Here is a 288,358-nt window from a genome sequence, read left to right as displayed (position 1 = left end):
CTCTCCATCTACCAGCTGGTCTACTGTCTCTGTTCCTGGGCGCTCTATACAGTCTACACATAGCAGCCAGACCCTCTGCTCTTTGCTGAACTTGGAAAAAGAAAAAGACATGGTATTCCACATGGAGAATGGAGACAGGACCACTTTCTGCAATGAGAGATCTTGATTGTCAGCTTCAACTGTGGGATCCCAGAAGACTGACAGAGCAGACCTGAGGGAGTCTGTGCGGATCTCTGGCTCACAGGGGCTCTGACCTAATTAGTGTTATAATTTATTACTGTGTTCAAGATTTCAATGGACTCTTAGGAAGCTGTGAGATTGTAGGAGGTGGGACCCACTTAAGGGGAAACAGATCCATGTGGGAAAGGGGGTATGTAAAGAGGTTAACTTGGTCCTGGTCTCTTCCTGCGACTCTTCCCTGGTTCCTGGCTAATGTACTGTGAACCAACTGCTTTCTCACACACACACTAGACTACAGAGGTTTCAGTAATAGAATTGATCTCATGAACTGTTTGCCTCTTCATGGGCCCCAAAACAATAAAGCCATCCAGGCATGGGCGGAAGCCTTTGAAACTGTCAACTAGAATAACTCTTCCCTTTTTATTGTTCCAGGTGTTGAGTCATGGTAGTAGCCTGTCTAACACTCCTTTGGTAAGAGTCAGCAGCATTGCAGAATACTGGCCATGAGCACGGTGGGACTGTTAGAGACAGATACTTCTGGATCTCTCTCTTATCCACTCCCATCTCAGCTGACTCTGAGCATACGATTCCCCTCTTTCTCAGCACAAATCATCCTGGCTTGGTCATCTTCTGATCATCAGTCTCTCCCACCAGACTTAAAGCTTCCTGGGAGCAGAGGGCATGCTTTGTCTCTCTTTATCAGTCTTACACATCCTATTATACGAATCAGGGCATAGTGGATGTTCCTAAGTGTTCACCGCATGAATAAACAAAAGTTCTAGTTCCGGCATTAGTTTATTGGGTGGCCATAACAGAGTATGTCAGGATAGGTAGCTTAACTGATGGGCACTTCTGTTCTTCTTACCACTCTGAAGGCTGAAAAGCCTAAGATCAGGGTATCTGCAGGGCTGGGTTCCTGCACCTCTGCACATGCCCAACCCACTGTTGCTGCTTCATGTGGTATATTTTTCTGGATATATCCACTTTCATTACCTCTCTTTTTACACTAGAAACAATCTGGGTGTATTAAGGACCATCTTAACAAGTTTCTTTTAGCTTCACCCCCTCTTCCAAAATCTTTCTAAATACAGTCCATGTTCCGAGGTGCTGAGACCCAGGGATGGAAACTGAGTTTCATAAGAACACAGTTCAGTCCGTGGCAGTTCCCTATCCTTCGCTGGCTCACAACTGAACAAGGATGTACACATAAAATATAATGGAAGTACAAAGCCTTGTAAAGCACAGATGATGAACTGTGACCCAATCAGGCTCTCTCAAGACTCTCTGTGTGCCTCCTACTGCTTTAGACACAGAATGCACTACACAGTACAGCAGTGCCTGCGACATCAATCTCTATGCTAGAAGCTAGAGGCCCAAGACTACAGAGGTTCTCTCTCTCTCTCTCTCTCTCTCTCTCTCTCTCTCTCTCTCTCTCTCTCTCTCTCTCCCTCTCTCATAGGAAATTGCACAACCCAGCAACTTATTTTGAGAACCAGGAATACAGCTTCCAGGTACTTCGGCCTAAGAAACTGGACAGACTATTTCTCCCACTTCTTCCTTTACTTGCTGCTCTTTGGTTTTAGTTATCCGTGACTAAACATGGCCAAAAAATATTAAATGAAAAATTCCAAAAAAAATACATGTGCAGCATGATGACCTCTTATTGTATCCTTCTCCACCCCACTTAGAACTTTGTCCAGAGTATCCACCCTATATATCCAACCCTCACTCTGCTAAGTACATATTGGCCCACTCAGTTATTTATAGGGTTCAGCACTACCCTCTGCCTCAGGTGCCCACTTGGAAGGCTTGGAACATAGGTGTCATGGATAAAGTAAGGGAAATCCCAGATGCAAAATCAAATGCATGTGCGACCAAAAAATGAAGAAGCTAAATAGGAGCTGGGCACCACTCAGATTAACATCAGGGAGATGTTCTTGCTCTTGAACCTGGAGGAATATAGAAAATGGTATTATCAGATCCTGGAAAGGAAGACATTTGACAGGACCTAGAGGCACCCAGCATGCAAAGCCGCTGCCGGGTTTGCCAATAGACGCAGAAAGTACAGAAGAAACATCCGGCCTCTCCCATTCTCATGCCCAGCATCCAGTCATTGACTCCCATTAGCCAACCTGCCTTGAAGCAACAGGATAGGGTACCTAGAGTATGCAGGTCCCTGGGGTGTTGAGCTAGAAGAAATTTGTAGGAAAGGAGCTGAGAATGTAAGTCTGCTGACTGGCATGACAGGTGACTTTGGGGCGGTCACTTATTCCTAGAAAGTCTTGTTTTCCTTGCTAGTAATTTGAGGACATCATCTCTTAGGCTTTTTTTTTTTTGAGACTTGTACATAATGGTATTTTTGTAATCTTCAAAATCATGTATATAGATGTAAAGACTTTTACGCTCAGTTCTAATTGAACATGTTTGGATATAGGGGTCTAAGCAAAGAAGTGGTGTGGTGTTCAGGGGTCCTCAGGAACTTCCTTAAGTGCCTAAGGAGAGGAATCGCCTTCTAAGTTTGCTGCTGTTGTCTCGGTCTGCCATGGGAAGGCAGGGAAAGTGTTAGGCCATGCCTTCATTTCAAGTCAGGAGTCAGCTTGTAGGTTTGAGACAAAATGACAAGTATACAAAACTGTGAGAATCTGTGTTCATTCGATCTAGTCTTTCATTGTATGTAAGACTGGACGGGGAGGCCACTTGTATGGTGTCACCTGCCAAATTCTTAGCAGAGGGAGACAAAACCACAGAAGCCCCTCACTCCTACCTTTACCAGTCCTCTTTGCCTTGAACTTTGAGGTTTCTGATTAGTCTCAGTCACAGTTTGTACTTGCAGGGCACCTATCCTTTCTTATTATCCTTCGGTCTCCTTTTTTTTTTTCCTTTTAGCTTTTCATCTCTCCTTTCTAATAACATTTAACGACTCAGTTTCAAGGGCTATTCCCTCTACTCTGTGCTGATGGATCGTGAAAGCTTACTCACCAGTAAGCCATCTCTAATTTAGCTTAAGAGAGTATAATATTCCCCTGAATAATGCAATTCTCCTTTGAAAATAGATAGGAGGAAGTATCACAGACTCTGGACACTAAAATTTCTGCTAACCCTGTGTGCTTTTGATGAAAATCAAGTCTCCGTCTCCCTACAACATCCAAATCATGGCTAGAGCTTTGGACTAAGCACCAGAGCAGGCAAGTCTGGCCCACAAGAACACCAGGCTTTTCACCAGTGGCTCAAGGTGGCTTGGCCTGCTTATCAAGAATGCAGAAATCTATTCTCTCTCTCTCCCTCCCTCCCCCCCATCTCTCTCTCTCTCTCTCTCTCTGTGTGTGTGTGTGTGTGTGTGTGTGTGTGTGTGTGTGTGTGTGTAGCACTTGTAGCATGCATGGGACTACAGGAAAACTCTGTGTATCTTCCCTACACTCTGTCCTGTGAGCCCCAAGAATCTATCTGTCTCTACTTCCAAAGCCCTGGTATTGTGCGCATATCACCACATCCAGATTTTTTTTTTAATGTAAATTCTGAGACTCAAGTTAAGGTCATCAAGCTTTTACTGCAAACATTTTACTGACTGAATTATCATCTCTGCCTAATTTACCTGTTAATATGATGCATAGCACTTGGAGATCAAAACACAATGTTAATTGGTGTGTTCCCCAGCTCATCAAGTGAAGGGACTATGGTCTGAATGACTATAGGTTTCCATCTCCCTAAGGTGTTAAGAAATACAACCAAAAGCCTATTATGGTCACAGAGACACAACAATAGTAATAGTCCTTGAGTGACTGTGGAATTCCTAGTGGCCTGCTGCAGATTGACAGTTCGCTGATTTGGAGCCTGTAGGGCAACATGAAATGTCACTCTGTCAAGAACATCAGTCAATATTTGCCATGTAAGCACTGAAGAGCCTAAGGCCTGAAACATAGCACTCTGTAGCCGTCCATCCCTTCCAGGGAATTACTGTGCTCATAGCATGTGCAAGGCCCTGTGCTAGGTCCCAGCAAGAGGAAAGCACAAGGTTTTGATACCAAACATGCTCATGGACTAAAACCCACAATAACAAGAACATGGAAAGATGAGTGTGGTAATTTTAGTTTGTAATAATTTGCTTAAAAGATATTTTGTGATGCATTCATTCACCTTATCTTATGAACATTTAATAACTTGGGACTTGGGAGGTAAAAAAAGTACTCAACCTAAAATCAAAAGCTGGAGATGAAACCAACTGTAAAGTCTAAGATCTTAAAAAGGAAGAGGAGGAAGAGGGGGAGGGGGAGGAGGATGGGGAGGAGGAAGAGGAGGAGGAGGAGGAGGAGGAGGAAGAAAGGCAGAGAGAATGGACAAGGAGTGGAAGGCAGCCAATATGGCTGGCATGAAATAAAGAAGATATTATCAGGGAATTGCTGAGAGAGTTTTTTGGGGCCATCTCAGCTTCATGGGCCTTAGTAAGGACTACAGAGTTTACCCTAAGTAGGGGAAGTGTTTGAAGGCTCTTACATAAATGGCACAATCTGGCTTACAGTTCTTAAAGGCTCCTGGGTACAGTGAGAAGTATGGATTATAACTGGAAGAATGAAACCATTGCAGCCGTCCTCATCAAAGGTGGGAAGGAGAGGCAAGATAGGCACACATGGTGATGGGAGGGAGGAGAGGGAGAGGCTCTAGACGTTTCATGTGGTAAGATGTGGTAATGTCTCAACTGAGACAACCAGGGGAATCAAAGGATGCCGGAAAGCATGCTGTATTTATCGAGTGACTAGTCCCCGCCTCTTGCCATGGCAACCAACTGAATATAAGAAATATTCAGATCACAAATATTCAGGAAAAAGGACATCCATGCTGAATATGAACAGTCTTTTCCCTTGTCCTTATTCCCCAAACAATTCAACTCTTTATGGTAACTTGACAAGGTATTATATAGAATAAGTAAGCAAAAGAGGACCTTATCTGTATAAAGAGAAGAGAGAAGGCTGTATTCAAACACTTTGCCCATTTACAGAAGGGACTTGAGCACCATGATTTTGATATCTGCAGGTGGAACCAACCCACATGCAGATCCTGAGGCAGGACCATAAAGGGAAAGAGGGATGCCAGAAGTCCAGGAGGAGTCATGGCCGAGACCTGGATATAGTCATGGCATAGATCCTGCATAGTCATGGATAGTCATGCATATCCACACATTTCATCCCTGCCCTAATGCCAGCAGTGGCATTCAATGGATCTGTCCTGAAGGTACCTAGGACAGGTGTTGCTGAGTGCCTGCTGATGCACACTACCCAAAGCAGGGCTTCTGCCTTGGAATTTCAAAGGTTCTCCCTGATATTCTAGATTGCAAAGCAGTGGTCTCATCCCAGCATTCCCTGCAGATGCCCAGGGAATGCAAGCACAGGGAGGAGGGCACAGGGAGCTTTTCCTAAGAGGGCAACCTCAATCATCCAGCAGCCGCCCAATCACCCTTGTGGAGATCTGGAGCCCGTGTTGCCAGGCCTTTTTGTTCCCTTGTTTTGAATATCAATTTCCTCCCAAAGCTAGAAAATCTGGATTTTTTTTTTTGACATTAGCCCCAACTATCTCAAAAATCCCATGCCAAACAAAACATGTCTGCAAAGTGCTCTGGACTCAGAGGCTGTCATTTAGCAGTGGCTTCACACTTTTTTATTTTAGCCACAGGAGGCTTTGACCAAGCAAGGTCTTTTATACATTGCCATGGGTTGAATAAACCTAAACCCAAACAGTGCAGGTCCCCAACAGGTCAGGGGTGTGCTCAGCCTCCCCTTGAAGCTGTTCCGAAGTTCTGGTTAGCTGGGGTATTGGGAATACAGACCCAAGGAACACTCAGCTAATGTGGCCTCCTACATATGTGTGGGGGTGTTTGGAGTTGTCACCATGACGAAGCTGGTTTAATGGCATTTTGTGGCTAGGGGCCAAGAATTCGGAACTTCCTGCAAGACAATAAAGTATCTTCCCATACAAAATGCCAATAGATGTCTACTGGCAAACACCAACGGAGGAAGCAGAAACCCAGACAGGTATTATCTGTCAAGATCACGGTAACTGCCGCTGTCATGCTTGCTTCTGTCCTACAGACTGAAGGACTTGTATCTCTGCCCAAAGGAGACTTTGCTGGATAGGCTTGGGTTGGCCATAGCCCTAACACAGAGGAGAAAGGGATGTTTTGAAATTAAAGCCAAGTAACTCCTTGATTGGGATTATCACGGCATAAAAAGCTAACCTGGGGTTTGCTGCGGAAACTGGAAAAGAGCTGAGATAGCCTTATCTTGCCAGCCAGCTCAGTCAGTGGTCAGTGTTGGGGAGTAGCCATGGCAAGGAGCAGAGACTTCCAGAAAACACATGGGTCAGGGCAGTGGCACAGGTTTATTGGTTCCATTAGTCATTTAATCTCCAGACCAAAGCATGCCACAGTCAAAAACCAGATACAGGATCAGAGAGTGCAAAAAAGCCTTTCCCCTCCAGCCCTCCAAGTGGTGGAGCCAAGGCAAGCTTCTTGTTTAACCACGCCCAACGGTTCGACAGACAAGGCAAAAACTACCCTGATTATAGCAATGGAAGTGAAATTCAGCCCCATGCTTGCTGCTCCAGCCTTCTAGAGATCTGACTTTGTGCTTACTCTCGCCATCCTCTTGCCAAAGCCCAAGGGAGACGTTTAAGCGTCGCCTGGGCAACAGTTTAAGTGAGAGGTTCTCAGGCTACGGTTACCAAAATTACACGGAGGACCTCCTGAAACCACAGGAGATTCTACTCAGCTGGACAGAGCAGGGCTGTCATTGCTCCAAGTTATAACACCCCTGATGGTCTATGCCAGACCAGCGAGATACTAGCTGCTCTCCCATTTCCAAGCAATGTCAGGTCACCATCTGCTTATAAGTGTGTATTCTCTCAGCTCATGGGAAAGAAGAAACGGCATGGAGTACCACGTCATAAAGTCAGCCTCCCATGATTTGGGAACCGTGTCCCTCATTAGCAATGTTTGTCTGTTTCTATGACATAAAGTGACATGCCATGACCCATTTCAAGGCGCCAATGTGATAACATCAGGGACTGTAGAATTCAGCAAGGAGAATGGATCAGCCTGTCCCACTTCCAAAATCAGAGCTCTTTCCTCTAAAATATCCAAAGCTGGGCCATGAGACAGACTGAGTTATATTGATTCCTTTCTCATTGCTGTAATAACAATACCTGACAAAAGGCAACTTCAGGGAGGTAGGGTTTATTTGGGTGTACAGTTTGAGGGGACATAGCCTGTCACAGCAGGCAAAGGCGTGGCTGCAAGTGTACAGGGTAGCTGATCTCATTGCACTGGTCCAGAAGTAGAACACAGACAGAAAGTGAGGCTGGACTATATCCCATCAAAACCCACCCCAGTGACCCACAGCCCCCAGCAAGGCTCTAGCTCCTAGGATCCCAGAATAGCATCACCAACTGGGGTCCCGAATGTTCCAACACATGGGCCTATGGGGGCCATTTCATAATCAAAGGACTGCATAAAGGAAACAATACATTCTGAATATACTCTTTTATCGATGGCATTTGCAGAGCGCAAACATACCTATTGCTACAATTCTATTGTGATCTTTGAAGAGCAGTAGATACAACTTTAAATCTCAACTTTGTGTAACCTTGGCTATGTCTCAAACCTCTGAGGGCCTCATATTCCTCACAGCTAAGCCAGAATGAGTGCCTTCTTTAAAGGGAAGCCATGAGGACTCAGAGATGTGCTATGCATAAATATGTAAAGTACTTGGCAACCAGTTCTACTTAAGAAATGTTTGTGCTCTCTCTTCCTCCCCCACACCCCACATATTTTTAAACCTAGAAAAGACTCCATAATGTCCCATTTAGATGCCTTGTTAAGGAATCAGAGTCCCAAAAGAGGTCAATAGCTGTGCTCAACAAACCACAGGCAGCTCGCTGGCAGAAAAGACGCCATGCCCAAAAAGTTTGTCCTCTCTGCAGACGAACCTAGAGGCCAACCTGTGCAAGCTCTACCATCGGAGTGATGGTTTGTTGAGGTTTAGTCACTGTGTGACAGAAAGGCCCAGAGATGTCTTCCTGCAGGAACGTAAGGTTTGGGTCTGAGCCTGCCCTGCAGAGTTTCTGGCTCTTTTTACCTTTCTGCCGTGGATGACGGAAACATTTAAAGCTATGAATCGGACCGCAGCTCTGCACCCTCGTCTTCCCTTCACACCAGCTAATGTGTTTTTCATTTCTCTTGGCTGGCTTGGTTTCCCACATGTCCTCCCAAGCTCTTCCTCTCAGTTCCCCGAGGGCTTCCCACAACAAACCTGCTTTGGCGTCCTCTCCAAGGAGGGGCTGCTGAAATACATACCGGATATGTCTCTGGCTCTGTTTATCAGCCCCAGCCCAGACTCCTGGGGCTGAAGATGCCGAAACAAAGAGCCTGAACTGGTCAGGTGGCCCAGTTGTGCCTTCATTCCAACAGCTCAGGGATCATTCAACTTTGTTATCATTTCTCCAAAGACCCTGGCAAAGACTTTCCTTTCTTTGCTTGCTTTCTGATTTTTTGAAAGCATCGACAGTAGCAGCTATTATTATGGAACACTGTATTTTGCAATAGGCCCTTTCTTTACCTGTGTTTTCCTGTTTAATCCCATTACAACCTATAAAGTAAAAGATACCAAAATAGGTTCATTGCAAAACTAGAATAGCCCAAGTCCGTTCGTGCCAAGTATTGGCAGGACCTTCCACCTTACCCTCAGTGCCTCGTGTAACTGAGAAGGCACCAGCCTTAACAGCGAGCCTGTAGCCTTTGTGGGCCCTGCCTCTGTTCCAATGTCTGCTCCTGCTCCTCACTCAGGTCTTACATACCTCCTATGCAAGCAGCCTTGCTTTGGGCAAGCCCTTGGAGAGGGTAAGCTTACACATCTTGTGGGTGAGCCTTGTACAGCAAGCAGGGGTGACTAGAAGACCTTTACTCCTTAGGATCCCTATTTGAGTTACTAGTTAGAAAGATACTCAACAGGCACTCTTGCTCTTCTTTGTCTCTCCTCTCCTTATCTGTGCCATGATATGCTATTATCAAGTATCCCTTTTAGATAGATACAGAATATGGATGGTCTTCGGGCAGGACTCTTGCTGTCAGGTAGGACATTAGGTACTCTGTGGGATCTATCGGCTTGCTTGTGCTATTGAACTGTTTCTTAGAGAAGCTAGGGTTGTTTCCCAACATATGCTGGGATGCCACCGTCCCACGCCTCATTTTTTCCACCCAGCAAAGCCTCCTCTGGTCTCCAGTTGAAACCATCTTCTTTCTAAACACAGCCACGTCTGCGTCTCAGTGGGCATTATGCTGTCCAGCATTTGACCACACTCTCTGTCTCTTACCACTTACCCTGGCAGATTGGTAAGTTCCTCTCTTTTAAAGAACACTTCTGATTCATTTTAATTCACTACTGCAGACCCTACCATCCTACCCAATAACAACAGTTTCCATTTAGTGACGCACTTACTCTGTGTTTGAGAGTCTTCAATACCTTATGTAATCTATCATTAACCTACTGAGATGACTACTGCTGTTTCCATTCAATTAACTATCCACAAAGCATATAGAAGTAATGAAAAGACACACTTCCAACATGGGTCTGTAGACGTCTCTAATTCTCAATCAGAGGAGTCTCAAAGTCTACACTCTTCTGCCTAGCCCAGTCGCCAGGAGAATAGGTCTTCCACAGCGAATGTCAATCTTACCTTCCTACGAGTCATCATGACTTTAGCACAAAGAGTAATTGCAAAGTCGCCAATCCCACCCCTGCGTCTCACTGACGAAGACACGGGGACCAAAGAAAGGAAAGTGCGTCAACCAAAGTGGCAGAGACAGTAGCTAACGCGACCTATGCACACCATTTCCCCTTGTCGCCTGCCACCTCTACACCTCTAATTTTCCTAAACACTTTCCATGGGACAGGAATTGCTCGGTATTGGAAAGCATAGGAAGGAAGAGGGTGTGGCTGCAGATGTATTTAATGTTGCTTAGTCGCTCTGTATAGGACACTCAACTTCCCTGAAGCTGGGCTTTCCTGAGGACTTGTGCATAGATCAAATGCTGGCTTCTCTTTTCCCGTAAGTCAGCCTCCGGTAAGTGAGTCAGCTTGGCTCGTGCCTGGGAGTCCGTGCCATGCCTTTGTCTTTCTTGTGCTGGTTGCTGGTTTGTCGGGTTGCTTGCATGTGTACAGGCCCTAGGATGAACGAGATAGCACAGACTTACTATCGGCTGCTGTTTTAACCTGCTATTGACAATTTCTACTAGCCTGCTTTCTACCGTGTAGGCTGTTGAGCAGCCTTCCCTGGCTTACACATACTGGATTTCATTAGAATTTCCTTTCCTTGAGTGAGGACAACTGAACATGTTTCTTGATTGTCCACAGGAAGCAAGTCATCTCTGGTTGATTTATTCTTTAGTCCCATTTCTTCTTGAGTCCTTTTGGAGTTAAGAGGGAAACTCCAGCTCAAAGCTATGTTCCTAAGGATGCACCAATCTGACATTTCTAAATATTTTTATGGCTTCCATGTATTTCATGCTTGCAATGTGCCAACAAGCCACTAAATGATTTAATATACTTATTTCTTAATGAAAATCCTGTGGGAAATAAATTCTTCTATGAATATTAGAATTCTCTAGAGAAAGAATCAACGCGCATGCGTGCGTGCATGCGTGTGTGTGTGTGTGTGTGTGTGTGTGTGTGTGTGTGTGTGGTGTGTGTGTGTGGTATCTTTACAGAGAGACCTATGGATATATATCGGAGAGAGATGTGTAGCTCAGAGCTAAAATATCAGGGTTATAAGGAGAAATGAGTAGCTGTGGGGACAGAAGACCATAAGCTCTCGAAGTTTAGGGTGAGGGAGGAGGTTAGAAAAGCTAGGTAACTGTGATGCTGAGGGAGCCTGGAGGCCAGCATGCACTTTGCTATGGTAAGAGGCATCACAGGTAGCCATCTGTCCCTTCTGCCAGTGACAAGTGAAAAGGCTCCTCTGGTAGAGATGAACCAGCTTCACAAGTTCCCGAGGAGTTGGCCTAACTGCCAGAATTTACAGAAGTGGAATTTCCCTCAACTCCTGGTGCTTCAATGTTCTGGCTTGCTCCTGACAGTCATACTTCTTCCCTTAAAGTGTTCACAGGGAGACCCTCAATTCTTTATATACATGGAAGCTGGATACTGCAGAGTCGTGCTTCAGGAGTTGCCACACAAGAAAGAGGAATCATGGAGCCTGTACCCCACATGATGGACCCACAGGTTGTACTCTGACCTTCACGAATGCACCATGATATGCTCACCCCAACCACATCCCGCTCCACCCTGCCTATGTACATGTGTGTGTGCACACATAACAATAAATCAATTTAGAAGGAAGAAAGAAGAGAGGAGAACTCAGGTAGGGGATGTAGCTCAGTTGTGCTTGCTGACAAGCACAAGGCCCCGTGTTCACTCCCCATCGTTGTGTAGGCGTGGTGTTATGGCGTTTGTAATACCAACAGTTGAGGGGTGGAGCCAGACGACCAGAAGTTCGAAATCATCCTGGGCTACAAAGGGGATTTGAAGCAGCCTGGTTTATATGAGATCCTTAGAGAGAGAGAGAGAGAGAGAGAGAGAGAGAGAGAGAGAAGAAAGAAGAAGGAGAAGGGAGGAGACAGGGGAGAAAGAGGAGGGGGAGGAGGAAGAAGGAGAGGAAAGAAAAAAGAGAGGAAATAACATCAGGCTCACATGTTCTCATATTCATCATTAACCAGGAAAATTAAAACAACTCAGGCCCGCTAAGGACAGATGGTCATTCACAGGTCAGCGCTAAGGACAGATGTGCTTTGCTGGACCACACAATATCTCTGAATGTTTCTGAAATTTACTGCTACTGCTTAAGAGCCATGTTTATACGTAATAAATTCCCTAGAGCTACTACTCTCGGCCTACCTGCTCACCCTGCCTGATTCCTGAAGTGACAGGTGGTATTTGCAGCCCAGGGTCCTGCAGACTGGCAGCATGTGTGCCTGGCCCTGCCTTGCCCCACAATAGCCTCAAACAACAACAACAACAACAACAACAACAACAACAACAACAAACAGTTACTGGATTCTTCTGTCTGCATGACAGAACCAGGTCCTGTAGTTGCTCCTGTAGATTGTAGCCTCCTCCCTTTCCTGTCACCCTCTTTCTGGACACAATTCTCTATGCCTACCTCCCTTTGAAATCTGTACATTCAGAGTCAAGCCTAGTGCTCCCCAGATATACTTCTCAATATAGAAGATTTGAAGATAGGTACCTTTCATATTTATGTACCATTATTTTCTTCTTGGCACCTAAACCCCTAAGCACGATGACAATCCAAATTGAAAGAAGATTTGTAGCATAACGAAATGGATTCTTTGCCTTGAAAACAGCAAAACAGAATGGACTCCAGAGAAAACAGACCATTATTTCCTGAGACTATGCAGAGGCACATTGCTAACAATGTGAGAGGAATGACAAGCATCTTGAATTTGTTTTCTGTTTATAAATGTAAGCAGGGAGAAGCGTCTAAGGAATCTACTTATAAAATCTTATAAAATGTTGCCAACATAACAGTTGAAGCCTGTTTTATCTGCTTCCAGAGTTAATCCAGGTGTGTGTGTGTGTGTGAGTGGTATGTGTGGTATGTGCTATGTGTGTGTGTGGTATTGGTGTGTAGTTGTGGGTATTGTGTGGGTGTGCTGTGTGTGGTATATATGTCTGTGTGGTGTGTGTGTGTTTGTGGGGGGGGAGGTTGTGTGTGGGGAGGTTTGGGGTGTGGTATGTGTTTGTGTGCTGTGCATATGTGCATGTTGTCAGTGTGTGTGTTGTGTGTGAGTGAGTATATGTGGTATGTATGTGGTATGTGTATGTAAGTGTAGTATATAGGGGTATGTTTGTAATGTGTGGTGTGTGTATGTGTGTGTTTATGTGTGTATGGTGTGTGTATGTGTGTGTAGTGTGTGTAACTGTGTGTGTGTGTGTGAGAGAGAGAGAGAGAGAGAGAGAGAGAGTGTATGTGTTTCTCCTATGAGATTGAAACCTCATAAGTAGAAAGCAAGACTAACAAGAGAACCTTAGAAAAAATGCTCTGGCTATAAAACTTGGATGTCCTGGGGACTTTCTCCATCTGCCTTTGGCTATTGGGACCTCTTGGGGAAATTGAGAACCACCCTGGTCGTTAAGGTTCTTATTGTGCAATGGAATCGTTTAATTAGTTTCCACTAACTAGGGCAGTGCATCCAAAACAAATGGTCTTTATGTGCTGCCTCAAAATGATCCTCTGAACTATTGATAGTTCAGTGTTCCTCTTAAACTGACTGAAGCAGTTTCCCAGTTAACCTTGGGCCAACAGAAACATTTACAACATTGTAGGTGTGGTGCATTAATTATAACTTCAAAATGCATGGAAATAAATGCTGAGAAATTAAAATCAAAACTATTTTTGTCACGTGCTTCTTAAAGTCATTTTTATAGAGCTTTGCATTGACACATATCTCCTTGGAAATACTACACTTTGGGTTCACTGATGGACTCGAAGAAGCCCCTAAAATTGCATTCAAATTATATGTATGTCCCAAGGAGGTCAGGACAATTCTGTGTGTTTCTCAGTGGTCTGCAAAATCCATGAAGAACCAGAGTCTTTAGTTCTAGGGGGATCCCAGAGAGACCATCAGGACCTTTTAGGGAAGCAACTGAGTTAAAAGGACCACAGCTACTAAACACCATGCCTTCGGCCCTTTTTTTAGCAAATATTCTCCCATATCCCCTTTTAAACGTGGCTAAGGACATACTGTTCATTTAGTTGGTGGGTGAGAATGGAGAGTGGTTCTCCTGGACCGAGCCTGGGAATTCAACGGGGCACAGCCTAATCTTGGCTCCATCTTTGTCCCAGACAAGATTGTCTTTGACGCATTGGAATGGCAGTGCCCTGGGGAAAGAAGAGAGATTTTTTACTTCAAGTGACCTCTAGAATACTTGGCAAACAACCCCAGCACCACGCTCCTACAGAGAACAGCTTGGGCAGGTCCACTCTTTTCTTTTTCTGGGGATTCAGATGTTCAGCTCCACAGGACGACTGCAGAGAGATTTGTAACATACATCTCCATCCGGAACTTCTTGCCTGGTAGACCTTCCTGCTGTGTCTCCACCTGCCTGCTTGGCAGCTTCCTGAATTTCTGTGAGTCCAGCCTGAATTGTTAATAATGGATTCATTGGCATACCTATAAAAACCAGGCCTTCTCTGGTCTTGGAAGGAATACAAGCACATATCAATAAGAATGCAACAGACTCTGTATTAACCTTGCTCTTGCCCTACAATTACCAAGTTTCCTTAGAATGGTCAGAGATATGCACAGAGCCTAGTCCAGAGAGGGGTTCAAATAGTAATTGGTAAATATGTTGAATATAGTCAAGTACAGTCATACAAGCCATTAGGGTGTGGTGGTCAAGAAAAGCTTCCTAGCTCAGATAACAGTGAGTGGAAACCATGGTTGGGTATAGTTTTTGCAACATAGGAAGCTATGCTATCATGTGATGGAACACAGGGTTCTGGAGTCTGGCACCAGATGGTGTGTGAATTCCGACACTGTCATGTGCTAGGTTTCCCTCTGCAGACCTTTCTTAACTCCTCCAAGCCTGAGCTGCTTTGCCTACAAAATAAAAATTATACTAGGACGTACGTGTGAGCAGTAAATGAAACACACACAAACATACACACGCACGCACAGACACAGCATAAGTCTCAAAGGTTCTGTACTTGTTCTTCAGGGTCACTGTCTCCAGCATCTAGGAAAATAGGAACGACAAGCAGAAAGTTGAGGAAGCAACACCCCAAGGGAGAACCAGCAGGCCTCTGGTTCTACAGTGAGCAGCTCAGCTCAGTGCCTGCCAGGGAGAAGTTGCACTCTACCTGGCAGACTACAGAGTGTCCCTGCAAACAGAGCACCAACCACAGCCTCTTAGCAGCCTCGATCCTAATCAGCCGGGTTTGCTCTGTCTCACCTGTGGTCTGGTTCAGTGTCTCCGTCCAGGACGGGGCAGAGCCTGCAGATCTGAGTGTCCCAGCATCGGCAGGGCCTGGACATAGCCTCTTGTGGGTACATTTCCTTCAGGGAGAGTTAGGCAAGGAGTTGGTATAGCTACAGTGTCTAATCAGGGTGCAAAGGAGGACACAGGAGGACCTGCCAGAGCTGATTGTGAACTTTTGCTTCTAGGTGAGGCCCACCAGGTCTGAACATCTCTAGAGTTGGCGTCTCCTGGTTGCAGGCTCAGATGGGTACATATATTCTTTATGTGTTTATTATCTCCATGCCAATCTGAATCTGCTACTCTGCCTTTTCTTCCTCACATGTATCACACGACCTGATGTCACCAAGGCAACATTTGTCACCCTGTAAACACTTACTATTTGCCAGATGTTGGGAAAAGTGCGTGATGATAAAAATCTGGTGTGTAGGTTCAAATGGTGAAAGTTTGCGTCTCTGGCTAGGGATGCAGACGAAGGTGAGAAGGCAGTGCTTGTACTTCACCTCAAAAATTTGAGTGAAATTTCCCAAGAAAGTCTGAGCAACATGAGCATTGCGAAGCACAAAAGACTGACGATGTCCAGATGTGGATCACTGAGAACATCTGAGAACTGGAAAATGAAGTTCTGACTGGCTGGGGGTCTGGAAATGTAAAGGGGAATTACAGGTTACTACGTCGGGAGAGGCTTCTCAATTGTCACAGAGTTTTGAAAGCAATGCTCAAGAGCACTGGCTGCCTGCATTTAGGTCTGCATTCAGTCAGTGAAGCTCTCTGGACAGTGATGAGATCTAACAAGTGCTTTCAGAGGAACACTGCCACGACCTGATGTGCAGAGGGTAGGAGGCTGAGATCTGATGCCAGGATCATGGAGCAAGTAGAAACACAGCTCAAAGCATCCTTAGATGTTACCTTAAATCCACAGGCAGGCAAGAGCCAGAGATGAGGTCATTATGGCCACATAGTTGAATGAAAGCATGAAAGAGGGAGGTAATGCCACCGCCTGCAGCAGGAGCAGAGAGGTCAGGAGGGGGAGGGGCAGGAGAATCTAGGTGCACAAGGAGAGTTACATAAGCCTGACCTTGTCAGGACTCAGATTTCTCACTGGGTGAACGTTTATGGACACAAAAGAGGCAAAGTCCTGAGGACACCGGGAAACATAAACTTCAACTCCAAGTATGAGTAACTGCTGGAAACATTTTAAGAGTCACTTTCAGGGATGCCAACTGCATGGTAGGAGTCTACACAGGCCTGAAAATCATGTGGTCTCCACAGTTGAGTCAGCTGCCTTTTAGTGTGTGTGTGTGTGTGTGTGTGTGTGTGTGTGTGTGTGTGTGTGTGTGAGACTGGGTAACTCTTACCTCTGTTTTGTCATGTGCAAATAGGAATGATAGTTTATCTACCTCATGATGCCTTTGTGACACATAGTATATGTATGTGAAGCCATCAACTTGCTATCTACCACGCAGAGAACTCAATATATACTAATAATTATTAGCAATATGTTTTTACTTTAATGTAAGACTGAGAGTAAAATTATGAATACTTATAGAGTCCAAGTAGAAAGAGAAATAGCAGGACCATTCTCCACCCAGGAGCAACAACAGATATTCACATTCTACAAATTACTGGCCCAAAGGAGTGACCACACCTTGCAATTTTTCAAATGAAAACAGGAATCTAGAACTTTTTTTTCTTTTTTGAGGATGAAAGTCCAATTCTGTAAGTGTTAACTCTAGATTTAAATTACAAAGAAATGTGGGCCAAACAGAACATCACTGGGGGATGGTGCCTAAGTCTATGTGGAATCCAGTTTAAGGAAGGCTTCCAGCAAGAGGAGAATCCAAGAAGAGAAGCAGCCTTAGTCAGGTCTTAGGTGACTTTGAAAGGTAAAGCTGCCTGTGTCTGGACTTAGGAAGTCTGGCCTTGGTGGTGTTGGGGAGATGATGTTTTCAAGGGGTCCAAAGCTGGATGAATTGAACATCAGGGAGAAGTTTGAAATGCCCATATGCAGAAAAACAAGAGAAGTGGGAAAGCTAGGAGAGACAGAGACCAGTTATCTGACCTGTTAATCCACTGGCTCATTAATTCACTTCACTAACATGGAGTTTTAACCAGAACACGTTGTGAGGTTGGGGAACAAAGTCAGAACTGACCTGAGTATGTGTCTGACATCCTAGCCTCTAACTTCTTTTGCCCCAAAACCATGGGTCAGAAGCTGAAGGCAGATCTCTAAATTATAGAGAAGGACACAAGCCAGCCAGAATATTAATCAGGACAGCCAGCAGGTGCAGAGCACACTGCCAAGGGGTAGCTAGGCATTCCAGGGCTTATGTCTCAAAGACAAGAAGGTCAGCACATGTCTAGCAAGGACTGAGAAATCCTGCTGCTACTGGGAAGCAGGAAAGAGAGCGTTTGTTTTCCTTCACTTTGCTGGGGAATAAGACCTTCTGATTGCTCTCTCTCTTTCTGCATACATATACACTGTGGCTTCGTGATGCATAGCATTTCAGAAAAAGACATTCCTCAATATTTTCTCAACAGCATTCTCTTTTCCTTTAAAATGCCATCTTGCCCTAAACCCCAACATATGGAATATAGTTCATAAATGAGTGACTTGCATGTTCTTTAGCCAGTTGAATCTTTGCTTTTGACGGCACACACACACACACACACACACACACACACACACACATATATATATAATTGTAAAGTCCTCAGACATGCCTAATAGAAAACTAGGATCCTTTGAAGCATGCTATGGAAACCATTGGTGTAGTTCACTCTTTCTGGGGTGCTGAGATTCTCTGTGAGGAGAGGAAACACTGCCCACTCCCCAATCCCCCCCACCCAGTGTGAGAAACATACAACCGAATCATCTCTTAGCATTTTATCGACAGCTGTGAATAGGTGGTACCTTGCATATTAGAAGAGGAAACGTGGTGTATGAAATATGAATGCCTTGTGTTCGCCTGGGCTCTAGCGACATTAGCCCAGTCACATGAGCCAGCATTCCCCGTGTGACATCGGAGCAGATCCTTCTTATCTGCAAGCCCATAGGGTCTGATCGTGGCTGATGCTTCCCTTTAAGATCTTTAGGGGGAAATGTGCTGCTTCCAAAGAGTAGGGGGTCTTTATGTGTTGCTCTAAAAGGAGAAGGAGAGAAGGCTGAGCCGTTATGGGCCATGCTCCATTCCCTGCAGGGATTCTGGAAGGGTCCTTCATCTTCCAAGGCTGCAGACTCTCAAACCATGCTGGAGAGATGCTGCACCCCACAACCAAAGCCTAACCCTGTCTGTATAGCATATGACCAGATACTGAAAGTACATTGTCAAAATTCATGGCGAAGGGAGGCTAAGAAACAATCCAACTGCAGAACCAAATGCCATTCAGACCTAGGTCAGCCACCAGAATTGTTCTAGTCCTAGCAGCTGGATCAGCCCACCAGCCTTCAGCATCTGTTGCTGCCACCTCTGACCATGCGATCCTAGCCTAGCCTTCTCTTACTGCTTCCCAAACTGAAAGGCTTCATTGGTGCAGGCAGCCGCCATCCACAGCACTGTGTTACTGCAGGACAAAGCATTCACACCTCACAGGCTGCCTGTCAGCCCCTAGCTAGCGGTCTCTGGGTCCAGCCATTACTCAGTACCACCAAGATGCAAGGTTAGACCATGCCAAGAGTGCAGATGTCAGCACCGTCCACAGATAGGGAGCAAGACAGTAAGCTCTTTGCGGGACTTACTTGCTATAACTCCAGGGATGAGAAAACCAAATGCCCAATGAGATAGAGGCTCCATGAGTTTGAAGGGAGACGAACATTCTTTCTCCTCTCCAATTGATGACAGATGTTAGCCAGGGGGCCTGTAGGTTATCCCAGCTCTACCCTTCTGTGCGACATTTCTGCCTTTCAGTAAGAATGACTGTGACAATAATGCTTTCCGAAGGGGGATGTGAGGGTTAAGTGAAATTCCAAGTATAAAGCCTTTAGCACATGGCCTGGCATGAGCAAAAGATAATATTTAGTTTAAAGGGAAGAAAAGAAACCTACAGAGAGTTCTCCTTCTCAGAAAATGTCCTCAGAGAAGAACACAACAACATTGCAAAAGGAAATCCAAGTGCTGGGGAAACATGAGATGTTAATGTTGCCTTCTTAAGTGTGTGAACTGAGATGTGGATCAAAGGTGGCATGTGGCGTGGTGAGGAGCAGGAGCAGCTCCGGTCACCAGGGTAACGGGTCCCACTCTGCTGCTCCTGTGGCTGATGTTGTAGCTGCAAGCCAGGGAGCAGAAGTCAGTCAACTGACCCAGATGCAAGAGCTCCTGGAGATTTTGTTCTCTCTTTCTTCTTAAGTACATTTCCTTAGGTAGGTTACCATTCGGCAGCAGTATCTATCAGTGAGGCCAGCTAGCATAAGCTGCTCTCAGGCCTATGCAGTCTGTGGAAGAGACCATCAGTTACAAACAAGCAGAAGACGGTCCTAGCACTTCCCCTGTTCTTGAGGGTGCTAATTCTGATAAATGTCTCCCCTAAGCAGTACATTGTTAGCTCTTCCCATCCCCCACTATTTAATATTTAAATATTGTTTACCATCTCACCTGGCCAACTCTGAGCCCCTTTCCACCTAGTCTGACTGATCACTGCATCCAATCTGAGCTGTCACCTTTCTCATGCAGACTGCCACCCCATCATCTGACCCCCAAAGACCTGGTCAGCTTCAACAAAGCCGAAGAAAACTTGTTTGCTTTACTCGATGCCAAACCCCACAGCTAGTTAGTTGGTTTATTTGCTGGTTTGTTTGGTGAGAGTGACTCTCCCATCGCTGAGGCTGGCCTTGAACTTGCTTTGTAGCCAAGGATAACCTTGGACTTCTGATCTTCCTGTCTCTACCTTCCCAGAGCTGAGGACTCTGGTGTAGACTCCCACACCCAGCTTATGCACTGCTGGTAATTAAATCCAAGACCCTTCCTGTGCTAAGCAAGCAGTCCACCAGCTCACCCTGTGCCCAGCACTAAACCCCAGCTTTCAAGACAGAACCTCAAACATAGCAGGCTCTTGGCAAGTGTTTCTGGACAGGGGAGGAAGAGGAATTTTATTGGAATACAGTTTTCCTTTGTCCTGATTAGCAAAACCTATAGTCAAAATAAAAAAAGTTATCTACTAATGATTAAACTCCAGAAGCTAGCCTGCTGTGGAGGAAAAGAATTAAAGAGTGAGATACCTTCTCTATTGCTGCTAAGGTCCCCTATGCTGTAAGTATTCCCTGACCAGGAACACTGGGGTTCCTCCCTGGACAAGCGAATACTGAAGAACTTGGAGTTGAGCGTACAGCTTCGTTCTGTGGTGGTTTCTGTCACAGAATTTCCCCTATATTCTGAGCCTTATATGCTCCCCTTGCATGGCTCTTTGCTGCTCTGGATATTGAGGAGTTCTCCTGAAACATCCCCTCCCCCACATCTGTACCCAGGAAGTGTGTGACTTTCAGGAACTGTCAGTTGTCCAAGAAATATAAACAAAGAACAAAAGCACACTTGGCTCTTTGAGAGGGGAGGAATCTCAATACAACTGATCTGGGGACAGAAGACCTACTTGGAATCGAAGCAGAGGGACCACCACCACAAATGTTAAGGAAGGGTCCTGAGAAAGGGAGGAGATTGCCTGCAGCTCCTCCGACTCAAAGTCAGCTCAAGGCATGACCGGTGTCTCCAGAGGCCGAAGCTCTTGAAAAACAGCTCTGGCTGCCAGCTGTGCCTTGGGGTATTCTGACTGATCCAATGAAAAACTCTAGAGTGGGAGTCATAGGTGTCTTTTCTGAGTGCTGTAAATGAAACATCTGGGGGCCTGGGCCAACAGGGCGTGACTTGCAAGTCCCTTCCTCTCTGCAGGGTTCAGTGTCTCCTTCCACACACAAGGGCTATATTTGAGCTGTTGTTGGGTTTATTTTTCCCTCTTTATTCCTTTAATCTCAGTGTTCTACACACACACACACACACGCGCACACACAGACACACACACACCCTGCACAAATGCCCCATTTCTGATAGAACAATGTCCTCCTGACTATAGAACTCCACTCCTACATGGGGACCGGGGGTGTCAATCTCAGACAAGAGCTGGAGGCGAGGGGTGGGTCTTAGACAATATAGCACATGGACACACACAAGCATGCAAACACACATGCACCCCATGATTCTACTACCTGTTCTGCCAGGTGCCACCCCATGTGTCATGCTGTAACAACATGACACAATGGGGTAAGCTGCCAAGAAGGGCTCTAAGCCCTCAGTATGGGACAAAACCGGGAGTTCTCCCAATATGTGACTCCAAGGCACTAGGGGGAATGCTTGTCTGCTGAGTAGCACCTCTCTCATTACCCATGAATGGAAATAGGAACTTTGGAGGCCACCTCAAGGGACTTTCAGGAGAACCAGATTAGATGGAAGAAAAGATTTGATCCTGACCCGTGGCTTTGTCACTCAAACCCTTAACTTCAAGACTCTGCCTGTTGTTGAATTCAGGGCAAACATAAAATAATGTTGTCTACTTCAATGTCTCCATCTGGAAAATATTTTCATAACAATATGTTAATGATGTCAACACTATTGGCTTATTTTTGTTGTTTTCAAGTGAATTTACAACATAGTTATTAAATGTTTGTTTTGTTCTCTTGGGTGACATCACTAGGTATAACCAACAAAACCTGTTTAGAGCCCTCAGTTTTTCTTAAAGAGGGGGGAAATCCACGATCAAACCAGCATTGTAAATGTTTAAGAGATAGGGAGTGAAAAAGTAAAGAGCCCATATGCCAGTCTGGGAAGTCGCCATTCCACTGCTGGTCCGTGGAAAGTGGCTGCCCCATTGCTGGTTTTGTTCAGCAGCTATGCCCAGAGCTGCCGGGATGCCACATCAAGTCAGGAGCGTTACTTGGTGAAACTGACAAATGGAGCCTGTCCCAGAAATGGTAACTGGCCTATTGCTGAGTATGACAATTGTACCCCCTGCGGAGCAATGCAAATAATCAGGGAGAAATATCCTGAAGAGAAGCAAAAATAAAAATAAAACTTAAAAATTATGATAGCCACTTTAAATCTCTGAAAGGTTATCAGATAAAATTCTAGACAAAAAAGATGTAATTAAATGGTCCCAAATCTATGCTTTTATACACAGAGAGTTTTTACTTCTGCTGTTGCTTTCTTCTGATAATCTGATTGTTCTTCCTTCTTAAAAATGTTGGTTTTGGTCTCTTTTTGCTGCCTTGAAAAGACTAAAGGTTTTTTTAGTTTCTGCTTTTATGTTTCTTCCTTCTTTCTCCTTTTCCCTTCCATCCTTCACTTTTCTCTGTTCATTACACACAATACATAAAACATATATTTTGTTAATTTAGGCATTTTCTCTTCCTTTCTTTTCTTAAAAAGGTGAATGTAAGAAGGAAGAAGAGAACAAGAAGGGAATATGGGGTGAGGAACTGTGGGAAGGCACTGGAAGGAGAGGGTGGTTGATTTTGGGATGTAAGTGAATGAATAAATGAATGAATGAATGAATGAATGAATACATACATACATACATACATACATAAACAAACAAAAATTTCTAGGAACAATGTTATCCACTATTATATTTTCTAAATTTTATGTTCATTTATTAATTGCCTTATGAAGTGGTAGGTTTCTGTACAGCCTCTTCATAATCCTCTACTTACCTTCCTTCCCATACTTACACCTTCCTAGCTCCAGTTTCCCCCTCTCTGCTGACCTCCACATGTACCCCAAGTTAAATATATAAAGGTTCAAAGCAAGAACCCACCTATGAGAGAGAACACTCAACATTCATCTTTCTGAGTCTAGGTAACCTTATTCAAAGTTATCCCCCCCCCCAGTTATATCTATTTAGCTGTAAATTTTATCATTTAATCCTCCTTTACAGTTGAATATAATTCTATTGTATGTATGTACTACATTTTCATTTTCCATTCACCTGTTAGTGGAAATCTAGATTGAGTCCATTTCCAAGTACCTCCTTATGAATGGTTGGTCAGGAAAGACCAAAATGCCTCCCAAATACCACGTGCTCTGACCATTCCTCTTGGCTGCCTACTAGAAGTTAAGATTCTGTCCCTGAAGATACCACAAATACTAGTTATAAGATACAGAGAAATCAGGTTGCAATTGAGCTAGAAGCTTCCTCCCTGCTCACTGGCTTTCACAGTACTAAAATGTATTATGTTGGTAGCTGAGAGAAAAGAAATCAATAGTCCTCACCAGCTGTGAACTCTACAAGATACAATGCCAATCTGCCATCAAGATATGTCCACCAGTGCAATAGAAGCACAACAGCTATGAGAGTAACCTGCTGTTCTAAAATTTTATTTGTGGACCTCTCCACAAAAGAGAATACATAATTGGCTGGTACTCTAAACCTGATCAAAAACCAATGGCTATGGAGGTCCTAGGAGGAAGAGATCTTATGACTATTGTTTCGTTAGATTGACATGACACCAAATAATCTCTTAAATATTTTTCTTTATAAACATAAGCAAGTGCTTCTTTAAACTTTAATAACATAACATTCTCTTTTCAGTAGATAGTGCAAATACAGAAATTTATGGTTTCACTAGAGGCTGGTAAGAATAAGTGGTATGAGGTGGAATCTCAGGGTTGTTTTGATATACATTTCCCTGATGACTAAGGATGTTGAACATTTCTTTAGGTGCTCCTCAGCCATTCAGTATTCCTCAGTCGAGAATTCTTTGTTTAGCTCTGGACTCCATTTTTAATAGGGTTATTTGGTTCTCTGGCATCTAACTTCTTGAGTTCTTTGTATATATTGGATATTAGCCCTCTAGGGTTAGTAGGGTTGGAAAAGGTTTTTCCCAATCTGTTGGTTGCCATTTTGTCCTATTGACAGTGTCCTTTGTCTTACAGAAGCTTTGTAATTTTATGAGGTCCCATTTGTCAATTCTTTATCTTAGAGCATGAGCTATTGGTGTTCTGTTCAGAAAAATTTCCCCTTGATGTCAGGGATGAGGATTCCCCCAGAAGTTCTTTTATTGTTGAGATTTTTTTTTGTTATTCCAGATGAATTTGGAAATTGCTCTTTCTAACACTATGAAGAATTGATTTGGAATTTTGATGGGGATTGCACTGAATCTGTAGATTGCTTTCTGCAAATGGCCATTTTTACTATATTAATCCTACCAATCCATGAGCATGGGAGATCTTTCCATCTTCTGAGATCTTCCATTTCTTTCTTCAGAGACTTGAAGTTCTTGTCATACAGATCTTTCACTTGCTTAGTTAGAGTCACACCAAGGAGTTTGCAGCCCCACAGGAGGAACAACAATATGAACCAACCAGTACGCCCCAGAGCTCCCAGGGACGAAACCACCAACCATAGAGAATACAAGGAGGGCCTCAACGTTTCAGCCGCATTTGTAGCAGAGGATGGCCTTGTGGGACATCAATGAGAGGAGAGGCCCTTGGTCTTGTGAGGGCTTGATGCCCCAGTGTAGGGTAATGCCAGAACAGGGAAGCAGGGGTGGGTGGGTTAGTGAGCAGGGGGTGGGGGATGGGATAGGGTGGTTTTCAGAGGGGAAATGAGAAAAGGGGATGAAATTTGAAATGTAAATAAAGAAAATATCTAATAAAAAAGAACATAAAAGAATAAGTGGTAGTTAAGCATCCATCCATTAAAAGGATATTTATACCATCTCTTCTAAGGCTCAGTAAACATAACAGAAGTTCTGGGAAGAACTCTATGAGCCAGAACACAGGAAGGAGAAGGGCTGTGAAATGCTATCTTCAGGGCATAACACAGCCATTGCCAACATGATCTCACACCAGCTAAGTTTGCCTCCACTGAGTCTGCACAAGACTGAACCTGTCAATCAGGGATCAGGGAGAGGCTCCTGGGGCCCTACCACTCCCTGCTGAAATATTGGCTACTGATGGATTCTGGATTCTGGGGCAGGAACAGCCATTGTCTTCAGTTATTACCAAATGATGAGCCTACCAAGCACAGATGGCTGCTTCAAACTGCAATAACACAACGGCCCTGGTTAAAACCAGTGATACAAACACACACACACACACACACACACACACACACACAGAGAGAGAGAGAGAGAGAGAGAGAGAGAGAGAGAGAGACATGCTGAATGTGGATGTGGGAAAGGGGCTTGTAGAGAGAAGTAGGGAATGACAGGGTGGAAAGGAAGTAAGAGAATGTAGCAGATGATAAGAGGAATCAGAATACTTTATGTACATGTATGAAGTTGTCAAAAAATAAGATAGTAAAAAATAAACCACTGCTTTTGTTCCACCTGTTGACTGATGCATTGTTTCCTCAAGGTTGTCAGTGTCTCTTCATGTGTGGGAAATAGCGTCTCCTTCCTGCATAGGGACCAGGAAAGCCACTCTGGGTTTTGGACACAATCAGAAGGAAAGAAGTCACAAACCATGAATGGTGGTTTTACAGGCAATGGATTAAAAATCAAACAGAAGATTGTGGAACATTTTCAAAAGGAGACTTGTAAGAAGAAGGTTCTTTGATTAGGACAAGAACTTAAGAAAATTGCCTATATAGTGACATCATTTTAAGCAGGATAGTTTCCCTGTATTAATTAGAATAGGGGAGAATTGATGCAGCCTAAATGAATGATGTAATGACTTACGGGATGCTTATGCAATAAACTATCAAGCAACTGATGAGAAGAACAGAGAAATAATGGCAAGAAGAAATGCTAAGAGGAAGGCAGTATTATTTTTTAAATAGCCCATAATGCCAAAATCTATGTTGTGATTTAATAAATATCTTTTTTTTACTAAATAGCTTCATACAATAAAGCAAACACTAGGCATTCAGTGCTATAGGCATGGTCTCACTTCTACTGAGCCTAAATTCAAGTGGGGAAAATAAATTCTAACCAATTTATTTACAAAAAACCTGATTGCCTGTCATTCCATTTCTACCATAGTTAAAGAAATAAATTTGTTTTTTAAAAATTTATAAGATATAAAATATTAATGACAGGGATTTTAGATGATAAAACTATAATTAAAATGATCTTCATTGTTGGTTTTATATTTTTCAAATTTCCTTGATTTATGCTACTTTTAAAATAATTGTAGTGAGTAGTTGAGGGGGAAATATCTAAGGGAGGTACTCTTTTGCTTAATTTCTCTCTGCTTCCGTTCTATTTTCCATTAAAAAAAAGATACCTTCTGTCTCATGACCTACACAGAAACAAACAAAGGAAGAGATCCTTGAATTTTCTTTATGAAGAACTAGATATGGTAGAAGATATCAGATCAAAGAATTGACACAAACTGTAGGTCTGAGAATAGACAGATAAACTGTGAAAATACAGACATTAATTCATTTATGTTTTCTTATTTATTCCTCATTTCCAACTGTAAGATCAATTTTATTTATTGAGTCCGTTTTACAGGTGAACAAACTGAGACTCATGGAGGTTAAATAGCATCACAAAGGAGGCAGAATTCAAATCCCCATGGCCTGACTCCAAAGCCCACACTGGGAATAAATCATCAGAAAGGAGACAGGGTTTATGAAAGGAGCTATCTAAGATCCCTCCATGGAAGTGGACTGTCCTGATTTGCTTTCTATTGCTGTGATAAACACTTTTTACCTAAAGCAACATGCAGAGGGGAAAATGGGTTTATTTCCCTTTACAACTTATAGTCTATCATGAAATGGACTTAGGGAGGGAACTCAGAGCAGGAACCTAGAGGCAGAAAGTGAAGCAGAAGCCATGGACATATGCGCTTACTAGTACACCCAGGGCACTTTTTTATTCAACCCAGGATCACCTTCCTAGGGGTAGCACCAACCACAGTGGGATGGACCCTCCCAAATCAACTTTAATCCAGAAAAATCCTCACCCCTCAAACTTGTTTACAGGTCAGTGTGACGGTGGTATCTTTTCAGTGGAGGGTCCCTCTTCCCAGATGACTCTGGCTTGTATCAAGTTGGCAAAAACAGCTAACAAGTGCTATCCTAGACCTAGTATGAAAAAAACCTTTCAGGAAGAGACAACCTTGTCCTGGGGCCTAAACCTGTAGTTACTCAAGAAGGCTCTATGAAAGGGCCTAGAGATGCCCTACGGAAATGGAAGACCAGTGGGGACAACTTGTGGATTTGAGCAAAGTGGAAATGTGGCCAGAGAGCAAGTAAGACACAAATCACACAAAGCCTGAAAGTTCAGCTAGGGCATTTGAACTTCATCTTGAGATTTCTACAAGTTGCTGAACCTTTCAAGTAGTAGCACCTTTCCCTTTATGGAATAAAATCCAAGCATCTCAGTGGAGAACAACTGGGAAGAAGTGTGACTGAAAGCCAGGAGGCCAATGAGGAGGCCATTGAAAGACATCAGCAGAAAGACGAGGAGAGGGTCCTAACAAGGAGAGAGGAAAGACAACTGATCCCAGAGACATTTTAGAAACTGACAGTAGTGATTGAGAATGAGAGATGTGAAGGAGACAGGAGTTAGATGCTCACGTGATGCTCAAATAGTCTGCCAATTAAGGTACCATGAATTAACAGAGGGAGTCACAGGACGAGTCCCATTTTGGGGAGATAGTTATTCCCCTTAGAACAAACAGTGTTTGAAATATCTTTGACACCTGCAGCAACAGTAAGAAGGTAGATAGGACAGTACAGAGTATAAGCAAGGGAACTGGGCTGCCTCCGTATATCCATATCTGACTCATAGATATGGATGAATCCCCTTGGGCAAGACACGAAGCAAGAAGACAAGAATTCTTAGGACAGGATCTAATGCCCAGACAGACTAGAACAAGAGTAAAATAAATGAAAAGATTAGAAAATGAACAGCAGCTAGAAGGGTAGAAAGTAAAATCTCTGTAGAGGGAGAGTGTGGTGCCGTCAGGGAAGCCTAACAAGGTGGTGGTGGGAGTGGTCACTCTTGGAAAGCCAGCTTCCATGACAAGGTTAGAACAGACTTCAGACTGTAGGCCAATGGTAGGAATAAGTCAGAGTCAGCACATTCAGATGCACAGAAGTTCAGCTGTATAGACAAGAAGAGAGACAGAGTGGGGGCTGCTGGGAAACCTGGGCTGGATATTGACTCCTTTCCACCATAACTATGATGTTAAACGAACTTGACTGCTTCTCCTTGTACTAGAATGGATGCAAATATGGGCAATCTATCTCATCGCTCTGAGTCATAGATTCTGCCTGGAGCTGGAGTTAGAGGCAATTATGAGATGCCCAGCATGGTTGCTGGGAACTGAACTGCAGTCCTCTGGAAGAGCATCAAGCACTCTTAACCATGTCTCTAGCCCTCACTACATTATAGATGCCATGAGGGCTGCCAACAGCCTACTAATCCTATACAATAATAAAAACCACTGTTCTTATGATGTAATAATGTCTAACATTTGCTGATGATTATGTATCACACCTATAGCAACTCTACGAGGTAAATTTTCCTCATCTTACATAAGCAGAATCTATGACTCAGAGAGATGAGATAGCTTGACCATATTTGGATGCAAGTAATTATGACACCAGGTTGTTTCATGCTCACTTGTCTCAAGAATAGACAAGAAAAAAAAATGAAAGTGTCTGGGGAGGAGAATATGGAGCAACTCCATTATTGTGGCTGTTCTATTCCAGAATGTTCTATTCCAGAATATTCTACTCCAGAACATTTCTGACATCAAACAAGAAGAAACTGCTGCTATATGGGTTCTCTCAATGCCTTTTCCCCAGGGCTCAGGAGTAAGCCACGTTCCCTAAGCCAATTACTTTAGGTCTTATGGACGCCAACTACTTCAGTATATTTCTTGAAATTCTAGTTTTCTGAAGGTTGAGTCATGGAGAAGAGTAAAGTTTTCCAGAGGACCGCTGGAGAGCTACCAGTGCAAAGTCTGTCCTACAAATGCCTTGCAATTAGCGTTCATGTCCGCAAAGGTTTGGACAACTTGATGAAGTTCCTCGGGCGCATTATCTCTTCATCTCCATGCATGCTCACAGTAGACAAGATGATCATGGCCCCGGGATCTTTGCACACACTGTTCTTTCCTGTTGGAACATTCTGTCTCCTTCTTTTTCTATGTTATTACATTGTAATCCAACTTATCATTTCCTATGTTTTGATCTTCTTGGCTGGAAGGAAGGAGAATAGTCAAGAGTCTTAAACAAATAACCTTTATTTGGTTCTGGATTAAATGAGTTGATGACCTGTGTCCCTCCTTAGGGCAAAGAAACAGAAATATTAGCCCTTCCCTGGCTTCCTAGGCATACCAGAAATACTCAAGGATACACTACTTGGAGGTTTAAAAAGCTGATAACAGTCAGCTTCAGTTAGGGGGAAGATTCACTGGGATTGTAATGGAACAAAAGAGTTAGCTGTTACCCAACCTGGGGAGGACACTGGGAAAGGAGACTTCTGGAAGGATCAGAAAAGGAGTCATGGTAATAAGAAAAGTCAGTGGGCTCACAAAAGAGAAGTAGGGGAGGAAGAGATGGTCTGTTAAAGGCTTCCTCTCAGGGTTCCACAAACAAGTTATGAGGCCTGGAGTTGCCTGTTATCAAGAGGAAAAAGGCTCTGTTCTACCAGATAGCACTGTGCCTATCTGCCATTGCATCGCACCCCAGTGACCTGCACAGGATAACCAAGGCCACTTCTCATGTCTGCCCTCCAAATCTATGCAAGGTCCTCCCTCACACCAGCCTGGGGCATAAAATCAAACACACATAGTTCCCAACCAAGCTAAGTTGGTGTAGCAAAAAAACCCAAGAACTACCCATGAGAAACAGAAGGCACTGTAAGGGTTACCCGGCATGGGAGGGATGTTAAGCAGAGTGGCCATGGTCACTCATACCTCCTGTCTGCCCAGTTTTCATCATGCTCCACAGCCTTGCCATCTTAGAAGAGGGCTACTTCGTCTCCTCTTGTCCACTTCTCCAGTCACTTCTCTCGTCTTGATGCCTGAATGATACTCAAGCCCCACTTGCACCTACTCTCTTGGGCCCATTTATCCCTTGCTCTTGGCAATTCTTCTGCTAGAGTGAGCCTTTTATTTGAGTATAAATGTCACTTTCTTCTGAAGGCCTTTTCTGGAATAAGCAAAAAATCAAGCTAGAGACCTTACTGCCGTGTTTCTCTATTCTAGTACTTATGGCACTTTGGATTTTTTTTAAATCTCTTTTCCTCTTCGTCTTCAACAATAGCATCTGGTACATAGGGACTCAATAAATTTTGAATAACTTATACATATATTAGTGAGAGACTGTCTCTCCACATTCAGTCTTCCCCTGATATCGTCATATGATACAGTCAAAGTGTATATTTGGAAATCTCATCTTCAGGCAATGGAAAGAATCTGAAGTTCTTGTCTCATCTTTCAAGGACCATGGCATGTGGTCCCAGTCTAACTCCCACTAAGCATCTAGCACTCTTTGTCTATGTGAATCCCATGTTTCTTCTTACCAAGAGCAATTGTTTGCAAAAATAATTTCCATAATGCAAACTTAAGAGGTTGGGCTTTGGACCCCCAAACTATATCTATCACTACAGACTAAATATACTGAACTTTTATTTACTTTTTGAACATATATGTTAGGCACTGTTGAGCATGTTTTAAGTATTTTGGTCTTACTGAATTAGCCTAACAATATCATTTTCATCTCTTTCTTGAAAACATGAAAAAAAAATCAAAGTTCAGAAAGTCACTTGCTGCAGTCACACAGTTCATAGATAATGTCTTTAAACATGTGTACTATCTGATTCCAAATCAAGACTCTAGCCGGCCCAATGCACCACATCCTCCTGTAAGAGCTCCTCAGTTACTGTAGAATTATGTAATCACATGCTGACTAAAAACCTAACTGTTTAGGTTAACATGCATGAATCCTCAAAACAGCTTTATAGAGCTGGGTGTGATAACTCTCGTCTGTAGTCCCTGCACTCAGGAACTTGCGCTAAGAAGATGACGGATTCCAGCCCAATATAGGCTTTGAGGGAGTTCAAAGCCAGTTTGGGATGAATAATGAAATCCTCTCCTAAAGCAAGCAAGCAAGCAAACGAAAACAACAGAAACAAGATTCAGAAAGACAAAATTTCCTGTTGTGAGTCTCACAGTCAAAGACGACAAACCCAAAAGCTGGCACCTGGTCGGAATTCAGAGCTGGAACAGCTCACTGTACCTCTCCATGGCTCCTTGTCCAAGTCACCAATTGGTGGAACTGGGATGGGGGCACCTTGACTGAGAGTCCTTAGCCTCAAGAACAGTTCCCAGGGAAACCGAGAGCCCCCAGTTGGTAGAACCAACTCTAGCCTGCTGACCTGCACATCCCCATTACAAAATCTGTTTGTCTCCTTCTCTGCATAGAAACTGTCCTAGGCCATAGCGTGATAAGAGCAAATTTTTACTCATTGGACAGCAGGGAGTACATCCAGCTCCTGCCTTCCTCATGCTGTGCTTTCTGCCCATTAAAATCCAGCTGTGTTCTACTGGCCCTGAGGACATCTGTTTCCTGTTTTCTAAGAATATAAAGAATTGTGACTCAGAGAAATATCATGCCTACCTTCCAGGAGCTTCGAAACAAATAGTGACATTGCTGATAGGAACACTGCAAGCATTAGACAAAGATTCCATGAAAACAAGCTCTCACGATTTTTCATTTATTGAACATGCTGCAGCCAGTGTGGTCCTGGATGCTAGATTGTTAACTCACATAGATGCTAGGAAAAAACTGACACCTCACCTTCTTAAAGAAGACAGGATCTTAGGACAGGATGAATGGTTGCAAGAGCTACAGCCTAACTACCTGGAAATGAGGGGTTGAATAGGCCAGGAATACAACACAAAAAAAAAACTTGGAGGCAAATAGGAAGCTTCGGGTAGAAGGATGGAATAGTCTCCTTTATTTAATCATTTGTTTTGTTCGAACATATGTCTGATGCTGCACTATGAGCCACATTGTGTATAAGAACTTAACCTAGACTGCCATTAGCAACGGCTTTTTCCACTAAGATTCAGAGGTAGGGTGTCGGGTAAAGATGGGGAAGGTGAGTGCCATGGCCCTGAGGTGAGGGAGAATATAGTGCACCGAAGCAACCCAAGGAAGGCTATTGTGCATTGAAGTACCGAGAAATGGGAATATGAACTGGTTAGCACTTTCCAAATCATGGAAAGCCTTTTAGTGTGTTTTAGAGATTCTTGTTGTCTAGTATGTGGCAATTTTAAGATTTAATCCAGAAACCTTTGCCATTCCACATATCTAAAGGCACTTTCTGTCCCTCCCTTGGAATCTAGGCTCATCAATACTCTAAGTATAGATTTTTAACTTGAAACCTCTACCTGCTTCTCTGTTGGGAGTCTTGGCACATAGTTGCTATCAAGTAAGAAAACACACAGAATCAACAGAGGAACAACATGGACGGAACCAGCAGTCCCTGATCTCCTAAAGGAATAGCTCACACCAGCCTTTCTACCTCTTGAATGATCAAGCTTGAAAGCCACTCTTTATCTTCTCTAATGCTACAAGGATCAGGGCTGAGCCTTCCCTGCTGACACTTGCCTACACTGTAGACTGATGATACAAATAAATAGTTGCTATTATTTTCAATACAGTAAAGTTGGGAGTCGTTTATATATAGTAATGGAGAACAAGAGCACCAGAAAATAACCAACCACCAAAGCCCTTTGAGTGTTAAGGAGTGTGTCTTATCTCAGCTTGCTCTGCTTTCCTACAGAACCAAACAGTAGCTTTTACTTGACTAAGATGCTCTGAGAACTGAATGAGATACTGAAAGAAAAGTATTGTGCACAGTGTTGAATACTTAGTAAGCCATCAAAGACTGCCATGTTGGTGCTAGGAAGATGGCTCAGTTGGCAAGGTGTCTGTTTCACAGGCACAAACAGTGGAGAGAGCCTGCAAGCCCAGTTCTGGCTAGGGGCAAAGACAGGAGGATTCCCTGAAATTCATTGGCCAGCCATTCTGGCTTGAGCTTCATTTTCAGTAAGAGAGGGTCTTTTAAAAAATGTGTGGAGGAAAGATGTCAAATATCAACAGCTAGCTTCTACATCCAAGTACACACGCATACACCCAACCATAAGCACACATATGTATACACACACTTACACCAAAAACTACATACATCACTCACACACATATAAATACACATACACACACACACATACACACACACATATGTTATGTAACATTGGCACTGTTTTTAGTTTAAGAAAGTATGAAGAACTTTATTTCAAAAGCCCAGAGATAATCTCCTGGCCTCCATGGGCATGAAGAACAGATGAACATGTAAGCAAAACACCCATACCAATAAAATAAAAATAACAAAAACTTTACAAAAAGAAAAAAAATAATTTTTTAAAAGGAAAACTTATTCTTACCTAAAGCTTAAACTACTTCATCCATCATATATGAAATAGAGCCAACACAGCAGTCAGAGAAAGGAAACCCAGAAAGTAATGGCATTGTTTAAGCTCTGGATCAAGACGTGCCTGGGGGCAGTAGTGCAAACCTGTCCAGTCATTAAGTTTAACAATTAATTTTCCTCCTCTGTTTTTGTGACATAAACCAGTTTTATTTAGCTTTATGGACCTCTGCATTTGAAAGACCCTGAGTATATTAGCCAAGGAAAACTGTAAAAGAGCAGGCATTGTGGAGCAGATGACAGGGAGACGGGTGATTTAGGTTAACATCCATGGAGGAGATGAGATTGAGTATAAATTGGAGCAATGTGGAAAGGGGGGAAGTGCAGAGGATCAACCCCCGAAAGAGAAAAGCAGAGTCATTACCTGTCTCATTAGTCATCAGAGGAACCCAAATCAGTCATAAAGTAATATCACCACGCATCAACCAAAGTGAGTAAGAATTTAAAGTCAATTCCAAGTATGGCAATGATGTGACTATGTTAGAACTCTACACGGTGCTTCCGAAAAATGAAAGACATCATCATTTTACTACTAAGGCTGAACAAAGACACACCTATGATGCTAGACATATGACTAATATAATACAAGGCTAGAAACACATGCACATCACACCGTGGGGAGCGAGGGGGAGGGGCATGTACAGGAATGTCAGCAGCACCTCTTCAAGTAATAGCTTTAAACTGGAAAATATTTAGATTACCTTTTAACTACTGGGAGGGAATTGCAGCATCTTCCCTCAATGTCCTGCTGTTTCATGAACACACTGCATACAATTAGTGCTAGTGCGATGCAGAGAGCACAAAGTGAGCAAAGCTTTAAGTCACAGTCTTGGTTAGCCTTAGGGAGAAGAACTACTGGAAAGAACAATGGAAGGAGGTGCTTTGGGGATGTGGGGGCAGTTCCTGTTTCTAAATCTGAGATTTGGTTATGCAAGTGTGAGCACAGCCTAATGCGGTGGCTCACTTCTGTGATCTCAGTGCTTAGGAAGCTAAGGCAGGAGGATTGCAGTTAGTTCAAGCCAGCCTAGGTTACATAATGATTCCCAGACTAGACCTGGAAGTACAAAGTAAGTGTGTGTGCTGAATCTCCCCACAGTCCAAATTTCACTTGCAATTTGTCTGCCATTCTCTCTATTTTCTATAATTTAGTAAATGTTCAAGAAATAAACATAAAGAAATGGATAAGACTTTAAAAGGAGGCTGGAGACTGGGAAATACACAAAATGAGTTGACTAGGGTCTAATATTTGCAAATCTTGGAATTGTATAAACAACCTAGGAACACATGGTATTCTCTTACGAAGAGATGTCAGATACCTGTGCAAGGTTTCTGTGGGTTGAATCTTTCCTGATAAACAAAGCGAGACAAATACAATGGAGCCACTTTCCTAAGAGAAGAAACCTTAGGCACCATAGGGTGGCACTTTGGCCCTGTGATCTCATGTGCAAAGATCCCTGATGGAATTAAATTTTTCTTTCGGAAATGGTTTCAGTGACTTTAGAAAAATGTTAGAAGACACAGAAGCATAAATGCCTGTAGACCATTGGCTTGAAAGAATTCCTATCACGTCTTAGGCGCAAAGAACTTCATAGAATTCACAGATCAAGCAACCAGGTGTTGCACACTCCAAGATGGGCTTCTAAGTTCTAGTTTCTTTGCATAGTCTTTAACATCATTATCCTTATATGAAGTCCATTCAGTCTCTCATCTCTTCTGGAACTCCAGGAGGCTCTAGCCTCCCAACTTTAAGTCTTCTTAGACAGAGTAGACACAAATGGCCTTTTACATGCAAATCTGACTGAGCCACTTCTACATCCCTAACCCTTAACAGACCTTCCATTTTATGTTCTAGTCCAAATTTGATCCCGAAGCCTAGGGTGCAGAGACCTGGTCACCTGACCATCCTATCTGGTATCACCCTGGCCTGCTTGCTTGCCTCACCATCCACACATCTGTCTTGCCAAGCACCTCAGACAGCACACAGATTGCTGGGTGTGGAGGGACACCTACGCTGTGCCTTTATCTCAAGCGTTCCTCTGCTTTGTCTAATCTGTTGGATAGTTTCATCTAGAGCCCTTCTCTAGGAAGCCTTCCCCAAAAGGTGCCCACTCCTTCCTCTTGCTTTGATTTTGTTCCACGTACTTCATGGTACTTCACCATTCACTTTGTGTATATCTTCCTTTGTGAAGGCCCAGATATTCTGTAGCTGGGATTGTATTCTACGCATCCCATTCTTAATTCATTCAGTGGCATTGGGAAGAAGTAGAGCCCCAATATGATATTTGGTTTGTTGGTTGGTTGGTGGTTGGTTGGTTGTTGTTTGTTGTTTTGTTTTGTTGTTTGTTTGTTTGTTTGTTTGTTTATCTGTCTGTTTGAAACAAAGTCTTGTTATATAATTTAGGCTGATGTAGAAGCCTCCCCAAACCCCCCTGCCTCTGCCTCTAATGTGTCAGGATAGGTTTTGATAAACAAGTCCTTTGAAGTTGTCATTGGGTTTTCATTTTCTAACTTTCAGAAACCATTTTTGTGTTTGTCTATGCACAAGTTTGACCAACCAGAATATTAAGCATAACTAAAAGTCTGGAACTGTTTAGAAGGTGCGGTGGCTTGAATATGCAGGGAGTGGCACTATTAGGAGTTGTGGCCTCAGAGTAAATGTGGCCTTGTCAGAGGAAGTGTGCCAATGTGAGGATGAGCTTTGAATCCCTCCTCCTACCTGCCTGGGAGACAGACTGTCTTCTCCCAGTTCCCTTTGGAACAAGATGTAGAACTCTCAGCTTCTTGTTCAGTGCATTGCTTGCCTGCATGCTGCCATACTTCCAGTCTTGATGATAATGGACTGAACCTCTGAGCCTGTGAGCCAGCCCCAACTAAATGTTGTCTTTGTAAAAGTTGCCTTGGGCATGGTGTCTCTTCACAGCAGTGGAAACCCTAACTAAGACAGAAAGATATCACTAATTTTCCCTTCACAGCATGGCCTCTGACAGAAGAGCTCTCTCAAGGCTTCAGCCTCCTTAAAGATAAGCACAGATATCTCCACAAACATGGGGAAATGTTAGAGAGTCTCCTGATAGGTCTATGTATCTTAGTTTCTGTGAAATTGCATGTTTTATCCTTATATGTAATAGTGTATTGTACATCTTAGAGATACTAGAACATATAGCATGGGAAAGTGCTGAGAACACTCACTGCTCAGAGATGGTAGGACTGAGGATGCAGAGCTCCAGGTCCCAGCAGAGGAAGGTGGCATAGTGAGCCACCACATCTCAGGCAGTATATTTTAGTCTCATAACCTATCTCTGGTTGACTCCACTCAGTCTTCATCTCCCCTGCTTTCTCTTTTCAGTGACCACTAGCAATGGCAGTATTCATCATACACTGAGTACTCGACTGTGCCTGAAACTATGCTGTGTATATCTATAAATTGTCGCATTGAAAACTCAGAACAAGCCTATAAGGTAGGTTCTTGTTTTAGTTAGGGTTTTACTGGTGTGAACAGACATCATGACCAAGACAATTCTTATAAGGACAACATTTAATGGGACCTGGCTTTACAGGTTCAGAGATTCAGTCCATTATCATCAAGGTGGAAACATGGCAGCCTCTAGGAAGGCATAGTTCAAGAGGAGCTGAAAGTTCTGCATCTTTATCTGAAGGATACTAGCAGAATACTGACTTCCAGGCAGCTAGGATGAGGGTCTTAAAGCCCACACCCATAGTGACGCACCTACTCCAAAAAGAGAACGCCGACTCCAGCAGGGCCACACCTTCTTATAGTGTCACTACCCTGGGCCAAGCATGTACAAACCATCATAGTTCTTTGGTTTATAACTAAGAACACTAAAAAGCTTACCCACGCTCCTAGAGTAGTTACAGTGCTAGATCCCAGATCCTAATCAGTGTGCGTGTTCCTTGAATAAACAGAGTATCCTTGAAGATGAGAATTTAAAAAGAAGCTCGGTCATTTTTTAGAATGGATATACTATAGTACTATCTCTACATAGCAACAACTGACGTGTTGTTTTTAATATCAAGTCTACACTCTTACAGGGCACCCTGCTAGACACAAATAGAACTTGATGTCTCTAAGCTAGCACATTTCTAATGAATGGTGGATGCCTTCCAGCACCAGAGAGAAACTGCTTTTATAAACAGGGTAATTCTTCACCACCGCTCTTCCTGATGCCACTCCCATCATAGGAAGGGACCCGAAGTCACCAGGCAGTAAGTACATCAGTGTTCAAACTAAATATCCGACGACAAGTACAGCAACCCAGTGTGCCTTGACTGCCCATGGCAGGACATCACCCAGTCATTTACTTGACGCCAGCAACTGAAAACCTTCAGAGAAGACTAAGCCATCTTCCAAGGCAGGCAGTGGAACAAACCTCAGGGCAGCTGAGAATGCCTCTTCCTGCTATTTCTCTGGTGGCTCCGGAACAGGTCCCGTGATACTGTGTGTCATGCTCTTACATGCTTCTTTTATGCCCCAAGACTTGCCCTCGTTGATCCCAGTCTTCAGAACACACCAAACATGGGTCACTCTCCAGCTCAAAATCAGTTATCTTTCACATTGTTACCCAGTGGCCTAATTGTAAATGCACCCCTCACAATTCCACCCAAATATCTGATCTCAGAGAATCCAGAGACCTTGCGTGGACGAAACGACTTGGCCAAGATCACCAAGTAATACCATTAACAATAAAACTAAAGCCTGAGGCATCTTCTTGATTAACCATTGATGTGCAGGGAGCTCGGCCCACCGTGGGTAGTGCCAACACTGGGTGCTTATGCTTTGTATAAAAGGCTGGTTGAACAAGCCATGGGGAGTGAGCCACACTAAGCAGCACTCCTCCATGGCCTTTGCTTCAGTTCCTGCCTCCAGGGTCCTGCTCAACTTCCTGCTGTGACTTCCTTCATAATTGACTATAAACTATAAACCGAAAAAAGAAAATCCTTCCCCAAATGACTTTGCTCATGTTGTCACAGCAATAGACACAAAACTATGACATGGGGTCTTGGGCCACACAGCAGAGTCACTGTAATGAGAATTCTAATGCCAACCCTTTGCATGCTGGCTATTTTACTGTGTTCCTTCACCGCTCCCTGAATTGAGCCTCCACACAAAGCTGCAAGATCAATTAGAGAACACATAAAATGAACTACTTAATTTATGTTTCTCAGAGGGATATAAAACATTTGGCTCACAGGCTTTTAAGACGGGTCACAGAACATAAAACTATATTTAATAAGTACAATGTACTAAAAATATCCTTTAGTGAGACAGACTGATGCGATTAAAGGGCACTGGCTTCAGGAGAAATGGGGAAGTCAGATGCTGAACCCTCTCAGCCCCTCAACCATGCAGGCTTAACCGGACAACTGTCCTGTCCTCTGTATAATGAGGTTTGTAACTTCAACATCCTGCCTTCTTTTTCCAACTGATGGCCAATTTCGTCTCCCCAGGCAGAGAAAGATTCCACAGATAATCTGAGATCTAATGCTATACCCTCAACATACATAACAAGCAAGCCACCATTTATTCGTCCTAAGCCTAGGAGTGAAAAATAAGAGCCATAGCTGTATATGTTTTTGTGAAACTGGGGATGCCAGATTCCAAGATCCACATCTCAGATGCAGGTTAATGACAAATGAGGCTACATGTTGACACTTACGCGCTTCGCTGTGCAAATGAGATTTCCACAGCGTCATAACTTACAAGGGAAATTTTTTATTTAATTTTATATTTATCCATTTATTTATTTTGGTTTTAGAGACAAGGTCTCTCTATAGCTCAGGCTGTCCTGGAACTTGCTCTGAAGACCAAGCTGGCCTGGAACTCAAAGAGATCTGCCTGCTTCTGCCTCCAGTATCCTGGGATTAAAGGAGTGTGCACCATCACTACTAGGCTGCAAAGAGATTTTTTTTTAAGAGGGGTGGATAATTGGAAGAAAGGCCAGATGAAGTAAAGAGATAGGAAATAAAATAAGGAAAGACTGTGAGGAAAGAGTATTGACCAAGGAACTTGTACATTATTGAAATGAAATCTCAAGTTTGGACAATGCTAACTGCTTTACTCTTAATAATTTATAGTCTGTCAGAATGTTGAAGAAAAAAAAAACCTGTATAAGTTTAATGATTAAAGACACTTTTAACCAAAAGTTTACACAGACTGTATTTTTAATGTGTGTGTATAATGTGTGCATATAATGTCTGTGTGGGTTCATGTATATGTGTGAGTACAGGAGTGTGTGTACCTGCCATGCACACATGTAGAGGTCAGATTTCAGTCTCTACCTGCCTCCTCAGGCTGGCTGACTCACAGACATCTGAGATTGTCCTGTCCTTGTTTCCCAGCTCCAAATAGCTGTGCTGGTGTCACAGAAAAATGCCTCAGTGCTCAGTTAAGGGCACTCGCTCTTGCAGAGGACCTGGGTTGGGTTCCCAATACCCACATGGTGGCTCACGAACATTCACATAACTCCAGTGCCAGGGTATCTGACTCCATCCACTGGCATGGAAATACACAAGGTGTACAGACACACATGCAGAAAAAAAATCTAAACAAACCATATACATAAATTTATTGTGTTATTGATATTTATTTATTTATTTTTATGTTGTTGTGGTTGTTGTTGTTGTTTTAAACTATAAAAGAATAAAGATCTTCACTGCCATCACCTTATCCACTGAGCCATTTCTCAAGACCCTGGACAAACTTTTTAATCACAAAATCAAATTTTCTTTTAACAATTACTGGAATAAATTCATGTAGTCAGTATGTAATGCTCTGAAAGTAACCAGGGCTCTGATGTGGAAAAGTGAGCATAGAATACTGGTCCCTGCTTTAGTTTTCAAATACCATTTATTCTTAGAAATTTTCATGTATACATACATATATACATATATATGAATATATATGTATGTGTATATGTATACATATATTAATATATTTTATTGACTATAAGCACCCCACTCTCTCCTTCATCTTCTCCTCTATCCCCAACAGCTTCATGCTCTTTGTCTCTCTCTTTTTTAATGACCCACTGAGTGAAATTAGTGCTGCCCATATAACCTGGTGTGGGATTATCCACTGAAGCATGGGCAGCCTACCAGAGCCCGTACACCCAAATAAAAGTGACTCTCCCTCCTTCAGAAGTCATCAGCTGCCTGTAACCTCCCAGCGAAGGAGTGGGGTCAGGAATCCTCACCCTACCTGGGCTAGAATGTTAACTGGCTTGATCTTGTTCTGGTCTTGTGTGCTAGATAACCACGGTCACTGTGACTTCATGCATGCAACAGCCATAATGTGTCCGGAAGACATCTCATGGTTCCTAGCATTACTCCCCGTGTGCTAACTCTTACATCCTTTTCACCTTCTCTTCTTCAGTACTCCCCGTGCCTTGGGATGGAGATGGGGCTTAGGCCAAGCAGCTGGAGTCATTCTCAGCACTTTGCTCATCCTTATCAAACAAAAAAAAACAAAACAAACAAAAACAAAACAAAAAACTTCTGTAAAGGACGGGATTAGACAGCTAGATGCTAAACTCTGTGACTAAAATAAAATATCTGGCAATCGTGGGAGAAGGTCACTGGTCTCCAGGTAAGTTGTACAGATGAAAGACTTGGGTACCCATCATTTTATCAACACGTTCCTCCAGTACCTCCTACAAACAGATGTTGTGCTGGGCCCTGGATACATACTGACAAGACAGACAGGCCTTTGTAGTTTGATTTCTAGTGAAAAGAAAAAGAGAAGGAAGTGTTTGGGGGAAGCAAATGTAGTTTTAAAGGATGTGGAGGGTATTAAGAGGGAAGCCAGAAATGTTTTCTGAGAAAGTAATAAGGACACCTGATTGCTCATGAACAACCAAAATGGCGTCTCCAAGGAAGTAGCCTTGAAGTTCCGTGGAGCTGGTGGGAGCAAAGATGAGGACACATTTCCTAGAGTCAGTTGGAGAATGTAGGCAGGCCTTACATCATGTGTGGTTCTAGAAATGGAGAAAGTGGTACTTGGTTAGTTCTTCATCTGTGAGTGATCTGTATCCCTGGAATGAAACCTTCTTGGTCAGGATGGATGATTGTTTTGATGTGTTCTTGGGTTCAGTTAGCGGGAATTTTATTGAGCATTTTTGCATTGATGTTCATATGTCAGAACTTTGACAGGAGCCATGAGGCAAAGGCCATGTCTGCAGCACTAGCCATAGAGTAGCCCAGATGTAAAAACGGGCAGAGAATTCCCTGTGTGATCCCATAAATCAAGTCCCTGGAGCGATGGTTCTCAATCTGTGGGTCCCGACCCCTTTAAAGGTCGGGGGCACTTTTGCAGAGGATGCCTAAGACTATCAGAAAAACACATATGTACGCGTCATAACCATAGTAAAACTAAAGTTATAAAGTAGCAAGGAAATAATTTTATGGTTGAGGGGAATCACTACAACATGAAGAACTGTATTAAAGGGTTAGAATTAGAATGGTTGAGAACCACTGCCCTCGAGTCAAGGAATGAGGTCACTTCAGATAGGAACAGTGCCATGACAAAGTGCAATTCAGCCCAGAGCATTGGACCTAGGATCTAATCAGAACTCATGTGATTCTGCCAAAGTAACATGACCTGGGGATTAATGTTGATTCCTAAATGAAGTTAATCATAATCTTCCCCAGATGACCTAGCAATTCTACTACTAGGCATTTACCCAAGGGAAATGAACACAGTTGTCAAAACAAAGATTTGTACGTGAGTGTTCAGAGAACTTTATTCCAGCAGCCGAAAGCTGGAGCTAGCCCGGCAGATGTCTGTCAGCAAGAGGACGAGTAAACAAAATGTGCTATATGAAGTGGAATGCCTCTCAGAAATTGAAAGGATTGAACCCCTAATAAAGCCAAATTGTGGGGACTCTGAAAACTACCCCACTAGGCAAAGCAGCCGACAGCCAGTAGCCAGCAGCCAGAAGAGCTTGCATAGTAGCCATTTCCACAGAATATTCTAGAAGCAGCCAGAATTTCACAGCAGAGCCCACATCAGTTGCTGCCTTTAGCTGCAGCGGAAGTGGGATTGGCAATTGAACACCTAGAGGAATTTCCAATGGGAGCAGACGTTGCTCCATCTCAAACTAGGATGGGGATCTGTCATGTGTATGCTTGGGTCAAAATCCATCAAATTGTACAATAAAAGTAAATTCACTTGGACTGGCTCAGTCAGTAAGGACCTGGACATGCGTTCAGGAGGACCTGCCTTTGGATCCTAAGCACTCACGGATAAAAAGCTACTTGTCCCATCATGTGCCTTTAATCCCAGCACAGCCATGCGGGGGCAGAGAGACAGGAGGCCCTTGGAACTTCCTGGCCACTTTATCTAGCCAAATCTTTAAACTCCAAATAGAATGAGAGACCTTGTCTACAAAGAGCAATGTAGAGTGCAATTGACAAAGATGCCGAGTGGTGACCTCTGCCCTCCAAATACAGGTGCACAGACATACACTCCTGTGCATGTATGCCTGCTTACACAAGTGTGTAAGTAACACACACACACACACACACAAACAAACAAACCAGTGCACTTTATTGTTTATAGTTTACATTTAAGTAGTTGATTTTGAAACTCTTTAGAGAAAACTCACTGTGTTAAACGGGAAGAAAAATTGTTTTAGAGGGGAAAAAGTAAATGGCGCTTTAAAATTTGAATCCAAATTTAGCACCAGAGAGCAGATGTTCTCAGTAGCAGGTGTATTTTCTAAAGCCAGCTGCTCCCCACATGTTTTGGAGAGCACTACTCCAGGAAGAAGCAACAGTGGGAGCTGATTTCCCAATACAAAAAATAATAAGACAGCTTCGTGGAGCCAACAGGGTAACAGGGAGCAGAGGAGACCGCGCACGGAGAGACCAAGCTTGATCATGAGATAACCTAACGTGGTGTTTCCAGGTGTCCTGTGGAGGACACTGTGCTGCTCTGTTGTTGTACTGGTGTATAATTTGTTTTCACGTCACTCCAGCTAAGGACCACAGAATGGCACATGGCGCTATGGAAGTTCAGTTTTTCCTTAATGTGGATGCTGTTCTCATTGAAGACCACTGACAAGAATGCACAGACTGATGCCCATAAGTACAGCACACTTTCAGTGGCACTGCCCTAGGGGACCCCAAGTGAGCCTTTGGGGTACACTTCGGAAGAGGTCCTGCGTGAGTAGACAGGCAAGAAAGAAAGATAACTAAGTCCTGACTATGGCTGCAGCCCTTGTCTGTACACAGTGGTGAGTAGAATCTGAAGGATTATGCTTAGAAAGACTTGAATGGTTGCATGAAACAAGAAAACACTTGCAGGAAGAGTCCTTGGAAGCACACAGCCCATAAGGCGTACTAAAAGGACTGAATCCCAAAGACTGATGGGACTGGTGTTGCAATAGCCGGATAATGAAAGAATGGGAATCAAAAGCTGTGGCCCTGGAAAAGAGCATGGGATGCAGAGGAGGGGGAAAAAAGATAGGCTGGAGGTAGAGTTGGGGCCAGAGCTGAGCCTTTGACAGTAAAGAGGCAGGCACACTGAGGAGCCAGGAGGAAAGGAAACGGAGGGGTGTGGGTCTGTGGCCTGCTAGACCCTGGGAAATAGGAAATAGGCTTTTGAGTGTGCCAATACTCTAGCTCTGCCTGTCTTGGCCTCCTGCCCAGCAATCTCTGACCCATTGCCACCCACTCTGTCATTCACGGTGGGTGACACAGAGAGACAAAGAGAGGAGTTACCTTTGTATGCCATTTCCCTTGCCTGGCAAGCTGGCTTCCTCCCACCCATGTTCTTCTACCTGTGACTTGTCCACATTCCAAGGGCCACCCAAGTGTCGCCCCAGGCAGAAGGGGCTCAGCTTTCCTTGAGTTGCAGGTATTGGAGCATAAGTCACACTGCAGGCAGGTGTCTATCAGTCAGTCTGCTCCCACCATGTGGCCAGATTGCTTGAGGAGTCAAAGCCAGTTTCTGATGCAAGTCTTTGTGCTCAGGAAGAAACATAAACAAAGAGAGCACACAATGAAGGTGGGGGCAAGGACAGGTGGCAAATCGGTAGGATGGCCCAACAGGTATTCGGCCTCTGATTTGTCACTTTGTCTGCCACTCAATTAGAGATCATTTTTCTAATGATAGTCCTTCTACAAACTAAGTTTACCTTCATTGTTTGGGATTAAAGGTGTATACTAAAGGTGTGTTCATATTTCAGCCAGAGGGATTAAAAGTGTGTACTAAGGACTGAGCCACACCACAACTAGAGAGATGGTTCTCAAATATCCTGTAACAGTAGCTCACAGGTTCTCAGTAGTGTCAGGGATGCTCTTAAAGCAGTGGTTCTCCACCCATGGGTCATGATTCCTTTGAGGTACAAATGACCCTTTAGGGGTTGCATATCAGATATCCTTCATATTATATATTTATATTATGGCTCAAAACAGTAGCAAAATTGCAGCTATGAAGTAGCAACAAAATAATTTTATGGTTTGGGTTCATCATAAAATGAGGAACTGGATTAAAGGGTGGCAGCATTAAGAAGGTTGAGAATCGTGGCTTAAAGGAATGCCTAGCCAGCTGGATCCATCATCGGGATGTTTTGAGAGGACAAGATTGCACTGACTGTGAAACTAATAGAAAGAGAATGTTCGTGTCATGCTTGATGGAAGGTGTTGTACATCTACTTCCAAGAATACAGTTCCTGAATCAACAATTGCTAGCTATGGCCGTTCAAGGATTAGACAATTAGACACCTTTGCCAATACAATTTAGAAAGCTAACTAATTAAAAACAAAAGTGAAACTAGGGCCAATAAGAGTAAAAGAATAAGAGGAAGAGACTGTAAGAAACAAATTGTTACAGTCCAAATTCAGTCTGAGGTTCAGTATTAAGTTTATCAGAGGTACAGATAAGCAAGCGGCACGAGGCCCCTCTCTCACCACAGAGGGTGGCTGGTGCTGGCTTATCTCAGAGAGCTCAGAGATCTGGAAGTAAAGGTAGCCTGTCGTGTGACTGAGACCATAATCAGAAAGCAGGCAGCCTCAAGCTTCAAAATATTCATTGCATAATATTGTGTTTCTTAAATCGAAAGGGTGTGGAGTTCAGGAAAGTGGCAAGTTCTAGCATATGGAAAGATAGGACAGGAGTTTCTAGTGATCAGGGGACTTGGAAAACCATTGACTTGTACCCAATCAGTGTGTCAGATATATTTTTTTCCTTTTCTCTGTGCTAATATCCCTTTCTGCAGAATTGTAGGTCAGAAACCTCTTCATTTCCACTAGACTTGAATTGTTATGTCATTTCCAACAGTGGTGATGACTCCTTAGTTAATTGTTCAGTTCCAGTTTGGGTCCAGTTCCTTGTGGCTATGAAGAGTGAGGCTGTTCTCGTCCAGGCTGCCTAAATCCAGAGAATGACCAGCTGCCCATTGATTTTCTTTCTCAGAGGGACCTCTAATATGCTTAGGACTGATAAAGATCAAAGTTACAAATCATGGTCTGCACACAAGGGTAACAGGGCAGAGGGAAGCAAATCCGAGTGACCTCTGATTCCTGTTCATCTCCGCATAGGATACACCCAACTCTCACAGAAAGAGAAAGGAAAGGGAAGCTACTCAAGAGAGAGTAGCACAAATTAAAAAATAAAGAGGGGGCAATTTTACTGGGACAGTTGTACAGAGACAGGCTGCAGAGAGAGAACAAGCCAGACACAGATGACGATAGAATGAGCCAAAGAATGAGAAAGAGCCAGAAGATTAAAACATATTGCCCAAGTTAGTACGAGGCCAATTCAGGAGAAACTGAGAAGCCAGTTGAATCATTCAGCTTACAGAGGAGTTTGATCCAGAACAGCTAGTTGAACCAGCCAGCCAGATCTCAGAAAGAACCAGGCAAGGGTGAACTTTTTCAGCAGTAAGTCTCAGAGGCTGAAAACATTCTAGGCCTAGATTAGATTGTACAGAGGCTAGAAACTTCCAGGACTAGGCCTAGGTTAGCGGATGAAGGAGGTAAGTCATGGAGATGGCAATTACATCAGACAAATAAAAGTGACAATCACAAGTTAGAACATTGAGAGTTAATCTCTACATTACTGTTTACTGTTGGGGATAGCCAATTTGAGTCCTGAAGCTATTTGGTTTTTAGTGTTACATTTGTCTAGAACTCTCCTGAGGACTTCTATAGAGACAACAGAGATATCAAAAGATCCAGGTATTGGCCTTTCAGATCTGAGACTAGTTTCACTAAGAGAGGAGAAGGAAGGCTACTGGAAGTGTATAGCCAAGTGAACCAGTGCACAGACCCCATAGAGTTGAACGGTAGCCTTGAATACCGTTTCCCTGTCTCAGTACCATCAGAAGTCAGCTCGGGAGACATGGAGTACTGAGTAATGGCTATTTGTCCTTTTGTTTTGAGACATTCAGGGCATAGGTATAGGTTCCAAAATCCCTCACTAGGGGAGGAAATCCATTTCCCTTCTCATTGATACATGAAGAGTTATTACTATGGAAAAAGAAGCAAATTTTGATGGGCCATTTTTTACAGTCTGAATAGAAGCACAAGAGAAACAGACTCTGGGGAGTCTTATTCTCCAAATAGCTTTATCCTGAAACTAGGCTACAATATTCCAGAGGGGTCTGTGTCTCATTCTAGGGGAAAGGGTCTACTTAAGCCTCGGGATGCCCTGCTGTGTAAACACAGCAGTCACTCTTGCTAAGTGCACCTGCATTGTAAATTTGACCCAATTTATCCAAACATTCAATTCTTTCTTTAAGCTTTGTTCTTTTTATCTATCCTGAAATCTATTTTCTGAATAATAGTAATTTTCCCTACATAGCTTTGACTCTAGAAGTTGTACTAACCAGGAACCCCAATCAAGAAATGGGGAATTTTATTTTTATTTTTTATTAGGTATTTTCCTCATTTACATTTCCAATGCTATCCCAAAGGTCCCCCATACCCACCCACCCACTCCCCTACCCACACACTCCCCCTTTTTGGCCCTGGCATTCCCCTGTACTGGGGCATATAAATTTTGCAAGTCCAATGGGCCTCTCTTTCCAGTGATGGCTGACTAGGCCATCTTTTGATTACATATGCAGCTAGAGTCAAGAGCTCTGGGGTACTGGTTAGTTCATAATGTTGTTCCACCTATAGAGTTGCAGATCCCTTTAGCTCCTTGGGTACTTTCTCTAGCTCCTCCATTGGCAGCCCTGTGATCCATCCAATAGCTGACTGTGAGCATCCACTTCTGTGTTTGCTAGGCCCCAGCATAGTCTCACAAGAGACAGATATATCTGGGTCCTTTTAGCAAAATCTTGCTAGTGTATGCAATGGTGTCAGTGTTTGGAAGCTGATTATGGGATGGATCCCCGGATATGGTAATCACTAGATGGCCCATCATTTCATCACAGCTCCAAATTTTGTCTCTGTAACTTCTTCCATGGGTGTTTTGTTCCCAGTTCTAAGAAGGGTCAAAGTGTCCACACTTTGGTCTTCATTCTTCTTGAGTTTCATGCGTTTAGCAAATTATATCTTATATCTTCGGTATCCTAAGTTTCTGGGCTAATATCCACTTATCAGTGAGTACATATTGTGTGAGTTCCTTTGTGATTGGGTTACCTCACTCAGGATGATGCCCTCCAGGTCCAACCATTTGCCTAGAAATTTCATAAATTCATTCTTTTTAATAGCTGAGTAGTACTCCATTGTGTAAATGTACCACATTTTCTGTATCCATTCCTCTGTTGAGGGGCATCTGGGTTCTTTCCAGCTTCTGGCTATTATAAATAAGGCTGCTATGAACATAGTGGAGCATGTGTCCTTCTTACCGGTTGGGACATCCTCTGGATATATGCCCAGGAGAGGTATTGGGGGATCCTCCGGTAGTACTATGTCCAATTTTCTGAGGAACCGCCAGACTGATTTCCAGAGTGGTTGTATAAGCTTGCAATCCCACCAACAATGGAGGAGTGTTCCTCTTTCTGCACATCCTCGCCAGCATCTGCTGTCACCTGAATTTTTGATCTTAGCCATTCTGACTGGTGTGAGGTGGAATCTCAGAGTTGTTTTGATTTGCATTTCCCTGATGATTAAGGATGTTGAACATTTTTTCAGGTGCTTCTCTGTCATTCAGTATTCCTCAGGTGAGAATTCTTTGTTCAGCTCTGAGCCCCATTTTTTAATGGGGTTATTTGATTTTCTGGAGTCCACCCTCTTGACTTCTTTATATATATTGAATATTAGTCCCCTATCCGATCTGGGATAGGTAAAGATCCTTTCCCAATCTGTTGGTGGTCTTTTTGTCTTATTGACAGTTTCTTTTGCCTTGCAGAAGCTTTGCAACTTTATGAGGTCCCATTTATCGATTCTTGATCTTACAGCACAAGCCATTGCTGTTCTATTCAGGAATTTTTTCCCCTGTACCCATATTTTCGAGGCTTTTCCCTACTTTCTCCTCTATAAGTTTCAGTGTCTCTGGTTTTATGTGGAATTCCTTAATCCACTTAGATTTGACCTTAGTACAAGGAGATAGAAATGGATCAATTCGCATTCTTCTACATCATAACCGCCAGTTGTGCCAGCACCATTTGTTGAAAATGCTATCTTTTTTCCCACTGGATGGTTTTAGCTCCCTTGTCGAAGATCAAGTGACCATAGGTGTGTGGGTTCATCTCTAGGTCTTCAATTCTGTTCCATTGGTCTACTTGTCTGTCGCTATACCAGTACCATGCAGTTTTTATCACAATTGCTCTGTAGTACAGCTTTAGGTCAGGCATGGTGATTCCACCAGAGGTTCTTTTATCCTTGAGAAGAGTTTTTGCTATCTTAGGTTTTTTGTTATTGCAGATGAATCTGCCGATTGCCTTTTCTAATTCGTTGAAGAATTGAGTTGGAATTTTGATGGGGATTGCATTGAATCTGTAGATTGCTTTTGGCAAGACGGCCATTTTTACTATATTGGTCCTGCCAATCCATGAGCATGGAAGATACAAGGATGGAAACCACGCCCTAGAAAAAGCAAGAAGGTAATCCCTCAACAAAACTAAAATAAGACAGCCATAAGAACAGAATGCCAACTTTAACAACAGAATTTTAAAGCTGAATTAGTTTAATAGTTTTTCTATCTGAAGTGCAGACCAGAAATATTCTTTCCTCCATAATGACGCAAGCAATTCATAAGCAGCATATTTAGTAAAAGTAGAAACGAGTGAACTCTGCCAACCTAATCTCCCTTACGTAGATATCACCAGGTAGAATTTAGAATTAACTAAAAGTTAATTCTCTTTAGAATTAACTAAAAGGCCCCAATGAGCCATCTGCTTCTCTTTGATCGCCCCCTTTGGGTGTTAGACCCTCAGTTGGCTCCTTGACTCAGGAACAGTGACCACTTCTTTCAGCTGTCTATACCACTGTGTGGTCAGGTGTATTTATTAAGACCCCCACTGTGGGAAAATTCTGCTAATTAAGGTCAAAGTCTACCATTAACTGGATAGCCTTTTGGGGCTCAGCATGTAATGGGACTCTCCTTACTCCTTTCGTTAAGAGGTTTTCTCCTGACCTAGTCTGGGGACTTCTAAGCCCCTCATTCCCCTCTACCTGAGGAAGTCCCATAGCCTCAACCGGTTTATGGGGTCAATTTCCTCTCTCCTGACCAAACCTGTTCAATCAGCACCTGAGATGCCAAACCACTTCTCCGTGTCAATGAGGTATGCTGGGTACCCTAAAGTCCCCAGGGTACCTTTGTCCATCTGATGTCTCTGATCTTAGTTCCCCAAAACTTTATAAGCCTTTAATTGCCCTATGTAGAGTTGATCTGTCTACCGACAAATGATACTGGTGTGCTCATTCACTGTAGGTACTCAAAAGGCTTCCAAAGCCCCCCACTTGATATCTCTGCTCCCAGTGCCCTCGTGGACTGTATCAGCCACACTGGGGGGACCCACACCCCACAACCATAGATAGGAGCTTGTCTTCTTTCAGGGTTTTTATCAGCACCAGGTGCTGACATCAAAGGACCAGTTTTGTAGATCTCCGGCTCTCACACATAGGTGTCACCTGTTGCTATGACTACCACATACCTTCCCAGAGCCCACTTCCCACACTCACCTGGAACAGATTATGTCACAGCATATATAAAAGAGACACCTCCCCACTTTCGCCTCCTTTTTTCTTTTCCCCTTTGTCTTTCTCTCTCTCCCCTCGTTGTCCCCAGTAAAACCTCTGACATCTAAAACTGCTTTGGCCTGGTGCGCTGCTCAGATGAGAGCTACCATTCTAACACATCACCAGGTTATCAGCCTGGATCTGATAAACTACAAACTCCAAAGGAGGGGATTGGGCAAGTAGTCCCTTGGTCCTGAGGAATGATAAGATAGAAGAGGTAACCAGTATACAACTTTTCAAAAATTAGTCTTCAGTTTCCATGGTCAGAACATCAGAGGCACAGTTAAGAAAGGGTACGTCTTTTTTTGTCATCTTTATGGTTCATAAAAATACACAGTCATATAGTCGGAAAGAAACACACTTTATGAAATTTAAAGTAAACACAATGTTTGCCAAACTCACAAAGTCTATTTTCATAATTATAGTCATAGTATAAAAAGGGGTCTTTAGACTACTAAGGACTTAATATTGAAACAACTTGCTGTTCTTACAATTAACCAAGTTTTTCCAGTCTAAGGAGGGGTTAAGACACAAGCTGTCTTTTTAATGAAAGAAAGAGAGAGAGAGAGAGAGAGAGAGAGAGAGAGAGAGAGAGAGAGAGAGAGAAAGAAAGAGGAAGGAAGGAAGGAAGGAAGGAAGGAAGGAAGGAAGGAAGGAAGGAAGGAAGGAAGGAAGGGAGAGTCCGAAAATACACAGCTCCAGAGTTTACCCAAACCATCCACAGCTCTGTGATGCTAGGCACTGACTCACAGTAGGACTGCAATGTCGATCAGAAGTCTAAAGTGCTGGCTTTCAATAGCAAGCAAACAATAAGAAATTATCAAATGCGAAGCCTTCCAAGTCTTACCAAGTCTTGGAAACAAGCAAATTCTATTTCTCCTGATAATAAGCCAAGTTATTCATCTTCCCCACTTACACAAACCCCACTATCACCAGAGCTAACAGGATGTGACTATCAAGAGAGTATCTTGCAGAAGTCTATGGTAACTCTGGTGTGAGTTACGAGAATAAACTCATAGTCAACTGAGGTCTTTCTTAGATGGTAAAAGCAGAGGAAGCCAAAGGACACACAGAAAGAGCGCTGCCCACTGAATATGTTTAACGAAGTGTTTATCTATTTGTTACTAAGTAACCATGCCTCCTTTAATATGAACACTGGCTTGAGCCTACCCTCTGGAGACTGTGACCTCTCTATAAGGGGACAGATGAGGTCCCATCTTCCTCTGGGTCACATCTTCCCTAGAGGGCAGAGGTTGACTACTCCCTTTGTGTAGTCCTCTAAGCCTGGGTTGTTGAACACACAGAAAGGCAGATTTACCAATCTTGTAATCAATCCTTTGTGGAACGAATAAAACTTGGGTGTTTTTAAAAGTCAGTTTAAGTAAACTCTTTTGTAATGATTCAATTTCCCCAAGTTACTAAAGTCTAACAAAGTTAACAGAAGTACAACCTAGACACATCCCCCTTTTTTTTTTTTTTTTTTTTTTTTTTTTTTTTTTTTTGCCAATCCTTTCTAATGTCACCATGAGTGGCACTCAAGTTCAGGAATGGAGATCATTAGACATATATTACCTTAAGTCTCATTTTCCAGAAACTTCATGTCAAAACTTCTGTGACTTGGCTTTTACGTTTTCTTCCTTTCATTCTCACCTTTCAATCTTATTTGTAGGACAAAAAAAAAAAATCTTATCTCCTTTTATCACACAAAATCCAACTCTAGCCCTGCAAGGCCCTCATTGGTGGAGACGACTCTGCATCCCCCTGAAAGTTGACTTCTTCCTTTGCGTGACAATGATACTTTTTTGGTACCATCTCAAGCAGGGAACTGCAGCTAATTGTTAGAAAGAGGTGTCAACGTCTTCACAGTCCTATTCTCCTCGACTGGAGAGGTTCAAATGAGGAAATCCCCAAGGGAGTCTTCATTTGAGCAGCAGTCCCTTCTTTCCCCACTGAGACATACAGTAGCTCCGAACTCTTCCAGTCTCTCTCCCATAGCCTATTGGCTGAAGGGAGGAGGAGACACTCTTGCTCCAAGCTAAAATTATGGGGCTGCTTCTTCCTCATAGGCTCCAAATAGTCTCAAAGAAAATCCCAAAGGGGATAAAATTTCATCTCCTTCCACCTTAGGACCATGAGGTCAAAGTGGGAAAATGAGTCCGTGAGGAAGAACTTGCACTAAATCCCGCAGAGCTGGCTGATACTGTCCTCAGAATTCCGCTACTCTCATCCCTTGGATGACCTGGTGCTTAAATGTTCGTGGGACTCTCTATCAAGCCCCTGCTAGAATAAGTAGGCTGAGAAGCACGAGGCTCTGGGGTGAGGGAATCCAAAGGTGTGTGGACATGTGTGCTTCCCAAAAGGTGATAAGAGCAGAGAAATGGACACCTAGCTACACCCCCGGAGCCTTTCATAACAAGAATGTTAAAAAGAAAAATTAAAGCAATCTCTTGCCTCTCCTAAGCCCTGGGCCATCTGTTTATAACTTGTTCTTTCTCTCCTCGTGCCTGAATCTGTTCAGGAATGTCCTATTCCAGTCTGTCTGGGAAGGACTATGTGTCACAGTGGCAGCCATTGTCATGCCTCACATCCTAGGTGTAACATCTCTTAATGAGTCAGGCAGGAGCACCAGCTATAAACGCTACCTCATGCTACTCGACACGGGACCGCAGGCTCTGAGGACGATGAGACAGCCAGTCTCAAGAATCTTCAAAGAGATGCAGTTTAATGCCCGATTTGGTGAAAGATAAGAGCAGACATGTAGAATGTCTGTAACGACGATTCTGTTTGCATACTTTCTCACTTAAAAAGTCTTTTCATAGCTATCTCTCCATTGACTCTTAAAAGAAATATCCCCATGAGGAAAGTTAAGACCAGTTGAACTAAGAGGCAGGGTGTGCCTAAGGTCTTGAACTGTGCATTACAATTCAAGCAGACCAAGAGCTATACAAGGTCATCCACACTTTAGAGTTTTCCTCACAGCACCGTACAGTGTCTCTCTCTGCTCCATCCCTCCTTCCAAAGTGGACACGCTGGCCAATCTACAACAACGTGTACTGTCAAACTCACTGGGGCTTTTTGTAAAAAGCTAAAGTCTAAGTATGGCCCAGAGAAATCCAGTTGAGAAGTCCATGGTTGGGTCTTAGCTGTACCATCAGAAATCTTCACCACGTAAGCAAGTTAACCCTCAGACCCTCGTGCTCTCGTTGTAAAATGGGAACTGTAACACTTCTTTGTAGATTTCTGAATGGAAATTAAATAAAATAACATCTGGAAGGTAGGGGCCTGGAAAGATGGCTCAGTGTTTAAGAGCACTGACTGCTCTTCCAAAGGTCCTGAGTTCAATTCCCAGCAACCACATGGTGGCTCACAACCATCTGCAATGTGATCTGATGCCCTCTTCTGGTGTGTCTGAAGACAGCTACAGTGTACTCATATACATAAAATAAATAAATCTTTTTTAAAAAGGAGATTTTTAAAAAAAAGATCTGGAAGGTAACTGAGCCACAGCTTTGTACTGAAATGTACCAGTATTCAAGACCCCAAATGCCATTTGCAGCTACTTGACCTTGAGCAAGTCACATGACCCTTCTACATTTTTTTAGTCTCCTCATTTGAAGGAGGCAGATCCAATTCACACCTGCTTTATAGGCCTCTGAGGATGGGTGTGGTAATAAAGGCAGAACGGCTCAAGGAAAGGCTTGGCACAGAGTAAGCACTTGATACTTAGCGTGAGAAACTCTGCAGTGGTTACAGTTGGTGTGGTCAGGATGTATAATGAACACAGCCTCTCTCTCTCTCTCTCTCTCTCTCTCTCTCTCTCTCTCTAGCACCCAGGCTCTTCAGAATCAGAAAATGCTGGTTCCCACACACTGCAAGCATTCTGAACTAGTGCCTGAGTCAGCGAGCAGTGTTCTTGAAATAACTAAGTGATTTCTTGCCAAAGTCCCTTTCAGCTTTCAAGCATCTGTGCCACTCACCCACCTTCTTGGCCGTATCCCAAAGATCTTCAGGTGGAGAGTATGGGAAGGGAATGTGACTTTTCTACCAGAGGCACACCTCCACATAAGAGGAGAAGTAAGCTGACAAAAAAAAATTAAAATTAAAATTAAAATAAAAAATTAAAAAATAAAGAAAACCCGAGGTGTCTCTGTCCAGCTCTTTTTGTTTTGTTGGGTTGTTTTGTTTTGTTTTGTTTTGTTTTTTAAAAAGCAAGGTGGTTTCTATCTTCAGAGCTCAAAATGGAAGTGTGCCAGGGCAGGAAGAGACTAAGAGGGAACAACACTAAGGCCCAGACTGATGAAGCAACTTGCCCAAGGCTGCTCAGCCAGGTAGTGGCAGAGCCAGAACTGGAGCCCAAAGTGTCCGGATTTCCAACCCCAGGCTCCTGCCGCCACCTCTCTAATTAGATACTTTTCAAAATCATTAGGCACAGGAGTGACTTCACGAAGCTTTCAGTGTCCCCAAGGGCCCTCCCTCAGTTGCTCTTGAGGACAAACCACTCGGGAGAACAACTTAGTCAGTGTTCTGAAGCATCGACAGAACTTAGTCTTTCCGAGCAGAACTGTCAAAACAGCAGCAGGGTGGAAACGCTGATCTGGCGGCCCAGCCCCTGGGCTCCACCTCCTGCCAGCTCTGATCTCTCTTGGTATTTGGACGGTGGAAGTGTCAGACTAAGGAGTCCGATGCACTCTGATAAGCACATTCCAGATGTTTCTGGGACACGGCCAAAGGTGTGGCCCAGTCAACTCTCACCAGAGCTTTGGAGAAACAGCCTGCTCCAATCCGTGGGCAAGTTTATTGGGAGGGCCCATCCACTGGACCCTCAGGAGAAGTCCAAGCCGTGGCTTGCTCTCACTGGCTTGGTTGGACAATACACTCCAGAATGTCAGAACGTTGATGGTGGTGGCACCTCAGACATGCTCCGATGAAAGGAGCCCCTTACATCCCATGGAAGGAACCAGAGTCTCACAAAGGGTAGAGGCTTGTCGAAGGTCACACTCAAGGCTCAAGGTGAGCTTTCTGCCTTTTCGTTCCCAGTCTTCCCTTTGACCTTAGAGCAGTAGCCTGAACAATCGTATCACACAACAGAGAATGTGACAAAAAAGCCAGATGGGGGAGATGGGAAGAAGGGGAGGGGGGGAGCACGTGACCACATCACCCAACCCTCGGTGACTGACTTACAGAGTGCTTGTTACGCTGGAGGTTCTTTCCCTCGGTACAGCAGGGCTGAGTTTATTTACCCAGCACAGGGCTTCCTATCTCAAAGATACACAGTTAGAGAGAAGAAATGGAGCCTTGCTTCCCTTTATATATCCAGCTCCTGACTTCCGGCGGGACTTCCGGTCAGTTGTGTCAGCTGGAAGACAGCCTCACTTGCATCAGGAAGCACGTAGGTTAGAAGCAAGCATGATGAATGGCTTTACTAAGGAATTCTTTCTTCCGTTGGGGATAATTTTAACTAAAATGTTCGATGTAGTTCTCTGGAATGTATAGTTCTGGACATGGACAACCTATAGATGAAGTTTAAAAAGTTTGTTGCAAGAGATTTGAGTTTGGGGAATTTTCTTGGTTTGGTTTGGTTTTGATTCGTTTTGTTTACTGGGTTGTTTTTTGTTTCCATTTGAGGGTGGGGTCCTCCATGAATACAACCTCCAACCCACCCCCACAAAGGTGGCGGGAAGCACAAACAAAACAACCATCAGCCACAGCCAGCTAAAACTCAGGTGGATGTGAACAGAAGCACTCACACAAACAGACACATGACGTTTCCTAAGCTATCCTTAGCGCCTGCCGTGGGGAAGCTTTCCATCCTAAAGTGGAGGTAGCAAGGCCCAGGTCCAATAACCAGAAACCAGAAGCTACCAAGAGGCCAGACTGAGAGGATGCTATTTTGCAATGAAACCTTCAAGTGTGAAAAGAGGCATGCTAGTCAGAGATTTCCCTCAATATTCCAAACTACAAAAATAGTCAAGGAAGGCCACCCTTCCCTGCCTCCTCAGCTCTAACCACACATACTCTCCTCCCCTCCAGTAGATGACTCTGCATCCTTAAGGACCATTCCATTACAGGTGCTGCCAAGAGGAATCTGAAAGGCAGTAGGGCCTCAACAAGTGTTTGCTTTATAAACAGGAGGCAAGAAAGAAATCCCACTTGTGTGAAAACTTAAACTGACAAGTTATCCCAGCCAGCGCTTTCCACGGTGTCAGGGAAAATAAAATGTCCGATGAAAAATGAAAGTGGAGGTCATCCATGACAGCTGACCAATGTCATGTGTCTCTATGTGTCAGGCGCTGTGCAGTGTTCTAACCTGGATATGTCGTTAAATCATCTGCTTACCTCCTTAACTCTAACCCTATCCCACATGCATGGCTCTGCATGGTGATGGCCTTCAGTAACCCAGAACATCTAACTCCAGCAATACATGTGAACTGGTGTGGATGTGGAAGCCAGAGGAAGGCAGTCCTCCCATCCCTGGACTCCCCACGCTAGGTCTCCACTGCCAACCAACCACCTTTGGCGATCTTGAACCACAACAAACTCTTTGTTTTCTATGGAATTCCTGGGGATGTAGAGGTGAAGAAGAACCAAGGCTGCAGGCTACTAACAATGCTGCTTCCAGGCATGGTGTGCCCGGTGGGATGAGACCAGTTTGGTTGAAGTTATAGAGACATCTGAAAGTCCTTAATCCCCTTTCCACACCTGCTGGTCATCAGCTGAAGGTTAACAGGCCTTTGGGTCTGGATTGCTATATTTCAGTATGAACATAATCAGCAGTTTATTGCTATTGGTGATTTCATTTCTGCTGAACATCTTCTGCCAATGGCACTTGGGAGTAGAACAAGAGGAAGAGAAAAGACTGAGAAAAATCAGAATGGGGAAAGCAAGTCTCCAAGTCTCGGAAAGGATGAGTGTGGTTGTCAGGAATCCCCACACTTTAGAGGTGGAGGCAGGAAGATGGAGAGTTCAAGGGCATCCTTAGTTAAATACTAAGGAATTTAAGGGTAGCCTGGGCTACACAAAGCTTGGGCCCAAATATGATAAAATAAGTAAAATATTGTAGTAAGAAGTTTGACATGTGATAACGCAGAAGGAAACCTCTGGAACCAAAGTTTTGAATGAAGAACTTAACTTAGTTAATTTTGCTTTAGTCATTGAGAGATGTAGGAACCCAGGGTTTTCACCAGTAGTGATCCATTTTTTTTCCCCTCTAATACTTGGAGACTAGTACAGGAGAATGACTGACATGCATGCAGTTCTACACCAAACCCAAATCTTCCAAGGCAGACTTGTGTTCAGGAGAAATACTACCTCCCCATAAGAGACGGGACAGAGAAGCCCTGCTGGACTCCACTAGGTCTCCACAAGATGAAATCCTGTCAAGAGGGAGGACCAGCTGACAGTCTGGCACTGATGACAGTGATACTGAGAGTTTCCTAATGTTGTTTTGCAGACCAGAAGTCACAGGGCCAACTGCAACAGGAAGAATCTAAAGGCTTAATACCACCCAGATCACCAGAGCTTGAAGGAATCTTCAAGATCTTTGAGGCAAAATCCACAATTTCCTCCGCTGTCTCTATAGCAACCTCGGCAGATAACGTTCTGTTGTCATGCATCTAGACAAATAAGATACTTTATCCACTGTTTTGTTTTTAAAGCATGACATCTAGTGTGAGGAGGTTTATGAATGTGCTGGTTTGAATGAAAATGGGCCCCATAGGCTCATAAGGAGTGGCACTATTAGGAGATGTGGCCTTACTGGAGTAGGTGTGGCCTTATTGATGGAAGTGTGTCACTAGGGATGGGCTTTCAGGTCTCAGATGCTCAAGTCAGGTCCAGTGTCTCACTCCCTTTCTGCAGCCGGCTGATCTGGATGTACAACTCTCAGCTCCTTCTCCTGCACCATGTCTGCCTGCATGCTGCCATACTTCCTGCTATGATGATAATGACTAAATCTCTGAACTATAAGCTAGCCCCAATTAAAACCTTTCCTTAGATCAGCAGAGTCAACTAACCTGGATCCTTGGGGCTCTTAGAGTCTGAACCACCAACCAAAGAAACCTAGGCCTCCCTGCACACATGTAACAGATGTGCAGCTTGGTCTCCATGTGTGTCCTGAACAACTGGAATGGGAGCTGTCCCAAAAGCTGTTGCCTGTATGTGGGATCTGTTCTTCTAGCTGGGCGGCCTTGTCTGGCCTCAGTGAGAGAGGAAGTGCCTAGGCTCAAAGAGTCCTGGTGTGCCTGGGTTGAGGGGATACCCAAGGGGGCTTGGGGAAGAGCTACCCACTCAGAGGAGGAGAGGGAGGATGGGGGAAGGATTGTGGGAAGGGGCGATGACCAGGAAGGGGCAGTGAGAGGAATGTAAATGAATAAGTAAACCATCCCATATACAGTCATCAAACGCAGACACTATTGTGGATGCCAAGAAGTGCATGCTGACAGGAGTCTGATAGAGCTGTCTCCTGAGAGGCTCTGTCAGAGACTGACAAATACAGGGGGGGATTCTCATAGACAACCATTGGACTGAGCATGGGGTCCCCAATAAAGGAGTTAGAGAAAGGACTGAAGGAGCTGAAGGGGTTTGCAACCCCATAGGAAGAACAACAATATCAACCAACCAGACTTCCTCAGAGCTCCCAGGGACTAAACCACCAACCAAGGAGTATACATGGAGGGACCCATGGCTCCAGCCGCATATGTAGCAGAGGATGGCTGTGTCAGGCATCAATGGGAAGAAGGGCCTTTGGTTCTGTGAAGGCTCGATGCCCCAGTATAGGGGAATGCCAGGGCGGAGAGGCAGGTGTGGGTGGGTAGGTGGGGGAGCACCCTCGTAGAAGCAAGGGGAGGAGGGATGGGATAGGGGATTTTGGGGGGTACCGGGAAAGGGAATAACATTTGAAATGTAAATAAAGAAAATATCTCATTTAAAAGGCTAATACTGGGGGGAAATAAATAATTGATTAATTAATTAATTAACTTTCCATTAGAAGAGTTGCCGTAGTCATGACAACACAAGATAGAAACCTTAAGACAGTGCATACTTGTGTTAGGTGCACTCCATCTTAACCTTTCCACATTTTACCAATGGGAAGTTGGGGGAGGGAGAAATAAAAAATACGCCAGGCAGTTAACGTGCTCAGGCTAATGGTATGCTGGCTACAGGACTAGCTTAGCCTGCAGAGTTCATATGAAAACACGAAGGCTTTCCCATAGCCCCCACCTAGCTGAAGGGAGATCAGGTTTAACACATTATAATGTGTCCTATGCAGGGCCACTCCAGAAGCTGCATTTTGGAAACAAGCTCAAAAGCAAAAGGAATTTCAGGGAGTATGTATCTAAGAAGGCCAAGTCCCTCCAAGATGCTCTAAGCCCAAAGTAGAGTACATAGGTTTCTGCTTTTCCCTCTGTGCCTTAAGAAGTGCTTCTAAAGTCTCCCTAAGGACAGTAACAGAATCTTGGAACTTTCTCGCCTTAACAAAGGCTAGATGCTAGGTGAGTAACTGACTTATATATTACAGTCTAGGGAGAGAGAACCTTTGTATTAATCTCTCATGTAACAGTCTAACCTTTGCTCAGAAACAAAAGACATGATGAAATACCAGTTTTTGTCAACATGGTTTCTCAAACCACTAGTACCTCCATGTGTTCTTGTGAAAAACCAAATGGTTCTTTAGCCAAAAATGAAAAAAAAAAATGGTGGGGGGTTGGGGGTGGGAGAAGATGCATTCTAATGATAGCCCTCCATAAGCAAGAGGTCAATGTCAATGAATAACAGATCAAAGCCATTTTTTAAACTTTATATGTTCTGGACATATATTGATTTGTTTATCTTCTCATGATCCTCTAGACAACATAGTAGAACCACCATTTATATCATATTATCATTTATATTATTGGACATTGTATTAATCTCAAGGTCATACACAAGAGGCATTTGCATATCTGTAGATTTTGTATCCATGGAAGATCCTGAGAGCATTCTCCTGTAGATACTGGGGAAGAACTACATTATTAGCATGCTAAGGGTACTGAGTTTCCCCAAGTAGGAAACTAGCTGAACTTTGCCCAACCCAGTATTGCACAAAATTACGTTACCAAGGGACAGTTTGTTCCTTGTCACACTTAGGACAATGGCTCTCAGACTACGTGTTCACAGGACACTTTCACATTGTGGAATGTGTGTAGAGGTTCGCTGTGTGTGAGCTCAGCAGCACGGTCAGAACTGTGTGTTTACTCAGTGTCCTCCAGTACTAGTTGAAAGTTGACGAGATTTTGACTTTGTCCTCAACCGTACTTTTCTTTTTATAAATCCCCAAAGCCAAGTTGCGCTTATTCTAGAAAAATCTCTTCCTTGGAACATGCTGGCAGGACATAACGCACAGCTGCCAACTGATGGTGCTGTGTGACGTCACACCTGTCACTCGGCTGTCCTCCCCGCAGCAGACATCAATGCAGCGATACAGTCTGACAGCTGAAACAAAGCTACACTGTGCACACTTAGAATGCATCTGTCATTGCATCTGGAAATTATTGCAACCACACATGCTGAAAGCCGGGATCTGGAACACAGGTTCCAAGAGGTGGGCTAGAAAGAATGGCATTCACTCAAGGTTGTCTCAGAGCTGTCACCTACTTCTCTATAGGGGACCAGGTTCAGAGGCAATGCAGGGCTGCTGGACCCTTGGAAGCCAATACAAATTTCATTCATTCACACAGGAAAATATCATAAATGCCGCCTTCTTTTTAATTATTTAATGTATTCACCATTGCTCTCTTCAAACACACCAGAAGAGGACATCAGACCCCATTGCAGATGGTTGTGAGCCACCATGTGGTTGCTGGGAATTGATCACAGGACCTTTAGAAGGGCAGATGGTCCTCTTTAACCACTGAGCTATCTCTCCAGCCCTTCAATTATTTAAACAACAACTTTCCTAGAAGGATAAGGTATTGGTTAGCCTGCCCCATTGTTTTTTAAGCCCTTTTATTGGGTCACATACTAAAAGCTGCACAGGTATAATATATCAAACTGGTTACGTCTGGAAATGAGCATATATACCCGTGAAACATCAGCCCTACCTGTGCATCCAGCTATTTGCAATAGCCCTACCCGCAGCTGCAAAGCCTCCTCTTGTTTGGTGATTTACCTTTGTGAAGGAGAAAAACAACTGACATAACAAGCTATACCATTTGCAAATTTGTTTAGCTGAAATGCAGTACTTTTTATGCTAGTCACTCTACTCGCCCGTAGGATCATTCATTATCAGTCTCCAACCTGCTGTATGCCCCCCCCCAACTCCTGTTGAGAACTGTATCACTCCCCTCCATAGGTTTTTCCTTTGTTTCAATTTATTTTCTCCTCTGGGGCTGGGTGTTATGGTATATCCTTCCTTCCCCAAGCTCGCAAACATGCAGAGAAGAGGTGTTTGTAAAACCTTAAAGAGCTATACAAATGCAGCTACTGCTTTGGTCATGGTTTAGGAATCATTGGCCAAACCTCACGGAGCAGGAAGGGTTACTACTGTGCTCTCTGCTTCTGTGTGCTCAACTATTCTGTGTGCATCGGATTGGTGGTATCATGTAGTATTTGTCTTTCCATTGCTAGCATATTCCACTTTTGCCATCATAGAATCTTCTAGGTTCACCCGTGGTGTCTCAAATGAAAAACAGCCTTTTGTTAAAGGTTGACTAAGACTGGTGATTGTGAGAGAAAGACAGACAGACAGACAGAGATAATTACAGTCATCAGGGGTGGACACTATTGTAAATAGTGCTGCAATGACCATAAGAGAGTACCTGTCTTAGTCAGGGTTTCTGTTCCTGCATGAAACATCATGACCAAGAAGCAAGTTGGGGAGGGACTGGTTTAATCAGCTTACACTTCTACATTGCTGTTCATCACCAAAGGAAGTCAGGACAGGAACTCGCACAGGGTAGGAACTTGGAGGCAGAAGTGGATGCAAAAGCCGTGGAGGGGTGCTGCCTTCTGGCTTGCTTCCCCTGGCTTGCTCACCTTGCTTTCTTATAGAACCCAGGACTACCAGCCTAGGGATGGCACCACCCACAATGGGCCCTCCCACCCTTGATCACTAATTGAGAAAATGCCTTACAGCTGGATCTCATGGAGGCATTTTCTCAAGGGAGGCTCCTTTCTCTGTGATAACTCCAGTTTGTGTCAAGTTGACACCCAAGACCAGCCAGTACAGTACCCATTGAGATCTCTTTGAGATCTCAATTTTAATTCTTTTGTCGAGCGTGAAGGTTGGTTTTAGCAGCAGCTTGCCACACACTAGAATCCCCGGAGGATACAGCCTCACTTGAAGAATTTAGTGCCTTCATTGATATGGAAGGACACAGCCCAGTGTCTGCTTCATCTCTGGGCAGTAGCCCAGATGAAAAGGGCGTGGCAGAAGGAAGAACACTCACCTTTTGTTCAGTTGGCCTTCCCTCACCCTGTTGCTGCGGCTGCTGATTTCTTTGCTGATATTAGAACATCACGTCCAGGTTCCCATCGCTGACTGAGGATCAGAGGCTTTCCAGGAACCTCCCGTTTCCACCACCGGGTTGAAACTGCTGAGGCCTCAGCCTTGTGGACTGAGGGGCTCCCAGGTTCTCAGCCTCTCAGATGTGACTCAACCCGAACTAACTCTCTCTCTCTCTCCCTCCCTCCTCTCTCTCTCCCTTACTCTCTCTCTCCCTCCCTCCCTTTCCCCCTCTTTCTTCCTCTCTCTCTCCCTCCTTTCCTCCTTTCCCCCCTCCTTCCCCTCCTCTCCCTCCCTCCCCTCCCCCTCCCTCCTTCCCCTTCTCTCTCTTTATCTCTCTTTATCTCTCTTTATCTGTCTCTGTCTCTGTCTCTGTCTCTGTCTCTCTGTCTCTCTCTCTCTCTCTCTCTCTCTCTCTCACACACACACACACACACACACACACACACACACACATTCTTGAGCACCCTCAAGATAGTTCCATTTTCCTCCTACTGTTCTCTCTATGGACTGAAGCGATCTACTCCATCAACAGTATACAAGGTTGCTATTACACTGTTACACTGTGGGGTTTTTTTCTTGTTGTTGCGGAGATTTCGGTTTTGTTTGGGCTCTGTTTGCTTTGGTTTTCAGAGACAGGATCTTCCCCTACATGCATCCCAAGCTGACCTCAAACTTGTAGCTATCTTCCTTCCTCAGCCCTGAAAGTGCTAAGACAGCCATAAGCCTCCAGACCAGAACTCAGTATAGTTTCAGTATAAGTTTCTTTAATGATCTATAGTATTGAGCACGTTGCATGTATCTGCTGACAAATAGATTTTTCCTTTGGAGAAATGCCTTTTGCCCATGCTTTAGTTGGGCTCTTTGGGGTTCTGTTATTGAACTGAAAGTGCTTGTTATATATTTGATATTATCCCTTTATCCTATATACAGTTTGAATATACATTTTTATTTTTTTGAATGAGATGCTGTCTCATGCAATCCAGGATGGCCTCCAACTGTACCCAGGTCTGGACCTGAACTCCTGATCTTTCTGCTCCACATTCAGTGTTGTAAGACTACAAGGGTACATCACCAAGCCCTTTCATTCTGCAGGCTCTTTCTCACTCGGTGGCTGTTTAATTGGGTGAAACTATTTGAGACAAATGGTTTTCTTAACTTGTTTTGTTTTGGTTGTCTGTGCTTTTGATTCTGTATCTAATGATTTATTGCCAAAGCTTTGTTATGTGGTGTTATTCTTCCAGGAAAACAAGATAATTTAATCAATGTTCAACATAGAAATTATGACGAATTGAGGCATACATACAAGACAAGAGCAAAGATCTCTGGATTCTCTTCCCAGCTCCCATTAGATGAGGCTCAGTGTTCTCAGTTTTAAACACCAATTTGGGGTGCTAACCTCAAGTGACAATATTATTCTAATTTCTAAACTACACAAGAAGTACTTCAAAATCAACTCACTAGTTGCTAAATGAAAGAACTGCTGTGTGACAAAGCTTTTCCTGGGAAGATGCAGCACACATCTACTCACCCCAAATAGGGAACCCATGACCAACCAAAGTACAGATACCATCAAAGTTCAACTTGGTGATCCAGTGAGTTTTATTGGGGTTACTCACAGGGGAGTATGGGTGAGAAATTACTTACAAGAGTAGAAATTACTCAAAGACAGCACTACCAAAGCCCACATTAGCATGAATGACTGCTCACAGAATCTGGGAAACCTAGAGTACACTGCACAGCCTGCAGGCAGCTCAGCAGATTAGAATGTCCTTTCCAAGTAACTGGTCTAAACCTCTTCCAGGAAGCTGGGATGTTTTCTGTGTCTTTCCAGCTAGCTACTCAGTCTTTGTAGCTTGGCTTGTCTGTGGGTCTTCTTTGCAGACATTTAGACACATCTCTAATCTGGCTTGTCTAAGAGTAACTGTCAGCTTCTTTTTTGCCTATTCTGGGAAGGAGGGGCCTAGTGAATCTCGTCAGTTTCAGGGAATTCCTGAATTATTTTGAGTTGTTTACCTCCCTGCTCAAATAGCTTCCCTGCAAGATGGATTATTTCAATCTTGGAGGCAACTGTTACACAACACAAACAACTAAATTATCCAATAATAACTTACCTTTGATATTAATTGGAAATAAATAATCCTATGCCAGACCTCAGTTTATACACTTTATATATGTTGTTTGTTTAGACCAAGAGCAGACGAAATGTTGTCACCTTGTTTAGTAGTAAAATTACTGAGGCCTAACAAAGTTAAAATAGTTAGAATGGACTGGATCTTCACTCATGCATGCCCCAGCAGCAGATGGCTTAAGTCTCAGGACTAGTAAATTGGTGCAGCAAGGACCCAGAGCTGTATTCCAGAACTTCTGAGGCTAAGTTGCAGGGTCAGCATCAGAGAGAGATCAGAGGAGCAAGAAAATAGAAACCCTGGATCTTTGTACCTCAGATTACTGGGGAACCTAGAGACCACCCACCAACCTCCGACCCACAACAGGGACTCCCTCTATAGGAATGCTCTCAATGTTTGTGAGTGCTTACCCAGCCTATGCCTGGGCATTCCCAGAGACTGAGTATGCTTGCTGTTAGACAGCTTGTTCTACTGCTATATACCCAAAAACAGCATGTAGCTTTACTCCTTTCAAGGAGACAAAATGTGCCTGATAGTGGTTGCTATAATTAGTGAGTACTGGTTCTGTCTACAAGGAACCCAAAAACATTTGCCCCCTTTTCCTATGACAGGTCTTCAGACATTGGACAGTGTACTGAGTCTTTCTCCAGTAAAACAAAGACTCTGGTGCCTATAATTTCCTTCATGGGACAGTATTGCTCTATTACCATTTCTGTTGCTGGTCACCCTGTTAACATTATTCAACTGGCTAAGGCCAAAAACTTACTAATATCGATGTCTTTTAAAAGTCGTAGCTCATAGCCTGCCACCCAGAAGTAGGAACAAGGTGATTGCTTAAATTAAACTGAATGAGGAAACTGCAGAAGGAAATCATGGCTAATCTGAGAGTCTTAGCAGTTGATAGCATAGCTTAGATAGCGTTTAGATCCATCCCTGACACAGAGCCTTTGATCCAGACCTCCTTAATATCAGTTTCCTTCACTGAGACCTTCCCCAGACTTCATGGAGAAGGAGGGAGGCAGCATCATGATCTGAATACCTAGCCGTGCCCACAACAGTACCAGAGAAACTGAAAAAAAAAAAAAAAGAATGCGCAAAGGAGCTCATTGTGTAGTTTCTGTGTGCCAAGTTTAGAAGTGTTCCACACGTTCCCTTATTTAGACCTTTCAAAAACCACAATGAAAATAACAATATATCCATTTTACAGATAAGGCTATTGAGAAACAGAGATGCTAAGATACTTGCTCAGCGTTTCCTGTGTGGAAGGGTTGATCCGTACCTGGTGGAGATGGTATCTTAAGGATGCTAACCTCACCAATGGGTTAACCCATTGATAAGTTGGCCACTGAATGGACTTTTAAGGACATGGAACCTGGCTGGAGGAAGTAGGTTACCAAGAGCATATCTTTGAAGGGTATAACTGTGCCTACACCCTTCTCACTTACTGTCAAGTCACCAGGAGGTAAGCAACTTAACTCAACTTCATCCTCTCCAGCATGATGTTCAAACTCAACACAGCCTAAAAGCAAATGGACCACAGTCAAGCACTGGATGAAACCACTGCAATGGAGATATTAAAGGCATCTTGTCACAGCACCAGACACTTAACTAACACAGCTAATAGGTGTGAAAGTCATCACCAATCAAACCTAGATTGGCTGTTTCAAAGCCAATACTTTTGACTTCATTGTGTTACTTTCTGCAGTGGGTGGGGGGAAGGGATAGAAAGAGAGACCATCAGCACTTGGAAAGACAAGCAGGGTAGCAAGGGGACAGCTTTTGTGAGCTGTAAAACTCGCTGCTAAAGGGGCCTATGAGAGAGAAGGAACCATTTTAGACCAGCTCTGTCCCAGGACACTACTGCTTGGTGCTCTCTTTTCCATCCTAGACTTCTAAGATCTGGCACCTTTTCCTGTGACAGGTTTCAAAACTGGAAAATGTATTTCAAACACTAAGAAATACACTGTCGGGCTTTGGTCCCAAATCAGACCAAGGGGTCTTGAGGGGCATGTGCCCTGGACTTAGCTTTGTGTTTAACACCTGACTTCAAAGAAATCTCAGCTGGAATACAGCATCCCCCACCTTGGGACCCTGAACCCCTTTGGGTAGAGTAAGGAGCCAGTGTCTGTAACAAACCTGTTCTTTCCAGCACGTTCTTTTCCACACAGTGAAAGCAACCTTCCTGAAAGGGCAACCAAACCTTATCACTTCATCTGCTCATCTGTGAAACTCTCCTACTTTGCACTTGGTCTGTAATTCAATCTAATTCTTTCCATGCACCTCCTCACGTCTTACCTCCCTTGGGCTACTCCCCTCCTCTGGGATCCTCACTGCTCAGTACTGCAATCCCTCACTCCTGCCTGCTTGCCTCAAATTCTACCCAGAACCCTGCTCCCTGGACAAACTCTCCCTCTTATGTCTCCATCTAGAGCCACCATCAGCTCCAAGTCAGGGCATGCAGCCTTGGTTTCAATCCCCAAATCCCCTCTCCTCCTATACAATACAATATTACTCATTTATTTAAAGCCCAAAGGTGCCTAGGTTCAACAAAAACAATAGCTGCATTTGCGTGCTTGCCCCAGGACAGCAGTTAGCCTCGAGAAATATCTGAGGGTTCTGTAGGCCAATCTTTGCAGCCAGCCACTCTCCCGTAAGCTTTCGCTGGGCCTCCATTCTGCAAACTCTAAAATGAGGGAATAGGGCTAGGTAATCTCCAATGATTCTCATGCTTCTAATGTTCTAGGCTTACCTACTTAAGAGCACAGACAATGTAACTTCCTCCTTCTGCAGAAAGGCTACTTTAAAAGCAATACCACTGCTAAGGAAGACCCTGGGAATATAACTGCCTCCCATGGTGTGGGCTGTGTTTACAAAACAAACCAAAGAAATCATCATAAATCATTCCAAGTGGAGCTGCCTGGGCTGAGACAACAAGACAAAAATACCTCTGGGCACAGCTCCTCTCGGCCCCCACCCAACTTAGGAGGAACAAGGCCAGCCAGCCAGCACCATGCAGCTAGAATCTGTCCCCAACATGTCTCGGCTTTGCTGGGACCCTCAATGCAGACAGATTTCTAGCCCTCAGACTTTTAATTCCTCCTTGGGTCTTCCTTCCTCTTTGCTGGTATCGTGGAAAGAGGAAATGACCCACACAGACATGGAGTAAGTCCCCTGTTGGCTGCTTCCTGAGATGCATATACATCTCAGTTAATGATTCCTTTGTTCTGATTTGTATTCTTGCCTCCCCACTATAGGAGTAGAGCATATACTCCAAAGCTCTGAAAAAGAAACACACACACACACACACACACACACACACACACACACACACACACACCACACGGACACACTTTGAAACTTGAAGCGGCCCTACAGTTGCAAGAATTACTTCAGGTCGTTGTTTTCAACTTGCTCACTGGCCAGCCCTTACTCCCTAAGGGTTTGGGATGGACAGCCTAAAGCCTCGGTGTTCTTACTACATTTATATTTATTTAATTTCTATGCATTGTGTGTGTGTGTGTGTGTGTGTGTGTGTGTGTGTGTGTGTGTGTGTTAACTTGACACAAGTCTGGGCTATCTGGGAAGAGGGAACTTCAACTGAGAAATGCCTCCATTAGATTGGCCTGTAGGCAAGCCTGTGGGGCATTTTCTTGACTAAAGATTGATTATGGAAGGACCCAGATGATTATAGACTGTGCCATCACCCCTGTGAAGGCAGTCCTTGGGCGTATAGAAAGCAAGCTGAGCAATCCATAGACAGCAAACCAGTACTCTTCCCTCCGCATCCATGCCTGACATGAAGATTCTGCCTTGACGTCCTTCATTAAAGCACTGTGCTATGAAACTAACCCAAAAAAAACTCTTCCCTCCTCTAGTTGCTTTTGGACATGGTGTTTATCACATCAATAGAAACCAAACTAGGAGTGTGTGTGTGTGTGTGTGTGTGTGTGTGTGTGTGTGTGTGTGTGTGTGTGTGTTTAGAACAGAAGATAACTTGAGAGAGTCAATAATCTTTCTCCACCATGTAGAGCCCAGGGATCAGCCTCAGGTCATCAGGTTTGGTGGCACATACCTGATCCATCTTATCAGCCTGAGCCTCAGTATTCTGTTTCCTACTTGGGACTAGAACGCTTGGCACCCGAGCCATAGAATCTCAGACATTTGAGTATGTGGTAATTGAATCAGCCTAGATTGGCTTTGCTCGCCTTCAAATAGATTAATTCATCCCCTATATCATCCTCGAGACAGAACCCAGGGCCTTCACTCTAGAGTAGATCCAAGAGTTGCTAAAGAACAAGAAATCTATGACCTTGTGGCCCTATGATACAGGACTCAGATTTTGTGTTTTGTTGCTACATCAGTGTTGGTTTAGATTCTCTTACCAGCAGGAAATTTCTTTCTCCTCTTGGAGTTGGCCAACTACAATATTAAAGATAATAATGATAGGATATAAAGCACTTATCTGTGTGGATATCATGTTAAGCACTGTATTAATTATCTTTCTGCTGCTGTGATAAAACACCATAGCCAAGGCACTATAGAAGAAAGTGTTTTACTTGGGCTTATGGTTCCCGTGAGGTAAGTGTCCATGATGGCAGAGCAGAACGTGCAAGCTGCAAGTTGAAAGTGTACATCTTTAACTGCAAGCAGCAAGACAGAGAGAAGGAATCAGAAATGGTGTGGGTCTTCTAAACTCTCAAAGCCTGCCTCCAGTGACACACTTCCTCCAACAGGGCCACGTCTCCTGGTCCTTTATATATAGCACCAACAACTGGGGACCAAGTATTCAAACATCTGAATCTATGGGAGACACTTTCATTTAAACCACCATAGGCATTCGAAAACCTTGATGCTGCCATTGTTACTACTTTCTGTTGTGGTTTCATTCCAGGGCTGGCACACACCCACCGCCATTCTCTAGCCTGAGACAATCCAATGAGTTTCTTTGCACACCCTCTTCTGTATGGCCTTTACCTGCTTTTCATGTTTCTCTTTCTTGAGCAACTCCAAGACAAAGACTTTCAAATTCAGCTTCAGTTTGTTTTACTTTACTCAGCATTAATTGAGATCACACCTCGGAAACAAAAGTTCTGTACAAAAAGAAAGCCTCTCAATTCAAAAGTGTTAGAAGTTCAAGACCCCTGGATATGCAGGCCATGTGGAGCAGAAAATAAATTCCTGGGCTATTTTAAATGGAAATATTTAGCCTTGGCTTTGATTCTTATATGAAATTGACATTGCAGTGTTTAACATTTTCCAGATTTTGAGTACTTGTAGCCTTAGAGCAAAAACATTAGTTTTTATTTGTAATCCCAGAAAGAAAACAAACAAACAAACAAACAAACAACCTTCCTTCTACTAATTTCTGCAGCAGCCCAATGTATGCACCATTTAATCAGGTGCTAATACAGATACAGAAATGCTAGGGCAGGCTCTTGCCCGATGTTCTTTCTTGACTTCAAGAGATCTTTCCCTGACCTCCGTCCGTGGGGCAGCCTAGAAGCTCCTATCCATATGCATCCACATGACTTTCTGTGCACCAAATTCATCTGCAGAAAGGAGTAATAGCTAGTTCTACCTCGTGGGGTAGTTATAATAATTAACTGAGTTAGCATGGGTAAATCCCTTAGCACAGTGCTTTGTACCTGTGAGGCCTGCTATTATTACTTGCAGCCCTTGGTGGTAAGGTGTCTTCTAGACAGGACTATAATCACACAGAAGCACCACGAAATGCTCATATGTGGAGACCGCACGTTACCTTTATCACCCACTGCCCCAGCCCTGCCAGATGTGATGTTTTCTCAACAGACAGGCAAATTCTTTCTATTGAAAGTGTATGTCTTAGACAGCAGCACCTCTGCTACTCCTTGAGTCTATTCAGACAGACCTTCCTGGCTTCCATTCTCTGGGGCTGGGAATGCAAACGGATTGCATCAACAAGGCTAGCCTATCTGCCTTTCATCACTGGTGAGCCCATGCACTCATTTTTCCAACTAATATTTATTAAGGGCCTAATGTGATTCAGGTGACATGCTAAGGACATAGTAACAACCAAGAAACACCAGGCTCAGCCCCGGGGGCTTGTCCTCTAGGAGTGTGGATAGAGTCCAATAGAAAAGAAAGACCCACAGGAGCTAATGTTGGAAGATGGGATGGCAACCAAGACACAGAAAGTGAGATGCAATTTCTTCAGGGTTGGCTTTCAAAGACAAGCAAGGTTGTCACCCCAGGCATGGTGGGGATTGATATGTACGTATGTATTTAAGAGAGTCCAGGGACATTACTGTTTGCTTCTATGAATTTACTCCTGCGAGGACATACACTACTCTTCTGGGAACCAACCTTTTCTTAAATAAGCTCTTTTACAAACAGTTATTATAGGAACATTTGGCATAAACACATGACTGATGTTAGCATTAATCTCCTCCTGATGATTAATAGGCCAGAGTCTTGTTATGCAGGACTTTTCATTCTGGGAAGTGAATTTGAAAGAAACAATAATTTCATTTAGAAAACATCGGCCTTGACTTTCAATCCTCGGGAAAGACTAACAACTGAAGAAGTCCTAAGGCATAACCTTAGGTCTTTACTGATTTAGCTTCTCCTTCCAAAGCACTTTCCTTCTGCCTGAAGTAGAAGCTCTGGGAGCCACAACCATCTGCATAGGACAGAAATACAATGTGAGATGTGACCTGCAGACTTAAACATGTACAGGAAGCACTTCTATTTATATGAATAACTTCCTCACTTTGTTTCTTTCTTTTCCTCACCCTTGCCTACTGAAATAAGAGTTGTTGGATCATCTCCATGGTTCCTGTCTGTTTCGTTTGAAGATGGAAAGACAAATATCTAGCGGTGGCTTTACAATACTCTTGGGACCACACTGTCACAATCTCTGCAAAGTCCATTCAGATAAGCAGCCTTCCCAGGCTGCCCTAAAAACCCCCAAGTGAGTCACTTGTCACTCCTGTCTCCTTCCAGACATCTTGCTCTACCCCAGGGCATGCAAGAACTTGGAGTGTATTCTGATAGACCCCCAGGCCACCCAACTCCACCCTTCTTCCCATTCCCCTACCTCTTTCCACTCCACCTATCCAAGCAACAGTTCCCACCCCTGCTGTTTTCTCATATCTGAATCATTCACATGTTGCATGTGTGGCTTTAGATTGGTTAAAATCTATATGCATTGGGTAATCCTGTACCTATGAAAAAGGCCATAAGAGGGGTTGGAGAGCAAGTTGCTGCTCTCATAGAGAACCTGAGCTCAGTTCAACATCTATGTCGGGGAGCTCACAACTGACTGTAACTCCAGCTCTAAGCTGGGCATCAGCCTCTTCTGGATCCCATGGTCACCTGCGTTCACATGAGCACAAACCCATACATAAACACACACATGCACACATAATTAAAAATAAATTAAAAAATTTTAAAAAGACCATGAGAATATAAATGCCCCACAAGAGGTAGCCTGACCCATGGGGATATTTTCAGTATTAAAACTAAATTTAATATTGTATGTAATATTTCATTAAAAAAAAAACTTCTGTAGTGATAAATGCCCAAAAATACTTTCTATTTTTACTATTACCCTCGTTTTCTTTCCTTCCTCTGTCTTATCCTCTCCTCTTTCCCTTCATCTCTTCCTCATCCTTTCTTTTGCCTCATTCCTCCCAGATCCTTTACTCACTCACATCTCTCTCTCTGCCCTTATCTAGACCTTCCTCCCTCCCCTCCCTCTCCTCCCTTCCCTCTCTTCCTGCCCTGCCCTCCTGCAGCTGCCCCAGCCTTGAGCGCATGGGAGTTTGCCCCCACATTCGGTCACTGTTCCTACTAGAGCCAGCATCAGACAGATGGAGCCAATGCCAACCAGGTACTTGACTTTAGGGTACTTCTAGATCTTGAATTTACATTTGTCCAGCCACTAGCCAACATTTTTGAAGACTGTAAGAGATCCGAAGTCCCTAAGGACTAGGAAAAGATAAATGTCCTACTGACCATCTTTGCTAAAAGAAGAGAAAGATTGACTGGAGACATGTTAAGCTGTTCTTTTAATATCTGGGCAACTCTCCACCACATTCTCTCATGGTCTCCATGTACAGCCCAAGTTCCTCCCATCCTTTTTCTGCTCCTCATTTGTCTCCCAGTCTGAATTTGGCACCATGTCCTGATACTCACTGACTTTCTCTCCCCCGTGCTGGGCTCTTGAGCTCATGGTACAGATTGGATCTCAGTCCCATACCTCATGACAACTCCATGACACAGGGCCAAGAACAGGGGATTTGGATTCAAACAGAAGCAGGACTCACTTCTCTGCTGGCGGCCACTTGGCTTTTGCGATTTTATTGGGTTTGTACTTTCTCCGGGTCCACTTGCCAGTTCGCCAGTTTAACAAATATCCATTGAACACTCACTGTGTTCCAGGTACCGAGGAGGAGTGGGGGATGGAGAGGTGAAACCTTTACCCACGAACAGCTTAGAATATGAGTGACGGCTAACAACTAAAAGCAAAAGAAAACAAATGAAACCCAAGAGACAGTGAGTCCCGTGAATACAACACTCGGGAGCTCAGGTGAGTGACAGCAACCTGAAGAAGTCAGAGCAACCATCCATGTCCACACAGAGAGGACTTCAACAGTATTTCTCACCCTCAGCACCACCGCCATGTTAAGACAAGTATTACTCGGTGTTGGGAAGGGCAGCCCTGGGCATTTGTACGTTCAACAGCATCCCTGGTCTCTATCCCCACATCCCCCTACTGTGACAACCCAAGCATACACAAATATTGTTAATGTTCTCTAGAAGAGTGGGTAAGGGAGCAGGATCACCCCAGATGAGAACTGTTGCCTTAGACTTGCCGTGCCTGAGGCTGTGTCCCTGCTCTGCCACTTTACTTCGGGTGGTGGTTACGATTAGGGGACCACAGTTCCTGAGCTTCTGCTTCCTCCTGGGTACAGAGGGTGACACCAGCAACATCTTATGGTGACTTCACAGGGAACAGATAAGAAAATAACCAGACTATAGTAAGTATAGTCTCCATAGTGCAGCCATTGTCACCGATCCGTCTTGCCAAAAGGCTACTACTGGCCCATTGGGGACAGGAAAGACCTGTCACATAGAGACCTCTTGCTGCCCTCACAAAAGACTCCTTCAAAATTGTTTATCCTCTGAAGTTAAAGAAATAAAAAAAAAGTCAAAGAAATCTCTATCACATATTAACCAAAGAGCTACCAAATGAATGGCTGTGTCTCTGACTTGGTCCCAAAGAATCCTAGTCCCGTCAAAGTTACCATCTGATTACAAGCTCTTAACAGAGAAAGAAGCAGCCTTTCACTGCAAGCTCAGAGACGCATAGGAAAGAGTGTACTCCCACCACCACCACCACCACCACACACACACACACACACACACACACACACACACAGGGAGTGGTTGATGAAAGATGATATTGCCTTCTTCTTCCTCTTTAGCTCTGAACAATTGAAGGGGCCTTTCCTTTTCCTGTTTGGCTTGTTTGAAGCCCCCAATTCTCTTCGGCACATCAGATCTTACCTCCCTGCTGCCTTTGAGGCCCAGCCAATGACTGAAGGACATTCGTTTTCAATCGTCCATGTTGATCTGGGAGAAGGAGGCTGGTACCCTTTGCCTCCTTGGTGCTTCCTAAGCATCATATAGGAATAGCTTTTAGGCCTGCACCTGAATGGCAGTGTCATCAGGCCCCTCATTTGTCTTTATCCCTGCCCATCTCTACCTCATCCCTCCTAAGGTTTTAAAGATCTGATAGTCAGAGCTCTGAGTAATTCCCCCCTGGAACAGACTTTTTAAAACAATTCCAGAAGGGTATCTACCATGTTAGTTTCCTTTCCTAAAAAATCATTTCCAGTACCTTTGGAGACCTTATTGGCCCCTGTGCCTGGAATACTTGCTTGATTTTCCCCTCTGCTTCCAGATCCTGTGTTGAGTATTTTTTGGCCAGAGAAGATAAGCTTTGATTTAATACAAAAAAATTTTTAAAAGCTAGTATTTCCTGAGAAAGTGCGTGCAAGTATAAGATTCTATTCTGGGTACCCTGAAGGATATGACACAGAATAAGGTACCCATGATTGGGAGTGCCTGTATCACTTACACATAAGCACCCATTAAATGTGTATTGGAGGTGGGCATGTAGCAGACATACAGGTGCTAGGACAGCCACCTGCCAATCACCTGCCACATACCAGGCTCTTACTAGATACTATAGGTGCAATAGTGAACAAGCCATAATCCTGTGGATGTGTTGAGGCCAAGTGCAGGCAGGAGAATTGTGTCAACAGAAGACTCCATGTCATTTGAAAGTGTTCTTGCTGATGCAGTGGGGAATATCTGCCCAGCCTGGAGCAGCTGGCATGGCTAACATGTTAAGAAGGTAGCCAGTGGTGGAGGAACACATGTGTGAGTGCTGAGAGTGAAGAGCCTGCACGGTGGGCACAGAGGACCTGCCCAGCTGCTGCCTCCACCACGTCTATGCAGCTGTAGAGAATCCCTGCAGTGCGTGGGGCATATGACATTAATTAGGACTGGCTGGGCCACAGTGACAGTAAGGTCCCACCAGGTTGTCTGAGAGCCCATCAGGCCTGCTTTGTCTTCTTACTCCTTTCTCTCCTGCTTCCTTCCTTTTCCTTTCATAGGTATTGAGCACCAGAACCATCGTACAGCCATGTTTGCTTCTAATCCTGCCTACGCCAGCATCAGAGACCAACTTTCGGGCTAGACTGTGTTCTACCTCCAATGTGTTTCAATCATTTCCCTCCACAGCAGAGCCATTCCTGAGGTATTGTGTTCAGACTCTGGTTGTCTCCAGTACTATCCAGGCTGCCCACATGATGGACTGAACAGTCTGGAGAGAACTGGATAAAACCAATTCTGTTTTTCATCTCTCCCTCTCTCCCTGGGTCAATGTGGCACTGCAGGCACTGCAGGGATTCAGGGACGAGTCAGGCAGATCTCTGCAGCTGTGTAAACAAGTTTCCACCATGCAGGCTCTTCAGAGAGAGCCTTTCTACAGCTGGCAGATGTTTTTGCATGGAAGAAACTCACCAGGATGCATTAGGAAAGCACTTGATATCTTTCTCTCAATAGTCTTCCTCAGAGGAGAAAGAGGCTTTATCTGATTGGTCAATGTAGGAGAGGACTTCCAGCCTTACCTTCTCTTCTCTAAGGATGGGCTCCCAGAACAAAGGAGGCCACTTCCTGGCTTATGCTCAGAGCTGTGCTGACCAGTTCTGACCTCCTCTGATGTTTCTGCCTTCCAGAAGTGGATTAGAAGCATTTGCAAGCCATTTGGCTCCACACTAGGCAGCTTTAATCGGTAATTATTCAGACATGTTGACCTTCAACTGACTCCTCTCTCTCCTGTTTGTGCTAAATTTGGACAAGAAGAAGGGATGTTACATCTCAGATCCTCTGAAATACTTTAATAGCTTTAAAAGTCCTTAACATACCAACTTCTCTACTGAAAACATTAGTAATTACTGTTAAGTAAATAAATAGTCAAGTAAAGGCATATTGCTTTGCCTAAAAGATATAACCCCACTAACAGGAATTATATCTATACAATTTTATATAGTAATTTTTTTAACTCAAAATGCACACTCAGACAATATACAGAAGCCTTAGTAGGCATGAGTATGTGGACAGAATTATTGAATGACTGCGTTAAATCTTAGGAGACAATACGGCCACAGTGATGAGCCGCAATGTTTTTATGCAAGGGAGAAACTGGTGAATTTAACCTCAGAACGTCTTACATCAGGAACTTAGCCGAACATTTAGAGCGTGAGGGTTGTAAGACTTCTACAAACATTATCAAGACTCTTTCTTATGTTGGTTAAATTGAAAGTTAGCGAAGTGCTGGGACACTGTAGCTTAAGGAATCCCAGAGCTTGTCACCAGCCTGATGTACCAATAAGCTGCCTCAATGACCCCAATTTCAGCCACTTTAACTCTGAGTTTCAGTATCCCCATCTATCAAATGGCTCTAGCAGCAGGCCTACTATCCACAGAAGTCTGAGGAGGCCTGGTGCAGTTGCTTTCTATTGGTGTGATAAAGACTGTGACCAAAACTGACGTGAGAGGGGGAAAAAGAGTTTATTATACCTTACAGTTTAGAGTCCAGCTTAAGAGAAGGGAAGGTGGGAACTCGCGATAGAAACATGGAGGTAGGAACTGAAGCTGAGTGCTGCCTACTGACTTCCGCCCCATGCCTTGTTCAGCTCGCTTTTCTTTATACCACACAGGACCACCTGCCACGGGTGGCACTGCTCACAATGGCCTGGGTCTTCCCACATCAATCATTAGCCAAGAAAACATCCCCACAGACTTGCTTACAAGCACCTGGTAGAAGCAATTCCTCAGTTAATGTTTTCTCTTCCCGCTTGATTATAGCTTGCGTCAAGTTGACAAAAACAAAAAACAAAACAAAACAAACTAACCAGCACACGGACTCAGCATGTTGTTTCCCATATCATTTACAGGGGTCGTGCCCCAAAAGTGGGCTAAGCATTTTTCATGTTTTCATACTTCATCTATGCTACTGAGTATCCACATTTAAGGTGCTACTGAGTATCCACATTTAAGGGTCAGGACCCTGAGATTCACATAGCTTAAGTAATTTCCCCAGGTTTCTACAGCTGGTAAAGGTGAGATTGAGCCTGAGTACAGATGTTCAACCCAACCCTCCTGACCCATGGTTTAACTATTTCTGTGTCTTAAAGCGATGCACTAAATAGGAAAGGATACTGAACATTAAATGCATTCCAAGCTCTGCTCTCAAATAAGCTATGAACACTCTCTGGGGTCTTGCGTGCAGAAGATCAAACACCACCCAAAAATATCTATGAACTATGACTACAATGTCATACATGTTGAAGGAGAATTGAGTTGTCAGTTAACTGACCCTAAGATTAAAAAAAAAAAAAAGTAGCTTGGATTATTTGTGTGGCTTTATATAATCACAAGAAGCCTCCAAATTGGAAGAAGAAACAATAAGAGGAGGGATGTGACACAAGGATTCTGCCATACTGCTGGCTTCAAGGATGGAAATGCAGCCTTGAATTTGGAATACTGTAGCCTTAATTTAGAAATAAATTAAGGGCCGACATCTTGAGGTTAGTCCATGGCGATCTATGGCTTACAGAGATGCAGCATGTTCAGGCCTTTGCAAGCCATTCGTTGGCACTAATGTTACAGCAGCAACAGCAGACTAATCACCAGGCACATGGGCTAAAAGTTTACTCCTGTGGCTTTTTTAACTTCTATAATAATATATAATTCCTCCTAACGCATTGGATGGTGCAGAGAACTAAATGACAAATTATTTGCCCTGAAATATAACTAGGCACTCAGCCAGCTTCTCCGTGCATGCCCTATCTTGAGCAAAGCTGTTTCCATTGCCCTCAGCTCCAGGCAACAGTCCCTTCTTCCCATCTCCTCTTCCCAGTGGGTTGAAGCCAAAAGTAGACTGTAGAGCTTTGAGCCCAACAACTCAATCTCTGTAAAGCTGCCTTTCGATGTTGCTTGGCAGACATTGCTCCAAAGCACTTGTTTATTTTAAAACAAAAAGAAATTGAAAGAAATAGGAAGCACGGATAGCAAGCTTTAGAGTTTCACCTTCTTCTCCTTCTTCTTCTCCCTTCCTCCTCATCAGATAGCAAGTGTTAGGGCTTCTCCTCCTCCTCCTCCTCCTTCTCCTCCTCCTCCTCTTCCTTCCTCTCCTCCTCCACCTCCTCCTCCTTCTTCTCCTCCTTCTTCTTCTTCCTCCTTCTTCACCTTCTTCTCCTCCTTCCTCACCGCCTTCTTCTCTTTCCTCCCCTTCTTCTCCTTCTCGCTTCCTCCTCCTCATCCACTACTGCTACCTCACATGTTCCCACTGTGTTATAAAACTTCTTGAATCAGAACTGTCCCCAAATAACACAAAAAACCTCTACTGTCTAAATAGCGGCCACATATCACACTTGGGGAGTCATGGAGCCTTAAAGGGCTATGAAGGATGCTGGGGATCAGCAAGAAACCATGACCTGGGATCAAGCTCTTTGGGTATTTTCTAAAGGGGCCAAAGCATTATATAATCCTTTGTTTTTCTTTTTCCCCAACTAAGTCTTAAGATGGACACCTAGGGCTCCATGGTGTATGTGGAGTTTCTGAGCAGAGCAGCACAGGAGATACGAGACCAACTCCGACAGGAAAGAAATGGGCTTGAAGGTCTGTGCAGTATGGTTGCTACAGTCTTTGGCACCAGTATGACAGCTAATTAGTACTCCTCTACTTTTACCATAAATACAGCACTCTTTGTCACTTCCTACTTTGAATTTGCTCCATATGACTTTTTGCTTCAGGAGATTTTTAAAATGAATTTTTCAATGGCTAAGAGGATTTAAATATCTGAATGTAGATTAGACTTCTAGGCTGGATGCCTGGTACTTATTCTCCTCCCTCCTTTCTGTCTGGGTACAGGAGAGGATCACACATCCCTGGGTCTTCTACTCCACACACTGCCTTGAGTCAGGTGGCTTCCTGTAATGGTTCTGGTGGGTACATTGCAAGGAGAGCTAATGTGTGTCACTTCTGCAGGCAGAGCACCAGCGCATCTTCCAATAAGGAGGCAATCCATGTGATGATGCTCAGGAAGTCCACTTGAGCCTGCATCACTGAGCCATGAGAAGAGCTACCCACGAGCTGTTTCCTGACATAGCAATTTCCAGACCAGCAGCAGGAGCATCACCAGAGAATCAGTCTCTGCCTTCCCCCCAGACCCACAGAGTCAGAAGCTGTAGAGATAAGGTCCATCACCTTCTGTATGAAGGAGACCTCCAGGGGATTCAAATGAAAGGGAAGTTTGGCAAGCAATGTCTTAGACTTTCTAAAGCCTATGGGCGTAGTTTGACTTCAGCACACTTTGTATGAACAAGCAAAAAGTAGGCGGGGGTTATTGAGCTGCTGAAATCACAGCTTCTCTGAGGTATTGCATCACTGCAAATGTAAGTTGAGTGTAGCTTGTCAGAACTGGAAGGTAACTATAGGTATAAAATACAGTATAAAAGCAATCACATTGAATTTGCCTAAGCATTATCACCTGCTGGAAGCTTCCAGTGTAGGGTCTGCTCCAATTTTAACAAAAGAGAAGATGGCCATGTTTTAAAGAATGATTAAAAGTATTAGCATCAAACAGATTATTTTTTTTCTTGATGAAGAACTGACTTAAAATTGTGGCTGCAACAGAAGACTTACCATGTCGCTCCCTGAAGCCACCTCATGCACCTTTGTGGGAAACACTGATCTTATAGACCCTTTTCTTATGTAATAGTGGAAACCTTTGGTCCTAAAATGTGTGTGCCTTTGCCTAAGACCTCTCACTGTCCACTTCATACTCCTATCACTGAATAACACAGAGTGAGTAATTTATAAAGGATAGAGGCTGGTGTTTATTTATTTTGAGATTTGTTTTTGGTTTAGCTCATAGTTCTGGAGGTTTAGAGTCTAAAAGCACAAGGCCAACATCTGCTCAGCATCTTCTCAGGGCTTCCTTCTGAGTCCCAGCACGGCACACATCATCACAGAGCTTCACAGAGCAAACACGCTACCCCCAGTCTCTCCTCTCCCTCCAAAGCCGTGGATGCAACCCAGACTTAACACCTTCATGAGTTCATCTGATCCCAATCCCTCCCAGAGCCACCATTTCTAAATACCACGCTCATGCTGATTTGGACATCAAGTTTACACAGGCATTGCAAATACATTGCTTTTAAGTAAATTGAGTTGAGGCCCAAGCCCAGGTCCCCGCCCCCTACATCATCTAGTTCTAGGTATTTTGCTTTATGCTCCCGAGAAGTCTTCAATTTTTCAGTAACCATATAGCATATATCTACAACTCAGCTCATGGTCTTCCTAACCAATAAATCCTCCCCAGATAGCCTGATATGGAAGGGGCTAAAGAGAGGCCAAGCCTGCTAGAGTTGGGGTTTTTTTTTTTTTTTTGCTTGCAATATTCTTTTAATTTAATGCATTCGAGTATGAATAGTTTAGCCATGTATCCTTTCTGGTTATACTTTTCCTTTTTGCTTTTTTTTTTTTTTTTTGAGGATTTCATACACTGAGTTCTCATCCCTGCTCCTAACTCCTCCCAGACTCACCTTCCTCCCTCCTTCCTCCACTTTGTGTCCTCTTTTCTTTCTTTCCACCCATCAAGTTCATTTGTGCTCCTTGATATTCTAGGATTTGTGGCCTTACAATGCCACAGGGTTGACTGACAAGTGCCAGCACTCTTCAAGAAAACTGCCCTCGCCCCCAGCTATCAGTTGCCAATAGCTCCTCTACTAGGGGTGGGACTTCCTGTTCACCTTCTCTCTCCATCCTGGGCTTTGGTTTGGCTTGAGCTTGCCTGAGACTTGTGCATGCTATTATAACTACTGTGAGTTTATAAGTGCGGACACAAAGCATCAATGAAATGAAGAATTGGTTCTTTGAAAAGATTAACAGGACCAGCAAATCTCTAGCCAAATCAACCAGAGAAAGAGAGAAAAGCAATGTTAATAAAATCAGAGATGAGAAGGGAGACATTAAAGTAGATGCTGAAGAAATTCAGAGAATTTTAAGGACATCTTTTAAAACCTCTATTACACTACACTGGAAAAATCTAAAGTAAATAGATAAATTTCTAGATGCTTATGCCTTAGCAAAGCTAAATCATGATGAAATGAATATTCTAAATATATCCATATCATCTAACAAGTTGAAAAAGAGACATTTTAAATCCCCCAATTTAAAAAAGCCCAGGGCTAGATGAATTAATTGCAGAGTTAGACCAGACCTTCCAAAAAGAACTAACACCAATATCCATGTAAGTATTCACTAAAATGGAAGAGGAAGGAACACTGCCACATCTGAGGTTCTATGAGCCAAAGCACTGCAGAGGACAGGAAAGGAGAACCGAGAAATCACTCTCCTTTTCTTCCAGACCTTCCTTCTGTGGTCCCAGCTCCCGATGCAGACCCCTTCCTTCTGGGCTCTGTTCACACAGGTTTGTCCTGGGTCCTCCAGCTGTTCAGGTACCCCCACCCCCACCCCATGTCAGAGTCTATGGATTGCATCACTCTCCTGCAGGACTTCAACCTCTCTGTGAACACACGGGTAATTGGCTTGGCTGTTGGAAGTAGACTGGACCCTGACTGGTAACAATGTATATTGCTGAGTTACTTCTCATAGCAAACAAAAGTATCCTAGGTAGCAGTTCAGCTTTTTGTCACCATGACAAAACATCTGACACAATCTACTTAAAAAGAGGAAAGGTTGTGGGAACTCATGGTTTCAGAGGCTTCCACCCATCATTGCTTAGCCCTGCTACTTTGGGTCAGTGGGGGCACAGGATGTCATGGTGAGGACGCTTGTTCACATCATGGAGGCTGGAAAGCAAAAGGAGAGTTGACAACCATGCAGGCTCTCCCCCTAATGGCATACTACTTGTGACTCGAGTTCCTCTTACTAGGCAATGCTCTAGGGTTCCCACTGCCCTCAGAAGGAACAACCCTGCAAAGCACAGATTCTTTGAGAACATTCAGGAACCAAACTACAGCAATTGCTTAGCACTAAAGAAACTAATCAGAAAACTATGTAACAATTTTAAAAATTAATGCAAGTCCTTATATGCTAACATGGAAGCTACTTGGTAGAAAGAAAGAAGTCACCAAACAAATACTACTAAAAAGTTTAACTTGTATTTTTTAACAAAGTCTATGTATTTTCTGAGTTATATACATTACCTATGTTTATATAAACCAGGCATTGGAGCATACACCTATCATTCCAGGACTGTGGACGTAGAGGCAGGAGGATCAGAATTTCAAGTCCAGGGTTCATCACTCAGTGAGTTAAGGTTAACCTGGGCTACATAAGAATTTAATGTATGAATATGTAATTCACAAAAAGATTTCTAGTAAGTCATATCATTATTAACTTGGAGAAGCAAAATTAGAAATGGAATCGGGAGACAACGGTGAATGGAAACTTTAAATTTCCCATATTATTCCAAGGAAAACGTATATGGCTCGTAGAATAAAAATTACTTCCATCACACAGTCAAGTAACAACTAAAGAAAGTAAACCTTGAGGGTCTAGTGAGACTGTCTCCTAAAGCATCGAAAAACTCCAGGTTGAGAGTTTGTGCTTAAGAAAGAAGAAATGTGGGCTGTGTGCACGATCTAATCTAGGCTGCACTGTCTTCCTGCGGCTGCTGGGATGATCAGATAAGGAGCCTTAGAAACCAGTCAGGGAGGCTCACGGTCTGCAGGATCTGCAGCGGGCACTGTGTGAGAGCTGCTGGCTGATGAAGGTCCCCCACTGCTCCAGCCACGCTGACCTATCCCCTCCTTGTGACTGACTGTTCCATGTTCTTTGTGCTTCAAAGATCTCATACATACAGTTCCTTATCTTCTCTGTTACTGCTTTTGCACCCCTCCTGCCTTCACATTCGGCACGACTATCCCTGCTCACCCTGACCTTCTCTCAGATCTCTGTGCCCTACACACCCTTGGCTTTTTGTCGTTTATTGTCAGAGAGTATGTCATCAAGTCTGTGGGTCTCTAAACTTTTTCATGTGCTTATTGGTTTCCTTCCATGCTCAAAACTATACAGACTTCACAAAACCAGGGACTAGGTTTATGCAGTTCAATGTTCTTTCCTTTAAAACCAGTAGAATATCTGGCACGTGGTAGAGGGAAAAGTAGCCATAGATATAACAATCATAACAGGAGCAGATATAGTTACTGCTTACTCCATACATCTTATGCCCAAACATGTTTTCATGAACTTTACATGTGTTAACATGCCTAGCCATGCTAAGAACCCTTTAAGTGGGTGTAATATTACCCACACTACAGATGAAGAGGCTAGGTCGTGAGAGGGATGGAAAAAGTTGACCAAGGACACACCATTGGTAAGCGTCAAAGCTGAGCTTCTACGATCAACACAACATCAACCCTCGCTGAAAGATGAATGAGCTATTAATGCCTTCTAGTATCCCTGCTGTCCTTGTGCTCAGATTAATCCCATCAATGGTGCCATTTGTTTTAGGAGAACATGGAATGATTAGCCTAATTGATGGTGCCCCTGGGGAGGTACTGGTTTAGGAGAAGGCAGCTATTCTCTTCTGAGAGGCAGTGAGTGGACTCTAGCAGAGCTGCTGGCAGAGCATGCTAGCACAGAGGTAGGGAACTCACTCGGCTCCAGACCACATTACCTGGTTCTTCAGAGACGTCTCTGTGCCAAGACTCATTATAGCCAGGGCTCCAAGTACACATTCGGGGAGCCACAGAGAACTGGCTGCCCCAGGATGCTGCTAAGAAGTAAGGGAAAAAAAAAACAGGCCCTGAATCAGGCCTGGAAGACGGCTATCCACAGCTTCCTGGGAGCCACACTGTAGCCTGGTTCCCTGTGAGGTGAGTCCCAGAGCAGCTGTGCATGGCTCTGTGGCTACAGGGTTCAGGAGGAAAGTAGACCAGTGCACCAGCCAGATTCACAATGTTCCCTCACTGATCAGGTACCATGTGAGGGGCTTTCGGCAGACGGTCTCCTGTCATTCTGATGACAGCCCTGGTGATCTCTTCCACATTGATTCAGTTGACAAATATTTGTTAAGCACTCTGGAATGAAGCAAGCACTATTTTTAACTCTGTATTACACATGAGGAAAAAAAGAAACTCGGAGATTAAATAATTGTCCAACTGTTTTTCTGATCCTTCCTGCCTGAGTTACTTACACTGCAGTCTGCCCGGTGCTCACACACCTATATCTTTGTTCACAATTGCCTTCTATGTTGGAAACCACTTCTTTTTGTTGACTGGTGGGTTCTGTACTGCAATCACAGCTAGAAATTATTCAATAAGAGAATAGTGCCTGGCCCACAGTAAATGCCCAGTATAGTGTGTGCTATTCTGTATGTTATATGTTTACTCTATATTTATACACCCCAGTCATTAATTTGTACCTACTGGTCAGGCTGCAATACCCAATACCCAGATATTTAGTTAAATGTTTGTGGATGAGGTTATGAAGGCATTCTTTCTTAGATAAAATTAAAGTTGAAATTAATGGGTTTCTAATTAAAGTATATTACTATCTCTGTGGGCAGATTACTATCTATTTAATATGGTCAGGCCTCATCTAATCAGTTGGAGGTGTTAAAAGATAGATGATAGGTAAAATGATGGATAGGAAAGAAAGAAAGAAAGAAAGAAAGAAAGAAAGAAAGAAAGAAAGAAAGAAGGAAGGAAGGAAGAAAGGAAGGAAGGAAGGAAGGAAGGAAGGAAGGAAGGAAGGAAGGAAGGAAGGACTCAGATACCTTAAAGAAAGAAATTCACCAGCAGATTGTTTTCTGGCCCAAATGGTAAGATTAACCTTTCCCTAGATCTCTGGCCTCTTACACTTTATAGTTTGAATTTGCCAGTTCTACAATAGTGTTAGTCAAGTCATTAAAATTGTGTGTGTGTGTGTGTGTGTCTGTTTGTGTGTCTATGTGTGTCTGTGTGTATATGTGTATGTCTATGTATGTGTGTCTCTATAGGTATATGTGTTTCTGTATGTCTGTGCATATATGTGTGTATATATGGGTGTCTCTGTGCACATGTTTCTGTGTGTACGTGTGTATGTCTGTATATGTCTCTGTATGTCTTGTGTATTTGTCTCTGGTTGGTTCTGTACTGCAATCACAGCTAGAAATTATTCAATAAGAGCATAGTGCTCTTATTGAATACATCTGTGTGTATGACAGTGTATATGTGTATCTTTGTGTGTGTGACTATGTGTACATATATGTATGTGCATCTGTGTGTATGGGACTGCCTCTGTGTGTCTGTGTGACTGTGTATATGTGTGTGTTGGATAATAGTAGCTTTCTCTTTATTGGGGTTTTGGTCTATAGGAGATTTCCTTTCCTGGCTGTAACTCAGGATCGTTCTATAAATTCCTAAGGAACTTGGTTTACTTCTGTCATAAACACATCCACTTTCCTAATTGGGTTAAAAGACTTGGGTTTCTATTTGTTTGGTATTTGGCTTTTGGCTTTTTGAGAGAGAATCTCAATCAGACCCAGGCTAATCTGGAACTTGCGTCTATCCTCCTGCCTCATCCTCCCAAGTAGTGGCTCATTAAAAGTATGAACCACATTGGCAGCCATGTTGTCTTTTGTTGTTTGTTGCTGATGACAAATTCTTACTATGTAGCCAACACTTACCGTAAACTCCCAATTCTCCTTCCCCATCCTTCATGGTTCTGGGATCTTAGGTGTGGCTCATAACATCTTAAAAAGCTTCACCTGCTAACCCCGGTGCTGCCCTTTCTCCTACCCCCACACATCTCTTCCCGAGGCAAAATCTAAAGATGCAGTAACGTCTCAACGGAGCCCATTATTTCGTACAATTAACACAGACTAATAAAACACTGACATACAGAGACTGCGGACGTGTCTGACATGTGCAGGGTGGATGTAGATTGGATGGGGAGGCCATGGATGGCCAGAGTCTTCCAGGTCTGTCCCTTCTCATGGAGCACTCTATGACCCTGGAACACTGAGGACAGCGTACCTGTCTGAGCCAGTCCCAGGCACCATTCAGCAGCCTAGGACAGGCCTCAGTCTCATGTCTAGGCTTCGGTTATATCCTAACAGACTGAGAAGGCTGTTTAAAAAGAAAGCCAAAGTGAAGCCCAGCACACACAATAATGTTTTTTGGTGTTTGTTTTGCTTTGAGTCCAGGCTGTTGGGTAAACAGAAGCATTTTCTGGGCTCAGAGTCAGAGCAGGGTCAGCTTTTGGAGCCAGCATGGCTTCAGGTCAGCACTTATGCACCTCCTGGCTACTGAAAGGGAGCCTGTGGATGTGATAGTCAGTCCAAGTCTGCGTCTCCTGCGCTTTTAAAATGCTTCTAAAATCTCCTTTGCTTTCTATAACAGTCCTGCAAGGCTGGCAGGCTGGGGATGGTACTGATGCGTGCACGTGTGCACACACACACACACACATCAGCATCACCCCTGGTGCAGGAGTTAAGGCAGAACCCATTCCAGCTAAAAATCATGTCTTCACCCTAGTAAGGTCACAGGCAACCACAGCTTAGCCTTGCGATCCAGAGCCAAGAGAGCAGAATGATACGGGCTTCCTCGGAAGCCGTCTCTCTCACCACAGTGGGGCCACAGGAGACACAGAAGACAGAAAGGAGAAACTAAGGGAGAAAACAGGAAGTCACAGAGATTGCAACCCTTGCTGTGTCTGCGGCAGGATGGGGAGCCTTTGTCAGCCATCTCCTGGATCCCAAGTGCCATGTGTCACTTTTCCCATTATCCTGGGGTTTGGGGGGACAATGAACTAAATTTTCTATGACTAAATTCAGCCACTAACTTACTTTGTGACTGCCAGCCAGGCACTGAGAGTTTCTGAGTCTCCATTTTTTAAATTCCACACCACATTGCAGAGCACAGGAGTTCCCCAACTCCTCTCTTAAGCTTCCAGGCTGGTGATTCTGCCATTCTGTGAGTCACCAGCTGCTGTTGTTGGACTAAATGCACTTCTTTGAATATATTTATTTCAAAACTAAATCCCCTACTACCTCCTTAATGTAATCAAACAAAAACCTAGCCTTTTGGATTATTGTTATTCATAGTTACTATATATTTAAAGTTGGAAAAACTCACAGCCTACAAATTTCCCTCATCATGTGTTCTGGAAACAGTGGCCTAGATGATACTTAAAGATTCTCCTTTTTGTTGACCTACTGTGAGCACCCTGGTTTCCGGTAGCAGGGCTCACTTCTGAAGAACACTTCCAGTCTCCTGCACTAGACCAGTTCCTTCTACACAATCTCTGTGTAGTCTGCCTTCCCTGCTGAAGGCAGTGGCTAGGTGTATTGTCCGTTGATAAATTCAAAGATGCTATTATTTCTGTTAGGATTGCACTTGGCCATGTCTCCGGACAGAACCACATCTGTTGTGGACGGGTCCGGTGCTGTTCTTGTGAACCAATCCCTTAATGAAAAAAGGAGCCAATCACTGGGTAAGTAGGAGGGGTCAGGGAGGGGAAGAGAGGAAGCAGGAGGAAATGAGCTCCTTTGGGGCGGGGATAGCATGAGGACAAGATGTAGCTACGAGTGTCTCTCAGTTTCAATGGCAGATCCGTCCATCAGGATTCGCCACTGGAGGATTTAGATTTAATAAGGCTTACAAGATTAGGATTTTAGTTGCTGTGCCCAACGATTGAGTTACCATTGTTTCTGAACTAAGTTTGTGTCATGTTTTCCTTCATGTGGCTCATCTAGGTTTAAGAGAGAAAGGTACGGCAGGAAAGCACCGTATGGCAAAGCATGGGTTTGCCTGATGTGCACCACAAAGGCCGTGGGGGTTTTGAATCATGGGGCTGGGGTGGTAACGACCCACCAGTGGGAACCTAGTGAGCTGGGTGGAGAGAATTTTGGAACTCTGAGTCAGAGTCTCCACAAAATAAAAACAGGTCGGCCATTGCCAGCCAGGCCGCCAGGGCAGAGAGTTGCCGACTCAAGTGCGGGAATGAGTCCATTCTTTTCTAATATTTCCTGTAACACACATCACCTCCTGTGGGGGTTTGAATATGCTTGGCCCAGGGAGTGGCACTATTAGGAGGTATAACCTTGTTGTGGTAGTGTGGCCTTGTTGGAAGAAGTATATGACTGTGGGCATGGGCTTTAAAACCCTCATCCTAGCTATCTGGAAGCCAGTCTTCTCCTGTTTGTCTTTAGAACCACGTGTTGAACTCTTAGCTCCTCCTGTGCCATGCCTGCCTGGGCACTACCAGGCTTGCTGCCTTAATGATAATGGACTGAGCCTCTGAACATGTAGGCCAGCCCCAATTAAATGTCATTTTTATAAGAGTTTCCTTGGTCATAGGTCATGGTGTCTGTTCACAGCAGTAAAACCCTAACTAAGACATCTCCCAAGACTCAGATCCTTTTTGTACATGGAAGGGGATAAATCTTTCTCCAGTAAGGAAAAAAAAAAAACTGACCCAAAAAAAAAGTCAAAAAGATGTTGAGTGAGAAAGAAACGGACAGAGCATGGCATGTCTGAAAGGTTGCTGCGGAAGAGTGGGTCAACAAGAAGAAAGGAAAGAAGCCGCCCAAGATGGTTTTCCACGTGCTTGTAGTAACAACTGACAGTTATTTAGAGCTTGGGAATCCAGTGAGTGCCTTTAAGCTTGATGATGTTTAATCCTTACAATCATTGTCACCCCCCACTTTGCTTGTGAAGGAACTAAACGTCACAACCTTGTCTCTGCACACACAACTAGTATGTGCAGCACAGGGCCTGGAACTGAAGTCTGTCTGGCTCCAAAGCCCATTCTCATTCCAGATACATGAGGTGCCATGGGGACTTCTCTATAGACCCAGAACTGTCCACTGCCCTCCCCATGCTCTGTGGCTTGTCCTGTGACCAGGGACACCGGACTCTTGATAAGAGTTTTTTTTTATATATATAACCCAGACCTTATCACCTTTGCATCTGTCAACTCCCTTGAGTTTCCCTTTCTGTATCTTTCCAGGGTTGACCCTTTCTGTGTGTGTCACCAGATTAATGACCTCTGAGCCAAGCCTTCATCGGACAGTATCTCTTCTCCTGCCAAGGAGTCAATAGCTTTGGGTGGCTTGTACCTCAGGTCATCAGCAAACTTGGTGCCCTCCAATTGGGGTTCATGGTTGAGTCAAAGAGAGAGAGACTTACCTTCCTCTTCTGCTCCTCATATAAAAAGTCACTTGAACAGAGCTGAAGATAGGAAGCTTACTAACTCAACAGCATTAGGTACAGAGAGTGCAGACCCGAGCTTTTTCATGGCCAGGTCACTAACGTCTCTCCAGGCCTCAGTCTCCAGACTAAGATGGAACAACCAGCCTGCCTTGCAGCTCTAATGGGGATCAACCGAGTGAGAGTGGGCACAGAGTACACGTGTCAACACAGTCAAGAGCATCGGGGAGCTGTATTCAAAGCAACATGTTTCTCTAGCATGTGTTTGTACATATGCTTATTTTTGGAGACTAGGTCTCCTGTAGCTCAAGTTGGCCTTGAACTCTGCATGTAGTGAAGGATGGCTTGAATGTCTGGTCTTCCTGCCTCCAGCTCCCAGGTACAGGGATCACAAAGACAAGCTGCTATGCTCAGTTCTCTCGAGCGTTTGTAGCTTCTTTTCCTTTTCTTCCATGGCTGACTTTCACTGATGTCCTGTCCCTGTTAATTTCATTGTATCTTTCTGGTCCCTCTAGACACCACCTCCTCCCTCTCCACTGATGTGAATTACACAGAGACTTTAGGCCCTAAATCCGGTTGATTATCCTCTCTAAACCAGCGGCCTCAGCCACTGATTTGGCATGACTGGAGACATCTGTCACTTGTTTACCTGGCCTGGTCCTTATTATCCCACCTTCCAGAGTTCTGGCTGGCCTAGAATGGTGAAAGCTGTCTGGAGCATCTCCATTGTTAACCCCTCTGATCCTAAATTTTGAGTGCTGTACATGGCTGCAGCTCCAAGAGCCTCTACTGTTGGTCCTGCTCTGATTCAGTCTGCCTTATACATGGAAAAATGATGTGCAAGTTAGAAGACTGGAAATGAGAGTTCTGAAGGAAGTGATTCCTGATACAACCCAAGTCACTTCATGATGCAAGATTGGAAAGCATCCCGACCCCACAGATTACTCCCAAACAGAAGCAACAACACAACCTCAAATTCAAGGGCATCAAGCTTTGAGCTGCCTTGAGGGAACACCTGGCTGGTCTCACCTGTCAGGTGATCAGTGACTATAAACCCAACAACAAATAATGTTTCAGTCTGGAGGAGCTGAGTGCTTGGCTTTGGGATTTAATTTGTTTTATCTCCTGCCACAGATCTTCCCCCATCTCCCTATTCTGTAGAGATAAAGACTCTGAGTCTAACACAAAGTTGAGTTCTATGCACCTTTAAATTCATTTTTGGATTAAGTTGTCTGCCAGGCATAGAGGTGAGCACTCATTTAGGAAAACTAACACACAAGAGAAATTGCCTTAGACACCAGGAATTGTACCTCTTTAAAGTGAGCTCTCAAGGGGCATTTGGGATATGATTTGAATGACAAGATATTCGGCGTAACCTCGAGTTTTCTGTAATATACAAAGAACATGGGACAAGGGCAATCTGAAGCCTAGGTATTGTAAGTCCTTTGCACAGAGGGATGCAAGGCAATGATTGTGTTCTTCATAAATTACTGGGTCATTAATATGCAGGCTTCAGGTCTTCCTTCCTCCAGGGCTGCTACTTGACTATTAGAAGTGGATAATACTCCACAATCTGCATTCTTAATTACTTAATTATCTCCCCAGATGTTCTCTCACTCACTCTCTCTCTCTCTCTCTCTCTATCTATCTCTCTGTGTGTGTGTGTGTGTGTGTATGTGTGTGTGTGTGTGTGTGTGTGTGTGTATGCATTTTGTTTTTGTCAGTTTAATCTAGGAAGAGGGCACCTCAGTTGAGAAAAATACTTCCATCAGAATATCCTGTAGGCAAGTCTGTGGGACATTTTCTCAACTGATGAATGATATGAGAAAGCCCAGGCCCCTAGAGGCAGTGCCATCCCTGAGCTGCTGGTCCTGGGTTGCATAATAAAGCCAGTAAACAGCTTTCCTCCATGGTCTCTGTTTCAGTTCCTGCCTCCAGTTTCCTGTCCTGCTTGAGTTCCTGCCTTGCCTTCCGTCAGTGATATAGAGCTTTCAGGATATGTAAGCCAAATAAGCCCTTTACTCCCCTGTTGCTTTATGTCACAGTGTCTATCACAGCAGTAGAAAGCAAACTAGGACACCAAGTGACTGGGCGTACCAGCACCTACACCATACTTTGGAAAGTCCTCTCTCTATTAGGTCTTAAAGCTCAAGTATTCTTGATAACGCCTAGCACAGAGTTACCCTGGAATTCTGCAAAGCTTGCAGGTTCAATCCTCGTCCCATTGCTCTTCTATCTGAAAGGCCTTTTCCCAGCTTGTACTGAGACTCAGACTTCAGTGATGACAAACCGGAAGACCTGAAACCCCAGTTAGCTAAGATCTATATCTTCTAATCACAGGCTCAGGGTGGAGATGCATATGCGATTACAAAGATGGAGGAACAGGAGGCATGGGAGGGGAAGGACTTACCCTCAGCATTAAGTACGCCAGCTGGGCTTGGGGAGCAACCCACTGCTTGTTGCAAAATGGCTTTCTCCAAGAAAGAGGTTAACAATAAAGCAAGTGCCTCTAAGAGGGCCTGGCCCAGGCTCTGCCTTTTGCCCTCATGTTAGTTCTAGAGCTTAACTACTAAAGCATACTTTCTATTATTGTCTTCCTCTCAAGAGAATATGCCATATACAACAGGTACCTACCTGTCCTATGGACCAGAAATTCTAACATCCAGTGTGTAGGATATTGGATGGAGGCTCAGGCAGCCGTCATGATGATCTCTTCTGTGTGACAGAAAATAAGACTATTGAACAGACTACCAAGGGGATGGGGAGGACTACGGAACACTCTCATCAGGGCCTCAATGTCAGGGATAAGCTAAACAGACCTGGGCAAGCTCTCCAACTTTTAACAGTCTACACATTTTAAGGTTTTATACAGCCTGCCCAAAGAAACATCATCTTCCAAATATAATGAGACTGATGTACCTATGAATTCATAGAGACTGTGACAGTGTGTTCAAGGCCTGTACAGATACAAACCAGACAGAACTCCAGCCCTGGGGAGGGAAGTGGACCAAGAGTCCCACCCCTAACCAAGAGGCTGTTTGTAATTGATATTTGCTGGACAGTCAGTTTTCTGCAATAGAGCACCACTAGACCTTCTAACCCCACTCCAAGGCAGGCCCCCATGCCCAGAGCAGTTGGCCAACACAGAACAGACTCCCTGCTTGTTGTGTGCTTTTTCTTTTATTATTGTTTTGTCTTGGTTTTCTGCATCTTACTTGTTTATCTGTTTTGATTTTTGTTTTTGTCTTCTGAGGCGTTTGGGTGGACAGGGAGGTGGGGAGGGTCTGGAAGAGTTGGTAGGTAGCGAGAAAAAATGGTTAAAATATTATTTTATAAAAATGAATCCGTGTTATACAGTCTAGATGTGGGTAGTAGAAAACTAAAGAGACTAGATGCTAGACTTTCACCTCTCCCTAAGGGCTTGGTTGGGGGTCCCTGTTAGCCACCCAGCTTTATGGCTCCACGCTGCCCTCTAGTGACCAGGCTATGTCACTACAATTTTGTGATGCTTCTTGAAAATTGGAGCTTCTTAAGTTTACAGGTCAGGCTTGCATGTAATTAATAACCACCGCAGATGTCTATTGCCATGCTAAACCCAAAGATGTCATGTATCACATTGACACCCAACAACCTCATAGATAACATATGTCCAAGACAGTACCAGGTAAGAGGATATAGCCATGAGCAGGTCACATATACCCCCTGCCTGTAGTGCTTTCATCTTTAGGAGGGGATAGGATACTTGGTAAACACACACGCACACACACAAACACACGGTGAAGTCTAACACCACAGTGAGGAATATGGGGAGGAAAACACACACAGCTAATGTGGAATGTAAGAAATGGTGGCTCCTACTCAGGGAAACGTCTCTCTAGAGATGTCCCTGGGCAAGCTTAAGCTCTGTGTGCTTGAGGTATTGAGGGCACGTCAGGGATCCCTGGAATAGAGGAAGGTATAGAAAAAGCTAAAGAGGCTGTCTTAGTTAGGGTTTTATTGCTGTGAACAGACACCGTGACCAAAGCAACTCTTAGAAGGACAATATTAAATTGGGACTGGCTTATAGGTTCACAGGTTCAGTCCATTATCATCAAGGCAGGAGCATAGCAGCATCCAGGCAGGCAGGCATGGTGCAGAAGGAGCTGAGAGTTCTACATCTTCATCTGAAGGCTGCTAGTGGAAGACTGACTTCCAGGTAGCTAGGATGAGAGTCTGAAAGCCCACACCCACAGTGACACACCTACTCCAACAAGGCCACACCTACTCCAACAGGGCCACACCTTCTAATAGTGCCACTCCCTGGGCTGAGCCTATACAAACCATCACAGAGGCAGATACAACATTAATTGTGCCCCTTTCCCATTCACGTGGAAACAGAGGCCAAGAGAAGAATTGAGTGCATTACAGTAGCACAGGCTCTGTGATAGTGGAGATGAGAGTCCAGGTGCCCATGGTAGACCCTGTAGGACATAAAGAGCTACGGGATGGGAGAGGCTAGGACACAGGGTGGGGACTGATCTAGACTGATACAGGGACAGCAGCAGCTGTGAGATGCTTGACAGACTGCCTGGGCCTCCCTATTCATTTGGGAAGACGATATAGTCCAGAGAATGGCCCGTTTCATAGGCAGTGATTGCTATACCCCCTTCTCCCACATCCCCAGTATCCCCAGCACCCTAGCTCCTAGGAAGTGCCTCCCACTTGCCCTGGGTTCTCTTAGTCTGTGATGCTTCAGTCCCAGGTCCACGTCATCACCCTGGAGCTCCAGGAGCCACATGGACAAGTTATGCATTCCTGCCCTGTACCTGTCCCTGCCCCCATAGCTGCCATATTAAGATTCTACGGACAGTGCCCTCTCTCCCTGCGGAGCCTCACCACTAACAGCTCTCTTGCCTCCTGACTAGGTGCAGCTCATCTCCCCACCTCAGCGTGAACACCTTCTCTTTCAAAAGCTTTCCTTGTCTTTGCCGGGATCACTGAGACTACTGAATGCTGGCAGTCTGTCTCTCTCAGCGCTAGACTCGAGCACCCAGGAGCTAAGGACTCTCCACCTCACTTTCTCCCAGACAGCATACACAGTACCCATGGCTTAGAAGGTACCCGAACTATCTAATCAATGAAAAGTGAATGAATGACGGCAAATGGCACTAGCCTAGCTGCCTGCTTTTTAGCATCATGCCCGTGTTTATCATTTGTATGCCCCACCCCGTCCTGCCTCCTGGCCTCTTGATGTCTAACAGGGGCCTGATTACTGTTGTAATCTGGCTCAAGAGAAAGAAAACAGTCTGCTCCAGCCCAGACAGGGACGTGTCAAGCTTATTACTTGTGGCAGCCCCTGGTATCTCCCTCAACTCTTCGGGGTCATGGGGGGTGGGCCCAGTAAAGATCTGCCCACATTTAAGAGTGAGAAATTCTCCTCTCTGGAATTTATTTTCTTCCTGAATAGGAATATATCTGAAAGTTGGTGGGTTGTTTTTTTTTTTTTTACATAAATTTTTGTAGGGTTCTAAGGCTTGGCTCTCTGAGAAAGTGTACAAAGTCACCATAGACCCCACAAAGGCAAAATTCTCTACAAGTATCTTATATAAAGGAGCTGCAGTGCGAAGCAACATATTCCCCATCCCAACCCAAGAGGGATCCTGGTGATGCTCACTGGTGATACACATGGATCCTGGTGATGCTCACTAGTGATACACATGGATCCTGGTGATGCTCACTGGTGATACACATGGATCCTGGTGATGCTCACTGGTGATACACATGGATCCTGGTGATGCTCACTGGTGATACACATGGATCCTGGTGATGCTCACTAGTGATACACATGGATCCTGGTGATGCTCACTGGTGATACACATGGATCCTGGTGATGCTCACTAGTGATACACATGGATCCTGGTGATGCTCACTGGTGATACACATGGATCCTGGTGATGCTCACTGGTGATACACATGGATCCTGGTGATGCTCACTGGTGATACACATGGATCCTGGTGAAGCTCACTGGTGATACACATGGATCCTGGTGATGCTCACTAGTGATACACATGGATCCTGGTGATGCTCACTAGTGATACACATGGATCCTGGTGATGCTCACTGATGTATCTATTGAAAAGTTACTATGTCTCAGGCCTGTCCCTGTCCTCTACAGAATTAATATTCTAGTATAAATGCATAACTGTGACGTTTATTCAAATTATTCAATGACAACTGAAATCAAACCAAAGTGTGGAAAGTCAGAGGCAAGGAGAGCATAGCATGAGCTGCCTGGCTACACCCAGCTTCTCTGAATCAAGAACCTCAAGACCAAGAGCTGAAGAGTGAGCAATGTTAGCCAAAGTGTGCCCACGTGTGCACTTATATGCGTATTTTGGAGTATCCATCTGCCACAACTATATTCTGTATGAACACACAGTTTGTGTGTGTGTGTGTGTGTGTGTGTGTGTGTGTGTGTGTGTGCGCGCGCGCGTGTATACAGCACAAGTGCTATGTGTATTTTTGCATGTGTATGCAACGTACATGTTTTTCGAGGACTCTACATGCTGCAAGATTATCATGCATAAATACATGTGTCTATCCACAAGACTATGTATAGGCACGTGTGTACCTAAGCATGCAGTTTGCAAGTGCATGTGGATGTGAAGTGTCCCCGCACATGAATGTCTCATGTAGGCAGCCTGAGATCAGCACCCTCAGCCTTCCAACCTCAGCCACTGCAAGAAGTCAGCCATAAAACGGATCTCAGGGTTTCTCTGCTGGGAGCAGTATTATCAAACCGCTCTGGCCCATAGATCATTTCAGCAGGAACAGAGATAACTATGCTCCCCTGGGCTACCTGTGTGATAGTTGTCCTGCCAGATGTGATGAAGGGTCCCCACTTTCTTCTCCTCCAAACCAGGGAGTGTCTTTGTTTATTGTCCCATTTTGCAGAAGAAACAGAGGACAGGGTGGGGAGAGACTCTTTGAGGGTTGCAGCTGTAGCTTGAACAGGTCTGTATGTTCCCCAAGTATGTGCCCCGATTCACTGAATTATTTCCTGTTACTAGTGCAAGGGACAGGGCAGGGACCGCTCCAGACTAACTACTCCAGCAACACCCATAGAACAGCACTCACTAAAAAGACTCCTGTGAAGGGCAGCCCAGGTCAGCTGTGGGCTCACTGTGTGGTGCTGGGAAAGTCCCCAGTGGTTTTGTTGCTCTGGAAAGTTTCCCAGCCTCTGCCATTCTGCATGGACAGGCTAAGCTCCACCACCCATTCACTGCAGGCCGCTTACATAATCATGCAAACTCGGTCTCTTCCTCTCTAAAATGAGAGTGCGCACAGTGGCACACTCCCAGCCACTGCAGAGGGATTAACTGAGCTGGTGACCTCCTGGTGCACGCTCCCATACACATGGCTATCACTGAGGCAGAGAACCAACTGCTACTGAAAGAGTCAGCTGGGAGAACATCCCTGCCTGCCTGCCTGCCTGCCTGCCTGCCTGCCTGCCTGCCTGCCTGCCTGCCTGCCTGCCTGCTTGCCTGCCTGCCTGTCTGCCTGCCTGCCTGCCTGCCTGCCTGCCTGTCTGCCTGCCTGCCTGCCTGCCTGCCTGTCTGCCTGCCTGCCTGCCTGCCTGCCTGCCTGTCTGCCTGTCTGCCTTCAACAGCAGGGTGACCTTGGCTGAGGCTCGCTTAGCTGACAAACCCTACTCCCTTTTAAAATGGGAATTAAAAACATGCCTACTTTTTAGGTTTGTTTGAAGAATAAGTGAGAAAGTATCCTAAGATCTCTACCGCTATTTCTATAGAGTGAGCAAAATTATAAACTAAGATTGGCATATAGTGTTGGGGTGTCTGGGGAAACCATGTCAGAGTATCTAGGGAAAACATGAAACATCTAGTCTGATCAAGTTTACTAGATATAGAATTACTTGTAAGTTTTTATTTTTTAAAGAGAGAGAGAAAAAAAAACTACCAGACCTAGCTCCTGGTCAGTGGACAGTCAGCCCCTTTGGTTCTGAGGCCATAAGTTGAGCAAGTTTATTCAGGTATTGGCTTGCAGTTTGACTAGGTTCATGGCCATTACCATAAATAAGTGGTTCACTCTTACAAAAAGAAACTATAATCATGGTCATATTCTAAATATTTGTATTACAGGAAATCAAACCCGCCTGACCTTAAGAGGTCACAAGTATCATTTCCTCTCTGTAAGTAGCTTGTTCGTTCCTCTACCTTGCAATTCTTGACCATCTACCACCCGCTAGATAACTGGCACCGGCCAGGCTGGTGCTGAGGGACGGGATGTGCTTGTGAGCAACAACAACTCATTGGGAAGACACACCAATCAACACCTTGGGGCGGCAGGTACTCTTTCTCTGTGCAGAGTCCCGAAGAGAAGGCAAGAAACACTCTTGGTGTATCTTCCACGGTGCTGTGTCCTCACTAAGAGAGACCCTGGGTGACATCTCAGGCAGAATACATTTTATAGTTGGGGCACAGGAGCCACTGAGGTCACAAAACCCACTCAGCTATCACTGTCTTGACTCAAAAGTCAATGTGTCTCCTGCTAAGCCCATTCTCATTTCCTCCACGACACAGGATTCCATCCTCTCCATTCTAGCCCACGGGTAACAGGAGGACCAAGAGGGCAGGCTCACCAACAGCTTATTCCTATTGTCCCTCAGGGGAATGATGTCTGGATCCTGTAAGACGGTTCTCTTCCATTGTACTTCTTCAGTCCCCTCTCATTCTCTCCTCAGCATGATCCTGCAGCCAGGAGCTGCCCACCCATCAACTCCTTTTCCTCTGCCCTCCCAGGAGTCCAACCTGGGATGTCCAGGATGTCCAGGAGTTCAGACTGTGATGGAAAATGCCAGAACCCCACTTGTCTAGTCTTCCCTTCCATGGTAACTGGAGGTGGTCCCATGAGCCTGCTCTGGTGACTGACAGAAAAGGAGTTTTCTCAGAGGCTTCTGGGGAGATATTTTCTTCCTTTATAAGACAGTAATTTAGGTGTAAGAAAGATTTCTCTGTTTTCCCCTTTCTGGTTCTGGGTGCAACTTTGTGAGGACGTGGTGTGTGGAACAGTGGCAGCCATCTTGGGATACAGGAGAAACATCGGTAATATGTAAAACGGTGGGAGAGGGAAAGAAAGACCCCTGGGGATAGGCTCCAGCCTCGAATTATTTCCATTCGCATGGTAGAAACTAATACAGTTTATTAACGTTACTTTGGGACTGGGAATGGTGGCATAGACCTGTAACTCCAGTATTGTGGAGGCTGAGGCAGGAGCTTTATGAAATCAAGGCTAATCTGTGATTATACATACATACATACATACATACATACATACACACACATACACACACGCACGCACACACACACACACATCAAGAAGCTTGTCTGAACAAAATAAGATAAAACAGAACAAATGCCACTTTATGTTAGGTATTGTGTTTTAATTCTAATGTTCAGCTTCTTTTACCTGTAGTTTCTATAATTAAAAAAAAAAAGTGTGTATAGCCAGGTGGTGGTGGTGTACGCCTTTAGTCCCACAATCAGGAGGGAGAGGCAGGCAGATCTCTGAGTTTAAGGCTAGCCTGGTCTAGAGTGAGTTCCAGGATAGCCAGGGCTACACAGATAAACATTGTCTTACACACACACACACACACACACACACACACACACACACACACCTCACTGAAGTGTTGTTTTGAGAGTCTTTCCTGTATTAATTCAGTTTCTGTGGTGACACAAGGAAATGGGCACAATTTTGCTCATTCTCTGTAGGAGGAAACTGATGCTCTTTCTGTCTAGTTGCCATGAAAAATCATTCTGTCACGACGCAGAGTCACGATGTAATCCTGGGATTGCTGGATTCCCAGGCCCTGGGCCCCATAGCAACTTGGTGTTCACCAACAGAGAGAGAATGGTTTGTTCCATGTCACGTGGCACTGTGCTGGCACAGACTCTGGGCTGACACTGGGAGCTCACCTCCTCTGTCCCCTTCTCTCCCTTGAGCTTGCCTTACTGGGTACCCATTCCAGCACTAGGTTCCAAGGCTCCTGACGGCACCCACCGGCTTGCTCCCTCTAGGGTTCAGGTATCAGATCCCAGCCATTCTGAGTGAACTCGGGAACACTAACCTCAGTGTCCTCTATCCTAATGTAAGGAAATGGCCTGGAGAATGCATGGCCTGGGCTTGAGATCAGGCAGAGTTAGATTCAGTCATGGCTTGTTGCTTCTAGCTGTATTACCTTAGGAAAATTCCTTTCCCTCTCTGAGCATTGCTATGCTCTTCTGTTACACGAGATAATGAAGACCTATATGCTAAGGTTGCTTTAGAATACTAAGTGGGATGTTGACACTAAACATTCCTGACATAAATAATCACTTGAACACAGCTCCCATGGAAGGGAAGACTAGAAAAGCAGGGTTCTGGCACTTTCCATTGCAATCTAAGGTTGGACTCCTGGGCAGGGGAGGCAGAGGAAAAGGAGTGGGTGGATGGGCAGTCCCTGGCTGCAGGATCATGCTGAGGAGAAAATGAGAGGAGAGTGAAGAAGTACAATGGATAAGAGAGAACCCTCTCACAGGTTCCAGACGGCATTCCCCTGAGGGACGACAGGAACAAGCCAGTGCCTGCAGGTCAGGCCTAGAGTCAGAAAAGCAGAAGAGAACAGTCTCAAGGGGCCCAGGTCTTACCCATGGCTATGGCTTGCAGGCTAGAGGACAAGGTACAGTAGCTCATGGCCCTGACCAGGACATTGTGTGACCCGCTGACAACTCAAAGTCTAGAGAGCCAGGACTGCCAACTTTCCCCTCTCATTTTGAAGCTATTTTCATGGATTACAGAGGTAGAGGAAAATGTTTGTTTAGAAAATTCCTTAATGTGGCTGGGTCTGGTAGCACAAACCTATAATCCCAGCACTTGGGAGGCAGAGGCAAGAGGATCATGAATTTGAGACCTTAACAGAAAAGTAAGGGAAAAAGAAAGGTCCCGGGGGGAGAGGATTGGACGAGAACGCCTAGTCTGACTGCATGGCAGAGAAGGGTTAGCTCTCTAGTCGTGCTAAATCAAGAGTGGGAGTGTGTGTGTGTGACAGAGTGTGAGTGTGTGTGAGTTTATGAGAGAGTTAGTATGTGAGTGTGTTGAGAGTGTGTGAATGTATATGTGTTAGTGTGTATACTTGAGTGTGTGTGTATGTGTGTGTGCCCATGAGTGTGTGTGTGAGAGAGAGTGACTGTGTCTGAGTGTGTACATGGGTGTGTGAGAGAGTACGTGTGCATGAGTGTGTTGTAAGTGTGTGAATGTGTGTGTTAGTATGTGTACATGAGTGTGCACGTGAGTGTGAGTCTGTGAGAGTGTGTGTATGTATTTGATTATGTGAATATTAGTGTGTGAACCTGTGTGTATGTGCATGAGTATGCATGAGTGTGTATGAGTGTGAGTATGTGTGTGAATGCATGTGAGTGTATGTGTGAGAGCATGTGTGTAAGTCTGAGTGTATGAGTGTGTGTATGAGTGTTTGAGACTGTGTACACGTGAGTGTGTGTATATATTCTCCAGTGCACATATATGTGCATGTATATATACATGTATGCACATGGGTGTGGAGCTTAGAAGAGCATCTCAAGTGTCGTCCCCTAGTAGAATCTGTGTGTGAGGGTGTGTGAGCTCACTGTCCAACACCTTATTTTTGAGATAGACTTTCTCACTAGCCTGGAACTTGCCAATAAGGCTAGGCAGCAGGCCAGTAGACCCCATAGATTTCCCTGTATCACCCATTCCCCCAGTACACAGGATTACAAGCATACACCACCACATACCCAGCTTTTTTATGTGTTTCTAAAAAAAAGAAAATCACACTTGGGTCCCTCTGCTTGCATGGCAAGCATATTACTGCAAAGAAGGTAGAGAAAAGGGGTGGGTGAATGGGCAGCCCCTGCCTTCTAACCCAATAAAATCAATACTATCTTTCCATAACGATGGTAAATATTTTAGAGCAATGGAGTAATATGGCCTCTACCCTACTTACTCCTAGTAGACAGTGGCAGGTGAGTGGGCTGGCCTCAGTTCAGTTTTCTGCAAGCAGGTAGGAACCTGGTTAATAACCCTGGATGGTGTTACAGCCCTTGTTCTATACAGCAGGTTGCATGAGATAACAGCCAAGGCCAAAGCATTTATATTCCATTCTATGGCTATTGACTGGGACTGTTAAGTGCAGTGAGCTGGGGGAGGAGGCTGTGGCATGTGAGGAACTCATGACTCACGGAAAGGAGTCAGTGATAAACGCCAGGGTTAGATCCTACCGCGTTTCACATACAGATGGAATCTTCTGCTTATTAAGTGATTGGCATTTAAGATTGTAAACCTGGGGGCTTGCAGAAATAGCTCGGAGATTAAGAGCGCTCTCTTCTTCCAGAGAACCCATCAAAGTCCAATTCCTAGCATCCACATGATGGCTCACAGCCCTCTAGAACACCAGTTCCAGGGGATCCAGCATCTTCTTCTAGCCTTCATGGGCACTGCATGCACATGGTACTCAGACACTGATGAAGACAAAGCTACCGTACACAGAAAATACAATTAAAGTGTTTTTAAAAATAGTCTATAACTCTGGTATAGATCAACTCATCTGATGGCCAGGGCAACTTGGAGGCAGCCAGTCTGTGACCTCTGGCCTAGAAGATCGTTCTTCCTGAGTGACATTCTAGGGCAACCAAGTACACATGATACATCTGAGGGGCAAGATACAGGAATCCTAGCCCGCCGCTGGTCTGAGCCTCTGCTAATGGGATGCCTAACTGCCACCAAGCTGCTTCCAATCCAGGCATAGGAGAGGGGCCATCCGGCTGTGCCTAGGGTGTTCTCCTGCCTCATTAACTCTGCTTTTCCACAAGCAGTGGTGCCGTTACCTCACATGCTGGGCAGCCGCCATAGCACCGACCTTCACCTCAGAGAAGCGATGAGATCACTTCATCAGCAACCCATAATACCACAGAGACAACAACTTAACCAGTTTCTGGCTTCCTCAGCCCCAAACACTAATTCAAAGGCTCCAATACTGGGTACAGTCATCCTGTGGGTTGTTGGTTCCAGAGCCCATGACATATAATAAAATGTGCTGATGCTCAAGTCTCTTATATAAAATGTAGTATTTGCATGTTAAGCTAGATTCATTCTTTGACATACCTCACATCATCAAAGATGAACTCTAATCCCTAATGCACTGCAAATGCTTTGTGGCTCCATCCTTCAGGGAATGACAGGATACAGGTGTTGGTTCATGCTTATAATAGACCCTACACCATTTCACGTTTTCAAACTGTGCTTGAATCCACAGATGCAGAGCCCATGTGTGCTGACTAGTTTTGTCAGCTTGACCAAGATAAGACATCTGAGAGGAGGGAAACTTAATTAAGAAATGTAAGCCTGCAGAGTACTTTCTTAATTAGTGATCAATGAGGGAGGGCCTAGTCCATTGTGGGTGGGGCCATCCCTGAGCTGGTGGTGGTCCTGGTCCTATAAGAAAGCAGACTGAGCAAGCCATGAACAGCAAGCCAGTAAGCAGCACCCTTCCATGGCCTCTGCATCAGCTCCTGCCTCCAGGTTCCTGCCCAGTTTGAGCTCCTGTCCTGACATCCTTCAATGTGGATGAATAAGCCAAAGAAATCCTTTCCTCCCCCCAAGATGCTTTGTTCAGGGTGTTTCATCACAGCAATAATAACTCTGACTAAGACATCATCATATAGAGACGGACCCTGTCCCTACAGAGAGACCAATATTCCCAGCAGCAGGAAAGGCAGAGCAGATACAAAGCAAAAGGACTCTGGTCAGACATCTTCTGGGAGCAAAGACTTGTAAGCTGTGTCCATCAGCAGACACACCTCCAAGCTGCAAACAGCTCAACCTGGCCTGTCTCTCAGCTGATATCTTCACCTGCTGGCTGAATTCTTCAACCATCCAATGCATTCTGATAACTGACAATGCCCTGAGTTACTAAGAGTGACTATATCTCCTGCCTGGGCTCTCTGTGGTCCTACTTCTGCCCTGCTGGTTGTCTAGCTCCTTAGTTATAAAAATGAGCTGATAAATATGTCTACCCTCTGAACTCTTCTCCCCCTCTCCCTATCTTGTGTTTTGAGGCAGAGTCCAGCTATGTAGCCCAGGCTGGACTTGAGCTCTGATTCTCCTCCTTCAGTAACCAGAGTGTTGGGATCTATAGGTGTGTGCCCATATGGGTATAGGACAATATCTAATCTTTCACTCTGAAATTAGGCAGTGAAATACTTCCCAAAGCTGTCATGGAGTCTTGCTTGGTACATAGACCTTTGGAGCTGCCTCCAAAAACTCCCCAAATGTACAAAGACATAGCCTCTGCTCCTTCACAGAGAAAGATCCCTTCGAGAACACGCCTGCAGAAGCAATTGCCTCTGAGACGGTTTCCTGTGGAATCAATGCCTAGAATGAGGACAACATCTGCTGGGAGATTCGGGGAGTTTTACTAGTCCTCTGTGAAGCTCTGCCACCAGGAGTCCAGCAGCAAATACCTGGAGCTGATTCCACAAATATTGCACAAAATATTGCACAAAATCTATTCACTTCTCTCTACCAGGAGAGGTAATCTCTTGCGCACTCGGTGGAAAGCATTCGCCTGTCCTTAAAAAGTTATTCGCCAATGAGCTTGAGGAAGGATTAGAAGGCAGGACATCCTGCAGAAAGAGAGAGGGTTTGGGTCAGGCAAGGGGAGATTCATCCAGACATAGAGGAAGAAGGTCGAATAAAACTGAGAACCAGGTAACCAGCCACGTGGCATGAGGTAGACTATTTAAAACAGGATAATTGAGTTACGAGCTAGCTTGGAAACAAGCCAAAGCTATTGGCCAAGGCATATGTTCATATAGAAGTCTCAGAGATGTTGTGTCAGGGAACTTATGTGTATGTTGAAAAACCCGCAGCCACCTGTACCAACCTCTTCAGTGCTGTCCTTTCTAACCCCAGCAGACTGAGTAATTTTAGGCCCGGTCACTTGCACTCGCTCACACACTTTGGTCAGGAGAGGAATGGGAGTGCCTCAGTCTCAGATGCTTCATCTCCTCTTCATACTCTACTCCAGATCAGTGTCCTTAAACCCTCAGGACAAACTCCAGACCACATCCCAAAGAGGGCACAGAGAGCGATGTACACTTCACCACCACCACCACCCCCAGTTGGTAGCATCTTCGCTGCTCTGAAAAGTCAGGGTCTAAAGGCACATGTGCTTCACTTGAGGCACATTTGAACTTCTGAAACAATGATGCAGAGAGGCCCTTGGAAAGCTGATCAACAACTGTCTCCCCAGTCGACTCTGCCATGCCTTAAAGAACATCCCTAGATTGATGGAGAACAAGTCGAACATGAGGTCTCCGCACTCTTTTTGACCTCCATTTTGCTATCATAGCTTAAGAGCACATGTCTTCTGCTTGGACACTTCTAGCCCCTCCCTATAAACTGGTTGCTTTGGTCACCCATATACTGAGACCCACTGTGAGCCAGTCTCCAGCTTAAATAATAGAAGGGCTGCTTTCAAAGGTGCATGTTAACTCGATTCGTCACCACAGTGGATCTGTCACATGTCTCTTTATAATAACCCAGCATGCTGCCAAGTCACTAGATATTGGAAAGCCTGTCTCTGTGTTACACAGGGTTCTGTTTCCAATTCACATTTCCTGGGATTATTGCTTTGTCCTCAGAAAGGTTAACTAGTTGTTCTAAAGTGTCCCCAGCGTGTGTGGTGTTTATTTGTAGAGATGCTATAAGCATGTGTAAAGTCAAGTGAAGTATTTAAATTCTGGTTCTATGTCTCAGATTTTAATAATTTCCTCTTTGTTTTCAGCATTTGGGCAAGCAGCTAAATGTGCTGTTCTTTCCTCCTGTGGAAATACAGAGTTAGCTCTTCTTACCCACTGCTTCCATAACCCCACCCCACCCCCAAAAGAAAGATTAACAATGACCCAACAGCTGGGATAGTAAAAGAGGCAGATGCCTTACATGAAAAAAAAAATGCTCGTAAGGCATTTCTTACCCATATCCAAAGGCAAGGCTGGTCCTGAAACATGAGAAACCCAATTTCTACCTCTCCAACCCCCAACTCCGGTCAGTGGGGAGAAGAAAGAGAACACAGACACATTTCACTGCGGGTCAGTGATGCTCCAACCTGAGGAGACCATGGGGCCCTCACAGGCTCCCAAGCCAAGAAAGCTCAACAAACCATTGTTCCTGGGAAATCTTTCCATCAAGGAGGCTCCCAGCAGGACCAGCTGTTTGGCTGTGCTTAGACTGTCACTCAGCCAAGGCAGCTTGGTGGCACACCCAAACCCTGTAGCCCGCGCCAAAATTGGTTTAAAACATTTGAACCCAACAGCCAGTCAGTTTAAAAATACTCCAAACGCAAAGCCAATGAGATTTGAAAAACAAAGAGAAACTGACAATCAAACGGCGAACACGGTTGGTGATTGGCTCATCTGCCTGTAATTCAAAGCATGCCTTTTTCCCGGAGAGTGAAAGTCACTGAATTTTAAAGAAAAAAATATGTATATGTTTTCCAAATTTCTGTATCAGGAAAATTCTGTATAGGGAGGTTTTTCCAAACAACACGCGTGTCTGTGTGAGCCGTGGGTGCAGCCAAATAACTAAGGAAGCTGAGGCTTGCAGAGCTAAGGTAGCTGCCAGGGTCACACAACAGTAAACGGCAGCACAGGACTGCCGGTGAGGTCTCTAATTTGTGCATGTGCGAATGCGTATGCAAGTGTGTGGCATGTGTGAGTGTGTATAGTATGTGTGTATGAGTGTGTATAGTGTGAGTGTGTGTGTGTGTGAGCATGTGGTGTGTGTGCAAGTGAGTGTGTATGTGTGTGTGTGTGTTATGTACATGTGAGTGTGTGTATGGTGTGAGTGTAGTGTGTAGTGTGAGTGTGTGAGTGTGTGTGTGTGTGTGTGTGTGTGTCTGTCTGTCTGTGTGTGTGTGGTTTCCTTGTTCACCTGAGCGCAGGAACATCAGCTTTCCTTTGACTCTCCATGAAAAAAGAAGCAGTTAAATATCACAGTCTGTTCTTCTGAGTCACACATTGATACCATCAGAATCATGGGGTTGAGCTCCAGGTAGGCCACCCACGACACCAGACATTTCAGATGTCCACGTTTGCGTTGCAGACAACTTGGTGACAACCAGTGAGTGCTATGGATTCAGATAAGGACACTTGTCCTTTCAAGTGCTCACAGCTGGAAGGAAGGTGCCCAGAGGTCACTTGACCCTGCTTTTCTGAAAGCCCTTCTGTCCCTGGATACTACCCCCACTATTTCTGTCACATGTTGATAGCAGATTCATGTATGTTCTCGTCCATATAAACACATTTGTTATATGAGAAAACTTTACATGACTCCCAGAACTAGAATCACTCATAATTAAAAGGCAACCTATAAGGAGAAACAAAGCAAGTCCCATTTTCCCTTAGCTAGATGCCCACAGCTCCAGGAGACCCTGAAACCAAAGATCATTGTTACTTTGTAACAAGAGTGGTAGGTCATAGCTCAATAAAGTGCTTGCTAAGCACAAGTATGAGGAACTAAATTTGAATCCCTAGCCAAGTGCGATCATACACACCTCTAATACTAGTATTGAGGAAGAGGAGACAGGAGGATCCTTATAGTTTGATAGCCATACAGTCTAATAGGCAAGCCCCAGGTCTAATAAAAGGCCTTGTCTTAAAAAGAGGGTAGGGGTGACCAAGAAAGACATCTGACATCAAGCTGTGGCCTCCACTCACAAAAAACAACCTTGCAAATGTAAGGTGGTAACTCTGCATCAGCTCACATGCTGTCTCCTGAATTGGGAGCCTCGAAGAAATCAGCCAACAGGTATAACCTACAGCATGATTGAGTGTTTTCAAAACATGCCGAACATCATGGGACTGAAGCCAATGTGCTCTTGTTCAAACCCCCTCATTATACAAAAGTTGCTGGAGCCCAGAGGCACATAGCACTGGACCAAGGCCATGTGCCAATGTGAACAGTAGAAAAAAAAAAAAAAAAGCAGGTTTTGGTGTTTCTAGACCAACACATCCTGCTACACTTGGCTGCAGATCCACTGAAATAACATGTAAATAATTATTTTGCTTGCCCTTTTCTTTACCATGATAAAAGACAAGTCTTTACTCGTTCTATTTTTCAATAGGAGCCATAATCCAAACTGGCAGAGGTAAGGGTACTTCTGGGTAATAAAGAAGAGGAATGTCCATACATTCCTGCTATCTACTCACATGCCCTGTGCCATAGTCCTCGCAACAGAAACAGCCACTGAGATCCTAAGCAAAGCACAGCTCGTAGAGACTTAACCCATGCTGCAAGCAGAATGCCCAGATAACTGGTTACAGTAGAGTGGGGTCTGGGACTTGTGGTCCCCTGGAATCCCTCATGTGTGTGGTAGGCTCAGCATCTTCACCATCAGTCATCTCTGTCTCTAAACCAAGCATGATGGATAAAGGAGGGACATCCTCTCCTACCTAACAGGGTGCTCCATCATTTGCCTACCCTAGAGCATCTCAGCCATGGTTTCCAGGGAAACAAATGGATGCCGGGCTGTATACAGCCCCCAGCCTGAAAAGGTAGCCATGCCCTGGTGACCTGTTCAACTCTCCCCAGAAACAACTGAATCAGGTTTTCTGTGCACCTCTCCCAGGTTAAGTGAAGGGAACAGATGAAGCCATAAGTGAAACCTGACCACTAGAGAGATGGCTCAGTGGTGAAGAGCACTGCTCTTCCAGAGGTCCTGAGTTCAATTCCCAGCAACGTGGTAGCTCACAACCATCTGTAATGGGATCTGATGTCCTCTTCTGGTGTGACTAAAGATAGCAACAGTGTATTCATACATAAAAATAAATAAATAGATCTTTAAAAAAGAAAGAAAAAGAAACCTGGCCACTCTGTCTCTTTCCTTTGGAGGAGGTACAGCAGACTTGCAGGGCTCTTTAGAGAGACTAAAATCCATACTTCATAGGGGTGACTCCAGTTCAACTTTTCCCAACCTCCAAGTAGCATACTTGGCCTCCCAGGCTAGACTGCACTGCACTAACTTATTTGAGGAGCAGGACAGCCCTGCACACTCCGGGGCTGGTGCCCACAAACACCCATGAGCAAAGAGAAGGGACTCTTGTTCCCAATGTGGAACAAGCAGTACTTCCTCCCATGCAGCTGGTGTTTCCTCAAATAGAACAGGATTTGAGCAAACGGCTTTCACTGGACCTGAGCTGGCAGGAAAAGCTGAGTGTGGCTCAAGGTTCCATTAGAGTTGATGACTCAGACCCTCACTCTCGCTTCCCCATCCTTTGTGGCTCCAACTCTCTCGTTGTTGTCATGGTCAACTGTCAGATTCCCTCTGCCAGGACCTGTTTGGCTGATGCCGGATGTCCTAACTGCTCAGCCTCGCTTTGGAAAGGCCACACCCCTGTCTTCCTTTCCTCTTAGGTCACCTACTCCCTGCTCCAGATTCTATTTTGAAATCGATTAGGTCTTGATCAACAAGGCAGGCTCATTTCCACAATACCTCTTGTCTGCTTCTGCCTTCATTTGGGAGAGATGGAGACTGATGTTGACCTGACCCAGAGGCAGGGCATCTTCTGACACTGTTTGCAGCTTTGGGGCTGATGCTAAGTTACTCTCAGAATCAGCTGGAGGAGAGTACATTCTGGGTGCTGCTGGTTCAGCACGGATTCCCAAGCCACGCTGCATTCAACAGGCTCCACTCTCCCAAATCTCCATCTCCACCACCAGCAACTCTTTGAAAACATTTATTTAATTATTTGTCTGGGTGCATACACATACACGCAAGCCATAGGACTTATGTTGAGGTCAAAAAACAAGCTGGGGAAGTCCATTTCCTCTTTCCACCATTTGAGTCCCAGGGACCAATTCAGGTCACTCCTCTTGGCAGCCAGCACTTTGCATACTGAGACATCTTGCCAGCGTCCTCTGGTCATCATTGAGGAAGCCAGAAACTGTACTTGGGCTGCAGATACAGAAAGCTCAATTCACCCCCGGGGTGGAAAGGACCACAACAGAGTTGTTTTTAGAGCACCCATGGAATCTCAGAGAGAGGCAAGCCCTTGATTCAGCTCCTGCCCCACCCCCAGAGTCCTTTACAACACTCTCCTCTATTCTGTATTAGCTTCCCTGCTTCTGCTCGCCCTTCTCTTTGTTTTCTGCCTCACCTGTCTCTTCACTGGACTAGATAGCACCGCCCATCAACTTCTAGGGGTCTTCCCCAATCACCTAGCCTCTCTCATAGACTCTCCATCTTTTTCCCAGCAGGCCTTATTACATAGCCTTCTCCTCAAGAAGCAGAACCTCACCATCTGGCATGTCTTCACTATCTGTGTACTACGTGTTGCCTGGTTCACCAAAACAAAATGAAATCTGTACATGTAAGGGTAAGAGCTTTGGATCTGTGTCCACCACTGTAGCCTCAGTATGTAAACGGGGCGAGAGGGGGAATGGATAGCATTCATGGAGAAATGACAAAGGCTTCAGAAGGATTAGCTTTAGGGAGCACGGAGGTAAACAATTAACAGGTGAGCGTTGTTCATACAAAAGCCGAAAGTATTAAGGAGCAGCTGGAGAGTGAATTGCAGGGTCCAGAGAGACAGTGGAAGCTGAGCAAGCCCTCCTAGAGATTTTTGGACACTTAACTTCCCGTTTCTTCTTCCCTACATAACTCTTATTGAAACTTAATCCCTAAATTTGCATACTGATGGTATTTGGAGGTGGTGCCCTCAGGAGGCAATTAGGATTAGACATGGTTGTGTGGGTGGGGCTCTTTGTGACGGGCCTGGCGATGTTGTAAGAAGAAGAAGGTCTTGGGCTGGCACCTCCCTTGCTGCTTTGCCATGTGATACCTTCTATCACACTGTGGTCAAGGCCAAGGTCTTTACTAGATGTTAAGCAGACTCTGGCTTAGACCTCCTAGCCTCCAGAACTACGAGGTAAATCAATTCTTAGCAAATTGCCTAGTCTTCTGTAGTTAATTATGGCCACAAAAAAAGAAAGAAAGAAAGAAAGAAAGAAAGAAAGAAAGAAAGAAAGAAAGAAAGAAAGAAAGAAAGAAAGAAAGAAAGAAAGAAATCAGACTAAGATTAGCAGTGACAAGATCATCAGTTAAATCCAAAGGAGATCGCAATCTTGTTTCACAAGAGGTCCTCTGCCTACATAATGAGGGAACAGGGGAACTGCTGGGCTACCGCCTGGGCTCAAGGGCAACACCCTTATTAATACCATCTCGACTGCTAACTGCTCATCCCGGGGCAAGCATTTCACAAGTATCATCCTGTTTGACCTTCACATTTTTAGGAGGTCTCTTGTCTCCCTTGATTGGCAGATGAAGCCGTGCAGACATAAAGAAGCAGATGACTTGTTTGGAATCTGCTAAGTGGAACTTGAACTTCAAAGACCCAACTTTACAGCCTCCGCGTCCAAGACTGAAGAGAGTTTCCTGATGGTTCATGAAAAGATACCCAAGATAGAATGTTCTGGATACTTTGCTAGGCCTTATCATCAGACATGAGCCCGGAGGCCCACTACACAATATCATCCATCCTGCCTGGATAAGATGTGGTTGGTGTTTTGCTTTCTATCCTCTGATACCTCCATTCTGGGGACATTCCTTACAGAGGGGTATGTGGCCATCCCCAGTTAACTTCCTTGGGGTCTCAATTAAATGTCTTGCGTTTTACTTTATCCAATGACTGATCTTTGCCTTCGAGGTTGTTCCAGAGAAGTAAGGAAATGATGAAAGGACCAAAAGGCAGACTGGAATCTGTGCTAAGGACTTTCCATATAAAACATCTGCCAGTCCCTCAGTGTTCTTAGAGCACAGACAGGGGTCCTTGTCAGGGTGCTCCCAGATCATCCTTCATATCCCCTCTGAGAGGCTTCAGAGAAGTTTTCTCTTTTATGTCAAATTCCTCTCCATTGGACTCCCAAAGCAGCCCTTCTCTCTCTCTCTCTCTCTCTCTCTCTCTCTCTCTCTCTCTCTCTCTCTGTGTGTGTGTGTGTGTGTGTGTGTGTGTGTGTCCCTCTCTCTTGGCTCTCACCCCAGCAGCACTTCCCTATTTATCTGGGTGATTATCTGCTTAACATCTGTCTTCCCCCGATAGAAAGCAGGCTCCTTGAAGAGTGGACACGTCTGCTTTTCCTCACCACTGCAGTCTGAAGGCTCAGCCCAGGGCCTGCTCAGACCAGCTGTCTGGCAAACAGAGGCTGAGTGCAAAAACACTGAGGTAGAGTCAGAAGGCAGTTCCCGAGGAGGAACAGGGGGACAGCTATTTAATCCCTTTAATATCCTCGTGTACAATGTGTGTGACATCTGTTTTATGTCCTTCGCAAGACCACGAAATAAAACTAAGTGCGTTGTAAATCATTAAAGTCCATACCGATTGTTTCTAACAAGGACCCAGAGGCTGACTGAGTCTGTCCCTGGGGTTTCTAGCACTTTCCAGAAAGCCAATATCCAGATCTGAAGCTGAAGTGATCAAGAGGTATTTTATGTGCTCTCCATGTTTGAATTCGGTGGCCATAGAAAACTGAGAATTTGGTCACTTCCATGCCACCAAGGCCAACCACGGACCTAGGCACCTCCTGGAGAAGCCATGACTAAACTGGAATGTTCACTGTGGTCTTTGCAATTTAACCTAAGGACTCATGATCGTTGACAGAACAGATACAAGCTTATAATCTGGAAAGGAAAGAGACACCAAAAGGCATGTCTGAGTCTCAGCCTCTGAGGAAGGAGATGTTCTGATGAGTAACCAGCTCCAGATATAGAGATGTGGCTGCCAGAGTAGTTATCAACTTCCGAGGGAACTCCATCAACCAATTCCACCCATATTCAATTAGTGTCAAGCAGTGTAATTACCAGCCTTCTCTACTGACTGGGCCAACTCCTGATTTCCATAGGCTTGGTAGAAAGAACCCCAAATTTTAAGAATGAAAACTGGATGCAAATTCGGAAAACAAGTTACCAAGTGTTAAGTACCCATGTGTGCCAAGTAGATGACACCACATTGTCCTACACTGCCTGAGCAATCTTTGAAGAGAAGCCACTCCCATTTTATAGATAAGGATGGAAGTCGACATGCCCACCTAGAGTGACACAACTCAAATGTAAGCTAAGTCCTGTTCTCAACGTGTAGATAAACCACTAACAGCAGAGTAGCCATGGTGATCAAATCTGCACATGGGTCAATGCCACGCAAGGTTCAGCTCCTTAGACCAGCAGTGTTCATGGCACCTGAAAGCTTGTTAGGCATGCAGAGTTTAGAGTCCCGTTCCAAAGAACGGAATCAGAATCTGTGTTTATTCCCAGATGATGTGAATTCATATTAAACTGCTGAGATCATCAAGTGTAAGAGTTGATTAGTATGGAGCTATTGGTTACTGATGGGCACCTGCCTCATTATGGTCTTCTTCATTAGATTAGCAAGAGTCCATTACTCTAATCACGTTGAGGCCAGTCCTCAACATTAAATAAACACAGATCAACTGAGAGTTTTAATAGAGTGCGGATTCTTCATGGTGGGTTCTGAGTAGCCTCCAGAATCTGTACTCTTGATACATTTCCAGATGCTGAAATGGGGGGGCTTGGATCCTGTTCTCTGTGTCAGACTGAACGAGATGATATGCAAAGTGAAAATGAGATTGCCTTAGTCAGTGTTCCGTTGCTATGAAGAGACACCATGACTAAGGCAACTCTTATAAAGGCAAACATTTAGTTGGGGCTGGCTTACAGGTTCAGTAAGTTCAGTCCATTATCATCATGGCAGGAAGCATGGCAGTGTGCAGGCAGACATGGGGCTGGGGGAGCTGAAAGTTCTACATTTGATCTAAAGGTAGCAACGGGAGATTGGCTGTTGCAGGCAACCAGCAGAAGGATCTCTTCCACACTGGACAGAGATTAAGCATGGGACCTCAAAGCCCACCCTCACAGTGATGCCCTTCCTCCAACAAAACCATGCTCACTCCATCAAGAGCACACCTCTTAATAGTGCCATTACCCAGGGGCCAAGCGTATTCAAACCACCACATAGACCTTGTAATTAGGCTGCTCACTTAGGGGACTAACACTTCTAACAGGCCACATCTGGGAATCAGTGGCTGCAATAAGGGACAGCACCTCTATGAGGGCACACATAGGTCCAGAGGCATGGCTGACCTCTTTTGGTCTCAGCACCTTGCTGTCAATCCTAGTTGAATGAGTTAATTCCAGTCAGGGCTCACTTTCCCCTGCATAACAGTGGCTGGTCCAGTGGCTTCTAGACACAAAACCCCCTACACTGCACACAAGACACTCAGAGTCCTACTGACCTGGCTCTTTCCCACCCATCGTTCCTACTCCGTTCTCAGCACCTTTCCCATTTCTCAAACACTAAGCCTGCTTGGTACCTGCTCTCCTCCCAGCTTGGAACGCCCTTTCTCTTGCTTATACACAGCTGGGTTCACCTTGAAATTCATAGCTTATCTCAGATTTCACCTCCTCAGCTGGCTGCCCCTGACTGACCTATCTAACCTGGTACATCTATACCCCACTCCGAAACTACCATGCGACCCTTTCTTTCTTAGTCATAGCCATTATTAATTTTAAAATATTTTTAATCGTGTGCTATTCCAACAGTCCACCCTTCTGATTCTTTATGGAAGCATTGACATCATCAACTAACCCTGGTACATCGTAGGTGCTCAGTAAATAGCTATGGAGGAATGAGTGGTTTAGCATATTTGCATCTGGTGCAGAAACTAGGTGAGGAAGAGAAACTGAGTACCATGGAAAGGAAGAAGAGAGAGCCACAGATGCAGAAGGAAATGGTGTTAAGTTCACTCTCAAGAGTGGAGAGGATTTTCCACCAGTGGTAGTCAGGCAACTGCCTGGAACAGAAAGGGCAGAGTGAGCAGGCCTAAAGGCTCATGAACAGTACTCACAGATACTCTGTGAAGACTGTCTCCATGGTTCCTGCCTCGCCCTTGCCTCTGGGTAGGACAGCCCATTTTAGGTGTAGCAGGCTGGCAGGAGGGCTCCTGTGGCTCAGTAGGATGAAGTCATTGCCTTTCTCAGGCAGATTTTTGTCACACTTTATCACCCCAGAGGTGACCAGCCTTCTGAGGTCCAATGAGAGACACCAGGAGGGGACCTGCAGATCTAGAACCTTCCACCAATGTTTTTCCAAAATCATACAACCAACCAGAGCCACTCACAAACACAGTCCCACAGACTTTCTAAGCATGGTTACTTCCACCCCCCAACCCAGGCAAGCAACATAAAGCAGTCAGAGTCCAAATCAAAGGGACGCACTGAGGTAGACAATGAGTTGTTTACCACGTGCTCAGTGAAAGAAGTCATTTACCTTACCCCAGGCCTGGATCCTGTCCTCGGGTATTAGGCTGACATATATGTGTTTTGGGCACCAGCGTGTTAAGGGAACTGGATGGCTCTGTGTGCTTCTAGGGCTCCCTGGAACCATGCTAATAGTGATTTCAAAGTTCTATCTACATAAGCCAAAGCTCCAAGTCAACTCAGGCCAAAGTTATAATAGCAATGAGTAAATCAGTAGTAATAATAATTAATAATATTTGTTAACTATGTAATGGGCAATAGTTAATGAAGTGTCCGTTCGAGAGAGCACACTGCTTACTTTGTCCATGGTCCTGTTGGCTCCTGAGGATCCCAGCCAGGAGGAAGCGGGTGGAGTAGGCCCTTCCTCCTCCTCACACTCCTCTACTACATCACCTTGGAAAACTTTGCAGCTATAAAAATTAATTAGTGGGCCCGGCAAAATGGCTCACTGAGTAAAGGACTTGCCACGAAAACTGACAATCTGAGTTCAATTTTCAGGACCCACATGGTGGAAGTAAAGAACCAACTCCTACAGGTTGTCCTTAGATGTCCATACACACACCATTGGCATGCAAGTACTCTCTCTCTCTCTCTCTCTCTCTCTCTCTCTCTCTCTCTCTCTCCACACACACACACACACACACACACACACACACACACACATACACATACACAATAAAATAATTTATAAAGTTTTTTTTTCTTTTAAAGTATGTTTTACTCAACAGAGATGAACCAAGGGTTACAAAGAAGATGAAGAGCTGACAGGATGGTACAATGGGTACAGGCACTCCTTGCCAAGCCTGAGGAACTGGGTGTCATCCAGAAATGACTAAAGTGGAACTGACTCCTAGAGCAAGTTGTCTTCAGACCTCCATCTAAGCACAGTGATGTGTGCACCCACTCACACACATACAAATAAATAAATGTTAAAAAAAGATTAAAAGCAGAATATACAGAATTCTGCACGTTCAGAACAGTGGGCAAGTATGTCATATGTAGTTTGTATATGTAGAAATTTCCCTGGGAGAATGCACACACACACACAAAATTTAAAAAATGCTGCCTATGTATGGGGTGGTGGGCTGTGCAAAGAAGCCTGATCCCAGGTCGAGCAAATGTCTGGAACCCTGGTAACCCTCTGGGCGCTGACTTCCACCTGCCTGGAATGGCAGGTGCCATGCCTGATGGGTCCCTGGCTCCTGTCAAGTAGCTACAGCCCCCCCATAGAGAGGTGTGTGGCTATCAGTCACTTAGGAGCAGCACCAAGCCCTTCCACATGCAAATAAGGTTTCACCAAAGCTCTGAAGCCTCCTGGCCAGAGCTACTCTCTGGTGTTGGCCGAAGGTCCCTCTGACCTCTGTCTAAGTCCCGACAGCCCACGATGGATGTTGGCAAAGACTAACTTCTCCTTAAAACAAAAAGAAAGCCTGGTAATGCTGCAGCCACTTAAAAGCCACAGGGCCGCTGCCAGTTCTTAAATCTGAGGGAAGGCTTAGCGTTTTGGACCTCTGTAGAATCCCCGGAAGCCAAATAGGCCAAGGGAACGTTCCCATTGGACAAGCGCTTCTCCTCTTTTCTATCATGGGCAACTCACTATCACATAAAACATCACCCCAGGCCACAGAAATATGTAACCTACTAAAACACCACGGTATAAAGATATAAAGCCAAAAAACAAGCCTCCTTGTTTTGGGAGGAAGTTCTTCAGATAGCGCCATGGATGGCCAATGATAATATTTATAGCCAGGACTCATGGATCCAAGTAGCTTCTCTCATCAAAAACAGATACCTGAGAAGGAAAAATACCCTCCCGTGATTTTTTTTGCCGATCTTAGCTGCCATTCAGCAATGCATAGGGCCATCTAAAATAGAATGTACTGTTAGCAACACAGCTCCTGACCGCCCCCCCAGTCAGATGAACCCAAAGATCAAGGTCCTAAAACCCACTCCATTTCAGATCTCACAGCCCTTACCCGATTAATAAAAGAAATAAAATCCATATACCCACCCCTGCCTCCTTTGCCTGGGAGGAAACACTAAATAAACCATTTGCTCCTCCTGCCCCTCCCTCTTCCACTCAAGAGCAAGGCTCCATTAAAAAAAACAAAGGATTGCCAGGCATAGTGGCCCACGCTTTTAATCCCAGCACTCGGGAGGCAGAGGCAGGTGGATTTCTGAGTTCGAGGCCAGCCTGGTCTACAAAGTGAGTTCCAGGACAGCCAGGGCTAAACAGAGAAACCCTGTCTCAACCTCCTTCCCCCAAAAAGGATCTACCACCTGCCCTTTTCCTCACTTCACCTCCTCCCATCCAACCAGAGAGAGGTATCTCCCCCCACCCTGGCTTCACCAAGTCACAGGATAATGGAGCTGGGGGCTCAATGGTGTCAGACACCTGTGTCTGGGAACATGGCTCACTGTTCTGTCCCTTGCACTGGGTCTTTATAGTAAGCTTCACTCAACCAGAACACAGGCTGCCTTTCACCTTCCCACAACTATGAATACAGAGAATTGAGACAAGAAGGGGTTAAAGGATTTTTTTCTGTTAGTTTTTTTTTTTATTTTGATTCAGGAACTATGAAGATGCATTATATGTTCATGGCGATTGTTTAGTATACTTTTAAGATAAAAATGAGTTGTTCTGTTGGGACCATGTGACAGGTTGTTTCAGGAGGTTGGCTTATGTGGCTTTCTCTTACTATAACACAATACTTGAGACAGTCAACTTCAAAAGAAAGAAGGTTAAATGGAGCTCACAGTTTTGGAGGCTCCTCCGATCCCTGTTGGACTGGCACTGTTGCGTTTAGGGGTGTTATGGTAAAGCATAGTATCTTGATGGGCATGCACTGTGGAACCATTCATCTCGTAGTGACCAGGAAGCAAAAGGAAGAAAGGAAGAAACTCGTGTGTAGCAATCCCCTTTGACACCACACCCTCGGTGACCTAGTCCTCCAAATAGACCTGACCTTTCAAAAGTTTCCATCCCCCCACCCCCAAAAGTAGAATATGCACCCTTTAAAGCAGAAGGTGCTGGTCCTGGCTCCAAATCTTCATCGACGGTGACTTGCTGATGTTATCTTCCATCCAGCTCTTCCCTCCCTTGGGCCTTTGTATTCCTATCTATAGGGTGATCCAGGGGAATTTTAAATAAATACTTTTAATGAAACCAACATAAAACATACTTTCCCACTGTTTTAAAAGTATAGACATAAATAAAAAGGGATTTTCCAACTGCACCTTGTGCTGGCCTTCTGGTGTCTACTCTGACTAGGCAGTACTGAGCTGGAATTACATCATATGTTCTATATATAGTAGTGGTTTTAACTACTCTCCCTCCCTCCCTCCCTTCCTTCCTCTCCCTCCCTCCCTCCCCCTCCCTCTCCTTCCCTTCCAATCTCTCTTGTCTTTACTACTGAGAGGTCTCTCCTTGCCTCTGCCGAGCAGAAGAACCTGGGTGGGTGAAATGTCTATGGCCTGGGGGGGGGGGGGTATGGCAGACCTCTGGAATAGACAAATATGACCCCCAAGGAGACAATAAGAGTCACAACAAAACAAACTCCCTGGGAATGAACACATCTTCAGGCACATGTTGAGCCTTTGCACTCAGTATCCCTAACGGAAGTCCCAAGTAGCCTAGGGAAGCCTGCTTCTCACTAATACATACATTAATGCCGAGTAACCTGGGGTTTGATGATGTAAGGCATGGATGGTTTCGTCTGGCAGAAATGAGCATTCCCAGAAGGCCATTCCGGTTTCCTATGGGGAATCACCTGCTCCTCATCGTCCTCTCCCCAACCCCCATCCCCATCCCTGACCCATCAGCATTCCATCCCTGTGCCCAAGGCCAAAGGATCAAAGTCTATTTCCTTGCCAGGGGGATCATCTGGTCCCAGCTTCTGCTCAAGGTGCTTGAGAAGGGTCTGCGGGCCCAGGGCATGGCAGCCAGGGAGATGCGGAGATGCCACAGGTCCCCTTGAGTTCAGGGGTCTGAGAGATGAAGAATGAAAACAGAGCCAAGCTGAAAACTTGGTGAAGCAGTCACCGGCTCTTGGAACCAGCTTGGTTTTAACCAGAAGACTTACTTCCTTACTAACTAACTAACTTACTTACTTACTGACTAACTAACTTACTTACTAACTTACTTACTTACTGACTAACTAACTTACTTACTAACTTACATACTTACTGACTGACTAACTTACTTACTTACTAACTTACTTAGTTATTTATTACTTAGTTACTTACTTCTTACTTCCATCTTTGCTCCCCTATATAAAAAGACACTAGGAACAGTTTCTAGTACCTGAACAGTCATATCTTCCTTTAAGCCCGTGTTTCTTTAAATGGGCTGTCTCTTTCTGACTTGCTTCTAAATTGTGTGCCTCGCAGCTGTTAGCTCTCTTGACACCCCATAAATCCCTTAAGCTGTCTTCATTCTCTTCTTCTCTCTGCAGAAAGTTATCTGCATGGCTTCAAATGTTGTCTCTGAGCTCACTGGTTCTTTCTTCTGCTTGGTCAAATATGCTATGGGAGCGTTCTACTAAATCTTGTTCAGTTCATTTATTATATGGCTTAAATATATGAGGTTCATATTTGTCAAATAAAAATAAATATTAAGAAATTGTGTAAATGTTTTAAGAAAATTACAGCGGAAGTTAAACAAGGGAAAAAATGTATCCCAAAAAAAAAAAACCCACATATAAATGCCAACTCCAGGTGACCCAGAAGTAGTGACCAACTGACACAACATCAATTTGTTTGCCTTTATTTTGTTTGAGACGAGGTCTTATATGGCTTAGTCTGACCTCAAACTCCATTTGTAGCCAAGGCTAGCCTTGAACTCTCAACATTCCTGCCTCTACTTACCCAGTCTGCAATGACAGGTATGCTCTGACATGCCAGCCTGATGAACTGTCTGGAAAGGAACCTCTAGGGCCTGATCTGGTCTCAAGGGCTTTGACTGGTGCAGAGGACTCGATGTAGGGAAGGAAGGAGGTGTAGGGAAGGAAGGAGGTGTAGGGAAGGAAGGAGGTGTAGGGAAGGAAGGAGGTGTGGGGAAGGAAGGAGGTGTGGGGAAGGAAGGAGGTGTGGGGAAGGAAGGAGGTGTGGGGAAGAAAGGAGGTGTGGGGAAGAAAGGAGGTGTGGGGAAGGAAGGAGGTGTGGGGAAGGAAGGAGGTGTGGGGAAGGAAGGAGGTGTAGGGAAGGAAGGAGGTGTAGGGAAGGAAGGAGGTGTAGGGAAGGAAGGAGGTGTAGGGAAGGAAGGAGATGATGTGTAGACCTTGAATAAGATGAAACTCTTGTCTCAAGCTGGGCCTCACTCAGCATCTGGTAAAGTTCCATGGTTTCCAGACCTTCGTCTTTCAGGTTGGGATGTGATTCAACGATGTGCACAACAAAAGAGCAAGCTCCCGTATACTGCTTCAAGAGTTCACAGACACTTCAGCTCCCATAGAGCTGGAGTCCTGCTGTGTTAAATTTGCTGCAATGCCCAAATTCAGTGATGTCACATTCTGAAGGAAGAACCTGTCTGACCTTGAATGCTTTGTGCTCTCTTTGCTCCCCTGACCTGAAAACTTCACAACCCGCAACCTGGCATCTAAAGGGAAATTGGAGGTCACTTTCTCAATATCCTCAAAGAGAACTGTTTTAATCCAATTATAAGCGACTGTCACACCCTAGGGCTCTGCCAAACAAACCCTAGGCCTTTCTGTCCCTGTGAAACTGAGTATAGTACTACCTGCTTTAAAGCCCAGGGTATTTTTCCACCTCTGCAGGTTTGGTTTTGTTCTTTGAGGATCAAAAGAAACATACATGGAAAAGAGCTTTAGAGTCAGAAAGCAACCCAACGGTAAGTGTTAGTGAGAAAAACATTGCTAGTGATTTCAGCTTTTTGCCTCAATAAACCTGGGTATTCCTCAGCTTTTTCACCTCAATAAGTGTGGGTGTTCTTAAAGCCTAAAGCACAAATCACATGACTAACTTAGAATTTAAAGACATTTGGAGAGTTTCCCACCAAGTCCATCTCTATTAGCATTAGTAAGGAAATGAAGGCCCCGAAAGGCCAAGATCATACATACAAGATTACACATGGCTAAACTAGTTGGTGAGATCAGGACCTGTGACCTTCTGCCCAGTTGTCCTACATAGCTTTCTCCTCCAGGCTGCTCTGAACTTCGCCCCAGTGCAATCCACTTTCAATAAATACAGCGTAACAGTCCTTCTGCAATGGAGCAACCATGCAACTTAAAGTCACCTCCGTCACCCTGGTTGGATCCCCACCTCTCCTTGTCCCGGTGGAAGCCATCCCTTCCAGGTAGTGAGTTCACTCTGTGTTATTTGTGTTGCCTGGCACACAACAGGTCCTTAATGATGTAGATTGAATGACGATTGGAAAAATGGAGTTTAATTGAATTATTCACACTCAACAGTTTGGCTCTACAGCAGGTACCTTCTTTGATTAAAAAAAAAAAGCCCCTTGTTTAGGAAATTGTAGGTATTACAGCCTAACTGGAGCATGAGAATGTTGGGGTGACTAAACGCAGGCCATCTAAATCCCATGGCTATGCTGTCACCTCCCGGCCCTGTTCAGTCTTGCTCCTCTAAGAAACACGTTATATAAATGGCATCAAGCGTTAACTTGCTAAATCGGTTACACCCAAAAATGTTGAGATTATTTAACAATGCAATAATATGAGGTCATAGCCGAGCTCTAAGGAGAGGCAGAACTTTCAAAGACTCCAGTTCAATGCCAAGGAGCTATTGTTTAAGGAATAATTTTTTGGAAAATTAAAATTAGCTCAGTAACTAATCTCCTTCAGGGTAGGTGGTGAGGCCTAATTCTCTAATTTGAAATTCTATGTTTTAGATACATCTCATAGTCATCCTATTAGTCTTCCTTTTGGAAGAATTATATGAGATAAATGGGGATTTGTTTTGGGGTTTTTTTTTTTTTTTGGTTGGTTGGTTGGTTGGTTGGTTGGTTGGTTATTTTGTTTTGTTTTCTGTTTTCCAGTTTTTTGTTTATTTGTTTTTGTTTGTTTTGAGGCAGGGTTTCTCTGTGTAACCCTGGCTATTCTGGAACTCCTTCTGAAGACCAGCTGGCCTAGAACTCAAAAATCAGCCTGCCTCTGTCTCCCAATGAGATTAAAGGCATTCGCCACCACTACCTGGCTGAATGTAGCATGTTGCTCACTGGCCCATTGCATGTGGAGGCCAGAAAAGGGTGCCAGGTTTTTAGAAAATAGACTTAAAAGACAACTATAGACTGCCATGGGAACACAACCCTCTGTGAGAACAGGAAGTATTCTTCCCACCAAGGTATGTCTCTAGCCCATACACTTAGTTAAAGGGCAAGCACTATACTAACCCATCTGTGCGGAGAAGGGCAGTCATATTTGTCAGTCATCTTCATTCTGCATAGACACCGTTTACACTAGCCCCTGCTGGTGATGTACAGTGGTGACTTCAAGGGGCTCTCACTCTGGGGCAGCAACTTTAGGTGTTTGCTCACCAGTCTATTTCTAGAGACTGAACCAATGCCAGGCACTTAGAAGGAACCTCGTATTTTCTGAGTGAGTAAACCTAAAGAAATACAGACTCAAATCCTCCCATGCCTTAGCAAACAGCCCTCTTGTTTCTTATAACCCACATGTACTCTTAATCCACAGTCTCTGGGTTTCCCAGTCAAACTGGCATAATATATTTTTTTTTCAAGAGCCTCACTGTAGGGATACTCTATAGTGTACTATGCGAAAGCATGGCCTGTCAATAAAAAGCCTATCATCTATAGGAAAGAGTAGAGTAAAAGGTGGGACATCTGGTAGAGAGCAAGGAGTGCTGGGAAATAGTGAAGGGCATGGGGGGAGAGGGTGGGAAGATTCCCTGCCCGGACTCAGAGGAAGTTGGACATATGAAACTGAGAAGTAAGTAGTCCTGTGGTAGACATAGAATAGTATAAAAGGGTTAATGTAAGTTATGAGCTAGTTGGGGAGCAAGCCTAGTGTACGGTCTAGGCATTTATTCATAAATAATAAGCCTCCGAGTCACTATTCAGGAATTGGGGTGTGGGGGGGGGGGAAGCTCGCAGTTATACCACAATATATACAGACACTGAAATAGGCGCCAGGAATAGCTACAGAAGTAAGGGGAGATGTCATAATATGAGAACCAGAGCTGCTCTCTCTGTGGGGATCATTGGATTAAGACTTAGGAAAAAGAGTAAGGTCACTCCCACACACCCCACACCCAGTTATGTTCCCGACTGCAGCCTGTGGTTCCTCAGAACATGTGCACTCTCTTCTAAGAATCTCTCTCTACTCAGTGACCCCAGACTATGCTCAAAAGATGTTTCTCCAACAGTGAGCCGGAAGTCAAGCATCCCACAGATGCCTCCAGGGAAGGGCTGAGATTATCACTGCACCCACTTCTAGCTAAGGTAGTGTCATGCTTACCACGGACAGACACAAGTTATTTGTAAGGTATCTTTCCAGAACGTCCTAGACACAGGCTGAGTCACTTTGACCTCACAAAGCCTAAATGCACATGCGAAGAGTTTCATTCTAGGAAAGCAAGGGAAAGCAAGGAAACAAGCTAGCTTTTTCCTTTTATGAAGCAGCCTTTTCCATGGAAGTGAAATTGACATCTAGCGCTAGGGAACCACACTTCCCAATATTAGCACCATTGAGCATTCTGCCCTAGCAGCAGATCCCGACCAGATCTGCCTAACAGTGTAGCAGTGAGAGGAGTCACTGTGCCTTCTGGGGCTGGGTGATAAGAGACCTTGCAGCCCCTCTCTTTAGTCTCTTAAAATACTAATTCATGAATTTTCATTCATTCATACTCATTTATACTCTCTCTTTCCCTCTCTCTCTCTCCCCCCCCCCTCTCTCTCACACACACACAAACACACACTACAAGAATCTCAAGCTACATCTAGATGCTCCAACTGACCACAGACCCAGCTGAATTCCCAACCAACAACCAAGAGTCACCAGCTCTTTAAGGGAGCCAGCACAAATATCCAATTCAGAAGTGTAGTCAAATGACAAAAGCCCCAGCCACCATCTGACTACAACCACATGAGAGACCCTGTTGTGGAACACAATCCTCCAGGAATGACATGACTGCTGCCCTCTTGAACTTTCAGGCACTATGATACCACGTAATAGACCTACAGGAGATTAGACCCCCTAACGTTCCATCATGCTGCATGGGTATAAACATGAGTATTTAGAAGGTAGTTTGACAACATGACCATTTAGCAAAACAACCTGACCAGATTTACAGTACCCAGTGGGGTTTCCCACCAATGAAGCAGCTCTAAAATCCAATGAAAAAGTGGTTGGTCACTCCAATAGTAGCCGTGTCACCATGGAACCAGGAAGCACATCTTAGTTGGCAGGTCATATTCACATCTCATGGGATTCACAACTAAGTAAGACTATTGATGGCTTCTTTTCCCCAGAGGCTGTAAAATACAGGTACTATCAGAACTATCCAGAAGAAAGCTTCCAGCTCATTTCCGCCTTGATTTCTCTATGGCCCACAAGCACTTAGCTGTAGCTTACTCAGCATGACTGTAGATGAGAATAGCAAACAATCATTGGAGCTTAATGAACATTTTTAAATAAGTACCAAGGCCTCCCCTCTTGTTGTGTTTCTCTCAGGGATACCATTAATTTAATTGTATGGTTTGTCTGCATTCAGGTTCTCGCCTTCTCAAATCTCAGCCCCGCATTGTTCTTCGTTACTATCAGAAAACCTGGTGAGTTGTTTTGAACAGAACTGGTTCCCTCCTGTAAGATGATGTTACTGCACACATCGCCGCAGTGTTTCCATAATAAACTTGAGAACTGAGGAAAAAAAAAAGACTGAGTTTTAAAATATACTGTAAGGTTAGTTGATATATCTGTGATTAAGGGTCTATGGCTTTTGTGATCATGTTTTAAAAATATTATCTTCCCATATTGTTTTTAAATACACTTTCCCAAAAAGCACAGCAACTTTTTGTGTGTAGCTCTTTAATGTGTGGTACAAGTGTGTGTATGTATATATATACATACATGCATACGGAGTACATGTGTGCTGGGGCCAAAGCTGATATTGAATATCTTTCTCAATTGCTTTCTATTTTGTCTGAGGAGAGGGGTAAATGCATGCAAATGTGTGTAATGAATGCATACATGTGTTTTCACACATGTGCAGAAGTCAGAGGAGGAGATCAATTGTCCTGGGCAAACACTCTATGCCTTTGTCTCTTGGGGCAGGGTCCCTCCCTGGACCTGGAGCTGGGCTGCAGCCAGAAAGCCACAGTGATTTCCCCTGTCTTTACCTCCCACTGCTCTGGAGTTACAGGCATGCCCACAGCCTTTTTACACTCAGCCTTTTACATAGTTGTTAAGGATTTGAACTCAGGTCCCCATGCTTGTGTAGCCAATGCTCTTGACCTCTGGGTCATCTTCCCCAGCCTCCATTTTATTTTTCGAGACAATTTCTCACTGGACTTGGAGCTCATCAGTTACACTGAACTACCTGGCCAGCAAGCCCTAGGCATCCTCCTGTCTCGTCCTACCAGTGCTCGGATTACGGGCATACACCTCCACGCTTGGCTTTTTTAGGTGGGAACTGAGACTCAAACTCAGCTCCGCCTGCTTCTGGGATGAGCATTTGACCAAGTCAACCCCAGATACTATATGACAGTTACAAATCTGAATCTAAACTAGGTAATATCACAGAAACCATAGGTCAGATCTTATCTCTGATAGAACACTACACCAAGCAAAAGACATTCTCTTCCAGCTACCCACAGCTCTCGTACTCAAAGGATGCTTTTTTTTTTTTTTTTGGCTTCCTCTTTGGATTTCGGATGCTGGTTATCCAGTCTAGTTGTGCCCCCCACTGAGTCCCAAAAGAATGGAACTGACCACACATTCACAGAAAGACATATAACACATACATAACAGTCGTGGGCGGTAAGGAAATTTGTTGACCTTGTTCTGAAACCCATTTTCCTTGTACATCTTGGCTCCTTTGGGAGACATTGGTGTCCCTTCTTGACCTTTAGCCCACATCATATGCTTAAGTCACAGGCTTAGAGAAAAGTCTAAAATATTAAGTACATATTATATTCCAGTAATCACCCTAAGGACATTAAACACATTATCACATTACATTTTTGGCCACTTTGGGCTACAGGTGTTTATTATCCTTCTTTTACAGTTGAAACAGTCATAGTTCCAAATGCTGATATGGTCACTTAAGGACTCACAGATGCTGAGACCATGTTAGAACCTATGAGCAAGTCTCATCAGGATAAATGGAGCTATTGAGAGTCTCTGAGTTCACACACACCCAGAAATGATATCACAGTTGCTAAAGCATTGGACAAAAGCCATAGATGAGCCAATAGTAAAATGTGTCCTTGGAAGCCATGCTGAAGGAAGGATAGCCATACATTTGAGGATTATGCAAATGTCAGCTATTGCAAAATGCTGACATCTTCCAACAGTTCTTCCATATTGGTAGTCATTAGCATAGCTCTGTTGTCTGAATTGCCCGGAGTGGCTTCTGTGTCTTATGGGATTCTGTGTTCTCATTCTAGTATGTGGATGCTGGAACTAATCATTAAAGGAGATGTGTGCGAAGGTCTAGATGGAGCGATAGAGACTGAGGAGACACACAGAAAAAGCAATGGGTTCCCAGAGTGAGTATACAGGTACACATATGATGTACATACCTTACAGGTACACATATGGACATACCTTACAGGTACACATATGATGGACATACCTTACAGGTCCACATATGGACATACCTTACAGGTATACATATGATGGCATACCTTACAGGTACACATATGGACACACCTTACAGGTACACATATGGACACACCTTACAGGTACACATATGGACACACCTTACAGGTACACATATGGACATACCTTACAGGTACACATATGGACGGACATACCTTACAGGTCCACATATGGACACACCTTACAGGTCCACATATGGACATACTTTTCTGTACGTTGGTGAGCACAGAGAATGAGATGAAGACTATTTCTCTATGAGCTATGCCCCAGCACTCTCACCTCTTCTGCAGACTGTCTTCCCCTTGAACCACTCTTCTCTGCATTCTCCTGTTCAGCATTCTGAAAAAAACTCAAATGTAGAGAAGATTTCATGGTGGTTTGCTCTGGGGTGTGGTATTAAAGCCTTGTTCTTTCTCTTATTCATGTCCCTAGTCATACTTCCTACATGTAGTGCCCATATGAAATAGACTCATATATACTCAGGAGTTCTTTTTTGGAAATGCAAACATGTGGCTGTCCACATCTTAGTTTCTTCCCCTTACAAGTAAAATGACCTTGTCTCACTCACTCTCACACACACACACACACATACACACATGGACACACACGGACACACACACACACACACGGACATACACATAAACACACACAAACACACATATGCACACATAAACACATACACAAAAACACACACACACTCACTCACTCACTCACACTCACACACACTGCTGATCGGATGAAATTAGGGAATTTGAGGAATAATCAGGTTCACCTGAAGACAGCCCGGCTGATGACATCAGAAGGAGAAGGTACTCAGAACCACTTGTTTATGAAGAGCATTGTACCTGGAACCAGACCAAAGTGTCCATCTCCTCCCTCCACTGCCACAAGCCACTAGACCTTGAGCAAATAAATCACAGAACTTCTTCAAGCCCTGGTTCCCTAAGCTCCAACGGGGGCCCACTCACAGCCCTCCCCTGGGGTTTTGTGAGCACAAAATGAGATTGTGGGTTCAGAGAGCTTTTCTGAAGCCTGGTGTTCGCCAGACCTCGGGAAACATTAACTGGTTTTGTTTATTTTGGAGTTCACAGGGTTTAAAGTGTCCATTATTGACTGAATATAAGTTCCAAACACAGCTCGAGATTGAGTACTTTAAAAACAACGAAGTATTTGCCGAATATCCCATTTAACAGGTGCAGAAAACTGAGGCACAGAAGGGTTCGGATGTGTTCCTAAGGTCCCCAAAGCCATTAAGCCTTGATCTGTTACTGTCTGACACAATGCAGTACAAGCCTTGGGCTCTCAGCCAAGACTCCATATAAACTTCATCCTAAAATGCAAAATTAGAGCTATGTATTAAATATTTGTTGTCCCTTTCCATGGGCCTTTTTACAGGACCCAAAATCTCTCTTGATCCCAAAACCTTTAGAATGGCCTTTAATACACCACAGGACCCTCTGTGGAAGGCTATGGAGCATGGAGAGGATGTTGTCTTCTGCGCCAGCTTGTGCCCATATGACCACACTAATGTAAGGGTACATCTATGTTCTTGAGGTGTTTGTGCCCTGGTATCTGTGTGGAAGGATACCACCCAGGGAAAAATACCATGGAATCTTTCCAAATGTCCTGGTTCATGATGCATGACACTAACCACCGTGGGTGCATTTATACCACAAAAGTTAATGTGTCCCCCAAGTTGGTGTAACTCTCAGTTCCACTAGTTAAGAACAGGATGGTAGGGCATGCACAGCAGGTAGAGACACCTGCTGCCACAGCTGATGGCTTAAGTTTGACCCCTAGGACCTACATGCTAGAAAAGAAGAAGTTGCTCCCACAGGTTGTCTACAATATTGACTACAATACGCACATGATGGTACCTGTGACACACACACACACATTTACACATACACACAGATATACTCACACACATACACAGGAACACACAGACACATACACACACATGCATACACATAACTTCCACACACATACACACAGATACACAAACAGAGATACACACATGCATACATACTCACATGTACATATACACACAGAGACATACACTCACACACATGGACACACAAACATATGCAGACACATACACACTTACTCATATACATGCTCGCACACATATATACACAGTTACACAAATACACAGACATACATACACATATACAAATCAGACACACAAACATACACACACAGATGCACAACACTCACACTCACTTTTGCATATGCACAAACTTCTACATACATACACACACAGAGACACACACATATACACACACAGCCACACATGCATACATATATACATACAGGCACACACACACATATACAGTCACTCACAAATGAATAAAACCTTTTGGCAATCGTGGAGATTATACTTAAGACTGTGGCACATCTGGATCTGTCCTCTGGAACAAACACAAAGAAACTAAGTTGATTTGACTTCTCATTCAGCAGAAAGCCAGTCATCTCATTGACAAATGGGCTACTTTCCAGCATCTTTATTGCTCCACTTCCATTTTTATTGTTCACAAAGGTATCAACCGACATTCATGTCAAAACTATATTTGTAATCCCATGGCAACCCTAATGAGCCTAGATACAAGAAACACACAAATCAGAAAGTGTATTGTTTCAGAATTAATTGCCTATTCAAAAATTATGATGGAAATTCTCGTCGGTTTTTTTTTTTTTTTTGAAGGACAGCGTGGTTTTATGGGGAAATGGTGTGATTACTCCTGCAGCAGGGAGAAGTCCAAGTAGATTTTGTTATTTGTGAATTGGGTGCTATACATTCTTTATAGAAAGGAAAATCTGTGTAGCAATAAAATCAAGGCTGCATACATCCATAGACATCCTCCAAAAGTCTTCTCATCTGTTTCAAGAAGACTGCCAGGACGTGCCACTTCCACCAGACTTTTGTGCTACGTGAGGTCACAGAGAGCTAGGGAAGTGCCTGGAAGCTCCAGGCCAGAGGAAAGGAAGGCGGGTGTTTACAGTGAGGGCTGGCTCCAAAGCAGCTTTTGTCTGTTGGAAACTTTATTTATTTTCAAATCAGCCTAAAGCCTCTGACCTCAGTTTGAAGTTAAAGGACAGGAAGAAAGGTCTTTTTCCTTTTTTAAAGTTATATTTAAATTTTTTTCTCAGATGCTAGGTTTTGATCATGTTTTCCCCTCCCCCAACTCCTCCAAGATACCCAAACCTCATGATAGATAGACGGACAGACAAATGGATGGATGGACAGATGGACAGACAGATAGATGGAGAACTTTGAGATGCTGTGAAGGCCTAGGATATCCCAGACCCCTAAATAGTTCTGAAACTGGAAAGAAAATTACACTCCCTTCCCCTAGTCCCACACACTTCTTCCTAGAAGTTGCACATCCTTCAAGTCTACAGGATACCTATAATCACACAAGTGCCTCTCTGTTTAAGGTCTTGCTGGCATCCTATAAGGGACATAATTTATTTACCTCACTATTTACCCATGTGTAAATATGCCATGTGGTATATAATTTATTTATTCATCCTTTGATATACTGAATAAACACTAAGCATCACCTCCCGAGGGCCAGCCAATGTCCCAGCACCATGTGTGTAGTGGTGACAGGGACTGACAACCCCTGACATCATGGAACACAACCAACTAGGAAATAGGAACATGGTACTAATTTCACATTCAGTTAGTTGAAAACTATATCAATATTTTCTCTGCACACTATATTCCCTTCTTGACTCAAAAAAAACTCTATTATGAAATGTCTGTTAGCACAATAGTAATGCTCTACACCCTTTGAAAATTCATCAACTTCTTTGACTTTTCACAATAATCTCATCAATCCTGTTACTACTCCTACTCACCAATGACAGGCTTCATAGCTGGTGAACAGTGGAGTTGCTCAATGGAGTTGCACTAGATAGGGTGTTCAGATGAACAAGATTTTGTAAGTTTGTGTTCAATGACATTTGATGAAAGTCTAGCCTGCATGTTGAGCAATTCTACAATACGAACCAGGCTTTTATTAGTATCCTCCCTCTATCATTTTCTACCTGTGAGACATGGGACAAGAGCTTGTCTCTTGTTTCACATCTCTAAACTTGTTTCTTTTTATGTGCCAGATGGGCAATTGTACCATGCAGTTAACTCCTGGAAAAATGATAAGAAGAGTCAGTGTTACAATGAGTAGAATATTTACTGTAGTGCCTGGGACATTCTGGTTCAAATCTAAGTTGGCATGGTTATGATAATGAGAGAAAAATTTATCAGAGGGTCCTGAGCAGGCCAGGACCCCACAGACTCCAAGAGATCAGGGTCTGACATTACTTTGCTCACTGTAGAATGAGCCTAACACAAGATATATTGTATATTTGTTGGTTATATACTCGGTTGGTTGGTTGTTTGGTTGATTGGTTGATTGATTGGTTGATTGGTTGGTTGGTTGGTTGGTTGGTTGGTTGGTTGGTTGATTGATTGGTTGGTTGGCTGGTCTGAATGGATGGGAAGGTTGGTTAATTGTCTAGTTGTTTGACTAGATGTTCGTTTGTTTGTTTGTTTGTTTGTTTGTTTGTTTGTTTAACAGTGTTTGGTTGGTGGGTGGGTGAGTGGGTTGGTTGGGTGGATGTCTAGATGAATGGCTAGTTGCCTGGATGGTTGATTAGCTGGTTAGTTCAATGACTGGATGGATGGATGGATGGATGGATGGATGGACGGATGGATGGATGAACTAATGGACAGACAGACAGAAGGACAGACAAACAGATTGCTAAGTAGCCTGACTATGGCCAACTAAAACCATATTTTATTCTAAGACCTTCTTTTTTTGGTTTTGTGTTTTTTTGTTTTTGTTTTTGTTTTTGTTTTTGTTTTTTTTTTGATTTTTTGAGACAGGGTTTCTCTGTACAGCTAGGACCTTCTTTAAAAAAGTGTTTGCTCCAGTTGTGTTCTCCGTTCATCACTTTTTGAGCTGTCAGAATCAGTGTGTTGCTTTCTACCCAATGTTACAAGCCACTGGAACAAGTTTTAATCTAACTTCTAGATGATGTGGTTGTATCCATGATGCTGTCTCTCCCAGAGATATGGTCCCTGTCAAAATAATACAAACATGAATCAACTTAGTTTTGTAATTCAGGCATCAGAGGGAAATGAGATCAGCTCTCACTTCAACCACTTACCACTATAGACTAAGAAAAGCCAACTCCAATCTCTAAGTCTCAGTGGAACTACAAACAGTAGTATCTCCATCAAAACGTGGGATTCCAGGAGGGAATCGTAACAATGGCTTTGCATGACGCGTAGCATCCACACAGTGTCAACTGTCATTGTTCACATACTTTAGTCTCCAAATGCTGTCCACCAAAAGACATACAAGACCAAAAGCCAGCCCTTCCTCACAAGAGGCCTCCCTCCAGGTCAATATGTGTCAACCTAAATGTCAATTTAGTATCCTGTGTATTTATTTGTGTGTGCATGTATGTGAGAGAGAGAGAAGGGGTTGGGGGTCGGGATGCCCTTAGAGATCAGACTATGGTTATCACTTCCCCTAGAGCTGGAGACATGGGTAGTTGTGAGCTGCTGAATATGTGTGCTGGGAACTGAACTTAGGTCCTCTGCAAGAGGAACAAGAGCTCTTAGCCACGGAGCCCTATCTGCAGATTCATACTGTATGTTTTTAAACTTAAATAGAATGTTATTTTTTAATGGGAAAATCAAAATGTACTCAACATAAGAAATAAGTAGTATTTGTCAAATATACAGATGTGGTTATGTGTACATGTACTAAGGTAACACAAATATGAATCATGGTGATATATAGCTCTAGATCAGTTTTGAAGCTACTGTTCCAGTCCGATTCGGAGCATCTAAATACATTATATAGCCTTTGATGATGTCATACACAGAAAGTTAGAAAAGACACCACTGCCCCCTGCTGGATGTCTTGATATCCTCAGAGAATTGCCAGCAACTATCTTCTTTTGAAGCTCCACTGGAAGGGGATCTGTGTTGATTCTCAGGCCAGAGGTCAGAGGCTACCTTAGGACCAGGACATGTCATTCCCACCTTCAAAATCACAGGGCTCTCCTCTGGTGCCTTCAGCCAGCCTGAGAAACCAGATAGAGTGGCCTCATTATGGAGTCTCAGCGACATGTGTCATTCTTGGTCTTATCCCTGATAAAATTTCAGAGTCTCTATCCCAAGTCCCCACCACCCTCTGCTCCTCTGGGGGAAGACAAGCCTCAGAGGAACACGAAACCAACTTCTCAGAGCCAGGACATCCAGCAGCCTCCATTTCTTCACCCACTGATTTCAAATGGTTGACAACAGTCGTGGGTGGTGCATCGGATGGATATACAGTGGGAAAGACACAACCACTCACACGACAGTACTGTCATGGCATATGTCCAGAAGCAAAGAGCACCCCTAGCATACTTGTACTTTGGGGATGGGAAAGAATCAGATACATGAGGAACCTGTTTAATCCTGCTTCGCTGTGACAATCCCTGGAAGTGAGAACACATGCAAAGTCACCCACCAACGGTGTTTCAACCTGTCTTAGCTAGGGTTTTACTGCTGTGAAGAGACACCATGACCAAGGCAATTCTTATAAGGGAATGCTTTTAATTGGGGTTGGCTAGCAGGTTCAGAGGTTCAGTCCAGTATCAGCAAGGCAGAAACATGCCAGTGTTGAGGCAGTCAGAGTGCTTGAGAAGAAGCTGAGAATTCTACATCTTGTTCTGAAAGCATACAAGAGAAGACTGTCTCCCACATGGTTAGGAGGAGGGGTCTCAAAGCCCACCCCAACAGTGACACACTTTCTCCAACAAGGCCACATTTACTAATAGTGCCACTCCCTGGGCCAAGCGTATTCAAACCACCACACACTCCAGGCAGATGAACTGTGTTCAGTTAAGTAAAACAACATACTCTGGTCCCTCTGTGAAGCTGTCTTCAGTATCAAGTGCCCACACATGAAGGAACAGTGCAAACCCCCCGCTTACCAGTCACAGTAGGAATCACTACACTTTTTAAACCCCAACATTTATACCAGAAGGAAAGAGATCCAAAATACAACTGCAGAGTACCTGGAAAAGCCTAGAAAGAAAGAGTTCAAAGCTTAACTTTAAAAATAAATGAATTGATGGGTGGAGTAAGTAGATTTCCTTCAAAAATAGTCCCATTTGTTTGTGTTCTAGATGAGGTTTCTTTGTTCCTTGGGTAATAAGTTGTCCCTAAAGAGAGATTTGCTTCGGCCATTTCCTTGTCTATGAAATGAAGAAGGCAAACAAATCTTTATCAGTTCATCTGAAGTTTACCCTCTGTGCCAGGTACTGTGTGTGCTGGGTACTTTTTACATGTGCTGTCTAACACAGCTTGGCTCTAGAAAGTTGTTTGCTAAAGGTCGCCCGGCCTGTAAGGAGCAATTAGAATGAAGGGGGTAGGTAATTGTGCTTCAAACCCTACCCCCTCACGCCACCTGTTGTTGCCCTGTAAACCATTCTCACACCACATTCAAAGTCACCCCTCACATACGTGTACTTTGGGGGTGGGGAAGAACCAGATATGCCGGGAACCTGAAGCACAGAATGTCCACGTTACCCTCAGCTGTCCCTTCTGCAGCTTGCTCTTGTTCTCAGGATGAAACCTAAGCATCTTTGGGGCTTGTTCCCTCACCCACTGTTGGGCTTCTGTTTTTGCCCATCTTCCCTGTTTTCCCAGGTCTGCTCCAACCTCACCTAATCCATTCCCTCTTGGGAGCTTTTTGTGGCACGCGTCCAGTCTGTCAATACCAACATGCAGGCCTGCCCACAGCCACACTGCAAGAGGACTCCCCATGCGGAACTTAGATGTCACTCCCCCCAGAAATGAACCCACACACCTATGGTCACTTGATCTTTGACTAGGGAGCTAAAACCATCCAGTGGAAGAAAGACAGCATTTTCAACAAATAGTGCTGGCACAACTGGCGGTTATCATGTAGAAGAATGCGAATCGATCCATTTCTATCTCCTTGTACTAAGGTCAAATCTAAGTGGATCAAGGAACTTCACATAAAACCAGAGACACTGAAACTTATAGAGGAGAAAGTGGGGAAAAGCCTCGAAGACATGGGCACAGGGGAAAAATTCCTGAATAGAACAGCAATGGCTTGTGCTGTAAGATCGAGGATTGACAAATGGGACCTCATGAAACTGCAAAGCTTCTGCAAGGCAAAAGACCGTCAATAAGACAAAAAGGCCACCAACAGATTGGGAAAGGATCTTTACCTATCTTAAATCAGATAGGGGACTACTATCCAATATATATAAAGAACTCAAGAGGGTGGACTCCAGAAAATCAAATAACCCCATTAAAAGATGGGGCTCAGAGATAAACAAAGAATTCTCACCCAAGGAATACCGAATGGCTGAGAAGCACCTGGAAAAATGTTCAACATCCTTAATCATCAGAGAAATGCAAATCAAAACAACCCTGAGATTCCATCTCACACCAGTCAGAATGGCTAAGATCAAAAATTCAGGTGACAGCAGATGCTGGCGAGGATGTGGAGAAAGAGGAACACTCCTCCATTGTTGGTGGGATCGCAAGCTTGTACAACAACTCTGGAAATCAGTCTGGCGGTTCCTCAGAAAATTGGACATAGTACTACCAGAGGATCCCGCAATACCTCTCCTGGACATATATCCAGAAGATGTTCCAACCGGTAAGAAGGACACATGCTCCACTATGTTCATAGCAGCCTTATTTATAATAGCCAGAAGCTGAAAAGAACCCAGATGCCCCTCAACAGAGGAATGGATACAAAAAATGCGGTACATTTACACAATGGAGTACTACTCAGCTATTAAAAAGAATGAATTTATGAAATTCCTAGGCAAATGGATGGACCTGGAGGGCATCATCCTGAGTGAGGTAACACAATCACAAAAGAACTCAAATGATATGTGCTCACTGATAAGTGGATAGTAGCCCAGAAACTTAGTATAGTGAGATATAAGGTACAATTTGCAAAACACATGAAACTGAAGAAGAACAAAGACCAAAGTGTGGACACTTTGCCCCTTCTTAGAATTGGAAACAATCACCCATGGAAGGAGTTACATAGACAAAGTTTGGAGTTGAGACAAAAGGATAGACCATCTAGAGACTGCCATATCCAGAGATCCATCCCATAATTAGCCTCCAAACGATGACACCATTGCATACACTAGCAAGCGTTTGTTGCAAGGACTCTTGTGAGACTAGGCCGGGGCCTAGCAAACACAGAAGTGGATGCTCACAGTCAACTATTGGATGGATCACAGGGCCCCCAAGGGAGGACCTAGAGAAAGTATCCAAGGAGCTAAAGAGATCTGCAACCCTGTAGGTGCAACAACATTATGAACTAACCAGTACCCCAGAGCTCTTGACTCTAGCTGCATATGTATCAAAAGATGGCCTAGTCGGCCATCACTGGAAAGAGAGGCCCATTGGACACACAAAGTTTATATGCCCCAGTACAGGGGAACGCCAGGGCCAAAAAAATGGGAATGGGTGGGTAGGGGAGTTGGGGGGGGGGAGGGGACTTTTGGGATAGCATTGGAAATGTAATTGAGGAAAATAAGTAATTATATATATATATATATAAAAGATGTCACTCCCTGACACCCTTGCTCCCATCCCAGGTAAAGTTTCTGTTCTTTAGAGGACCCACAGTCTCCTGGGACCGATCCATCTAGGGTCTAGCGATGCTGAACACCCTGATTCTATCCCACAGTGCATCACGTGCATCTTTCCTGCACCCGGCCAGGCCCCTGCTTCCCTGTTCTGAGAGGGACATGCTTGGATGCCATCGATGCTATCCATGAGGAAGGGGCTCTGTTTTGATGCTTCCATTTCTCAGAAAGTTCAAAAAACCTGGTGGATACTAGGCTGCCTTCTTCTATGCTTTGCTATTTGCTAATTTCTTGGACTTTTGAGCAGTGAAAGATCGGACCTAGGCAAAGAGCTTTGGGTAAGAAAGAGGACTGAGCTTGAAGCCAGTGCTTTGCTTTGCTCATTATATTTGTCATCACTTATGGAATTCTGTTGATGACTAAGCATTACAATTTTGTGTGTGTGTGTGTACGTGCGTGTGCGTGCACGTGTGTGTGTGTGTGTGTGTGTGTGTGTGTGTATACACTAGTTGTACTTTATAGAATTAATTTAATAGCAAAGGAAATGAAGGGGAAGAAGAAAGAAGACCCCAAACTGAGTAGATATAAACAGCTTGACAAATGGCTCTTCTAGTGTTGTACATGGTGACAAACTTGTGGCACAAAATTACACACTGTGAAGGGGGCTCTGAAGGGCAAAAATCCTATCATTCCCTAACCTAGTCTCACATCAGAACCCTCAGAGCACCACTGTGTGTTGCCACTACCTATGTGCCCAGGAGGAAAATTACTTTCTGTCTCAGCCATAAAAAGAAGAATAAAAATCAGAGTATATGAAAATCTGATCTCATCCCACAGATGGCATCTCCAAACCTGGTCATGCAGGAGAGTGACAGAAACTCATGGGAAAGGAGCAGTCGGGGGACTGAGCTCAGAGCTCAGAGCTGCAGAGCCTCCCTGCAATTAACATCAAGTCAAAGGTTCCCATTTCCCGGTGATCTGTCCCATTTTTCTCCCTTTACCCCTGCCTATTCCCTCCCTAAATAAATGTCTGACAAGTAAATTACATTACATTCACTTAGCACAAGCACATACATACATACATACATACACACACACTATACATACACATATATACATATATATATGCATATACAAATGTCTATATAGGAAAAGCACAAGAGTGATAGTTGGTTTCAGGATGCTAGCACTGTTGGAAAGTATAAGAGAACTCCTGAAAGTATAAGAGAAGAGGAGCCCGAAGTCAGACAGTCCGGAAGTTCTGGGAGGTAGGCATAGATAACAAAGTACCTAAGCCATGGCTATGACCTGTATATTTCCAATGTCTGTGGATAATGGGGAAAAAACACAAATAAAAGAAGATCAGTACAATTCTAAAAGAAACTACCCATATTGCTTAAGGCTTCACAGGCATATTTCACAACTGTTTTAACATGTGACTTAAATGTAATATATAGTGATTGTAATTACCTGGTACAATACTTTAGCTATTTTTTTAAATGGCCTGGCTATTGTCTTTATGTAATATGTAATGATATTATATATTATGAAACATATTGGTCATTTATATCTGACCTGGTTACAGGCAAATTTACTGGATTTAGAGATAAATCAAAATGCACAGAACACTTTAGCCAAAACTTACAATGAAATATAAAATCCGCATATGGCACTTTAAGTACACGGGTGCAAATGCATATGTGTGCATGCATGGAGCGTGCATGCATGCATGAAACAACCGAGGAAGATCTAACGGGATGGAAGTTCCTTTGTAAAACATCCACACCATTACAGAGCTCGAAGTGAAGAATCCGCTATGGCTGCTGAGGGGGGAAAACCTTAGTAGAGCTTAAATGGTAACATCAGATTACATTGATTACAGTAACATTCCTTAATAGTCTTCAACCCCCTGGCCAACATCAAAAGCCTGAGCAGTTTGGAAACATCATCAGCTCAGACCAGAGGGTGATGAGCTATATCAGCAGGAAGGGGGAGATGCTGTAACTGAGTCACATGGAGAATGGCTAGGGTTTGGCTTCCAAGCCGAGAGCGCCTTCTTCAAATATAAGATGTGTCACTGCTCGGGAACTCGAGTGCCTTAACCATCCCTCAGGAATGTTTTTGCAAGAACTCTGCATGGAAGATTAGGCCAGCTAGCCTCAACCACAACATTCCTCCGGCTCCTTAGATTTTACAGCTTGTAGTGGGGGCAGAATTGCATCTGTTTTACACAGGAGCGGATTGAACCATTCCATTTCCTTTCTAGGGAGGAACACTCTAGATCGGAGAACAGCAGACAAGGATTGAATCCCTCCCAAAAAAAATTATAGATAGATAGATAGATAGATAGATAGATAGATAGATAGATAGATGATAGATAGATAGATAGATAGATAGATAGATAATGTTGTGTATGTGTGTATATACATAAATATATTTATGTATATTTATGTATATTTATTATAATATATTTATGTAAATATATACATATATTTATGTAAATAAATATATGTATATACACACACATACATATTATGTATATACACACACACATATATGTGTACACACACTATATATATATATATACACATATACATATATGTGTATATACATATATACGCATATATATAGTGGGGTGGGGTGGGGTGGGGTGGGGTGTGTGTGTGTGGTGGGTGTGTGGTGATGTATCTATAACCTTGGTGACTAGATGTAATGGTGACTCAGTATACCATCCATTCCCACCCCCACCACACAGACAACATCTAGTCATCTGAAAAGTCTAGACACAAAAGGCACGTGATCTGGTTAGTCAAATCTAAGCAGCTAGGTACAGGTGAAGAGGGTGATGGCCAGACTTCCTCATGTGTTACCTTGCTCGGAACAGGCGTGGACCACCTGCCTCATGATCTCTGGAGTTACTCTCTCAAACTGTATGCTCCTGGAACATGTGACTCACTAAACCAGAATTAGGAGGAGCAGGAACCAAAAGTTCATGGTCAGCTTCTTCTCGGAGCAATCCACACACTGTCTAGGAGCTGTCCTAGAACAGCATTTCTCAGGCTTCACTATGTACTTGAATGGCTGGGGGTATTTGTGAGAGGTGGGGAGTTGGGCTTCAGGGAGTTCCATCCAGCTGTCTCGGGGACAGACACAGAATGTGCACTTCAGCTGTCAATCATCTGACGCCGACACTAGTCAGTGAACATAGCTTTATCTCACTGCCCAGCTCCATTACCAAAGAACTCAGTTAAAACGGCAAGCAATTCCAGAGTGATCTCATTGATTCCCTCCCCCTCCTGACTTCCGTGTCTTGCTACCCACCCAGCCATCTTTTGTGTAAGCTGATCCCCTCTGAGGAGCATCTTGAACATTCACTAAGCCATAAGATGCTGCATTATAATGGACACAATGCAACAAGTCACATGGGTACCACTTCTCTGTTTGATTTTAATCTCTCTTGCTTGATCTCTCTTTTGCCTCTCTTCCTTGTCCAACCCCAGTGACAGGAGCTATCCTGTGGTGGCCTGGCCTACATGGCACCAACGGTGGCTCACTTCTGGCCAACTGCCAGCAACAACCACCTGGCCAACTCCTGCCAACAACCACGTGAACCAAGTAGAAGAAGTTCCTCCTCCCAGTTGAGCCCAAGGTGACTCCTTCCCTAGCCCACACCTTGGTGGCAGTCCTGAGAGCCATCCTGAGCCAGAAGAGGTCACACTTGGATGACTGCCCTCCAAATACTATGAGACAGATAATCAATGTTGTTGCAAGCCACTTGGTGTGGTGTGTGGTTACAGATAACTCTCAGAGGTGTTTTATAAAGGAGTCACTTATCTTCTCTCTCCCCATCCCCAAGATAAAGGTGACAAAAGGGTATATTAATGTAAATAGCCAATATTTAATAATATACAGTATTTACATATGATGTATGCAGAATTCTCAAGCCTTAGCCTGCGTAAGCTTCTGGGAAGTCTTACAGGAGCCAAGCTTCCAGGTAGAATGGAGAATGTGGATCCCAGTTGGACCCCTGGGCTTTCCACCTGGCCCTTCTAAGGCTGAGTCTCCTGAGCCAAAACCATCCCGGACCCAGCAGTTCCCATGAGCACCAAGTGCTGACTTCTTTTGGTTTTGAAGAAAGCGAAAAAGAAACAATGGGTTCTTCCACAGGCACTAAAGGGTCTTCCCTGAGAACACTGGTGAGGGCACCAGGACAGTCTGCTCACACTTTCCCCAGTGCATTGCCTGCTTCCCTCCTTTCTCTAGAGCTGGGTTGAGAGAAGGCATCTTGGAGCTGTTTGTGTACAAGAGTCACAGTGACCTGGGCAACATTCCAGAGGCAAAGCATGGAGCCAAGATGCCTCTCACAGAGCCCTTCTCCTTCTGGCCGTTGCTCTTCTCCATAAAATGAGGTGATAACTTGAAGCCTCCCAGTCCGGATCTAAGAACTTGGGGCAGGAAGGCAGCAGCTAGCCGTGGCAATGTGGTCAAGAAGGGGAAGGGTCTCTTCAGAGGGCCAGGCTCCCACCACTGAGCCACCGTGCCCTCTCTGAAGAGCACCCGAAGGGATTGCTGTGCCACAGGGGACTCTGGCAGATGCTGTCTAGCCTGTTCTTAATGGTGTTCTGCAGCTCCTCGTCACCCATCAGGACCGCAGCTGCTAGCGCCAGCAGAAAATATTCAGTAGCATCATGGGCATCCTAACCCCAGGAGGAAAAGGAGAGACATCATTAGCAATACCTGCAGGACAGGCTTAAGTCTATGCTGAGAGCATTAGCATTGTTCACTCCTTCCATCCCTATATCCCAGCGCCTCAAAGGAGGACTTCCCTCGCTGTACTCTGGCTCCAGTGGCACTGCCCCTCCTCAGGCACAGAGATGTCATCTTCCCCATCTCCTCCAATCATGATACAAGATCTCACTGGACACAGCATTTCAAAGACGTACACATGACCAAAATCTGACCAGTCCATCCCTCTCTGGGACTTTTCGGTGTGGCCCAACTAGGAAAATGGCCTGTGTCCTTTTGGTTGGGATCAGCCTCCCAGGGGCTGTCAAAGAATGAAGCCAAGAGCCACAGAGAAGTAGGAACATACAGCGTCACAAGAAGAAGATGGGAGAGCTGGAGAAATGGCTCAGTGGTTAAGAACACTGACTGCTCTTCCAGAGGTCCTGAGTTCAATTCCCAGCAACCACATGGTGGCTCACAACCATCTGTAATGGGATCTAATGCCCTCTTCTGGTGTGTCTCTAGACAGCAACAGTGTACTCACATATAATAAATAAATAAATCTTGGAGGAGGAAGAAGAGGAGGAGGAAGAAGAAGAGGAGGAGGAGGAGATGGGAAGAATCCATGAAGCTATAGAGGAACAAAAGTCAGAAGTACCCGAAACTAAATCTACACCTCAGCTTACAGTTATAGGAGTTGGTAAACTGCCTCTTCTGTTTACAGTTGTTCTAGGTTTTCCCTTTGCAATACCTAGAGTCCTTGACTGATGCAACCAAACCATGCATTCTCTGTCCCTGAACCACTTGCTGTGGCTCTACAGCGTAATGGCTAAGGGGACCTTCACCTCGCCTGCCCCTTTCTACACACAAGGATAAGAAACAGATGCTTCTGTGGAGAGCAAGCAAAAAGAGTCTCCTGGTTCTCATTATCCTAAATAACGATTGCAGGCCAGAAACAGTCTGACCAGTAGGGAAAGGTCAGCAGAGCTGCCTTGAGTCTCCATTTGTGGTCAGAGTGAGACAAGACTCACGACAAGCCACTGAGTTTATGGGTTATGCTGGGGTGACAAGGACCTTTGGAAGGGGAAGCCAAACTTGAGGACACAGTTTTGGGTCAGAGTTATAATGGGATTAAAAGCCACCAACTCAGTCCCAGAAGCCACTGGGAGTTCTAAATTGGACTCCAGCCCAGCAAAGAAGGGAATCAAGACAAGAACCTTCTCAGGGCTTAAGTATCCTTATTTCTAAGGTGTCCATACACGATTATCTCTAACATACTCATACGTGTGTGCATTCCTTATATGATGCAATTTCCTGAAACTTTATGTGAAATGTGGTGCTGTTGACATTAAAGTTTTCACAGGCATTATAGCAGAGGAAAGGTGTGACCTTTCTTCTCAGTGGGGCTTAACAGAAAATGTCCTCATGTCCCCAGGAAACCATTCTCTACCCTGTGAATAAAGCCTGATCGTCTTGGCCCCCTATTCCTCTCACTTCTGCTCTAAAGTCCCCTTGCTAACTATCTCAGCAAAGAGTGGCTGGAAAGTAGCTCTCAAAATTAATAATGATGATGATGATGATGATGATGATGATGATGATGATAATAATAGTAATAATCCATCATGGAAGACAGCCTCTTACCTTCAGTTGGTAGAAAGTGAGTCGGCCAAGGCGACAATAGACCTTGGCATAGTACAGCGCCTCCTTGGGACTCTGCAGCCATGGTGGGCACAGGGACAGAGTCTTCAGGTAGCAGTCTTCAGCCATCTCATACATGTTCAGAGAGAAGTACACAGTCGCCAGGCGGTGAAAAGCCACCAGCTCCTGTTTCTGATCTCCTAAGAATGACAAGAGTGAGGGATATCATGCAGCCAGCACTGGGCATCCTTCACTCATCTTCAGCCCAGAAAACTTTGAGTCTACTCTAGATGTCACAGATTAGGGGCCTAGAAAAGAGCAAAGGGCAGGCCCCTGCCCTCATGGGACCTGATGTTTCAGAACAATGAATTCCTTAAATAGATCCCACAAGCAGAACTTCGCTCTTATAGAACGTGCTACAAAGACAGCCACAAAATGCTGGGATGTCTGATTTCTGGAGGGAGTGTTCTCTCTTTTGCAGGTGATGTGATGACTCAGCTATTTCTTAAAACCTGTGATGGGTTATGATAGATGACAAGACAAACTTGATTAAGTGATTAGGAATCCCTTTCTTCGAAGAACACTGTCCTTTCCACATGAAGTCTCTCCTCAGAAAGCCCTGTGACATGGCAGCTCCTTACCAACTTTCAGTCCCATGGATTCTACGGTGCCCCATTTTCTTTTAGAACAGTGGCTTTGTGTGTGCGTAGGGCCTAAGGTCTTTGAAGTTTGTGTGAGTTAATGGTTTTAATAACCAACCATTTTAATACAAAGTATTTTTATTAATACAGAGAACATGAGCTCCCCCTCCGATCCTGCCTTTGGAATGTGTGCAAGGTAACTGTTTGACAACACCTTTTTTTAAAAAAAAAAAAAAAAAAAAGAAAGAAAGAAAATTGTTTTTAAGCTTCAAAGAACCAAAAGCCAAAATTTATAACAGCAGTCCAAAGGAGAGAAAAATTGTCTTATCTGGGAAAACACAGTCACAGAGACATCTGTGTGAGGTAAACCCCGCCTCCTTAGCCCCTTTCCAGGAAGCAATATATTGATGCAGAGACTGAGCTGTCCAAGGCCCTCGGGCCTTTCCTGAGGTGAGCAGCAACCCTCTGAGGAGATTTCCTGCCATTAAAGTGGAGGGAAAAAGGGCAAAGAGTCCTCTGGTGCTCCATGGGGGGAGCACAACCCTAGTTCAAAGCTGGCGTCCACTGCCTCAATAGCCATGTGTAAGAAGTGTCTACTCCTGGCTCCGTGCACCTATGGGTTAGGACCACCTACCCGTGAGGACACTCAGCCTGGCAGCCAGGGTGGCAAACTCCAAAGCTTTCTCATAGCCCTCGAGGCTTATCTGCAGCTCTGTCAGCTTGTTGAAGATCCGCAGCTCGGTTCTCAGCGCCTTCATTCTCCTCGCTAAAGGAACAGCGCCAGCCTATGAAACGGAGGCACAGTGATCTTAATCTATAGATGCACCGCATTCTCCAGGCCTGGCTTCTCCTGGAGGGATTGTGGTAACCATGTGTTCCCATGTTGCCTTTCCTCAACTTGCTCTCCTCTTGGTACTCTGCCCAGATGTAGCTAGCTTAAGAACTGGAGGTCATTGAACCTTCTAAAATTGAGGCAACTGAAAAGCACAAAGGAACGTCGACTTCCTAAAGAGGAGGACAGGAGACAGAAGAATTGGCTAAGTGCAATTTAGGGGCAGGGAATCCAAAAATAAACAGTTCCAATCTTTTTTTGTTCAAGACAAGATTTCTCTGTGTATCCCTGGCTATCCTGAAAATTTGTGGACCAGGTTGGCCTCGAACTCAGAGATCCACCTGCCTCTGCCTCCCGAATGCTAGGATTAAAGGCATGCGCCACCACTGCCTGATTCAACAGTTCCATTCTTGCTTGTCCTTAGCCAGAAACAGGACATGTCATCCTTGTCTTTTCAGCCAGGATTGCTAGAAGAGAGCTCTGGTTTTTTGTCACCTCTTGAGTGAGCACCTGCCTGCTGTCATCTTAAGGTTAAGGGTAGCTACAGACACTAATCCCTTCCTGTGAACAACTCTAAAATGGGGTCTCCAGATTTGTACGGTGAAATGGCTTATATTAATTCCCCAATTCCAGACCAGTCCTAAATGAGTTTAAGATCTCAGCTCTTAAGTAGGGAATGGCCTCAGAGGTCATTGGGAACATCAAGGCTCCATTGAGGCCCCATTAAAGAATGGAATCTTCCTCTGGCCTTGGTTGAAGACTTGACCTTCTGATCTACTCCAAATATTAGGGTATTACAAACGATTGTTTCTACCTCTAAGGGTTAATCTATCTGAGCCTGTCAGTCACTTACAGCCATACTAGGAAAAGAAAGGAGACAATTGTCCCCTTAGGGAGATAATGTACTTTCCATTCCAAGAAACCCTGCCCCCAGGGCAACTACCTGGAGGCCTTCCATCAAACAGCACTGCCAAACTGCCAGGCCACTACCATGGTCATGCGGCCAATGTAGCCATGCAGCCTGGCCACTTCTCTGAGTTCTAACTCAGAGAAAGAAAATAGTTACTTTCCTTTCTTTTCTCTTTTCCTTTCAGATATTGGAAACGCTTTCTTGTTGTGCTGATCTTTCTCAGTCTTTCACTAAACCAACTGCCCTCCCCTCACCCATGTGGCTACTCTGCCTACTAGGGGAGCTTTCCCTCTTCTTGGCTCTCTCCTCCTGAAGCTGCCAAGCATTTATAGTTTGCCTGCCAGGTTTTCCTCTTAGACTTTAATAAAACTATCCTTGGGCGTCTTTATATATCAATTTCTAAATTCTTTCATTAGTATAACTAACAACAGGACTCCAGGTTCCCCGGTAATATAGGACACCCAGTGTGGGGCTTCTCAAGGTCTCTAAGAACTCTGAGGTCACCTGGGGAGTCATTCACCTCAGGCGGTATGTGGAATACTTGTATGAGCTGGTGTCTGATAGTGTTCAAGAAATAATCATTTCCATTGCTTTCATAATTTGAGAAGTTTAAGCATGTCACCAAATCTTTGAGCTTTATTTTCTTTTTAAATTTATTTATTTTATGTTTATGAGTGTGTGCCTGCATGTATGTGCACTACATGCATGTAGCCTGTGAGGAGGCCAGACCAGGGTATTGGATCCCCTGGTACTAGAGCAAGAAGCAGTTGTGAGCCACCATGTGGGTGTTGGAAAACAAAGCCATGTCCCCTGCCAGAGTAGCAAGTGCTATTTTTCCAGCCCCAGGCCTTGGTTTTATTATCCACAAAGTGCATAAGAAAATAAGCATCTCAGCCAGGCAGTGGTGGTGCACACCTTTAATCCCAGCACTTGGGAGGCATTGGCAGGTGGATTTCTGAGTTCGAGGCCAGCCTGGTCTACAGAGTGAGTTCCAGGACAGCCAGGGCTACACAGAGAAACCTTGTCTCAAAAAAAAAAAAATCAAAGAAAGACAGAAAGAAAGAAAGAAAGAAAGAAGGGAGGGAGGGAGGGAGGGAGGGAGGGAGGGAGGGAGGGAGGGAGGGAGGGAGGGAGGGATCTCAACAGTCAGTAAGATGCTTCTTGCTCTCCCACCTACACTCAGTGTCCGGCACATATTTGATACCTGATCATGTATGATGAAAAGCAAGCGACTGAGCCCAGAGTACATCCCCAAACAAACGAAGGTTTAGGAACAAATACTTCCCAAATGACAGTCCGGTGCTGAACAACAATTCATGTATCTGCTACACCTGGACATTTACTTCATTTAGTATTGTTTGCTCTCTTACCTTCTGGCTTCAGCATTTGCAATAATAACTGTGAAATTGTGATTTGGTGAGCTGGTGGTATGCATCTTAAGTTGTTTGTTTTTCGACACAGGATTTCTCTATATAGCCCTGGATGTCCTGGAATTCATTGTGTAGACCAGGCTGGCCTCAAACTCAAAGATCCACCTGCCTCTGCCTCCCAAGTGCTATGATTAAAGGCAGGCACCACTGCTGCCTTTTTAAACACACTTTAATCCTTGTTTATTCTAGGCACAGTAGGATATTTTTAGTGTCTGAGACAGTGAGAGGCTCCCAAAAGTCTTGGGCATTAGAATCCTTTGTCCCCAGATGATGACTGTCTGGGGAGGATTAGGGGGAATGGCCTTACTGGAGGAGGTATGTCACTGGGGATGGACTCTGGGGTTTCCAAAGACTCATCATTTCAAGTTGCACTCTCTGTTTCCTGTTTGCACTTTGAGAAGTGAGGTCTGAGATGTTGCTGCTGATTTCCCTGCCTGTGGTCACACGTCTCTGATAGGATGCTACACTAATTCCTTCGGCACCACAAGCTCAAATTAAACCCTTCTATAAGTTGCCTTGGTCTTTTTTATCCCAGCATCAGAAAAGATAGCCAATAGTGTCTACCCAGGCATCCCCTTAGGTTATAACACTACAGTGCTAAGGGAGAATACTGATTATGTATGCTACCACTGTAAAGTGCTATACACACAAAAGTCCTAATTATTCGGTTACATTGTGGCATCCAGGCTCATATCTCAAGCCAAAGAGTAACTAAGTTGATGAGATCTTTTGCTGGGATGAAGATGTGAATTCTAGACAAGGAAGACAAAGAGGGTTCAATGGAGCTGCCCACATTCATGTCACGGCCTGGCTCAGCACACTAGGAAGTCAGGGGCTTACCCGGTAGTACTCCACAGCACGATGCCTATGGCGGGTGCCGTTGAAGAACACGTCACCTGCTTCTTCGTAAAGCTTGAGAGCAAGGGAGGGCTCTTCTGACCTCAAGGCTGTCTGGATGGCCTCCTGGTGGATCAAAAATGGCTGTTAAAGGCAGAATAAAGGTCATCTAGAGTTCTATGAGACAGGCAGGGGAAGGATCTAGAACCTGGTCCGAATCCTAGGAACCCTGGCCATTGTGTGGTCTTGGCCTTCACCCATGAGGCTGGTCAAAAGACTCAGATGAGATCTATCCGAAAGTCCCGTGTGGGATGAGGACATTCTTCTGGTGGAACTTGGGGAGCTCTTGGTAGTGCACAGATAAACAGTCTGTTTCGATAGTTAAATATTTATTTTAATATGTTTCAGGAAAGCCATTAAAAAATGAGTCAAGCCAGTGATTTTGAGACGCTATGTAGAGTTGAGTGTCTTTGAAAGGTTGATTTGAAGTCGAGTCCAAGAAAAATAAATAAATAATGGTTTAAGAGGGTGCATGGACTTAGCAGCAGACCCACGTAACGTACAAATGACTGAAATTGGAAATGTGGGACCCGTCCCAGCAAGACTTGAACAAACTCCCAACTCCTTCTTCAAGCTCCAGTCACTACTAGCAACAAATGTTCTCTGCTCAGTACCCCTCCCCCAGCCCCACAAGCTCCCCTGTCTCTGCCTCCAGTCATCCTAGAGGGTACAGCTGCCTCCTCAAGCGACTGAGAGGAGAGAGAGCTTAGTACACCCGACCTACCTGCAAATACAGTTCTACCAGCTCATCTTCCTGCATGAGGTAGTGCAGGCGTCCGGCCCCCAGCCAGGCCTCAGCAGCCTTGTCTCTCTCCCCTAGGTCGACGAATATACGCAGGCTCTCCTTGATGCAGGCGAGGGACCTTCGGAGGGACCTGAGGACAGATGTGGACCTGTGAGCTATGGAGCATCTAAGAGCTCAGAGGTCACTCAGTACAGGAGGACCCGGGTTTCTAGACGAGAACGAGCTTGCTGCAGGCCACAGAGAGAGCAGGGGCTTATCTGAGTCTCAGCTCTGCAGGCTGTGTGATCTTGAGACAGGAGAGTACTTACCAAGCCTGGGTTGTCCCATCTGTAAAAGGGGAATGTAATGAATTGTTCCTGCCTAAGGAGATCATTGTGAGGACTGAGAAACATAATCCATCTAGAATGTTCACGCTGGTGCCTATGACACAGGAAGTAGTTGATGCACATTTAAATATCATGACCACCATTACTAACCCACATCCCTCAACCTTTACACTATACCACAGTACATTTTGCATAAGCACCTTAGAAGACACTAAATGTACTTTTATGAAAGTAATTGCCTGGGTGGCCATAGAGATAATGTACAGTGGGTAACTTGAAATCATGAAGCACAAAGAAGATTTTGATCTTTCACTAAGAAGAGCAATCCAAACAGACTGATTTAAAAAAAAAAAAAAAGGTACTTAATCCTGGTTTAATTATTTGGAAACTCTCTAATTAATGGGTACTCTTCAAATGATTTGGGGAAATGTGTCATGTAGAAAATGCAATTTCCCCATAACAGTGATTAATGAAGAAATGCAGTGTGGATAATGAAATGGTGCAGACCCAGAGCTGGAGATCAGCAGGAGACCCAGAGCTGGAGATCACAGGGCATCTTCTGTCACCTCCAGCGGCCATGAGTCATTTGGGGGCTTTTTAGACAAATGCATGCAGCCAAGCTATGCAATTCACTGTAGTACAGTCACACTAGCTGGAGCCCTGGATTAGCTGGGATTGCACCCCGGGTGCTAGCACTTGGTCACAGCTCCTGTGGTTTGACTGTACAGCTTGGGTTAGGCTTTGCTGCTCTAGTCCATTCTTTGTATTCACTGGAACAGCGGTTCTCAACCTGTGGGTTGCAACCCCTTTGGCAAACCTCTAGCTCCAAAAACTATTTACATTCTGATTCATAACAGTTGCACAGTTACAGTTATGAAGTAGCAATGAGAAGAATTGTATAGTTGGGGGTCACCACAACATGAGGAACTTGTGTTAGAGGGTCCCAGCATCAGGAAGGTTGGGAACCAGTACTGTAGAGGAAACAGTTGCAGACATGGGAGATGTCTCTACACTGCTGTGTAACACACCAGGAGCAGCTCCGAAACAAGTGCCCCACCCACAGTTCTGAAAGTTCAAGCTCTCTCCCCCACCCATCACCACCACTCCACCCCTCCCCCCACCCCCTACTACCCACCCAACCTCTGTGGCCTCCACCCCATCAATTTTACCTTGAGAGCTTCAGAAAACTACAGACTCTAAGAGCTTCCTGGGACTAATTAAATGGAAGCATGACGGTCACAATCCATAGACCTGAGTTCTGAAAACACACTCAGTCTAAGGTCCTGTGCATCCAAGTCTAGAACGTGCATCTTCAAGAACCACCAAACGTTATCAGCCACAACTGTGGACACATACACAGGAAGCATGCAGATTGAGCATGGTTTCAACCTGTTGTGTTTTTGATATGGCTTGGTTCACAAAGGTTAACGTGTTAGAGGTTTGATCTCCACTGTAGCAAAACTGAAAGGTAGTGGAGCCTATAAAATATAGGGCTTAATCCAAGGTAATTGGATCACCAGTTATCTGAGGCATTATTTACATAGGGATTACATGGCTCTCCTGGGACTTTGGTTAGTCCTGATGAGACCTGAGTTGTCCTGAAGAAACAGCATAGGTCTGGTTTCTTATCTCACCAAGCATTTTTGCCAGTGTGATACCATTAGCCAGTAGGCCTACGCCAAACCCGGAGTGATGGTGGCATCTTGCCCTATTGCCTAGCCCAAGATGTGTCGCAATACCAATGGAAAATGGATTAATACGTCAGCTAGTCACAGACAACTCAGCCCTTTTTCCAATGAGGGATGCAAATAGTGCCTCGAACTGGTACTCACTGATCATTTCTGGCAGTGAAGCAGCTTTTGGCTTTCTGAAAAGAGTGCCCAGGTATTTGGCCCATGTAAGAGCTAGGAAAGAACTCTGGTGTCCCTACTCCCCTGCCCTTGACATAAGATGATTGGCTTCCAGGGTGAACATTAGACTCTCTCAAGTATTACAGGTCTGAAACTGGGACAATGCTGAAAGCTGTAGAACCACATGCATTACAATGCTGGCCACTGGCCTCTCTGACTAGGTAGGAACCATAGTCCTCATTAGACACAGGAAGGCCCAACCTTCTTTCTCTAAATCTGAATAAAGAGAGTTAAAGGAGTACAGGCCTGGCTCCACTAGGCTCCTCACTCTGACCGGAACGAATGGTAAAGACAGAACTCGTAAATCTCATCTTGATCCTATTTCCTGTTGTGTTTTTTTTTTTTTTTATTACTACTTACTGTCCTCGGATGTCCTTGCTCTGAAGTTTCTGACTCCAGATCCTCAGGGAGCAAGATTTAGATTCACGGAGGCTAACACACAGAGTAGACATTTGCTTCTTTGCCAGGGAAAGAAGAGCAAGCATTCTAAGAAATACCGCAGGGTGGGGGTGGGAGGTAAACCATGGAGACCTCCATGTGAGAGAAGGGATTCACCAAGACACACAGTTGTCTTTTTTAAAGTGTGCTAGATAATAGTCTAAACTGGAAGGTGTGTTCAGCTGCCCTGGTACCTTTTCATCGGTCCTTACCACTCCATTATAATAAATCCAACAGCTGTGTTGTATCACCGAGGCCTGACTCGAAATGACCCAGCATCCTCTTGCCACTACCTGAAGGCTCTAGACCTGGTTTGGCCTGTAATTGTGTGTGTGTGTGTGTGTGTGTGTGTGTGTGTGTGTGTGTGTGTGTGTGTGTGTGATTTGGGTTAATGCTGTCTTACTCATGTGAGTCCACCACCTGACCTGATCCCACTCTGTTTTAATCACATTTCCTGTCCACACTGCAAGTTCACACTCTGAGTCTTGGGCCTTGTTTCTTCTTTCCTGTCCAAACAGGTGATCGGCGGCAAGGTGACCCCAGAACATTTGTATTTCCAAGACAGCATCCTGCCGTCTCTTCCTGGGTGACCCTGCCTGACCTCTAACAGAGCTTAGCCTCTGGTGGTCATTCTGCCCTTTTACTATAGCAAGAGCCCTACTTGCAGATGGCCATCCAGGTGGCACCTGGGTGGGCACCTTAGATGTTATTCTCTCATTCTCTAGCTATAGAACTTTAAACTAACAAGGGGCTTAACTGATTTTATAAATAAACAATGCCCCAAGAAAGAAAAAGAAAACATTCCCAAATTCCCCTATTCATTTCTAATTTCTAAAGCTTTATTTGAAACTCTCTGTTCCTCATTGATGGTGGTAGTGGCAACATATTGTTACCTAGAGTTTACTGGGTATTTAGCATGCCCTGGGCACTTTATATCCCTAAGCTCAATTAATCATCACAGTAGCTCCAAGAGAGTGGTATTACTACTACTGTATCCATTTCACAAAAGAAGAAAAAAATAAGAGCTAGTTGAAGAGTGGCTCTGTGAGTTAAGGCACTTGCCACCAAGCCTGAACATCTGAATTCCATCCCTGGGACCCACATGGTGGAAGGAAAGAACTGACCCTCAAGGTTGTTCTCTGAAATCCGCATATACACTGTCACAGACATGCTATGGTCCTCCCTCTCTCCCTCCCCTCTTCCCCTCTTCCCCTCTTCCCCCCCCCCCACCCCACAAATGCTACAAATAAATAAGTGCAATTAGAAATGGAAAATTGAGGCTCAGAAAGTATAAGTAACTGTGAATGTGTAATAAACCATGTTTAAAACAGAAACTAACACTGGGAGTCTAACCACACATTCGAGCAACCCTTGCTGAACTCCTGGCTTAGCTATCAGTTGTGGGAAAGCTTTGATTTCTTTTGCCACTTACAAAAAAAAATACTGAAATTGCTAAGGACATAAATGATTGCAAACCTTGAAAAAAAACTTTTTTCATCTGCAAAAACAGGTGGTAGTGAACCACAGCCTTGGGATCAAGTGAGGGCACACCAAACGCAGCTGTTTCTTCATTTAGGATTGCAGAAGTCGGCATTAGTCATATTAGTTACATTAGAAACCAAATGTTGGAGGCTTTTCTTGTTGTTTCTGTTGTTTGTCTTCGCTGTTTTGATTTGAGGTCCACGGAAGCAAGCAGAATAGAATAAGAACAAAAGCTGGGAGGAACCGATCCTCCACTGGCATCAGATTCACATGCAGAGACTAGCTGGTCTCCACGAGGGCCTGCAGCATGCAAAGCATGCCCTCTTTCTAGTTATAGTGTGTGGATGTGCTTACCATGCATCCTGACTGTGGTGGTGACCATTCCCTGTTCTCTTTGCTGTTCTGTGAGCATAATAAGGTCGGGGACTATAATGCCTTTATCTGATTTCTAGCTACTTGTCTGGGTCATAGAAAATGATTTTAAAAGATGTATTTGTTGAGTGGACCCAATAAAGTCACAAGGTCCTCCTGAGGAGGCAACTCTAGAACCAGGGGTTGATCTGTATAGTGGTTTGGATGAGAATGCCCCCATAGGCTCATTTGTTTGAATACTTGATACTAAAGTGGTCAAATGGTTTGGCAAGATTAGGAGACCTTCTTTGAGGAGGTGGGGCCTTCTTTGAGGAGGTGGGGCCTTGTTGGGGAGGTGTGGTCTTGTTAGAGGAGGTGTGGCCTTGTTAGAGGAGGTGTGGTCTTGTTGGGGAGGTGTGGTCTTGTTAGAAGAGGTGTGGCCTTGCTAGAGAAGGTAGTGTGGCCTTGCTAGAAGAGATCTGACCCAAGGGTGGGCTTTGAAGCATCAAATACTTCCCATCATTCCCAGTGCACCTCTGCATCCCCCATCCCATTGCAGTTCTGAGATGCGAGCTCTTAACTGTTCCCTGCACCACGCCTTCACTCTGTCGTGATGGACTCCGACCCTCTGAAACCGAAGCCCTGTTAAATGCTTTCTTTCATGACTTGCCTTGGTTGTGGCATTTAACCACAGCGTTAGGAAAGTCACTGACACAGTCTGCATGTGTCCGATTAAGGTTGAGAACAAAATCCACAAAGACGTCTCCTACCCGGAGACTGAGACCCTTGGCCCCACTCCAATCTAGTTGTCACCTGGAAGGCAGAGAGAACATTACCATGTAGGTACTGAACAGCAAGCCAAATCTTTTATCACCTACTAACCCTGCCCATCTTAAACACCAGAGGAAAAATCATTAAATTTGGCTATCATAACCAACAAAAAGAGGGAAACTCTCTTATACTGAGAATTTGAGGCAAATCCAGTGAAGCCAAGAAACAGGATGAGCCTGGACTCCAGCAGGCAGAGACAGAGCTGATAAAAAAAACTAAGCCGCTCTCAACTCTGGAATCCCAACACGCCATCCTTATCTAGGGTGAGGATTGTTAGCAGAGAAAACAGAACACATACAAAGTGCTTGCGTTCAGGCACTATAGACGAGGGGTGGCAAACTCTGACCCGTGTGCCAAGCACACCCTCCTGCCTGTTTTTATGAGTAGCTTTTCTGGAATGCAGCCACGCTCATTGTTTATGTACTGCCCAGAGCTGGTTTGCGCTACAGCTACAAAGTGGAAGAGCGCTGACAGAGAACATATGGTCCACAAACTCTGAAAAATGTACTGTTTGACTTTTTTTTTAAGCTTACTAACGTGGGGGCGTGATAGTTCACACTCATAACCCTAGCACTTTTGAGGTGGGAGCAAGGAGAAGCAAGGTTCAAGGTCACCCTGCTCTGGGAGACTCTTGTCTCAAAAAATAAAAACCAAACAAGTTTGCCAATACTGCTGTAGTGTCCAACTATTGAGAACAACCTCCACCCAGGGCCTCAGGCAACACACTGGACCACTTTAGCTCTCTACTTCCAAACAACCTCTTGCTACATGTGGTTGCCCTGAAACAAACACGCTGCTTAGCAAACAACACATGCTCAATAGAAGCTTTCTGCTGGCCCAGTATTTTCTTTATACATGCTTACTGTAAGTCCAGAGGCCTGCTGAGATGCAATACCCAGACCACCCAACCCTGCATCCTTTTTTAGCCAAGGATGTCTCTGCCTGAGTCCCAGTGGTCACTAGCATCTGTTCACCTGTTACACACATGGCCCTTGCTTCTATTCCCTCGATCAGAAATACCACTTGTACACTTTCCTCTTCCCAAACATCACACTTAGCCCTCGGGACTCTCCTCAAATGTTTTACCCAGATGACTTCAGTCACACAGACCTTCTTACCCCTCCCTAGATTTGTTCTCTCCTCTTAGCCACCTTTGCTTGCTTTCCCTTGAGTTTGGTGAGAATGGAAATTCTTTGAGAGGAGCTGAAGAAATCTATCCATGACAGTGCTATTCAACCTAGGGGTTGCCACCCTGGATGACCTTTTCATAGGAGTCGCATATCAGATGTCCTGCATACCAGATATTACAGTTCTTAATGGTAGCAAAGCTACAATTATGAAGTAGCAACGAAAATAACTTTATGGTTGGGGGCCACTGCAGCAGGGAGAATGGTATTAAAGGGTCACAGCATTAGGAAGGTTGAGAAATGTTAAGTTTCAAACCCTGGACACACAGCTGAGATGCCTATTTAATGTATCAAAGTGGGCCTGGCCTCTAGGTTTTCCCAGCATCCCTCAGTCCCTAGTTGTTAAGGGGTATGGCTGGTATACTCACCCTCTACCCTGAACTCTCCAACCCTTCCACCAGAGGCTCTTCCCTATATAATCCAGACATTTTGGTTACCAGCCCCTTTTGTACCTTTGGCCTCCTGGCTGCTGTACTTGGTTCCCCTCCCTATCCCCCTTCCCCTCCCCCCACATGGTTCAGGCCAGAGGTGTCTGCCTCTGGCTATACTCCACGTATCCGTAATCAACTTTCTCCTCCGCTACACCTAGAAGAAGTTATGGCCTTTTTCCTTTTTATTTCCTTTTTTGCATTCAGAAACCAGGGGTCCGTGACAACATCAAGACCTGCTTAGTAAATTCTTCCTGGGAACCAATGCCAGGAGAAAATTTGTTCCGACAGATGCGTGGACAATTTTTTATGTTCTTTTATCTGACGGTCAGAACTTCATAAGGCTCCTTGGTTTTTACTACGGCCACCAGGAAGCATCAGGAAGAATTAAAGTGACCACACCCAGCAGGGTGTGGCACCACCTGTTCATCTGTCTTTGTTCTCCGTCCTTTTCTTTTTTATTTTAAAAGCCCTCTAAAGGATTGCTGATCTGTAGATGCTAAAAAAAAAGTACAGCATTCCAGCACATTCACTACTTCAAAAAGGAACAACAGCCTTTCCACCGATAAGGGCTTCCTGTGACACCGGAAGTACTTCTGAATTCTGGGGAAGTCATCGTTGATGGCTAGCGAGCTTTTCTTCCAAAGAATTTAAATGAAAATCTTGAAAACTGGAACTACTGTATACTAAAATTAAAAGTCCCCGGGATTGGAGTGATGGCTCAGAGGTTAAGCGCACCAGCTGCTCTTCCAGAGAAGCAGAGTTCAGTTCCCAGCACCCACACGGAGGCTTACAACCATCTGTAACTGCAGTTCCGGAAGATCCAAAGCCCTCTTCTGGCCTCCACAAGCACCAGGCACATGAATAGTGCACAGCCACACCACACGCGCCGGCAAAATACCCAAACACATAAAATAAAGACAAATGTGATTTTTAAAATTTAATATAGAACCTGGTTCGGCTTCTAGAGCAATGGAGCAAGGATCTCAGAAAGTCCCGCCCAGGAGGAAGGCGACGAAAACGTAAGCAATGACTTTTCATGATAACCCTTTACCTAGAAATTTCACCTTAATTTTGTTGACACCTGAAGCTTTCTCACCTAGCCTTGATCCTTCCTGTTCACCCTAGCCCTGTGACAACCATCAAAGAAAACCCTTATGTCAGTTGCTAGGGAACCCTGCTGCAGGGATCAGGATGAGTTTGAATTCCCCAAAGTTTCAGCCTAGAGGAGGGTCAATTTGACCTGAGGATGATGTCTGGAAGCCTGTGGTTGCAGAGCTTATTTTTATTGGATATCATTTAGAGTTTATTCTCATTAATTAACTAATTATTTTTAAAAACCACCCTCTTTTCTATGCAGTTTGCCAAAAAAATTAGAAAGATAAATGAACACCGCCACGCTCATAAAACATGTTAAGGTTTTGTCTTTTACTGTCTATTGTAATCCTAAGTGCGGGCCCCCAAGACCTGGAGTCTACAAGTATCCCCATGGCCCTGCCCCCAAGTTAATTCTGATTGGTGAATAAAGATGCTAACAGCCAATAGTTGGGCAGAAGAGACAAAAGTGGAGTTTAGGTTTCACAGGCTTATTCGAGAGGAGGACCATGATGGAGAAGAAGGAGCAGGAGAGGAGGAAGGAGAAGCAGCCATGGGTTAAGGATCAAAAGTACATGGCTCTGAGGATTGCCCAATTGGAGTTAAGATCATCTCAGATGGAACACAGTAAATAGAAAATAATAACTTCAGGTTATCGATAGGAAAGTAGATTCTAACAGCATGGAGGGTAGGCAGCTGCCCAGCTATTGTGCTACTTAAGGCTTATTGTAAATATAAAGGATATGTGTGTGTGTGTGTGGTTTTTATCCAGGAATTCAATAACCAAGATGGGGAAGAAACCCCGGGCCGGGATTTAAAAACTATCTACAACAAAGAAAATATTTGAGACAAATAGGAATCTAGGGTTGAGAACGTAGCCCAGTGGTAGAACATTTGCTTGGCATCTGTGAAGCCCTGGGTTCAATCCTCAGCATCACAAAAAGGAACAACACATGAGGAACAGGCAAAAACACATAAAAGCAAAAGGGGAGGTGTCGATACCGTGTCCACACGAGGCTTTGTAAAGCTCCAGCCAGCCTCTCTGGGAATGAAGGCCATGTGTATATCTGAAGCTATGTGTGCTCACTCAGAGAGTCCTGCAGGTGAGACAGGTTAATCTAGAACTCACACTCCTCAGGAACCCACTGAGAAAATAGATGTCTTGAAGGAGATAAAACGGTGCTCCATAAAACATCTACTTAACGTGAGAGAAAGCAGAGATGGCAGAACTGAAAGTCGAAAAGGGTGAGAGACAACAGAAAACAAACAGAAAAATGACAAAATGGCGCATATGCCTGGCTGCGGGTACACACAAGAGGGTGCTTACTTAACTGGGAATGGGTTAAACACTTCCGTCAAAGGTAGACAGACATTGTCAGAACAGATATCTTAAATGACCGAAGTATATGCACACTTGAGACTCAAAGACATATCAGAAAGCAAAAGTATATAGAAATAGACACCATGCAACAGTTATGGAGGGAGGTGAAGGCAGACACTGGTACTGAGAAAAGCACCAGAATTATCACTAGAAACAACGTCGGTCATTTTGTCATAATAAGACAGCCAATATAATAGGAAACACACGGATTACGTGTGTGTGTGTGTGTGTGTGTGTGTGTGTGTGTGTGTGTGTGTGTTTGGCAGAGTCCAAAATGATGTGTAGATCAGCCTAATAGAACTGAAGAGGGACTAGATGATTCAGCAAAAACAACTGGATATATTAGTAATCCATGTTCAATGACACATAGAACAATTAGACATGGAGTAAGAAGGAAACCAGGGACTGTGGATATAGTTCTGTAGGTCAACACATATTCAACATGCATATGGCCCCCAGTGGATCCCCAGTTCTGAACAATAACAACAGTGATAAAAAAAAATAAAGAACAAGGTTAAAGTCTATTAAAATATAAAGAATCAGACCAATTGGACCTAAAAGAGATCTACACAGACCATCACACCTAACAGCAGCTACAAGTACATTCTTCTACAGTGTCTAGACCATCCTGCAAATAGACCATATGTTGTGCCTTAAAACAAATCTCAAAACTTTGAGAGGAAGAGACTCATACAAACTATATATTCCTAACACAGTGGAATCAAATTAGGCATCAGTTATAGTTTTTTAAAACTGGGAAATTCATCTGAAAATACTCCTAAATAACTAACAGGTCAAAGAAGAAATCACAAAGATATTAGAAAGTGCTTTGAGATTAATAAAAAAACAAAAGCACAATATATCAGAATTTGAGGGATGATATAAAGCAGAGCTCAGAGGGAATTCGTAATTAAGGTGGTTTACACGTCAATGCCACCTTACGACACTAACCAAAGAGAAGTAAAATCAACCCAAAGCAAGTAGAGGAAGCAGGCAAGCAGGCAAGCAGAGTGAGCTACACAGAGAATGACATTGTGGATAAAAAGGATAAGACGGAAAATCAGTTTTTTAAAGGATTTTTTTAAAAGTGTCACATCTCTGATTAGTAAGACAAGAAAAAGCAAGAAAGGCAAAGGGAGACTTGGGAACTAAACTGAAAACTATCACCAACTTTGTAGAAATAGAAAGGGGTTGGTTATTCTCTAGAGGTAGTATTTCATTCCCCACACCCTTTTCCACCTGGACGGCTGGCCTCTGGGATGATACCCTCTGTACTTGTGGTGAGCCTTCACAGCTTGTGTCTCTCTGGACTCCCCTCCCCTCTGCACCCCAAGGTGTGCTTTCCTAATTGCCTTAAAGTGACATCCAAGATTGACCATTCATTGTAAAGAGCATGCCTAGTTCACTGCACAAGGCAATCAAAAGAGCAAGACTGGGGGAAAAAAATGTCTGCAACACACACGTCTGATGACAGACACGTATTCAACAATAAAGAGGCAAAGGTCCTGATTTTAAATAGTCAAAGGCCAGGTGGTAGTGGCACACGCCTTTAATCCCAGCACTCGGGAGGCAAAGGCAGGAGAATCTTTGAGTTTCAGGACAGCCTGGCCTGCTGTGGGAGTTCTAGGAGAGCCAGGGCTATACAAAGAAACCCTGTCTCAAATAAATGACAGACAGACAGGCAGGCAGGCAGGCAGACAGACAGACAGACAGACAGACAGATAGATAGATGGATGGATGTACAGACAAATGACTTGTACAAACATTTTTCAAAAAAAATATATAAAGCCCATGAAACAATGTTCAAAATCTTCAGTCACTAAGGAAATGCAGATTAAAAGCACAATGGACAAGATGAGATTCCATCCCATCTCTCCCCACTAGTATGGCTAAAATGAAACCCATACAATAGCAAATACAGTGAGGACATGGGGGCACTGGTGTCATCACACATTTCTCATAGGGATATGAAATGGTGTGACCTCTTTAGAAAACAGTCATAGTTCTCCAAAATTTTTAAACATAAAGTTACAAACACTTGTAATTCTGAAATCCCACTCATGAGTCCATATGCAAGAGAACTACAGCCCCATCTTGACTTGTTCACGAATGCCCATTAATTACCATAGCTGCAAAAATAAAAACAACCCACATGTCTGTCAACTAAAGAATGAATAAGCAAACGTGGCATAGCCACAGAATATTGTTCAGCACTAAAAATAATGGCTAGTGGGCCAGCAAGATGGCTCAGCAGGCGAAGGCTCTTGCTGCCAAGCCTTGCAATCTAAGTTCAATCCCCAGGACCCACTTAAAGAAGAGAAGGGACTCACCTCCACACATATAATGTCACAACAGAAAATAAACAGACAAATGGTGGGGAGTGGGGGGAGTTAAAAAATAGTGGGACACTGACATTCATGGCATAAATGAGTGTTGAAAACATCATAGGAAGAGTAAGAAACCAGCCACAAAACTGACCCCACCTGTAGCTAGTATCAACAGGAGACACAGGAGGTCTGTGGTTTCCCATTCTAGATGAGAGTGAAGAGTGGGCAGTCCTTGCAGCTGAGGATTCAGGGATTGGAAGGAGGCCCTGAAGATAACTGGCAGTTTGGTAGCAGTGAGACTTAACATGGCTACAAGAAAATGCTAAAGACTAAAATGTAACTTGAGCTGCAAATTATATTGTAAAGGCTCAGCTGTATCGCATGTGATCAAACTTCAATGATAGATAGATAGATAGATAGATAGATAGATAGATAGATAGATAGACAGACAGATGTTGCGAAGAGTTCCTGAATGATCAATGCCTGCCTGAATAGAAGCCCGTAAGGGCAACACACATGCTTGCATAGTGGGGGCTTTATGGGACAGTTATTTTGGATGTTTTTGGTACTAACTATGAGACTCTCCAGCACTTACCATAGACGCATCAGAAAGGATCTTATGGTACCATAAAATGCTTTCTCCGGGGCAGATTCTATCACTGATATGGGATGGGTGTGGAGCTCCACCCCTAATCATGAAGCTGTCTGCAAATGACACGCACTGGGGAAGGGAACACCACTTTTCTCCAATGGAATCTCACTGGGTGTATCAGCCAGGCTGCAGGGCACGCCCCAGTAGTTGGCCAACACTAAACAAACCCACTGGGTTTTTGTTTAGGATTCTTTGTTTCATTTTTCTTTCTTTTGTCATTTTTTAAGCTATCAGTCTTTTGCTTGTTTGTTTTTGTTGGGGCTTTTTTTTTCCTTAGGGGTTTTGGTTTAGTTTGGGGTAGGTTGGTTTTTGGTTTTTGGTTTTTGGTTTTTTTTTAAGGGAGAGAGAAAGAACATAAAAATTGGGTTGGGTAGGAAAAGTGGAGAGAATCTGAGAAGACTTGGGGGAGGGAAAAGCATGATCAAAATATGAAGTATTGTGAAAATACTATTAGTATGAAAATATTAAGTAGTATGACATTTATTTCAATAAAACAAAGTTTAGCCTCAAAAATGCAGGCTCAGCATTTCATAGCATTTCAAATGAAAAATGAGAACAAAAAGTTCACTGACTGCATTGTATAGAAGTTTTATCATAATCCTTCATGTAACTAAGGTATGTGTATATTATATTTACTATACTGAGAACTTGTTATAGAGAATGTGATATATAATATTTCATACACAAGGACTATTTGATAGTATTTTTAAATTTTAAAATAGTTACTTCTGGAGAATTTGGGGCATAGGTTCTTGCAAAGAGATCCTTGTTTTTCGATGCATCATCTTCAACACTGGTTTAATTTAATTTTACTTTTTTTTACTATCAGTAACTAATTTTAGGGAGAGACTCTACCTTCCTTATTTGGGAACCAGTCACTTTGTCCTACTATGTATTCAATGGATGGTTCCTTATTGATGAGTACTCCCTAAGGAGGGGTTTATGCTGTTTTACACCCAATACTGCATAGGCCAGGATCAAAGAGAACATCTGGAATGGCACCTGAACTCCCGTTAATGCATTGACCACTAATCTTGTCACTAAACACTAGAAAGCCTGACTCCATACTCCAAGCCCCTTTCTTTCCTTACCTGAGACCCGAGCAATCCAGGCAAGGTCTCCTTTTGGCAACAAACACCCCACTCTCCCTTAACCATCAACATGCAGGGCAGCACATCAGTATACCCTGTAACACAAGGGTAGTGATCCCTCAGGCTAACAAACTCAGTTATCACTCAGCAGCCCACGTGAGCACATAGATAGCATAGTTCTGCACTTGATACATCTGCCTGCAAGAACTCTGACCACACTTTGGAATGTTTCAGACCCCTCCTTCCCCCAAAAGCCCTTAGGTCACTGGCTCCATGCCCCTATCTGAAAGCCTCATAGCTTTAAGGATCTGCCTCAACAACTGAAGCCTCTTTGGAGGCACTGGTAGCCTGTTAGCCAGTGTCAGGTTGATATAGTTAGCTGGTCTCAGACTCATCAAGAAGATTCCTGACTCAAATTGACTCTATGAACACAGCAACCAAGGCAAGTGGCTTGTAAAGGGCAATGTTATCAGGTCACAGCAGGACTTGGTTTCCAGACTCCTAATTCCAGCCACTTGTCCAGGTTTGTAGCTGCTATCTTCTTGCAGTATCCACTTCATGTCTCTTCTGTATCACCTGCATCATCTAAGAACAGTGATTCATACTCTCTCTCCTTCTGCCCACCTATTCTCCTCTCCCTGTCTCTCCCTGTCTCTGTCTCTCCCTCCCGCTGTTGCCAAAATATCAATATTTTTGACAACTAAGCCAGAGCTGAGAGCAAAGGATGGTAGCTGGGCACAGGAGTAATCTAAAACTGAAAATACACAGGATACACAGTATGGGGGAGGCAGCGATAAGTCAGATGTAAATTCAGCATCCTTGTCCTGGTCCTTTATATCTGACTTTCCTAAAGCCTGTCCAGAGGCATCCATACTCCTAGAGTGTGCAGAAATGGAGGCAGGACAGGCTGGGCAGGCATTCCATTGCCTCCCACAGGCTGTATGTCTCAAAATTCTCTCCCTGGCACCAAAGGCAATGGGAAGCTCAGAAGATGCCTGATTTTTTTTTTTTTTTTTTTTGGTAAGAGAACAGGAACAAAAAGAAATAGAGTGAGCGGGGAGAAATACATAGAGAACGAGAGTTCACCATGTAATTAACTATTGTCTGATGCCTGCATCCTCACAGTTACCATGGTACCAGTGCTGGCTACTTTTATGTCAACTTGACACAGTCATCTGAGAGGAGGGAGCCTCACTTAAGAAAATGCCTCTATAAAATTGGGCTGTGGGCAAGCCTGTAGGAATTTTCTGAATTCATGATAAATGGGGAAGGGCTTAGCCTATTGTGGGTAGTGCCACCCCTGGGCTTATGGTCTTGGGTTCTACAAGAAAGCAGGCTGACAAGCCATGAGGAACAAGCCAGTATGCCGTACTCCTCCATGACCTGTGCATCAGCTCCTGCCTCTAGGTCCCCTCTGTTTGAGTTTCTGTCCTGACTTCTTCAATTACAGACTACACCGTGGAAGCCAAATAAGCCCTTTCCTTCTCAACTTGCTTTTGATCATGATATTTTTCATCTCAGCAATAGAAACCCTATCTAGGGAAGTGTCTAGAAAGCAAAAGCTAGCCTTGAACTAGTGTTCCCTACAATGCTTCTCTGATCAACACTAGCAAGAATCCCCACTTTATTTTAGCAAGAATTAGGAACGTAATATTATGACACAAATCTGTTGCAAAGCGAAATGAGAGGTTTTTAAACCTCTGTGGGTTTATGAGACTTGTTAGAGACGGAACTGCAGGCTGCCCATCCTGGTGGCCCTGGACTGATCTAAGCAAAGAACTCCAGCAGGTAGCAAGGTGCATGGGTGAGGAGACTTTGAATACCAATAGCCTAAGGGATGCCTGGATATATTTGGGATATACATTTTACAAAACTGAAGGTTTTACAGAGACCACTGTGGTGGTTTGAATGAAAATGGCCCCATAGGCTCATAGGGACTGGCACTATTGGAAGGTGTGGCCTTGTTGGAGTGGGTGTGGCCTTGTTGGAGTGGGTGTAGCTTTGTTGGAGTGGGTGTGGCCTTGTGGGTGTGATGTTATTGGAGGAAGTGTGTCTCACTGGGGGTGTGTGGGGGAGGGGCTGGCTTTGAGGTCTCAGAAGGCCCACATTCTCCTCCTGTTGTCTGCAGATCCAGAGGTAGAACTCTCAGCTGCTTCTCCATCACCATGTCTGTCTGCATGCTACCACACTTCCCTCTATAATGACAATGGACTAAACCTCTGAACTGTAAGTCAGCCCCAGTGACATATTTTTCTTTATAAGAGTTGCCATGGTCATGGTATCCACATGCAATAGAACCCAAACGAGGACAAGTGCCAAAAAGTCAATCACAAAAGAAAGTGCTAGTATACAGTTCCCTCACACAACCAAGTGCCAAGTCCACCCTTCCACCCCCATGCATTTACTGTGAGGCTTGAGTACAGGTGAAAGTAGACTTGACTTCCTAAGTCCCAGTTCCATTTTAAAGATGAGGTCCCAATCAAACATTTTTTTATTAAAAAAAAAAAAAAGTTACACCCCTGCTTCATGGCATTTATAAATACCATGTCCTTTCTCAAATCCTAATTGTCTTTAAATAGTGAAGACCTCCTGAAGGGGCCATGGTCCACAGTGTAACTGACCCCTTTGAATTATGCACTGTCAGCCAGTCAGGATAGACTGCTTTGGAAACACACAAGTGAGAGTAGTAACCATTACAGAGACTGTCTGCATCTCAGGGACTTTAACTCACTCACCTCTCACACTGGCACTGTAAGATAAACGCCGTTACCATTCTCCTCTGACTGATGAGGAAATCAAGGTATAACTCGTCCAAGGCCATAGAACTCCCAACCGATGGGTAGCACTGCCTGACAGCTGCAGGACCCACGGTTTCCCAACATATTATCCATATACCGTGTGCATCTGGACTTGCCTTCTTGAGAGAAAGAATACCATTCCTCCCTAAAGCAGGGACTCACCTGGATGTGTTTAGGTTCCTATAAAGCTGCCCAAGGGACTCCAGTAACTGTCCCTCCATCTCCCGATCCCTGAGTTGCTGAGCCAGGGCCAGCCAGTGTTCATGATAGGTAATGCACGCATCGGGGTTCGGGGACACCGAGCTGTAGAAATGGCAGAGGGATTTGGTGACCTGAAGTTGACCTGAACATAAAACAGGGACGTGAATGAGACACTGGCATAGCGTGTGCCAACACATTTTCCCCCCAATGCTCCCAGCAGCATGGGCATACTCACTGCTTAGGTGTTGGTGCCTTAAGCCAAACAGCAATGCCATTTCATAACAAAGGCGGCTGTGGACCAGCTGGTGTCCAGACACCGAAGCTTGGCCCAACCAGAGTAACACCTGTACCAACTCCATGTCTGTCTCCTTGCTGGCTTGGAGTTCGGAATACAGCCGGACAGCCTGCAGGAGATAACCCCTGGCTGACTGCTGCATACATGACTTGAGGGTCAAGTGACCAAGATTGGCCATAGACACAGCCTGGTTACGTATGTTCCCCATCTCCCGAGCTCTGATCAGAGCTCGGAGGTAGCTCTTGGCCGCCCTGCTAGTCCGGCCTTCATCTTCAAACGCAAGTCCCAGGAGGTTGTGGACCACTCCCCTCTGGGTCACGCACTCTGTCTCTCTCAAGGAGCATAGTAGCGGCTCAAGAATCTCCAAGGCCTTCTCTGTCTGCCTGCCTAAGAGGTATGCCCATGCCAGACAGAGAGAAGATTCGAAGGCTTCCTCTTCACCCAGTAGTTTCCCTAACACATGGGCCTGGCTCAGGTAGTGGACAGAACCATCAGGAGATTGGTGCTGGAGGTACATCTTAGACAGGATGAGACACAAGGTCCTCTGGATGTCCTGGTCACTCAGTTCCTCACAGGCAGCCAGGGCCTGCCTGAGGGTTGGGCAGGCCAGGGCGGAAACCTCACACCAGTTTGAAGAAGGAACACCCAGGATCTTAGTGGCATTCTGGAGAACCAAGTAGGCCTGCCAAATGGAAAGAGACATCCCCCGGGCACTCTGGGGACCACGTTTTTGAACAGAGGCCACTGCGAGATGCGGAAGATACTTCTTGTCATACAGAGAACTCAACATGGTGGCTGTAGCCTCCGAAGCGGGAGGGTGTCCAGAAAGGAGCTGCAGACGTTCTGCGAATGGCACAACTTCCTCGTGCCGGCCAAGGCTCAGGAGCAACCGGATGGCCAGGAAGCAGGACCTGGCCTCCAGAAGGCCACTCCCCACCACGATCCCTTGGCGCAGCACGTAAGTCACTACATCTAGCTCATTCTTCGTACTGAACTCATGGTCTGGCAGGCAGGCCAGCAGAGCGCCCGCCTTTTCAAGCAAGGTGGGCCCTTTATGTCTTAGCCTCTGCCTCAGGTAGATAGCTGCCAAGTTGATGTACAGAGCAGCCACCAGGGAGAGGTCCTCAAACGCCCCATCAAGGACTCGAATGGCCTCCTCAAAGTAGACCCTGGCCTGAGAAAGTTTGGTCTTCCTGATGCTTAGTCGGCCCAGGAGGAAGCAGAGCCGGGCATGGGCCCATGTCATGTGGCTCATCTTGGCCCACTTCCTTGAAGTCTCTAGGTAGGCCACTAGCTCATCCTCCTCAGAGAAGCTGTAGAAGGAGGAAGTCAGAAAAGAGAAGGAGAAATCATAGAGGCTCTTAAAGTGGTCGGTGTAGCCTTCGTGATCTAGAAAAGCCAAGATGGGGGCAAAGTGCTCCACATCATCCTCCTCCAGGCTGGTGCTCAGGTCCATGAACAGTTCCGGGTCATCGAGGTCCTCGGGCTCCGGAAGGTGATAGCTGTCCGAGGAGGCTGAGATGAGCTCATCCTCCTCGGGGCTGGAGTCTCCAGAACCGCTGGAACGCCTAGAGCCTATGGTCTGCCGCTCCATCCAGGTCCCACCAGACCTGGCCTCCCTGAAGCCCTCGGGCTGCGATGCTGTAAGGACAGGCAGAGTTGAGCACCCATGAGGGCCTTAGCTCCTGGCAAGAGACTAGGTAAGCCGACCCAAGGACAGGAGGTCGGGCCTGACGGGATCTCTACTCACCACTCAGATCATTCTGGAGATTCTGGATGGCTTCAAACTCACCTAGGCAGAGATGAAGGACAGATCTAGTGTTAGGTCACACCATGTCACCATACCGCTGACCGCTTTGATGCAAGTCTATCACCGACTATTGCTCCTCTTCCGCTCCCAGAACAAGTTCTCTGTGGTGTTCAGAGCTCTGCTCCCCTGACCCGGAGGGCCTCACGGCTTCAGCTTGCTGCCTGAGTCCGGCAGATCTGCTACAGGAAAGGTTTCTAGGGCTTAGCATTGATATCTGGGGTTTGTATTCCTAGCAAAGGCTCCCTATACGTGAAGAAAGCCTCCTCCAATTTCCTCTCTCCCAAGGAACTGGCCGGATAGTCCCTTGTGGCAAATCTCTGGCTATCCCTATGAAACAGCAACCATCTAATTCAGCCTCACAGAAGCTGACATACCATGTACTGGCTGGTTTTGTGTGTCAACTTGACACAGCTGGGGTTATCACAGAGAAAGAGCTTCATTTGGGGAAATGCCTCCATGAGATCCAGCTGTAAGGCATTTTCTCAATTAGTGATCAAGGGGGAAAGGCCCCTTGTGGGTGGTGCCATCTCTGGGCTGGCAGTCTTGGGTTCTATAAGAGAGCAGGCTGAGCAAGCCAGTAAGCAACATCCCTCCATGGCTTCTGCATCAGCTCCTGCTTTCTGACCTGCTTGAGTTCCAGTCCTGACTTCCTTTGGTGATGAACAGCAGTATGGAAGTGTAAGCCAAATAAACCCTTTCCTCCCCAACGTGCTTCTTGGTCATGATGTTTGTGCAGGAATTGAAACCCTGACTAAGACATACCATCACCGAAGACGTGAGAGAAAAGTAACCCTTCATCAGCAACATTAGCGACAGTAAAGTTGCTGTCCTTCCTCTACAAAGCCATCAGCCTTTCCCATCATAAGGAAATTATTATCATTCATTTGTTCATGCATTCATTCATTCATGCATTCAACGTTGCCAAAAATTGTGCTAAGCAAGGTAGATCCACTCCTGAGACTGATACATCCAACAACCCAGGGTCACCCTGTATCTGGGGTGCTGTGATGAAATGGACTATCTTGGCTAGTAGGTATCCTGGTTCAAGTACCAACAATTCTTGGGCCTCAGTTTCCTAATCTGTACAATAAGGGGAGAAATTATCTCTGAGGTCTTTCCAATTATCGACATGATGTGTGATTTGGTACCTAGTCAGCAATGTGACCTTGAGCTGTGACTCGGGAAGTTCTTCCTCTCCTTGGGATGAAAGGCCAATCCAGCTGACCACCCATGGTGGTCAGAGGCAAAGGCAAGTTGGTTTTATCATGTGTCATGGTTGCCAAGCAACACAATGTGTGCAACCCAGAAAGATCTAAAGTCTATAGGGAAACTACTAATCCTGTATGAACCGGGCCATCAAGTGGATAGTGATTGCAGCCCCAAAATCCTAGACAGGAATAGAACGAAGAGAAGTCTATCCCTGGCCATGGGTTCCTTTCTGGTCTTTAGGAGCCTGGGCTTTCTCTGGGGTCTAGGGACACTCACTCAGCCGGTAAATAGAAGTGATGTCAGTATGAGCGAGCGAACATAGGAAGCCGGAACACTCGGCCTTCCTCTCACTTCCTGGGGACCAGAGAGAACTCCTTTCCTCATCACTGAAAAAGGCAGAGTTCTTGCTCCTGCATGGGGTAGAAAACAGACAAGGTCAGTGCTGTGGTTCAACTCTCCCTCTTCCTCTCTCCACCAAGGATGGGGGGGGGGGGGGAAGCTTAGAAAACCAGGCTTGTCCATGGGTGGCCATCAGCTCCTCACTGCTGCAGTCTGAGCTCCCCTGCTGGAGATGAAAGGGATGTCCTAAGGTGGCAAGTAGCCCAGAGGGGAGATCCCCACACCTCCACTCCCAGCAGCATCTGTTGGTAATGGCAGCAACAGGGACTGGGGCCAGGATGGTAATAAGGATTAAGGAAAATATAAGTCCCTTTCTCTTTAGTTTATTTCCATTAGAAGTCAGGGACAAATGGTACCTGTCTAGAGGAACAGCAAAGAAAGTTCCCCTGTGCTCTGAAGGAATATTACACAGTTGCTAAGGTCTGATTCCAGGACACAGAACAGTACTGTGTGACACTAAGGAAAGGAATTACTAAAGGACAGAACGTGAGTAGAGGCAGGGTGGCGGTGGGGGGGGGGGGGGGCTGGAGGAGCAATCATAAACAACGAGCTCTTTAAGTGCAGCCTATCTGCCATCTACCTGCAAGGTCTAATTTGCTTGCTAGAGGTTATTTTGAAAAATACAAATGGCTGACAAAGCACTCTATCTAGCACTTAGCTGACCATGCTGTAAGATCACTTTCACACCCCTGGGGAGCTTACCCTTATAATCTCAGTACTCCTCGGGAGGCTGAGTCCAGACACTTGCCTTGAACTCAAGGTCAGTCTGGACTGTATAGTGAGGTCTAGGCCAGCGGGGCTGGGTTACAGAGTATAACTGACTCAGGGGAGTAAGGCAGAGAGCAAGGCCAGGAAAGCCTTTGGCAAAGGCAGGAGAATTAACACAAGAGAAAAAAAAAAAAAAACTGGCAATGGTGAAGGCCAGGCACCCTCACCCACACACCGCACACCCCACACCCCATGCCCTCAGCCAAGGCCAGCTAGAACTGACTGGAGCTACTGTTGCAGGTGCAGAGGCGCCCCAGGGTATCTGAAGGTGACCAACCCACAGTTCATTATAAATTTCATGTTTACAGAGAGCATACACCAAAAATGCCACCCTGTTCAAATGACTCCCAAAACTATGGAATACTGGGATGGGAAAGTCCCATCCATTCTTTTTTTTTTTTTTTTTTTTTTTTTTTTTGTTATCATCACATGACCCTTTAGCTTCTAAAATGTCCTCCCTGCTCTGGCCTTCTTCCACCTTCGAAAGCATATCTTTCTCCCTCTGCTGCGGTCTACCGCAGGTGCCTGTTTAGTTCCTTGTTCTGAACCTGAAAATTCCACCAGGTGCCTGCTGAAACCCAAAGTCCACGGACATCATTCCTCCCAGACAAAACAAAATATAGTTTTTGTTCAGTACCAAACAATTTAAAACCGAATTCTTCAAAATCCAAAACTCCATAGCAGCCAACATGCCTGAAGGATGTTGCAATACTGTTACTTACTCTGCACAGCTGCTATATAGGTGGGGCTATTCTTATCCCCTCTTACAGATAGAAAACGTACAGGCTAATAAAAAGTTAGAGTCGGTGAGTGGGAAGTAAGAGAACCTGTTTAGTCAGGGCAGGAATCTAGAGGGGCTGTGATGGGTTGCTCTGATCAGTCCCTTGCTGTCTGTCCCCAGAGCCCAGGCAAGAGCGGCTGGAAAGTCGGCACCTGGCCAGCCAGCCATGGGAACTGTTCAAGGACACTCCACTGCTCACTAGCAGACATGCACAGTGTGTGCTGACACCTGGCCCAGAGTTTTCCACCTCCATGTGTGAGATCCATCTTTAGCCTGCTCTCCAGATTTCTCCTAGTACCCTCAATTTTCAGCCTCAAAATAGCATGCAATTAAAACCTTGGGTGGGAATAAGAATGTATAAAGGGGTCTAGGGAGGTGGCTCAGTGGGGAAGACTGCATACTGTTCTTATGTAGGATCTGAGTTCAATTCCCAGCACCCACATTAGGTGGCTCATGATCACCTGTAATTCCAGTTCCAGGGGACCCAATGCCCTCTTCTAGCCTCCATGGGTACCCACATGCACATGGTACACATAGGTCCATGCATACTCACACATATACATACATACAAACAAACATACATACATACATACATCCTAAAATAAATATTATATATTGTATCTCTATATTACATACATTTACATGTTGTGTATATGTTTTTATACAGACATATATAAAACCCAAGTGTTTATAGAAGCCTTAAATGTTACAGCATGTTCTGAATTTGCCCACTCATTTCATATTCATGACTCCCTTTGTAAATTGATTTTAATCTATGTATGCTGATGAAATGATTCAGGTGCATGCTCAGAATTGTACAGGTGGAAGGGTAGCACAGCCTGAAAGCGGTTTATTATCCATCAACATCCATGTCCGTTGCCTCAGAGCTGATCTGCCAGCATCTTGCCTTCCAGGTGTTTACAGAGAATCTGAGAACCATGACAAATGAGTCCAAGAGATAGATCTCTTATGAGCCCATCAAGACAGTCTTATATTTGGAGAATTTTTAAACCGTCCTGTGCTCTGGCTTCTCTCTGTTCCGTATCTAGTACTTACAACGCTGTTTAACTATTGCCTTTAATTCTCTCTCACATCTCTTTCCCCGAACTAGTCAAAGACTTCTTTTCCTCCCTACATCTGACAGTTACACAAATAAAACAACTGATGCACTTTTGGGATCTTTGAGACAGGCCCACTGGATGGGGTACCCCAACGGCCACACCTGCCACCCACATTTAGCCAGAATACCAGGATCAGTCGTCAGTTGCATAATGGCAAATAGGGTTCCTTCTTTGGAGAGGGGTGATAAGAACAGGAAATGGGAATTGGCCAATTTATCTAAATGTGTAAAAAAAAACCCTAGAGAAAAGTAGCTGGTCTCTTTCTCAGCTGAAAGCCAGAAATATCCTCAGGCCTCTTGACAGACTCATCCTTGCTAGAGGCCAAAGAAGCCGGGATTGTTTGGGGACACTGGTCCTTAATCTGGTTTCTAAGTGATTTGGGGTTCCCTATTCAGAGTAGAGAATGTTAGAGTAGCAATAAAGGCCCATTAGGAAAACAAAAAACAAAAACATGTGGATGCTGGAGAGATGGCTCAGCAGTTAAGAACACTGGCTCCTTCGCTAGGTCTGATTCCCATCACCCACCCACAAGGTGGCTCACAACCTTCTGTAACTCCACTTCCAAAAGATCTAGTCCTATCTTCTGGCCTCCACAGACACCAGGCGTGCACATGTTATACAGACACACATGCGGGCAAAACACTCATCCACATAAAATAAAATCATAAAAATTAAAAACAAGTTCCTATCAGAAGATTACGGCTTCTGACCTAGCATTCCAGTTGAGCCGGGTCAGTCACCTGGGCAAGGGAGCACGCCCCGCCGTGGAAGGCAGGTTCTCACTGAGCCAGGCTGACCAGATAGGCAGAGTAATTCATCCTTTAATGAGATACTGGGCTTATTCCTTCCCAACATCCCCGCCCCTTATGCAGTAGTACACCGGGTTTCAGCCTTGTGTTTTTTAAGTCTGCCCACTTTTCCAAAAAAGCATTATTCTCTTCTTTCTGTCTCTTTTCTAAGCATGTTATAGTTTAAGCTTCTCCAACATTTGGGGCTTCCTTATTCTTTCTCTAAAGTCCCCTCCCTTCCTCCATGTGGCTGCTTGGCCACCATGTGTCTGACCTCCATGCTGGCTTTTAAGTGGCATGTTTCCCACTTTCTCCATTCTCCTCCTCTGGGCAGCTGCTGGGATTTAGAGCTTGCATGGCCCTGTGTATTCTTGCTCTTCATTTCTTTTTCTTTTAAACCCCATTAATTGAATTGGGCTCAACACCATTAAATTTAAGAACTAAATAAAAATATAAATAACTGCTAACAAATAAAAAAGATTTAAAAATTGCTCTTAAGCTTCAATAAATAAATGAATATAAAACTAAATAAACGTTTGCCGCAAGTTTTACAGGCTTGCTTTCCAGCTGCTGGGAAACCAAGTGGCTGGCATTAAAATGCTATAAAAGGGAAATTCATCAGTTCACTTCCTTAGACAAGCTCAGGGGCTGGGCTGTGTGTCCGAAGCACCAAGAAGAAGGTGACTCAGAAAATAATCCTAGAAAACTATTCTCAACAATAAAAGAACTTCTGGTGGAATCACCATCCCTGACCTCAATCAAGCTGTACTACAGAGCAATTGTGATAAAACTGCATGCTAGTGATACAGTGACAGACAGGTAGATCAATGGAATAGAATTCAAGACCCAGAAATGAACCCACACACCTATGGTCACTTGGTCTTTGACAAAGAAGCTAACACCACCCACTGTATTTAAAAAAAAAAAAAAAAAACAACCAGCATCTTCAACAAATGGTTCTGGCTTAACTGGTGGTCAGCATGTAGAAGAATGCAAATCTATCCATTCTTATCTCCCTGTACAAAGTTCAAGTCCAAGTGGATCAAGGACCTTCACTGAAAATAGAGAAGAAAGTGGGGAAGAGCCTCGAGCACATGGGCACAGGGGAAAAATTCCTGAACAGAACACCAATAGCTTATGTTCTAAGATCAAGAATTGACAAATGGGACCTCATAAAATTACAAAGCTTCTGAAAGGCAAAGGACACTGTCAATAGGACAAAATGGCAGCCTACAGATTGGGAAAGATCTTAACTAATCCTACATCAGATAGAGGGCTACTATCCAATATATACAAAGAGCTCAAGAAGTTAGACACTAGAAAACCAAATAACCCTATTTTAAAAATGGGGTATAGAGCTAAACAAAGAATTCACAACTGAGGAATACCAAATGGCTGAGAAGCACCTAAAGAAATATTCAACATCCATAGTCATCAGGGAAATGCAAATCAAAACAACCCTGAGTTTCTACCTCACACCAGTCAGAATGGCTAAGATCAAAAACTCAGGTAACAGCAGATGCTAGCAAGGATGTGGAGAAAGAGGAACACTCCTCCATTGCTGGTGTGATTGAAAGCTGGTACAACCACTCTGGAAATCAGTTTGGAGGTTCCTCAGAAAATTAGACATAGTATTACCTGAGGACCCAGCAATACCACTCCTGAGCATATATCCAGAAGATGTTCTAACATGTAATAAGGACACATACTCCAATACGTTCATAAAAGCCTTATTTTTAATAAGCAGATAATGGAAAGAATCCAGATGTCCCTCAACAGAGGAATGGATACAGAAAATGTGATACATTTACACAATGGAGTACTACTCAGCTATTAAAATAAATGAATTTATGAAATTCTTAGGCAAATGGATGAATCTGGAGGATATCATCCTGATTGGGGTAACCCAATCACAAAAGAACACATTTGGTATGCACTCACTGATAAGTGGATATTAGTCCCAGAAGCTCAGAATACCCATGATACAATTCACAGACCACATGAAGCACAAGAAGAAGAAAGACCAAAGTGTGGATACTTCAGTATGTATGGGTATGTAGCAAAGGATGGCCTTGTTGGTCATCAATGGGAGAAGAGGTCCTTGGTTCTGTGAAGGCTCTATCCAGTGTAGGGGAATGCCAGAGCCAGGAAGTGGGAGTGGGTGGGTTGGTGAGAAGGGGGGTGGGGGGGGGGGAAGGATAGAGGGTTTTCAGAAGGGAAACCAGGAAAGGGAATAACATTTGAAATGTAAATAAAGAAAATATCCAATAAAATTTAAAAAAAAAGAGAGAGAAAGAGGAAACAATCCTGGAAAATGTCACTCTCAACACATGGACAACTGGGTGTGCACACGAACACATGCACGGACACATCCTCACTCCTTGCAAACTCACAGACATTCATATTCACACCCATTATGGGACACTGTGCCAGCATAGGGAGGAAATGTGCGGCAAGAGTCTGAGTTAACATCTTCCTCAGAAACCCTTCACAAATACATGAGCACAGCCTAAGAGCGACACCCTGTGGCGTTGACAGGCACATCGATGGCACAGGGAGGACACAGGGAACCTCAATGGTGTGCTGCCTGGATGCCTGGCCAGATTCCTTGTCTGACCCACCTCTGAGTATGACCCCCGAGTCCAAGGTGCACCCTTTATCTGCTGTGGTTCTGGGGCATCTGTAGTCAAAAGAATGCTTCTAGAGCTGCAAGAACCCAGGGTCCCCTTTCCTCTCCCACTGCTCCGGGCTCCTGACTCTCTTTCCCCTTCCTAGCAAACAGGCAGCTCCAGATGTACTGCGTCCCACAGGTGTACAGGTGACTACATCTTTAGAGGTGGGAGATATTTTTCCTCACTAGGAGAGGGTGTCCTTTTAGCCAAGCACCAAATCAACTTAGTAAGACTAAGTGGTTGTTCCGGCCATGTTTAAGTCACAGTAGTCCAAATGTAATTTATAAACCCCAGTACCTATTTCATTTTTTTAAAACAAATTTTTCTTTCTTTCTTTCTTTCTTTCTTTCTTTCTTTCTTCCTTTCTTTCTTTCTTTCTTTCTTTTATGTATTTGAGTACACTGTAGCTGTCTTCAGACACACCAGAAGAGGGCGTCAGATCTCATTATGGATGGTTATGAGCCACCATGCTGTTGCTGGGGATTGAACTTGGATCCTCTGGAAGAGCAGCCAGTGCTCCTAACCACTGAGCCATCTCTCCAGCCCTAGTACCTACTTCTAACACCCTATTAAAACTGAACCTCACAAATGATCCTGCATGACATATGACAAAAACATAATAATAAAAGCCAAAATCTTGACTGCTGGCACACGGCACGAGGCTTGGCTTTGCATGCTCTGTGTGCATGATCTCTCTTCAGCTCCCGATGATCCTACCAGGTACCACCAGCATCGCACACGTTTTACAGATAAGAAAACTGAGGGCCAGAAAAACAAGTCACTATGTGCAAAGTCACAGCACTGGTAAGTTTCTGAAGACATGGGATTCACTGACTACCAACGTGGTTTGGCCGGTCCAACCCACAAATCTGGAAACCAGTGAGTTTCTATACCTCTAAAATCATTCTCCAATATCAACCACAGGACTTTTCCCCAGCCAGCCCTGCCTCACCCGCCAATGCCACCAACAGTGTTTAACCGTTCCAGCCTCTCCTGGCCTGCTCCTTCCTTGGGGGCTCTTTTGTATTCTTCTTCTCTCCTCAGCTATAGAAACGATTCTTCCTCCACTAAGTTTCTGCTATTTTCCTTCTCTCTCCCTGTCACCAGAACCTCGATTACAGAATTCATGCACTCAATACCAGAATTCTAGTGTTTTAGATACCGAGCTTTGGATTCAAGCCCTTTAGTCCTATGGGTCCCCACTGGTCCCTCGCAACAAAATAAAAGAGTCATTTAAACAGATATCTTTCATCCAGAGGACAGCTATTCATGCCGTCTACAACTATCATGGCCCAAGACCTTCTCAGAACAACTAGACGAAGCCTCTGGGGAGCAGGACACAGGTACCCATATCTGTACGTCTCTCCAATTCTTTAACTTCTCATTCATTACTGCTCATTACAAGCATCTCCTCTCCTTCCCAGTCCTCCTCCAGGACTCCTGCTTCCTGGCCAATGCCCTATTAATACATACCCAAAGCTGGGCAAGCACCCATCATCTCTCAGCCTCTGCAGAGATTCAGACACTCAACATCCTCTGCAAGATAAAGGGCACACCCCACATGGCATCCCCACCTTCTGCCTCAGGGAAGGCCACACCAGGGAAGACTACACCAGTGCTCTCTCCTGGTAACCTTTCTCCAAGAGAATGACTCACTTTCCCATGATGCAAAGCATAACTCAAAGGTTCTGTGTGTGTGTGTGTGTGTGTGTGTGTGTGTGCCTTCTTTCTACTTTTTCTATTTTTATTCTAATTAATTCTAAAAGGGAAGGGCAGGAGGAAGGAAAGGGAAGGGAAAATGATGACAATGGCACATCATTTCCCGCCTCCCTTTCCCCACTCCTGTCCCTCCCATTTTCCCTGCCTAATTCCCAACTGTCTTCCACCCCTCCCAAGGCATCAAGCACTGCTCTTCTTGATCAAGGATTTGGATTTTACACTTCTGGATTTAATAAATGCCCTGTCTCCTCTCAGGAAGAGGCGGAACGCAGAGGGCGCTTCTGCCTTCAGTCTACTCTCTTTATTGGCTCTTTTTCATGAGAGGGAATTCTAGTATAAACAGTGACAGCATTAGACATTCCTTCTGTAGCCTTAAATATTCCTGTGTAGCCATAGATATTCCTTATGGGGCCTTAGAGAGTCCTCATGTAGACTTAAATATTCCTCATCTAGCCTTTGATATCCAAGATAGCCTTAGATAGTCTTCATGGAGCTTCAGCTATTCCCCACGGTGGGATATGTGGCCACAGCATCTTCATGCCTGTAGGCGTGTGTTTTCTGTTTTCCTTTGTACTCCTTGACCCTAGCTTTGTGCTTCCCTATTCCCTTTGGAAACCCACCTGAACAGACTATGCAATACTGCCCACCTCTGCTCCTCCCATGACAGGGAGTTGGATAGGCTGGTCACCTGCTGCTAACTGGTCTGCTCCTCAAAACCAGCCCTTCCAGAATCAAGGCAGAGAGAAGGAAACGGTGCCTTTGGTTCTCCTTGCCAATGCTGACTTCACACATTCAAGTTTTAGCCTGAACACTAATGATATGAATATCTTCAAGGGACCTACAAGGAGAGAATGTCATTGACCAAGCCAGCAATCTACTGCTCTCTGTCTATGTTCATCCTTTGACAGGGTCATGTGATTGAACACTGTGAGTGAGGGACTCAAATCCTTACCCTTAACCTTACTGCACCTTTCTTTGGTGTAGAGCCCTTTGGTCTCGAGGCTCTTCTTTTCTCTTTGAACAGAGCAAGGCTTCAAAGAGCATCTGTTGAAATGAACTGACATGATTTTGCTTTTTTGGTAACTCGTCCTTCCTAGAACTTTCTGTGTCCACCATGGATGTCAGAATGAGTTTTTCTGGCTCTACATCCAGGGCACTCCCCCACACCCTCTGCAAAACTGCTCAGAGGCACACTGGCTGGCTTTGCGCATCAACTTGACACACGCTAGAGTCATCAGAGAGAAATGAGCCTCAGTTGAAGAAATGCCTCCATGAGATCCAGCTGTCAGGCATTTTCTCAGTTGGGGAGACCAGTGATGGAGGGCCCACCCCTTGGGGTCAATGGTGCTATCCCTGGGCTGGTGCCTGAGTTCTATAAATAAGGAGGCTGAGCAAGCCATGGGAAGCAAGCCAGTTAGCGGCAGCCTTCCATGGCCTCTGCATCATCTAGGTTCCAGCCTTGCTTGAGTTCCTGTCCTGACTTCTTCCAAAGATGGACTATGATCTGGAAGTGTAAGCCATATGAACCCTTTACCCCCTAACTTATGTTTTGGTCATGGTGTTTCGTCACAGCAATAGAAACCCTGACTAAGACAGAGGAGAAGGAAGTACTAGGGAAGGCAGCTGGGCCCCAAAGCATACTCACATCGGGGAGCAAGAATCAAGATCGATGCTCCTGGTGGGGACAAAGCCCACTTCTCCTGAACTCACTGACTTCCCAATGAACCACTGCAGCCCAGGTATGACAAAGCCGATGACGTCAATGCTTTCACCCTGGAGGAAACACAGTTCGTCTCTTTCCTCCTGCTCATAATCCATCAGAGCCTTGCACCGTCCTCTGCCTGTGGGAAACAACACACAGGTCAACTGGACTTAAGGGAGGGAAGCTCCCCCTCTCGATGACTGTGATACAGACGAGGGAATTCCAGCCTTAGGATTATCAACAATTTAGTCAGTTCCCACACACAACAAAATCAAACTGAAAAGAAACGGCAAGGGATAGCTGGCTTTTCATTTTGCCAAACTAGGACAGCAAAAAAAAGAACCACAATCCAGGGGTCTTCACTACCATTTTTTTAAAAAAGAAAAGACACTTTGATAATTATAAGAAAGTATTCTCATGTGTGCCCAGTTTAGCATTTTGAAGCAACATGACCAACATCCTATGTATGGTCAGAACTATAAGGCTTTGGAGTCAGTTATGGGTCACGCAACCTGACACCAGCACTCCCTGCCCTCATGATGCCTCCACCTTTTCAATAAAGAAGTTGTGCAATCAAGCCAGATGTCACAAGAGCTACATCATGGACAAGCGAGGAGGGAAGTAGCAGAGGAGCCTCTAAACTGGGTAAGCTTATAGAAAACTGGAGTGTTCCTTGTATTGTCAACTGATTCTGCCACCTTCCTCATGATGGTTTGTATATGCTTGGCCAAGGCAGTGGCACTATTAGAATGTGTGGTCCTGTTGGAGTAGGTGTGTCACTGGGGGTATGGGCTATAAAACCCTCATCCTAGCTGCCTAGAAGTCAGTATTCTGCTAGCAGCCTTCAGATAAAGATGTAGAATTCTCGGTTCCTCCTGCACCGTGCCTGCCTTGGTGATAATGGACTGAACCTCTGAACTTATAAGCCAGCTCCAAATAAATGTCCTTTTAAGAGTTACTTTGGTCATAGTGTCTGTTCACAGCAGTAAATATCATCACCCTGCTTGGCACTTCTGAACCTCTGAGAGCTCTGAACACTGTATGAGAATATTCACATCAGAAGACGCCTACAACTCCTTCCAGCTGCTCCAGCCACTGTGACAACTGATGCTTACAAATACTAGAGTCAAAGACAAACTGCATCATGCCTAGTACCTAATCAACTCCCAGCAGATGTTACTGTTCAACCACTCCTGGAACAGAGTGCTGTGAGGAACCTAGGGGAGTCGGGGACTCTCCTTATGGCTATAGCAACTGCCCAGTGTGATGAACGGATCACTATGTGAGTATTGTACTGTCTAGTTTACAAAGCATATTTCCATTCTCAGATCTTTCCAAGAACCAGGCAGGGTACCCAGCATAACACCTATTTCATGGATGAGAAATTGGGAGGCAGTGCTGAGTGATGCTCTACGAAGCTTACAGGTGGCCTAGCTAGAGCCATAGTGAGGTTCCTCTGCTACTTCCCGCCTCAATCATCTGTCTGCTTAGCCTTTGTGACATCTGGCTTGATTGCACAACTTCTTTATTGAGAAGGTGGAGGCATCATGAGGGCAGGGAGTGCTGGTGTCAGGTTGCGTGACCCATAACTGACTCCAAAGCCTTATAGTTCTGACCATACATAGGATGTTGGTCATGTTGCTTCAAAATGTTAAAAATCTTGTTTATGGCCAATTATACTGCACAGTTCTAACATTTTCATTCTGTAATTTCTTCTAGTTGTTTTTAGTGTTATTTGGTTTGGAACCAGTAAGACTGTATGGGTTGTTTTTCTTTTCTTTTTGCTAGAGATGTGTGATAGGAAATATGCCAGAACAGGGAGTTTGCAAGGACCAAGTTTCAACGGTGTATTTTAGATGTTTTGTTATCTAGTAAATGCATATACTTGCCAACATGTGTGTGTACACAGAGATTAGCAGACATAAATGTGTGTGTGTGTGTGTGTGTGTGTGTGTGTGTGTGTGTGTGTGTGTGTGTGCATTGTTCATTCATCTGTTTATCCAGTGTTTACTGGGTGTTCACTATGTACTAGACATTCATAGATCCCCTAAGCCACATTACTCTATGGAAAATCAGAAAATGTTTGGGTAATAAGTGAGAAGCGGGTCCCATTTGGCTCAAAAGCGTTTCATTTGGCCCACGCAAGACCTTCTTTTCTAACCATCTATCTTTAAATCTCTCTCACCCCCGCCATTCCCAGCCCTCCCCTCGGGCAGGCAGGCATCTGTCTCCTCAGCCCTGGCTCATGACCTTCAGTTAACAGGCAAAGACCCCAAGTGTGCAGACAATAACTGGCCTCCCGCATCCTGCTGGTGAGATTAGGAGGCAGGCAAGCATCATCTCTTCCCGGCAATGTTGTTTTTCAACTCGTACCGATCTGGCCGGAGCCTGTCCAGTCTCTCTTCCTGGGAAGGCCACAGATTCCTGGGTGATTCTTTAGGAACCATCTGCGGGTGGAAACATGACGTTTCAAAACGTTAGGACCGAGAGCAGACCAGTCCCACAGAAAAATGATGATGATGGTAGTACTATTATTGCGCATCTTATTTTTAATGGCCATCAACTGAGAACTTACTTTAAACTGTGAAAAATGAATGCTCAGCAGACTGGGGTGTTTCCTAGCTCTGCAATTATTTCTGCCAGCGAAATAACTTACACACAGCCCTTGGTATCGTCCTCACGGTCGATTCTGCTAGGACCAAGCAGAATCCATAAAGCATGAGATAATGTTGTCACTCCGTAGGCTCACGTTTACAGTATCCTCCAGCAGAAATCGCAAACTCTGGTGTGAAGAACATGCTCGGGGGGCAGGGTGGGGGTTAATTGAAAGGGGGATTTCTGAGCCCAGCACCAAGAGAGTCAGAGGAGGGTCGGGAGGCTGAATCCTCCTAACACCCTCAGGTGATACTGACACAAGAGCCCCAGTCGGGGCTGGAGAGATGGCTCAGTGGTTAAGAGCACTGACTGCTCTTCCAGAGGTCCTGAGTTCAATTCCCAGAAACCACATGGTGGCTCACAACCATCTGTAATGAGATCTGATGCCCTCTTCTGATGTGTCTGACGATAGCTACAGTGTATTCACATTATATAAATAAATAATAAATAAATAAAGGCAGTCCATGCGTTGCAAAGCACTACAAAGATGTCATATATTTCTTACTATTACTATGTTCATCTGAAATTTAGAGGATTTCCCATGTTCATCAAATAATACAGATTTTAGCTTTAAAAGAGGGAGGAAAAAAAAAGCCACCCCAAATTTGCTCTTCCAAACACCTGAATACCATCTCTCAAAGGACATCAATTCTATTCTGCACAAACTTCAGTTTGCCCTGGGACCATCCCCCAGGGAGTGGGCAGCTACTCACTGGTGGAAAGGGACAGGCAGGGGCTCCAGGGCTGACATGGGCACCAGGCCCCTCTGGCCCGTCACTAAGGACATGGCTTCGCACTCCGACTCGCCTCCAGAGAGCACGGAGATCAGCTCATTCTTGCACAGTGTCAAATATTCTCCTTCCTTGTCAGCTGGCTGAGCCACGGAGCACACGGCTCTGCAGAAGAAGTGACCTGCAGAGAATGAGATGAACCCTTCCAAGGAGTGGCCGGAAACGAGAGAGCATCTCCCACAAGGTGACACTTAGATGCAAAGCCCAGGCAATTTTCTTCCCCTGAGGAAAGTCCACTATCCAGGAGGAGGCAAACGGTCCTGGTGCTGTGATCTCTGGGAGTAGAAAAGTCACTGGCAGGGCGTTCACTTAAAATAGATATTCACCATTCTGAGTCATTAGCGAGAATAAAGCTTAATTGAACTTTACCTCAAAAACGAGGTGAAACAAAGACCCAGAGAAATGCACAAACCTTCACTAAACTCTTGCTTGTCTTGCAGCCCTGTGCTTCGTTCAGAGCCTCGTCTGTCTAGACCAATGCAATAGCTCTGCAAGCTTTGCAATGATACAGTGTGATTTGTGTCCTTTCTACAAGTTGTGCAATGGAGTCAGAAAGGGAATCACTTTTGCAAAACTATCCTGGGGCCCATCTAACTTTCAATATATATCAAGTGATCAGATTTGACCACCTGCCAGCCTGATGCAGTCACCCCTCAGGAAAGGTCCACAGGGTGCTTCAGCCCACTCCTCAACGTCCTGCTATTGAATCTCCTGAAACAGCTCAGGTTTCCTGGGATTTACAATCAAATTGCATCATGTGTTCGTAGAGCTGTTTCTCGGTCCTGGAGACCATTAGCATCACATGGGAAACTTTATTCTTAAAATGCCAGTGCCAGGCTCCCCGCCTCCGAGCACTCTACCATCCTAGATAAAGCCTGGCAGGATGAGCCTCTTGAGCCCCCCAAACAGCCTGAACATGAATCCCTGCAGACCAACTACTGCAGCTGTTGTGTGAGATTGGGACTGAGCTGAGAAGGACGTTTGAAGTTTTGTCATAACAGAGGTTTACTCATGTATGCCTTCATCTTTCAGAGATTTTATTTTATTTTATTGCTTCTTTTGGTATCTTAATTATCTGAGGGACTCTGGTAACAAATATCTAGACAAGGCTCCCATCCCAAATCCCATGCCAGACTCACCTTCCTGCAGCAGGAGGCCCAGGTATATGTTTTCCAAGTGATTGTCATCCACAGACACTTGGATCTCTGTGTCGTCCACCAGCCTGCTGTTGAGCCAGTACGTGTGGTCAAAGAAGAGATGTTCCAGACATATGGACACATAGCCTAGAGGTCAGTCCAACAAAGCTAAGCTAGATGAGTTCCACCCTTGGCCACCACAAAAGAGAAAGCAGCCGCCCCTGCCCTCGCCCCACCCCCACCCCTTCATACCAAGACCTGCCATTTAGGTAGAGCAGAGTGCTAACTAGATACTTTCTAGAGTGAACTGATTCTTCTCAACATCTGTTAGGAAATACAGGGCTGGAGAGATGGCTCAGCAGGTAAGAGCACTGACTGCTCTCAGAAGGTCCTGAGTTCAAATCCCAGCAACCACATGGTGGCTCACAACCATCCGTAATGAGACCTGACGCCCTCTTCTGGTGTGTCTGAAGACTGCTACAGTGTACTTATTTATAATAATAAATAAATCTTTGGGCTGGAGCGAACAAGCAAAGGTCTTAAATTTAATTCCCAGCAACCACATGAAGGCTCACAACCATCTGTACAGCTACAGTGTATTCATATACATAAAATAAATAAATAAATCTTTTTTTAAAAAAAGAAATACAAATTGAGTCTAATTTATGTGTACCATTCTAAGCACTTTGAAGTCTTTATACATGCATATTTTCTTTTCAATTTTTTTACATTTATTCATTTATTCTGTGTGTGTGTGTGTGTGTGTGTGTGTGTGTGTGTGTTGTACATGTGTGGGCATACGCACACACTTGTTTGTGTGTTACAGTGCATGAGTGCATGCAGGGGTCAGTTTTCTCCTTCCACCCTGTTGGTTTCTAGGCTGGAACTAAGGTCATCAGACTTGGTAGGCAGGACCTTCACTGCTCAGCCACTTCATCGGCCCTCAGCCATCTCTTTTCTAACACAGCAATGGTGGCCTTCCAGTTTACTGTTTTGACTCTGAGGGTTCCTGGCCTCCCCTTCAAGTTCATACTTGTAGACCCTGGTGATGTGGGGGCTGAGAAGGCTGTCCCTAGCCCATGGAGTTAGAAATCCCTTTCTCCCATCTGCTCTGACTCTGACCTCTCCCACAGCCTAGGAAGCAGCTCTGCCTTGTGATGAGCAAAACTGGCTGGAGCTGTAGCACCGTGGTTAGACTGCTTGTCTCGCAAGAGCTAAGCTCTCTGTTTGACTCTCAGAATTGAAAAGGAGAGAGAGAGAAAGAGGGGAGAAAGAGAAAACTTAAAACTAGGTCGATTGTAAAAGAAAAAAATGCTATTATATGTCAATATTCTTCTAAACATTAGTCACTCATACTAAAATTCTACTTTTTCTTTTGAGTCTTTTCCACCATTTCCATAATGCAATAGGCTGCAGTCCTCCACCCTCACTCTCTATTACAAAGGCCATCTTAAATTCAGAAGCTCACACTTGGGAGTCTTATAAAAACACAGAGGCCAATTAGTGGGCCAGAGTTAGAGCCGGGGTTTCTGGGTCTCTAACACCAGGTGCACTCCATGGAGCAAACTAACTGGGCCACAGAGCAAAAATGCAATACTGCCCATCTGTAATGGTCATGGGAAATATGGCACTTAAAGAGCAGAAAAATCACCTTGGCTTCCCCCTCCAGCCAAGGGTCACTTTGACCCTCAGCCCAGCTCAGCAGTGTTCTCTAGGTATAACTGCAGGGAACCCAGTATTTTCTATAAATTAGGTGACTTGGCTTTGAAGCCATCAGTTCTTGCCAGGAGCATTTTTTTTCTTTTCTTTTCTTTTTTTTGGGGGGGGTGTCTTGGAATAGAGGATGTACCAGCGGCCACTTCAGTAGAAATGTTGCTGTGCCCTGACATCTGTAACCTTCCAGAAACCTCTAAAGCCTTGTGTCACTTTCCCAGCAAGATCTTTCAGCTCTTTCTTTGACTCTTTTACAAATACATGTGACAAAGCATCCCTGAACCTCAGCATTCTGAGCAGCTTCTCCGTCTTCCTCAGGAATCGTTGGCTCTCTCCTGAATGAACTCCACATCTACCTCGCTGCCCCCCAACTCTGTAGCTCACTGAGCCAACTGTGTGACTAAAGGAAAGGTCTCCCTGGACATAAGAGATGACATTCCGTTTCCATACGGGAAAAGACACACCCATTCATAAAATGTCTTCAGATGACATCTTAGAGCAATAGCTAACATTTATTTTAAAAATGAGCTTTAGAGAGTTTAGGACATTTCAAAAGCTGGCCATCCATTTCAGGGTTTTATCTCTTATCAGAGACAAACCAGTTCCCCAGTATCAGGCTCAACGAGCCGGCTGGATGGAGACAAATGCTCTCCTCCACCGACCCAGGGCATACCTAAGTTCAGGTACGTGGAAAACTTCCAGATTTCCTCCAGGGTCTTGAAGGTGATGAGGAACTGGTCCTTCTGGGACTGGACACTCACCAACCTTGCAGAGAGATCCTGTACAAGGGCAGCAAGTCAGCCTGGGGTAACGGGGTCTTCTGGGAGGGGCTCGTGTACGTATGCAGTATTACTTACTCCACAGCAGACAGGTTGTTGCTAAGCAACATGTCATAATGTAAACCATGTCTTGGGTCAGTGAGCAGCCTATATTATGGTTAGTGCTTACAAATGCCATCCACCCACATTTGGATTATTTCACAATTTTAATGTGCTGGGAAACTACCACAATAGATAAATCTTTATGCACACTCTGGCTTGCTTGGCTATAAGTGATTCTAAAAAAAAAAGCACAATTTTGGTGGAGAAGGTTTGCATTTTCTATTCTAAAATGCAGCCCCTCAACAACCTCCAAGGAAGTTCGCCAATTTATGTTCCTAAGTAGAACAAGAAGAGGCCTGTGAGCCTCTTGCTCTCTAATACGGGAGCAAAGACTTGACTCCAGCGGCACTTGCATCCCCTCAATCTTTCTCTGCTGGTTGAACATCCTGCCCCAGAGCTTACCATTGAGAGCAACTGCTAGACACCAGTCCATAGGGAATCTAAGGGGAAGAAGATCTGAAAGAAGAGCCCTGAGCTCAGCAAAGTCAGAATCTATATTGCCTTAACACCAGAGACTCAGAAGCACCAGATCCTAAGCCCATATAGATCCTGTGAGCAAGGAGGGCTGCTTGGGCAAACAAAATAGTTTATAGATGATTTATTAGATATCAGGCCATTGCAAGGCAAATCTTCGTAAGCAACACCTCATGCAGCCCCTACAGTAATCCCCTGGAAAGAGTTTGATCGTGGTATTTAATCCATTGTAAAGGCAGGCTTTTGTAACATCTAACCACTTCTTTGAAAGACAAAGTACGACACCCTGCCTAATGGACAAGGTGTGCTTTCTCTAGAGCATGCACTAAATAAGGACAGATGTTATGATTAATAGTACCATGGTGCTAATAGCACTGCCCCAATTTTGTAGACACAGAGAGGTGGGATAACTGACCCAGGGTCACCTACACTTACAGTGAGTAAGCTGTAGAGTCCTGACTGGATACAGCCAACTCCTGGCCTCAGCCTCCACATTACATAGCTCAAGACATGACAAGATATGACCTAACATACAGCTCTTGATATCAAATCCTGCCTCCTGCTCCCGCCCACAGAAAAGGTGACTTTAATCAAAGAGAAATTCATCAAAGTCACCAGCAGCTGTTGTCTTGAATTCCTAAATTCCAGGTATTAAAATAGAATAAGATCAAATTTAGAAGTTCAGGGATGGAGAAATGGCTCAATAGGTAAAACCGCTGTTGCTTAAGCATGAAGATGTGAATTTAGATTCCCCGGTACCCACATTTTTAAAAAAAAGCCAGGTGTAACCCCTGTACCTGTAACCCCAGTACTGAGGGATGTGGGGCAGAGACTGGAGGGTTGCTAGGGCTTGCTGGCCATCGGCCTAGCTTCAGAGTAAAAACTCTGTCTCAAGGGAGTAAGATGAAAGAGCAGGACACCTGATGTCCCCTTCCAGCTTGCACAGGGGCATATGTGCTGGAGAGCACACACACATGCGCGCGCACACACACACACACACACACACACACACATACACACACCACACACATGCACACACATGCACACACACATGTGCACACACACACACATGCCACATGCACACACAGGAACACACAGATTTTTTTAAAAACTTTTAGCTGTTAATTACAGAGCAGGTGCCACTACCCTCGTACAAAGCCAAGCTCTCTACAGGTGTAGCCTTGCTTTCTCTTAAAAACAGCCAGTCACTCTGCTACGTGACAGCCACAGCACTTTTCTTCATTCAACGTGTACCAGATTGAGAAGAATAGGAAAATAATAAGACATATTATGTAAAGCAATGCTTACATTCTCCACCACCACCAGCAACAAATTCTCTCCATTTCTGACTCTCATTCTTTGGTAATACAAAATATAGTTCGACTGTTAAACATATTATCTATGTGCTATGAGAAATGTTTAATTTATTGCATTATTCCTCCCATCCCAATATTTATAGTTATGGTTTTTGTTAGCAATATTGTTACTTTAAAGACATGTGCAGAGGGCTGGAGACATGGCTCATTGGTTATGAGGACTGACCGCTCTTTCAGAAGACCTGGGTTCAATTCCCAGCACCCACATGGCAGCTCACACCTTCTGTAACTCCAAGATCAACTCTCTCCCACACAGACATACATGCAGGCAAAACACCAAGGCACATAAAATAAAAAGAGATGTTTTTAAAACATGTGCTCAATGATTATCAAGACCTGAGGAAAGGGAGGAGGGGGAGATGGACGGTTGTTCGTGGGTACAGATAAAATTTGGAGTAAATAGAGTGGATGGGATATTCCGGAGACAAACATCGCGAGTGAACTGTGCTTTTTGAAATCACAGTAGGAAGTATATGAGTATTTCCCAGTAAAAAAAAAACAATTCAAACTGGGCACATTAAGGGGGGAAAAGATACTTCTGAGGCCATCGCTGTGAACAATCCCATTCTGCATAGTTCAAGTAACTTGTCCAAAAGCAGGGGGGATGCGGGGTGGAGAGAGGGGGACCGACAGGGCAGAGGGAGGGGAGACTGGATGGGGATGGACTAAGAGAGGTGGGGGAGGGGCCGGGGGACAAGGAAGGGGGTGGGGCGACAGGACACAAGTTTTCTCAAGCATATTCACTCATTCCTGTTAGGCAGAACATATGAACTTAACCCACTCCCACCCTCTGTCAGCCAGTTGTTTTCTTGGGGACCTACTTTGTTCCAGGCACAGTTCTTGCTTCCCCAAGAGCCAGCCATCCCAGCTCACCTTAAATAGCGCGTGGACTTCCTGGGCTTCATTCTCCAGGGCCCAGAGCCGTCTCCGTGCAGCTTCCTGTAAGGCTGCGTTGACACACCTCCTGGAGCGACTCTTCACACAGAATGAGAGCACCAGGTCTGAAAGTGAACAGAGATCCAAGGCTGGACGCACAGTAGGGGCGGAGGGGTCGGGGATGTTTCCCCTACAAGCCCTGAATTGGTGTCCTCCACGGACAATAGATCAGAGTAGGTTAAAGGAGCGTCCAAGCTCCCTTTCAAGTGCGCCCCCTAGGGGCAGGGAAAGACACTGAAGGCCAGCAGGGCTCAGAGGAGGTGCACAGTGGTTACTTCTATGTGTGTGCGAACATAGAACCAGCCAGGGCAGACATTGATTCCAGCGGATAATGTGCTAACATTCGGAACGAAAAACACTTTTTCCAAACTGAAGGGAATGTGTTTTCACAACAAGTTTATAGTAGGTAATAAACATTATCTTATGAGTTGTACAGTGGTTTGAATAGAAATGATCTCCATAGATTAATGTGTTTGGATGCTTGGCCCATAGTGAGTGGCACTATTACAGGAAGTGTGTCACCGTGGAGTGACACTGTTGGAGGAAGTGTGTCACCATGGGAACGGGCTTTGAGGTCTCATATGCTCAAGCCCAGTGTGGCACACAGTCACTTCTGCTGCCTGCAGATCAAGATGTCAGCTCTTTCTCCAGCACCATGTCTGCCAGCATGTTACCACGATGAGAATGGACTAAAGCTCTGAATTGTAAGCCAGCTCCAATTAAGTATTTTCTTTTGTAAGAGTTGCTTTGATCATGGTGTCTCTTCCCAGCAAGAGAAACTCTAACTCAGACAAGCTGTTTACACACATATTCCCGGCAAGTTTCTCCGGCTCCATTACTAGCGTTTCTCATGACAACCAAGGAAGAAGTTGATGGCTCATCTTTAACTTCTTCAGAGTGCATGTTCTCTAAACAAACACTTCTTGAAGCCTCCTGGGAGTCTGTCTAGATGTGTGGGTATGACAACGAGTACAGTTATCTCCTGTTCCCATGACTGATGCTAGGCATGAAACCAGCCTGCCTGGTATTCCTTTCCACGGAGAAAAGGACTGTGGATACAAGAACCTGTCAGAGGATCAAGAAACAGTGATATCCAGTTGCATGTGTGTTTGGAGCTGTTAGGAGAGGCCACACTGGATACTCCTTTGATGCAATAATTGTCCTTTCAGAAATACCTTCTTCAGATGTTAAGTACCCTTTTTTGTTAATAATAATCCAACACAAGAAACAGAAGCATTGGAATGCATTCACAGAAACCTCTCTTTTCATCCGAACTTGTCCAAAACCAGATTTATAGAAACAGCCCCTATCCTGCACGTGCCGTCCACAGGATAGCCGGGACTCCACCCCACGAAAGGTCCATTTTTAACCTAAAGGCGCTGAAAGTGCTGTCTGTGGCTGCAGATCAAGTTTAAGGAATCTGCATCCAGTTAAGAGGCTGCTTCTTCCACTCAGATCCTCTCTGGCCTGTGTTCCCTCCAGTCCACCCAACCCCTTTCCATTTGGCAATTCTTCCCAGACTCCCTCTGGCAGCCCTACCTCCAGGATGAGTGATAACACAAACAAGAAGCCAAGAGAGGAGCCTCGGCACCTCAGGTTCAGGGCTTAGCTCTGCCCCGCAATGACTGCGCTACCCCGAGCAGTTAACAACCACCTCTGTGTGCTTGGTAGTCCTGCTAGAAAAACGGCTTTGACCCGGGCTCGTAGGGCCTCACAGAGACGGAACCAACAATCAGGGAGCCTGTGTGGGACGGACCTAGGCTCTCTGTGTATATGTCATGGTTATGTAGCTTGGTCTTCTTGTGGGTCTCCTAACAGTGGAAGCACGGGCTGTCTCTGACTCTTGGTTTTGGGACCCTTTTCCTCCCAGTGGGTTCCCTTGTCCAGCCTTGATATGATGGGAGGTGCTTAATCTTATTGCAACTTGATAAGTCATATTTGGTTGATATCCCTGGGAGGCCTGCCTTTTCTGAAGGGAAACAGAGAAGGAAGGGTGGATCTGGGTGTGGGGGAGGGGGTCCTGGAAGGAGAAGTGGGAGGGGAAACTGCCACCAGGATGCACTATATGAGAGAGGAATTATTTTAAAAGGAAAAGAAAATGGTTTTGATAAAACCTGTTACATGGCTTGGTTTCTTTTAAATGATATAAATATATATTTTTTTCTTAGTTCCTGGCCCATATTAAATGTTCAATACATGCGAAGCTTCCCACCCATCCCCCTGCCCCCAGGAGCCTCCAAATTATGGCTCACCAATGTCTTCATCTGATAACACTAATTAACCTTGATACTATGACTTCTGTTCTGCCAAACTCCATCTTTCTCCTGCCTCCCAAAACCTGATGCAAACTCCCTCTTAGGATCTCTTACAAAATCATTGCTGCCCACTAGCTGTACCCTCAGTGTGACTTCCCTTATGGTATATGAACCCGTGTATACAAAACGGAAAAAAAAAAAAAAAAACTAAGATCTTTGAGATCTTAGTATTGAGAGCACAACCTCTGTGCAGGTGGGACCCTGTAGTACCGAAAATCACCACATGGGGCAGTAAGTCCATTTCACTCCCGTGAAGACGGAAGCACATTGTATCCTATTTTAATCTTTCTGGAAGCTAGTCAGTAATCAGAATAATGCACTGATTTTGTGTGAGGTCGTCTGGCATAAAGCAAGGTTGGCAGCTAGCACCAAGTCTCCCACTTCCACACTGTGACCTTTCCGCAAGTTCAGCCCGCAGATTGGGTTTCACCTTGTGATACCCCGTGTTCATCAGCTTTCAAACACTAATAAGGCAAAATGCTGACGTCGCCGCCATTCTAGAATGGCAGATGGCAATTCAAGCTTACAGATGTCAAGCAGGTGACCCAAGAAAATAATGAGATTTTTCTCATTCTTGCTAAGATGGCTTGTTATGCCCCATGACCTCAGTTCGGTCCCTGAGAGGCACGTAGTGGAAGAGAACCAATTCCCACACTCTGGTGTGCATGTCCACACACATACAAATATACACAGATGCACAAGTAAATGTAATAAATTTTTTAAAATAAAAACTAGCATTTTGACATAATTTTTGATAAGGAATAGAAAGAACCTGGTTTGGTAATTATGTCTATTAACATTGTATCCTTAAAAATACCAAAAATGGAACTCATTCACAAACTTTATGTCATAAGACAAGGTACATTTTTGAAAGGGTGTGGATCATGATAGCTACCAACAGGACAAGCTTGGTGACTATTCTTGGTTGTCAACTTGACTGTATCTGTATGAGCTAAAACCCACGCGGCTGGGTACACCTGTGAGGAATTTTTCTTAACTAAATCATCTGAAGTGGGAAGACCCACCTTGAATCTAGATCTTTTGAGGTAAGAAAATCCACCTTAAATCCATACCTTCTGGTGGCAGCCTCTACAAAGGACATGGGAGAAGGAAGCTTGAGCTTTCTGTCTGCTTGCCCTCGTTCTCACCAGCAAGCCCATTTCTTCACTGGCATTAAAGTCTACTTCTTCAGGATCCCAGCATCTACTGAAGACAGGCTGAGACATCCAGCCTCATGGACTGAACAACTATTAGACTGTCAGACTTTATGGTGGTAGACAGCCATTGTTGGACTAGCTGGACCACAGCCCCTTTGTATATAAACCCCCTTATATAGTCTATCAGTTCTGTTCCGCTAGAGAATCCTGACTAAGAAAACAAGAGTTAAGCTTCTTCCTCATCACACATTGAGCATATGACAGTCAAGTTACCCTCCCTTCTGAGACTCTGCTTTCTATCTGATAGGTAGCAATTTAGATGCCGCCATACAGAAAAGACTGTGTAAGAAGAGGATCATGTCAGACCTCCTGACACAGGATCTGCTCTCAAAATGGGCTCTCACTAAGCCCAGTGAGGTGGTGCATACCTTCAATCCCAGCACTAGGGAATCAGAGACAGACAGATCTCTGTGAGTTTCAGGCCAGCCTAATCTAATCTAAGTAGCAAGTTTCAGAACTATCAGAGTCAAAAAGAAAAGAAAAATGGTCCTATGGTGGTTTGAATATGCTTGGCCCACAGGAAGAGGCACTATTAGGAGGTGTGGCCTTGTTGGAGTGGGTGTGGCCTTGTTGGAGGAAGGGCGTTACTGTGGGGGTGGGCTTTGAGGTCCTATGCTCAGGTCTGCCCAGTATGGAAGAGAACCTTCTGTTGGTCACCTGCTGAAGCCACTTTCCTGCTGCTGCCTTTGTATCAAGATGTAGAACTCTTGGCTCTTCTAGCACCAAATTTACCTTCATGCTGCCATGCCATGATGATAATGGACTGAACCTCTGAACCTTTAGGCCAGCCCTGATTAAGTATGGTACTTTTGAAGAGTTGCTTTGGTCATGGTATCCCTCCACAGTATGGAAACCCTAACTAAGACAGGTTCAAGATATCTGTTCACAGCAGTAAAACTGTAAGACAGGTCCCTACTACCATATTGCAGAAGCTATACTCCTGCCTATCCTCTGGTTTCTGCTGTAAGGTTTGTCTCAGTTACAGCATTTTCTAGTGAGAATTCTCTCTTTGCCAGTTTCACTGAAGTCTCAGAAAAGAGGACCTTATGAGATATTCAGGACATGGATATTTTCCATAATATTGATTTCCAAATCTTTTAAAATATGTTGCTTCTAAAATATTCACTCAGTGGTCACTTGATCTTTGACAAGGGAGCTAAAACCATCCAGTGGAAAAAAGACAGCATTTTCAACAAATGGTGCTGGCACAACTGGCGGTTATCATGTAGAAGAATGCGAATTGATCCATTTCTATCTCCTTGTACTAAGGTCAAATCTAAGTGGATTAAGGAACTCCACATAAAACCAGAGACACTGAAACTTATAGAGGAGAAAGTAGGGAAAAGCCTTGAAGATATGGGTACAGGGGGAAAATTCCTGAATAGAACAGCAATGGCTTGTGCTGTAAGATCAAGAATTGATAAATGGGACCTCATAAAATTGCAAAGCTTCTGCAAAGCAAAAGACACCGTCAATAAGACAAAAAGGCCACCAACAGATTGGGAAAGGATCTTTACCTATCCCAAATCGGATAGGGGACTAATATCCAATATATATAAAGAACTCAAGAAAGTGGACTCCAGAAAATCAAATAACCCCATTAAAAAATGGGGCTCAGAACTGAACAAAGAATTCTCACCTGAGGAATACCGAATGGCAAAGAAGCACCTGAAAAAATGTTCAACATCCTTAATCATCAGGGAAATGCAAATCAAAACAACACTGAGATTCCACTTCACTCCAGTCAGAATGGCTAAGATCAAAAACTCAGGTGACAGCAGATGCTGGCGTGGATGTGGAGAAAGGGGATCCATTGTTGGTGGGATTGCAGGCTTGTACAACCACTCTGGAAATCAGTCTGGCGGTTCCTCAGAAAATTGGACATAGTACTACCGGAGGATCCCGCAATACCCCTCCTGGGCATATATCCAGAGGATGTCCCAACCGGTAAGAAGAACACATGCTCCACTATGTTCATAGCAGCCTCATTTATAATAGCCAGAAGCTAGAAAGAACCCAGATGCCCCTCAACAGAGGAATGGATACAGAAAATGTGGTACATTTACACAATGGAATACTACTCAGCTATTAAAAAAAATGAATTTATGAAATTCCTAGGCAAATGGATGGACCTGGAGGGTATCATCCTGAGTGAAGTAACCCAATCACAAAGGAACTCGCACAATATGTACTCACTGATAAGTGGATATTAGCCCAGAAACTTAGGATACCCAAGATATAAGATACAACTTGCCAAACGCATGAAATTCAAGAAGAACGAAGACCAAAGTGTGGACACTCTATCCTTTCTTAGAAATGGGAACAAAACACCCATAGAAGGAGTTACAGAGACAAAATTTGGAGCTGTGACGAAAGGATGGACCATCTAGTGATTGCCATATGCAGGGATCCATCCCATAATCAGCTTCCAAATGCTGACACCATTGCATACACAGCAAGATTTTGCTGAAAGGACCCAGATATAGCTCTCTCTTGTGAGACTATGCCGGGGCCTAGCAAACACAGAAGTGGATGATCACAGTCAGCTATTGGATGGGTCACACGGCCCCTTATGGAGGAGCTAGAGAAATTACCCAAGGAGCTAAAGGGAACTGCAACCCTATAGGTGGAACAACAATATGAACTAACCAGTACCCAGGAGCTCTTGTCTTTAGCTGCATATGTATCAAAAGATGGCCTAGTCGGTCATCACTGCAAAGAGAGGCCCATTGGACTTGCAAACTTTATATGCCCCAGTACAGGGGAACACCAGGGCCAAAAAGGGGCAGTGGGTGGGTAGGGGATTGGGGGGGGGTGGGTATGGGGGACCTTTGGGATAGCATTGAAAATGTAAACGAGGAAAATACCTAATAAAAAAAATTCACTCAGATTGCCTTCTATCCAGCCAATCTCATTCTATATACTCAGGTCTTGATCTCATTCTATCCAGGCAAGTCTTCATTTTATTATTCATTTATTTAAGAAATATCTACTCAGAACCTAGAATATATAAGAGACCATGATAAGCATTATCTAGAATATAAACAGGTCCTCCGCATATTCATTTCTCAATCTGTGTCTTTGTTATACATTTTCTGGACACCAACTGCATACAAACTCTTTAAGGTACCATGTTGAATGTGCACTTCATTTTAAATTTAACCCTGCCCCCTATCACCTGAAAAATCTAATCAGTGATATGTTTCTCTAATCCAGAAATTATATATGGAGTTCCTGACCTGCGCCAGATTCTAAAGAGCTTTGAGTAAGAGCCTGGGAAGGTTTGTGAATGTGCTAATATGACACACACACATACACATGCACACACATACACACACATACAAATATGCACTCGGAGGTAACAAGAGACAAGGGCAAGAGGGAACAATCTGAAGATGGACAGGTGAGGAAGCCCCCGAGCTACTTACTCTGCATAGAAGGTTTTTTTTTAATTGCACTTATCTTTGAGATTTAGATACCTTGGGTCATATTCTGTGGCAGGAAACATTTTCTCTTGTTTTCAAGTGAGGACGTGTCCTCAGCCAATCCAGGTGGATCCTTGGAAGAACCTTCTTTACCTGAAGAAAATAAACCAAAAGCTCGTCCCTTAACAGTATACACAAGTCGGAAGTACAGATTGCAAGTTCCTACCAAGGGTTCGTGGTTTTCCCAGGACTAAGGGCCTTAAAGAATTACTATCACCATCGCCTTATAGCTACTGTGTAGCCAGCTGTTATCAAAGAACAGCAGCGTATGCTATCTCAACCCTGCAGCAGCCTGGGTGTACCCGCTTCATTAAATATTCCCACCCAGAGGTCAAACTAAGTTCCAGGGCTTAGCGCACTGAAGATGTTCCAGGCACGTGGGGTCCATACAGATCATACGGCTCTAACTGCAGCAAGGTCTGAGAGGACTGGACTGGAGTGAGCAAGAATGATATTGTTAAAGAGATGGCTGAAGAACGGTTGTAATGTCCCATCTGCCCACAAAATCGGGACCTGTCTAAGAGTCTCTGTCCTCCCAGCTTTTAAAACCATTACTGTTTCTGTAGCTATAGAAGTAAAGGGCTGTAGCTATTAAAGAGTGCTTGCCTAACACTAACAGGCTCTGGGCTCCATCACAAGCACCACTGCCACCACCACCAAAATAACAGAAGACTCTGGGCTGATGCGAAGGCTCAGCAGGTAAAAGCCATGGAGCCTGACTCCACCAAACCTCCTGATTTCACTCCCCAGGAAAGATGTGATGCCTGTAAGTTGTCCTCTGGCCTCTACACACACACACACACACACACACACACACACACACACACAGAGGAACATTCACACACGCACTCATACACACTCACACAGAAACACCTACACACACTAGGTATAAATATATATTAAAATGGAGCTTCAGATTGGGACACGGGATGGGGACTGGGGTGAGGTGAGAGGAGTGGTATTCTGACTGCTTAAGGTAGAAAGGAGAGCAGAGAGCGCAACCAGAAAGCATGGAGAAGAAGACAGAAAGAGTGGAGACATTTACCCATTGCTTTAGACACAACAGTGTGCCCAGCCACCACCCCTGTGCCATGCACAGTCCAGGGTAGTTCTTTCCTGCTGCGCTGCCCCAATGAATTATGCTCTCAGCATGGAGACCACCAAATAATACATAGTCAGTGACAGGTCTTCACACAGTATGGACCAGAGAACCCAAAATGTTGGATAACCCTGTAAGTCTGGCCTCTTTTATGGTATTGTCCAAATAAAAAAGATCTTGAGTCTTTAGTACATTAATTTTGGTCTCTGATCTTTGTCCTCCCTCTCAGGACAAAATTTCTCAAGAACTAAACCACTGGACCAGAACTGTTAAGCAGGACTGACTTCTAGGGGAAAAGGTTAGTGTTCTCGTCTCTACCGGTATTTCTGAGTCATTTATTTACTCTCCACAACTGTCTATAACATTTAGGTCAGAGGTGTACAGGCCCATCCAGTCTTGCCCTCTGGACCTGTGGTTTAATGGCAAGGTCCATGCAAGACTCAAACCGTCACAACCACCCTAGCTAATGCCAAACTGCAGATCCTCATCCCACTGCCAAAAGGCTTGGCTTCTCTCCACTGTGGGCCTCTATGTGGCATCTTAACACCCAGGGGTCTCTCCCTATCTTCGTGGTGGGAGCAGTTAGCAAGGTTGACATACAGTAAGTACAAAATGGGTGTCAGCTTGAGTCCACAGAAGGAAGTGCAGCTCTTCGTTCAGGAAACACTGTTAGCTGCTCGGGGCTGAAACCTAGGCAGCCTAGTGGGAAATCTGGCAGTGGTGGGTTAGAGCCAAGCAGGAATCAGAAGTAACCAAAGCAGGCAGGTGGTGGAAATCATAAGACATGAGAAAGAGCACAAATCAGACTGATGAAATGACACTGGACAGGGCATTTGCCTCATCCACTTCTGGAGTCTTGTATGTGTCTGGTTATAAGAGAAGGAAGTGCCCAAATCAGAGCTTCTGAACCCTGGTTGCTTATTTAAGTCATACATACATACATACATACATACATACATACATACATACATACATACGCATACATACATATACATACATACATATGCATACATACATATGCATACATACATACATATGCATACAAACATGTATACATATATATGTATGCTTGCAACTTCTGTTTCAAATGATCCAACAGTGTCCTTTTCACTCTGAGTTTATGATACACACTCGCGTGCACATGTGTGCAAGCGCGCACGCAACCACACACTACAAATACAATAAATCATTTTTTAAAACTTTGAAGAAGACCTATTATTAAAATTAGTCGTTTTTTTAATTCCTATGTGATATTATCAGCTTAAGGCAAGGTTAAGAGCCGTGTAAGCAGATTGGGGTCCCTCTGGATGTCATGAGTGTCTAATCAATTGTCCACTGAGGCTCTGATTTTCTGGCATTTCTAAATGGTGTTTCCATCACTGTCCGGAGGAGCACATTTGGAGAGTGGCAGTTGCTTTTCCTACCCTATGACCATGTTTGACCATGTAGTAAACTCCCCCAAACATCTTTTTCCTCTCCTACAGAGAGAATGTTTAATTTTAATCGCTTAATATCATTTAGTAGTCAGAATGTTTCTCTACCCCCAGATGCTCGCTTGCATTTGCCTAGAAACCTGGAGGAGGTATAGCTTAGGGTTCTCACTCTCACAGGCTCACAGAGGTGAGTAGCTGCTGTCCCACAGCCCGGCCTACCCAGTCACTCATTGTATCCTTGCACAGAAAAATGGTCTCTCTGACAGTTGCAGCCTGTTGAGTGAGCCTACTTTGAGGAGGGAAAGTCCAAAGTAGTGACTCTGATGTGGGACACAGGTCACATAGCCTGTAAGGAGATGTGAGGCTTTGGAGAAGATAACCACAGTTTTTCAAACTGTGATTCGTTCATGGACATAGGCATTAAAATTACTTGGACACTTTTTTAATTATGCTTTTTGCATGTATAGGTGTTTTGCCTGCATGCGTGTCTGTGCACCACTTGCATGCCTGCTGCCTGCAAAGGCCAGAAGATCTCCTACAAAAGCCAGAGCATTTGATCACAGATAGTTGTGAGTCACCTACTTGAGGGTACTGGGACTGAAACCCAGGTCCTCTGGAAGAATAGCTGGTGCGCTTAGCCGATAAACCATCTCTCCAGCTTGTAGGGACTTTTTATAAACAAAATGTCTGGATCTGGGAATATAGCTCAGCACTACAGCACTTACCAAGCATGCGTGGGGCTGGGAGTTCAATACCCAGCCCTGAGAGTAGGGAAGATGGGACATTTTTGAAAGATGTCTCTAAAAACAAATTTACAGAAAATACAGATGAATGCCTGTGTAATTTAAGTTGCCAGTGGTTTCCTAAGCAACATGGGCAAAGACCTATCCTCCTCCCTGAAAAACAATACATAAACTGAGAGATGGCTCAGTGGTTAAGAACACTGACTGCTCTTCCAGAGGTCCTGAGTTCAAATCCCAGCAACCACATGGTGGCTCACAACCATCTGTAGTGAGATCTGATGCCCTCTTCTGTTATGTCTGAAGGCAGCTACAGTGTACTTACATATAATAAATAAATAAATCTTTAAAGAAAAAAAAAACTTGAACCTGGAGTATACAAGAAAACCCATGAGAAAGCTGTAACTTGGAGCTGGAGGCCTCTCATTTGCATACACCTGCTGCTCTTGCAGAAGACCTGGATTTTATTCCCAGCACCCACACAAGCATCTGTAACTCGAGTTTCAGGGGTTCAAGTGTTGTCTTCTGACCTCCTCCGGCACCATGCAGACATGTGGTAGACATACATACATGCCAGCAAAATGCATAAGATACAATGAATAAATCTAACTGGAAAGTCATTTTAATCTGTAGGAAATGAGCACACAGGGTAGCCATGCATGCTTGGAGGTAGAAGCCATCTTGCACAAGCTGAGCAGGCGGGTGGCCAGGCTTGGTATTTACGTACATACTGTAGGGACAGGAGAGATGAGCTCTTTGTGGCAGGGTGAATTATGAGATGTGTGTAAGCAGAGTGAAGCTTTGGAACACTCTTGGCAGTGGAGCGGTATAATAAAAGTGTCTACTCTGCTAAGAGTAGCATAGGAAGGACCCAGAAAAAGAAGCAGAAGATTCGGAGAGGGCAGAGGGGTGGCGGGAAAGCTGTTAGAGGATGGGGGCGGGGAGGGTGGGGAGCGGTGGGGGAGCGGACTGTAGTGTTCCTGGTACAACAGGAGAGAATGGAGTAAATGATACAGTGTTTTGAAGTAAGAAAAAAGAAGGAAGGCATCCTGACCTGCCAAATCCTGGAGATAAACACAAGGAAGAAACAATCACCACAGAAAACGAACCTTGGGAAACGTAGGCCGGGAAATGAGTGCTGATTTTACCAAGGTCACACAGCCAGTTATCGGAAGAGTCAGAGCTCAACCAAATCACTGGGGCCAAACTTTGTTATTTCTACTACAGCAGCTGACCTAGGAACTCTAAGGTCAAAGGTCTCAGATGAGAAAAGCCTCTCGTTTGCAGAAACCTGCTGGAGATAGAGCCCTTCCCTCTTCTCTTCCTATGGCTGCTTCTCTGATCCTTCTGCTGCCCCCAGCCATGAAGATCAACCCTGAAGGTGCCCCCTGCATGCTCTTCATTACTTTATTACATTTTTCTCCCTTTGACTCAGCAAACACACCCATACATACCATCAGCAGTTTTTGTGAGGTAAGCCCACATCTCCTTGTTGGGGCAAAAAAAAGATTGTAACTATAGTTACATCCATCCATGTGGCTATAGCCCAGAGTATAATATAGAGGAGTGGGCAAGCAAGTTGTAGCATTGTGTTTACATTATTTTTTTTTGTAATGGCTCAGTGTGCATGAATAGTAAAGGGCAAAAAAACAAAAAAAAAAAACAAAAACAAAAACAAAAACAGATTGTGGACAAGGCTCATTATTCCAATGCTCTGTAGCGTCATAGAGTTCAGAAGGTCACTCCATTCCTTTAAATCCATGATGCCCTGTCTCTTACTGTGGGTATTCCCCTCCTCCTGTAATTACATCGATGTGTCAGTCATACTAGAAAGCCTGAAGAGAGAGTGGCAATGTCTACATACATCTCCCCTGCATCTTCTATATAAGAATTGCTGCCAAATCTCCTCAAAGAGGCGTTGGAGATAAGGAACAGTGACATGGCTTCCTTTGTGCTGTGAGGGCGGGGGGGGGGGGGGGGCTTGTTGGTGACTAACAATGGCAAGAAACCCACAGCAGGGGAGTCACAGATACTGGCCAGGACCTGCTCCTCCCCCCCACCTTCCACATGCTACTGGAAGATTTCTCCAGAAAGTGAGAAACATCACCAGGAGAAGCTACCAGTAGGGTCTACATGGGTGAACACAGCTTGCTGGGGCAGCCCAAGCCAGTTTCCATTACTAAGTCACCCCATGGCAAACCTGGCCAGCCATCCAGGATCCCACATTATCTCTAACCTTCTTCCTTGCCTCCCCACATGCACAAGGACACATGTTTGCTACTCACTTTTAACTCCCTCCTAAATAGACACAGTAGCGGAAGCAGCCAAAGAAACTAGGACACAGACCTCTCTCCACTAGAGAGTAACACGTTAGAGGTGAGGGGTGGCCAATATTCGATAACAGCAGAACAGCTTGCTGGCCATCACAGAACGGTCATGTGCATGAGACACACGGTCCAATCTATACTTCCCCAAGGTTCCTGTGATCGGCACCACCACTTAACGCCAGTACACTGCCAGATGACTGCTAATCAAAGGTCTGAGAGACTTGCCTAAGGTCATGCAACTGTTTGAGCCGTTCATTCAGGAGAAGCTTAAGCCGTTCAGAGAAGCATCTCAGACTTTGTGACATTTCCCTAGGATCTACTGGGAGGCTGGGATGAAAATATTTACACCATCTGGCCTCAGATATCATCCCTAGCGACTTCCCTCAGGAAAAGCCTGGTGGGTGGAGAACACCTCAGGAAGAATGGCACGGAAATTCTGACAGAATAAATGGTAAGCCAGCTTCTGATGAAACAGTGAACCCAGGGGCCCAGCAGCATCAGCGTGAAAAAGGCAAAGAGAATAAAATTGCTGGGTGACAGCGTCGTGGAACTTCAGGGACACCTTTCCATGTCAGCTTCCTAGCTCTGCACTGCAGAATTCTTCCCAAAGGGGACTCCCAACAGCAGCAGAGCTCCACCCAGAGAAGCTGGAGTTAAGCATCAGGGACAGAGCCCTGGAGTGCCCCCACTGGCAGCTTACTGCCTCAGGTGACACTCAGGTGACCAGTGGAACCCTGAGAATGCAGTGTGCTAAGGTCATCGAACTATCATTAAGGAGGCTTGGCAAGCTACTTTGCTTGATTGACTGTGTGCTGGCCTGTTTTCTAAGTCAAAAAGTGTAAACTTAAGGCCACCATAACCTTGTGAGGAGAGCATAATGTGGTATAAAATCCATGGGTGGGGAAGCCGAAACAGGAGCATTAAATAAGTTACTCAGAGTGGATCAAAGAGCCAAGCTCAAACTCAGATCTTTAGGCCTGAAAGCTGGAAGGGGTTGACCACAATGATATGTGCCTACCTGGAGGTAAACTCAGCACTAGACCTAGACTCCAGGTCCCTGACTTCTAGACCTGTGATCCCAAAGTAGCCCTCACTATGTCTGGTCCCGTGTGGGTAACAAAGACAATGGGATTTGGGGAAAAGTTTGAGAAGTCTAAAAATTTGGAGAGATGAAATGTGACATTTGGAGTTGGTCTGCTTAGTTTTGGGTGGGTCCTTGGTGTTTCTTGTCTAAGAAGTCCTTGCTGTTAGTGTCAAAGTGCGTAGGCCGGGACTTCTTGCTTCAGGTTCACTTAGAAATGAGAGAGAGAGAGAGAGAGAGAGAGAGAGAGAGAGAGAGAGAGAGAGAGAGAGAGAGAGAGAGAGTCCTTTTGATGAGTCCAGGTCACAAGATCGTAGAGGAAAGCAGTCAGTCAAAGGAAAAGTCCTTGGCTAGGGGAACCTCCGAGTGGTACTCACCCTAACCATAGGAGTGCTACAGGAAGCCACGTGACGCTAACAAGGTTGCAGAAAGATGCCTATCTCCCAAGCAAACTCTCCGCCAGCCCAGCCCTTCTCCCCTACAGCCACTACTCCTCCAGATGAACATCCTACAGTGTAGGAAAAGTTGCAGGAGCTTTCAACAATACGTCCAATTGTCCTGGTTCACTGTGACCCACGGTCTGTATTTTAAAGTTGACCACGTCCCAGGAATGCCCTCAGTCTCCGGCAAACCAGGAAGGCTGGTCACCGTGTGCCCAGATCGCTGGACATCTTCTTAGGACAATTTTCCATGACCTCAACTCTACCGGCCAAAAGCCACCACAACAGGTAGGAAGGAGGAACCCGCCCCGTGTTTCCTCCGCGGCAGAAGCCCCGATGAAAATAGCGCCGAGTGACCCCGGCCAAATTGATGACAGTCATGGGCTACAGAGGAACTCGCTACAGAGCCTTCTTCCTGTCCCAGGGAATCTTGGGAAGGAAGGAAGGAAGGGCTTAGTCACACACTAGGAGTGGCTGCCAAGGGCCGCCCTCACTCCCTGTCCACAAAGCACAGCCCCAGCATACAGCTCGCTTCTTGGGGAAAGTAGATGCTCCGAAGACTTCATCGACCTTTGTATTGCGCCCAGAATGGGAAACTCCAAAGTAGAGAAGGAAGAGAGGCAGCCAGAAAGTACAGCCTTCTCCCAATCCTTGGAAGGACAGTTTTTCCAAAGCACCAACTCCCTGAGCCTTCCCTGGACCGAGCACTCTTGCCTGAGTCCTAGACCAGATCCCCTCAGGAAACTCACCTGGACCCCAGGGTAGACTCCGCTCCCCAGGGATACAGAAGCAGCCACCCATGTGTGCACCATCCTCCCTGGGCCAAGGCCCCTGGGAGCGCCAGTCAGAGGAACCTTGGGAGCCTCCCATCGGTGGTGTCCCTCCTCCCCGCCTCCTCCCTGGCACACGAGGAGGGGGGACCGAGGCTGTTCAATGCACAATGCAGCCTTTGATATCCGGCCTGCAGTGGGGAGGCCAGGGAGGGTGGGAGGGGCCACTCAGCCTGCAGGCCAGATAGTCCTCGCACTGTCAGGCCTTGGCCTGGGGAGCGGCTCCTCCCTGCCTTGCTACAGATTGCTTCATGCCTATCAGGCTGTGGCACATTCCTCTCATTCTAGGATCCAGACACAGGCCGGTTCTTGTGAGTGTGGACTGAGCAGAGGAGGGCAGAGAGCATCCCACGAGTCAAGGGTGTTGTTCTTGCTCTCTCCCTAGATGGACTTGGCCCGCAAACACCCCTGCCAGCTCTTAAAAAACCTCTCTGCAAACGCTTCCTGGCATATTTGGGAAAACCAGACCTGTAACTGAGTATCTGCAGGATCAGGAAGCCAGTACTGGCTGGCGAACTGTGTGGACTACATGAGCCCCCAGTTGTGGACAACCCTCCCCCTTTCCCCCAAAGTTCTGATGGGAGAGAATCCAGGAAATCACCTAGCGTTACCAAAGACTTGATGGCTGAAGGACCAGACTATGCAAAACATTCAAGGTGTCAGGCATTCACAAGAACTGGTCATGCTAGACCAACCTCTTTTCTGTTTCAGACGGGCAGTTAAGCAGGGGAGTGCATACCACACAAGGAGGTTGAGCCTCAGGAAAAAAAAAATCTCTCAGGAGATGGTTTACAGGAGGGAGAGTGAACAGGATGCATACCCTCAAGACAGCTCAGGGGCCATGACTGCTCTAACAAGCCATTCACCCATTCACGGGATCACTGAGCACTGATTTCCCTCCCTACCCAGAGCAAAGGTCTGCAGGAACGCCCAAAGACAAGAAGGTACTTGCTCAGAGAGACAGGGTCCTGGCTGGCTTGTGCCTCAGGCTCTCTAGAGACAGAACTTTCAGGTCTCACAGAGCTTTTAGAAAGGGCAGTGTCCTGGTCAGGTTTACATTCCGGGAGGAGCCTTGGGTGACAGTGTGAAGGACAAGAGTGTCCTGGAATAGTCAAGAGAGTCCTCAGCGTATACCGGATCAACCTAGGGGCACACAGTACACAGAATCTCCAGCAGGCCCCCACTCCAGCTTCAAAGACTGTATGCTAATTGGTTATGTGTCCATCAGAGACAGTTTTCCATGAACCAAACACTCATTATATATTACTTAAGTACCATAGGTGTCCCATAATGTAAGCATTGCTGTTTTCTTTTTGGTAAGGGAAAAAAAGAAGTGAAGCATTTAATTTGCCCAAGTGACTACAAACACACACACACACACACACACACACACACATCGCATTTCCGAATGTCAGACTTAGTCCCTGGACCCATCCAAGTTGCTTCAATGGTTTGAAAGTATTGCCTTTCTGACATGTGAGTTTTTCCCACAGTGATAGATCACAGAGAACCCTCTGGACCAACCTCCATTGGTGGAAGGTGTAGTGGAAGAGGAGGGCTGGAGATAACAAGGACTCACAGGGTGTGGTCCCTTGATCCCAGCCCACCACGACCTCCCCTGTGGTGGGTGTTTTGTCTATGCACAACTGTTTCAAGTATGTTTCCCATGACGTGTGCCATGCCCTCCCCTAACCGAAACCTACTCAAAAAAAAAAAAAAAAGAGTAAGTGTTCTTTAGAAAGCAGCCATTCAAAGACTCTGAGAGGAACCCAGGAACCTGACAATGAAGAGAGGCCAAGCTTGTTCTTTCTGTGGGACTTATCCACGTGCCACTTTCATACAAGGACCACACAACCAAAAATATGAAGGACCAGAGACCCAGAGCAACTGTCTTAGAGGATACCCTGGGGCAGCTGGTTAAAACAGACATTTTGGCAGGTCTGAAATGAACTGACCGCCCATTCTTGAGGAAGTCCTTACGTCCCTTGAGACGCAAAGACCTCACTCAGTTCTGTTGATGAATTGTTCTGACGAATCTGTCAGGACAAAGACAAGCAGGAGGAGTGAAGGTCCTATGTGGCAGGCTCCTGGGTTGCATGTTACAGGAAGCACAGTGGCCAGAGCACTGGGAAGAAGGAAACTGGATGAGCAAAGAGATCACAGCAGCAAACGGCTCTGGTCTCCGTGCTGGGGCTCTCGAGGACAAACAGCCAGTGTTCTGTGCAGTCAATGAAGTTTTTACTTAAGAGACTTTTTTTTTTCTTTTGTTCTCCCCATTTAAAAACAAACAAAAAACTCAGAATCAAACCCAGGGCCTCCTGCCCGGCAGGCAGGTACTCTTATTGCGCTCTACACTCCTAGCCTGTATCCTGTCTTTATCTTAGCATGGATTTCTTGAGATCTAGCCCCACCCTGAGGGCCTCTGTAGCTACCTTTACGCCAGCGTGTTGGCCAAATACCTGTGATAGTTTCCTGCTGAACATTACAATTCCCAGCCCCCTTGCAAACTACGGATGTCATTTCCACCCCCATGAGAGACCACATTCCATCTTCACTGTAGGCATTTTGGCCAGCCACACGCGTGAGTGGTAAGACCCAACTTCACCATGAATAAACATGGCCCTCCGAAGACCAGGCAGCTGCTTTCTTAAATAATCTAAGAACCTGGGCACCAGGAGCTTTGCAAGCTGGCACAGAACTAACCATTCCAAAGGATGTAGCCCCAGTCCGGGTGCAAGAGCAGGCAAAGCCACAGAAAATTCACTGAGTGTTTCCTTCCTCCTAAACAAGTGTGAGAATTAGTGTGCTGTCTACTGAAATGTTGGGCCTTGGGAAGCAAGCTTTGGAAGAGCTGGCTTTCTATGTGGGAAGTTCAAGGGCCTTTTGACATGTGTGTCTAAGCAAAGACAAAAGCAGGAACAGGTGCTCGGAGAGGCTTACCAACCACTGACTTTAGCAGAGGGAACGGGGCCAGTAAAATGTTTAAGTATAATTGAATTCCCAGGAAGGAAGTGTCTTTACAGCAGGTGTACTGGCGAGTTTCATGTCGACTTGACACAAGCTAGAGTCATCAGAGAGGAGGGGAACTCAATTGAAAATTATGCTCCCCTAAGATCCAGCTGTAAGTTTAACTAGAAAGTAATGGGAAAGGACCCAGGTCATTATGAGTAGGGCAATCCCTGGACTGGTGGCCCTGGGTTCTTTAGAAAAGCAGGCTGAGCAAGCTATGATGTACAAGTAGCAGTCTCACCACCACCACCACCACCATCACCACCACCACCACCCCTCCGCCATTACCCTCCTCCACCCTCTTTCCCCCCTCCACCCCCTCCCTGTGGCCTCTGCATCAGCTCCTGTGTCCAGGTTCCTGCCCTGCATGAGTTCCTGCCCTGGCTTCCTTTGATGATGAACTGTGATGTGGAAGTGTAAGATAAACAAACCCTTTCCTCCCCAAGCTGTTTTGGTCATGGTGTTCCATCACAGCTGGACTCACACTAACCAAGACAGCGGGTGACCCACTGTGTCCCTGCTGCTACTAGAGAAGAGATTTAGGGAGAACCTGCCGCTGACTGTCTCCACAAAGAGATGAGGACAAAATCTAAGCTGGGGGCGTGGGGAGCATAAGCTAAAAAAAAGGGGGGGAAACCCAAATGCACCACCAAGGCCATCACCAAGTACGTATTCCCTTAGTAGTCTTTGGTGGCAGCTGGGGTAAGTGAAGCTCCCTGAGTGACAAGTGACAACTGACCCAGCTGGGGAGCATCAGGGAGAGATGCCTCTGTCCAGCCTTGGGAAGCCCCTGCTGTGCCTTGAGCTAGGGGAAACACAGGACAGGCTGCTCAAGTCAGCAGGTATTCTAGTTCATCCTGCAGTCCAAAGATCCAGATCTGCTGGTGGAGTTTCCCAACTTTGTGAATGTCACAAGCCAATTCAGAGAAGTCTTCCAGAGCTCAGTGTGCCCAGAACGGAGACTGAGCAGATATCAGAGCAGATGCTGCAGACCAGACCTAGCCAGAGAGCCACTAGGTTTACTGCACATTGGAAATGTATCTTCTCTTAGAAATGTTATAATCGTGTCAGGGTAATGCTAAGTGGGTGGAGAGCACAGCTCCAGCAGGATAGCTGGCACCTGCTGGCGAGTATGCAGAAGGCCCTCGATTCCAGCTACAGCGTGAGCACCAAGAAAGAAAAACAAGAAGGCAGAAAGACAGGGAGACAGGAGACAGAAGGCAGGAAGGCAGGCCTCACCTGAGGGGAAGAACTGAAAAGACTCTCTACAGGTTAAACTATGCTCTCCCGAAATAGAAAACAAACACAAAACAAAACAACAACAAAAACAAAAAAACAAAACAGAAGTTCTAAGTGCCAGCCTTTAGAATGCGGCTTCACTGGAAATTAGGCCATAAATATCAGTCTCTAAAGTAGGGTAAAAGTCCCTCGGGAGCACAGTAGACCTCTAATCCATATGGCTGTCAGAAAGGAAGAAACACGGACAGAGAAAGAGACAGACAGTGAGACAGAGAGAGACAGAAAGACAAAGGGAAGAAAAGGAAAGAACCAACAGGGGAGAGGAGCAAAGTGTGGTGATATATATGTGGGCAAACATCATAACGGAATGCATTACTTTGTATGTGAACTTTTAAATTAATTAAATAAATTAATTAAAGTAAATAAATTAATAAAGTAATAAAGTAAATTAATTAATTGAAGTAAATAAACTTTTTCCTAGTCATAGGAGCTTTCACTATAGAAAAGCTGAAAACAAGAAACAAACAAACAAACAAACAAACAAAAGCATCAGCGATGTCATCCCTTCAGGAGATCCTCTGGGTAGCATCCACATCGTGTATAGAAATTGTGTCTATTCTCTGTCCAGCCTGACACTGCACTGTAATCCATGTTCCATCTTTTTAAAAAAAATTAAATTTGATTTTATTTAATATTTATTTATTTACTTATTTATTTCAAGACAGAGTTTTTCTATGTAGTTTTGGCTGTCCAGAATAGCATTAAACTCACAGAGATCCTCCTGCCTCTGTCTCTGCCTCTGGGGTGCTGGGATGTTGATTTTATAGATATGTGTGTTTCTCCTTGAAGATGAGAAGTTATCAGAGTCCCTGGACGTGAGTTAAGGATGGCTGTGAGCCACCTTGTGGGCTCTGGCTCTGAACCAGGTCCTCCACAAGAGAAACAAGTGCTTTTGACCACTGAGCCATCTCTCTGGCTGCATCCATCATTTTTAATGGACTGTATAAGAGTCCACGCTGTGGTTGTGACGATCTGAACACAGCTCCTTTCCTAATATTGGGCATCTAACTGGGTTCTTTGTGTTCTGAAGGAATTGATTTAACTTTATTTTTATTGTAATAGATAAAAAAGTATAAAAAAAGAGAGAATAAGATAGATAAGAGCACACCCAGGGGCTGACGGCAGCAGGAAATGGGGTGACCCACCTGCACCTCAAGCAGGGCAGGAACCTGGAAGCAGGAACTGAAGCATAGACCATGGAGGAAGGCTGCTGACTGGCTTGTTCCCCATGGCTTGCTCTGCCTGCTTTGTTACAAAACCCAGGCAGGGGCAACTGACCAGGAATGGCACCGCCCACATTGGGCAACCCCTGCCTCCATATCAATCATGTCTCAATAAAAAGTCCCACAGATGTTCCTGCAGTCCAATCTAATGGAAGCATTTCCTCAGTGAAGTTTCGTTCTTTCAACCTTAGCTTGCGTGAAGATGACAAAAAACTGCCCCACACAGGCAGCTGAGTTCTCTTAACCAATGAGCAGTCATCTCTGAGAGTACCATCTGCTGACATTACAATGTGATCTCTGACCTCCAGAGCTAGGAGACTCTAGCACATTTCAGACTGTCGCTAACTTTGCTTAAGCCCTCGTGTCTTAAAATGGGGGTTTCCAAGTCATTAGCAGGTGGGCAAGCTGAGGTTGAACTGAGAGAGTGTGTGTGTGTGTGTGTGTGTGTGTGTGTGTGTGTGTGGTGTTGCTGGTGACTCCAGCCAGCCCTACCACTCCCTACCACTCCCAGACAAAGGAATTTCTCTTCAGTACAGATCAACTTCTAAAGGAATTTGGATCTCCGGCATCAGATCCAGCAGAGTGGGTGGGGAAGAGCAGTCTGCTGGCTTGTAAGTTCACCTGAGTGTCCTTCCCTGAGGTAGGCTCACAGCCGAACAGACATGAGGCTGGGGAAGAGGCCGATGGCAACATGGTAGGAACCGGTAGGCATGGTTATTTAGTAGCTTGGAAGAAGTAGGTGTCCAGAGTGGGTCAAAGGAGTCTGAAGACATCCCTATGTGACACAGAGTTCCCATGTGATCAAAAAGTGACATAAAGGAAGAGGTGAGGGAATGTTTACATGTAAACACGGTCAGTCACCGGTTCCTATTGAAGGGAGGCCTGGGCATATCCTAGGCCACCACACTCCTCACCTGACCTAACCCAAAAGATGCTGGCCATCACAGAGGGTGATGATATGCCCCAGTGCAAAAACCAAGAGGCAGGGTAACAGGGAGGGAAGAGGCTACACTATCAAAGGGTTTTCTGTCACAGGCATTCTCTGATAACTGGTGGTTTCTGGGCTCCCCAGTGATAGGAGAGATGCCCAGAACCCCAACTGATAGGGAGTTACTGCTCCCTGGGGCAGCCAGTATTTTATGGTCAGGATCATCTACTGTGGTGGAGACAATGTAAGAAGCTACACTATTCTCCATGCCTCTCCTCCTATATAAAGAGGTTCACCCTCTAATGTCCATTCCAAAGATGGCAATATTAGATGGAGTCCTGTAGGGAGTCCTGTGATCACTGGAGCTGGGCCATCTGGGGGTTTGAGTACCTCATCCGGTCCCTTCGCTCTGCTTCCTGGCTCTTGCTGCTGCTTGCTCTGTGAGGCACTTCTCACCATTACCAGATCCCCATTCCCACCAGTGACCAAGGAAATGAGAGCACCCAATTTTGGACTTGAACCTTCAGACTATGAACAAACTAAGCTCCTCTTCACTGCATAAGCAGCCTGTCTGGGGCATCTCATAACAGTAACTCCATAATGTAGAGCATGCTGACTAGCATACTCTAGCCAGCAAGCTGTGCAGAGCCTGACCATTGCTGGGCCCTGGGGACAGCTGAAGATGTTCTTCTCCTTCTGAAGACATCATTCTATATGTGTGTATACATATACATATACAATCATATTATGCCTGCATGCTGCCATGTTTTAACGGACTAGACCTCTGAAACTGTAAGTCAACTCCAATTAAATGTTTACCTTTATAAGAGTTGCCTTGGTCTGAGCAGTTGTGGTGCATGCCTTTAATCCCAGCACTTGGGAGGCAGAGGCAGGAGGATTTCTGAGTTCGAGGCCAGCCTGGTCTACAGAGTGAGTTCCAGGACAGCCAGGGCTACACAGAGAAACCCTGTCTCGGGGGGGGGGGGGGGAGAGTTGCCTTGGTTATGTTATCCCTTCACAGAAATGAAATCCTAATTAAGACAATAGATACATACATACATACATACATACATACATACATACATACATACATACATACATACATATTCTGTCCGTTCTGCTCCTTTAGACTCTGAAGTTTAGAGAATGCTGTCTAATATGGGAACCAACTCCACTGGGACATTCACCTTCTAATAGACTTATTCATTTAACACACACACAGCCACTCTGAGAAGGCACTATTACTAACCCTATCTTACAAATGAAGAATTTGAGGCCCTGGGAGGCAGAGTGCATTGCCAAAGATCGCAGGCCACTCGCTGGAGGACCCAGACCCTTGAACAGGGAACCATAGAGTTTCCCTTGTTTCTTTCTACTGCATTGAACATTTACCAAACCCCTGCTGTGTGGGTGGGAGAAAGCCTAAGGTTGACCTGGGGTATTCATTTGACAAACAGTTACTAAGCAACGGCTACAGAGCAAGTACAACCCCTCCTAGAGAGAAAAAAAAGGGGGGAGTGGTCAAGACCACCAGTAAAATGGGCCCTTTTCATGGAGGGGTGGGGCAGCGAGGATGCGGCACAGAGCTGGAAAACTAGAGGCAGCCTAGTGTCTCATCCACTGGTCCAGCTGCTTCAATTCAGAGTCAGTATACACTTCAGCCAGAGAGCCAGAACGCATCCAGCCTGTCAGCCCCCAAGCCTAGGTGGAAGCTCTCCTTCCACAAAGCCAGTCTTTTCTTCTAAGCCCCTCCCAGTGAAAATATTCCTTCCTCATCTCGGCTCAGCTCCAGAACAGTGGTATCCCCGGGACACAAAAAGCCCTTTTACCCACCACCCCCAGACCCTCAACAGTGGAGAGCCTGAGGCACATACCTATGTGTCCAGCAGGTGGCAGCAGTGAGCAGCAGTGTTTCCCTCCCATTCACCCACCCACCCTGAGGAGCCCACATCATGGATGGCCTGGCTCTCACTAGCATCCCAGACCCCAGATGACCAGTAGGATTCATATGCTGCTGGCAGGAACCAGGCCAGGCTAGAGCCTGGAGCTCCCAAAGCTAGTCATGGGTGGGTCTGGGTGACCCACTGCCCCTGCCCTGCATTCTTGTGGTCCGTAACCTGTTCTAGCCCTGCAGCAATAGTGTATAGCAGAAACAGATGTAAACACACACTTAGAACCCTCCGTTTGTCCGATGTTCCTTCCAGTCCATCTCATCTGCATCAAAAACCTTACGTCAAGTAAAATAGCACCTGTTACGTGATTAAATGCGCTTTTCTAGAGCCTCCTCTGAGACTCGCTTTGAGCAGGTCTCACCAGCACTGAGGTGCCAACCCCGCTGCTCACCTGGGATGATCCATATGCCCTCCAGCTTTTGCTGGGCCCTTACAAGACCCTGTCTTTAATTATTGCCATCCTTACAGGCGTAGAACTACATTTTATTCATTCATTCATTCATTCACTCATTCATTCATTTATTGTATATGAGTACACTGTCGCTGTCTTCAGACACACCAGAAGAGGGCGTCAGATCCCCTTGCAGATGGTTGACAGCCACCACGCAGTTGCCAGGAATTGAACTCAGGACCTCTGGAAGAGCAGTCAGTGCTCTTAACCGCTGAGCCATCTCTCCAGTCCAGAACTACATATTTTAACCTTCATTTTTATTCAGTTCCATGTTGCCTTCCTGTTTTGTGATTCTTTATTTCCCTTAACTATGTGTTCTATAGGATTCCTAAGCTTATCTGATTTTGAGTCACCCTGCTCATCCATACCAAGTGTCTGCATTCATTACTTTGTATCCACAAAGTATCTGCAAAATGAAAAGGCCCTAGTGAGCTTTTGTGCACCTAGCACGGACCCAGGCTCCATCAGCCTTGTTTGCTTTCCTCAGATCTATGAACATATACAGGCTCTCCTTGATGCAGCCTGGTAGGTGAGAACAAACTTACAGTGGATGAGGTCACAAGGTAAACTTACAGGTTACTCAACATAGAAGCCAATTAAGGCTGTAGGAGGGAACAACCTGTCCTAGAACACAGCAAGCTAGGGACCTGAGTGAAAGCCCATTTATGCCACCACCACCCCCAACAAACTGTGTGGCCTTGAGAAAATACAGAACCCGTCTGAGCTCCGGTTTCTACTTCAGTAAGATGGAATATGATGGGACCTGCCTCAGAGGACCATTGTGCAGATTAAATGAAGTGTTGAGAACAAAACTGTGCCTATAATGAATATTGTCCATTATGACTTATCATTATTTTGCCAGGAGTTGTAGTCCAGCAGTCTTTCTACTTTCTTCATAGCAGTTCAAGAATTGACACCTGGGCTCAGTGGTTAAGAGCACTGACTACTCTTCCAGAGGTCCTGAGTTCAATTCTCAGCAACCACGTGGTGGCTCTCAACCATCTGTAATGGGATCTGGTGCCCTCTTCTGGTGAGTGTCTAAAGACAGCTACAGTGTATACTCGTATGCATAAAATAATAAATAAATCTTTAAAAAAAAAAGAATTGACACCTAGCACACAGTAGACGCTAAATGAATACATTTTAACTAAATGAGCGCTGTTCACCCATAGAATGGTTACATACATTGTTAGACACTGGTGCTTAATGGCTACTAGACATATATCTGAATCACTCCATGTCAAAGAACTTTTCCTTCATGGCAGGGCTTAGTGGAGGAAATGAAACCTAAGACGATGCAATATTCATTGCACAGGTTGAAACTTTAGAACTTAAATGAATATCGGACATCAGCAGGTCAGCCTCACACCAGCTCACAGCTTAGTCAGTTTCCTAAGCAGGGATAACTGTGGCCAGCTCATCAGTGGAGGGCTGAGCTAAGAAACTGCTGAGTTGGTCATTGTGGGAATGACACCGCCTCCCTCTGGTTTGCTGCTTCACCATTGTACCGAGTTGGCCTTTTATCTTGTGTTGTGCTGTTTATAGATCTCAAACCATACCTTAGGAAACAGATCAGTAAATAAAAAACTGGAAAAGGGGCCGGGAGGTGGTGGTGCACGCCTTTAATCCCAGCACTTGGGAGGCAGAGGCAGGCTGATTTCTGAGTTCAAGGCCAGCCTGGTCTACAGAGTGAGTTCCAGGACAGCCAGGGCTACACAGAGAAACCCTGCAAAAAAAAAAAAAAAAAAAAAAAAAAAAAAAAAAAAAAAAAAAAAAAAAAAAACTGGAAAAGGAACCTCAGCACAGAAAATGTTCTTAATAAAACAAGGATAGAAGTTCTGGGGAAATCCAGACAGCAAGGCAAGCCACAAGGAGAGTCGGGGAATGCCCACAGAGCTAATGCTTGAGTCACCTTCTTCTCAGGTTGCAGAGGCCACTTAGCTAAGCACATCACCAAGAAAGACCAGGAAAGGTTTGATGTTTTAAAATATAAACATAAAAAATAAAATAAAATATAAACATATATTTAATATATAAGCATACACACACATAGGTGTGTATATATGCTTGTTTTGGTACTGTATAAAGTGACAATTTTAAAAGAACTTTGTGGTACAAACTATCTGAGAAGATCCTTTATATTAAAATTATACCCAATCAAATTGATATCAGACTACACTGTCGACCCCACAAAATCTGACAGCTAATATATTAAGTCTACATGAGCAATAGAAACATACATAATGTTTCAAATAAATAAATAAATAAATAAATAAATAAATAAGTCTACTTCTTAAATTAGAGTTTCTAGAAAAGGGTTTCAAGTGTTTTGATGTCAGCCCTCTACAGACCCATTCAGCACCACAGAGACTCCATCGTCGGCTTCAGAGAATCCATGACAGCAATGTTTGTATGAAGATAGCGTTTTGCAATTTTTTGCAATTTTAGCTTTGTATTCATAGTCCAATGGTGGTTGTTGTTGCGTGTAAAATTGGTCCTTTTCACAGCCCAGGTAACAGGAAACAAAGCTTGTCTAAATCTTTTCTTTAGGCCTGAATAGAGAATGAGAGAGTCATAGCGGAAAACAAAGCCTTCTGTAACAGGTCCCCCGCTTCTATTATAGAGCTGACAGAGGTCAACATACACATATGGTTAACATATACATATAGTTAAGGAAGGAAACTTATTATACATTTATTCTCTTTGTTTTTGTTTTGTTTTGCCTTTTGACCTATGTGGCACTAGGGATTAAGCCCGTGTTCTCCTACACACTAATTAAGTAGACCACCACTGGCCTGCACCTAGAGCTTAAATCAAAGCCCACTAGGTGGTTCCAGGAAACACCTAGGGACAGGTGACAAAGCGTTGAGGCACTAAGACACAAGGGGAAGCTTGGGTGCTACTGAGAACTGATTCTGCCACACCTTCATTGTGAGTCATTAGGGGGAAAGATATCATAGCTGAAGGATGGGGAGCAGGGCTTGAAGGGGTATCCTGGTGTGGAAGAAATTCGTGATGATGCACAGGCTATCACACCCAGGCTACAGAGTCTCTAGTTTAGCTCATGCTCACTTCCTATTGCAGAGAGATGCAGACAGAAAGAACCCTCACGATTTCAGAAAGCATCCAGTCCAGAAAACAAAATTTTTAAAGCCCTTTCCAGACTGAAAATCTAATTGTTGCTGTTTTTGTTGTTTTTAGCTCAGGGCCATTTTGGTTGCTGTTTGTTTTCTGTTCTGTTTTGTTAAAGGCAGGGTTTCTCAGTGAAGCTCTGGCTGTCTTGGAACTCACTCTGGAGACCAGGCTGGCCTCGAACTCACAGAGATCAGTCTGCCTCTGCCTCCTCAATGCTGGGATTCATGGTGTGTGCCACCGTGCCCAGCTCAGAGCAAGTTTTAAAAGAAGTAGCTTGGAGCTCAGAGGACTGGCTCAATAGTCATTGATTGGGCTGTGTGAGCCAGACGCTGGTTTGTACTTAAACCTCACTTCATCACACGCAGCATGCCTGCCACTCTCTCCTCACAGGTGGAGAAGGCTCAAAAAGTCAAGGCAGACTCACACAGTGACACCACCTTGAAGCAGGATGCAACAAAGGCTGCCCTGTGTAAGCAGTTGAGGATGGAGCCGTAGTGGCGAGGATCTAAAAGCCTCTACACAAAGCCCTCTGTGGCCCAGATGAGCCAGTCAGGCAGCAAACTGAATCACTCAAGGCCAAGGTAGGGTGAAATGTGAAAGATGTAGGTTAATATATTTAGCTTTAAAGAAAGAAAGGGAAAATCCTAGGAGTCAGAAACAAAGGCAAATGTCAAAGCCTCTACACAACTGGGAAAGGATGCGTTGGGAGCCCGGTGGTCCTCTGAGCAGGAACTGAATCTTCTACTTCCCCTCAGATGGTGACAGTCCCCCTGGGCTTGTGTGAAGCCAGGAAGCTAGAAATGGCTCTTGCCAAAATGCCTGAAGGCTGGAAGGGTTACTGCTTAATCAAAAAAAGGTTAGATAGTTAGAAAACCTTCTTCCACCTTCTAAAGATATGCTGAAGACGCACAGCATCTCTGAGGCCCTGTGTGGCAACTGCCAACCTACAGGCCACTCCCTGAGACAGTGTAGGAACAGAATCTGCCTGTGTGGTATGGGAATCCTACCTGGAAGTGTGAGTCCGGAGAAAGAGTTTTGAGCCCTGACTCTTGACAGAACATCAACTCCCCGCAAAGGCTCTTATGACTTTCACAACGAAGTGTTCCCAAGATTCCCGTTTAACTGAAGAATATTTCAGAGTAGTGCACAGTTACTTGGATTCAAATCACACAAGAAATTAACCACCAAGGGCTATAAATAAGAGTGGGGCGGAGGGGACACATAAGAGCAGAGAGAGTCATCCAACTGGTTAGTCTACAGTGGAAGAATAGGAAACAAGAGCAATTCACCAAGGTGTGGCCAGATCTGAGACTCCACCTGTGTGGCACTCTCCTCAGGTCTGGATAGCATCAGTAGTGAATCCTCCAAGGAAGGCTCGAGGAGAGAATGAATAGGCCTTGTCTCAGCTCCCAGCATTCCAAGACCTAGGAAAGGAATGAAAGACAGAAAGACAGTCCAAGCAAAGCCAGCAATAGGGCCAATTGATTTCTGTAACTTTATCTCCACCCGGCTCTCTCCCCCCTTATGTCTTTTTAACACCCAGCGCCATTTTAGCAAGCCAGCTCAGCTTCACTCTGTTCTGACTACATGTCACTCTTCCCCCTTCCCTATGTTCATTCCACCAGTTGAGAATAAGGCCACTACCACGGTTTAAAGTCAAACTTGAAGCAAATTTTAATTAAATACTGGCTAGGTTAATGGTCTGTCTGACCAAGTCCGTCTCTGGGTTTCCAGAAAATACCCAGGAGTCAATAAATACCTTGTAGAGGTTAAAAAAAGACAACCCCGCAAGGCCAACTCATCAGCAGAATAATGTCAAATGTGTTCAAGTAAAAGGCAGTCGTCATAAACACATGCCTGAGCTCATTGAAAAGAACAAGAACAAACAGTTACATGAAATGAGGAAGCTGATGCAGGGTATGAAAACGGAGCTCAATAGACCCAAAGTAACGAAAGAAAAGAAAAACCTGAATATGACGCTGTCGATGAAAACATCAATGTTAAATAGCTGACCAAATGGGCTAGTTAGAAGAGATAAAGGTCCCTGCAAACCAGATAAGGGAGCTACCCAGCAAGAAGCTGTTAGGGTTCTGAATATATATATGTACATATATATATGCACCAAATATATATGTAGCTAATTCCATATAGAAAACACCACTAGATATAAAGCCAGAGCTCCAATACAGAAATAGTGACTTCAATACCCTACTCTCACATGGAGACAAGTCATCCCAAAAGAGGAGAGCAAAACACTGGATTTAAATGGTGTCACATCAAACAGACTAAACAAAGCTTTCTATGCAAGCATCCCAAAATATTCATCATTCTCAGTGGATCTAGAATAAGGGTGGGTATCATTCGGGCACGTTATTATACCATCCTAGCTCCAGGTTCACTACCCACACATGTATATACACACTACATACACAGGCATCACATTCACACACACACATGCACAAGAATTCGTTGTCCTGCCAAAATCACCCTACAGATCCACTGTAATTTCCATAAGAATTCCGGCACTATTCTTTACAGAAATAGAAAAAAAATTTTTACAAAGGATAGTGAAGCAGAGTGTGCCGTTCACGGGGGAGTCAAACGGCTGAACTCTGAGAACAATTAAGCTATGCTGCCACCTAGTGGTTTGCCCGTGATGGGTCTCAAAGGCCTCCTTCCTCCCTTCTTCCCCTACTGAGACCCACAACAGGTGATTATTACAAACTTAATGACTCCAGCTGCAGCTACTGCACCAGATGTGTTTTTCTGGCTTGAGAAAACTAGCACAAGTCCTGATACCTGGTATGAAGCTTTGTCTCTTAGGCGTCCCTAAGAACCACCAATAGCTATTTGCCAATAGATGGCAAATCCAGAAATACAGTTCAACTCCTACATCATAACTTGGTTCCCAGGGACCTTGGTTGTCTGTCTCTTCCATAAGATATCATAATAGTGTTTTGTAGAGGTGACATTTTGCTGATTAGACTAAGTGAACCCTTACGTAGCGATGAATGGACTTGATGCTAAATCATATGCGTACCAGAGAGTGGGGATAAATCCAACCAAAATTTAAAGGCCACCTCAGTGAGATGTTGATGAACCAAGGGCTGAGGAAGACTAAAAGTTATTCCTTCTAATGTGAAGATAAGTTGCTGAACATGGTCTCTCCCACCAAAGAATAAGCAGGGTACCTAGTAGGCAATCGGGATTTGGAGACGGCACATTTTGCCTTTGCCCTTAGGTGTGTTCTCCTGGTCCATCCACCAAGTGACTCAGAAAGCTGCTGGGTCTGAGTGGTGCACGAAACAGGAGAAGGCGCATCAAGCTTTTTCAAGTGCCTGATGCCTTATTGCTACCTATAGCCACCCTACAGCATAATAGTACACAATAACTTCTTATTCGCATCTAACAGTAGCTCAGGACCCATTGATATAAACCTTTCCCCAGGTCCCTCAACCCCATCTGTTCTCCTCAGCCCTTGACAACCACTGCCATTCTATGTTCAACTTGTATGAGATGGGAACGTCTAGATTGTGTGTATGTGTGACATTGGGTGGTACTTGTCCTTCTGTGCCTGGTCAACTTCACTTTGATAATGACTCCCAGTTCCAAGCATATTGTCACAAATTATAGGACTTCACTCTTTTTTGTAGTCAAATACATATATACCATATTGTCCTTAGCTGTTTATTCCGAGATGGACACTTGTGCTCTGGCTATGGTAACAGTGTTGCAGTTCGTTTAAGAATGCAGCTGTCTCCTGGCAACCTTTGTCACTATCCTTGGGACGTGGCAGTTCTATTTTTAACGTTTAGAAGAACCTCTAAATTGTTTTCCACCATGGCAATGTATAGCTTTAAAAATATGTCTACGGGGGGGGGGGGGGGGCTGGAGAGATGGCTCAGCGGTTAAGAGCACTGACTGCTCTTCCAGACGTCCTGAGATCAATTCCCAGCAACCACATGGTGGCTCACAACCATCTGTAATGGGATCCCATGCTCTCTTCTTGTATGTCTGAAGACAGCTACAATGTACTCATATACATAAAATAAATAAATCTTTTTTAAAAATACGTCTATGGGGCCAGTGTGTGAAGACATTTGCCATGCAAGCCTGCAGCCTCAGTCTGGTCCCTAGAACCCATATAAGGCAGAGGAGAGAAGTAACTGTGCATAGTCATAGTCTGACCTCTTCCCACTCGAGGACATGGCCTAAGTGTCCCTCCACACATACCATGAACACACACACACACACACACACACACACACACACACACACACTCACACACATACTATGTTTAAAACATGCTTCGGAACAAACATGCTTCGGAACACTGATTTATTATTGCTTATAGTGCCTTTGTCCACACTTAACTTATTTATTGTTATATGTATGTACACTGTAGCTGTCTTCAGACACCCCAGAAGAGGGCATCAGATCTCATTACAGATGGTTGCGAGCCACCATGTGGTTGCTGGGATTTGAACTCTGGACCTTCAGAAGAGCAGGCAGTGCTCTTAACCGCTGAGCCATCTTCTCCAGCCCCACAATTAACTTTTTAAGAGGGAACACCTAACCATCCTGCCCTGAAGTAGTAGGTGTATACTACAATAACGCTTCCTGCAGGCTTTAGTAGAAGTCTTGATTTCAGTAAGTAGGGGAGTTGAAGGGGCTAGAAAAATCTCCGTCGGTGATTAACAGAAGGCGCAGATAAATGATAGTAAGGAAAGGGAAGACCTCATCCAAGACTCTGATCAGCTCAGCCTCGTTGGTATTTATACAACACGTCACCAGAAATGAGCAGAACAGATATTCTTTTCAAGTAAATATGAGTCAGCCATCAAAATAAGACACATTCTGGGACAAAATACAAATGTCGATACATTTTTAAAGGGTTGAAATCAGTCAAGCGTGTTCTCTAACAACGAAGGAATTAAACCCAGAAATCGATAAGAAAATTACATCTGGAAAATGTTCCTGAGTATTTCAAGGGACAGGGGAGGGGAAAAGAAAAACAACTAGAAAGTGGTGTGAGGGGAGAGGGCAGGGGGAGGGAAAAGGACTGTGGGAAGGGGTGGCCAGGAGGCAGGGCAGTGAGTGGGATGTAAAGTGAATAAGTAGAAATAAATAAATAAATAAAATTTTAAAAATTCTTAAAAGTGGTTTGAACAGAAAGCAGTCGAAACACAGCGCACGAGAACTGGCAAGGCTGCGGAGGAAGTGTGCAGAGGAGATCTTATGCTATCAGATTCTAAGATTCAGACTCAGACAGGGCAGGCATCTAAGCAAAGAAATTAAATCCAACGCAAGGAGCATATAAAGTGAAACTAATAATGATAAGAGAGGAGGTCAAATGGAAATCATCAATGAAAACAGTTATCTCATTTAAAAGATCAATAAATGTTTCCTGCCCCAGGGCCAGCTCTGCTCCCTAGAAAAGTCCCTTTAATAACACCCTCCTTCCAGGACTGTGAGGTCAGGGATGTGACTGCTGGGCAGGGTCCCTTTGTGACCACACCTCCCTTCTCCTCTCCTCTACTGGACATACCACAGATGGAAGAGCTGGCTCTCTGTGCCGCACAACTTTGTGTATCCAGGCAACAGTAGGGAGGTAGGAGAGTGGGGTGGGCAGCCACCTGCTTCCACAGAGCTCATGAGCTGTCAAGCCTTGGCCTGGGGAGCAGCTCCACCCTGCCTCTCAGTGGATGGCTTCATGCCTATCTGGCTCTGGAACATTCCTCACATTGTAGGATCAAGAGGCACACTTTGGTCCTTGTGGTAGCTGTCAGAGTGGAGGAGGGCAGAGAGCATCCCGTGAATCAAGTTCTTGCTTCTTCCCTGAGTGCCAGCCAGCCCTTGGGAAAGAACTCCACCCAGGCTCGCTCTGGAAAGCCCTTCCTTGGCTTTCTGATAAATCTGAAGATATGGGCTCAGAGTGTCACCTGAGCACCAGTCTCAGCAGAGAGCCAGCTCCTCAGCTACTGGTTCCCAAGGTGTTGTGCAGACCAGCATGTCCCACCTGATAAACCAGAAAGCCAAATACCCTTTTAGGCTGCAGGTATGTACAAAATCCAGCCATACGAGGCAAATGAATACATCTCCTGGTATCTGGTATGCAACCATCGGTCTTGCGAATGCTTTATTTTTTCTTTCTCAATACCATCTGTAAGGACAAGCAGAAGAAACTTTCAGCTTTCAACTGGCAAGGGAAAGCCTTTACTATTCTACCTTTTGGGGTGTGCAGTGAGCAGGAAAACACAATTGGCACATGACCTGAAACTTGAGCTCCCACAAATGAGTAGAAAAGACAAGGGCAGAGTGCAAAGGGGAGAAGAGAGATGACTCGCAGATTTAAAGAGCTCTAATAAATTACTCAATACTTCCTTCTGAGCAGATTCTTAAACTTAATTCTGGTTCTAATCCTGTGGAGGGAAGAAAGTCCTTGTGCATACAGGTAAGCCCTGGAGAAACTAGCAACCCATTCCTCATGCAATGCAGTGTAGTTTACAAGCTGGTGATCCTTTGAGCCAGGCTCCACCCATGTTTCATAGAATATTGTTTATCCCAGATTTTCCCCCTAAAGCCTTGAACATTACTTCTGGGGCATAACACGCATCCTTGTGAAGGATGTCATTATAATTTACAATAGCTTAAGGGACTTCTGTGTTATCTTAGGGCCAGGCCAAACCTGACGTCCACGGGCATTGTGTTTACCTCAGTCATTCTCCCCATTCTCTTATCTTGGGCATTGTTTCTGAGTCAACTAGAACCTGTCTTACCGACAAAGCCATATGTAGTTTGTAAAGAACTTCAATGTAAGTGTGACTTATGCTTTGTGGTATGCACAGGGCTGAGTTAATGATTATCAGAAAACTTTTCTCCAAGACTGCCCTGTACCTAAAAGTGGGAAGAATAAACCAACTGTTGGTCAGACTCCAGAAGGCCTGGCCCAGCACCGGGTACCTAAAATTGGGCTGAACTGAGTTTCATCCTAGCCTTTTTCTGGGTCATTTCCCTGCCTGTTGAAAAGCCTGCAAGGCCCCTCCATATATTCCAGGCAAAAACTCATCAAAATCTTAGGTGAGGGTATAAATTCAGCCTTGCATGGATATTGGACCTCTGCCCAGGGCACTTATGAGGCTGTTGAATAAAAGTGTGCCGACCCGAAACATCATAGGAACATGGGAATCAGACAAAATTGTACAGTGAAAGCTGTATTGGGGTACCATAAGACCACATACGAGATGGGAGCATTCTTCTACAAAAGCCAATATTTGCTGGTTACCAAAACCAGATGAGGAGAGAGACAGAGAAATGAAAGAGAAACAAATAGAGAAATACAGACAATTAATTTCCCTGGTGAATATATGTTTTTAAATTCTCAATAAATCTCTTGTGAATTCTATTTAAAATATATTTTAAAGGATTATGAACCATGACTAAGTTTGTTTCATCCCAAGGGGGCATGATAATTATCAATCTATAACAAAGAGACAAGAATCACATGATCATCTCAATAAACACAGGATGGTATTTGACAAAGTCCAATGTGTCTTTCCGGTTAAATAAAAAAAAAAAAAGTCCTGAATAAATTAGTAATGGAAGGGATATGCCTCAGCATAATAAAAATATACCCAAATTGTACTAATGGAGAAAAAGTGAACAAATTGTCTTTAAAATCAGATACTCACTACGAGTGCCCACTCTTGTTGCTATTATTCAATAGAGTGCTTGAGTCTTAATTAGAGCAATAAGAAAAGAGAAATCAATAAAGAAAATACAAAAAGCGAAGGCAGAAGTCAAGTCTGCAGATGGCAGGGCCTACGCTTAAATGACCCAGATAGTGGGGCTGGAGAGATGGCTCAGTGGTTAAAGACACTAGCTGCTCGCTTAAATGACCCAGATAGTGGGGCTGGAGAGATGGCTCAGTGGTTAAAGACACTAGCTGCTCGCTTAAATGACCCAGATAGTGGGGCTGGAGAGATGGCTCAGTGGTTAAAGACACTAGCTGCTCGCTTAAATGACCCAGATAGTGGGGCTGGAGAGATGGCTCAGTGGTTAAAGACACTAGCTGCTCGCTTAAATGACCCAGATAGTGGGGCTGGAGAGATGGCTCAGTGGTTAAAGACACTAGCTGCTCTTCCACGGGACCTGGATCTGATTCTTAGCACCCACATGGCAGCTCACAGCTGTCTGTAATTCCACACACACACACACACACACAAACCATGAATGCACATAAACTAAAAATAAATAAGTCAGTTTTTTGAATTAGCCAGCAGCAGGAGCATCGAGGGTCAGAGGAATCATGAAGCTCTTAGACTCGCTATGTTTAAGGGGGGGAAAGGAGATCCTGATAGCACCACCAGAATTCTCTGAGCTCTGATAAACACTTCCAGAAGAGTACCAAGATATAAAATTAACATACAAAAATCCACAGCAGCTCTATATAACCAATAGTGAATTTGCAGAGGAAAAAAAAATACCTAGGAATAAACCTAACCAAGTTCATAATTGCTAAGAAATGACAACAGCCTGAAGTGTTGCCTTCAGACCATTGTGTAAGGAAAATGTGGTACGTGGTGTACACAGCGGAAGTGTATTCGGCCATAAGAAAAAGAAGTCACCACCTCTGCAGGAAAGTGGATACAAATGGAGGTTATTATGTTAAGAGAAATAAGTCAGACCCAGAAAGAGACCAGAGATTTACACCTTTACGCGAAAAATCCTAATTCTTGACATTGGAAAGGTAACTCAAGAATAGAGTTGAAAACTCTGGGGCTGATGCTGACGGAGTATGAACTAACTCACCTACAGGCCAGGTCCAGCCTCGTGGCTTTTCAGTGGTCCTTGCCCTTGAAGGTCCCGCAATCTAGTTGACGTGCTGAGATTTAGATTCTACATGTTAAGGCAGTGTGCAATAATACGCACTGAGAGATGAAGACAAAGGGTGTGTGCTCTCTTTACCGATTCAGCCAGCCAGAATATCTCCATCCCTAAGATAACACCAGCCACTTGCGTACCCAAGTATAGAGGTTCATCAGGGAACCAACAGACACATCCCTTCTCTCAGACAGTCCTTAGAGTGTTCTGAGTTACAGGTGATTGATAATATTTCTATAAAAATAAATGAAATGTATTACATGAGGGGACTATTTCCAGACCTGTGGGTAAAGTTAGTCAAGCGCCAGTCATAAGCTGGATGACTTTAGCCTTCTCACGCCAGAAGGGGGCAGCAGAGAGCATGATTGCTGGCACCTGGGCCGGCAAGCTGGCTGCCAAAGAGCAAGGGCTGCCACCAGGTGGTACAACCTGAAAGTCTTAAAGGAACACAGCCAGGCTTAGCAGGAAGTAGAGACCCAAGTCAATTGGCAACCACACCACCCCGGACTAATCAATACCTGCTATTGGCCACCCAGATGCCTGTTGGCAGGGCTTGTTTGAAGATTGTTAGGAGTAAGAGGGCAAGGTAAGGAAGGCTAAAAGTAGGTAGGATGGCACAGTGGTGTAATCCTGGCCTTCCAAGGCTGAGGCAGGGGATAATGAGGTTGAGGCCAGCCTAGGATATATAGCAGAACCATGTTTAAAAGACAGAGAAGAAGGAGGGGGGCCAGGAAGAAGAGGATGAAGTGGAAGAGGAGAGGGAACGAGAGGAGGCAGTTCAGAAAGCATGGGAAGACCCAGGGATATGGTGGGAGACACGTCAGAGGGACACGTGGTTTGTTAAGCCTGTTTGTCTGTGTTCACGCTGAGGGAACCATGAACCACTCTGGAAAACTTAGCAGAAGGCAGGTGGATTTGATGCATATTTTACAAGGAATCACTTCGGCTCCTCTGAGGAAAGCGATTGTGGGTAGAAAGGGGCAAAGGTGGAAGCCACTGGCCCTGAGTTGCAACATGGTAACCTGTATTGGAAACAACAGGTTAGTGAGATGTCACAAAGAGATCCAATGTGATAGATACAAGATGGACTACGTACGCCCTGGGGTGCGAAAGCTGCTGAAACATCTAAGATGGCCTCAAGCAGTTCCACCTGGGCACTGAGAAAGATGGAAGCTGCACTTAACTGATAGGGGAGAGCCTACGGGCAGAGCTGGCTTGGCCGAGAGGAAGGTGAAGTGTGTTAATATCAAATGAATGTCTGAACGGACATGGGGCAGAAACGACAAGATATGGATCTGGAAATGTAAAATGTGGGATGCAAAAGGCCAATAAAGAGGCTGGAGAGCTGGCTCAGCGGTTAAGAGCACTGGCTGATCTTCCTGAAGGTCAAGAGTTCAATTCCCAGCAACCACGTGGTGCTCTCAACCATCTGTAATGGGATCTGATGCCCTCTTCTGGTACGTCTGAAGACAGCGACAGTCTAGTCATATACATAAATCTTTTTTTTTAAAGATTTATTTATTTTATGTGTATGTACTTACCACCAGCGAGTACTGGGGCAGGAGGCTGGCGGTATGTTTAGGGAAGCAAGGTTGGGGAGAGCCATAGGCTTGGTTTCCAAGGAAGTTGGGCAGAAATAAAACTGGTCCTTGGTGTCAATCTCCACTTGATTCTTGTCATTGTCATCTAATTAGCACCCATTGACTGGGCACCTACAGGACCCTAGTCTGCTCCGGATGTTAAAAAATAAAATCACTTATTGAACATCGCCCTTGTTAAATAGAAGAAAACATTCAATCCTTGCCACTCTCTAAATGAAGATCCTCCCCAGTTGAAAGACAAGGAAAGCAAGAGCCCCCAGTCCTCCCTCTTAGCCTGCAGGGTAGCACAGAGTCGGAATTAGAACCTGACAGTGTGATTCCGGGACCTTTGTCCTTAACAGTCTTTTTCACTGCTGGGACAGGATAACCCACCCAAGCATCTTCAGGTGCAGGGCCAGCAGCCATTGAATTACTGATTGAGGAGCCAAGGGCCAGCTCGGCTTTCAGAACACACCCTTATCAGAGATCAACTGAGGAGCCAGAAGCAGCAGCTCCAGGAGAGAAGGTGGCTGCTGACCAAGGCAGACGTCATCAAGCCGTTGTTCCGGCCTCACCCGAAAGAGCCTTCCAAAATGGCGGTTTCCCGTTGCTTGGCTCCACAGTAAACTAGGGTGAAGGATGGACAGCTGAAGTCTCTCACCAGAAATGGATATTGAAGTGCCCTTCAGCAGCAGTGAGCCTGCCTTTCTCTTCCTCTTACTCCTCCTCATCCTCTTCCTCCTCCTTCTCCTCCTCCTCCTCCTCGTATTCCTCCTCCTCTTCCTCCAAGCCCATTTAAAGACAGAGAAACCGAGACCCACGCTTTTAGACAATTTCTGTGACTAAGCCTGACTGTATTCAAACTCATATCTGAAGACTTGGTTAATTGTCCTTGGTCCATAACACACTAACATTGTATGACTCATGTCAAAGATTAGGCTCTGGCTGAAGAGATGGCTCAGCGGTTAAGAGCACCAACTGCTGTTCCAGAGGTCCTGGATTCAATTTTCAGCAACCACATGGTGTCTCACAACCATCTGTAATGGGGTCTGATGCCCTCTTCTGATGTGTCTGAAGACAGCTACAGTGTTCTCATATACATAAAATAAATCTTTAAAAAAAAAAAAGATTAGACTCTCCACAGCAGGCTGGGTTAGTAGGATGTGTGTGTGTGTGTGTGTGTGTGTGTGTGTGTGTGTGTGTGTGCGTGTGCCTGCGTGTGTCAAGTTCATGTCTCCAGCCCAGAGCTGACACTCCCTACCACTCCCAGGCAAAGGAATTTCTCTTCAGTTCAGTTCAACTTCCAAAGGAGTTTAGGATTCAGGCCCTGCTAGTCACTGCATTCACCTGGTGTCCTTCCCTGAGGGATGTTCACAGCTGGATTCCAGAAGGCTATGCAAGGAGATTGGCCACAGCCTCGTGGAAACAGTGAGGGATGAGGGATAAGAATATCCACTGAGGTGGAGGGGTTGTTTAGCAGTGAGAACCAAGTGGGCGTCAAGAATAAAGGAAGGAATCCAAAGATAAGATGTATTATGTAAAAAGGAAGAGGAGGAGAAGGGAACCTGACACCGCAGTACTATGGAGTCAATAGGAACCCATCTACGAAAAAGAGCATGTACACTTGTGACGTGCACAGAAGGCTGTGCAGCTGTGGCTGGCAGCCAGCATGCATCTGTTCCCTCCAAGAACGTGCTGGGTGCCTCCTCTGCTGTGACAGGAGCCAGCAGATAGAAAGGGCAGTACCCTGCCTCTCACAACTGTGTGAGGAACTAGGGTCAAGATGGTGTGATGGTTCATCTTTATTGTCAACCCTAGACGATCTGTGGTCACCATGGAAACAAGCCTCTGGCACATCAGTGAGGGATTTTCTAGACTAGGTTAGGCGAGGTGGGAAGAACCCACCACCACCACCACCACCACCACCACCACCACCACCACCACCACCACCCTAAAGGTAGCAAGGACCATTCTCACTGGCTGGAGTCTTGGGATAATTGCAAAGGAGAATTGAACAGGAACTTCCAGTCTGTCCTTCCTGACTGCAGATGTCCTGGGACCAGCTGATTCAGGTTCCTGCCATCATGATAGACATGCCCCTTAAAGAACAAGAAGAACAAAACAAAACACATTCTTCCATAAGTCGCTTCTTGTTAGGTATTTTGTCTCAGCGATGAAAAAAAGTATCCAATACAGATAGGGTTAGGGAAAGAGACATGGTGTGTTTTGTTTTGTTTTGTTTTGTTTTGTTTTGTTTTGTTTTGTTTTGTTTTGTTTTTAAGCACTCTGTATCATCTGAAACTTTTGCAAAATGAATTACTTATGATGTGTCATTACAGACATGTATGTAAGTGAAGGGGAGAGAAGGGTATCACTGGCTAAGGGCCAAGGGGCACAGGAGCTCTTAGAAGGAAGACCGGTGTCTCCTAGGCCATTGCAATCCAGCAAGCAAACACTCTCCCTCACCCCAAGCACAATAGCCAGTGTCTGAGGAAGAAGCGAAGTAAATGATATTGTGTCTCCCGCAGCAAACTGGTTCCAGGAACTGAAGAGTCTATATTCTTCTATACTTCTCCTGTACTTCTCCTGTACATGGCTGTGATAAATGCCATGGCCAAAAGCAATTTATAGGAGAGTTGGGGATGGGGGCTATGATTCCAGAAGAAGAATCCATAATGGAAGGAGAAGCATGACATCAGGCAGCTGGAGCAGGCAGCTGAGAGATCACATCTCCACCCACAGGCAAGAAGAAGAGAGCAAACTGGAAATGGAGCCAGGCCATAAACTCAAAGCCCACTCCCAATGATGTACTTCCTCCAGCAAGGCTCCGCCCCCTAAAGGTTCCATAGCCTTCCCAAACAGTGCCAACAACTTGGGACCAAGTATTCCAATGCCTGAGCCTGAGGAGGAAAGCATCCCTTATTCACATCCTCACACACCCTGTGGTCCCCTGAAGACTGACATAGACTCCTACCTGGAGAGGCTCTGCAGGAAGATCTCAGGGAAATACCTCCAACTTCCTCCAAGAATGTGGGCCCATGAGGTCATACTTTCATCTCCTAGACCACAGACCTTCTTTTAGCCTTGTTCTCTGCATAGCCAGGCTTTTTTTTTTTTTTTTTTTACAAAGTCCTGCTCCATTCTTCTTCAAGGTACATTTTCCCAAGACAGGCTACCCAAGAGCAGATGAGAAAAAGTAACAGAAATTATACAAAGGGACACAATCCTTCCAACCTACCCTGAGCTTTTCTGTGCATTTTTCTGGCCTGCAGAGAAAATAAAACAGCAAGATCAATGACTGGCCAGTAGAACAGCAAACATTTCATCCCCCATTCCTCATGCTCTTAATACTGTAATACACTGATCATTAAATCTGAAGTCAAAGGTTCCCATTCCAACCCTGGCTCATCGATTTTAAGCTATATTCCTTTTCAGGGAAGTATAACCATATACAATATGAGTTATTATTATTATTATTATTATTATTATTATTATTATTATTAATGGACATATTAAAAGGTTTGTCTTACAGAATAGTTCTGAGGAATCAAAAAGGTCCACAAGTGTTTGGGTTTTGTTACTCAAAGCTTGTACCCACGTGTGTGGGAAGGAGGCACATTCTACAGGTTTCATGTATTGCTCATGCATTCAGAAAGTGCAGGAGATGAGGAGGAAGAGGTCCCCAGGTAAGTAGAATGTTCCTGCAGCTAGGATGGAGATAAAATCTCAACAGGAAAGGCTACACGGAAGTACACCCACATCAAACCCGATCTGTCTGTCCTCAGAGAGACAGAGAGATTCCTTTCGGTTGTCTCAAACTTGGGTCCGCTTGCCTGCTTCTCTCTACGTCATGCCCTTGACCTGCCTGTCATTTTCCACAGATGGCTTTTACCAGTTGTTTACCTCATGAGCAGAAGAGGGAGGAGGAGGAGGAGGAGGAGGAGGAGGAGGAGGAGGAGCAGGAGCAGGAGCAGGAGCAGGAGCAGGAGCAGGAGCAGGAGCAGGAGGAGGAGAAAAGAGGAAGAGGCAGAAAAAAAGAAGAAGAAGAAGAAGGAGGAGGAGGAGGAGGAAGAGGAGGAGGAGGAGGAGGAGGAGGGAGGGAGGGAGGGAGGGAGGAAGGAAGAACCAGCAGCTATGCACTTATGCACTCAGTTGCTTTCATCATTATGCTATTTGACTTCGTTAACCTAGCTTTACGATAAGGAACATCCAGATGTCTGTCTCATCTTGTGTGTTTTTAATGATAAATGTCTGTGGATGACCTTGAGCAAGCCAAGCACTCCTCTCTCCACCCCTACTCCTCTCCTTCAGTCCCCTCACACCTCTGCTTTCCTTTGAAAGGCTTTTGGCCAACCCCTTCTGGAAGCTGTGTGCCCACCCTCACCCAGGAGTCCAGGTACCTGATACGCAGCTTAAAGTCCCAGAGCTTCCCCTGTCACCTGTGCTGCTGATCTTCTGATGTAGCATCTATCAGCCATGGTCCCACCAACGGGCTTTAAGCAGCACTCAGGGACTAGACTCCTAGATCTTTTGGGCAGATTTAGCAACACTCAGATCCCCAGAGCTAACTCTATGCGGAGAATCAGAACTCCTAAACACAAAGTCCTTGGGAATTTTTAGACGCCTCCTAGGGAATTCTGATTAGTGTATATTTTGAGAAGCATTGCCACAGTGGCTCGTTTTACAAATGTGAGAGGGCAGGGTACTTGGATATGTTTCTGACTCCACTATGCCACACTGGCTAATTAAAGAGTTCGCCAACAGGGGTCAGCACAGACAGGGCAGTTGGACTTCAGGGAATTCATTGTGATCTCTTTTATTTCTACTGGCAACGGTTATGACAAAAATTACCCCCACCATTGGCTGCTCAGAGCTGCCTGTTTGTGGAGCTTCAGTCATGGTTCATGACGTCCTTCACCAGGCCTTCGAAGCAGGCAAATCCACCTTAGCGAGGCAATCTGTGGTCTGAGAGATGTCTGCTATCTTCTCTAAGGCTTTATGGCTCGTAAATGGCAGAGGCGGACTTCACAAAGACTCTGGGAGAGGGTTGGATGAAATAGGACCCACACGTAGTTGCCTCATCGTGTAAAACTTAGAAGAGAGAGGACTGAGAGCTAGCCCCAGTTGGTAAATCATGTAATCACCTTAGAAGTATAAGAACCTGACTTTGTTTCTCAGAACCCACAGAAGATAAAAGCAGGCACAAAGGCCATGCATTTGCAACCCCTAACATGGGGGTTATATCTGGAGCTCACTGACCAGCCAGCCTCGACTACTGGGATAGTTCAGGCCAGTGAGAGAACTTGTCTCAATCAATCAATCAATCAATCAATCAATAAGGCAAAATGAAAACACAAGGCTCACCTTTAGGACTTTGGCTCACTGAGAAAGCACAACTAGATGCTTTTAGCCTGCACAGAGCCACATTCCCATGGAGACCCTAGGCAAACACGTGACACAGAGGCATCCCCACACAGTTCAGTCAACATGTGTGAGAGCTAGTGAGAGGGAACCAGTTCAGAACCACAGACGGCAGCCTCTCTGGTCTTAAAGGACGTTTGTATAATATTGACGACTATGTCTCAAGCCTGAAAGTGGAAGCAAAGCACCTAGAGTCTTATCAAAATGCAGACTGCATCTGCGGGGGCGAGACAGGGTCTTCTGCACTTCCTAACTGGCTCCTCTGTGATAATCTAGGAGTAGGGCCACAACCTACACCCCCACTCCAGCGTCTGTTATTCCTCCTGTGTGGAGGACCCCAGTCAGCATGGTGAACAGAGGAGCTGTAGGCCTCAAGGTTCTACCCACCTCTCCCCACTAAGGGTAGCTCTAACGCTTAAGGACATATTACTCTTTCAAGTTGTTGCCTTGTTTTGTTTTGTTTTTCTTTTTTTTATGTTTTCAGCTTTCTTTTTTATTTTATCTATTTTTATTTATTTATTATATGTAAGTACACTGTAGCTGTCTTCAGACACTCCAGAAGAGGGAGTCAGATCTCATTACGGATGGTTGTGAGCCACCATGTGGTTGCTGGGATTTGAACTCTGGACCTTCGGAAGAGCAGTCGGGTGCTCTTACCCACTGAGCCATCTCACCAGCCCTTGTTTTGTTTTTCGAGACAGGGTTTCTCTGTATAGCCCTGGCTGTCCTGGAACTCACTTTGTAGACCAGGCTGGCCTCGAACTCAGAAATCTGCGTGCCTCTGCCTCCCAAGTGCTAAAGGCGTGTGCCACCTGAAGATCCTGTGATAATGCCAAAGGTGCAGGCTCCTAAATTCAGAGTCACTAATCGCTAACATGATGGAAATGTAAATTATGCAGACTTTGCTCAGAAAAGAGGGGTTGTTTGTTTGTTTGTTTGTTTGGGTTTTCTGCAGGATTTATCAAGGAAGATTTTGTCTCCTTGAGGACGCATTTCCTGGAGCCTTCTTTGTTGTCACGACGCTCTGCTAGCGGAATACATAAACCGCTAAGCCCGGCCAACACACAGCACAGCACCCACGAGAATGCCTAGCAAATGGCAGTGGTGCAGATGTAGAGCAAACCTGCTGCATTCTGTGTGACTCACGCTCCACAACATTTTTGGCAACCCAGCGAGTGATATCTTAAAATATTGCCCCAGATCCCAGACAAGAGAAAGATCATAGGCTAGCAATCCGAAATGGGAACCAGAGAGGCCACGTGCTTTCCACGAGGCAGGAAAGTTGAGTGCTTGAGGGGCGAAATAACTAAACGTGAGTGCCACTTGAGCCACCAATGATCTGGATGGAGCTGGACACGTTCCGCACAATCTCTCAGCCTTTATTTTCTCAGACATCAAACACCAAGTCCCTGAGTGAGGGCTGTTTCTGGAAACCAGAAGCACGAATTTGGCTGGTTTGTCTTATAAGAGCTGCTTGCTCGCTGAGGAAATGAGAGGTGCTTGTGCCAATCATAATTTTTATTATGTTTTAGGATTCACTCTTTGACAATTGTGTATGTGTACATGGTATATTTTGATCATAACTCCGTCCCCTGCCCCTGCCACTGCCCTGGCCATACATAATGAATATGTCTTACCCCTATCCCCAGTGAACTTCTTAAGTCCCTCTGTTGCTTTTATAATCCTTTTAAAATCTGATGCAAACTCTGGGTTTTAAATGTTGCTTGTTGACGAGGGAGATGACTCCATCAATAAAGTGCTTGCCTGTGAAATCTGGGTTTGGATCCTGACACCCAAGTAAAAGCTGATCCTAGTCCCTGGGCAGGGAAAACAGGGATAAACGGACTGATTACAGGAGCTCAGTGGCCAGCCAGTCTAGCCCGATACATGAATTCCAGGTTTCTATAACTATGGCGCAAAACAATTGAGGAAGATGCCTATGTTAACCCCTGCTCTCCATATGCCTGTGTACACATATGAGTGGATACCAACACACAAGTGTTGATTATGGCATGGGTATCAGGGATTAATGCTACCAGGTGCATCTTCTGGCACAACCAGACTTGCATTGATCTAGTTTACTTTGAATCATTATAGGAGAGGCAACTACGATGTGAGTGAGCTAAGACATTTGATTTTTCTACTGCCAAGGGTTTGTTACTTCTCATGAAGAATGTCAGTAATAATTCCCATCTCGTAGTCCTCCCAGGAAAATTAAAATTAAATGAGCTAACGAGTGAAAACCCTTCGGGCAGTGCCTGGCTCTGTAAAAGGAGGCTTTCATGCTCTGGGCCTGCAGATCCAGATCAACACCTGATCAGTTACCTCTCTAAAGAAGAGACAGTACTGAAATTGGAACTGCCGGTACTGAAATCAGAGCCTCACCCAGCTTCTTTCTGCTGGGAGGGAACTCGGGGCTTCAGCCATCTCCATCTCCGCTCCACGTGCAGGAACAAGGGGGTTGGGAATAAATATTGCATGTTCTTCAGCACGCCACAGTGACTGGGTACCCAGTGGTTTTGCTCCACTCCCAGGCCAAAGACACTAATAAAGATGTCAAAGCTGAAGGTTCTCTGAAGAGCAAATAATGACAGGGATAAAGAAAACCACAGCCTTTGACCAAATAAATTTTGCATAAAGGCCTCCACGTTACTGTGCGCCAGAGACCCATGCTGCCAGATGCTCCGCATCCCAGTGTTTTTATAAGTAAGGGGGGGTGGAAAGAAAAAGAAACCATCCAAATGGTTTTCTAGGAAATATTGGAGAAGGTATATTCAAGCATATAACCGTTTACACTTTATGGCACGGGAAAGCCTCGGGCAGAGGAGAGGCATCTCATCCAATCCCTTCATCTTCCAGATGAGCAAACTGGGGTGGAGCATCTGGGGAGTAAAAAACAGATCCCATCCTTCGGCCTGCAGTGACCAACTTGGGAATCCAGGCTTCAGCCGCTCATTCCTGCTTGACTCCGAGAGTAGCAACACACCTAGCCTTGGCTAGACAGAAGCTCGGGGTCCTGCTCAAAGCTGTGACATCGTTAGTACTTGGCTTGAAGGGGAGATGTGGCAGAGTCTTCTTCCTTTTATGCTTGAGTGTACAACCCAGCCCATAAACACAAATAAATCGCACAAGATGGCTTCCGATGGCTATGGCCGAGAGGGAAAGACAAGCTAGAAAGGTTCTCCAGGAGGCCATATTTACTAGCTGTGAGACTTGGATAAGAAGACCCCGGTCTTGTGGCTTTCAGACAGAGGAAGATCCGGGCTGGAAAGGGGCAGCAACCACAAAGGCCACATAGGCAGGCAAGGGAGGCAGCATGAGCAGAAGAAGAGTGGATGAGGTGAGGATTGGAGGAGGGTAGGTCAGATAGGTGGGCACAGACAGGATGAGGGGATGCAGGGACTTGCCCCAGGTCTTCCTGGATTATCAGGGCTGAGACAGGAACTGGAACCTCTGAGCTTGCTGGTTGGATGATTTCCATACAGGCCCTCGTATCATTGTGGGGACAGTATAAGTCACCACATCAACTCCAAGTGTGACCCTGGCCCTTAGTCATATGATGCTCACACTCAGGGCCTGGCAAGGGATGAGCCTGCAGAGATCCAAGGAGTCCCAGGCTGGAGAGTGTCCCCCACCCCCACCTCCCATTAGTCACTGTGAGTCACAATCACAGATCAACTTCACACGCCCAGAGAAAGGACTGTGGTGAAGTGTTACTTTTTAGTCATTGAGATTTTTTTTTGTTGTTTTTGTTTGGTTTGATTTGCAGTTTTGTTTTTGTCCATAGCCCTGACTTCCCCAAAACTCTCTCTATAAAGTAGGGAAACCTTGAAATCGCAGGAATCGGCCTGCCTCTGCCTCCCCCATGCTGAGATCAAAGGGATGCACCACTGTACAACAGAATTAATTTTTAGTCACATGAGAACTCACAGATACACTTTCCTTGTTTAAAAAGGGGGATTTACGCCGGATGTGGTGGCACACACCTTTAATCCCAGCACTCGGGAGACAGAGGCAGGCAGATTTCTGAGTTCAAGGCCAGCCTGGTCTACAAAGTGAGTTCCAGGACAGCCAGGGATATACAGAGAAACCCTGTCTCAAAAAAAAAAAACGAAATAAAAAGGAGGGGGGGGGGAACTTACAATAAAATATGACCCTGCAGCTAGTGTTCCCTGAGACCCCTCCCCTCTAAACTTGGTCCCTTGTCAGTCTCTGTCTCTTTCCCACTAAGAACTAAGTATTTCCTCAGCTCAGCAAACGTGTTGTAAGTTTGTTTTAGGGCATTCAAACAAATGATACATAAAACCTTACAATTTGATTTTGCCCCATCTGCATACTAGGTATTAAATGGCTTATCCGGGTGGTTGAATATCTATCCACCTTATTTTTCTAGTTGCCTGTAATGTTCCTCAACATGAGCTGTATGAATTATAGTTTAGAATGCTTCCAACTTTTTTATGTGTAGAGGTATTTTTGCCTGAATGGATGTCTGTGCACTACTTTCATGCCTGATGTCTGCAAAGGCCAGAAGAAAGCATTACATCATCTGAAACTGGAGTAACAGGCAGTTGTCAGCCACCAAGAAGGTCTGGGGAATTGAACCTGGGTCCTCTGGGACAGCCAATGCTCTTAACCACCCAGCCACCTGTGCTAGCTAATTTTCTGTTAACTTCACATAAGCTAGATTCATTTTGGAGGAGGAAACATAACTGAGAAAATTCCCCTACTACATTTGGCCTTTGGGCAAGCCTTGGTACATTTTCTTAATTATTGATGTGGCAAAGCCTAGCTTATAGTACATGCTCCCCACCCACCCAACCCCCGGAACTGGTCCAGGTCCTGGACTCCATAAGAAATTGGGCTGAGCAAACCATGAGCAATAAGCCAATAACCAGCCCTCCTCCATGGGCTCTGCATCAGTTCCTGCCTGCAGGTTCCTATTCAACTTGAGTTCCTGCCCTGACTTCCTTCAGTGTAGCAGGTTGCTACCAGAAAGTGTAAGACACAGTAGACTCTTCCTGCCATGTTACTTTTGGTCATGGTGTTGTATGGCAATGTTGCAGGATGTTAGATCACACCGTGAACACAGAGATTGTACTGTTTATACTAGAAATCCTGTTTCTAGTTGGGATTTGGCTCAAGCTTAGCACTCACCTTTAATCCCACTGGCTGGAATACAGATACAGCCTTAGTGAACACCTTCAGTCCAAAACACCAAAGTAAGGTTAGCTCATGGAAGGACGCAGCTATGTTTGAAAGTGATGTCTAATTCAGGGGCAAAATGATGGATCAGAAAAAGATTTGATGGAAGACTCAACTCTTTTTTTTTTTAATTTACTTACTTTTTATTTATATGAGCACACTGAAGCTGTCTTCAATCACACACCAGAAGAGGGCATCAGATCCCATTACAGATGGTTGTGAGCCACCGTGTGGTTGCTGGGAATTGAACTCAGGACCTTTGGAAAAGCAGTCAGTGTGCTTAACCACTGAGCCGTCTCTCCAGCCCCAAGACTCAACTCTTTTTTTTTTTTTTTTTTCGGAGCTGAGGACCAAACCCAGGGCCTTGGGCTTGCTAGGCAAGCGCTCTACCACTGAACTAAATCCCCAACCCCAAGACTCAACTCTTAATGCAGTGTTATCAAAAAAGAGCTTCGGCAGTTGCAGAGCTTTCTCAGCACTGAGTGGTGACCTCGCTGTGGAAGTTCCATCCTGATCACCGCTTCCATCAAGGGCTCCATGCATGACCAGCCCTCCTGCCTTTCAGACCTATGTTCAGAGGAGGAACCACTGGATGAGCCCCTGAGCTCCCACAGTGCTCACATCCTACATCTCTGGGGCTCTGAAAGTTAAACCTGTGCTGTGCTCTCACACGCAGGGGCTCGATCCCCTTGCAGAAATCACAGGGCACACTGACATGGGTCATAGCACACCAAGGTCACAACGTGCCGCTCCACGCAGGGTCTTCCTAGGAATAAAACTAGTACATGCATGGCACTGACTTCTGGGGCCCTTTTTCCATGCCTGGGATCTCACCGTTCACGATTCTGGGTTAATTCTAAGCCTGAAGCATTTATGGATACCAACGAAGGGAAAGGGGACTGTCTTAGTCAGAGTTTCTATTCCTGCACAAACACCAAGAAGCAAGTTGGGGAGGAAATGGTTTATTCAGCTTACACTTCCACATTGCTGTTCATCACCAAAGGATGCAGGACTGGAACTCAGGCAGGTCAGGAAGCAGGAGCTGATGCAGAGGCCATGGAGGGATGTTACTTACTGGCTTGCCTCCCCTGGCTTGCTCAGCCTGCTCTCTTATAGAACCCAAAACTACCAGCCCAGAGATGGCACCACCCACAAGGGGCCTTTCCCCCTTGATCACTGATTGAGAAAATGCCTTACAGCTGGATCTCATGGAGGCATTTCCCCAACTGAAGCTCCTTTCTCTGTGATAACTCCAGCTGTGTCAAGTTGACACAAAACCAGCCAGTACAGGGACTACAACCAACTTTGCTTATGCTTTAACTTATGAGACAGGGTTTTCATTTTACTCCTGGATCAACCTTGAGACATACGCAGAAAAGAGAAAATTATACCACCATGGAAAAAAGTTCTGTTATTCATTATACTTGAATAGACTAAGACAAAGGGAATCTGCTTGTTTCCCAGAGTTAAATAGCTAGGAAATAAAGGAGAACCCACAACCCATATGTTCTGAGTCCTCATTCTTTCTTCTTATACAAGACAATATTGTGCTTCCCTTCAGGGTAGGAGTGGAGACCCATTTGTAACCCTAAGTGATGTGGGGAGATGTGCATCCCCAGAAGTCTAATGGTCTCAGTGGAAGACCTTATCTTCCACTTCCAGAGACAGAACTTAGATGTGAAAGAGCAAGTATGCAAAGAAGAACAGGGTAAAACTGGGGAAGAGGGTCTAAGAACTAACTTATAGTGAACTTCAAGGAGTGACGGACAAGTCTGCCTAGTGTGGGAACCACTGATCTCTTCAACCAAAGACACAGTGCAGGCTGCCTACTTCTGTCACTTAAACCAGGGCGAAGAGAATGAGGAGGCGCCAGCTTCGCTGAGACGGAAGATGAGCAAACCAATACGAGAGTAGTGAGCACAGAGCTCCCAAGATGGAGACACGCACTGGAAGCCCAGGGTGGTCAGTGCTAAAGATGCTGTAAGGAGGGACTCAAGGAAAACATGGGACTTGAGAAGATCTTGAAGGCACGACCACCATTACGGAAGGTAAGCGCAGCAGCCATGGGCTCTGCCTGCAGCGGAGTGGGAGGCAAGGGAGATGCTGAGTAAAATGTAAGATGCACACTCTCAACCTGTAACCTGGAGGGGTGGGGCAGGATGCTTCCTGGTGTCCCCTCAGAGTCTGTTACGGGGAAGCTGAGCCACAGGCAGACAAGGGAGTAGCAGGCCTGTGCTCTGCACTTGGCTCTCCCTAGTGTGTATCCCCAGTTGGCTGTACCGCAGCTCCCTCCTTCTGCTAGAGGAGTGAGCATCAGGAAGGAGCTCTGGGCCGTGGACAGACATACCTACAAGACCTGCAGTGGGGACTTCTGACTAAAGGCCATGTGGTCACCCTCAATTCTCTAAGGCAACCCTTTGTCCCTCCTCCCACTCCCTCCCCACAAGCCCCCAGAAGCCTTACAGACATCTTGGAAACTACTTTGATTTTGTTTTCAACAAAGCTCCACAAAAACAATGTGAGGAACCAGAGGAAAAGCATAGCTGTTCCAGCCAGGACAACAGGGCCAAGTCCTGCCAATTCCACAGATGTGGGGAAGAGGACAGGCCTGGGGGAGGGAACTGACACGGGGCTAGGGAGCAGTAAGCAGAAAGCTGTCCCCTGAAGGACTTGATCTGCCCAGGGCCTGGGTCTCAGCAGTGCCCTAGGAGATTAAAGATCCCCACATGACCTTGGAAAATGGTCACATCTGTCCAGCTCCAACAGAGCACTCTCCAGCCAAGATCAGGCTTCAGGAAGTCTCTGGTACAATCCTCCTGTTATAAATATGGAGACTTGGGCCCATGTAACAAGTCATTGAGGTTTGCTCCAAGACTAATGGCAGTTGAAAGTAGCAAGCAGTCACTTGTGAGTAACTCTAGACCAAACTGTGTCTCTGTCATTGCTATGGATGCTCAAAACGAGGCGAGTCTTGATGGAATCTTCATTTTATGTGTGTGGAAACTATGGGTTTGAGAGGTGTGGCCTAAAGCCACACAGCTGGAATAGCAGCCAGAGCATCTTATCCCACTGTCTCTTTCTTTTTACTGCCTTCACCACGAAGACTGAACATCCATGATCTCTGCCCTCCTACACCAACAGAATAACTTGGATCCCAGGTACCTTATTTCTGGCTTGTCAGAATCGTTGGTATCACTTCTTCCATATGACGCTATTAGGCCATCAGTGACATCCAGATGCATCTTCTCTCTGGTCTGTGACCTTTGGCCCTGCGATGGTTTAAATAATAATGGCTCCCACAGGCCCAGAGGGAGTGGCACTATTAGGAGGTGTGGCCTTGTTGGAGTAGCTGTGGCCTTGTTGGAAGGAAGTTTGTCAATGCAGGTGGGTTTTGAGATTTCAGAAGCTCAAGACAGGCCCAGTGTCACTCTCGCTTCCTGCTGCCGGCTCATCCAAATGTAGAGCTCTCAGCTCCTTCTCCAGCATCATTCTGTCGGCCTGCATGCTGCCATGCTTCCCGCCTTGATGACAATGGACTGAACCTCTGAAACTGTAATCCAGCCCCAACTAAATGTTTTTCTTTATAAGAGTTGCCGTGATCACGGTGTCTCCTCACAGCAGTCGAAACCCTGGCTAAGGCAGGTTCCTTAGCTCTGTGTATGTTACCTCCCTCCGGTTCCAAGCAACTCAGAGGATGACTATCCTTGCTCCTTCTTTAGCCTCAGAATCACCTGGCTGGGGAGAGCAGCTCCTCACCTGTCTAACAGACCCTGATCTTAAGTCTGTCACATACTAACTTGCTGTCTTCATCATGCCTCCTGACAGAATAGATGCTCAGTTAAAGGTTACTGAGTAAACAAATTAAAGCAAATGTGGACCAAAATCTTTTCCATGTTGTATTTAGACAAGTAATTTTGCTAAACCTACATAATAAAGAAAAGTCCATTCATTCAAGGGCTGGGTAGTTGGGAATGTATCCATCTGGGCCTTTTACAGTGCATCACACACACAGTTAAACAGTTGCCCCTCAGAATCAGCAGGGGATGGGTTTAAGAATGTCCAAAATCTCGGCTGTATAAGCCCTTTATATATAACACCACAATATGTGCATATAACCTGTGCACACCATCCAGCGTACTTTCTGTAGTCTTTGGGTTACCTATAATACCCAACACAGAGCAATGCTCTGTAAGTAGTTTTCTACCATATCCCTTGAGTAGTGACAGGAAAAGCCTAGATACATTCAATATGAACACAATAATCTTCTTCAAATATTTCTCACCTGCAGTTAGCTGAATCTCAGATGGAGATTGCCAGCTGCGTGCGCATGTGGTATCTACATAGATCCCATTTGTGGGGTAATAATTTGTAGTGGTTTGAGTAGGAATGGACCCGATAGATGCATGTGTCCGAATCCTCGGCCGTAAAGAGTGGCACTATTGGGGAGGTATGGCCTTCTAGGAGGAAGTGTCTCACTGTAAAGGCGGGCTTTGACGTTGTTCTATTATTTGCTCTATATATTCTAGGTTCAAAGTACTCCCACTATGACACAGTTACGGTCTGCTGTCAGATCAAGATGTAGAACTCTCAGCTCCTTCTCCAGCACCATGTTTGTCTGCACACTGCCATGTTCCCACCATGATGATAATGGACTGAACCTCTGAACCTGTAAACCAGCCCCAATTAAATGTTTGCCTTCAGAAGAGTTGCCGTGGTCATGGTGTCTCTTCACAGCTATAAAACCCTTACTAAGATAATTGGATCCCTTCATGTGATACATTATGTGTATTCTATATCTCATTATATGGTACATACAACATGTATGTCCACACGTATGCATTACTGCAAAGGATATTCCAGATGCATTGTTCACATCCTTCCAAACCAAGGCCCCTTTGCTCCATATTGTTACTACACATTATTTTTCAAAAGTAAGATTAGAATTTCTCCCTCTTAGCAAGGTGCTCAGGTATGTAGAGGTGGCAGCCGTTAAATTATGAACACTCCTCTCTGGTCCCTATATTTGTGTCAAGGTGAGGGTGAATGAACATACATTCACCATACACAAGAACGTCACCAGAACAAGAACGTCACCGAGGAGTGGACAGATATGGTGGAGAGAAGCCCAGAGTGCAACAGGTTGGTGGGGGTAGGAACAAAGGAAAGGTAGAGGTTCGGGACTGTGTTATCTAAATAATAATAACACATGGGGAGAGGGTGTGGGCAGAAGGTGAAGAGGAGAGACAGACATGGCTCTGGTTGGGACCATGAGGTCAGTAAGGATATGCACCCGTGCAGTAAGAGGAGCTGCATCATGGGCAGCCCCACAACAGCCTCAGAGATCCAGGCAACAGCCATGGGTGAAGCTTGCCCGAGCTGGCATCCTCCTCCCTGTAATGAAGGCAGAAAAGTGCTCTCCCAGCGATGTTGTCGCAGGGCTTTTCAACAAGCGGAAACCTGTTTCCAAGTGGGACTTGTTTGTGACCATCTGGAGCGTCAAAGTTCAAAACAAACTTCCAAACAAAGGGCTCCCTGCTCTATAGCTGTCAACCCCGGGCTCTGGACCAGAGGGAGCCATGACTCTGCTCCTCTGATGACTTCCACAGCCACAGATCGCCACCCCCCCCCCCCACTTCCTCCCGTCTTTCCTGCTACCTCAGATTGCTGTGAACATCCTCTTAGCCTCATAGGGAAAATAGGGAGCACTTTGGGAAAAAAAAAAAACCAACAACCTTTCTTTCTAGCTTTAAAACCATGAAAATAATCTTGTTCTCGGCATGGAAGCTCGTTGGATCTTTTATAGGGGTCAACTGCCCAGTGGTCTCTCCGAAGGACAGAGTTAAGCAGCCACCAGAAGGATGTGTTGTTGAAAGAATCCCAGAGTAGAACAACCAGTTAGCTAAGCTCCATGTCATTGGAAAGTTCTAAGGCATGAAGAGGTTCGACAGGGGTTGTCTAGGCGATAACAGGATTGTCACTTTGGACAGGTGAGGGTAAAGAGTGTCACTAAGGATCAGTCTACATGGAACTTCCATGCATCCCATTATTTGATAGAGCGCTACAGTCATTGTACCCATTTCACAGATGAAGAAGTCGACACTCATAGAGACTATCTTGTTGGAAGTCACACAGCTAGGAAATGACATGCAACTGGGAGACCCAATCATCTGGGTTAAAAACAGGCCCTGAGCTCCTAGCCAGGCTGCCAGCAAGCAGGTTTACCTGATTTATGCTGTACATCGTTAACTGTCATCTTCTCTCTTGTCCCTAAGCCCAGCTGATGCTATGTGAGTGTAGAGGACCTGTCTGTCCTCCTAACTACTGTATCCCTCCAAGGCTGGCAGGAAGGCAGGCACAGAATAAACATCCCATATTACTACTGTTGAGTGACTGGAGGAAGGGATATACACTGTTCTTTTATTTGAGTTTGCTCTATAATTTTTATTAAAGTTTTGAATAACAATAAATGGATGTAGTTTGGTTATTTTTATACATCTTGTTCATCAGAACTTTCTTCTGGGGAGGGGGTGGGAGGGGGGAAATATAACTTTTCTCTAAGAATTAGAACCTAATAAGATAATCTGGGATTGAATAAGGAATCCTGGTCTAAATCTGTAGCAGTCTCCAGAGAAATCTTAGAGAAAAGCTTAGTAGTTTATTAATCAGTTACTATGATTTCAAAGATATTCCAGGCCTCTGCCCTTTTCAACACAATGATGTATCTTAAATGCTTCTGGCATTCCTACTGAAGTGCTTGCTAAGGGAATCAACCCAGATCCTAGACGTCTATACTTCTGCCTGTATCTGAAAACCTGCTACACACATAAATGATTCTATGAGCCTCTGTGAGAGGGCTGGAACTGTCTTCACCCCATCTCAGCGGAAAAGACAATCACGATACACTATCAAAGTGAATTTGGAATTCATTGGTAATCCAGTTTATCTAAAGGGTCTTCAGCCACTACCATGCATCTAGGGCGTATCAATAGTCTCGGCTTTATCGGATACAGACATTATATTTATCTATAAGGTGTCTTCTTTAGAGGGTTAAGAAGGCAGTTACTTCACCTTAACCAGAGACCCCAGACTCAAGTGCATGAGGTTATCCTCACACGGAACTTCTAGTTAACCTAGGCGGGTCAGGTCTGCCAACAAGATGCTGTGCCCTAGAACTGAGAACTCTGAGAATATGGATATTCAGTTTTCTGAGTCCATACATGCCCCTTCCAGAGTCACTGTATGGACTAGGATGGTATATATGGTCTCCTAGTCTGGTTAGTCGTTGCATTTTGATAAGCATAAATGAGGCTGAGAAGGTGCCAAAGTCATAGGAATGTGAAGAACCTCCACTGTATTTTGGTCAGTTGTCACCCCAAAATTTCAAAAAACAGCATGACAGCTAATTGCTATAACAACAACTACAACAACAACAATAATAATAATAATAACTCGAGGTAAGTTGGCTGTACAAAAGCTAAGGTGGCCCAGCATCATGAGGCTATATACCTGCTGCCTTCCTCAGAAGGGAGAGAGCAACGGTGTGAAGATGCTTAGACCTTCCACAATTACGGTTGTGCCATATTAGGGTCACATAAGACAAGGGTCATTTTTGTCAGCAACGCTTAGCTGACACCTACTGTACCAGGCCCTGATGGAGGAGGCCTACTGAGAAGACCTTTTTTTCCCATGCAGTGAGCATTTCTAGTGAGACAGGGGAGGTAGGCTATTAGAGCAAATTAATCTAGTGAGCCCAGGAATCAAGAGAGCAAGTAGGGGAATGGGGACCCAAGTCGGAAGGATAAAGGCTACCTGAGCATCCCATTCACTGACCTGGCGGCCACAGGGTACAGTTCAGTAGGGACCTACCCAAGGCTAAACTGCACCCAGCTTGTCAGCCCTGGGCTGAGGTGGGAGGTCATCTCCTCCAAAGCCAGTCTCTCCCTCTAAGTACTCCCAGTGATAACTTTCCTTCCTTATGTAGGCTCACCCCTAGGACCCAGGTCCACCCTACCCCCGATACCCCCTCCCGGACTGCCCCCCCCCTTTTTTTTTTCTTTTTTCTTTTTTCCCCCCACCACCCCCAGCACTCAGGCAAAAAGCCCTGCAGGGCGGAGCCTCAGACACGCGCCGGCGCGTCCAGCAGGTGGCAGCAGCGAGCGGCCGCGCCCCCCGCGCTGCCAAGCTGCGAGCCCACATCATGGATGGCGAGCTCTCAGGTTTCGCCTGGCTCGCCTTGGCATCCCAGACCCCAGACGACCCGCGGGATTCATGAGCCGCTTGCAGGGGCCGGGGCAGGGGCCTCTGGCTCCCAAAACTGGCCAAGAGGTGGGTCCCGGGGCGGGTCGCTGCTCCCGAGGCCGGGCGGGGACGCGCTGCCTCCGCCCTGCCTCCCTGTGGTCCACACCCCCTTCGGGCTCCGCAGCCTGCCGGCTGGGATAACGCGGGGTGCGCACGAGCCACCGCTGCCAGCCTCGCTACTGCCCGGGGTTCGGGTCCCAGGTGCTGAGGACCAGGCACCTGAGTCCTCATCGCCTGCCCCTCCTCCCTGTTCACCTGCCCTGTTCGTCCACTAGCCTTAAAGGCCAGCGGCTCCAGCCCAGACGGAGGGGCCAGCAGGGGGAGAGCGCACCTGAGGATACACAGCTGGCCCTGCTCTGCCTTTTCACCCCTAGGTGATGAGTGAGGCCAGGAGAACACAAGATTTAAAAAGCAACCGGGGCCTCCTCCGTATTGAATGAACGACCCAGAGCAAAGGCATCACCATGAACACGAGCAGTAAGTGGATCCTCCTCTCCTTTGCCATGGGAACAGGGGTGGGGGCGGGAGGTTCAGGAGCCTGCGCCCCGGCTGCCTGGAAAGAGGAAGGAAGCCGGTATCTGCGGGGACACCTGACTCCCTCCTTCGGTTGCTTTCGGAGCTCCCTGGCACAGGGAGAGCTTTGGGGTCTGCCTTTCCTCGTGATTTTGCTAATGTTTAATCAGCGGCGCCAGTTGCCTCTGTCGGGAAAACTGCTGTCTCCTAGCTGTGCCTGGAAAGGCCTAAGAAGCAGTAGTGTGGCCATTGTCTGACTGTGGGGGGGCTCCCAGGAGACCTCCATGCCCACATCTGGAAATCCATGGAGGCCCTGCTTGTCCCGAAAAGAGCAGGGAGGCCGTGGGCGGGCCTGGGCGGACCTGGGATAGCAAAGAGCGATTTGATAAACAAATCCTCATGAAGCCACCTTTGGGTCCGGAAGAAAGATTCAGCTTCTGTTCCCTCAGTGGTCCGGGCTGATTCCCCACCTACCTGGAGGCTGCTTAGCCTACAGGAGAATGAGAGGAAGTGGCAAACCCTTTGAGCAACAGCTCTGGCACGGCAGAAGCAATAACTGCCCTGCAGAACCTGGGCCAGACATTTAGGGTCCTGGCTACCATGAAATGTACTCAAGCAACCCAGGAAGGTCCTGGATGGGTTAATGTGACCCAGGCAACACCCTAGGAGGGCATAATTGTGTTCAAATGTCACTGGCTGGCTCTGTTGAACCAGAAGAGTCCTGCGAGCACTCCCAATTGGAGGTTCTGACTTTTGGGCTTAGTCCCAACTCTGCATCTCAGATTGCTCGGCTATGAGATCTGGAGGGATACACCGGAGACCTTTCTGATCAAGAATTGAAGGTCTTTCTTCAAAAGCTAGAGCTTGGCAGTAAGGGCGGGGTGAAGGGGGGTCAGCACCTGAGTGAGGCGAGCCCCACTACTTCCTAACTCTCCCTCCACTTCAAGGCCTTGGCACAGAGAGAGGCTGCACAGCCGCTGGGATGGAAACGAAATGTATTTATTTACTACGCATTTGTGTGACTCACGTCTCTGCCGTCTTCCTTTGTGTATCACATAGCTGTGTTAAGCAAGCGAGTGAGGCTGGACTCCCTTCCCCTCTTATAGCCAGAGAATTTTTCCTCTTAGCTGACAGTCTGAAATGATGTTCTGGCTTCGTACCAGACTTGGGAAGTGGGTGGGGACAAGCCCTGTCAACCCTGTCACTGGAGGGCCGTATGTTTGCATCTGTGTGCTTCAGAAAAATTAAGGTGTGGATCGCCTGCCATTCCTTGCTCTATCTAGGGGGGATTTTTGTTTATGGGAGTCTTTCCCAGTAACTGATAGACGAGAAGGAACTAAGAAAGGCGATAAGCAACTGACTCTGCCTTTTTGCTGTTGTAGAATCTTAATTAATGTTTGTTCTATTAGCAACACTGAGTATTTCAGACTGGAAAAAAACCAAAAAAACAAAAAACAAAAAAACCCAAAAAACCCAAACCAGGTTTCTCTTCATCCTGTCTTTTCTTCCTTCCTTTGAAATAATGATCAATGTAATATTAGAGGATGTTAAGTTTACAGTCGTGTTGGGAAATGATCGATAAAATGACCAGGACAACCTTGGGAGCCCCCAAGCATCCAATAGAGAGGAATGCTCAGTAGCTGGAGCACCCTATGGGGAGTCTCAGGCTTTATCATTGAGCTTCATCCCAACAAGGAGACCTTGCAGATGGAGAGAATCAAAATCAGACCTCATAGAATAACAAGGCCATAGGGCCACAGAGCAGAAGACTGGCAGGAGGCCCTTGGCTCATCTGATGTGATCAAAAATGTTCTCCTTTTGATGTGAAATAAACCTATTCACATGGCGCCAATTCACAGTGTTAATTCCACTACCAGTTAAGGGGTCCTCTTGCCAGTTACCAACCTGGGCACTGCTAAGCCCCACACAGAAACTCCCACTGAAGCTGTGAGGTGGGTGGCTCCAGCTTCGTAGATGAGATGTTACTATTGGTATTTGGTCATCTCAAGCCATTTATTTAATTGTTGGACTTCAAAAGGTTCTGGAATGTGAACTGTATTTGACTAGTCAGTGTTTCAGCCAAATCGAAATTTGGGCAAACTATAACTTATTGCTCAACTCCTAATCAGGTCACCACAGGGCTGCGGTTTGGAGGCAACTAACTGTAAGAGCAGCTACAGCCAGCTGTTGTGACAAATGGACTGTTATCCCAGTTATCTGGTGGCTGAGGCAGGAGGAGTTCCCTGAGTTCAAAGGCAGTCTGGGCTACCTGGTAAATTCTAGGCCAGCGAGTTACAAAGTGAGGATCTGCTGAGAAAGAGAGAGAAAAGAAGGGGAGAAAAGAAGGGGAGAGGGGGGAGGGGGAGAGGGGGAGGGGGAGGGGGAGGGGGAGGGAGAAGAAGAAAGGGAGAGGGGAGCTTACTTTGCCTCTGAGGGTCCCAGTTTAGATGGCCTCTCTCATCTTAGTAATGGTGTGGTCTTCAACATGTTGCTTCATCTGCAGAAATATAAATTGGAATGGAATCTACATGTTACACCTTTGTGTAAAACACTTAGTTGACGTGCTTGTCTGTGGGCACAGCTGACGTGTCAGCAACAGGTGATTATCAGCCCTCTTTACTCTGGCCATCACTGGGGTCACTGTCACCGCTAAATTAACTTTGGGATGTTAGCAAGCAGTCCTCTCGGGTGTCACCCCTTCCCAACGAATTGAGAAGCGTACCTGGAGGAGGATTATATGGAATGACAAGGACGGGTTCCATAACCATGTACAAAACTATGCTTATTAACAAGAAAGTTGCTCCACACTCTACTAAACAGGACAGTGCTCAGCCACTCGTTACTGAGTATAGATTTCAGCATTATCTGGATCCTTGCTTCTCTCGGTGTGATGAGCATTAGCAAGGCATTTGGAAGAAAAGTGATTCTGAGGCCGGGGTGGGGGGGTAGGGGGGGAGGCAGTGGACCAAAAGGTCGCACCAGCTGGGCTCCCCACTCAGAACCAATGAGGGGAGTGAAAGAGACCACCTACCTCAGGATTCCCTAAACCTTCCCACTTGTCATCCCTTTCTGCCCAGTAAATATTTACACAGCTCCAGGTGTGTAGCTTTATAAAAAGGTACAGAGATCAAATATCTGGGGAATGAAGAAATGGCTCAGCAGTTCTTGCAGATTTTGGTTCCCAGCACCCACATGGCAGCTCACAGCTGTCTGTAATTCCAGTTCCAGAGAGTCTGATCTCCTCTTCTAGCGCCTGTGGCATCCGCCATGCATGTGGGGTACATATGTCCATGCAGACAAAACACTCATCCACACAAAATAATAAAATAAATAAAATAAATAAACCAGAAAAGTAATGTTCAAAAGAAATCAAATATTTGCTGATAGTAAATTATAAAGAAATTAATTTTGAAATAATTCCTTGATATCTAAGTACTATAAATTCACCACATATTGATAACTGAAGTAAATTTGCATACTGCCATGATATATGATCGTTTACTTTTGCTTAATTAATTGGTTGACTATTTGATACAGCAGGGCATAGAATATCTTTGGCATTTTCAGAGTTTAACCGATGTTTTGGTTTTGGTTTTATAATCATCAATTCTGAAAACACCATGTCATGTAAATACACAGAACAAAATGGCAGAAATATGTTTAGGGCCATCTGAGAAATTGTTGAAAATTCTGTCCTAATCCGAAGCCAAAATTCATTGAACAGTTTTCTATGAAAGTCAACAGCTCACATAGCAGTTCTTAGAAGCCAATGTTCTAACCCAATGCAATCCGAATGAATATACTAATGTACCATGTACCTGCTGAAGAGTGACAGTTTAAGCAGTAGAAAAGCCTTTGTTTTACATGACTAAACTATTAGGTTTCTATAACAGCAAAAACATTAGTAAGTACGGTGAAAACACTACTGTTCTTAACATGCAGTAGTTTCGAATTTTCATCCAGGTGTTTGGGGTGGTGTTTGTTGGCACCACGTGGTGTAACAGCACTCTCAGTGAGGTCGTGTGACATGGCCCAGCCGAGACCTGCCAAAACACCAAGTTCATTTGATTTTGTTCACAAGTTCATCTTTGTCCACAGAGCACTCAGAAACCTTGCACTGTTGCCAATTTTCTCATAACCCCTGCATTGTTACACAGTCTCATATATGTTGCAACCCAAAGTTTAAATGTTGTATGCTAGAGGAGAGACTGAGCTTCGAGGCTCTGGGGCTCTTAGGGCCATCTCCATCATCTGTCTTCTTTCCTTCTACACATAGGTCTAATTCCAGGGGTCATTTGTCTCCTGCCCCACTGAAGCATCTCCTAACTGGTCTGTCCCGTCCCTCAGTTGTTCCCTCATATTCATTTTCTGTGTGGCCTTCTGCTGCATTTCAGGTGACCCAGGCCTATCCCTCCTCTGTACCCTTCTTATGTTTGCCTTTCATCCCACTGAGAGCTTGCTCCTCTGACCTTCGCTGTCCAGTAAGTCCTCTCCATTATCACACCAGCCCCTCTGCCCACTCCCATGCTCCACCTGGTGGCTTTTCCACCTTCCAAAGCTGCTTTCCCAGATCTCATTCCAGCTAATATCTCTACAGTAGATGTTCACAAGCTCAGAGACGGTTCTCTGCCATTCTGTACTCACTCATGTGGTCCCTGCATGGGGCCCATTTCTGCAAATACCCAATGCCACATGGGCTGTGGCATGCAGCCTGTGGCAGTGACACACTCTGGGATTTTCACGAACCTAGACCAGTTGCTGTCTCAGTCTAGAGTCACGAATACCACCCATCAACTGTACACACTCAAGCAACAATATTTTATTGTTTGCTGAAGTTCTCGTGTTGATAACGAGGAGTTCCAAAACTGGAAGAGAGAGAGAGTTGACCCCTAGTGTGCTTGGAGACCTGGACACCAGAGTCAGTTTCATGTCCCATAAAGTAAGTACCATAGTACTCACTGGAGTAATATACTCAGTGCTTCCACAGATCCTAAATGCTATGATTTCTTATGTAGGAAACTTAGGGATGGGTCATACTCAAGGTGGGATGAGCATCCTGCCCACCACAGACCATGCCCTCTGTGCATGCTAACTTTTCCTTTTGTTGGAAAGGGTATTCAGAAATTATTTAACCCCACAATAGAGTTACTGGCTGGAAGAAACTGTGCTTTGGAGTATGGCTCCCTGGATTCCAGTTCAGGATTTTCATGATCTCGGACATAACAGATCATATCTAGAATGTGATCGGTAAGATGCAGAAAAGGTCAGAGTTCTTGAGAAAACCAAATGAAATGCTCATGGGTGCTGGGTATCAGTGAACAGGGGTGTATCTGAGGTTGGCCATTGAGTCAGGCAAGGCTCTGAACTAATGGTGCCATAAAAGCCGAGCTCTCAGACTGACGGTTGTCTCAGAAGGATGGTTTCATCATTACAGTAGCCAGTATGGGGGTTTTTTGTATATAAATGAAGCCATGTTATTCAGGTAGATGTTTAACCCAGCATTGTATTTGGCTTAAGCTATAGAGAGCAGATAGAAAGTAAGAATCCGATGTGGTTGACACACACATTGTCTTGGTTCAGGAAAGGTTTGTGGTGGTTAGAAGATAGAAATAAGGAGAGAAAGATCCTTCAGAAAATAGACCATGCAACATGCCACCTATTTGTGGTACGGGGATGAAAACAGAGCAGGATTCTCACAGCTGGGCTTCTGGCAGGGGCTAGAAGGGCACTTTATAGGGAGATGAGAGAAAGCTTTTTCCCAGATGTGTGGGAAACATGCAGAAAAATAAGAATTGGCCCAGGGAAGGGAATCTAGTTATGGCACCCACTTCCCAACCCTGTCATGATGACCCCTGGCCTGAAGAGCAGAAGGAAGGAACCAGAAGGTTCATCTAGGTGCTAGGTAGGCACTACCTATCCTAGCCTGCCATGCTTGGCTCCCAGAGAGCAACCAACCCAGTTCTAGGGAAGTAGCCAGGGAAAGGAATATCATTATCTGCTCTCGGGTTCACCATAGTGGCCCAGTCCCATTAGAAGCCATAGGATAGGAAAGGCAGATGACAGGCTGTATCAGCCATTCACCCACAGCCTCACAGGGCTCACAGCAGAATAGGAAGAGAGGTGGAAGACAAAGGAAGTCAGTGTGGACACCAGAACAGGTAGCAATGTCTCTGCTGATGCCATTGCCTGCATCTGGTTGTCCTAAGCCTTCCTTAAGAGAAGACGCCATTTACAACACAGAGTGAAACAGTCAAAGTGCTTCCCATACAATGAAGCAGTTGTTGACAATGATTACCTGAGAGGACCTAGAGAAATAATGTAAATAACCATTTTTAAATCACCCGAAATGAACAGCACACATCTCTGAGGAATCATAGTGTGATTTCAAGTGCACTTGGCTTGTAGGAAGGAAGCGACTTCAGAGTTCTGAATCCCAACTTCCCTGTCTGGCAATGCTTCATCTGGCTGAGATAGCATCTGCTGTAGTGAATGGTCAACCCCTGGCCCTCAACCAACATGCACCAGATTCCATTGTAAATGAACAGAAAACAACCAGAAGTGTGTAAGCAACTCCAACCCTGGGTACTTTGCTGATTAAATTGTCATCCTGTAGTTCTTAAGGGGACACTGGACTGAAATTTTTTATTTTAAACCCATCCTTGTCCCTTACTTACTGTATATCTTAAGTAAATTGCCTGCTTTCTATACCAACTTCCCTTCTTTGATGATAATCAAGGGAGCATGGAGTATTAATAGGATCTCTCATAGAATTGTGAATAAATAAGTCTAGGTATTAAGGAGATGGCTCAGCGATTAAGAGCACTTGTTGCTCTCGCTGAGGGCCTTGGTTCCATTCCTAGCAACCACGTGGTAGTTCACAACCATCCATAACTCTAGTTCCAGAGGACCTTATGCTTTCTTCTGACCTCTGAGGGCACCAGGCACTCACATTGTGCATATACATGCAACGCAGGCAAAATACTCATATACATAAAGTAAAATAAATATTTTAAAGTAATAGTTAAGTCTGTAGTTGCCTAAAGGGATATCCAGCCCATAACAAGTGATTATAAAATGAGTAAGTTATTTCACTAGGGTTTCCATAACCAAGTATTACATGCTGAGTGTTTTGAACAACAGAGTTTAATTGCTTTATAGTTCTTGAGACCACAAGTCCAAAGTCAAGGCCTTAACTCAGTGAGTTTCCTTTGATAGTCTGAGGTTCCAGAAAGCTCCTGGTCTATACCAAGACATCTTCTTGTTTCTCTTCAGACCTTCCAATTCTGCCTGTGTTTGTGTCTAGATTTGCTCCTCTGGTAAGGACACCAGTCACACTGGAATAGGGCCACTCACATGACCTGATTTTAACATGATATCTACAAAAAGGCTATCTGCAAATAAGGTCATGTTCTGATAAACCAAGTCTTGAGATCTCCAGACAGGAATGGGGGGGAAGACTCAAGTCAACCCCCAGGGCCATGTCTGCCAGGGGCAGCCCTCCAAAGGAAGCGCTCCCTGTAGCTAGGTTTCTCCAAATAGCAGCCAGCCCCCAGAGCTGACAGGTGATCTAAAATACTAGTGTCACCTAAGTTCTCTCTCCAGGGTTGATGTTTTAACACTCCCTGTGCCACTTGTGACCAGCAACGTCACCCTCCTGGCTGGAGAAAGAGCTCAGCTGGCAGAGTGCTTGACTATACGCAAGAGACTCTGGGTTGGATCCCGGCATAAACTGGGGTGGAGGCAGCACCTGTAATTACAGCGCTCAAGAGGTAGAGGAAGGGGGATCGATTGTTCAAGGTCATCCTCAGCTACAGAGCCACCAAGGCCAGCCTGGGATACTTGTGATTTTGTCTTAGAAAGAAAAAAAGGGAGGGATGGATAGATGGAGGGAGTGAATGAGGGACGGAGAGAGAGAGGGAGGGAAGAAAAATAGGAGTTGGGGGAGAAAAGGAGGGAAGGAGCAAGGAAGAATGGAAGGGACAGAAAGGGAAGGAGGGGGTGAGGAACCTCAAACAGGGGAAGACCAAAAGTGGCTAAGCATATCACACACACACACACACAGAGAGAGAGAGAGAGAGAGAGAGAGAGAGAGAGAGAGAGAGAGAGAGAGAGACTCAGGACATTATGCAACTACAGTATTGTAAGAGAATTTACAGGCACGGTCTTGGTTTCCAGTTTGCCTAATTCCTGGTCATGTCCAAAAGGGTAATCAAAACTGGACGATGTACTCATTCAAATTTATTTGCTAAAAACTCGGCTGGCACCAGGCTTGATTCTGGTAGCAGACACTAAATGTAACCAGTGTGGTCTGCTTTCATGGACCACACAAGCAAGTACAATGAGCCTCTGGTGGACAGCATGCTGGGTTTTCCCTGGACTGGATTTTAATAAATGTGAATTATTAACTCATCTCAAAATTGGGATTTCGAGTTTATCTCAAAAACAAAACTAGAGCCGAGTCAAGTGGTGGTGGCATGTGCCTTTAATCCCAGTACCCAGGAAGCAGAGGAAGTTGGATCTCTGAGTTCGAGGCCAGCTTGGTGAGTTCCCAGACAGCCAAGGTTACACAGAGATATCCTGTCTGGAAAAAACAAGAAAAGAAAAGAAAACAAACTCGAAGATTGCAAAGCACTGCTTCCCCAATTCCCCCAACATAGCCACAGTCAGTAGGATTTATAATTCAGGTATGCTGTGTGTATAAAAGTCTATTTAGCCACATTGACCCCACTTCCTGTCACTTTAGTATTTCTATGTTACTTTACCTCTATGACCCTGGATTTTATAGCCCAGTCTAGTAGGTGATCTATAGAGCATCAAATGGGGGAGAAATGCCTCATCCCATGGAGAACCCAAAGCTGGTCCATGATGCTTAAAAAACAAAACTAGAGTCAGGTGATGGTGCATGCCTTTAAGCCCAGCACCCAGGAGGCAGAGGCAGGTGGATCTCTCTGAACTGCTAGAATCTGCCTGAGGTTGGTAGATCAACACCCTACCTCCCACCACGCATTAAAGTCCCCTTGAAGGGAGCAGACCCCACTGTGAGCCCTACTTCTTTAGCTGACCTACACCCAGAGGTGGATATCTTATCCTGTTACATGCATTTGAGCAAAGGCAGGGTCCACTATGTCTCCTGGAGGTCAGCTTTGGCTTCCAGGGAACCTGGTAGTAGAAAGTAGGACCAAGAGCAAAGAGGACTATTTTGGATCAGTGGTTCCCGATGCCTGAAAGGCATCCTCTGGGGGCTTCTTTGATGGTTGTTCCATTTTTGTCGTGACATAGAAAACATACCTGGTCCAGCTGAGGACTTCCAGTCACAGTGCGAGCTCTGTGTCGGCTCAGGAAGACACCTGCCAGGACTGTGTCCTGGGAGGGCACAACAGGGATCTCACCTAGCTACCTAGGGCCTTTCTAGAATAGCATATTTCCCCCACGCCCCCTGGGGAAGTTCGAAGAAAGCAAAGCACAGTGCTTGTTACACAGAGGCCACTCAGAAGACATCTGAGGAATGAATTGGCTGATGAAAAGCCCATAGGCTCTGTTAAGCTTTTTTGATAAAGACAGATCATTGTGCCCCATCCTTGACCATAATTCCCCTATCAAGGAAGGAGAGGCTGCTGAGGTGGGCTCATCTCAGACTCAGGAGGCGACACTAAGCACGGTGAGCTGCTGGTCTATGTGATTCAGGCTATGTGGACTTCAAGAGATCAGAGCAGTGCTCTGCTAGAACCTGCTTAGGGTTCTACAGAAGCATCATGTGCTGAGAGGACAGTGGTCCCCTGTGTGCCCAGGTCAAAGTGGCTGGAACAGTGGAGGATGCTAGGGAGGCAGGAAGACACCAGACTCAACATCACACATTGGTCCGTGTCTGCCTGAGAGCACAGTTAACTGTTAACCTAAGAAATTCCAGGGGAACCCAAGCCAGACAAGGGGCACATAGAGGCAGGCTCCCCACTGCTTCTGCACTGGTGACCAGCCCCACCCCCTCCCTGCCAACTCCCCCTCCACCCTGGCAGAATCTTCTAGAGCTGCTCCCTTGCATCTGCTTAATTTTGTGCAAAGCAAAGGCCTTTCTCCACGGGCTGCCATCACTTGCCCTCACCAGCCGAGCCAATGAGATGACTGCTCTGAGTAGTCTAATGACACAGTTGATCTATTTTAAGCACCTGAAGCGTACTCCACCAAGTGCCAATCTTCCTGCTGCGAGCCACTCTCAGCGTGCAGGAGCGAGCAGGCTGCCTGAAGGCTGCTCCTGCATTTTAAGATCCGAGAAACCTCCCAGGAATCCTGGCCCTGCTGTCCAAAGGTAGACTGAAGCATCCATTGCATTGTGTTATTTTCACAGTCAGCATGGATGCGTTGCCTCTGATGTTAGGATTATGTGACCTCAGGTAACCATAAATCCCCCTTTCAAAGGGCACACACAGAGCTGAGACTGTCACACACATAAGAAGAGGAGACCTGGGAGGCAGCATTTATGGAACAATGAGAAGCCCAACCTCCATCAAAGATTGTTCCTCCCTCTCCTCTCCCTCCTGCCCCTTCTTCCCCTTCTTCCCCTCTCTCTCCTCCACTCCTCCTTCCCATCTTCCTCCTCTTTCTCCCTTTTGTCCTCCCCCTCCTCTTTCCTCTTTTCTTCCCCCTCCTCCCTTTCCTCCTCTCCCTCCTCCTCTCCCCTCCTCCTCCCTCCTTTCCCTCTTTCCAATGAAGAAACATTCTTTTCTAACTGTAGCCTGCAACTCCTTACAACACTCCGGAGTTCCGGATCTAACAAAGGCCCCCACATGATGCTGAGTTCTCACCACTCATCACAGACAAACCTAGCACAGTCCGAACCGATTACGATCATTAGCTCATTGACTTTTCTTTCGCTCCCTTGTCCGCTTTAAGAACTCCCGTGTTGATGATGTGACAGACGCTGCCTGTTCTGTGCTGCTCTATTCTGTGTTCCTCATTCAGTGTTAGATGAATACTGCTTGCGCCTGCATATATAGAGCGGAGGTTCAAGGCTTCCCGTGCACTAACCCGCTGAGCCATCGCAAGATGCCTGCATGGTCCATGCCGTGGACTCTACTTAATTCACAGAAAAAGAAATTGGCCCAGAGAAGGCACAGCTGGCTCCAAACCACAGATTTGAAACAGGTGACGGAGCCTTGAGTAGATATATGGACAGCTACATCTAATGTTGTTCTCCTGCATAAAAAAAGAAACTGAAGTTCACAAGCAAATCACCTGGACAAGGTTCCACAAGCTGGGAAGCTGCGCAGGCGTCAAACCGTGTCTTCCGGCTGAAGCCACCTTTCCTGACTTCCTGCTCCGCCTCTGCATAGTCTTTCTCTGTTTTCTGTGAGGGGAGCTCCAGGGAACACAGAGATGTTAGTCTTGCAGTTGGATATCCCGGTACAATTTGCTCATTCACTCAAGCAATAAACAAATCCCAGATCTAATAGCAATGATGTTCTAGGCGCCTGAGATACGCAGGATAGAGACCTCAACCTAAGACTATTTCCATCCAGAGTTGTCAAGGGACAGGCACTGGGAACTTACTGTGAGGGAAGCCTACAGGTGGAGAGAGAGGAGACAAGGTTTGATGAAGGCAAGCCAAAGTCCGTTGATAGGCCTAGGAATGTACCACTCAATCTAGACCTCAAGGGGATGAACAAATTTGTGTCAGGTCAAGAAGAAGGAACAGCAGGGCTTGTATAGTTATTCTAATTGGCAAGCATCTCACAGCCCCTTATTTTACAACCCCTGAGGCCTTTGGCTGGGAAATGGGACATAGAACACCACAAAAGGGCATGCGCATGCAGGGAAGAGTCAGGCGCATGCGGGGAAGGGTCAGGCACACCAGCTGTTGTGCTCATGCGCTATGACACCTGGCTTGATACTTGGTGTGACATAAGCTGGAGGAGGGCTGGGGAGGATCAGGTCTTTGAGAGTTTCAGGTACCAGCTAAGGAGTGTGCATTCCAGTCTGTAGTTGATGAGGAGACACGGGAGAGTTTGAGCCGAGTGACCTGACAAAGCTTGTGCATTATTTAAGAAGAACGCATGGCAACACCCAACTGAGACACTGCAGAACCCCGGGAGGCGTGGGGGGGGGGGGCGGTTGGCAACAGGTAGCTGTACACGTGACTTAGGAGAGGGCGACCACGGGGCTGCCAAGAGGTCGCAGCGCAGTGGTTCACCATACATTATGGCCTACATCACTCCTCTTAGGCCCACAGGTGGGTCTGCTATCTGATTCTGCTTTCTGACTCGGTGCAAACTGAAAAACTTGAAGAACTAGGTCACTGACCCAATCAGGAAACCTAGATCGTGCTAAGTGCTTGAGCTACAGAGTCAGACAGGTAGTGAGCTACAGAGTCAGACAGGTAGGCTGGGTTCAGGTTCCAGCCAGGAACCCTGCTTGCTGGCCACATCACCTGCAGTGACTTATCTCTCCCTGCCCACACTTCAGTTTCCTCTCTAGATAGAATGGGGGGGGGGGGGGCGGGGGGGCAAGGCTGGATGGAAATGCTTTGCATAGTGCCCAACACAGGGGAAACGCCCACAAAGGCAGTGAGAGTGTGGTGAATACAGTCGAATGTGTTGGGAGAAGTCCCTTAAATATGTGAATAATCCTCACACTGCGCTGACACTGGCATGCCTTCATCATTCCCGCATGGATTGATGACACAGGACTTAATTGTTAGCTAATAAACTGCGAGGGGAGGGGAGGGGAGGGGAGGGGAGGGGAGGGGAGGGGAGGGGAGGGGAGGGGAGGGGAGGGGAGGGGAGGGAAGGGAAATCTAGGCTTTCAAAACCTCAAAGTCCTCTCCAATGACAAACTTCTTTGTAGCCATACCTACTCCAACAAGGGCACACCTCCTAATCCTTCTAATCCTATGAAAAAGTTCCACTCTGTGGTAACTAAGTATTCAAAGATATGAGCCAATGAAGTGTGTGTGGTGGTGGTGGGGAGCATTCTTATTCAAACTACCACACCTTGTCTCATGATAAATGTTAAAAATAAAATTGACATATATGCAGAAGACCCAAGTCAGATTCATGTCTGCTTCCTAATCTCTGAGTCCTGGTCACTTGATTCTGTGGGCCATGTTCTTGTGTTCTTGTGGTGTCCTTGGTTTCTCTGGCTCCTCCAATTCCTCCTCCTCTTCCTCCTGCTTCTCCTTCTTTTTCTGTTTCTCCTCTTCTCCCTCCTCCCTTCTCCTCCACTCCTCCTCCTCCTCGCCGTCGTCCTCCTCCTCCTCTTCCTCCACAGTACTCCCCAAGCTCCACCCAATATTAGCTTGATGCCCCGTGGGACTCCAAAGAGTGGGTATGAGGGCAATCCCTGACTCTTTTGTCTTCATTTGGAACCCTTCCTCCTGCTGCCTTGCTTCATCCGGCCTTGACGTGAGAATATGTGCCTGGCCTTATGGTAGCTTGTTATACCATATCTGATTGATGTCCCTGGAAGGCTGCTTTTTTTCTGAGGGGAGTTGAAGTGGGGGTTGGATCTGGAGGAAAAGGGAAGGTGTGAGGAGAGACTGGAAGGAGGGAAGAGAGTGGAAACTGCAGTCAGGATGTAGTATATAAGAGAAGAATAAGAATAAAGGTAAAAAAATTAAATTAAGGGAGTCCTTATACAAGACCTCTGTTAATCACTATATAAAAACTGACTTAAAATATATTGTAGACCTAAAGAAAATCATAGCTAAAGGTCATAAGACTTTTATAAGAAAATATTGTTAAGTATGTTATGATCCTGAGGTAGGCCATGACTTCTGACTTCCTTGATCACTAAAATAAGTTTTTTAAAAAAAGTAATAACCCAAACCAACACACCTCAAAAGAATAAAGATAAATGGCCAACAGACTTCCAAAAAGGAACTCAGCATCATTAGTTTTTGGTGGAATACAGTTCATAACACCTGCATCCGCCCACCCGGGTAGCTAGCATTTCTCATGTGTGGCTGGTGGAAATCCAAAGGGCACAGCTTTGGGAAACTACATGAGAATGTCATAAAAATTCAGAATACACCTACCCATGATCCAGCAAGACATCTCTCAGCTGTGAACCCATGAAAGATGAAAACATATATCTACAGGAAGATTTATGCAAGAATGTTCCTGGCGTCTCCATTCATCATAGCCCAGAGCTAAAGGTAACCCAAATGTTTTTCTGCACACAGGCCATATAAACAGACTGAGACCCATTCCTACAATGGATTATTACTTGCTATGAAAAAGTCACAGCCTGCTAATACAAGCCACAACATGAATCAGTGATAGAAGCTGGTGAAGAGGGAAGTTAGACGTAAAGGTATAAACTGTCTGATTCCGTTTCTATGAAGTTCAAGAGCAGAAAAAAAAAATTGATTGTGGTAGGCAGAAATCATAACAGAGAACAGGCAAGATTAATCAACATAGGCAGGAATCGTAACAGAGATGTCACAATCAGTAACATGCATGCCACAAAAGCCGAAGACTTGAGTTTAAATATCAGCACTTGTGGTTTTGGTTTTTTAAAAAAAAAAAGAAGAAGAAGAGAAGAAGAAGAAGAAGAAGAAGAAGAAGAAGAAGAAGAAGAAGAAGAAGAAGAAGAAGAAGAAGAAGAAGAAGAAGAAAAGGAGGAGGAGGAGGAGGAGGAGGAGGAGGAGGAGGAGGAGGAGAAGAAGAAGAAGAAGAAGAAGAAGAAGAAGAAGAAGAAGAAGAAGAAGAAGAAGAAGAAGAAGAAGAAGAAGAAGAAGAAGAAGAAGAGGAGAAAAGCATAAAGCCGGGCACAACTGCACACATCTGCAGTCCCCGCATTGAAGAAGCAGAGACAGGAGGATCCCTGGTGAGCTCCAGGTACAGTGTGAGAGCCTGACAAAAACACTAAGGTGAACAGCCACAGAGAAAGACACCAACATCAGCCTCTACACCCATGTACACACACACACACATTTACCCAGATGCAGGCACATCAGAAAACAGGCACACATAACAATACACACATAAAGAAGTCATAACAGAGTTTTCTTTTGACCAGGAGAAAAATGTCTGCAAAAAGTCACAGCAGATTATCCAGAGACATGGAAATGTCCCTTCTGTTGATGAGGGCCTTGCTTGCGTACTTACCGAAACTCTTAGTGAGATCTCTGTGTTAATGATAATAAGTTGTGCACAGTTCCAGCATGGCCCATGATTATCCCCTTAGACTCTGATCTTTAAAACAGAACTGACTTCCAGCGTCAGCTGTCCTGCTGAGTTTGTAGTCCCTTGAAGCTGGTTTTTCATCAGGCCCATCGTGTTTCATCAAGCCATCCTGCTTGTCTTAAAGGGCTAGTTCAACACAACACCTTTAAAAGTATCATTTGTTGATAGGCAAACCTTTAAGAATTACACATTTCAAGAGCCACCTCTCCAACATAGTTGTACTGCTCCCCATGGCCCTGATATCCTAACCACACTGGCCTCCTGGAAGTGACCATGTCACCTCGACCCTAGACTTGGGTCCCCTTTCATGCACCTTTTTTTTCCCAGCAGACTTGTTCCATCCCTGGTCCACAGCTGATTCCTTCCCATCTTTGTAGTGTTGCTGAAATGCTTCCCCTCCCCCACTCTTCAATTCCTTCATTCTGCCCACCCCATTTTGTAAATGCCTCTTTAATTACCTATCGTAGCTCTCTCCCATGTAATTATCAACTCCCAATGCCCAGGAAACACAACTGTCTCCCCAGTCCCCAGTACAGAGAAATTGCCCAGGAAATATTGATAAATAATGACTTTTGCCAATGTACACGAGCTGAAGACAGGCAGGCTAGCTGTGCTCAGAACTTCCTGCTTGAGGCCAGGTCCTCACTGGGGTATGATGGGTGCCAGGAAAGTGACACCAAACTAATTCTCACTTGAGAAGAGCCCTTTGTGTCAAGGGACTCAGAGAAGTCTTTAGGCCGCCTTGACCTCAGGAAGACTGAGACACTTTCCGGGTATTACTGTGCATATGGCTTCTCCATTGGCCTATGGCCTGGGAGACCTACATATGTCCTCAAGTGGAAGAGAATCTGAAGCACAAAAAGACTGACAATGTGTGACCCAAGAGTTGTCCCCACCACCAGTCCTTCCTCATCCTGAATCTGGCAATGGGCCAGGAGTAAATGGTAGGAGACGCTGTGCATCTTCCTCTTTTTATCCAGAACCTCTGCCTTAATCTCTTCACTCTCTGGAGCTATTAACCAGACCTCCTTCTGCTGTCTGGATCCCATGCCATCCCCTTCCCTGAGGCCATTTCTCCCCTTGAGCTAAATCCAGGCCAGAGATTACCTTCAGACCCAGAGCAGCTGGTCACCACCCACAACTCACCCGCCCAGGCAGCCCTTGGATGCCTTCAGTCCTGCTACTAGACTGAGTGTGGCGATTTGGATTACCTCAGCATCTGTGACTCTGTCAGCACTCTGGGGGAGAATACTCCTTAGCCAGTAGCAAAGTCCACTGCTGGGTGTAAACATAGAGGATGCTTTGCCCATTAATCTAGCTTAGAGAGGCTGAGCAAGTGAACAACATATTTGTGTGCTTTGATGACGTTTTCTCCTTTCTTGTCAGAACAACTCACACAGCTGGGGGTTGAGAACCAAATAGCAATGATTTCTTGGGGTTTCTTGACCTTAATATTGCCAGTGATCAGGTTTGCTACCAACAATGCCAGAAGAAGTCTCCATTGTTTGTTGTTGTTGTTGTTGTTGTTGTTTTGTTGTTGTTTTTTTTACAAGGCAGGATGTCAGGAAGCAGTCTATCTCTTATGTAGGAAGACAGCTGGCTAAATATCCAAGGATTGAGCTGGCATCAGGCACATGGCTTCTGTACCCCACATCTCAGTCTGCTCAGCCACGGAACGAGCGGGGTGATCCTCTCCTTACCTGCTTCACTGGGCCAGAGACGATCACATGGCACAAACCATAAAGCCTTGGATTGACCTCTGTCTGCTAGATATCTAGGGAGTGTCTTCTTCCCTTGGCTACTTGAGAGAAAGAGAAGCCAGCAAAGATCTGACTTGATTTCTTTTAGTTATTAGCTCTGGCTATTGGTAGTGTTTCTGTTACCCATTAAAGTCTGACAGAATTCTGTCCCAAAACTGAGCACAAAGCAAACCCGACTTTATTTGGGTTATAGGTGAATGGACCAAGCGAGGGAGAGTCAGTTCACTGTGGGTCTAATGTAATTACATACCACTGCCCTCACTTCAAATATTTTATAGGAATGCCAGGCCATGTCCCCCACTCACACATCCTGTGTCTCATTCAGAAAGCATTAGTGTCTAACCAAGCGATAATAAAAGGGTCTCAGGATGGTATCCACAGGGTAGCATCTTAGCTGCTTTATTTTGTGTCTGGAAGGGCAGGGAGCAAGCCAGACCAGAAAGAAAGAGCCCTTTCATCATGTCTGACAGAGCAGGTGACTTGCCTTGGCTGACAGGCGCAGACTGTCACCCTTCAGCTCCTTTTACAGCATCCAGGTGAATGATGCTGTCACCAGCATTTGCATTGGGAAGAACACCCTGTGACCCTCTCGGGAGGACTCAAGTTTTAGTTTTCCCTCTCCTCTTGCTTATGCTCCTGACTCTTGGCAGTTGTTCCTGAGACCACTGTCTTCCGATGGCTCACTTGTCACAGGCAGTATAGAGGGTTAGAGATGACCTCTCCCCCACTGAAAGCTGTCAGACGCTGTGTGTTTTCCTAAGTGTAGAGCCAGGTAACCCAGAAGTGCCGCCAACACACCTCTTTGGGAGAGAGGATCTGCCAGTGTGCAGAAGAAGCCCGATGCAATGGAAAGAAAGAAGTCCAGGGTGGATGGCAGACGAAAGCAGGCCTGAGATGAGGCTAAAAGGGCCAACAAGCGCCAGGAGATGGAGCAACATGGCCTTTAGGCTGTGGCAAGGTGTCTGGCTGGATCTCAGGTAGAGTGAAGCTACTGGGTGCTATTCAGTGCCCCCAGGGAGGATGGGAGTCAGAGCTGGGTATCACTGGATTTGTTTTTTGAAAGCATCACTTTGGCTGCTGTGCAGAGAATGAATCAGGAGAGGCCAGTTGGGACTTAGATTCCTCCAGGCTGGGACTTCTCGAGACTGAAGGTAGATGGGGAAGTGACTCCTATTCCAGGGACATTGTATGGCCTTGATTCCCTGGTAGATATTTTTTAAAATTTTACTTACTTTTATTTTATGTGTATGAATGTTTTGCCAATGTGTGTGTGTATGTATGGAGCGTATGGTGTTGTGTCTGTGTGTGTATGTATATGTGTGTGTGTGTTGTATGTTGCTCACCAAAGTCAGAAGGGAGTATCAGATTAGGTAAAACTGGAGTTACAGACAGTTTTGAGCTGCCATGTGGGTGCTGGGAACTGAACCCAGGTCCTCTGTAATAGCCATCTCTCCAGCACATCTTAGTAGCTTTTGTACCATCCGTGCCACTTAAGTAATGATGTCGACACTATTAAATAGTTAATTAGAGCTTCCATACTGAACTACTGTGCATGGCACAAAAAGCAGAAGTTATTTTGTCACAAATATGGACTTAGAAGTGCAAGGTCAAGGTTCGGGCAGGGACGTTTGCTACTGAGATTCTCGGCATGGCTTGTAGATGTTGCTTCTCACACACGTGTTCCTGTCATCTACCCTGTGTCTTCATCTCTTCTTGTTGGATTAGAGTCTATCTCATGATTTCACTTTAACTTAATCTCCTCCTTAAAACTCTGAGCTACGATTTCTGTCAGTGAATGAGGGAGGAGGGTCCATGATTCAGCCCATTGGAAATCCCTCCTGCTGTAGAGAGCATTCAGTGTTTTGGTTCTTTCTCTCCCCTCCCTCCCTACTGTGTCTGTGTAGCCACACTATGTACAATGAAGGTTGTATAATCTGTAACCACACTATGTGCAGTGAAGGGTGTATAACATTTTGATGGATTTCATTCAGGTTTTGGTCTTCCACCCAAATGGCTGTGTGATTGTTAAGATAACCGCAGGAATTTCCTGTACTAGTTACTTCTTGGGATCAAACCTGGTGCCCTTTACTTTTGCTGTGGCCTCAGGAAACACCTGCTATGGGTAACAGCTGTCAGATTCATCCTGAGGAAGGCACTCTTAACTCCTCATCCCATCTGAGGGTGTTGGAAATATTTATCGTGCGTCCACAAGAAGGCTCCAGGTATACACGCATCCCTCCCCCAAATGACTTAAAATCTGATGGCAAAAATAGGAACAAGTGCACAAGTCGCCATACTGCGTACGAACCGTGCTGGAGGACAGAGGTTTTCCAGAATGTGGTCTTCAGTCACACGATTAACATCATGTAGGAATTGGCTAGAGAAAGACAGGTTCTCAGCCCTCACCCTAGAGCGGCTAAACCAGAAATGGCAGGGGTGGAGTCTGGCCATCTGAGTCTTGACAAGACATCCAAGAGTTTAGATGCCTGCCCAAGTCTGACAGCATAGTTTATCCCTAAGGAGCTCATTCCATGAGATTTCAAGGGAAAATAGCTCCTATGTGGAGTGGGGATGAGAGGAGAACCGGAGACTATTTCTAGAAATGTAGTGCATATGAGAAAGGCCTTGAAGAGTGGGTAGGATTTTTATATTTATATGTAGAAGATCATATTTACTACAGTTGCCATCTGCATGTTTATGTATTTCTTTTTACAAAAGTAATTAGCAGCATGGACTCTTAACTAGAAAGATCTGTTAGCTGTCCCTTCCTCGTCTTCTAACTGGCTCACTCTGAATTGAAGCTCCCACCAACATATGTTCACTTACAGAACTGGCAACTGCAGCTGGGGGTTGTGGGGAGGCACGTTGCTAGAGGTCTGCCCCCATTCCATACACAGCTTGATCTAGAGGGAGGGGTCCTAGCTCTAGAGCTGAGACAAAAACAGTTCAAAGTATCTTTGCATCTCACAGTGAGAAGGAGCTGTCAGTGTTATCTAGTCATTTAACCCAGCTAAACAGCCTCTCAGCTGGCCTTGAAGAACAGGTAGCAATAGGATACAGTATATACACACACCTATTTTGCCAGACCATTGAATATCTCTTTAGAACAATGGACAAGCTATGGCCTGAGCACCAGCTCCTATCCACATCCTCTTTGCAGTCACTATTTGCTTGGAATACAGCCATGCCTGCTCACTGACTTGGTGGATATAGCTGTTTGACACTATAACAACACAAGTTCTTAATCCTCTCCAAGTAACCAAAACCCAGTTCAGACTTCTTCCAGTGTCCATTGGTCCTACCATTGAAATGCAGAGAAGGCTGGTATGGAATAGCTGCTGCAGAGATGCTCTGTGCGACAGCTGCTGGATCAAGGCTATGCTTTCCGCTGTGAGTGTTTTCCTTAGTCACTCACAGGGATAGCTCTCTCGGCTCCACCACACGCTGTTCTTTCTGCTCCACCTAGTCCCCTCTACACCGTGCAGGTTTCTCTTCAGCTGTCACATGAGCGCTACACGTGGAGTCAAAAGTCCTGACTTCGCTACTCAATCTTGAAAATATGAGCTGACAGGATGCCATGAAAATCAAAACAAAGCAAAATTCTGAATGAATATAAAGGGTTGCTTTTGTTCTTTTAGAACCAAAGCATATTTAAGCTGGCAAGTAGACTAAAGTTTATCTCATCCTCGTAGTCTGAGTGAAAAAAGAAATTCACAAGTGTGTTTTAGTTGGCTCATAGGATATTCTTTTTTATTTTTATTTGCTTTGGTGTTTGAGTCAAAATATAAAAAACCTGGGAATTTTTACTTTAAAATTCAAGTTTCCAGTTTCACTGAACCCGTGTCTCTACAGGGCAGAAATCAGTTAAAACCAAGTAGGGACAAGCCTTTGAGACAATATGCTGATCCCTTTATCTTGTCACAACTACATCACTCATGTGTCTTTTTAACACTGAGTTTATGCCATCTTGACCTAATGTAATCATGCATCTGATATCCAAAGATCTAGTTTCTCATCCTGTAAACTTCATAACCCCACAGCCTCAACCACATATAGGACTCACACTACACTGGGAGCAACCCATCTGGGTATTTCTGACTTGGGGACGGTTTTCTATCTATGGCCAACTTACTTAACATGCCAAAATGGGTAAGTGATTTACCACAATTCTTTTGAATATTGGAGAGTTAGGGGCAAAGTCCTCAAAATGGTGGTCATTTTACCCAACCTGGTGGAAGTAGGTTTGTTCCCACATTCCTCCCTTAGTCATGAACCCCCAACTTGATTTAAGATGGGAATATATTTTTAAAGTTTTTGGTATCAAGTTGAGTGTTGGCTGAAATCTCAACTTTCACGGTCTATTTTTATTTTATATTTTATTTTATTTTATTTGCCTCACTGTGTAGCTCTGGCTATCCTGGAACTCACTACATAGATCAGGTTGGCCTTAAACTCATAGAGATCTGTCTGCCTCTGTAACTCAAATGCTGGCACTAAAGGTGTGCACCACTACACCCTCATAACTTGCATTGTGTTTCAAGTTTGCACATGGTTGTACACTAAGTCAGCTTGTTTTAATTTTTTTTAACCTTTATTGTTTGTCACCGTATGCCAGATATCAGGCTTAGCATTAAGACTACAGAGCTGGGCTCAAAAATACCCTCTGCCTTTATCAAGCCTGAAGTCTTTGGGGGAGACAGAGATAAAAAAAAATACCATCAAGAGAGAGCACCTAGGGCCCTGAGAACCAATGGCACAGTTTACACTACTGAGAGAAGTTGGTAGACATTTGCCCTGAAAATTATGGGATGGCAGAGTTCTATCCCAAACAGTATTTCTTAATGTTGACATACATCTTTGACCAGATAATTCCATGTAGAGAGGTGAAGGAGAAATTTCCCTATGCATGATTGGATAATTACTAGTGCCAGGTGTCAATAACATACTGCACACACCACAGTTTTTATTATCACACGAGTCTCTGGGCATTTCCAAATAACCCTGGCTGAGAGCTGTTCCTAGGTGAGAACTGGTGATCTAGAAGGGGGTTATGGTAGGAAGGACGCTATAGTGAGTGATGCTTACAGTGATATGGAGTTGGCAGCAATGAGCAGAGGCTGACCTGGAAAGATACGGAGATCCATCTATCTGTATGCAACTTGAGAGTGGGTAGACAATGTGGTAGACTAGAAAGTGGTGAGGGATGGCTTTTGTTTGCATAAATGAGACCAACACAAGCTGGCTATGAGACTTCAAGGTCCAGGGCTTACAATGCATGACAGTGAGGGGAAACACCTTTGCCCTTCTCTCTCCCAGCATAGCCACCTGGGCTGTTCATCTTTGCCTGGTAAGAGATGGCTACAACTGGGCACCCAAAATACTCTTCCTAAAGAAATGACAGTAAGTATAAGGATACATCAGGAGTCAAAGCAACAGCCGTAGGTGCTCTCTTTGGGCCTATAACCTTTCTGGACACAGGTTCTTAGTGTATCTCTTAAACCTCGTCAGAGAGGTTTCCTTTAGCAGTAGATGGAGATGAATGCAGAGACCCACAGTTGGTCAAGATACAAAGAATAAGAGACTGTGGACTTCTCAGCCCTAAATAGGACATCTGTATCTACATCTTTATCTGTATCTACATCACACGTCGCTTCTTCCAAGGCTCAAGTATCATTGCAGAAGAGGCGAGGGAAAGAGTATAAGAGCTGAAGGTGGTGGATGAATGTAGGGAAAGGCTGCTTTTGTCAGACACAATGGGGCACTTACACACCTGCATGCAAACTCACAGCAGTTGTATCAGCAGGCACAAGACACGCAAAAGCTTAAGCCAGAGAAGCGAGAGGAGGCAGGCATGAAGTTCTCCCCCCACCCCACCTCCCGCTGAGAATCTGTGGGTAATTTCTAGCTACTGGGAGAGGGGGAGTTAGTTTTCTTTAAGGATGTAGGTCAACCACATTCCAGTGGAAGGCCACACACCCAAGAGTGCCTGGGTAGCACAGACTGGACTCAGTGGATTTTAAGGAGGAAATAAAGTTGGGTAGGTATAAAGAGATGGATCTTGAAGGCATCGGAGAAGAGTAATTATGCTCAAAATACAATGTATAAAGCTTTCAATGAATTAATGAAAATAATTTAAAGAAGAAAGAAAGAAATGATAAGTTTAGAGAAGAAAACCATCTGCCATGGTTGAGAGAGTGAAGTGTGTTTAATGTAGCAGTAGCGGGACAGCATTTCAATGCGGCTGATTTTTTTTTTCAAACATTCATGAAAGTTGGCAAACACACTGCAGAAATATACTTTGTAATACCCGGGAGGAGGCTGGCACACTATCTGATAATGCTATTTGCGCTCTTGCCTTAGCGCTGAGGAGTGCTTAGCGTTTCTTTCCAGTTACTAACCCAAGGGTTCTCATCTTTGGGTGAGCAAAGAGATGTCCGGAGGAGCTCGTTCAGAATGTGATGTCTGAGGTAGAACCCCATCACCTATATTTTAACAGTCCTAAGCCCAGGAATTTCTATAGCAGGTTGTTAGCTGACCACTTTGAGAAATAGCTTACAGTGAAAAATGCCTTGGAGGAAAATGTGATGAGTCCTATCCATCACCGCCTATGCTCCGAGACTCTACTTATCTCTCCCAGCTCTCTGGTTTCTATCCAGTGCTGTTCTGATAAACTTTCCCCAACTGTTTAGATGCTCCCAGATCACATTCCCCTGGGTGCAGCAACAGATGCTGGGCCCATAACAATAGCCAGACTGGCCTTAACAATCTAGACATGTTTGTTGTATATTACAGAAAGCAAAAAGTGGGCCAGGGCAGATCCATTGGAGAGCCCATCTATGCCATTAAGTCCCCAGATGGTTTTCTGTCTGAAGTATCTTGGAATCTAACATGAACAAACAACTCTACCACTGCATGACAATATCCACTGGAGAAAATGTTCCTGGGACCCAGTTCTATCCACCCAACCTCTAAAAGATTTCTCTGGTATCTCATTGGCCAATATCACATCACATGTCTTTGTTAAATCAATCCATTGGCAGAGGAAAGTAATGACAAGGATCCATATACAACAGTCAGTAGTCTCACCCAAGTTGGAAAAGGTTTCTACCTTCTCTGAAAGTCACCCATGAGTTTCCTCCACAGAAAGTCATGGCTGCTCTGAGGAGGGGCCACTAAGAAAGAAGCTCAGAAAACCAAAAGGATCAATGGCTGCTGAGAAGGCAGCTACTGCATCTGCTTCTTCTCTTATAGCACTATCTCCATCCTCCCCCACACTAGAGTCAGCATCATGACAGGCAGGAGTCAGGTCTCCTCGGGTCACCCCCATGTGCTCAGTTAAGCTATGAGTCTTGTTCCATACATGTACTCCAGCATGAAGTGGCCCTAAAATATAACCTGTTCAGTTTACATTGGCGGTAAGTTATAGTTTGGATGGAAAACTATTAGTTTATCTATCTCTAAGAGACAAAACCTCAACTCAAACCCATGTCTTTCTATAAGGGGAGAGGAGGGTAGTGTCTTAGGGTCTCCATTGCTGTGACAAAACACCATGACCAAAAAACAAGTTGGGGAGGAAAGGGTTTATTCAGCTTACACTTTCCACACTGCTGTTCATCAAGAATGCAAAGTGAGGCAGGAACCTGGAGACAGGAATTGAGGCAGAGGCCATATAAGGGTGTTGTCTCCTGGTTTGTTTCTTTTGGCTTGCTCAGCCTGCTTTCTTGTAGAACCCAGGACCATCAGTCCAGTGATAGCCCCTACCCAAAATGGGCTGGGCCCTCCCCCATTGATCACTAATTGAGAAAATGCCTTACAGCTGGGTCTCATGAAGGTATTTCCTCAACTGAGGCTCCTCCTTCTCTGATGATTCTAGCTTGTTCAAGATGACACATAAACCATCCAGCATAGGTAAAAGTGCCATATTGGTACTTAGAACGTCCAGGGGATCCACAGACTCCAAACAGGGAACTCAGAAACCTGTTCACACTCAGTTCTAAAGCCCTCTCCAAGTGGAGACCATCTCCAGATGGCATCAAATCCCTCAAAACTGCCCCCTACTGGCTCAGTAAGACAGGCGCCTTCCCCAAGAGCACCTACAGAAGTAAAACTTCAGTGCCTAGGACGGAATTAGCATCCTCTGGATGGGCCAGGTCCACACTACTTGGCCACTGTGTCCTCGGACAATGTCAATCCTACCCAGATTCCATAGAATGACTCTTTACAGGAAAGAGATCCCATTGCCAGAAGAAGAGGAGAACAGATGCTGAGCAGGCAAAACAACAGATGTCCACCACATTTATGGATTTAAAAAAAAAAAGCTGTTGGTGGGGCATTATACACAGGCTAAGCCACCGTCGAGAGCCTCATGCTCGTATAGAAAGAGATTCAACATTTCCTCCTGCCCCTCCATATTGTAAAAATTAAACTTGAAATTTGAGATGATCATTTGTTTCCCAGTTTCAAATGTTCAAATGTGAATTTGAGGCCTGGTGGGGGTAGCAGCAGTGGTACGCACCATTAATCCCAGCACTCAGGAGGCAGAGGCAGGTGGATCTCTAAGTTCAAGGCCAGCCCGGTCTACAGAGTGACTTCCAGAACAGCCAAGGCTACACAGAGAAACCCTCTCTCAAAAAGACAAAACCAAAAAAAGGCAGTTCTTGTCCATTGGTGTGTTAAAAAAAAATCTCAATTTTTTTTCTTATAAGTGATATCTAAAAGTTTTCTATAGCTTTCTTCTATTGCCTTTTGACTTGTTTCTACTTCTTCTTTGCTGCTTACTATGTCTTAACTTCTAGGGCCCACAAATCAGGGACCAGCAACTTATTAATAACTATAAAAATGCCATCTCTTTCTGAGGGTCAACAAGATAGCTTGTCAGGTAAAGCCTGATAACTTTCCTCAGCATCCATGGAAAGGAGGAGGGAGAATACCATCTCCACAAGGTTGTCCTCTGGCTTTCCTATGCTCTTCTCTCTCTCCCTCCCTCCCTCCCTCCCTCCCTCCCTCCCTCCCTCCCTCCCTCCCTCTCTCTCTCTCTAATTAGCTAAATATTTTTTAAAGATTTATTTATGTATGGAGTACACCATCGCTCTCATCAGATACAGCGGAAGAGGGCATCAGATCCCATTACACATGGTTGTGAGCCACCATGTGGTTGCTGGGAATTGAACTCAGGACCTCTGGAAGAGCAGTCAGTACTCCTAACTGCTGAGCCACCTCTCCAGCCCAAGACAACTGTATCCCAAGTAGGATTTGAACCTCCATACAGAGGAACCCTCAACAGGAAAAGCAAATGCTTGAGTCTGGCTCCTTAGACCACTCAGCCACCCTTAAACATTAGTTAAATATTTTAATGCCATTTCTCCACTACACTCTCCACAGTTTTTCTCTTTCTCTCTCCTTCCTTTGACAGTTAGAAATAATCAGTAATCCTATCACCCCCACATAGGTACAATGTCCTCCCTTAGAGGGTAGCGACTTAGAGGTAGGTTTTATCCAATCATACAGACAAATACAGTTATTCAGACAAATACAAAGTGGGCTCCTACTATACCAGGTGCTAGAGGAAACATTAGGGGCAAAATCATTACCACCACCATAATCAACACCATCACCATCACCACCATAGTCATCACCATCATCACCATAGTCATCACCATCATCACCAACACCGACACCATCATGACCATATCATCGCCACTATCATCATATACCTTACAGTAGCATGGAACTTCTTTTGGGGTAAAAAGTGTGCTCATCTTTACAGTTCTTTGATGTTTAACTTTTAGTCGAAATATCATTGTTCTCATTATTATGACAAGCGTGTGTTGCCAAGGGCATTCTGCTCTCTGATTCTTTCAGAAATCCTCGAGAGTAAACACTGTGGTTCTATCTCACAGAAAGAGAAACTGAGACTCGGTGGCAGGAAGCCCCTTGCTCACACTCACAGCCTGTGAGAGACAAAGCCTAGAGATGAATAAACCCTGGTCTGACAGGATGTGTAGTCTGCTCTCCCTTCATGCTTGCCCAGTAGAAAGTGGAAGTGGCCTCTGTTCGCCTGTAAAGGTTAAGGTTTGAGTCCACTACGTTGCATGCAAAGCATAGGCTACAGACTTGGAGCTACGGCTGTTTTAGTGAGGATAAATCTTTAAGGCCTGCTCCGCCTGTCAATTGCTCCTAGCTGCTGGCAGACATCCTTGAGACTTCAATTAGTTCCAATCCCATATGCCTTCCTTTTACAACCCTCTTTGAGGGACCTTGGATTTTAGATTCTTTACTGGCAAAATGATGAAGCTAGATCTAAACCAGACATCAAATAGGACAACCTAGAATGAGGAAAATGCTCTACTTCTGTCTTATCCAGGAGAGCAGCTTAGTACTTTGTGAAGCTATGGAGCACGTGACTCACCTCATACAGCTCAGAACTGATTGGTGAGTCTTCATACATTTTAAATAGCCACATGACCAACAGCTACCTGCCACCGTAGGCAGCGTATAGCTAGAATTATCTTTGTCTCTCTTTCTACCTCTGGCGGCCTTCCTACAACCCATTAGCAGATCTTGAACATCAGTTCGCTTGGTAGCAGACAGTGCTTTAAAGAAAATGGAATAAAGTAATAAAGTATGGTATGTGGACTAGCAGAATATGTGAGCATGTGTTGTGTATGGTAAGTTTTCATAGTGACACTTTGTTTCACAGATTTGTATCCTGGGTCTTTGTGCAAAAGAAAATGTTTCCGGTGAGTCGTGGCCCAAATCCTGTTTGAAAACCACTGCCCACCCCGGAGTAAATAATGAAACCTGGAGGGTAAGCAGGCTTCTGTGGCAATTCCTCTTCCAGCCGGGAGCTCTGTAAGACCTCATTGTAGGAATGCGCTGTCCCTCTAGGTCCTTCAGGCATGTGGACAGCATGTGGCTTGTCTCAGTAATTGAAAGTGACTTTGTGGTCATCTGCCTATACAGATGCAAAGACCCAAAATGATGACCCCCCCAGACAGAGAATCTGGTTCTCACAGATGGGTTCCCCTTGGGATTGGCATAGGTTTTTTTCATGACTGTAGTTCCTGAGGACCAGTAAGTTGTCCCCACCCCCACCTCCGGAGTAGCTATTCTCTTCAGCTTGGGTTTTTGGTTATGTTTTTCCATGCCATCACCTGCCCCTGAAGGCACTGGGTGTTGCAACCTGTACTTGCTCTATGTTCAATTATACAGAGTCTGAAGGAAAGCTTAACTTTACAGGGGGAAAACAAGAACCCGGAAGGGAAAAGGGAAATACTAAGACTTCCCAAAAAGTTGACTGCAGCAAAGATCAGAGAGAGAGGAATGATGGAGGGAAGGGGATGGGAGGGGAAGGAGGGGATAACAAAGGAGAGGCTGGAAGAGGAGTTGGAAAGATGGTTAATGCCCTCATAACCTGGGGGAGGAAGGCCTACAGCTAGATCAGGCTCTGTGGAGTATGGAGATGAGCTTCTACTGAATATCATGAAGGTCTTGAGGGGAACACTGCAGAACTCTGAGAAGTTGGGCCTGGACCTTACACACCGAAGAGAGAGAGCCTCAAGAAACCTGACAATGCTTAAATAGCTTCGGTTATTCCATAACGTGTACCCTGCCCTAGGGTGGAATGTCCTTGTCCTGGAACCCAGTGTTCCCTGCAGTTCTGATATAGCCACCATGATGAGGACCATGGATAACTTCTTCCCTTCTCTGAGCCTCGAGGTTGTGTCTATAAAGACAGAGATGGGCAGGATGTGGCAGAGGCTCCCTGGAGATCAGACTGGGGTGAACAGAGATCTACTTTGACTGTCATGGCTCTTAGTCCATCTACCTAGGGCCTCTAGGATCTCAGCCCAGTGCTGTTGGGTGCCTACAGTTTCAGAGAGAGATTGATCATGGCTAAAAGAAGAAAAAGAAAGAGGGGGGAACCATAGTGATCTATTAGACCTTAAACACAAATACCAGGCCACCCAAATAAAGCCTGTGTGGGAGACATGTCCAAGTCACACAGCAGCTGGTCCAAGGGAATTCCCTTAATAACAACCAGGACAGGATATATCAGCATTCCAAAGGGAGGGGGTGGGGAGGGAACTTAGAAACCTCTGGGTATTTCTAGAAAATTAGATGTTTTCCAGAGTCCCTCCACTCTAATGAGAAAACCGTTGAGTCCTAGGGCTCAGCTTGCTAGCTGATATCCCCAGGACTTCTCTACAGTGTATGGGAGCTTGATGGCTTGCCAGGGTCTCAGGAAGCAAACGTTGTATAACTCCTGAAGCCTCTGGCTCGGGGACCAGGGGACTGAGTCACTCAGAGCATGAGGACAATTGCCAATTTCCTAAGGGCGTCCATTTTCCAACATGGTTCCCAGGGCCCTAGACAAAACCCAGATTCTCAGATAAGCTGTGTGGCAAAGAGGCTGCCAGGCTGGACTGAGGTAGCCACGCTCTCCTGTTGGCAATGCCCAGGCAGGACCGAGGTCCTGAAGACTCAGCAGGAAGGAAAGCAGTTGTCTTTCTTTTCGGGATGCCCTGGACAAAAGATATTGCTGAGAGAGGATAGAAGAGAAGAATGGGCCTCTCCTGGATAGACTGATGCCTAGCACACTCAGCTCCAGCCCTTAGCTGGATGGTGACTTCATCAACAATCATCCCCTCTGGGCCTTGGAATCCCTGTGGAGTCTGTGTCATGGGACTGTTTGGAGAATTAAATGGCATGAGGACCACGAATGCAGGTTTGGCACATGGTAATTGCACAATTAATGTTAGCCACCTTTATCCACTTTTCCAGCCTTCTCCATGTGACTAACTGGGTGTCTGAAGGTGGTGAGGGATAGCAGAACTGGTATTAATTGATGGGAGCCCACTCCAAAATGGAAAAAAAAGAAATCCCAAGACTGGTAGAGACTTAGTAGAGTCTCCCTTCTCTGTCTGTCACTGTTGCCTGTTCACAGCTATTCTTACACAGCTTTGGGCAGCGAGTTAGTAGAATCCCATAAGCAAGATGGCCAAACAATATTTTTGGAGCATCAAGGGGACTTTTCCTTTACCACCCAACTCGGGTGAATTCCCTCCATTCAGCGAACAAGGCCTCGGGGTCAGGAAGGGCAAGGCCAAGAGCCAGGACGACAGGGAGCAGTTTCCTGACTTCAGACTTTCCAAGGCCTGTGACTTCAGAAGAACAGGGGGGCGCTTACTGCAAATTCAGATAGTCAGCACAGAGCATGAATTAGGGAGGACAGAACGGGCTCCTCTCCCACAGCTAACAGGGCTATTCCTCTGCCTAGGGACAGGGAGGAGGCTCCCTGGGCAAGAATGGAAAAGGCACATTTAAACTGAGTCCTAAGGAAGAGGCCCAGCGCCAGATGTCTGGATAAAGCCCATGGACACGGGCACAGCCAGCAGCAGACAGGGTGGAAGGGGAGGCAGGAAGGGGTGCAGTGGCTCAAACAGGGTTTCCACTTATCGCAAAAGAAAAACAGATATAGGAAGAGAGACAGAGAGAAAGATAAGAACCTAATTCAAGTAGAGCCAAGGGGAATTATTAGAAATTGGCATGTCCCAGGGTGTGTAGCAGCCACTTGTGTCCCCCCTCCACCTCCTCGTTCATGATGCTCACTGCCATGAAGCCCATTTCAGGTCAAACCTATGTCCTCCTGTAGTAGCTGTCTTGTGGCAGTAGCTGTCAGACAGGGGCAGCGTGTCTGGCCAAGAGCTTGCCGCTCTGACATATGTACCAACAACGCTCTCTGGAAGAAGACAGCCTTGACGGGGAAGCGTGCTGCTGAGCCTGGCAGGGCTGCAGCGGATGTTCTGTTGCCTTTAAAGTGGCCTCATGTGTGTCCGTCTGCCTGTGCTCTCCACCTGCTGACATGGGAAACCATGGGCAAGCCAGGCCCCTCTGTGGAGAGACCTGGGGAATTGAGGAGACTCAGAGCCCAACCCGGCTACAGCTGCCAGCACCTACAGAGTTGGCCTCTCTTGAGGACCCGTGTGCACACCTGCCAAGCTCTGTCTGCCTGTGCCAGGGAAACTGCTCGGGGCTGAAGTGCCCTGGCCTGAGAACAACCATCGTGGTTTCTTCATCCTCCGTCAAGGGTACTAAATGACACAAGTCCTACTCTGTAGCCCGGGATTCTCCAATCATTGTTTCTGGATCTTTTCAAAATGACCTTTTGGGACATAAATGGCCGCTGTTAGAGGAAGGTAGACGCTCCGTTAGCTGTCCAGCACCAGCATTCCTCTAGAAAAGTATCTGGCAACAGACCATGCCTCTAGTCAGAGCACGGGTCTCGGAGTCAGACTGAGTCAGACTGGCCGGCTTCAGGCTCTGACTCTGCGCCTTATTAACTAACTGTGTGACTTTGAACAAGGAGTCTCCGTTCTCTGGGCTTCAGTTTTCTCATCCATAAATGAAGAGAGAGGTGTTCTCCCTTGAGTGAAGGAAACTCTTTGGTGGCAGGGGGGACACGTAGCTTGTTGAGCCCACTTCCAGACAAGTGTGAATGTCTGGATTTTACCTATTGCCCTTGCAAACTTGACCTCTGCGCTCACTCCTTTTACATCACCCGGGCTTTTAAATCTTGTAAACTAACCCTGGCCACCTATGCAGCACAAGAGCTCACAGGTCCACTAGGTGTAGTATAACTTCACCTTTGTACGCTCTCTCACCACTTTTCCATGACCTGGGCTCTGTGTCAGCCCAGCTGACCTCTGGTTTGCTTACTCTGGTCCAGTTCTATAGTATACATTTGTGCTCCAAGGTAAGTTTCTGTGGTTTGTGCAAGTTTGACAAGCCCCTCTCCCCTAGGCCCTTGCTTATTCGTTTGTTCAGTGATTTTCTGATTCAGTTCTGCAAAGGAAACGGCAGCATGGTGAGATGAGCACATACTGCATGCTTGGTGCTGAGAGCAAACTGCTAGACAAGGGTGTGGTCCCTGCCCAAATGGGGCTCCCAGGCCAGCGCATATGAGTGACCTCCCAGTCCCTTTCTGCTCCAAAGGTCTTACTTCAGTGAACATTATTGTCATGGCAGAGACTTGACCCTCCCAGGTAACCAAGAGTAGCCAATCATCCACTTATTCTAGATAAGCACCCGAACTTTCCACCTTGGAAATGGCAGATGTGCTCAAATACACAGGGATATATCGCAGACAGATCTAGTCTCGTTCCCAGAACAGGAAGGGCCCAATTCATCCTCTGCAGCCCACAGTAATCCTTAAACAGAGAGGTCCTGAGAAGGAAGAGTTTGCTTAAGACAGCAAATGGTCTGGAAACCAACAACTATATTTTGATATCCACCAAGAAGGAAAAGAAAGAAACCCTTGCTGGATTTGTCCAGCAGTGGGTATGAGAACTAGCCAGGATCAGTGGCTTGCTGGTAGGGGTAATTTTGGAAAAATTTTTACAATAGATTCAAGGTAAAGATACAGGACTTCTGAAGGCCTTTAAAATTAGTCATTGCTTTTTGAGCCCAAGTTATTTTGTCCAAGAGTAACCTGAGCACAATTTAAATGACTTAAACTGTGCCGAGGTACCCTCAATCTAAAGATAGGGAAATTGAGGGTTCAGTTTTGCACCTTGCTCAGTCAGACACCCATCAAGTTACAAGGCCATCATCCAAAGCCCACCCCACCCCCAGTGCCAGCAGCCAGATGTGCCATGTGCATTTCTTCTTCCAGTGCAGAGACTGGCGTCTCTATGGTCTCCCCTTAGGAAGCTAGATCATGCCAACAGGAGTGTTTCAACTCTGAAGTCAAACCCAGCATCCTATTGTGAGTTGGTGGATCCATTCCTATGCAAACCCCTTGACCTTTTACACAGCCTCTTCCTTACCTACAGAGTGCCAGGGATCCACACTTGGGTCTCTTCTGTACTTAGCTAACCCTAGAGTACACACTCAGGGTACTTTGGGTTCTAATAGAGTCAGCGAGCTATAGAGCAGCAGCTGCTACCCCCTGCACCCCGCCTAGGTGTGCATTTCTCTGGGCCCCAGGGCACTGGCAGCTCATTGCTGAAGCAGTAGGTTCTCTGCTTGCTGTCTCACCTTGCAACAGGAAACTCTGCTGTTTTTATTACACTTCTAGCCAATTATTCAAGCTGTTAGACTGTCTCCAAGTTAGCTTTGTTGCTCTCTTAATTAGACTCCAGCATAGCATAGATGCCTCTACTTTTTAAAGACTATTCCAAAGACACTCTATTAAGACTTGGGAACATTTTTATCTCCAAGGTCAAGTGACCCTTGGGGAGAAGAAAGAGAAGATTGCACAGGTGGCCCGTGGGTAGAAAGAAGATAACTTCTCGATTGTAATGCTTACAGGGGGAAACTGTGCCATTATCTGCTTTTAAAGAGACTAATAAATCGGGTAGCATAAAACAGTTTAGTTTAAATGTAGGACCGTTTAGTAGAGAGGATAGAGTATGGGAGAAGAGAAACCTAGAAGCAGACCACAAAGGCAAGACCATTTGTAAATTAGAATGAGCCTTATAAATCATATTGTCTATAATGCTCGGTGGACAAGAACGGAGCTGAGGCTCAAGAAATCATAGGATTTACCCAAAAATCAGAAAACTAGGCACCGGCAGAGTTGAAAACAAAATCCAGATTGCCACCAGCCATCTGAGAGAGAGGCGCATGGAAGCATAGAAAGATAGCCAGGGAGGGAGCATGGGTGCCCATTTGGGCGCTGAATCAGGCTTATTGAAAGCAAACAAATGTTGGTGAGATTGTAGTGGGGACCCTCACACACAGGTGGCAGGGATAGAAATGAGTGCAGCCACTGTACAAATCAGCATGCAGGTTCCTCAAGAGCTAAAATAAAGAGCTATCATATGATCCAACCATACTTCTCATTAGTATGTACTTGAAGGGATCTACATAGGCATACAGCAGACATATGTGCACACCATTGTTCACGAGATAACTGTCCACTAGAGCCAAGCTAAAGAATCAGCTCAGGTGCCCATCAACAGACTAATGGATAAGGAGAATGTTATCTATCTATCTATCTATCTATCTATCTATCTATGCATGTGTGTGTATATATATGTACATATATATGCACACATATATGTATATATACATGAATATACATTACAAATATATGTTCTAGCCATAAAATGTTTTATGCATATTATGTTATTTGCATATATATATATATATACATATGTATATGATTTTTAAGTGTGTATGTGTGGCCCTCAGTACATGTATATGTACCACGTGCCCACAGAGTATGGAGTGCCCACAGAGGCCAGAAGAGGGTTTTAGATCCAGTGGACTTGGAGTTAGCAATAATTATGAGCCACCTGTAGTTGCTAGAAATGGAACCCTGGCCCTTTGGAAGAGCAGCCAGTGTTAACCACTGAGCCATCTCTCCAGCCCAAGAAAATCAGTGTTTTCTACAAAGCTTAGAAGCTATTGTCTTGAGATCGAATTCAGGATGTGTAAGTGTGTGTATAATTGGTACTAATTACAGATTGGATTTTTCATATAATTTTAAAACTTTGTGGGGGATTTAAAAATATTTGAGCCAGGAAGTGGTACAGGATTGGGATAGTATACATCTCTCATCCCAGCATTCAGGAGATAGAGGCAAGAGGATCTCTGAGTTCTAAGCTAACCTCAGGATTACATTAGAGACGCCCTATCTCAAAAAATAAAGATGATAATTTGTGTCAATGGTGGTATCTGAGATCATTTATACATGCTGTTTTCATATTAACAGAACTCAACCAGGCTTAATTTCTTTAACTCTGCCTGATGTTGTCTTTTTGAGACTGTTATATTTACTTGCATTGTCCAATTATGGCAGCCACTAATCATGTATGGCTACTTCTATGTAAGCTTATAACAGTCAAAACTAACTCAAAATTCAGCTTCTCAGTCATGCAAGCCACATTTCAAATGTCCGGCAGCTACCTACAGCTGATGACTAGTAAACTGAACACTGTAGATCCCTGCTCTTTCTCTCATCCCAGCATGCACTGCTAGATAGCACTTTCTAAGGGCTGATACCAGTCATGACTCTCACCCAAATAATTCTAAAGGAAGCCAGAGGTTCCCTGAAAGCATATTGAGAATATATGGCACAATCTATATTCTTAAACTTGGCAATGCCCAGTTACATCGCAAACAGAGCTACTATCCCATGAGGCTTGTCACTGGTCTTAATTGATGCTTGTAAGGACAGGGTCCTTACATGTGAGATAGTTTGGAAATCTGTATGTCAGTCAACTTGGAATCTAAAAGACCTTTACTCATAAGATAAATGTGATAAACCACAAGGCTAAAACTCACTACTTGATAGGTTTAAAAAGAGTGTGTGTTTGGGGGATGGGAAGAGTAGCCAGGAGAAAGTCAACTGTCAGTCTCAACATTTTTGACATGGGGTAGTTCAGTGACAGAGCTTGCTGGTCATGTGTAAAGCCCCAAGTTCTGTCTGCTGGACACAACTAAAATCAAAATCCAAATAAATCAACAGTTCGCAGGAGCTACAGATTGGTGGAGAGAGGACACATGCTCTCTACTCATCCCCCATACATGCCTCCACACACAAAAATAAGGTTAGGATAATTTCCTAATCTAATTAGCCCCAAATACAAAATCTCACTGGAAACAAGATAACTGCTAGGGCAGAGGCACATGTGGCCTATCTCAGCCCAACCTCCTGACCCAAGAGGTCTTGTTGACACTGTCTGGTTACCAAAAGGTCTTGGAGCTGGTTATGGTGGCATACACCTTTAAGCCCAGCTCTTGGGAGGCAGGGACAGATGGATCTCTGAAAGTTTCAGGCCAGCCTGATCTACAAAGCAAGCCCCAGGACAGCCAGGGCTGTTAACACAGAGAAACCCTGTCTGGAGAAACCAAATTTAAAACAACAAAACCAACCAAACAAAAAACCCACCCCTTTTATACTCAGCCTCCATCAGAAGCCCGGAAGAACTCTTGCAGGGTTGCATGAGTTTCTGCTAATGATCTACTTCTGAGCATCTCACACTCCTGGAGCCCTGACCATGCACAGCATCCTCACGGCAGCATCTGCATCCTGACGGTAGGGGGACAGAGGGACAGAGTTAATGTTTCAATCCACAATGGTCCGTTTTCCTCATCTTCCCCTCTAACTTTATCTCTATCAGACTCAAAGACTGAATTCTGATGGAGGATTTATGCCCACAGTTCCACTTCCCCAAATTAGAAAAAAAAATAAAATAAGTTGACCTTGAATGGTGCTTCTTGAACTGCAGGGCAGATTGAATCAAAGCCGTAGGTGAGCACGTGTGCTTTGGTTCTGGTGGGAATGTAAGAGCCTTCCAGGCTCGCCTCACTGATGGGGACGGCGGTACTGTTTGTTCTGATTTCCTTTCCAGGCCCACAGCTTTGCTTCCCTTGGCAGTGGTATATCACCATGCTGCTCATATGAGTGGGATTTATATTTTCTCACAAGCCAGAGAAGAGAAGGGAGTGTAATATTTTCCAGGGGACCCAGAGCAGAAACTCAAAAGAGAAGAAAAATGGATTAAACATGCTAGGTGAAGAGAATTGTTTTGAGCTATGGAGGCATGGTAGTCATTATTCCAGTCAACATTTCCAGGACACAGGCACACACACACATGCACACATGTGCACGCGCACAAAGACACACCTGGGTACATGCATGTGTGCACACAGAAGCCCGAGAGGATATCAAATCCTCTGCAGCTGGAGTTACAGGAGAACACACACAAACACATGCACATGAATGCATGTGCACACACCTACACCTATATAAACACACACACCCCTGGATACGTGTGTGGGTGCAAACAGAGGCCAGAAGAAGATATCAGATCCTATGCTGCTGGAGATACAGGAGGACACACACACACACACACACACACACACCTGGGTGCATGCATGGGTGCACACAGAGACCAGAAGAAGATACCAGAGCCCATGCTGCTGGTGTTACAGGAGGATGTGAGCTGCCTGACCCAGGTGAAGCAAGAGCTCCTAACCGCTGAGTCATTGCTCAGCCTCTTGCAGGGCAGTTAATAGACTTTTCCATGTTAACTCATCCAAGTGAGTTCATGGTTCCTTTACCTGGCTAATCAATGCATTTCTTTGATTTACCTTTTCTGTCTTTAACTTAAGATAGAAAAGAAAAGGATGAGTAACGGAGAGAGAGATTATGAAATCGAGACAGGCATCTTGGTGATGCCCAATAATCTTAGTAGCTGAGAATCAAAAGAAGTATGAGTTCAAGGCCACTGTCTCTCTCTCTCTCTCTCTCTCTCTCTCTCTCTCTCTCTCTCTCTCTCTCTCTCTCTCTCTCTTTCAATGATCTTCTTTTCTCCAACCCTCGCTACCAAAATTCTTAGAGTTCAGTTTCAGGGCTAAGCAGCCGGGTCATTGCTCTCCAGCACACTTGTGATTTGGGACACTTGTAAGGAAGAAACAATCAGAAGTCTATTCTTTTGTCTGTAAACAGAGAAGAGTGATGAGGTGAGCTGTAGAAACCATAGCCCTCCTGACCATGAAGCTGGCTTGAGAATGACGTGGATAATGCCAGATTTAACTGGGGAAAAACACCAGGTTCCAGATGGGTCCAGTAGAACAGTCATGGTTGTGCTGCACTAACTAAAGGTCTCAGATGACATGACAATGAAGATTGGTCCTTGCTCAAGTTGGATGCGTATGCATGGATCCAGGCTCCAGCATCCTGACACTATAAGGACATTAAGGACATCCTTCACTTGTAGCTAGGTGAAGAGAAAGAAAATGTACAGATAGAATACTGTCTCCTTGAGGGAAGGCACACACAATTTCCATTCACACTCCATTGGCAAATAAGTCACCATTCAAATGCCAGTGAACAGATTTCAGCTACACTAGGTTAAGAACCTCTAAAGGATGTGACCTCTGGATCCCTCTGTAGTTCAAGGTTGCTGAGAGGTCAAGAGAATTTATAATCCACTAATCCATGAAGACTGCATGTTCAAATGGTATTTCCAGGACAAGAGTGGTCCTTCTAACAGTATGAGCAGATGGTGTTTAACTGTGTCTCCAACTTTGAATGGAAATAAAGAAACTGAATAATGTCTCATCAAAGACAACTAAGGCTACCTACAAGGGAGATTGGATTCCTCGAAACCAAAGTTACTTATATGGGATTATTAATCAGACTCTTAATATCATTCCAAGCCTGAGGTCTTGTGGTCTAGACAGGTAGCTATTATTCAATTCCAAGTGACCAAATTTTAGGATGGGTAAACCACCCTACATCTCTACATAAGCAACCGATGACATCTCAGGGAAAGGAGATCTCTACAGTAACCATGAGCAGATCTAAACGGGTGATTAATAGTGAATAGGTATCTCCAGTCTTGCCCAATGCTAACAGCGGCACTTTGCATAAATATGTTGCATGAAACTTCTAAAGTATTGTTACAGTCATTTCAGAAATTACTGGAAAATCTGCCTCAATCCAAAGTCAAAGCTGATTGAACAATGTCTTTGTGGAACTCAAGCCAACAACTCAAGCAGCAGTTTTTAAAATCAGACATCCTTAACACAATACAACCCAGTGATGCACTTACTGGCGACTTGCATGCTGAAGCCTGACAGTCGGAAAGTAGCAGAAGTCGCTGTCTTCCCTAACTAAACTATTACGTTTCTATGAGAGGAGAAGACCCTGTTTATCAGTAAAACCACTGTAATTTAGAACATACCATGGTCTCAGATATAAGCCAACTGTCTTTTAGCACTGCATAGTATGATGGCATGAGAAGTGACCAGGGTCCATAGACAAGGCTGAGGTAAAGTCTCACAGTGCAGCACAGCTGAGCACTGCCAGGAACACCTGATTCACAACAGATTTGATTTATTATTATTATTATTATTATTATTATTATTATTATTATTATTATTATTATGCTGCATGTTCAGAAATCTTTGACTCTTGCCAGATTTTGTTTTGCAACCCTCCCTGACTCAGTCACAGGACCCCATATGAGGCTTTGATCTGAGGCTTAAGGAACTGTACAGTAACAATGAAAAGTATGGTGTAGGAAACACAAAATGTGTAATAACCATCTGTTATCATGGTCAAGCATTCTATACAATATATGACGGTCTGTGCTTCCTATGACTGGCAGTGCAGTGGGTCTGACAGGCTATGAAGCATCGTCACTGCAGCCAGGGAGGCATCAGGCAATAGAGCCTTCCTAGCTGATGACAATGGTCCTTGTCATGTATCTGACCTTGGCCCAGACCTTGTACAGCACATATCTGTACACTCTTTCCTTTTTCATTTATCTACATTCAGAAATTTGCTTCTATGATTTCAAGGAAAGGCTATATGCACACCTGAGTCTCTGCCTGTTGAAGGAGGGTAGTAGACTCCTTTCAGAGCCACCAAGTGCCAAGCTTGGCATTATATAATGTGCTGAGGACTTCTGTTTGGTGGAGGGATAGTTTCTACCCTTCCCACCTCATATTCTTCTAATTTTAAGATTATGATGGCTTATGACTGACTTTTCAAAGCCTCCTAGACAGTGATCTCTTGTTTCTGTCTACAGTTCCTTACCAGCAGAGTCCGTACAGTCCCCGGGGCGGCTCCAATGTCATCCAGTGCTACCGCTGCGGAGACACCTGCAAAGGGGAGGTGGTCCGTGTCCACAACAACCACTTCCACATCCGATGCTTCACTTGTCAAGGTAGGAGGCCCTTTTTCAGCTTGCTTCTCAGACGCTTGGCTGTCCCCTGCCAGCATGTGCCTTGGGACAGGAAGAACAAGTGGTTGACACTGTATAAAGGCCAGAACTCTCTTCAGAGAATTCTCCCTGAGGCAATGTGGAGCCCAGAGGGAGGTTCTAGTGAGATTAGAGATGGATGGATGGATGGATGGATGGATGGATGGATGGATGGATGTGGAGGTTAATAGGGGACATGGCTACCTCAAAGAAACAGGGGTTGACCTGAGAAAAGGACAATCCTTAAGGCTAACTTCTACAGCTTGTGACCATCAATCAACTGGAGCATGAATGATAGTACAAACTATCATTGGTAAGCCCAGTCTGACTTTGAGATGTGCACCATTCTGTGGCCATATGCAAGTCCTTAAAGGCTTAAGACCGATGAACGAAAAGATCTGCCTTGACCTTCTTAAGGCTTGTCATTTGCAAACAGATGTTCTGTTTGCTACAGCTTTTACCCACATAGAGCTGACTCACGGTGTCCTACAGCCTACGCCCAGCCTCGCTCTAGTTCCCAAACAGAAAGGATCATAGCAGAAGGAAGGGAGAGGGGGTTGGCCAAAAGAGAATCCTGTTGCCCACAAGCCAGGGTCCTGACACACACCTCTTCCCCGACACCTCCCATCTCTGCCTCCAGGCTGCCAAACTCACAAGCAGACATTCCAGTGAAGAACTGCCTGTGAGTTGGACCTAAAACCTGTGACTTGCACCTGTTCATCCTGGGTTTGTGTGTTCAAAGTTGGCTGTGTGCTTTCTGCTCACTGTTCCCTAGGACGGAGCTTTGGGTGTTTGTAACCAGGTCTTCCCGTGACAAATGACATCACAGGTCCTCCAATGGAACTTCATCTGAAGTGACTCCCACCTGTGTCATTATCTTGAAGCTTCCTCTTTGACCCATTCTAGTTTGTCAATATTACTCTTAAATCGTGATTCTCAGAGTGCAGCATCGTTCTCAAGGGCAGACAAACACAGCAATGTTTCTGTCAATGGGACCCATGCTGACTTGATTTCTTAAGGATCCAATTCTTACCATTAACTTATATTGAATTTATGGTCAATGGAAATTTCCAGATCTCTTCTTATCAATAAGTACCTCAGTCTCATGTATCAGATTGGCTTCCCGTGCCATGAAGAAAAATCCTAAGTTCCTTCCTTTATTCTCCAACTGGGCTTTGTATTGAGCAATATGTATTTTGTGTTCTCTAATTCATTTTATAGACGCACATCTGGGCTGTATCTTGATTTGTGTGGTCTAAATTTCGTATTTATATTCAGAACCGGCAGAACCTTTAGTACAAGTGAGCTATACCAGTGTTTTGGTGAGTGACTATTTTGACATCTCAGAAATTGGGGCAGGACAGGAAGTCAAAACAATAAAGACATATTGTGCGTCTTTGCAATTAATTTTCTAAAGAAAATGTAGGCAGTTACTTTTTGCCCGGGCATGGCTTCTCACTTCCTGGCCTGGCCTGGCCTCATTTCATGTGATGGTGTCAGATCTCCAAGCACAACGAGAAGATTCACTCCCGTGATTGAGACCTTTAACACCCCACCTTGGGACATACTTAATGCCCTGCTATTGACAAAACAAGCCAATAGCCAACCTAGATTCAAGCTCCTGGAGCAGCTTTGCCTCTTGTGGGGAAATCTGAAGCCTCAGATCTCAAGGATGTGAACACAGAGAAGGGAATAATTTGGCCATGTCTACAGTCACCACAAGGAGGTTAGAGAGTCTCTTTTGATGGCGATTTTAAGGAGAAAAATAGACCATTATTTTTTTTCTGAATATTTCTAGGTCAGGTGCTTAGAAGTGAGACAAATGACAGGCTTTGGGTTTCCTTTGCGAACAAGGAAGCAGATTTGTTGCCTTCAATAGGCGCCTCATTTAAAATTCTGAAATGTCTACGCATGCCTGTTACAGCTACACACTGCAATGTGCGGGGATGAAAGGAATGAATCTGCAGAGGTCAGAAACAATCAGGAGAGCTGGTGGTGGAACAGCCAGTGCCAGGTTTCATCCCAATGGTTAGTGCAAAGCCACGGAGATAAAAAGCTCTAGACTTCGTGTCTCAGTGGATTGTGGAGAAAAAGCAGGCCATGCTGAAGCCACCACAGCTGGAAGGTAGTAGGAGACACGGAGTGAGGCCTGATAGCAGAGTGCCCTCGCACAGTGCATGATGGGAAGTGAGGCCCAGCAGCAGAGTGCCCTCACACAGTGCATGATGGGAAAAGGAAATGCCCCTGGAACCAAGGAGGATAGGAAGCAAGCTTGCCTATGGCTACAGGGCACTAAAACGTCAGTGCAACTGTGGAGAGCCCATCCTTTATGTGACTCGAGGACGATACTGATACTATGTATTTGCTATACATTTATAAGAGTTGAAGAATATTTTGTTTCTATGAAAATTTTTATTATCCATAGGCCACTGATAGAAATGAAAACATAATAGCAAATTGAGAAGCCCACCAAAAAAAAAACAAAAAAAACCCCCTAACTCTGGAGCAAGAAGAAACATGAAAGTGCATGGGGGAGGGGTAGACCAAAAATAAAACAAATGTTAAATGAAACAAAAAATCTAAAAGTCTCCCAGACAGTTGTTGAACAGCCCAACATCTGATGGGGAGGGAGTGGAAACTTCAAATTCCATGCCCAAGACAAAACAACCACAAAATAAAACAGAATTTTAAAGTAGGAAGGGGTGGGGGGACTAGGAATTGGAGGTCTTCCTCGGCTACACTAAGTTCGGGGCTAGCCTTGGGTATGTGAGCCCTCTCAGAACATAATGATAAGAGCTGCAACCATGCACATGCAGATTAGGGGCTCAGATGTGTACTGCTGGGTCTACAGGACAGCTTCCCTATAGATTCAGGGATCCTTGGGGATTGGTTCATGGTGTGACATTACCATTTCTGCCTTGATACCAGGATGCCGAGCCTCCTTAATGCTTCCACAACTGTGGGAAGCCAGGGATTGTCTCTCAGAAAGACTCCCACCTGGCCCTATCCTCCAGCCCAGTAGAAGTACCTGTGCTCACTGACCAGAGGTCTCCTCAGGTGGACGGAGAGATCCCTGGTTCTCCATCCTTGTTGCAGGCATCGGTGGTGAAATGACTAGTAATGGTAGAGCCAGAGGCTGAGCCAGGTAGGGTAGGATGAAGGCTCAAGGGTGCATGTTGTCTACTAGCACAAGACTGAACAGGATAAGATAGGGCGCATGCT

At 45.1% G+C, this 288,358-nt stretch overlaps 2 protein-coding genes and 4 long non-coding RNA genes across 24 annotated transcripts in view; 2 read left to right on the top strand and 4 right to left on the bottom strand.

Moving 5' to 3' along the window:
- Positions 1 to 10,261: 10,261 nt before the first annotated feature.
- On the bottom strand, positions 10,262 to 63,457 carry Gm41750. The gene is made up of 3 exons (XR_877476.2): positions 63,237 to 63,457; positions 13,985 to 14,121; positions 10,262 to 10,388 (listed from the first exon to the last, which is right to left on the bottom strand). It is a non-coding gene; the product is annotated as a predicted gene, 41750 (long non-coding RNA).
- Positions 63,458 to 73,059: 9,602 nt separating this feature from the next.
- Positions 73,060 to 111,954, top strand: Gm35887. 3 transcript variants are annotated; one of them, XR_386269.2, is made up of 6 exons: positions 73,060 to 73,291; positions 73,843 to 73,990; positions 76,086 to 76,228; positions 95,108 to 95,299; positions 110,530 to 110,651; positions 111,596 to 111,954. It is a non-coding gene; the product is annotated as a predicted gene, 35887 (long non-coding RNA). The 3 variants fall into 3 exon arrangements; XR_001782533.1 differs by lacking the exons at positions 95,108 to 95,299; positions 110,530 to 110,651; positions 111,596 to 111,954 and adding exons at positions 79,553 to 79,656; positions 80,026 to 81,274; XR_001782532.1 differs by lacking the exons at positions 95,108 to 95,299; positions 110,530 to 110,651; positions 111,596 to 111,954 and adding an exon at positions 79,553 to 81,274.
- Positions 111,955 to 122,729: 10,775 nt separating this feature from the next.
- Positions 122,730 to 128,490, bottom strand: Gm35778. Its single transcript, XR_386266.3, has 3 exons — positions 128,189 to 128,490; positions 127,696 to 127,755; positions 122,730 to 125,454 (listed from the first exon to the last, which is right to left on the bottom strand). It is a non-coding gene; the product is annotated as a predicted gene, 35778 (long non-coding RNA).
- A 12,456-nt stretch (positions 128,491 to 140,946) lies between these two features.
- Positions 140,947 to 203,738, bottom strand: Sh3tc2 (SH3 domain and tetratricopeptide repeats 2). Of its 6 annotated transcripts, none has more exons than XM_006525881.4 (18): positions 203,499 to 203,734; positions 195,624 to 195,722; positions 188,550 to 188,677; positions 185,619 to 185,724; positions 183,236 to 183,379; positions 182,019 to 182,217; positions 181,307 to 181,339; positions 181,024 to 181,097; positions 178,594 to 178,789; positions 168,977 to 169,110; positions 167,432 to 167,473; positions 165,622 to 167,322; positions 165,348 to 165,528; positions 148,868 to 149,018; positions 148,087 to 148,209; positions 144,709 to 144,859; positions 143,437 to 143,633; positions 140,947 to 141,767 (listed from the first exon to the last, which is right to left on the bottom strand). In XM_006525881.4, exons 1-18 carry the CDS (start codon positions 203,617 to 203,619, stop codon positions 141,576 to 141,578), a joined length of 3,972 nt encoding a protein of 1,323 aa, XP_006525944.1. In that variant the 5' UTR covers positions 203,620 to 203,734; the 3' UTR covers positions 140,947 to 141,575. The 6 variants fall into 6 exon arrangements, with proteins under 6 accessions (XP_006525944.1, XP_006525945.1, NP_766216.2 ...); XM_006525882.4 differs by lacking the exon at positions 203,499 to 203,734 and adding an exon at positions 202,687 to 203,375; NM_172628.2 differs by lacking the exon at positions 181,307 to 181,339 and having other exon boundaries at positions 203,499 to 203,591.
- Positions 203,739 to 216,588: 12,850 nt separating this feature from the next.
- On the bottom strand, positions 216,589 to 219,305 carry Gm35720. The gene is made up of 3 exons (XR_001782418.1): positions 219,246 to 219,305; positions 216,866 to 217,000; positions 216,589 to 216,698 (listed from the first exon to the last, which is right to left on the bottom strand). It is a non-coding gene; the product is annotated as a predicted gene, 35720 (long non-coding RNA).
- Positions 219,306 to 244,780: 25,475 nt separating this feature from the next.
- Positions 244,781 to 288,358, top strand: part of Ablim3 (actin binding LIM protein family, member 3) — a 112,494-nt gene continuing 68,916 nt past the window's right edge. For 6 of the 12 annotated variants that reach the window (XM_006526010.4, XM_006526009.4, XM_006526008.4 and 3 more), the window contains exons 1-2: positions 244,783 to 245,437; positions 284,963 to 285,100. In XM_006526010.4, coding sequence (XP_006526073.1) covers positions 245,425 to 245,437; positions 284,963 to 285,100 — 151 coding nt within the window. In that variant the 5' untranslated portion in view covers positions 244,783 to 245,424. Of the gene's footprint in view, positions 245,438 to 273,111; positions 273,220 to 284,962; positions 285,101 to 288,358 lie in introns of all 12 variants that reach the window. The other 6 variants (NM_001360868.1, NM_001164491.1, XM_030250506.1 and 3 more) reach the window with 5 other exon arrangements.

The sequence above is a fragment of the Mus musculus genome, chromosome 18 (genome assembly GCF_000001635.26).
Source record: "Mus musculus strain C57BL/6J chromosome 18, GRCm38.p6 C57BL/6J".
NCBI lineage: Eukaryota > Metazoa > Chordata > Mammalia > Rodentia > Muridae > Mus > Mus musculus.
This window is presented reverse-complemented; position numbering and strand designations above follow the sequence as displayed.

Excerpts from the sequence above, each read along its gene's own strand:
- Sh3tc2 (XM_006525881.4), bottom strand. The coding sequence starts at position 203,619 with ATGGGAGGCTCCCAAGGTTCCTCTGACTGGCGCTCCCAGGGGCCTTGG. Across the intron at positions 169,111-178,593 it reads CTTGATTCTTGCTCCCCGAT|GAGCAAGAACTCTGCCTTTT; the intron begins GTGAGTATGCTT and ends TACCCCATGCAG. Across the intron at positions 167,323-167,431 it reads TCTCCAGAATGATCTGAGTG|CATCGCAGCCCGAGGGCTTC; the intron begins GTGAGTAGAGAT and ends CTGTCCTTACAG.